Source organism: Nycticebus coucang, chromosome 24, assembly GCF_027406575.1.
Source record: "Nycticebus coucang isolate mNycCou1 chromosome 24, mNycCou1.pri, whole genome shotgun sequence".
NCBI classification, from domain to species: domain Eukaryota; kingdom Metazoa; phylum Chordata; class Mammalia; order Primates; family Lorisidae; genus Nycticebus; species Nycticebus coucang.
The window spans coordinates 30487786-30695912 of NC_069803.1; the positions used below are offsets into that span (position 1 = coordinate 30487786).

The window sequence follows — 208127 nt, forward strand, 5'->3', positions numbered from 1 at the left end:
GTTAGGGCCACAAAACAGAACACTGAAGAGTGTTAAGGGGGTAAACTTTATGTCATGTGAATGTCGCTGTAGTAAAATTATTATATATATGTTACACATTTTTCAAAAATTTTCCAGACACCTGTGCTGGCGTTTCTCCCTGTGGGAGCCGATGGTGGAGCAGCCCGGCCGGGACAAAGCCCAGGATTCCTAATCTTTATTGTACGCTGCCTTCTCACATCACGTGATTAAGCTCTTTTTCTTCTGCTTCCAGAATTTCGGGGACGCTGTAAAGAGATGATGAGTAAAATGGAGAGAGCGCTCCTGTGCCTGCTGTTGCTGTGCAGAGTGGCCTGCACTCTGGCCAGCCAGGTGGGTGTCTGGTGTGTCTCTGTGAGCCCGGCCCCTCGAGCCTTCCAGGAGGGTCCGCTATAGCCAGGAGTCCACATCCATCCAAGCCCCAGGGGTGGGAGTGGTGTCACCGAGTGGAGGGCACAGAGCACACCTCCCAGCACAGAATCCTGGGCACTTGTTCTGACCTCGGTAAACGGTTCTTAGTTCCATGCAACTGCCTGAGACTGCCTTCTTTAGAGCTGTTTTTAAAGAATGTGTTGGAATTAAATCCTAAAGTGCAGTTGTCGCATATTATCTGTGGGGAATTTATTCCAGGAGCTCCTCAGATATCAAAATGCAAGGATCGCCAGGCACAAAGGCTCCCAACTGTAATCCCGGCACTCTGGGAGGTCAAAGTGGGAAGATCCCTTGAGGCCAGACGTTTGAGACCAGCCTGGGCAACATAGCAAAACTCTGTCTCTACAAAATAGTTAAAGAAAAATTAACCAAGTGCAGTGGCATCTGTAGTCCCAGCTACTTGGGGGGCTGCGGCAGGAGGATCATTTGAGCTCAGGAGTTCAAGGCTGCAGTGAACCATGATCATACCACCACACTTCAGCCTGGGTACCAGAGTGAGACCCTGTCACTTGAAAAAAAAAAAAAAAAAAACCATCCACAGATGCTCAAGTCCCTGATATAAAAGGTCATGTCTGGTTATAACTCTCACACATCCTCCCATACACTTCAAATCATCTCTAGGTAGCTTAGAAGACCTAATACAACACCAATGCTATATGAATAGTTGTTGTAATGTATTTTAAAATTTGTATTTTTATTATTATATTGCTATTTTTTATTGTTTTTTTCCCTGACATTTTTAATCCATGATTGGCTGAATCCATGGCTGTGGAACCCACATATACTGAGGGCCGAGGATGTTTATAAAAGACAGTGCCGGTGCTGTGAGCCGCAGGGGCTGGCAAGCTGCCCTCATGCTACTTGTTACAGATAAGTTAGAACTCAGGTGGACACCTATATACACTCTCTGAAAGTGCCATGGCACGATCTCAGCTCACTGTAGTCTTGAACTTCTGGCCTCAAGTGATCCTCCTGCCTTAGCCTCCTGAGTAGCAGGACTACAGGTACATGCCACCACGCCCAGCTAATTTTTTAATTATTTTGTAGAGACGGGGTCTTGCTGTGTTGTCCAGGCTGGTCTTAATAAAGGCCATCCTCTAAGCCTAAACCAGCCATACCTCTGCAGCAGGACTTCAGAGAAGGGAGAGCTCAGATGGCTGCCCCGCACGGTAGCCACTATCCACATATAGCATTCAAATCTCAAATTAACTAAAATAAAATAAAATGTAAATTTCTGTTTCCCAGTCATACTGGCCGCATTCCAAGGCTCAGTAGCCACATGTGGTCTGTGCCGGTTTGGACAGCACAAATAGAAAACATTTCCGTCACGCAGTCAGTTCTTCTGGACAGCACCAGTTTAGAAGGAAAGGAAGAATCAGACCACGAGGCAGGAGATGGTCTCCTCAGGGCCTGTTCCTGAGGGGGCGTCTCTGGCAGGCGGCATCTGACCTGCGGGTTCGTAGGGTTGGGGCACTTCTGGTTTGGCTGCCCTCACTTGTAGAACGCCCAGCACGTGCTGACCTCCCTCCATACCTGGCTTATTTGCAGGACATCCACCCCCGATTCAGAAGAGGAGCCAGATCTTCCCAAGGTGAGAAGGAGATGAGGATGTGGAGGGGGGCTCAGGGTGCAGGTGCTGAAGGGTCTGAGGGTGCTTATCTTCTGTCCGTGTCCTGCTCCCTCCGTGAAGGGCGAAACCTTTCAGGGTGACTCTGCAAAGACATCCACATGTTCACCACTCACCCAGGCAGCCGACACTCAGAGGGGAGTAGGGACACATGTCCTCCCAAGGGGATGGGGATCACAGAACAGGGGGAGCCTTCCAGCTCAGTACTCGAAGTTTGGTCATACAGAGACAACGGAGCCCAGGGCAGCCCCAGCCACGGCTACCTGGTCCTCTGGGGTCTTTCCCTGAGCTGTGATTCCACCACAGCTGAGCCGACACATCTGCTAACTAATACCTCTGTGTGCGTTTCCCTCTGTTGGTCACCTGGGGATAGCTAGCAGGGCGACCTCAGACGCAGTAGGGTCTACACGTCCACATCTAGACGTTGACTCTAGAGAGCTGAGGGCCATTCCTGTCAGGATTCCAAGAAGACAGAAAATGCTTATAGCCAGCTGTTTTCACTTGGATTTGAACGCCTCTAGGCCCAGCTTCAGACTCCAAACCACCTGCCTGGGGCCTTCATCTTTCCTGCCTCATGACATAGTTCCTTCGGGTCTAGAAGACTTTCCAACACCCTTTTTAAAGTGGAAATTTCACCAGAGTGAGTCACATCTTGACTCTTGATGCCTTGTTTTTTGGAGGGCACGGTGTTTCCTACAAGGGTATCCGGTCCTCAGCAGACCTTCAAAAGTAGCAAAAATAGTATTTACAGTGAGCACATGGTTACTTCATTAAGTAATTAAGGGTAATAAATTTTTTTTTTATTAAGTTGGCATTCTGGTTGGAAAACAGAGAAAAATGGGAAGAGAATTTTTTTTTTTTTTGAGACAGAGTCTCACTTGGTCACCCTTGGTAGAGTGCTGTGGCATCTTAGCTCACAGCAACCTCAAATTCTTGGGTTCAAGTGATCCTCTTGCCTCAACCTCTCAAGTAGCTGGGACTACAGGCACGTGTCACAATACCCGACTATTTTTTAAAGATGGAGTCTTGCTCTGGCTCAGGCTGGTCTTGAACCTGTGAACTCAGGCAATCCACCCACCTTGGCCTCCCAAGTGCTGGGATTACAGGTGCGAGCCACCACGCCTGGCCCTGGGAATGGAATATTAAGAGAAGAACTTGAGCTACCAGAGCTACCATGATACCAGAAACAATGAAAGTGGCACATTTTCTGCAAAGACTAAAATGTCCATCTTCTTTATTTGGGGCCCCAAATGCATCATTTCTGAGTGGCAGTACTCAGAATGAATCAAATGAATCAAAATCCCTGGTAGGCTGTTACACGCATATGGAGATTTTTGATGAATTACAATGAAAAATTAAAGGACCACTTAATAAATATATTTGGGCAGATAAATGCTTTTCAAAACAAGGGCCCATCAAAGGAAAAACCATCAAAGGGATCTTTGGCAACAGAAATATTCAGTATTTGTTGTCTTCTACTTTTATAATTTCGAGAGAGGAATACACAATGGATCGTATTGAAAGCGAGTGGGGGTTCAGGGTGACGAATCGGGGGTATTTTTCGAGTTGTGTCTGAAGAGGCGGGCCTATGTTCCGTTTCAGAGACCTGCAGGGACGAGAAGACGCAAATGGTTTACCAGCAGTACGAGTCCTGGCTGCGGCCCATGCTCAGAGGCAGGCGGGTGGAGTACTGCTGGTGTGACGGCAGCAGAGCCCGGTGCCACTCAGTGCCCGTCAAGAGTACGTAAGGGCGCTACGCGGGGGATTCGAGGTCAGGAGGGCTCACAGGCCCAAACTGTCTTGCACAGTCCCAGCAGGTTCCAGTCTTCAAAGGAAGACTCCAGGCACATCCTGCCCCAGGCCAAGGCGAAGGTACAGAGAAAAAAAGGAGACTAAGTTACTTAAGCAAATACTTAGGCAAATGCTCATCCATAAAATGGGGAGACTAGCACAACATACTTCACGGTCTGCTGCAAGGATTCAATGAGTAACTGTGCCTGGCAGTTGGAGAACACTCTTAAATATCTAAGCCATGGCTGAGCACAATGGTTCACACCTGTAATCCCAGCACTCTGGGAGGCCAAGGCAGGAGGATCACTTGAGGCCAGGAGGTCAAGACCAGCTTGAGATCCCATCTCTACTGAAACTAGAAAAACTAGCTGGGTGTTGTGGTGCACACCTGTAGTGCCAGCTCCTTGGGAGGCTGAGGCAGGAGGATCACGGAGCCCAGGAGTTTGAGGTTGCTGTGAGGTATGACAATGCCACTGTACTCTAGTCAGGGCAGCAGGATGAGACTAGAGTTTCTATTTTAAAATTCATATTTTAGAGCTGCTTTGAAAGCCCAGTTGAACCTTGAACAACATGCATGCGAACTGTGCAGATCAAGTGGCTTTTTTAAGGCAAAGCTGGATGGAGAATACAGTATTTGTGGGATGGGAAACATGTACCCTTGGGTCCCACAGGGCCAGCTTCAAGCCTTGTGGAATTTGGTCTGCAGGGGTCCTGGAGCCAATCTCCTGCACATACCAAGGGACAAATATAACGAGAGGTTTCTCTGTCTATATGTGACAGGTTGCAGCGAACCGAGGTGCTTCAATGGGGGGACGTGCTGGCAGGCTTTGTACTTCTCCCACTTTGTGTGCCAGTGCCCCGAAGGATTCACTGGGAAACACTGTGAAATAGGTGAGTGGGTGTGAGAGGGGGACACTGCAATCCTGCCCAGAGAGGACAGGAGATGTGAGGGAGGCCAGGGTGGGGTGGGGACAGGGCAGCACCAGGCTCCGGGCAGGTTGGGAGGATGGCCAGGAGTCATGGGAGCCTCTTGAAAGGCTGAACCAAAGAGGATTCCTGTCTAAGCCATCTGTGTCCTGCTCCCCTCAGATGCCAGGGCCATGTGCTATGAGGACCAGGGTGTCACCTACAGGGGCACGTGGAGCACAACAGAGAGTGGAGCTGACTGTGTCAACTGGAACAGCAGCGCACTGGCCTGGAAGCCTTACAGTGGGCGGAGGCCAGATGCTGTCAGGCTGGGCCTCGGGAACCACAACTACTGCAGGTGAGGGGCTGGCTGCCCGGCCGGGCTTGAGGCTGCTGAGGGGGGACACGGAGCAGGCCCGCCGGGGCTCTCCTGAGAACCAGCACCAGTGCAATATACACAGCTGCAGATAGAAACATAAAGAAGTTTATCTTAAGGAACTGGCTCCTGTGATTGTGAGGCTGGCGAGTCTGTTGTCAGTGGGCAGCCAGCAGCTGGACGCCTAGACAGGAGCTGACATGCATTCTTGAGGCAAACTTTCTTTCTAGTTTTTGGTTCCAAGGCCTTCAGCTGACACAGGCTGGGATAATGTCCTTTACTTAAAGTCAACACTGATTGTATGTCAACCACACCTACAAAACACCTTCACAACAACACTCAGATGATGTTTGGTTACATGATCAGGCACTACAGCTGAGTTGCCAGTGAGACTGTCACACTTGTCAAGTTGGCATCTGTGCACATCTCCTTAAACCACACTTAATCTCCAAGCACAGTCACTAAGTCACACTTCTGCCTACTAGGATGAAACTACCCAGTGTAGAACCCCAAACGCACTTGCCCTTTCCCTGGAAGAGTATGCCCAGTCCCTGGGCCTGCAAGGGGAGGCTTCATTTCTGACCTCCCCGGGCTTGCCTGGCTGCTTTCTCAGAAACCCAGACCAAGACTCGAAGCCCTGGTGCTATGTCTTCAAGGCGGGGAAGTACACCTCGGAGTTCTGCAGCACACCTGTCTGCTCCAAGGGTAAGTGACAGCCACACACCTTCCCCTGCAGTGTCCCTGGAGAAGGGCCTGCGAGGACAAGGCTGCCTGTCCCTCTGCGCCCAAGGGGAGAGAGGGGCAGGTGGTGGTTAGTCATTACGGTAACAGAGAGAAGAAAGTCAGGAGACTCAGGTACGCATCCCCGCTTCACCTCTCTGACCCTCAATCTTCTCCTCCGACAGAGGAGAGGAGGAGGCTGAACAAGTGGCATCCAGCCCTTTTGAGAATGAATGGAGACTCTCCCCTTTGGTGAATGGGCCTTTCTCTCTCTCTCTCTCTCTCTCTCTCTCTCTCTCTCTCTCTCTCAAGCCTTTTAATGTGAAAAGTCTTCCCCGACTGAAAAAAATACTAAGTTACAAAAAGGTACTATGAATTCAATGGTGATTATACAAATAACTACACTATTTATCACACAGTGGTATGACATATATATGTATATAGATATTTTTTTTTTTTGTACAGACAGAGTCTCCTTTTATTGCCCTCGCCGTGGCATCACACAGCTCACAGCAACCTCCAACTCCTGGGCTTAGGCGATTCTCTTGCCTCAGCCTCCCGAATAGCTGGGACTACAGGCGCCCGCCACAATGCCCGGCTATATGAGAGATATTTTTTAAAGTTCTAAATATATGTGCACAAAAGCCGCGTGCATGCAGTCCGCAGGTCTCCCAGTAACCCTGGCGTACCTATGGATCCCAAGACTCCTTGCCCAACTTCCAACACATCCTTCCCACCCCCCAGGAGCTGGTCTAAGTTATGACACCTAGATACAGATTATCTTCATGATCCCTTCCAATTACGGTATTTATATAGAGCTCAGAAAACAAATAGGGCAAATAAATGACAATAGGCATTTCATTTATTTCTAAGGCTCATGCTTTCTCTGCCTTCCCAAGCCCAACAGATCCTTCAAGGCACTGGCACATGAAATCTGAGAAATTAGGGCCTGCTGCGCCCACCTCCATTGAAGCCCCTGCAGGTTGGATGTGACCTGTTCAGTCTACACAAGGAGATTCCTTTTTTCGTTTTTTTTGTAGAGACAGAGTCTCACTGTACCACCCTCTGGTAGAGTGCCGTGGCGTCACACGGCTCACAGCAACCTCTAACTCTTGGGCTTACGCGATTCTCTTGCCTAAGCCTCCCGAGCAGCTGGGACTACAGGCGCCCGCCACAACGCCCGGCTATTTTTTTTGTTGTTGTTGCTGTTGCAGTTTGGCCAGGGCTGGGTTTGAACCCTCCACCCTCGGCATATGGGGCCGGCGCCCTACTCACTGAGCTACAGGTGCCGCTTACACAAGGAGATTCCTAATAGCTTTCAAAGCAGCTGCAGAAGCACTCACAGCACACATGCCCCTTCTTGCAAACCTGAGTGTCCTCTGAGACGCTCGGCACAGCCAGTTGGCAGAAGTTGGTACCAGAGATGAAATTGTGTGTTAGCTCCATGTCACAGAGCTCGAAGAAGGAGTGAAAGGGGACGTGGGAGGTGTCACACTCTTCTCACTGCCAGGCTGGCCACCCCCAGCTTCCTGGGCCAGCACCTGCACTTCAAGCCCTAACCTGACTTGCGTGCTTTGGCATTTAATTCCATTCGTTTCAGCTTGAGATTTCTTTTCTTCCAGGACAAAATGGGGACTGCTACTTTGACAAAGGGTCAGCATACCGCGGCAGGCACAGCCTCACCACGTCTGGGGCCTCCTGCCTTCCATGGAATTCTGTGATCCTGAAAGGCAAAATTTACACAGCACGGAAGAGCAATGCCGCGGCTCTGGGCCTGGGCAGACACAACTACTGCCGGTGTGTAGCGCAGGGCCCGAAGTGCTCAGCCTTGGCAGAGGGCAGAACTGGGCTATCGGGTGGGAGAAGAGTTAATGCCTGAAGGTCTGTGACAGACCCAGCAGGAAGGAAGAGTCAGGTGCACCAGGGTTCCACCCCAAATCCCAAGTTGGGGCTGCTGTCCCCTCTCCACACTGTCGTCATCTGTTATGTTTTCACAGCACACCTTTACCCCAATGAATTTCTAAGAGTTCCTTCACAGAACAGCCCCCAATATCCCTGTGAGATTAGACCACTATGTCACTGAAAGAAAACAAAGTGCTCTGAGGAAGCCAAGGCGGGTGGATCACCTGAGCTCAGGAGTTAGAGACCAGCCTGAGCAAAAGCGAGACCCAGTCTCTACTAAAAATAATAAAAAAAAAAGGAATTGAAGAACTAGCCAGGCATAGTGGCCCACACCTGTAGTCCCAGCTACTTGGGAGGCTAAGGCAAGGGGCTTCCTTGAGCCCAGGAGTTTGAGGTTGCTGTGAGCTATGCTGCCACTGCACTCTACCCAGGGCAACAGAGGGAGACTCTGTCTCAAAAAAGAAAGAAAGAAAAACAAAAGAGAAAGGGGGGGTGGTGGTCTGCCACAGAGTCTAGTTGAACTTGGAGCCTCCCTCCCACTCATCTGCAGCCTGTGATCTAGTTGAATCACATGTGATGGAAATGTGATTGAAAACTACAAACTCCTTTGTCTTCTAGGAACCCAGACAGCGACACCAAGCCCTGGTGCCATGTGGTGAAGGACCGCAAGTTGACCTGGGAATACTGCGACGTGCCCCAGTGCTGTAAGGGCTGCTCTGGCTTCTTGGTCACTTTCTGCATTTTCAGGGATGTCTGTTCAGATGGTGGAACTGCCAGACTCCCAGCCCTGTGACGGCAGGTGGGGAGGGTGTCCGTGACTAAAGCAATCGTGGGCAGCGTCTGCTTCCCTGCATCGGTGGTGGGAAGGTCAAAAGAAAGAAAGGAATACACCCACTTCTCTTGGAATTCAGTAGGCTCTATCAGGGGTGTCCAGCCTTTGTTTTTTTTTTTTCCCCTGCCATAGATTGGAAAAAGAAGAGATGTCGTGGGCCACACATTAAATACACAAATGCTACAAAGCTGATGAGCAAAAAAGCTCTGTGCATAATTTTCGTGATGTCTGACACCACAGATAAACAAAACAGGCCTCAAATAATTCGAGTGCCACCTGCAGGCCTCAGGTTGGACTCCCTGCTCCTTTCTCTCTAGAAAGGTCTGTTCATGGTGGTGGTGGTGGTGGTGGTGGTGGTGAGCGGGAGGAGACCTCACACTTGTGACTCCTCGGATAACAAAGCACTTTCACCCCCTGCTGCCTAATAACGTGGCTTGAGGGCTGGTCTCACTGTCTCCAGTTTACAAATTGGAAAGCAATCTCTCAGCTGTCACCTGGTCGGCCCACGTCACCAGGCTCCAAGTGGCAAAGCCAGGGCCAGCTCCCCTGTCCTCTGACTCCCAGCCTTATTCTTCTCCTGTGAACTCTTCCACGTGCCCCCGTGCACCCACATAACACGAGGATCTGGGTTAATGACAGCTGAGGAGAGACAGGGAGAAAATTCATATTGGCACACACGTTAAAAATAGAAGTTTTAGTTTGAAAGTTGTCTGAGAATTACTCAGTTCCTGTGAAAATACAGATCAGCCAGCATGTTCTCCAAGGAGCACAGAGTCTTACTAGGAAAGGAAAGACAAAAACTACCTGTTAGGTCACAAGCAAAGTCACTTCCAGTGAGTCGAATTGGGAAACTTGCCCAGAAAAGTAGGTGGGAGTGTTGAGCAAAGCTTCATGAGGAGACTGGATTTCCAGGGACAGGTAAGCTTGAGGAGCCTGGGACTGAGGGTCTTACCGGCTTCTTCTGTCCTCTCTTCACCCAGCCACCTGCGGCCTGAGACAGTACAAGCAGCCTCAGTTCCTCATTAAAGGAGGATTCTTAACAGACATCACCTCCCATCCGTGGCAGGCTGCCATCTTTGCCAAGAACAGACGGTCCCCAGGAGAGAGGTTTCTGTGCGGGGGAATACTGATCGAGTCCTGCTGGGTCCTGTCTGCTGCCCACTGCTTCCAGGAGAGGTAAGGCCTGGAAAGTCCAGTAGGTTTTCTCTTCTCTGAGGTTTCGACCCAGCCTGGGGAGGAGATCTCGTAGCAAAATGCTGTTTCTCCATCAGGTTACCTCCCCATCATCTGAAGGTGATCTTGGGCAGAACCTACCGGTTGATCTCTGGAAAGGAGGAACAGGAATTCGAAGTAGAAAAATACATCGTCCACAAGGAATTTGATGATGACACGTACGACAATGACATCGGTAAGGGGTCGTCCTTCTGCAGTCCAGTTCACACTCCAAACCCGTGACACGCAGGCATGAGCACTCACACGGTGTGGTCATGCCCACGGGACGGACCCTCCTGGCCTCACACACTAGAAGCCTCTTCACACTAGCCCATCCTCTGCCTTCCTCCTTCCCAGCTCTGCTGCAGCTGAAGTCAGACTCACTGTCACACTGCGCCCAGGAGAGTGTCGCTGTCCGCACCGTGTGTCTCCCGGCGCCCAGCCTGACGCTGCCTGACTGGACGGAGTGCGAACTGTCTGGCTACGGCAAGCATGAGGAGTGTGAGTGTGCGGGAAGCTGGAGGGGTGTGAGTGTGCGGGAGCCCCAGCCCTGGCCTGTCTGTTTGCAGGATAGCAGGTCGGCCAGACAGAGGAAATGGAGGTCACGAGAGCTGGGTTCTAGAACCAGTCCAGGCACTAAAGCGAGCCCCCTGACCTTGCACTTGGACTTGTACTGAGCAGTCCAAGTGCTTCAAAGAGCTTAAGGACTCAAGAAGGTTCAGTGTAAGAAGTGGAGTGCAGAGGCTGAGGGGGTGGGTTCTGGGGCCTGGAGTGGTGTAGACCAGACTTCAGAGCCCACTGCTGAGCTGTGTGGCCCTGAGGTGGGTTTTTACTTAGAGCTGCTCCAAACCTTGGGGTCCTCCTTGGTAGAGACAGAACCTAATTAGATCACAAGGATTACATGAGATGATATTAGATTGAACTAACGGTTGTAAACTGGGGTGCTCTCCTCTCCCTGGGAAACATTTGGCAATGTCTAGAGATATTTTGGTTGTTATAATTCAGAGTGGAGGTTGAATTCTAAATATTGATGCTAAATGCCCACAGTCTCCCACAGTAAAGACCTGTCTGTTCCCAAATACCAATAGTGCCACCACTGAGAAACCCTGGGTCAGATCCCATAGAACGGCTGGTTTTATAGGTTAATTATAAGGTATTGGCAACGTCAAAGGATTCAACCTAATGATATGTGTAAGATCTTGATAAATGTCAGTATTATTGGAAAAAGATTTACAAGCAGCTTCCCCTCTCTCTCTTAGCTTCTCCTTTCTACTCGGAGCAGCTCAAAGAGGCTCATGTCAGGCTGTACCCAGCCAGCCGCTGCACGTCACAGCATTTGTTTAACAGAACTGTCACCAGTAACATGCTGTGTGCTGGAGACACCAGGACCGGAGGGAACCAACCCAACCTGCACGATGCCTGCCAGGTAAACACGATCAGCTCTGGGCACATCCCGGGATAAGAATGCCCCTTGGCCAACAGGTTCTTAACCAATGATAGCAAATGTTACAGCCAAGACAGAGTGAATTCATCTCAGCAAGGCCCTGGGGATTCCAGATGAGGGCCTCAGAGAGCTGGAGAAAGATCAAAGTTACCTAAACTGCAGGAAATTTCCCCAGTGTCTGCACAGGAAACCCCACCTGGTGCAGGATTTCCCTTAGTGGCTATTGAAGTGACGGATAAAGCAACACGATTCAGAAATTTTCAGCTTTCGTGGGTGCTAGAGAAGTGGAGTCTGCTGTGTAGAAGGGAGGAGGGGCCACAGGGGCTGTAGGGAAGCAGGACGTGGATGGTTTGTGAAAAATGAGTGTCAGAAACGACCCTAATTCCTAGGAAGTGATCTATTTTTGGTTCTCCGAGTTGGCATTCTTATCAGAGTCCGTACATACTTCGTGATTAGCAAGATAACGGGCCTGGGGACAGAACAACCTGCTGGCCTTGACGCCTCCGTGTCACCAAGGGGCATTCCTGCTCCTGACTTAGCGCCAGCCTCTCCCTTAGGGATGAGAGCTGCAGGGTCCCAGGATCTGCTGCAGCCTCTTGCAATGAAGCCTGTATGGGTTTGGTTTTCACAAAGTCATCCCATCAGCAACTTTCCCCTTTTGGTTCCTTGACTGAATTTGGTTTCTTTTCAGAAACCTCAACTCTACCACCTAGCTAACAGTCAAAACAAGGTTGTATCATCTTCTGGGAGGCTGAGGTGGGAGGATCGCTTGAGCTCAGGAGTGCAAGACTAGCCTGAGCAAGAGCGAGACCCCCATCTCTACTAAAAAATAGAAAAACTATTTTTCTATTTCTAATGCCACCAGCCATTGTGGTGGGCACCTGTAGTCCCAGCTACTTAGGAGGCTGAGGCAGGAGGATCTCTTAAGCCCAGGAGTTTGAGGCTGCTGTGAGCTGTGACCCCATGGTACTCTACCCAGGGTGAGGGACTGGGACTGTCTTAAACAAACAAAAACCAAAAAAGGTCGTTATCAAAGTGCAATGGAATCTCTCTACATGCTTAGGATTAAAAACAAAAACAAAAAATCATTCTGATTCGACATGACACCACCTAATGATCACCACGTGTCACCAGATGTCACCTGTTGTTTTTGGCAGGTTTCATGCCCTCTTCATGCCCAGGAGGGAGGCAGATGGCATCATGTCTACAGATAAGGGAAGGGAAGCGTAGTTAGCCGGTGGCCACCCGGTTAGAAGGCAGAGTCAGAGGGGGGTTGTCTGAAATGCCCTGGCAATGATCTCAACTCTACTTTACTAGAGTAGAAACAGCCTAATCCTCTAGAGGATCAAGATAATTGAGATAAAATTTTCACTTTCTGAACTAAAAACAGTAAGTCTGCACTGAACATTGTATCTGGGAAAAAGAAGTTCTTGGAAACTACAATTGTAAGAAAAACGAATGTAAGGACACCAGCTAGAGTGGCTGACGTAGAGTCAAATTCCCATAGGGTGCTTCTGGTCACAAAAACATCACTGAACTTCTAAAGATTCCCCAAACTTTTTTTTTTTTTTTTTTTTTTTAAATTTGGCCGGGGCTGGGTTTGAACCCGCCACCTCCAGCATATGGGACCGGAGCCCTACCCGCTGAGCCACAGGCGCCGCCCAAGATTCCCCAAACTTAATAATAAACATTAAAATAAAACCTATCCATACATTTAAGAAAGGTTAATAAAAACAAGTAAGATACACAGTTACCTACTTATTCCAGTTCTGGGTCTCAGGTGGCTGGGGCCTGTCCTAGCAGCTCAGGGCAGTGGTGGGCCCCAGGCTGGACAGGCCACCGTCCACTGGCAGAGGCTAACACACCTCCAGGTGCACACAGGCTGACGACAGAGATATGTCAGTAACACGTGCAGCTTTGCGATGGGGGAGGAGACTCATGCAGACATGGAGAGGACAGTAAACAGCAGAGAGTGGCCCCTGCAGGGATCAATTTTTTTTCTCATCAAAACTAGCAGAATGACATTAAATGAAATATTTATCAAGGACCTGCTATACTTTGAAGAATACAATGTTCACCCTACAAATACGAACCCTAACATCCCCCCCAACCCCACCCAAAAGTCTGCCTTTTTTGTGTGTGTGTGTTTTTTTTTCTTTTGGCCGGGGCCGGGCTTGAACCCACCACCTCTGGTATATGGGGCAGGCACCCTACTCCTTGAGCCATAGGCGCCGCCCCAGTCTGCCTTTCATGCAAACAACTAAGCTGTCCATCCTTTGCAGGGTGACTCAGGAGGCCCCTTGGTGTGTCTGAAGGACAACCGCATGACCTTGATGGGCATTATCAGCTGGGGCCTCGGCTGTGGGCAGAAGGACGTCCCGGGGATATACACCAAGGTCACCAACTACCTAGACTGGATTCGAGACAATATGCGACCATGACCAAGAGCCCCTGGAAGCACGTGAGACCCGCCTTCTCCCCCTTCAGAAGGCCCACGCAGGAGGGGCACTGCTTCACACGGACCCCTCCACAGACAGGAGGAGAACCCACAGGCAGAGAAAAGAGTGTGTGTGTCCACAGACACTTCCCGTTTTGGAAGTTCTCAGGGGTTAAGGTCTGATTTCAGAATATATTCTGTCAGATGGGAAGACAGATAAAAGCATGCCAAGCCCTCCAGGAAGACCCCCAAACTAGAGCAGACGACGAAGGAGCCACCCTATTCTCAGCCCAAAGCCAATCTCCTTCTCTGTCACCGTGAGCTGCTTTGGAAATGGGCCCCCCCCAAAGAAAAGCATGTTTCCATAGTTAAAACAAAACAAAACAAAAAACAGGACCCTAGATTCTTCGGGAAAGACATGTGTTGAAATGGGATGTACATCTAAGTTTACAGGAGCTTATGGGGCTGCAGAGGGGCTGGGCTGCCCAGCAGGTCCTGTTGCTCAGGGCACCCCTCAAACCCGGGCTTCTTCCTTGCCCCCTCTCCATCTACGGCTCCTGGAAGCTATTCCTTTTGTATACAGTGTAAATCTTCTTCTTTATGAATTTTATAATAAAATAACTATAACTAGGCTTCAGCATATTTATATCAATCTGTTTTGGTTTTTACTTTCTGTTGCTATAACCCTGTATTATACTGTACTTAAATAATAAATTCAGATATATTTTTCACGAAATCAGAGTGGAATGGTTTTGTTACATATGCAGCGTCCCACTGTTTATGTTCACTTTTTAAAATTATCTGAAGTATTTCATTCACTCAAGGTACGTGTAATAATTCATACACAGCATGGGCAGCAAAAAGGTGGAGCAGGGAGGAAGGCTTGGTTTGGCAGGAAGATAAATAACAAGGTGGGATGGAGGCGGCCACCCTGTGGCAGAGATTCTCAGCGGAAGTCGGGGGCCAGGAGGGTGGGGATCTTGAGGAAAACATTGGATAAGGGAGGGCTTTCACAAAGGGGCTGCGATTTGGACCATGGACAGGTGCAGGGAAGGCAAGGCGATCCTGAGACGAAGAGCTACGTCCCTGCACACCGGTACTCAGAGACCAAGAGACAGTGAGCAGAGTGACCTGGCGGGACGCAGGCCCCTGGGCTTTGACAGCCACGCTGAGTTTGGATGGGGTTCTGCAGGTAACGGGAGCCCCTCCGATTCTTGCTCAGGACAATTACCTGAGCGGGGCTGGAAGGGAGAAGATAGGTGGGGAGATTCCCTAGACAGAAACCACAGTAGTAAGGGGTAAGGAAGAACCAGCAGGACCTTGCTGACAGCCACGTCCCAAACTTCGGCTCTCACTAAAAGCTGGTACTGAGTACTGGGCCACGTGTCTCCTGTCCTGTCTCACTTTGCTGCTTGTCCGATTAAGCCCCAGACCGGTCGGCACCAGTGTATTACCTAATGTTGCTTTCTGCTTCTCTTAGCTCCTTTCTTTCTACTTGTGAGATGCGACCCCTATTCCTGCATGCTGCCTGCCAGCTTTTATCACCACCGATGCCCTAGTCCCAAGAATAACCTGAGGACGCGATGTCACCGCGGGCTGTGTGCTGACACTTTGCAGGGAGAAGGTGGTCAAGGGTTGTCAGAACTCCTTGATTTAGAGCTTCTTGGGAGAAAAGTAGTTTAAACTCACCCCATAGATACTCTAAAGCCCAAGAGCTTGACCTGGGGAGAGGGAGACTTCCCTAAAATGCTCACGTCCCTAAGTCAATGAAATAAATACAAGTCACAGAGATTTAAACCACAGATTTCTTGACTTCAGGCTGTTTGCTTATGAGTTCTAAGATCTTATCGTGGACAGCTGTGTCTCTCAGCCATTTCAGGAAAATGTCATTGACCAGTGATAACCACGGAGCCCAGGCTCCCACCCCAGGCAGAAGGCAGGCTAGCGAAGTGTCCTCCAGTGGAGGACCATTCCTTGGCGGAGTCCTGGAAACTGTGGCTCTCAGAAGAGGCCACCAAAGGAGAGGGCAGAGTTTGCTGGATTTATCCTGAAATGCAGCTGAGGGGCAGCAGGTCCCTCCCCAGGACGGCAGGATGGGTCAGGAAATCCAGGCTAACACACCTGGAGCTTGTGGGGGTAAAGGAGGAATGAAATGTGATTTCCTCATCGTCCTCAACTGCTTAATAAAACAAATAGATGCTAATAGCCCTGCAGAACAGGAGAGATTCCCAAGTAACTTTGCAGGTCATCTTAATGGGTGAGGACCCTGAGCTCAGGGTGGGGCTGCTTCTTCCTGGAATTTATTAATTCCACTTTTCATTCTACCTTTAACGTCAAAAGGCAAAGACCCACACACACTCCCCAGTACTTAGGAGCTGTAAGTTTAAAAGTCTAACAGTTAAAAACAGAAAAATTAGTAGGGTGTGTTGGTGGCACCTGTAGTCCCAACTAACTCAGGAGTCTGAGGCAGGAGGATCTCCTGAATCCAGGAGTTTGAGGTTGTCATGAGCTATGACGTTACAGCACTCTACACAGGGTGACAGTGAGGTTCCGTCTCAAAAAAAAAGAAACTGCTAAATGGCACAGGGTCGCCACCTACTGGCCACAGAGGAAAGAACAGGTACACAGCAAGGGCCGCGGCGGGGCAGTGCGGGGCCGCGGCAGGGCAGCCCGCACACCGGGGCCGCGGCGGGGCACGCTGGCTGAGAGGCAGGATGAAGGAAATGCAGTTGGCAAACAGAAGCCTTCGTGAGCACCTACTGCAGACACTGGAATGCTGGTGTCTCCCTGGCCAGACTCCCAATGCCTTGTTTTCCAAGAAACCTCTACTACAGTAAAGATGTCTAGTACCTTAAAAGCCCCATTTCATCCCTAAGTTACTCGACCCGAGAAACAGGTCAAGACAATAGGGAAAGTACTAGAACAGACACCTGCAGCTTTAATGGTTTTGTATTTTACACCCCAGGGAAAAGTAATTTGATTCATCTGGACCTTAGTTCTTACAACCTTAAAAATGACGTTCATAGCAACACCCCTCTTCCCGAGTGACTCTTCGCTGGCTGAAGGGGATCAAGGCAGTAAGACCCTTCCCAGTAGATCAGCTCCTCCCCAATCTCCTGTGAGGCATGCATGGCCCTGTATTACGTCAGCCCTAGAAACAACACTCAGGACACGGAGGGCCGGTAAAACTCAATTTTATTACAGTGTAGACAGAGAAGCCACTTCTGCACGTGTTAAATACACACGGAACTGAGCAGCCTGACGGCCCCCACCCTGCTGAGGCTGACCCACCTGCTGCGGGGTGGCGGCACCAAGGTCTGCCGTACATGCCATGTGACGGGTAGGCTCCTTGTAACACTTAGATCTGCAGGTCCCGACTCTATGAACATCTTAATTCTTCTCAGCTACTTCCCTTGAAACAGGATGAGCTTCTCCAGAGGAAATAAAACAACTATACTTATAAACTCCAAAATATTCAGAAATCAAGATCAGTTGTTCCCTGTGACCTGGGAAACTTTAAAATCCTCCATAACCCACAGGAGAAGTGATTCCAAGTGCACAGGAATGCACAGCAGAGATGCTTCCTGGCCACAGCAGGTGCCCAGGGGCCACGGCAGCCCAGGACCAGTTCTGGGTGAGGGGGTGGGAAGCACATCTGGGTGTACACAGCAGTCTGTCCCACAGGGAAATCACAAAGCAACGTCACTCTGCAACAAAGACTAGTCCACAAAGTAGGCAGAGAAAAGGAGCAAAACATTCACACAAATTTTTTGTAAACGGGACTTTAGAGAAAACTTGTAAGGTCTGGATAGTCTAGGTCTTCCTTTGTCTCCATGCACGAAGCAGAACACAGTATCATTCCCTAAGCTACAATTAAAAAACTCTTTTATATAATATTTAAATAGTAACAACACACTGAACTAGAATAAAAGTTGCCCCCGGGAAAGCCTGAGGTATCCCTTCAGTTGCTGTTTCTTAAATTGGCTTATTTACACCCATGACAAACATAGCCCACCTTCCTACATTAATTTTATTCAAAGATGCAAGGGTTTTCTTTTGTCTTAAAAAGGGACTGGTAGATATCTACTGTTAATAAACACACAGGGCCAGGCATCATACTTATAGTCCTTGCACTTTGAGAGGCCAAGGCAGGAGGATTGCTTGAGGCCAGGAGTTGGAGACCATCCTGGGCAACATCCAGAGACCCCGTCTCTACCCAAAATAGAAAAATCAGCCAGCCGTGGTGGTGCATGGCTATAGTCCCAGCTACTTAGGAGCTGAGGCAAAAGGATTGGTTGAGCCCAAGACTCTGAGGTTGCTGTGAGCTATGATGATGCCATTGCACTCTAGCCCAGGTGACAGAGCAAGACTCTGTCTCAAAAAACAAATAAATACATGATAGAGTATGGGAATTAACATTACCAAGCAGCTCCAAGCACCAACCACACCCTCAAAGGTAAGCATTCTTTTCACTTAGGGCTACTGATGAAAGAGTTTCCATCAGGCTGGTTGAGGACCCAGCACTATCCAGCACTGAGAGCTGCGACCCACCTTCGCAGGAAACAAGCGAGCCACCTCTGCTCTACAACTATGACACACAAAATCTGGCTGCACTGGGAGTTATGAGATTGGCTTTTCTGAAACTCTCCTACTTTTCAGAAAATTCTATGGAAGGGTCAGGTAATAGGAAAAAGGCTTGTGAATTCACTAAAGTGAGTAGAACTGTTTTTGGGGGTGAGGCAAAGAGGCATTTTAGGCACCACCCCGGGAAGAAGGCAGGTCACCTTTCACTGAAGACGAGAGACCCAGCGCTAAGGGCAGCAACAGTCAGTATCTGGAAACTGGTCAGATGCCGTCGCAGTCTTCGAGGGAAAACCTGACTCTGCTGCAGTTTCCACGTCAATAGTGGACGTGAATTTAAGTCTCCGACTCATTTCTACAAGTATAAATGTTTTTTACATAAGAGCAGAGGGATCTGAAAGAAACCAACTCAATGCATTTTTCCAACCCTCCCTGGTGTAGCGTTCGATCGCTTTTCTCGCTGGTCTCCGGTTAGTGTCTCCTCCCAGCTCCTCTCCATTTCCTCCTTATCCCTCGCAGATCAGATCTTCAACCTGTCTTTTTCTAACATTCATTTTTTTCTCCTTATCTATCTTCCTTTTAATCTTTCTACCTTAGGAAAAAATAAAATCAACAAGTAAGTCTTTTAGTGGCTTTAGATAATGAAAGCCAACAAGCAACAAATCTAGAGTTTTTCTATGGTAACTGTTAAAAATAGTTAAATCTGGTGCCCAGCTGCCGCCCTCCACCCACGCTCTTCCTTGAGAACTGAGCTGTGCTGACTGGGTTTTGGTTCCGTCCGGTTCTCACTGGTGACCCCTTCCTCCCCTGATCAGTTCCATGGCACCAAAGGCTAAGGAAAAACGGGAGAGGGCAGATCCAGGAAAGGACTGACCTAGGGGACAGGCTGATTATTTTTTACTCTTAATCAAGTAAGAAAGTGTTCATGACTGTCCTTCTGAAGAACTCTCCCTTCAGGTTCGCACTTGGAATCTCCCAGCTTTGGTCATGTATTTTATGCCCTTAAAGGGTTTGTACTTTTCTCCATACATATCCAGACGATTCACTTTGAGGCCTGGAGGGGAGGGAAGAAAAATGAGATGCATTATTTAAAAGAAGCAGGCAGCGTAACTGTTCCCATTCATTCCAAACACAGAGATCGTGGTGACAAGGGAGCATTTATTCAGAGCTGGTAGATTCTCCATTCTCAGGACAAACACAGCAAAAAATGGCTCCAACCAGAAAGCTTTCCTATGAGAAGACTCGCCCCTGAAGTGGACGTGCAGAAAGTGACGTGCAGACTTAAAACAAAGATAAGGAGAAACGGGACCACTGTGTGGTGTTCTCAAGTTATTGGGCTGAATTAGTGAATTAGTAACAAAATATACAAATTAATAATAAATTCTAGATAAATGAAAAGTAATGAATTAACAAATGAATGTTCTTAAGTTTTCTCACTGAATTAAGCAGAAGTTTTTTATATTGCATAGAGCTTTGTAGTTTATTTTTTTATTTTTTAATTAAATCATAGCTGTGTACATTAACGCAATCATGGGGCACCATACACTGGTTTTATAGACCATTTAACATATTTTCATCACACTGGTTAACATAGCCTTCCTGGCATTTTCTTAGTTATTGTGTTAAGACATTTGTATTCTACATTTACTAATTTTACATGTACCCTTGTAAGATGCACCGTAGGTGTAATCCCACCAATCCCCCTCCCTCTGCCCATCCTCATACCTCTCTCCCCTCTCTTTCCCCCTTCCCCTTATTCTTAGGTTATAACTGGGTTACATATTTCATGTGAAAGCCATAAATTAGTATCATAGTAGGACTGAGTACATTGAATACTTTTTCTTCCATTCTTGAGATACTTTGCTAAGAAGAATATGTTTTAGCTCCATCCATGCAAACATGAAAGAGGTAAAGTCTCCATCTTTCTTTAAGGCTGCATAATATTCCATGGTGTACATATACCACAATTTATTAATCCATTCGTGGATCGATGGGCACTTGGGCTTTTTCCATGACTTAGCAATTATGAATTGGGCTGCAATAAACATTCTGGTACAAATATCTTTGTTATGATGTGATTTTTGGTCTTCTGGATATATACCTAGTAGAGGAATTATAGGATTGAATGGCAGATCTATTTTTAGACCTCTAAGTGTTCTCCAAATACCTTTCCAAAAGGAATGTATTAATTTGCATTCCCACCAGCAGTGTAGAAGTGTTCCCTTTTCTCCACATCCACACCAACATCTCTGGTCTTGGGATTTTGTGATATGGGCTAATCTTACTGGAGTTAGATGATATCTCAAAGTAGTTTTGATTTGCATTTCTCTGATGATTAAAGATGATGAACATTTTTTCATATGTCTGTAGGCCGTGTGCCTGTCTTCTTCAGAGAAGTTTCTCTTCAAGTCCCTTGCCCAGCCTGCGATGGGATCACTTGTTCTTTTCTTGCTTATAGGTTTGATTTCTCTGTGGATTCCGATTATTAAACCTTTGTCGGAGACATACCTACAAATATCTTCTCCTATTCTGAGGGCTGTTTGCTTGCTTTACTTACTGTGTTCTTGGCTGTGCAGAAGTTTTTTAGTTTGATAAGGTCCCAGTAATGTATTTTTGAAGCTGCTTCAATTGCCCGGGGGGTCCTCCTCATAAAATACTCGCCAGACCGATTTCTTCAAGAGTTTTCCCTGCACTCTCTTCTAGTATTTTTATAGTTTCATGTCTTAAGTTTAAATCTTTAATCCAGTGAGAGTCTATCTTAGTTAATGGTGAAAGGTGTGGGTCCACTTTTAATCTTCTACAGGTTACCAACCAGTTCACCCAGCACCATTTGTTAAATAGGGAATCTTTTCCCCACTGAATGTTTTTAATTGGCTTGTCAAAGATCAAATAACGGTAAGTAGCTGGATTCATCTCTTGGTTCTCTATTCTGTTCCAGACATCTACTTCTCTGTTTTTGTGCCAGTACCATGCTGTTTTGATCACTATCAATTTATAGTATAGTATGAGGTCCAGTAGCGTGATTCCTCCTGCTTTGTTTTTATTTCTGAGTAATGTCTTGGCTATTTCAGGTTTTTTCTGATTCCATATACAATGAAGTATTATTTTTTTCAAGATCTTTAAAGTGGAGCTTTACTAGGGATTGCATTAAAATTGTATATTGCTTTGGGTAGTATGGACATTTTAACAATGTTGATTCTTCCCAGCCATGAGCATGGTATGTTTTTCCATTTGTTAACATTTTCAGCTATTTCTTTTCTTAGAGTTTCATACTTCTCTTTATAGAGATCTTTCATGTCCTTTGTTAAATAAACTCCCAAATATTTCATCTTCTTTGGCACTACTGTGAATGGAATAGAGTCCTTAACTGTTTTTTCAGCTTGACTATTGTTGGTATATATAAAGGCTACCGATTTATGAATGTTGATTTTGTAACATGAGATGCTGCTGTATTCCTTGATCAATTCTAAGAGTTTTGTAGTAGAATCCCTGGTGTTTTCGAGATATACAATTATATCATCTGCGAAGAGCGAAAGTTTGATCTCTTCTGACCCTATATGGATACCCTTGATTGCCTTTTCTTCCCTAATTGCGGTGGCTAAAACTTCCATTACAATGTTAAAAAGCAATGGGCAGCCTTGTCTGGTTCCTTTTTTTTTTGGCTGGGGCTGGGTTTGACCCCACCACCTCCGGCATATGGGACCAGCGCCCTACTCCTTGAGCCACAGGCGCCGCCCCTTGTCTGGTTCCTGATCTGAGTGGAAATGATTCCAATTTAACTCCATTCAATATGATATTGGCTGTGGGTTTGCTGTAGATGGCCTCTATCAGTTTAAGAAATGTCCCTTTTATACCAATTTTCTTAAGTGTTCTGATCATGAAGGGATGCTGGATATTATCAAAAGCTTTTTCTGCGTCAATTGAGAGAAACATATGATCTTTGTTTTTTAATTTGTTTATGTGCTGAATTATACTTATAGATTTACGTATATTGAACCATCCCTTGAGACCCTGGGATAAAACCGACTTGGTCATGATGTATAATTTATTTGATGTGTTGCTGGATTCTATTTGTTAGGATCTTGTTGAATATTTTTGCATCTATATTCGTTAGTGAGATTGGTCTATAATTTTCTTCTCTTGTTGGGTCTTTTCCTGGTTTGGGGATCAGGGTGATGTTTGCTTCATAGAATGAATTGGGTAGTCTTCCCTCTTTTTCTACATTTTGGAACAGGTTGAGTAATATAGGTACTAGTTCCTCTTTAAAGGTTTAGTGAAGCCATCTGGTCCCAGGCTTTTCTTTTTAGGGAGTTTTTGTATGGTTGATGCTATTTCAGAACTTGATTCTGGCTAAGTCTTGGAAGGTGACATGCTTCCAAGTATTGGTCAATTTCCTTCAGATTTTCATATTTCTGAGAATAAAATTTCTTGTAATATTCATTAAGGAGTTTTTGAATTTCTGAGGAGTCTGTTGTTATTTCGTCTTTGTCGTTTGATTGATGAGATTAGAGATTTTACTCTTTTTTTCCTGGTTAGATTAGCCAAAGGTTTATCTATTTTATTAACCTTTTCAAAAAACCAACTTTTTGATTTATTGATCTGTTGTATAATTCTTTTGTTTTCAATTTCATTTAATTGTGCTCTAATTTTGGTTATTTCTTTTCTTCTACTGGGTTTGGGGTTGGAATGTTCTTCCTTTTCCAGTTGCTTGAGATGTCCCATTAAGTTGTTAACTTCCTCTCTTACCGTTCTCTTGAGGAAGGCTTGCAGTGCTATAAATTTTCCTCTTAGGACTGCCTTTGTGGTATCTCAGAGGTTCTGATAATTCGTGTCTTCATTGTCGTTTTGTTCCAAAAATTTGGCAATTTCCTTCTTAATCTCATCTCTGACCCAGCTATAATTCAGCATAAGGTTATTTAATTTCCATGTTTTTGTATGAGTATGCAGATTCCTGTTGTTACTGAGCTCAACTTTTATTCCATGGTGGTCCGAAAAGATGCAAGGAATAATTTCTATTCCTTTAAATTTACTGAGGTTAGACTTGTGACCTAAGATGTGATTGATTTTGGAGTATGTTCTGTGGGCTGTTAAGAAGTATGTGTATTCAGTTTTATTGGTATGAAATGTTCTGTAGATGTCTGCTAAATCCAAATGTTTGATGGTTAGGTTTAAATCTAAAATTTCTTTGCTCAGCTTCTTATTGGAGGATCAATCCAACACTGCCAAAGGAGTGTTGAAATCTCCAACTATTATGGAGCTGGAGGAAATCAAGTTGCTCATGTCTGTTAGAATTTCTCTTATAAATTGAGGTGCATTCTGGTTGGGTGCATAGATATTAATAATTGAAATCTCATCATATTGAGTATTACCCTTAACAAATATGAAGTGACCATTCTTATCCTTCCTTACTTTTGCTGGTTTAAAGCCTTCTGTATCTGCAAATAAAACTTCAACACCTGCTTTTTCCTGATTACCATTTGCCTGAAATATGGATGACCATCCTTTCACCCTGAGTCTATATTTGTCTTTTAAGGTAAGATGTGACTCTTGTATGCAGCAAATATCTGGTCTGAGTTTTTGTATCCAGTCAGCTAACCTGTGCCTCTTTAGAGGACAATTTAAGCCATTCACAGTAATGGAGAATATTGATAAGTCTGGTAAAATTTTGGGTATCAAGTTTTTTGAAAGTCCAGTGGACATTTTTAATCCTTTCGCCACTGTGGAAGTTGGAGTTTGATCAAAAGTTTCTGAGTGAGTTTACTTTTGTGGTAGAGGATTGGGCTGGTCATTATGGAGGATAGGTCTGAGAATGTCCTGAAGAGCTGGTTTGGTTACGGCAAATTTCTTCAACGTATGAATGTCATTAAAGTATTTAATTTCTCCATCATAAATGAAACTCAGTTTAGCTGGATACAGGATCCGAGGTTGAAAGTTATTTTGCTTTAGGAGATTAAAAGTCGATGACCAGCCTCTTCTGGCTTGAAAAGTTTCAGCAGAGAGATCTGCAGTCATTCTAATATTCTTCCCTTTGTAGGTAATGGCTTTCTTACATCTGGCTGCTTTGAGAATTTTCTCCTTCATATTAACTTTAATGAAGTTAATTATGATATCCTGGAGGATGATATCATTGGGATTGAGTTGTGCTGGGGTTCTGAAACTGTCTGGTATCTGAATTTCAGAATCTCTTGGCATGTCTGGAAAATTCTCTTTCATAATTTCATGGAGAAGGGCCTCTGTGCCTACCAAGGCCACTTCATCACTTTCAGGGATTCCAATGAGGTGGATATTAGCCTTCTTCGAATTATCCCCGAGCTCTCTGAGAGAATGATCCATTTTTGCTCTCCATTTCTCTTCCTCTTTGAGAATTTGGGAGCGTTCAAAGGCTTTGTCTTCAATGTCAGAAATCCTTTCTTCTGCTTACTCCACTCTGTTAACTGAGGGATTCTACTGTACTTTTTGGATCTTTGAGGGCTGCAAATTCTTGCTTCAGTGCATCAAAATCTTTGGTGGTTTTGTCTTTAAATTCGTTAAATTCTTGAGACAACTTTTGAATTTCTCCTCGAATTTCTAATTCCAACTTTTGAATTGCTGCTCGAATTTGTAATTCCAAATTTTCCTCTAATTTATTAATCTTGTTTCCAATCCAAATTCTGAATTCGATTTCTGACATCTCGGCCAGCCGTTTATGAATGGGATCTTCAGTTACATCTGCCATATCTTTCCTTGGGGGGGGTTGATCTATTCTGGTTATTCATGCTACCAGAGTTTCTCCACTGATTCCGCCCCATGATTGTTTTACACGGTTTGATTTTCCCCCTGGAGCTTTGTCGAGGATTCATACAGTGCTATGGCCTGAGAAACTGGGGACCTGCTTGGTGTGGTGGGGCTAAGTGGTTCTGTCTTGTTTTCAGCTGGTCTCTGTTCAACCCTCTAGTGAAACAGTTACTCTGGGTTGAAGTCTCAGCTGTGGAGAAATACCGGCAATTAAGTCGTCCCGCCCCCCCACAGGCAAAAATTGGAAAAGGAAAATCAAACCTTCCTACAACCACACACCCAGGGCACCACCTGAATAGTCCTCAGGCGATTGGCTGAGTTCAAAAGGTCCAAATCAATTGTCTCAGTCAGCACCTGTCTCAGGTGGGAAGAGTTTAAAAGGTCTCTGGGAACTGGATCGCAGGGGTCTGGTGACTGCTCTGATATGGCTTGTTCCAGTGCTCTGTGGAGTCAGGAGGACCCACCCAGCAAACAGATCAGTCTGAGAAGCTTGATGCCTCCTTCCCCACCTTGCACCTCTGTCACACCCAGTCACTGATAGTCCCACAGGGCTTTGACCCAGTTGCCTCTACTGAACAGATACTCCAGGGGTTTGCACGTGCCTGAATCACAAGGAAATCTATTTCTGCTGAGCCAGGCCGCTGTGCTCTGCCTCTATCTTGCGGGGGAGGTGAGGTCTGACAACCTCGGGTGTTTGATGGAGGCTGGGGGGTGTTCACTCAGTTCCAGCCCCACCCCTGATTGATATCACTGACAGAACAGGACAGAACAGAACAACTTTGCGGGAATTTGTTTCTGTCCCTGCTAAATTCCCCTGCAGAAGAGAAGCTGTTTTGAGTTCCCAGAGTCTGCGCCTCAGGCCCTGTTTTTGCTCCTGCAGGTTTGTATTCGGTTACCTATCAGTTCTAGCCTCCTGTCTTCTTTTGTCTATAGGCTGACGATCCCCTGAGGGCCAGGTGCATCTTAGGCTCAGTGAAGTGGTCCTCTGGGTCAGCCCTGCCCTGGGAACTTCCTGGCTCTGCGCATGCATTTCTAGTCCCCGCACTCCACCCAGGCCAGTACCGCCTCAAGCAAACCCTTTACTCACAGGGCCTGCGTTTCTGTCCCAGATCTGTTCCGTGGTGGTTGCCATCTGAGTAGATGCCCGGCCTCCTCTGGTTGCCCAGGGAGAAAGGGGGTGTGGCTTCAGAATATCCGGGAGTGAGCCCTATTGTTGCTAAAAGACGGCTGCTGCTCTGTGCCTCAGGGCACCGCTGCTCCAGTGTGGTTCCCTCTCAGCCGACCGTCCTCTCCTCACTCCCGTGCCCCAGAGTTAGTACTGACCACCTGCAGTTTAGGCCCTGTCCACACCCCTCGAGAAATCACCCAAGAATCTGGACTCCTGGGGTACAGGCCTCCAGACCTCAGAGTGAGAGTGGAGGGGAGTTCTGGGAGCTCAGAGTTGCAGGTAGAGAATATATACAGTTTTATGCCTGGCAGGAGAATGCTGTGGCACCCTAGTAGGGGAGGTAGGTCCAGTTTTTAGCGGGTCTCTCCCATGGAGTGTAGTGGGAGGACCTTTGAACTCTGCTTGTTTGTTTGTGGGGCACTCCGAGCTGTTCTCACAGGGGAGGGGACTCCCGTCTGCTTGGTGATGGATTTTGTACCTTTTGTTTGTATCCTTGGGGTCGCAGCTCACCTCAGCGGGGTTGATGTGCGTTCTTCAACCTTCTGTCTTGGTGCAGCTCAAATCCACCAGGTTACTTGTTAAATTTCTGTCCTTTAACTCTCCTTCTGGACGGGAGCCTGGCTTCAGTCAGCCATCTTGTGAAGAATGATTTGTGAGTGGAACCTGGGCTGAGGATTTCTCTATTCAGAATCATCTTCAGGCTAACTTAAAAAGCAAAACCCAGCTATGTCCATATCCATAAAAGATATACCCAGGAAGGCAAATGGAAAGTACACAGGAAGGAAGATGAACTGCAGCAAAGCCTTTGTCATACGATAGTGACCTCGCGGGCTCGTCGGGTGTGAGGGAGTGTATGTGGCTCGCCCTCAGTGGCCAGTCAGGGTTTCTCTATCGGAAAGTGGAGAGGAGCTCGTGGAGCAGCTCTGCCTCCGCTTCACTGTACACTGCTCCACATACAGTACATGGAACCCCGAGAGACTGAAAAACCAGCTTTGTAGTTTATTTAGTGGTTAAGACAAAGAGCTTACAAATGGAATGAATTATAATCACTTAAATTGGATAAGTAAAGAAAAATGGGAACTTCATATAAAGCTAAAGCCATCTTTCTACCTAATAGGGCTGTTCTAAGGATCAAATAAGAAAACACATGAAAAGGGCTCGACATGGTGCCTGGCCCAGAAGTGCCTGCTCCGCGGTAGCATCCTGCCACCGTCCTGTCACTGTGCAGATGACAGGGAGCAGAGCTGGACAGGCCCTGTGGTTCCAAAATGACAATAAAGGCACACACAGAAGTCTTCTGACATTGAGAGAAAGGCGTAGAAACTATTCTTTTGGGTTACACCTGGGAATGTGCATTCTCGCACAGAAAACCTTGGGAGCCCCAACTGAACCATCCCGAGACCCCACCACGGGCTGTGCACACTTTTTTTCTACTGATATGGTTTCCTTCTCATTTTTGTCTTGACACTTTTGGTCACTTGCACCAATTTCAAAGTAGGGACTATAAACTCTCCCCGGAAATGTGTGGAAAAGATTTTACAGAAGATTACAATCAGGCAGTGAAACCACACCTTGTGAATAGGAAGCCTTTCTGACTTCTGTTCCTTATAGGGAAAAGCCATTTCTATTCCCTTCAAAGCCATTTGAGCCCTGATCACTCACCAGAAATGGCCAGCTGCTGGATCTTAAACTGCAGATTAATTGTGGGGTTTTCATCTGGTTTGGAAGCTCCAGCCTGAAGACTCATGGTCCCCTTCAAACTTGGTAGCTTTTGAGGATTTATTTTTCCTACATCCCAAGACAGCATCTTCAAAAAAGATAAGATGAAGAAGTGGTCATTCGAATAAAAAATTCATTACAGTGAATTTTTATTCATTTCAAGTGGTTGAGCTCTAACCTCGGGCATCTGTTCACAATATTATAAGCTGCCACCCTATAATGAGTGATTTTCAGTAGAGAAGCCAACTTGTCACCCTAAGTTACCTCAAAGGAGAAAACTAAGTCCCTTTGGTCAGCCTCCCACGTGGAGTGCCCTGCAGAGTTGCTTCCGGGTAACACCAGAGACTCACTGGCAACTCACGAGGTCCTGCTCGTCCCTCACCTTCGTGACTGGGTCAAACGTGTGTGTCCCCTGAGACGGGGTGAGGCTCATGTTCAGGACGCCTCTGGGCATCTGGCTGGCGACCGTCACGCCCTCAATGGCCTTCCCCATGGTCTGCTTGGGGCCCACTGTAATCTCAAAGCGTCCCAGGGAACTGCTGTCCCGGAAACTGATGCTGTGTTTGACGTACACGGGAATTGCAACCAGACTAGAAAAGAGAGACAAAAAGCCCATTCCATCAACACACAGGGAAAATGGCCACGCCTCTTCCTTTCATGTCGTGCTTTTCTGCCCTGTCGGCAGCTTCTTCTGCCTTACCTTTGTCCTTACCCTTCACCTTAAACAATGAGAGCAGACAAAAACCCCTCAGTAATCTAATTTTTCCTCAGTGAAAAGCCAAGATACTGTCTGTTACATACATTGATCTTCTACTGACTTTCTGAGTGACATAAACAAAATCAAAGAACACACAAAGCTCACTCTGAGAAAGGGGCAGAAATAAAGAGCCACCACATCTCTATGTTTTAACATGTGACAAGTCACCGTTTGTACCTCAGGGGCCTTTCGTGATTTCCTGGGCCTGCTTTCCTCTGACCTCATCTGGTCCTCACAAAAACCCTCTGAGGTGGGGGAGGAAGCCATGATGTGACAGGAGAGGAAAACGACTCCCAGAAGTCACAGAGGAACCCCGGAGCAGCGACTGTCCCCTCCATCTACGGAGGACACCAGGCCGATCGCCTTCTACTGGTTTAACCCTTGTCTCATTCAACCCACGTAGAAGGAAGCAGCACGGCAGCAGATGCTACTTCAGAAGTGTGACGTGGATACTGATCTTATGGAGACAGATGTCTTTCTACTTGATAAGGATAAGTCAGGGAAGTCCAGGAAGTTGGATTCCAGATGCTTTAACCGCAGATTATTTTGACTCAGACATTTTCCTAAATGATTTATCCCAAATCACACAGGAGGCTTCTGGTGACTCTGAGGTCTCCTGGCTCCCCCCAATCTACACAGCTCTGCCACACAATACTGTTTCTAAAGCCTTTACCCCCAAATTAACGAGAATGTTCAAGACCCAAAAATCATTGCGTTTTATGCTTTTTCAAAGTATAATTTAATGCTTCTTTTGGGTTAGGGTATTAATACAGGTATGCTCAGATTTGAATCTGAGAAATGTTCTTGTTTAGGCATAGCACCTATAACAAAAACGACAGCAAATTAATGAGCACTTATTTATGTTAAGCACTAGATTCTCTCATGCAACCCTTGTAACAAGGTACTTTTAAGATTTTCAACTCACAGATGGAAAAACAGCAATAGCCACTGAGCCAAAGTTGCCCAGTTAGTAACTATAGAAGCTGGAATTTGAACCCAGGTAACTCTAGAGCCTGAGTTCCTAATCACTACAGAGCCCATCTCCACACAGACACGGATTCTGCCCTGTGCCGGGTGCCGCTTACTTCTGCGCGCTGACGTGGTAGGACAGCAGGCGGAAGTTGCCGTCCGGGGGGATAAAGGACAGGATGCGCTCAGACTCCCAGCGCTTGAAACGGACACACGGGTGGAAGCTGACGTCATCCAGCAGCCTGGGGTTCTGCAGTGACCGGCACGGAAGAGCAAGAAGCAGGGGTTAAACATCCGCATTCTGTCATGAATGTGATTTAGATGCTGTTTTTACTAAAATACACACAGAGAGAAATTCTATAGCTGCTTGTAAGAAATTTAAGCCTGATGTAAGTTTCATAGCCATCCCCGTTGTTGTTCTTGTTCTGTTCCACTCTCACCACCGTCTCATCCCCAGAACTCAATCTCCGGTCCAGGATTTACCATGAAGGAAAGTGTGAGGTCTGGCATCCCGGTCAGCTTGACGCAGGCATCGATCACACCCTGGATCTCAGCAGTGACGGTGGAGCCTGAGGCAGGACAAGAGGCGAGGGGACAGCAGAGGTCACCAACTGTCCCTGTGGACCTCCCTTCCTTCCTTCTGTGTAGCTATCCAATTTGTTTATACACCCATGTCCCCATCCTTCCAGACACTTATCAACTGCATATCAAGTAGGAAAGACTAGGAGGAGGCCATGGGGATAAAAGATGAATGATCAGTTATTAGCCTAAAGCAGTTTTCAGTCTACTATCAGAATTAAACAGGGCATCATCATCTTAACTGATGTTCAGAAAATTTCCTATCAGCAACTGTTCTCCCTAAGGGCACCCACGAGCTCTGCTGCTAATCAAACAGACACTCCTGGTCTCTGTCCAGCACGACCCCTCTGCAGTATATTTTCCTTGTCACATCTCTTCCCATCTCCTACTTCCCAGCTCTTCCTCCTCAGTGCCTTCTGCGGTTTCTCCTTCTCTGCACCTCCCCTAGAAGCTTTCTCACAGTCCTGAACATCTCTCTCTCTCTGCACGTGCCCCCGGGTCATGTCACCTACTCGCCAGGCTGAATGTCTCTCTCTGCACGTGCCCCCGGGTCATGTCACCTACTCCCCAGGCTGAATGTCTCTCTCTCTCTCTGCACGTGCCCCCTGGGTCATGTCACCTACTCCCCAGGCTAAATGTCTCTCTCTCTCTCTGCACGTGCCCCCGGGTCATGTCACCTACTCGCCAGGCTGAATGTCTCTCTCTGCACGTGCCCCCGGGTCATGTCACCTACTCCCCAGGCTGAATGTCTCTCTCTCTCTCTGCACGTGCCCCCTGGGTCATGTCACCTACTCCCCAGGCTAAATGTCTCTCTCTCTCTCTGCACGTGCCCCCTGGGTCATGTCACCTACTCCCCAGGCTGAATGTCTCTCTCTCTCTCTGCACGTGCCCCTGGGTCATGTCACCTACTCCCCAGGCTAAATGTCTCTCTCTCTCTCTGCACGTGCCCCTGGGTCATGTCACCTACTCGTCAGGCTGAATGTCTCTCTCTGCACGTGCCCCCGGGTCATGTCACCTACTCTCCAGGCTGAATGTCTCTCTCTCTTTCTGCACGTGCCCCCTGGGTCATGTCACCTACTCGCCAGGCTGAATGTCTCTCTCTCTCTCTGCACATGCCCCCTGGGTCATGTCACCTACTCCGCAGGCTCTGGTGTTGGATGGCAGATTATTTCCTGCTCCCTTGTCATGTTCGGCCTTGCTCCTGCCTGAGAGACTCTCCCCTGGGATAGTCTCTCACTGCCCGAGCTCCGCCTCCTGTCAGAACAGCAGCGACATTAGATTCTCACAGGAGCACAAACACTGCTGCAAACTGCATGCGCGAGGTCTAGGCTGTTCCCCTATGGGAATCTAACCCTGGTGACCCGAGGTGCAGAGAGGCTCAAATACAGATAATCATGAGCAGAGAGGTTTGCCTGCACAGAGACCAGGATAAAGGCGTTGCTTGCAGACTCATATCAAAACCCTATCAGTGAGGAAGTGACAAGTAAGCTGCATGCATATTATGTGAGTTTTATAACTATTTCATTATATATTACAGTGTAATAATAATAGAAAAAAGTGCACAGTAAAGTAAATGTAACATGTTTGAATCATCCTGAACCTATCTCTGCCCCACTCTGTGGAAAAACTGTCTCCCATGAAACCCGTCCCTGGTGCCAAAAAGGATGGGCAGTGCCACCCCCGACTATAGACTTAATCAGTTACTCCCCAACTTAAAACGCTTCCGTCACTCCCGATTGCCCCCTTAAAATGATACGCAAGACCCTTCACAATCTTTCTATTTTCTTTCTTTCCAACTTTTCCACTGAGGTTAAACAGTCAAATGCAAAAACTCTCAACTGCACAGCATGGTGAATTGTTAAACCTGCACAGGTCTATGCAAGCACCAGCCGCTGCACACGTGGGGCCTTGGCAGTACCCCAGTTCGCTCCCTCTTGCCCATCTCAACTCATCTGCATCCCCCAAATTCTGGACTTCAACCTTTTCCTTGGATTAAACTGCACCTGTTTTCAACCTTCATGTGAACATAATGTTGTATATAATCTTAGGGATCTGACTTCATGGCTCAGTGTTGCAAGATTCCTTCACCTTGCTGGGGGTCCCCGTAGTCCACCTGCTCCTGACTGTAGAAGATCCTGCTATTCAACCACATCAAAATTCATTTAGCCTTCCTACTGCTGTGGACACTTGGACCCTTGGGTTATTTCTAGTCTGGGGTGACGTGAAAAGCTCCTATGCCTGCTTCGTTTTAAAGCCTCACCACTTACTTTTCTCTTTTATGCCTCTCAATCCCGTCACTCTTACCTACTTTATTTCTTGACAATTATTTCACTCATTTTAGAGTGTTTGCCCACATTTTGCTCCCAAAGCCATGCAAGTCACATTTCTATCCGCCCTAGTGATGAAGCAGACACACTCTCCCCTCCGTACTCTCTGCTTAGGACAGGCAGCGGGGAGGTAACTCCCAGCACTCCACCTCTGGACCTTTCCCCTTCTCTCACTAGACCTTCAGCTTTCTGGGGCTCAGACTGTATCTCATTCATCATCAGATGCCCATTATCCAGCACTGTGCTTCAACGTGAGTTCTCAATAAACATTTGTTGAATGAGTAAGTCCATATTAGAGATGGGATCTTGCGATGTGCCCAGGCTGGGGTGCAGTGGCTATTCACAGGTACAATAATACCTCACTGCAGCCTTCAACTTTGGGCTCCAGTGATCCTCCTGCCTCAGCCTTCTGAGCAGCTGGGACTATAGGAGTGTGCTGCCCCGTGCTGGGCTTGTACAATTTCCCAAGTTCTAGGACTTCTAGTCATGTTTACCTAATTCAGGATAGAAAAAAAAGGCTCTCTGAAATTTAGTGATTACAACTTTAGTTCTGTCATCAGAATTGGGAGTCAAACACTCTAGAAAGGCTGGGCGTGGTGGCTCACACCTGTAATCCTAGCACTATGGGAGGCCGAGACTGGTGGATTGTTTGAGCTTATGAGTTTGAGACCAGCCTGAGTGAAAGTCCGTCTTCAAAAAAAAAAAAAAAAAAATCAGGTGTTGTGGCGGGCACCTGTAGTCCCAGCTACTTAGAAGACTGAGGCAATAGGATCTCTTGAGCCCAAGAGTTTGAGGTTGAGTTATGACACCACGACACTCTACCCAGGATGACAAAGGTGAGACTCTTGTCTCAAAAAAAGGAAATCCAATCAATGAGATTAGTTTGTTACTTCTTTCTTTCTTTTTTGCAGTTTTTGGCCTGGGCTGGGTTTGAACCCAGCACCTCTGGTATATGGGGCCGGTGCCCTACTCCTTTGAGCCACAGGCACCGCCCTGTTACTTCTCTTTTTTATTCAAGAGGGTGATGTCTAAAAAACAATTAAGACTGTGAGGCAGACACTGGTCTACATCACAACATTGAACCCCCTCCCCAGTACTCGCTGACGCTCCTGACACTAATGGGCACTAATGTGAAGGCTCTGGAACGGAGGATAATTCGGATACCAGCAAGCATTACATAAAGGGGCCTTTATTTTTCATAATTTTGAGAACAAATTAAACGCACCTACCTGACTTATCAATAATGGCATCGATCTCTTCAATCACATCAAAATAGGCCTCATTGTTGGTATATTTCACCCCGGTCCGTCGCCAAGGCACCACCGACAGCTGTCCAGTGGGAAGCTGGTCACCCACATTGGTGCTTCCTGAGACAATGTTATGGTTAATAATAATTTTAGTATAATAACCGGAGAACATTTCTCTATAAGTTTCTATGTTCCCACTATTCATGCACTCAACTGAAGAGTTTTTCAAACAGAAGATGAGTTTCCCCAACCTCCATACATGGAGTAACCTAGTCTGTTATAAAGACCCCTTGTCGCCATCTGGTCTGCCTCCTCAGGCAGAATAAAGGCTTTAAAAAGTCGCCTGAGAAACAGAGATCATGCTTTGGTTTTTAAAGTAACCTGAACTTAGTATCTCAAATTCCACAATAGCTTGCAACTTAAATAATGTATTGGCTTTCAGTGGGGTTGGTAATCTACATATTGATATAAATTTTTCATGGGATAAAGACAGTATTCTGGTTGGAGGTCTGTTCTTAAGTACCTTTACAATAGGTATTAAAACGTTATGTATCAATACGGTCTGTCTGATACCAATTCTGAAATTTAGGAAAAGAATACAAAGTTGATCTCTCCTGTCCATAAGAGTTGTAGATCAGTTTCTTTTCTTTGTTATTTCCTTCCATGGGCATCCAAAAAATATTTTTAATTCAAAGGTTTTACACTGCTGTTAAGGCTTAAAATGAGCAAAGAATATTGAAAAACCCACCAAATTTCTTTTCTTCACAAGAGGTTCTATGTACTAAAAAATATCATCAAAGTAGAATAATTAAAGCAGTATTATGTTAAGGCAGTAAAGTCTAAAAACAGACCAAGAACCCATAATAACAGACACGACATCACAAGATGAACTGTCATTTTTTTCCTGGCTTGGTTGAGAAAAAACTATCCCTTTAAAATAGGAACAAAGAATAAATTATTCAATAAATGGTGCTAAGAATATTGACAACTCTGGGGAAATAAACATAGAGCTTTACCCCAAACAATTTTCAAAGGACTAAAATATAAAATCCAAAAATAAAAACATAAAAGAACTAAAAGAAAATACACTTTTGAAAAAAGATCATGTTCCCTTTTCCAAGATCAAAATCTTCCTATGTTTCCTTTTAATAATTATAAAGTTTGTGTTTAACTCCTTAATCTAGATAGAACTCATTTTATGTGCTTTATAAAGTGGGGGAACTTAATTTTCTTCCCACAGCAAGGCTAACTATCCAATACATTATATTTAACAACGGGCTCTAGGTCCACTGATTTGACAGATGACCACATCTATTCAGGCCAAGTGCCTATAAAGCAAGACTCTGTTTCTGGACTTTCTATTTTTTTTTTCCAATGATCTATTTTTCCATCACTGGACTAATATCATGTATATATGTGTGTGTGTGTTTTGTTTTTGTTTTTTGAGACAGAGTCTCACTTTTCATCCCCAGTAGAGGGCCATGGCGTCACAGATCACAGCAACCTCAAACTCTTGGGCTCAAAGTGATTCTCTTGCCTCAGCTTCCTGAGTAGCTAGGACTACAGGTACCTGACAAAATGCCTGCTATTTTTTAGAGACAGGGTCTCCCTCTAGCTCAGGCCAGTCTCGAAGTCCTGAGCTCAGGTGATCCGCTTACCTTGGCCTCCCAGTGCTGGGATTCCAGGCGTGAGTCACTGTGCTCAGCCCTCCAATATCACATTTTTTAAATTATTAAAACTTCATACAGGTTGAATACCCCTTGGCTGAAGTTCTTGGGAACCAGAAAGAAGTGTTTCAAACTGAGGATTTTTTTCAGATTTTGGAATATTTCCATTATACTGGTTGAACATTCCCAATCCGAAACTCTGAAATCTGTGTCAGTGCTGAAGGGTTTGGGATTTCGATGCTCAACCTGTAACCCACGTCTTGCATCTGGTAGGTGCATCTTTGCTCTTCCTGTGTCCACTCGATGAATTTTTATCTCGTGTACTATATAAGCTTAACATGGCTTGGTACCTGACAGGGTAAATCCTTCCAACCTTTTTATGATTTTTTTTTCAAAATTGTCTTGGCTTTTCTTATTTACACTGTTTTAAATGTATTTTTCAACAGGTTTGTACAAGTCCATGAGACACATGTTTATGCATTAAACAAGGCACAAAAAGTAGAGCCTTAATGAAGCAGAATATTAATTTGACTAAATGAAAACATTAAAAATGTGGCCAAAAAACAGCATGAACAACATTAAATGACAAGTGAGAAAAACAACTGTGAGAAAGTATCTGCAAATAGCCGGGCGTTGTGGTGGGCGCCTGTAGTCCCAGCTACTCGGGAGGCTGAGGCAAGAGAATCGCTTAAGCCCAGGAGTTGGAGGTTGCTGTGAGCCGTGTGACGCCACGGCACTCTACCCAGGGCCATAAAGTGAGACTCTGTCTCTACAAAAAAAGAAAAAAAAAAAAAAAAGAGAAAGTATCTGCAACACAGTATTCAGAACACACGAAGACCTCCACCAACTGTCACGCTTAGTCCAACGCACCATGAGTCAACCTCCAACTGTCACGCTTAGTCCAACGCACTGTGAGTCAACCTCCACCAACTGTCACGCTTACGTCCAACGCACCGTGAGCCAACTTCCACCAACTGTCACGCTTAGTCCAACGCACTGTGAGTCAACCTCCACCAACTGTCACGCTTACGTCCAACGCACCGTGAGCCAACTTCCACCAACTGTCACGCTTAGTCCAACGCACCATGAGTCAACCTCCACCAACTGTCACGCTTAGTCCAACGCACTGTGAGTCAACCTCCACCAACTGTCACGCTTACGTCCAACGCACCGTGAGCCAACTTCCACCAACTGTCACGCTTAGTCCAACGCACCGTGAGTCAACCTCCACCAACTGTCACGCTTACATCCAACGCACCGTGAGTCAACCTCCACCAACTGTCACGCTTAGTCCAACGCACCGTGAGTCAACCTCCACCAACTGTCACGCTTAGTGCAATGCACCGTGAGTCAACCTCTACCAACTGTCACGCTTAGTCCAATGCACAGTGAGTCAACCTCCACCAACTGTCATGCTTAATCCAACGCACCGTGAGTCAACCTCCACCAACTGTCACGCTTAGTCCAACGCACCGTGAGTCAACCTCCACCAACTGTCACGCTTAGTCCAATGCACAGTGAGTCAACCTCCACCAACTGTCACGCTTACGTCCAACGCACCGTGAGTCAACCTCCACCAACTGTCACGCTTACGTCCAATGCACCGTGAGTCAACCTCCACCAACTGTCACGCTTAGTCCAACGCACCGTGAGTCAACCTCCACCAACTGTCACGCTTAGTGCAACGCACCGTGAGTCAACCTCTACCAACTGTCACGCTTAGTCCAATGCACAGTGAGTCAACCTCCACCAACTGTCATGCTTAATCCAACGCACCGTGAGTCAACCTCCACCAACTGTCACGCTTAGTCCAACGCACCGTGAGTCAACCTCCACCAACTGTCACGCTTACGTCCAACGCACCGTGAGTCAACCTCCACCAACTGTCACGCTTACGTCCAATGCACCGTGAGTCAACCTCCACCAACTGTCACACTTAGTCCAACGCACCGTGAATCAACCTCCACCAACTGTCACACTTAGTCCAACACACGGTGAGTCAACCTCCACCAACTGTCACGCTTACGTCCAACGCACCGTGAATCAGGGATTTTCAACCAGTGTGCCATGACAATTGTGAAAAGTTATAAAGATCATTAATTAAATTATTTTCAAAAGAAGTTCAAAGCTAAATATATTCTTTTCTCTCTCTCTCTCTCTTTTTTTTTTTTGGATCAACATAATGTAAGTGTGCTATGGAAGTTTAACTGTAGGTTCAAGTGGGCCATGAGATAAAAAAGGCTGAAAAACGCTGACTTAAATGAAAGAAATTCCTTTAAATCAATGAGAAAAAAGAAAAACATTTCAACTTAAAAATGATGAAAAACACAGACAGGGAGAGGTAAACCACAATAGAGAAAGAAACCCGAGACAGGTGTTAGTGTCCTTAATCATAAAAAATGGGGGTGTCGATAACAAAGTTTCAACAAACCATCAAATCGCTGAAGTTTCTAGAAAATTAATAATAATAATAATAATAATAATAATAATAAGAGTTGGTGCCAGTGGATAGAAGTTGCTACTGAAAGGATCAATTGGTATAACTCTTTCTGAAGAGAAATCTGGTACAGTGCATAAAATGCAGACCCCTTGACACAGCACTTGCATTTCTAGTTCTGAAAAAAAGGCATCCAAGATGTCAATCCCTTATTTTTTTATTCTATTCTATTCCTATTCTATTTTTTGAGACAGAGTCTCACTATGTCACCCTCGGTAGAGTACCGTGGCGTCATAGCTCACAGCAGCCTCAAACTCTTGGGCTTAAGCAATTCTCTTCCCTCAGCCCCCCAAGTAGCTGGGTCTACCAAGCCTGCCACGATGCCCGGCTATTTTTTGGTTGTAGTTGTCATTGTTTTTAGCAGGGCCCGGCCGGGTTCAAACCCGCTAGCCCAGGTGTAAGTGGCCGGCACCCTAACCACTGAGCTACGGGCGCCAAGCCAATCCCTTGCTATTTAAAAGGACAAAAAAATCAGAAACATCATAAACAAAGATTGAGTAAATATCTTACGGTCCATTCCGCATGGAAGAAAATCATAAAGTCATTAATAATGATTAAGAATAATATAATAGGGCGGCACCTGTGGCTCAAGGAGTAGGGCGCCGGTCCCATATGCCAGAGGTGGCAGGTTCAAACCCAGCCCCGGCCAAAAAAAAAAAACCACACACACACACACAAAAAAGAATAATATAATAGGATAATGCTCATAAAACACTGATCAAAGTCTAAAGAAATAGAAGCATAGTTCTAAAAAAATTCTATCCATCTATTCATTCTTCATTCATTCCACTAGGAAAGATGGGACATACATAAAACAGCGTGTTAACAGTGTGGTAGGATGAAACGTGCTGCTCACTTTCTTCATCGTGCTTTGCTGTATTTCCAAAGCTTCTACAAATAGTCACACTCCTTCCGTAATGAGAAAGAAATATTTTTAAAGGGGAACACTTTGGGTGGCACCTGTGGCTCAGTGGGGAGGGTGCTGGCCCCACATACCGAGGGTGGCAGGTTCTAACCCGGTCCCAGCCAAACTCCAACAAAAAAATAGCCGGCGTTGTGGCAGGTGCCTGTAGTCCCAGCTGCTGGGGAGGCTGAGGCAAGAGAATCGCCTAAGCCCAGGAGTTGTAGGTTGCTGTGAGCTGTGACGCCATGGCACTCTACCAAGGGCGACAAAGTAAGACTGTGTCTCTAAAAATAATAATAATAATAAATAAATAAAGGAGAACACTTCATTTTGTCATTAAAGTCAGCCTATTTTCTATGTAACAAAAATATGATTGTACTCAGAGATTAAGGCACCTGGACACTGAGGCCCCCAAAGACAAACACTCAACACTGTGCACAGCAGCAGACGCAGCCCCCCTCACCCTCCGGCCCCAGGAGGGCAGCAGCTCCCTGTGGGGGTCTCCCCCACCTTGCCATACCTGTGATGGTGTTGACAACCGTGCGGAGGATGGTGGGCGGCTTTATCAGCTCTTTCAGGATGTTCGACTCAGTAGCCAACGGAAACCCATTGTCAAGCATCTCTTCCAATACCTCATAAACCACAACCACGTTGTCTTTGATCACTGGCTCTGAACACACTCCAAAATAATCCTGATGATGGTACAACAGACACCTTTATCACTCAAGACTGTAACACAAATGCTCCTGGTCTGTCCAGCCGTGCGCAGGGTTCCGGAGTCCTCCTCCGTAAGGAGGGCTGTGCACGCTCACAGTCCTCCCGGGCAGCCAGCCTATGGAACTAATGCCTTCACTAGCTGCTTCTATAAACTAGAGGAAGTCCGTTAACTTCTCTGGGTAAACCTCCTGACTATGATATAATATACAGAATACAAACTCGAATCTGTATGATACATATATTTTGCAAAGTAACACTTGATATGACACAGAGCTGTACTTGAAAATCTTAACCATACCGTACTCCTTCCCTCCCACCTCGCCTTCTTTTGGTAGAGACGAGGTCTCTACATTGCCCAGGCTGGACTCATACATCTATGCTCAAGGGATCCTCCCCCCTCGACCTCCCTAAGTGCCGGGACTGCAGCCACAAGTCACTGTGACTGGCATACTGTGCTATTTCTTAGCACTGAGTAAGAGCTGAGGGGGCGGGAAATGAAATGAGGGGGATGAAGAGGCACATCCCCAAATCTCTTCTGATCATCCCTAAAATGCTAGGATCCTAAGAACTCTTAGTCTTTTTATTAAAAAGGCTAAATTCAGACACTAAATTATCTGGGTTGTAGAAAAAGTACCCGATTTCAAACTAGAAGTCCTGGATTATAGTCTTACTTGTCACTTGCCAGGGTAAGTGATGTTAACTAACTTGGGTCTTGGTTTCTGTAATGGTATCAAGATGCCACCACCAGAGGTGCAGGGATGTGAGAACTACGCATGGTGAGGTGTGTGAAAGGACCTTGCAAACTACAAAGCCCTGTGTAAAATGGAATCCGCGATAATGATTCAGAAAGAAATGTCTGTGGTCATCCACTGCACCCCTCTAGCAATGCCAGTTGTGTCTTTTATAAGACCTCTGAAAACTTATCCAATGAAGGGAAATTTACCCCTTTGGAGAAAGCCCATTTTATTCATGAACAGGTCTGATTATTACAAAGTTCTTTCTTTTGCTAAACTGAAATTTGCCTCTTAGCTCTGCCTTACAAAACAGTTCGAATAACAGCCATGCCATTATTTGAAGACAACTACAAGCTCCCACTTCAATTTTTATTCTTCTCAGGGCCAAACCCCCAATATCCTGCCACTGTTCATGGTATGGTGTGGTTTCTAGATCATCGGACCATCTTTCTATTTCACTGACATCCAAAATTGAATGGACTCTAATAGATGTGGTCTACATTACATCAAAGTCCATTATCAGAGAGATTCCAATACCCATCACTGAGGAGTAGGTAACGTAGTCCTAAAATATCCTAAAAAATGAGGATTGTTTTTTTAAAGGGAAAAAAATGGGCAGGGCACAGTAGCTCATGCCTGTAATCCTAGCACTCTGGGAGGCCAAGGCAGGTGGATTGCCTGAGCTCAGGAGCAAGAGCCAGATCCCGTCTCTAAAAAATGGACAGGCACTGTGGCAGGAGGCTGTAGTCACAGCTACCAGAGAGGCTGAAGCAAGAGAATCGCTTTGAGTCCAAGAGTTTAAGGTTGCTGTGAGCTTTGAGTGAGACTGTACCTCCAAGAAAAAAAGGTGGGGGAGGGAGGGAACGTCACACATTTCCTTCCCAACAAAGATCTTATTTAAAAAAACAAAACACTCCTTTAGGATTTATAAACCAGGCATAAAGCGAAACTGAGCAGCTGGAAAGGAGACTAGCGATATGACAAAGAGGTCCTGTGCAAGTGTCTGCAGTTCTATAGCTGAACTCATCTGTCATAATCTAGTCCTGGGGGGAGGACATGCCGCCAGAGAGTGTGCATGTAAAATTAGACATTAAGATCAGGTATGTCCTTCACTTTTAACAAGCGCTTCAAAACGGCAAGCTCTGAAGTCCCACACTGTGTTCTGCTTTCCCGGACTCCTCCGTGGTTCCAACCAGATCAAACAGCACTGTGGACCAGCTGCGGACTTTCACCAGGGGGATTGTTACTTAGGTGAAGTACCACATTTGAACTACTAACAAGATGGGGTTAAGGTGGTCAGATGATCGTAACCGCTGGTGCCCACTGGGACTTGTAGCCCTTGACTTCACTGTGCAAAGGAGCTAGTTTACCCTCATGAGAACTATGATCAGAGAGTGCTTGTAGGGAAAAACTTATAAAACGTATTTTAATCCTCTTGGGAATGAGAGCTGCTCTAAACATGTGATGCGGTCATGAGTGCAAATGACTCTAACTTGCTTCTCAATTTTTATCACAATGTTTGGGTCCCCATTCTCTGCTCCAATTCTACAATCCCTGTATTCATGCAACGAATTCCAGACGTCACATGACATAGAAGCTAAAGCAAAGGACCCTTACTTCTCATTTATCATTTCAGTCATGCAAACAAACACAAGAGTTAGCAGTTGAGTGATTCTGTTAGGAAGAAGATATCCTTGCCTAAATCCAGTCTAAAATCCTGTGTTAACAATGATGTTATAACTCACATCTCCCATACCCCATCTATTCAGATCTATTAAAAAAAAACCAAACAAAAAACCTCAAAATGAAAACTGTACGTTGTAAAATGTGTCATTTAAATTCTCATGGGGATATATGAGATTTCTCAATCTTATGTTTGCAATGAAAAGCTCATCACTAGTCCTCATCCGCTATGGATAACCACCCCGAACACAAGATGAAGTATGGCTTCACAAACTGGGCCTATCAGGGACAGGTAAAATAAGTATACTTAGCTTTTCCTACTTCTTTGATAAAATTTTACACACATCACTTTTTGACACAACTCAAAGCAATTTAGCAAACAACAGTTAGCATCCAGTCCACTTTACAGAAACAATCTAAACCCCTCTAATTTGTAAGCAAAAAGTAGGACCAGATCTATTAGAATAAAAAGATGGTTTTCACACTCGACAGGGCCAAAAGTATTTACTATGTCATTTTGGATGCAGCCAATGGGAATCTTATCAAATGGGAGAAGTAGTGAGCAATATTGCAATTGTGATTTTTTTAAAAAGTTTCTCAATGAGGCTGAATACAATAGTAACAGGACTAAAAAAACACCTTACAGTTTATATACATGAACCTTCCCACATTCACGAACCTGAAATGTGTCGACCACTCGGTGAAGAAACTCAATGACAAACAGAGGTGGAACCTCTGTCTGGATCACAGCCACAAAAAAGATCTTGTGGCGGTAAACGCTTAAGAGGTAATGGTGAGGGGTAGGGATGACGGGAGGCACATTTTCTGCCTCCGTCGCTCTCTCTTGTGCCTCAAAAAAGTAATCACAGACAGAACGGCTGACCACACTTTTCCAGTGTTTCTCCAGGAAAATATCACCAGAGGAGTTGATCAAGAAAAGACTGTGAATCATGATCAGACTGTCGGGTAGGAAGCAAAGCCTTCTTCACTCTGAACGCCTCCAGACTCTGCAAGCTGCTGACCCTAAAAACCAAAGAAGATTTACTCAGTTCTTTCCACTCAACCAAAACACCCTCCCCATCTTTTGCCAGCAGCCCAAGACTTACCCATTTTTCAAGACCAGTGCTCAAGTCTTCTCTACTGCAGAAGGCTGAAGTATCCCTCCCTTGAATTCCTAAGGGTAATTATCAGCCATCTCACTTGGCAGTCAATCTTATCTTCCCAGTTATCTTGACTACAGCCAGAATGATATCCGCTTAAAATACTACTTAACATCCAGATCTCTATTTTCTCGACTGAACTGTAATCTCCTTGAAGAAAAGGGCTGTGCCTCGTCTTTTTTGTTGCTTTGCTACACCGTATCTCCTCACAAAGACTACTGAATTTATGTCATGTTTTGGCCAAGGCTCACACATCCACAAAAAACGTGTGGCTTAACGCAGTACTCCCCAGACAAATGGCACCAGCCACCACTTAAAAGGTGGCTGGCGAAACTGAGATACGCTGTAAGTGTAAAATACATGACAGATTCGGAAGGCTGTGTATGAAACAAAGATAATTTCAAATATCTTTACCAATAACTTAATATTGATTATATGTTGTAATAATATTTTGGCTATATGAGGTTATAACAGGTTAAATCCAATACATTAAAATGAATTTAACCTGTTTTATTATTTTAATGAGGTGATTAGAAAACATTCACTTAAGTATGTGGTTTGCTTTTCTGTTCTGTTGGGCAGAGCTGGTCCATGGAATGGTCTTTATCCATCCACTGAGGCCCCAGTCTCTGAACACTTGTTATGCACAAGGCCCTTCTGGGGTGCCTTTAAAACCAAACCCCCACCCCCACCCCGTACACTCCAAAGCCCTCAGGCAGCAAAGTCTCTACAGGAACTAGGTGAGCAGAGGCCTGTTCCAAGCGCTCCAGGGTGAGCTTAATCCCCGCGCAGGTGGAGTGGGTGCAGGAGGAAGGAGAGCCGGAGGGAGCAGGGACAACGGACGCCCAGCAGATCACTCTGCGCTTGTGCAAGCCTGACCGCCCCGCATGAAGGAGACCGACCGCGCGCGGGTGTGCAGCGTGCACGTCGGGGGCATTGGGGGGAGGTCAGGGGGTGAAAAGCGCAGAGACCCCTGGGCCCGGAAGGTCCGTGCACATGCATTGCCATGGCAGCACTGTCCTCGCCTCCCTCCACAGACCGCCTCTTCGACCCCCGTGCCGTGTCCCCCACCTCTCCCCGCCGAACCCCGCAGTTCCAAGGGCCTGTCGCACCCTCGCCCCAAATGCTCACGCCCCCGCCCCCGTGCGCCCCCGCCTCCACCCCTCCCCCGGCCCGGGGCGCCAAACAGCCTCACCCGGCCTCGTTCTGCGCAGCGCCTGCCTGCCGCTCAGTCGCGCGACAGGCCCCGCCCACCACCACCCCGCGCGCGCTCCGATAGCCGCGCGCTCGCTGATTGGCCGGTCCTGGGGCCTCGCAGCCGTAACTCAGATCTGAAAGCCGCTGATTGGTCGCCGAGGAGCCGCTCCTCCCTTCTGATTGAGCGCTGTTTTCGGGCTTGAGCCCCCAGTTGGCCCTGTTGAGGCTACGGTAATCACTGGTTGGTCCAGCCCTGCGGGCCCCGAGCCCTGATTGGAGGCCGAGGACGGTCTGCGGCCCCTCTGACCCCAGCGGTCCAGTCACAAAGGGCTGGGGCGGTCGTTTTGCCACTTGCATAATTTCGCCTGGTGTTGGGACGGCGGGTAATGATTTCCAGGGAGCTGGAAATGTCTCTAACTGCACATCATGGGCAGTAAATCCTGAGAGTAATAACTACCCCGCTTTAGAGCCACTAAGAGCGTTTGGAAGAGGAACCGCCTGCCTGTTCGTGTGTACAGAGAGCTTTGGGTAACGCGAACGGAACCAGCCTGCAGCTTCTCATCCAGAGCCCCCTCCGGCCCCAGCTGGGCCACCGCCTGCTTGGCCATGGACAAGGCGCTAACGCTTTCAGGATCTCAGCTCCCAGATCTGAAAATGAAGGGGCTGGGCAGGTCTCCCTCTACACGTGACTTTGGTACTATTTTTAGTTAGTGTGGTTGGAGGCATTGTGATACAGAAAAGGTGAGTAGAAGTCAGTTGGCAAGGTAGAGTTTACGTAACACTAGCAAACAATGCAAAAATCTCTTCCCTGGTGGAGCTTATATTCTAGTGGGGGAAGACAGATAATAACCAATACACATAAGCAAATACAGAGGGTACCAAAGAATGTATATGTGTTTTAAGGAAGGAAAAAACTGTTAAAATTGGAATACTCAAGTCACATTTGATTTCTGCAATTACAAGAGGTGCTCACCGTGACTTATATTCATCAATTGTTATTTGTATATACTGAGCACTGTAATTTTATGTATTTTTTTTTTTTTTTGCAGTTTTTGGCCGGGGCCGGGTTTGAACCCGCCACCTCTGCTATATGGGGCTGGCACCCTACTCCTTTGAGCCACAGGTGCTGCCCTGCAGATTTTTTTCCTTTCTCAAAATATGTATGCGTTTTTTTCTGCACCCTCTATGTAATATGTTAGAAGGTGGTAAGTGCAACAATAATAACAGAAGGAAGATTGGGAGAGCCATGGAATTGGAGAGCAAACCTCATGGAGAAGAGATAAAAGAGGAAAGACCTGAAGAAAGTGAAGAAGTTAGCTATAACTCCTGATGTTATAGCTAATGCATTCTTCACTTCTAGTAAAGGGAACAGGTGTCACAAAGCTTTAAGGCCAGAGCATGCTTGGTAAGTCCCAATGCAGGAAGGATGACAGTGTGACTGGAACAGAATGAGCAAAAGATACAGCAGGAGATGAGGTTATCCCACAGAGCCCTGATTACACAGACTCATGAAAGAGATTTTAAAGATTTTTGGTGGGGCGGTGCCTATGGCTCAAAGGAGTAGGGCACCGGCCCCATATACGGAGGTGGTGGGTTCAAACCCAGCCCCGGCCAAAAACTGCAAAAAAAAAAAAAATAAAAATAAAAATAAATAAAGATTTTGGCTTGTAGTGCTTGTGAAAGGTTTGGAGTGAAGGAGTGATAGGATGTGATTTGTCCGTCTACTGGATTGAGAAGAGATGGTGGGGTAGATGGAGACCATTTAGGAGGGTGCTGAAGTAACCCAGGTGAAAGATGACCTTGGACCAGGTTGTGAACATGAAGGAGGTGAGGAAGGGTCACATCGTGCAAGGAGGAGGGAGAGGAACTTGCAGGGGAGTGAGAACAAGAGAGAAGTAGAGGATGAATCTGAGCATCTAGGCTGGTTCCATCATCTGGAACTAGAAAGACTATGATGAGTTGAAGAGGTTTGAGGGAAGAACATCAGGAGCTCAGTTTGGGACATGTTAAAGTTCAATGTGTGTGTCAGCTCTGGTAGCTGTCCCAGTGGAGATGTTGAGAAGGCAGCTAGATGGAGGAGTCTGGGGTTCCGGAGAGGTTTGAGCTAGAGATGTGAATTTGGGTGTTTTCCATTTATGGTTAGCTATTTATCTATTTATTTTTTGAGATAGAGTCTCACTCTGTTGCCCAGACTGGAGTGTCATGGCTTCAGCCCAGCTCACAGCAAACTCAAACTCTTGGACTCAAGCAACCATCTTTCTTCACCCTCCTGAGTACCTGGGATTACATGCTCCTGCCACAACACTGGCCTAATTTTTCTATTTTTAGTGGAGTCCGGGTCTTGCTCTTGGTCAAGCTGGTCTCAAACTCCTAAGCTCAAGGGATTTTCCTGCCGCAGCCTTCCAGAGTGCTGGGATTACAGGTGTGAGCCATTACTCCTAGCCCTATTTATAGTTATTTAAAGCATGGAGATGGCTGAGGGAATGAACATGGAGAAGACTGGAGTCCAGGCACATTCCAAATTTAAGAGTCCGTAGACAGACAAGAAGGAGGGCGATATAGAATCGTTTGATCCTCCCAACCACTCTAAGGTGAATTGCTATTATGAGCCCCTTTTTATAGATGAGAAAACTGCAAGGACTGCTAAAGTGACGTGCCCAAGGTCAAACAGCAGAGCTGTGATTCAAGGACACAGGAGGGTCTAAGCAGTCTGGCTCAGACTCCTACCTCTCTTGTAAGCCCTGGAACCCATTGAAGAAATGAGAACAAGACAGTGACATGCTTTCAGATTTCCATTTCAGAAGGACCATGGGTGGATCAGAGCAGGCCGAGCTTGGCTGAGAGGTCATTCAGACTATTCAACAACCCACAGGAGAGATGCCAGCACGAATCAGGAGATGCAGACAGATGCGGGAGATGTTATACTGGCAGTACAATGATAAGGATGGGGATTAATTGAATGTGAGTGGCAGTGAGGCAGGAGGAATCAGGACTATTCATACATTTCTGATTCGGGTATTGGATGGAAGCGTCGTCTGTCAAGATGGGAATCCCTGAAAGAGAGGCACCTGTAAAGTGCAAATAAATCTAGTTACAGCAATGCTCAGGGCCATGTACAAAGTTGACACTCAACTACTTGCTGAATTGGATCAAATGACATAGAATTTGGGAGCTTGTACAGTCCCATGATTTTAAGAACGGCCACAGGAAAATGCTGTCTATTTTATGCATAAAAATCTCTAGGGAAAGATCCTCTAAAGCTGCCACTGGCAAACCACTCTAGTGTTTAACAGCTCTCACTGCCGAGAAATTCCTCTACTATAAAAAGGCAATCCTGGGCGGCGCCTGTGGCTCAGTGAGTAGGGTGCCGGCCCCATATGCCGAGGGTGGCGGGTTCAAACCCAGCCCCGGCAAACTGCAACCAAAAAATAGCCGGGTGTTGTGGCGGGCGCCTGTAGTCCCAGCTGCTTGGGAGGCTGAGGCAAGAGAATCGCCTAAGCCCAAGAGTTAGAGGTTGCTGTGAGCCGTGTGACGCCACAGCACTCTACCGGAGGGCGGTACAGTGAGACTGTCTCTACAAAAAAAAAAAAAAAACAAAAAAACACAATTCCAGCTATCAGCGTTCACTGGGAATGATATATATTTTGTTTGTTTGTATTTTTTAATTTTTGCACTGAGATAAGGGAGACCTTACCCACTGAGAAAACCGTGGGACTCTGCAGTGGGGCTCTGCACCCTCAGTGGCCTTCACTCCTCCTCTGTAGGTATGAAATCCTTGCCACTAGCCTCACTGAAGAGACGGAATGCCTCTGTTTTCAGTGACCCCCCCTACCTGGCACTTACTCATCCTACTGGTGGAAATTCTCTCCAGCCTGCGAGGCCCAGCCACACGTTTTCTCCTCCACGAAGTCTATTCCAAAGCTCGATGCCCTCACGTTGCAAGTAATGCCTCCCTCCTCTGTGATAAAGTAGCATCTCGCAGCTCTTTCATGTAAGCCTGCCATGCTTTTGTGGGTACATCTGATCATCGTATCTGAATTGTAAACTTTTTGAGGAACCAGAGAGTATCTTGCCATCAGTCATCTTTTACCAGGGGTCCTCAAACTGCAGCCCACAGGCCACATGTGGTGGTGTGATTGTATTTGTTCCCATTTTGTTTTTTTACTTCAAAATAAGATATGTGCAGTGTGCATAGGAATTTGTTCATAGTATTTTTTTTAAACTATAGTCCGGTCCTCCAATGGTCTGAAGGACAGTGAACTGGCCCCCTGTTTAAAAAGTTTGAGGACCCCAATATACTAACATTGAGTGAGTGCCAACTCTCTGCTGGCCATTGCAGGTACAGAGACAAAGACTTGTAGGTTACTTTGAGGAATGTACAAAATCAAATGGGGGTGTGTGTGAAAAGACAAGCTTCCTGTAAAAAATCAAAACCAGCTCCTTGAGTGGTGCCTGTGGCTCAGTGGGTAGGGCACCAGCCCCAAATACCGAGAGTGGCAGGTTCAAACCCAGCCCTGGCCAAAGTGCAACAAAAAAATAGCCGGGTGTTATTGGCGCCTGTAGTCCCAGCTACTCGGGAGGCTGAGGCAAGAGAATCGCCTAAGCCCAAGAGTTGGAGGTTGCTGTGAGCTGTGACACCATAGTACCCTACTGAGGGCGATAAAGTGAGACTCTGTCTCAAAAACAAACAAACAAACAAAAAAACCCAACTCCTTTAAGCCTGGCCCTGGAGGGAGCCTGCCCACATGGAGAGGAGACACTGAACTTGAGGCCCCTGCTCTCAAAAAAGAGCCCCACCTTCCCCTGGAGACTTCTGTCCCACCATGCTGGGTTCCAGAGCCTCAGCATCCCTTTAACTCTTCTGTGACAGTCTAGATGCTTTTTTGTTTAATTTCCCATAGCAAAGACTAGAATGGACACTTACACAGAACTTGCCTAACAACTTAGAGATGACAAAAGGGAAATGGACATAAAGTTACACACAATAACGAAGCTCTGGCTCATGCCTGGAATCCCAGCACTTTGGGAGGCTGAGGTGGGAGGACTACTTGAGGCTAGGAGTTCCAGACCAACCTGGGCAACATAGCAAGACCCCATGTTTATAAATAAATAAGTAAATAAATTAGCTGGGCATGGTGGCACCTGTAGTGCCAGCTACCCAGGAGGCTGAGGCAGGAGTATTGCTTGAGCTCAGGAGTTCAGGGCTGTGATTGTGCACTTCAGCCTGAGACCCCCATCTTGTAGAAAAGAAAAGAAAATGATGTAATCAAGGCATGTTGGTCTCTGTGGGCTGCACATCTGCTTCCACATGGCAGAGGTTCTCTATAACCCTGGAGACCCAGCCAGCCTTGCGAGTCCCTGAAATCCAAACCCTGTCTGACAAGGCAGCAGCAGCATCCGGTCACCGGCAGCCTCAGGCTGGTCTCCTGATGCCAGTCTCCCAAGGGAGGAGTCGTTCACCCAGTGGCCCCTTCCCTGCAACTGTGAGGTCTCACCACACCCCAGGGGCCCGGCGTGTTTCCAAGGCTTGTTGCTAGATACATGTCCTTCCTTTCCCCACACTGTCTTGGCATGCTCTCTCCCACGCAGCCTCCTCACAGATATCCACCTATCTCATCACTCATTTGATGTCTCCACTTGGGTTCCTCACAGACGTCCTAACAGGTCCAAAAGGAGCTCGCATTTCCTTCCCCTCTGTCCCTTCCTCCAGCCTCACCTCACCTCCAGTTTCCCCCATCTTAGTGAACAATGCCTCCACCCATCCAGCTCAAACCTGTGAAATCATCCTCAGGCCCCATCACCTCATCCCTGGTCTGATGTGGAAGCAGACACACTGACTCTATCTGTAGCGTGTCAGGCACCCAGCCTCTCTCCAGCGCCACTGCTGCCACCCTGGCCTCCTGTCTGAAGGATGATAAGCACCTTGACTCACCCCTCCAATTCATTTTCTGTACAGCAGCAAAGATGAGCTTTTAAATCTGTAAATGGGTTGGGCACGGTCACTCACACCTCTAATGCTAGCACTCTGGGAAGCCAAGGCGGGTGGATTGCTTGAGCTCAGGAGTTCGAGACCAGTCTGAGCAAAAGCGAGACCCCCGTCTCTACTAAAAGTAGAAAAACTGAGGCAAGAGGATTGCTTGAGCCCGAGTTGGAGGTTGCTGTGAGTTGTAACGCCACGGCACTCTATCCAGGGTGACAGCTTGAGACTCTATTGCTAAATAAATAAATCTATAAATGGTTATCTGAAGCTTGGAACCCTTCCATGCATTCCCAAGGCATGAATCTAGTCACACCTTTACCACCACCTTTATTTTTCCTCTTCATGTCTCTAGCTGAATCTTTTGCCACTCCCCTCCACACCCTCACCCCCACCTGAGCTTCTGGGCCTGGAATATTCTATTTCTTCTGCTTGGAAAGCTCCTGTTCTTCTTAGGTCTTCCTTACATTACCTCTTCAGGGAGTCCTCCACCTTGTCTATCTCCCCCGTCGTCTTCTTCCTCTGTTATTCTCTGTCTGCTCTTTACAACTTCAGTCCCCAACCCCAGGCCATGGACTGGTGCTCAGGAACCAGCTCCAAAGCAGGCAGAGAACGGCAAGGAAGCAAAGCTTGGTCTCTCTTGACAGCCACTCCCCATCACTCACATCACCAGCTGAGCTCTGCCTCCTGTCAGATCCTCTCCCCCATCCCTCCAACCACGGAAAAATTATCTCCCATGAAACTTGGTCCCTGGTGCCAAAAGGTTCGGGACCACTGCTTTTCATCACCCATCACAGCTTGTAGCACAATGTCCGCTTCTCTGTGGGCCTCTCCTCACTAGGGTGTGTGCCCCTAGAGCTCAGGCCCTGCGTCTGTCCTTCCACCTTCGTACCCGTGCCCAGCACCCAAGGGGCCTCCATAATGTTTGCTGAGTACACGGTCTGTGCTCATCACCTCCCATTCACCTATTGATGAAAAGTATGAGCATGTGACACCTGGCAGTGGACAGATGAAATCCACGGCAGTTTAGTAGGGACACAGACCCACAGTCCAGAGGAGGACTCTGAGTGTCATGCCAGGGCTCATAGGGCCTGCATTCTGGGGTAGAGCAAACCATCAGACGCTGTGGGAGGCAGGCTTGGTAGTGATGAGAGAGTGGAATGACCCTTGGTTCTCGCTGGACCACATGATGGGCTTTTTCAGGTAATTTCACAGCAGACAGGAAGGTGAACCTTTACGTTGAGAGCTGCCTAGTCAAGCTGACAGTGCACATTCTTGTTGGGTGGGTATCTGGTCAGAGGAGGGGATCTGCAAGTTAGGCCTTTGGGCCCTGTGATGTTCGAAGATGTCAAGGCAGCATGTGAAAGCTCAGGTCTTGCACCTGCACAAGAAAGTACACAGCCAGGGCAACAGAGTTGGGGGAAGAGATTGTTTCTTTACATCACCGAGTGAGTTATTATTGTGCTATAAGGCCTGTGATGTTGTATGTAGAGGCTACCGTATGAGTAGCTGGTGTTCAAAAAAACATCATTCAGTAAAACTGAATTCCTAACCTACTTTGTTCTCATCCTAAACGCAAGCTAGAGGAGACTGTGTTCACCTGCATATAACAGAAAAGCAAAATAACACAGTCACAAGACAGGGGGTTATTTTTCTCTCAGCACAAGAAGTGAAGAGGCCAGAAACTCAGGGCTTTTAGCAGTTTCCATCAAGGACTCAGGCTTCTTTTGGCTGGCCATTCCACCCTTTGTGTGGTAGAACTTTTACACTCAGGCTCACAACATTGTTGCTGTGGCTCCAGTTATCAAGCTATATTCCAGGCAGACAAAAAGACAAAGTAAACTGGTACGAACTGACCGAGTCAGTTCCCTTTAACAAGCTTTTCCTGAAGTCCTACTGGTATTCTACTGTTCAGAATTGAGCTAAAAGAGGTTCCTTGGATTGTTTTTAGCTGGGCACATTCCTACTCCATCCTCACCCCCAAAATGGGACTCTATGAATCAGGAAGATAGGAGACTGGATATTGGATGGGCAACTGACAGGCTGTCTACATCCGGTGGGAGTGAACAGTGTAACTACCTCAGTGAATAGATTGAATATTTTAAATAAGGCCCGGAATTGAAGGGCTTAGACAAAGCAGACAGGAAAAGCTCCACGAGGTAGATTTTATTTAATCTTGTTAGAAGAAAGACAAAATCATGTCCATAGTACAAGGAAGGTAAGTGGGGATGGCAAGCAGTGACAGGCTCATGGGCACAAACTGACGGCCTGATCTCAGGCAGGTTATCAGAGAAACGTCTTGGGTCTCAATGGCCTCATCTCTAAATGACAGGATTGGACTAAATTATCTCCAAGATCCCTTTCAACTCTAATTTTATATCTTTTTGTTTCTTTTTTTTTTTTTTTGCAGTTTTTGGCCGGGGCTGGGTTTGGGGCCAGCATATGGGGCCGGCGTCCCACCCCTTTGAGCCACAGGCGATGCCCTAATTTTTTATCTTTTTAACTAAGTGAAATCTTTTAGACAAATCTTGTGTAGAAAACAGATGAAGCAGAGATGCTCTGGGTGACATGAATCAGAATCCTGGATCTCCGCCTCCTTAACCTTGAACTTAACCCTGAGCTCCTTGGAGCACACTTCTCCCTGGTTCTATGTGTAACCTTGATAAAATAAAATGATGCATTTATTGGTAAAAATCAGACTACAGACTTAAACATGTGTACTACTGTCAAAAATGGCATATTGCTTTTACTTGGCAATTAACGATGTTAAGCACTTTCAAAAAGTTATAAAATAACTAGAGTTTGCAATTATGACTCCCATTTGAAATGATTGGACAGTTAATCATCAAATCTCAGAGAAGGACAGAATGTTCTCCAAAAATGTATTGGGGGAGGAAAAGAACTTGGACAGTAAAGACACATATTCAGAATAAGACTTATTTTCTAGATGGTTAGTTAGATAAAAATTGTTGGAGGGAGTGTAACCCCCTTTGCTTTGCAAACACTTCCTATGTGCCAGACTAAGCTGCTTCCTGTTTATCAAATGTGATTGTAATTGGAAGCAAAGTCCAGAAAAACTTACCTCTCATCAGTCACCTACTGTACTAGCTTTTCTTAACAGACTTTTTAGCATTTCACAAGTTTTTTACATGTCCTTTTTATTACGTGATCATTTTTAAACTTTATTTTAAAAATTGACCATAGATTCAATTAGACCTCAACCAATTTTTTTCAAATTTCTTCTCTAGTGTCTACCCTTTTGAGTATTTTCAACATTTGATGTCGAACATTTGATGACTACTCTGATTATTTTTCCCAGCCGCTCAGCGTATAAAGTACGTCTTTATTTACTGTCTCCCTAGCTTCTCGTTTTCTCTTCTCTGTACACCACTATATACAGGCTCCAGCCTTCTCTCTCCATAGCGTGCCTCCTCCTCCCCCTCCTCGCTTCTGCTTTTTCTCTCAGCACTGTGACCTATTTTATTTCTAGACAGGTCTCGAACAAAAAAAACTTCTGTTTCAATTTGCGGATCCCTGGGGCAGGGTCTCTATTCTTTGAACCCCAAGTCCCAGACACGTGGCAACCAAAGTTGCTTTTTCTAACATGTAAAATTCCGTATTTTAAAAGTTCCTCCATATACAAAATAAAGTCGAGTCCTATTTAGGTATTCACGAAAGATAATCCAAAACTTTTAGCGATACGTTTACAATGAGAACCGTCCGGGAAACAGCTCCCGGTGCTGCACGTTTGCTGTAATGACCGCGGGGTCGTCTGTTCAGCCAGAAACCGGCTGCGCGCGGAGCGCCCCGAGACCGCCAGCCCGGGTGGGGGGGACAGAAGCGGTCCCGGCGCTCGGGGACACGCCCGACGCGGAGCTGCGCGCTGAGAGCGTCTGCGCGACGCGGGGACAGCGCGACAGGCAGCGCCGCGCCGCGGACGGGGGTGATGCTGCTCGCGCCGCCGCGCTCAGAGTTGGGGAGAAACCCGCGATTTCTCCAAAGTGAGTTCCCGAGTGTGGACGCTCCTCTCGAGAGTGAGACTGGAGGCGACTCGAAGGGGCAGCGCGAGCCGAGAGCGAGCGGGCACCGAGGCGACGGCGGCGAGCTCGGGGCCGCGCGCCCGCGACGGAGGCACCTCCTGGGGACCGGGCCGCAGGAGAACCAAATGGCTTTCATCCCTGGAGACAAAGAGGTGCCTTCTCTTGACAACAGCTGCCGGTGCCACACACACCATACGGCGAGGCGGCGGGGGAGGGGCGCCCAGCCCCGGCGGCGGGGACCGCGCTGGCCCCGACGCGCCTTAATGGGTGGTTGCCGGGGCGACGCGCACACATCTCGGCCTGGCTGAAAGGACCCATTGTTCCGGGCGCGGGCTGCCCGGGTTGTGCCTGCTTCCAAGAGACACCTTTAAACGCCTCCTCCCTGCGATCGGGGCAGAGCCGCGGCGCGCGGCTGGGAGCGTCTACTCCTGAGTGTCGCACCCGACGCAGGAACCGCAGATGGCAGCGCCACCGCGGCCCCTCGGGCCCTGGGAGGGGACAACCCGACCCGGCGGGACACGCGCGCCCGGCGGCGGGAGCGCCCCGGGCGCGTTCCAGGGCCAGGGCCGGAGGGGGACCCGGGCCCCGATCCGGGCTGGGGGAGGCCTGGGGCGGGGGGACTCGGGGGAGCCCCGCGGAGTCGCTCTAGAGTCGTGCGGGAAGAAAAAGCAGGACAGAATCACAGCGTAAAGAGGATTAAAAGTAAAAGGACAGCGTCGCAACTTAGCTTGGAAGAAAGCAGTTGGTAACAACCTGAAGTCCGTCCCTGGGGGCTGGTTAAATCATGTGGGGCACGTCCCTCTGCTGGAATACTGAGCTGTCCTTAAGGGATACAGGGCAGCTCTACGTGTTGAGATAACGTTTTCCGGGTACACTGGAAGCAATAAAGCAAGCTGCAGAGAGTGCGTGTGTGGTTGCATCTCTGGAAGTGGCTGCTGCTCAGAGCACCTGTGGGACTAGGGTATGGTGTAAACTTCCCTTTCACTGCACCTTTTTCAGTTTCGCTGTATATACTACATATTACCTGTAAATAAAGAACTTGAAACAGAACTTTAAAATTGCATTTGCTTGAACAATAATGGGATGTGGAGCTCGCCGTAAGGTATCTGAACTCTTTTTTTTAGTGCTCTAATAAATACTAATTTGCACAAGCAAATACCATTAACCCACAGGTACGTACAGGTAGTCACAGCGTAAGTCAAAGAAGGAAATACACAGCTCCCTGCCTGTCTTCTTGTGGTGCAGAGATGGAAGGAACCAACTAGCCTGTACAACTCATCTACTATATCAAATTAATCACAGCGCCCCCAAATTAAACAAATAAGCATTCTATTAGGACAATTTTCCTAGTTACAAAATGGTATATAATTAGTGACCTGGACTTTTCAGCCACAATGTCATAGATGATCTTTTTACTCAGATAAAAATAAAAATCAGACTGGTAGTCAGCAACGACTTAACTGAATAATGATAATGAGTTCATATCGTAATTGTGTTAAGAGTTTGACATACATTATTTCTTTTAATCTTCAAAGCAAGTTGTTTCTCTATTTTACAAATGAAGAAACATGTAGACCTACTATTGTATAGCTAAGAAAGTTGCAGCGTGGATTTGATTCACGTCTGACTCACTCTAAAACCTGTGAGTTTAACCTCTACATAATACTGGTTCAATTATGGTGAAAACATAGGCTCAATTTAACTTTCCCTAATCCTGTGGTTTCACAAATTGAATAAAAGGTATCTAGAAACTGAGAACTAGATTATGTTTGTGGAAACAGTTGCAAAGAGTATAGTGGAGTCCTGAAATTTTTAACTTATGTTACGGCTTGGTTGTGTGGAGTAAATATGAGGGCTTTGTTCTGTGTACAGCTAGCTAATGTAGTCTTTATTCCAGTGTCCATAAATAAAGTTTTATTGGAATACAGCCAAGCTCATTTGTTTATGTATTGTCAAGGTCTGCCTTTGCACTGTTCTAGTAGTGTATTTAAAACATAGACTGTATGGCCTGAAATATTTACTGACCGGAACTTTGCAGAAGTGTTTTCTGAACTTTGACGATGGTCCTATACTCAGAAAAGCAAGAGAGAGGACTTTTATAATTTAAAAATACCAATCCTATTCTAAAAGTATTATTCTCATATTCGCCTGTGAATATTGTATATTTAGTGCTGTCCCAGAGGGCTCTAGTATTGAGAAAATGACATGGGTTTTTACAGGATGCGTCTGGTACAGATCTTGCCAGAGGTTTCATTCAGCCACGTGCTCTTTGCCCTTTGCTTTCTTTCTGTGAGAAGAAGCGGCTCACTGACAAGCACACTCCTTTTCTCTGGAGGTGGTTCTTAACCAAGACTCCAGGAGAAGGAAAGAAAAACACCAAGAATAGAGGAAGCTTTGCCAAAAGGAAGCAATTTATGAGCTGAAATATATAATTTGTGGCTCGGTGCACATACACGGAGGCTGAAGGATTCGAACCCAGCCTGGGCCAGCTAGACGACAATGACAACTGCAACAGAAAATAGCCAGGCATTGTGGCAGGTGCCTGTAATCCCACTACTCAGGAGGCTGAAGCAAGAGAATCCCTTAAGCCCAAGAGTTTGAGGTTGCTGTGAGCTGTGACACCACAGTACTCTACGGAAGGCAACATAGTGAGCCTCTGTCTCAAAAAAAAAAAAAGAAAAAGAAAATATACATAATTTGTGATATCACAAATGGTGCTTGGAACCAGCTTAGAAGGATGATTGCCACTGTTTCCCTTCAATTTCAAGGAATTGCGTTCCCCTTTTAAAAGCTTTAATGGCGGGCAGTGCCTGTGGCTCAGGGAGTAGGGTGCCGGCCCCATATGCTGAGGGTGGCGGGTTCAAACCCAGCCCCGGCCAAACTGCAACAACAACAACAACAAATAGCCGGGTGTTGTGACGGGCGCCTGTAGTCCCAGCTGCTTGGGAGGCTGAGGCAAGAGAATCGTGTAAGCCCAAGAGTTAGAGGTTGCTGTGAGCCATGTGAAGTCACGGCACTCTACCCGAGGATGGTACAGTGAGACTCTGTCTCTACAAGAAAAATAATAATAATAAAAAATAAAAGCTGTAATGGCTCTGGAAACATAGATGGTTGTATGAATTTGCAGAAGGGACGGTAATGAGCTATTCATGGGACAGAGGCTGCTAATCATAGGGTGGCACTTTTGGGAAAGTCGATGTTGAGGAGCTATGAATCCCAGCCATCCCATCCTCTTCAGTAAAGTCTCTGTTTCTCTCTTGTTGCACAACCAGAAAGTCCTGGGTTACACCTGTGGACATCAGCGGCTTCTAAGAGCCAAAAACTGTAGGTGTCATTAGGCAGATAGCCAGATAACTCTGACATTTTGTCTCTTCAAGCTGGGAAGAACTCTCCAGAAGTTCCTCCACCCAGCTAGCAGCTGACCTGTGTTGGCTTGTCTGAAGCACTCATGAAATTGGCTACAGTACAGAATTCCTATGAAGCCCGGGACTTACCAGTAGAAACAGAATACTTCCATGTTATTATGGTAGAGCTATCCCTCAACATCACTCATAGGTTTAGGCAAAGGCTAATAAAAATTAAATTCTGATTAAGGAATCTAGATGTTGGATATGTAGGTATTTCTGTTTTGTTCAACTATTCTGTATGTTTGAAGTTTTTTCTCATCAAATGTTGGGAAAATAATAGATTCAGATCTGAAAGCTCTATCTTCTCCCATTTTCTGAGGAACAACACAAGACTGATATTTGAGAAAACATTAGAACTTCTCATTTAAAAACACCTCAAATTAGATCGTAAGCATACTATGAATAATAAAAATGGGGGATGGGATTCAGAAGCTCTAATAGTTTCAATGATCTTTTCCTAAGGCTCGAAAACACTTTGGGAAAAATACTTGGACATTTTCTCATAAAATAGTTGCTAGGATTATTTTTTAATTATCAGAGAACGGTAGTTCACAGTTGTCCGTGTGATTGGCATGTTTCCTCCCCCCTTCAAATTTAAATTGCCTTTACTTGTTTCTAGCTCTCAAATTTCCCCCTTGGAACACTTTCCATCTAGCAGAAGTTCTCAGAGAGCCTCAACCCAATGCAGTTGTCAGGGTCACCTCTGTCATTTTCCCTCCTCTCCTCCAAAAGCAGCCATTACCATCTCTTCCCACACCTGCCAAAGTTCTCTCCAGATTCTCAGTCCAATCTCTTAGCCCTTTCAGCACACAAATAAACAGAAAAGAACATAAAGTGACAGTGTGCATTTAGCTTATTAGACAATGAACTTTTTTACCTTGCTATTTTTCATGTTAATATACTGATACAGCACCCTGGCCCCAGTTCCCCACACCACACTCACTTGATTAGGTCCATAAGGAGCCAAGTATTCATCTTACTAAAATAGAAAAAAAGAAAGAAATTGAAGAGAAAATGAAAGTACTAAGAAATGAAACTGAAAACTAAGGAAAAAAGGAAGTAAAAATAGAAGAGATAAGTAAGATAGAATCATGAATATAAAAGAGATAAAAAATTAAAAGTTTTCTTCATGGAATTATGGGGCAGCAGACTTGAAGACCTAGATAACATGGGTGAGTTCCAGTTTGAATGTGAATTATAAAAAGGAGCCCAAGAAAAATTGAATAGCTCATTATCATAGAAGAAATTGGAAAGGTAATTAGACATCTTCCCTTATAGAACAGGAAAATTAAAGCTTTTTTTTTTTTTGAGACGGAGTCTTACTTTGCCCCCCTCAGTAGAGTTTGGTGGTGTCACAGCTCACAGCAACCTCAAACTCTTGGGCTCAAGTGATTCTCTTTTAGAGACAGGGTCTTGCTCTTTTTCAGTCTGATCTCCAACTCCTGAGCTCAGGCAATCCACTCTCCTCAGCCTCCCAGAGTGTTAGGGTTACAGGTCTAAGCGTGAGCCACTACACCCATCCTAGAAACTATTACTGATAACTTTAGAGAGATCTCCATGCAATGAGCACAGGATAATAAGATGGAGAAGCAGCAAAGAACAGAGAATAAGAAATAAGAAAAAGAAATCTTAGAAATTTAAAATGTCTATCTGGGCTTGGCACTTGTAGCTCAGTGAGTAGGGTTCCGGGCCACATAAACCGAAGCCAGCAGGTTTGAGCCAGGCTTAGGCCTGCTAAACAACAATGACAACTGCAACCAAAAAAAAGCCAGGCGTTGTGGTGGGTGCCTGTGTTCCCAGCTGCTTGGGAGGCTGAGGCAAGAGAATTGCTTAAGCCCAAGAGTTTGAGGTTGCTGTGAGCTGTGACACCATGGCACTCTACCCAGGGCAACATAGTGAGACTCTGTCGAGGGATCAATGGATGAACACAGTGTGGTACACACACAATGAGATGGTAGTAAGCCTTAGAAAGGAAGGAACACCATTATGACAAATGCTATAAAATAGATAAACTTTGAGGTCATTATGCTAAGGAAAGAAAAAAAGGTCTACCTGCATAAAAATATTCAATAAAACATTTGGAAGTGTAAGTCTAGGAAATCTCACAGAAAGGATAGAAATAAAGACAAAAATATGGGAAACATACGAAGCTATAGGAGACACAAAACACTACTCCAGGGAGTCTGGTATTTTAGTAACAGGAACGCCGTTGGGAATAGGGAAGATGGAGAAAAGGAAATTACATTTTTTAATCTAGTAAATTTCCTGGTATTGAAGGGAAAGAAATCACTGAGTGCTCAGGGCAAAGAATGAAACAAACACACAGTAAAGAAGAAGAAGAAGAAACATCTGGAATTTACATAGATTCAAAAAAAATTTTTTTTTTCAGGGGAGAAAAGAAAAGAGGAGGAGGAAGAACGGAAAGGGGACCGGTGCCTTTGAGGAGACAGGAAGTAATGGGGGAAGAATGATTTGGGTGCATAGAAACCCAAGCAAACAACATATAAAAAGTAATTATTAACTTCAGGAACGGGAAAAACAGAAAGTAGTGTAAGAAAGAAAATGTCATCCTGGTATATTCCTTGACTCACCCCTGAACATGCCTTGATGAATTGTTATACATTCCATTAAGACTCTCTTTTGATTATTAATAATCTCCAGCAGTTAAAATAGTGCCTGGCATAGTGTATGCTCTAAACAAATAGGTGATGAATTGGTAAATGAAGACTGAATAACAATTTAACATTAATTGTTGTGTAACTAGCAGGGTAGTTCTTAGAAAATTTGAAAAGGGAATTACTATATAATCCAGCAATTCTACTTCCGTGTATGTACCCCCAAAGAACTGAAAGCAGGGACTTGAAGAGATAATCTGTTCATAGCAGCACTATTCACGCCATGAGGTAGTATTAAGCCTTAGAAAGGAAGGAACACCGTTCTGACAAATGCTATAAAATGGATGAACTTTGAGGTCATTATGCAAAGTGAACAAATACTGTATGATTCCACTTCTGTGAGAAATAGAGAGCAGCCAAATTCATGAAGACAGGAAGTAGAATGAAGACAGTAACTTGCTGGGAGGATGGGAAAATGGGGAGTTATTTAACAACTATAAAATTTCAGTTTTGCACAAGATTGGTTGTACAACGTTGTGAATATACTTAACACTGCTGAACTGAACACCTAAAAATCATTAAGATGTCAAATTTTATGTTAATTTGTATTTTTCCATAATTAAAAAATTTAAAAATTAACACAATAGATCAAGGATCTTAATGTAAAAGCTAGCACTATAAACCTCTCAGAAGGAAACACAGTATAAATCTGTGTGACTTTGGATTAGGCAGTAATTTCTTAGGTATGACACCAAAAGCACAAATAACAAAGAAAAAATAGATAAGTTGAACGTCATTAAAAAAGAATAAACACTGGCTGGGTGTTGACTCACACCTATAATCCTAGGACTGTGGGAGGCCAAGGCTGGAGGATTGCTTGAGTTCAGGAGTTCAAGACAAGCCTGAGCTAGAGTGACATCCTGTCTCTACTAAAAATAGAAAAATCATCAAGACTCCAGGGCTAGGCACCCGTAGTCCCAGCTACTCAGGGGGCTGAGGCAAGAGGATTGCTTGAAACTAGGGGTTTGAGGTTGCTGTGACCTATGATGAGGCCACTACATTGTAGTCAGGGAAATGAAGCAAGACCCTTTCTCAAAAACAGACAAACTAACAAACAAACAAACCCACTATCAAGACAGCAAAAAGAGAGCCCCCAAAATGGGAGATAATATTTACAAATCATGTATCAGAGACTAGTGTTTAGAATATATAAAGAGCATTTGCAATTCAACAAGATAAAAACCCAATTTAAAAATGTGCAAAGGATTTGTATAGACATTTCTTCAAGGAAACTATGCAGGTGGCCAACAAGCAAATGAAAAGTTGCCTCAAATTCTTGGTCAATGGCTAAATGGCAGTCAAAACCATAGTGAGATACCATTTTACAAGCACTTGGAAGGTTATCATCATCAGAAGAAAAAGAAGAAGAAGAAAAGAAAAAAAGCAAAAAAGTTGGTGAGAATATGGAGAAATTGGAACCTTCATACAAGATCAATTAAGTTTGCCAACTCATTCTAGAAAAAATGCTACATACCTCCTTGCTGAATATCACTATAGTCACTAGATAGCTGAGGGGAGGACTTCAAAAGTGACCACAGTGATATTCAGGAAGGAAGTATGTAGCACTTTTTCTAGGATTAGTTTGCAAACTTAACTGTCCAACTGCGTATACTGCTGATGGGAATTAAAAATGGTGCAGCTGCTGTGGAAAACAGCTTGACAGGTCTTCAATAAGTTAAACACAGAATTACCATATGACTCAGCAATGCCACCCCTAGGTCTGTGCCCAAGAGAACTGAAAACATTATGTCCCCACACACCTGTTCATAAATATTCATAGCCACATTGCTCAAAGTAGCTAAAAAAAATCAAAGCAATCATTAACAAATGAATAAATAAAATGTTCCATATCCAGCGGACTATTATTCAGGCATAAAAAGGAATAAAGTATAGATACAGGCTACGACATGATGAACCTTGAAAGCATTATGCTAAGTGAAAGGAGTCAGTCACATAAGACCACATAGTGTGTGCCCACGTGATGTTACACACAGCAGGTGCCCACGTGACGTTACGCACAGCAGGTGCCCACGTAATGTTGCCCACGGTATATGCCCACACAGTGTCTGACCACATTCTGTGTGCCCCCATAGGGTATGCCCACATCATGTATTACTACATCATGTGAAATGCCCAGAAGTGGTTAGATTCTCAACATAATTAAAGGCAGAACGAACAGGATTTGTGACACCTTGGTTTAGAGGTTAAGAGAAAGAAGAGTCAAGGACTTTGAAGTTATTGGCTTTAACATGGAAAGAATATCCTTGCTAGTCTTTACTAAGAAGTTGAAGAGACTCAATGAATCCCCAACAATAAAAAAAAAAAAAAGAAGTAGAAGAGGACCAGAAGGGCAGGTTTGGAGGAGCTATCAGGTCAGTTTAGGACAAGTTAAATTTCAGCTTCCTCCAAGTGGGGGTGTTGGATTGTGTAAGACATTGAAGAACATATCTAGGCCAGGAGTGACGCCTCATGCCTGCAATCCCAGCACTTTGGAAGTTTGGGGTGGGAGGATCGTTGGAGACCAGGAGTTTGAGACCAGCCTGAGCAACTTAATGAGGGCCTATCTCTACAAAAAAATTAAGAAATATGCCAGGTGTAGTGGTACACACCTGTAATGTGTGTACCACATTAGGAGGCTGAGGGTAGAGGATCACTTAGGAGGCTGAGGGTAGAGGATCACTTGATTAGAGGGTTGGAACTTTAGGCCAGCCTCCTCTTGGTAGAGGGCAGAGTGGTTGGAGATTGAGTTCAAACATGTGTCCTGATGACCAAAAACCAATAAAAACTCTGGACACCAATGTTTAAAGGAGCTTCCTGGATGGCAAACACATCTGTGTGCCAGGACAGGGCATGGAAGCTCTGGACTCCCTCCAAGGCCTCACCTCCATGTGCACCCTTTGTAATAAAATTGTAACAGGGTAAGCACAGCACCTTCAGTGAGCTCTGTCCGTCATTTTAGCAAATTATTGAACCTGAGGGGATCACAGGAATCCACAAGTTTATAGCTAGCAGGTAAGAACTGTGGGTGTCTGGGGAACCCCCCTTGCAGCTGGTGGCTGAAGTTGGGGACGATTTCCTTTAGGTCATGGAGTCTGATGCTAACGCTGGTGGTTAGCTTCGGGAACGGATTGTGTTGCAGTACACCCAGTGCTGTAGGACCCGTGGGGGTGGGAATGAAGTAGGTGGGGCGTTTGGCCTTTAACTCAGGGGGTCCAGAGAAATAAGGCTGAAGCCACTGTGATCTATGGGGATGTAGATAGCGTTAAAGGCCGGGATAGGCTGAAGTCATCTAAGGAGTGAACACAGAAAAGGGAAGGTATCCAAGGCCATGTCAACATTTAGAAGTGAGAAAGGTGAAGAGGAAGCTGCAAAGGAGATGGAGGGAAGAATGGCCAGAGGAAAACCAGATGTAGTGTTTGAGGAAGGTACACTGGGTCTGACCTGGCTAATAGGTCAGGTAAGACGGGAGCTGAGGATCTGTCATTTTATTTAACGACGTGGAGGTTATAGGAGACCAAGGTCAGAGATGTTTCAATGGAGTGATGAATTTCAAGAAAAAATGGGAGGAGAAATTAGAGCAACTCATACGACTGTTTTGCTGTAAAGAAAGGAAGAGAAATGAGGCACTGGCTGGGGAGGCTTTGGTCGTTCTCTAAGTGGGAAAACCAGCAGCAGGTCACATGCTGATGAGACCGTTCAGTAGAAAGGGAGATACTTACCCAGAAGAGGGGTCTGGGTCAGGGAAAGCTGGGTGAGTGACAAGTGAGCTGGGACAGGACCCAGTGCACAAGGGGAGAGGCCAGCCCAGAGAGATGAAGACATAGTTCATCCACAGTAGCAGAAAACAAGGCTCCATGTAAGGGCCAGGTGGGAGTGGCGTGGTGCTTACAGAAACTCTTCTCTAATTACTGTTGTCACAGATTGGATTGTGCAGAGGCAGACAAAGGTGTTTGTTAGTGATCAACACCTATGAACAGAAGGTGGGGGAAGAAGGATCAGGCAGAGGAAGAGGGTGAATTGGAGCAGGGTCCAGCACAACCCTGGCCAACCTAGCAGGATGCTCACCAGAATCGGCCTGCAAGAGGCCGTCCTCTGAACACCAACTTCCCCTAAAAGAAATTGCCAGGGCCCAGGTGGGCTCCCTAAAGGTACACACTGCAGAGCTCACTGCCAGACACACAAAGGAAAAAGAACTTTGCCTAGAATAAAGAGAATTCCCAGCAGCTTCCAAAAGCCGACGCATGGAGAATAATTCTGGAATTGTCTGGTGGTTTGAACATAGAATTGAGAATCACTCACTGTTCATCATATTCATTTAGGAAAAAACTGAGGTTCTCTGTGTCCATGTCAAGCCACTTAATGTCAGGTATATGTGTCATAAAGTACTTTCCATGAATTAAAACTATTTGTGGTCACTTGACCCCATAATTTGTGAAGCTAATTGCATGAATTAGCTGATTTCATGAAAGGTTGCATAGATTAAGGTGCTACTTAAGTGCTGAAATAAATGCCCTTGGGAGGAAGTTCAGGGTCTTCAACAGGGACTTTCAGGTGGTGCCCAACGAGGATGTAGGCAAACTATGGAAGTGGCAGTTTGCCACCCGGGCCATGAAGTGGCAAAATGCATCCACGGTCAGGAGATGGGTTTTCTCTGGCTGAGAAGGAACCACACCACTTTGAACCTTGTTGCACAGGTTGAGTTGCTGTTGTGGAGTCCACTGAAGCTTGCGGTGGTTTACTCAGACGTAGCCTATGCTGTGCTGACAGAGCGTTTGGCCTTGCACATGCCTACAGAGCCACCCATCTTCCTGCCATGTATCAGTTGCTAAAGAACATAACTGGAGACATATCTGAAGGAATTCATCCTTCACGAGGGCTATTAGTTGGCCAAGGAATCCTAAATTTCATGAGATCTCCAACCACTACATTGGAAACCCCCAAAAGCAATATGGGGACATAATTAGGACAGGAAGACCATTTGGCAGGTTCTTCTGTGACTTTTTGACCTTGCTCACAAATAGGAGAAGTCTGTAGATCAAAGTGGCATCTGGTGCAAATGATGGAATCCAGAGCCTAGTCGGTGACAATCAAGTGTATCCATTCCCCAGAAAGCAGCGGGGGAGCAGGGGCGGAGCCCCAGAGAATGTTCTGAAGGAGTCGTTGCTGACTGTTCCCTGGGCACCTCCCGCGTATCTTGTGACTCAGGCAGGTACCTAACTCCTAAAAATTTTTTGTATTTGTCCTTCTCCATTCCTGCCACGAAAGCTTCTTCTGCTCAGTTGCAAACATCACTTTAACAGACGTCTCTGCCTTCATTTTTACTTCAGCTGAATTAATCCTTCATGCTTCTGTCAGCATTGATCAATTCACTCTGCTACCAGAAATCCTTCAATTAAAACCCCCTTGGGAAGGCTGGGTGCAGTAGCTCACACCTGTAATCCTAGCCCTCTGGGAGGTCCAGGTGGATGGATTGCTTGAACTCACAGATTCTAGACCAGCCTGAGCAAGAGCGAAACCCCATCTCTAAAAATAGCCAGGCCTTGTGGTGGGCACCTGTCGTCCCAGCTACTTGGGACTCTCAAGAGAATCACTTCAGCCCAAGAGTCTGAGGTTGCTGTGAGCTGTGATGCCACAGCCCTGTACCAAGGGCGACAAAGTGAGACTGTGTCTCAAAAAAAAATAAATAAATAAAATAAAACCCCGTTGGGTATCTACAGCACAATAAAATTCAAACTTCTGTTTTTCACTGAAAAGAATTTTTGTATCAAGAATTTTTTTTCTGATTATATGCTTATAAAAATTGGGCAATGTAGATAAGCACAAAGAAAAGCTGCAATTCGCCCATGATTATAGCATCCACCGGTATGAACTACAAGCATCATGTACTCTAGTCGGAACATGCTCGGGAGCAATGCGCTTCACTCTAACACGGCACCTTGCAGACGTCACTCCCAGCTGTAGAGTGTCAGTCTCCATCCCTCCCTCAAAGGCTCCCTCAGTCATTTCTGGGAAGCCAGGAAGTGTCACGTGTGCTCAGGACCTTGTGCTCGTGGCCTTCCACGTTAGTCTCCTCCTGGCAATTCTGCTTCACTCCAGCCCTTAGGGAACGGCCCCCAGCTATAGGTGTCCACCATCAGAACCTTGTTTGCTATTCCTGTCCCCAGACACAGCTGGTCCCACCATCTGTGTGCTGACACAGCGTAGAGAGAACCTTCCCCTGTCCTCTGGGATGCTTTGGTCACTAGGCCTTAAAGAGGAATTGCTTGTATTCGAAGTCTGGCAAGGTGGGACAGACATACCATTCTCCCACTTTTATCATTTTTCTACTCCCAGGCACTCAAGTCCAGAACTCACGAGAGGAAAATAAAATCACTATATGCCACACCTGTAATCCCAGCGCTTGGGGAGGCTGAGGTTGGGAGGATGGCTTGAAGCCAGGAATTCAAAACCAGTCAGGAGAGAGAAGGAAAGAAAGAAAGAAGGAAGGAAGGAAAGAAAGACAGAAATTAGCCAGGTGTAGGTGGCACATGTCTTTAGTCCCAGTTGCTCGGAAAGCTGAGGCAGGAGGATCACTTGAGCCTAGGAGGTAGAGGCTACAGTGAGCTATGATGATGCCTCTGCACCCTCGCCTGGGTGACAGAGTGAGATCGTGCCCCTAAAAACAAAACAAAACAAAAAAAAAGCAAAAAGCCCACTCTAATAACAAAAACACCTTCCTTCCTCTGGAAAAGGCCACCAAATCTCCCTAGGACATAGCAGCAGTAACGGCAAACTTGTGCATGGTGCTCTCCATCTGCTGGGCATTATTCTAAGCACTTCCCATCTGATAGTTTATTTAATCTACAACAATCCTACAAAGTTTGTATTGTTGTACAATACAGCTTCGTTTTACAGATGAGAAAACTGAGGCACAAGAGAAGTTAAGTGACTTTCCCAAAGGCACACAGCTAGTAATTCTCAGAGCTGGGACTTGAACCCAGGGAGGAAGGCTTGAGTGTCCAGGGGTCACGCCCACCAGTTCTGACAACAGCAATTCAGTTCAACCCTCACTTGGTTCCATGTTGTAGGTGTATCCTAGTTTTTTCTCGATGCACATATATGACACATGCCCATAAACCCAGACTTCTCAACATCGCACCCCAGGCTGAGATGCTGACTCCCTGCGGCCAATGGACTCTGGCTTATTGGGCCTATCTCTGTCTTGGTCCAGGGCTTTGTGCTCTCAGGCCTTTCCTGATTTCTCCAGGGAGGCAGAAGGTTCTTCCTCCCAGTCGGCATGCCCACCAACCTCTGTGGGAGGACCTGCCCCCGGGATTCAAGTTCTTTGTGTGAATGTCCGACTTCCCGCAGAGCTGTGAGTTCTTCAAGGGCAGGGGTTCTGTTTTGTTTACTGTGTCCCTGGTGCCTCCCATCGCATTAAGTGATTCGTTTTAAGAAACTCACTTTTATAAATGAACATTTATTGCATTTTTCAATAGTTTCTAGGAAAAGGGATTTTGTTGCTTTTCTGTTATTAATTACAGTCTCTAACACCACCCCGGCTTTCTTCTTAGTTAAATCTGTATGTTCTCTTTTCTCCCCAACAATGGTTAGCACAACCTTAAATTCCTCACTGTGTGCAGAATTTTTGCAAAGTGGAGTATACAGACCCAAAACAACAGGACATCACAAAATCTCTGAATACCTGGGTCTGAGACACATTGATGGAGAAGTTGTGCCCAACTCCACTCCACCCTTCTGCAAGGAAGACCAAGTTCTGCCTTTGATGATGAACAGCAAAAGGAATTCTGAGTCTTTATTGACTTGAAGGTGGAGTCTTTGCACCTGCAATATCTTCTAGGCCCGGCTGCACGGATGACATCGTGGAAACACTTCCCGCTAGAGTCACAGAAGAAATATTCCAAAATCTTGAATCACTGAGATTTTTAGCAAGATGTAAGCAATCATTCTCTTTATAGCATTTTTTTTTTTGTATGCTTAATCATTTGGGTGGGAGAGAGATTATTGCCTTAAATCTTTTCATCCTTAAACAATTTCAGTGCCTTCAGCCCTTTTGGACCCATATGCATTTTTCTCACCATGTGTTATCTCCCCTGAGTCTGAATCCGGCTCGAAATGTGCGAGTGTCCGCCCATAGAGAGCTGTCTGCCAGGACCTTCCCGACTGTGAGTCCTGGGGAACTGCTCCTAGGGAGCTTACACACATGTACAGGACTTTTATTCTTGTGAGCAATAGCTCCTCGCTCTTAAATACGCCTCATCAAGCATCCACAAAAAGCAGTGTTCATTTGTAGGATCCAGGGCAGCCGGAGGCCTCCTGCTTTGGACCCGGTACAATCTAATGAGTAACTCCTGAAAGTTGGAGCCAGACACAGGACAGTTTAGTAGGGTATCAAGCACCAAGGCAACAATCTGCGTTGCAGAATGATGACCAAAGCTCAGCCTGGTTTAGCTTTGTATTGACACTCTGTGCGGCCGGGCACAGACACGCGTGCCCTCACTTCTCAGAGGCCTGCTCATACGTCCTGCTGCCGCCCACGCTGGGGTTTCACTCCTACCCTTTCTGCCTCTGGAATGTCTTCCTTCTCCGGGCATACCCTATTTATAAGTGATTTGTCATCTGAATTAATTGATATTTTCTGCTTTGGTGTTTTTTCTGTCCATTGTTTTTTTCTTCCTCATTCAACTAAAATAAAATCCTACCCAGGCCAGGCAGGGTGGCTCATGCTCATAATCCTAGCACTTTGGGAGGGTTGCTTGAAGCTGGAGTTTGAGACCAGCCTGAGCAAGAGTGAGACCCCCGTCTCTACAAAAAGTAGAAAAATCAGTGGGGTGTGGTGGTTCCCACCTGTGGTTCCAGCTGCTCAGGAGATATGATGCGATATGGCAAGGCCACTGTAGTCTAGCCTAGGCCACAAGAGCGACACTCTTGTCTCAAAAGAAAAAAAAAAGAAAGAAAAATTGGAAAACCCATCCAACTTAAACCACACACAGAGGAGCTAAGAACTGTTATCTGCTGAGTGTTTATTTTATTCCCACACCAAGGGGATCTACACACTCTAATTAAATAACACAAGCCTTAAAAAGCTAAAGCATATTTATTTTATATTTGAGGAAACTGAGGCTCAGAGAGATCACATGATTTCCCACAGTTAAAAAATTAGCCAATGTAGAACTAAAATTGGATTCCTGACTCAAATCCTATACTTACTTTTCTGTCATGTTTTTCTATACAGTAAAGTGTGCTAATGTCTATAATTTTTGAATATAGAAGTACAGTGTTTATTGGCACGCGAGATTTGTCTTTGTGACTTGTGAACAGTAAAGACGCTCTTTGAGGAAAAGGTGCCCAAGTTACCGAGCTGTAACTAGACCTGAGGTTTCTGCTCTGTGGACACATCACTTGTCTGACATGGAATCAGAAGGGTTCCCTGGTGTCAGGTGAGGCTGCCTAGACCTTCTCAGTGGATAGAGCTGAGGAATGTGCATGAACACATGTACTCTTGCATCAACATCTATGTTTATTTTATTGTCTGTCTACATATATTGAAATCCACAAGTTCACACCAATATCTCTCATTCATTCTAATTCTCTGCCTTTTTATTTCGTAGCTCCCTTTTCTGATCCATAGAAAGTTGGCTCCTGTTTTCCCCAGTAGGCATATTTCTTCTCTGAATCAACTTGCACCCCAACATGTATTCACTCTCCTGTGACTAACACCCCTGGTCCTGCCAGAGCTTCAGTACCAACACCCCCCCACACACACTCTTTGGGGAAGCTAGGAAGTGTCAGTGCTGGGACTTAGACCCAGGCAGAAGGGCTTGAGCGTCTGTGGCTTGGTTTGGGGAGCCAATTATTCAGCAGAGAAGAAAAGAAAAAAGGCAACTATGTCTCTACTTACTTTTTGAACATATGGAATACAGTTATAATATCTGTTTCAATGTCCTTGTCTGCTAATTCTGGCTTCTGTGTCAGTTTTGATTGATTTATTTATCTCCTTATTATGGGTCTTATTTTCCTTCTTTGCACGACTGGTAATTTTTCACTGGATGTCAGAGACTGAATTTCACTCCATTGGATGCTAGATATTTTTGTTTTCCAGAAAATATTCTTGAGGTTTGCTCTGAGATGTGGTTAAGTTTGTTTGAAATGGTTTGGTCCTTTGGGGTCCTGCTTTCATGATTTGTGGGAGGGTCTGTGCTCAGCCTAAGGCTGATGACTCCTCGCTGCTGAGGCCCGACCCCTCTGGGTCCTCTGCCCAGTGTCTGGACTCAACATGTTTCTACTCTGGCTGGTGGGAGCAGGCCCCAGGCCTGTGCTGGGTGGGCGCCGTGCACTCTTTCCTTTAGCTCAGTATTTGGCTAGCTGCTCTGTGGGTCTCTGGAGCTTGCTCCCCTTCTCTTGGTACAGTTCTGTCTTGTTTGGGCCTTTGTAATGAGGACTCCAGTCACCTGGCCTCTCTCAGCTCCAGCTCCAGCTCTGCGACCCAGGGCATCTCCTGGGCTCCAGCTTAGCCTCTCCTGCCTATGTCTGGGAACTCTCACACTCACTTCCCTTCCCTCCTCTCTCTTAGGAATCACTGTCCTCGTTGCCTGATGGCCAGTGTCTTGAAAACCAATATTTCATATATTTTGCTTTTGTTGTTATGGTTGTTTCAGACAGAAGGGCAAATCGGGTCCCTGTTACTCCAGGGGGAGTGGAAATGGAGTAAAGAAAATGTTTTAATTCTTACACTCTTAACTCTCCATATATTTCTCAGTTCAGATTTTGTGCCAGCAGCCAGCATGTTAAAGGGGCTGTTTTCATGTTATGAGACCATAAAGGGGTCCTAAGAGATGTGATGTGGCCTCTCCAATCCTGGGCGAAGAGTGGTGGTTTGGAGCATGTCTGACTATTTTTGATGGTTAGTTAGACTAACTTTCAAAGAATGTTTAAGAACTCGTCTCTGTTCTTAAACTGAATATCCAAGCATGCCTGTAGCTATGCTCAGGCATCTGGGAGTACACAGTCCCCCCACCCCACAAAGGACTGACAGCTTCTCAGTGAGACAAGACATTTAAACACATAAAATGAAATAGTGAGGTGGTATTGCTAATGTTCGATGACTGGGGAAGACAGTGAGTATAAAATACTATGTGCCAGAATCCGTCTTCCCCCTGATAGTGGGCACTGGCAGGGTGCTCAGCCCCCACCTCTCTTTTCAAAGCACTTCCACTCAGTAGGTTAATATTCCCTCCTTGTCTGCTTCATTTGACAAGAACAAAAAGTTTACATGTTATAGCAAAAACGGTAGATCGGTTCTCTCAATACTTATTTCATCTTCTTTTGAAAGTACCTTCTTGCACTGCAAAAAAAAAAAAAGAAAGAAAAAAAGACCCAGGGAAGCTAAAAATGATTTTTCCCAGATGCCCTTGTATCTGGATATGATTTGGGTTCCCCAGTCACACGCCTCCACTCCAAGAAGTGAATGTGAAACTGAGTCCAGTGGGAAGAGAACACAAGGCCTGGGCTTCACTGGGACAGACTGTGGATGCCGCAGGCTCCAGAGCTGCCCCTTGCAGTGGTGCTGCCCAGCTGCCGCACAAGCCAGAGCACCGTGCTCTGAAGATTTCTTAGCGGTGTGGAAGTTCTGTGGCACCAGCTTCCTGGTCTTCTGACCGGCTGAGATTATGATATTCTACAGTTGTGGTTTCCCAGCAGAGGCTACTTAGATTTCAAGAGGACATTTAGCCACGTCTGGAGATATTTCCTAGTGTCACAACTGAGGATGTGCCACCAGCATTAACGGGATGCGGTTAGACAGCATACAACAATCCCACCACAAAGAACTATCCTGTTCAAAATGTCAACTGGGTCTGTCCTAGAGCCTGTATTTTGGATGGCGGTGTCCTGCCCAGTAATGACAAAGCGGCCATATCCTCTGAGAGTCATTTTTCTTTTTTTTTGAGACAAAGTCTCACTCCGTCATTCCATGTATAATCAAGAGTTCAAAGGTGCCATCATAGTGCCCTGCAACCTCAAACGCCTGGGTTCGAGAGATCCGCTTCCCTTAGCCTCCCGAGTAGCAGAGACTATAGGCCCTGCCACCACACTCAGCTACTTTTTCTATTTTTAGTAGAGATGGGGATCTTACTTTGCTCAGGCTGGTCTTGGACTCCTGAGCTTAAGGGATCCTCCCACCTTGGCCTCCCAAAGTGTTAGGATTACAGGTGTGAGCCACCACACCCAGCCTTTTGCTTTTACATTTCTATGAATTTATTTTATACTGGATTTATCCCTAAACCAGAATCCTTTCAGGGTATATTTTTCTTTGGCAACCTCCTCTTCCTGTTTAGGAACAGTATGTTCTTTTTATTAAGGATCAACTCAGAGAGTTTGGGAGCACATGTGTGGGTTAATCTGACTGTGAGCTCTCCGTGCAATGTGCGCACCAACTAGAGACCCTGCAGCTAAACTCGTAAGCTCAGCATTACTCTCGGCATTTTTAAACATGTGCAGCAAAAATTCAGCCATCAACCCAGTGTCAGCCCCAGTTTGGCCTGGGCGCACCTGCCAACTCCACCCTGTAGAAGGCACACATTGCTTCTACAAGGTGACATCTTTCAGATAAAGTGGCTTTTCTTACAAGCACAGCCTCGATGGTCTGGGCAGTCTCACAGGTGTTCTGGAAGTGGACGTGAAGATTTGAACCTGTTCATTGGCATAATTTTGTGGCGTTTTCTGGGTCAAGTGAATAGTAAACCATTGTCAGAGATCACCTCAGGCTACTCAGGGTCACTTCTGCACTGTCATTCTCACACTTGTTCCTGAAGGCCCAGCTGAAAGCGTGCTTCTCCAGCCCCTGAACATTTTTGTAAGTGCCTAATTCCTTGGATTAAATTTCTTTTCTGTTTAAGATAACCATGGCAGTTTTCTGTCTGCTCTGGGATCTGCACATGCCATTGCCCAAACTGATCCTATGTGATCCCGCCATAAAAATGCAGAAAACGTGATTTTTGTGGTAACAAGCCATGAAAAGTGTTCAGCGTTTGTATACTTTTTTCCCCCCACAGAGACATCTGTCAATCTGTGCATAGAATCATATGTAACATGTTTGCTGCAAGGATTTCAAGATATAAAAGGTAAGCTAAAGATTGGCTGGGCCTGGCGGCTCACACCTATAATTCCAGCATTTTGGGAGGCCAAGAGGTGGGGGAGGATCACTTGAGGTCAGGAGTTCAAGACCAGCCCAAGCAACATAGTGAGATCTCATCTCTACTTTAAAAAAGAAGAAGAAAAGAAAGTAAGAAGAGGATGAAAGGGACTTTTGTGACAGGCCATTCTTAAAAATAAACAGACAAGAATCCACTGTGGCCTGCAGCGGGCATGAAGTCTGGAACAAAGACTCTGATCAAGAGCAGCTATTTGGGTTCAAACACTGGCTCTCTGCCCTAACTTCACTTAAGAGGTGGCCATCAGCAACCATATTTAAGTCTCAGACACGTCCTGCAGAGTGAAGTAATCCACAGTGCTGCTGCGGAGTCGAGCTAGTGAAACGCCCGTGAAATAAAATGAAACTGGAAGTAGGACTTCAGCCGGGTGGGCTGAGCGCTACCAAAGGAGCCAACAGATTGCCGAGGCAGGTGAAAGAGTAGCAAGGCGGAGGGCAGGAAGGAAACGGGCTTGACCTCTGCACCTCTGGCAGTGAGTGACAGGGACAGGGACAGCAGGAGGCGGCACAGCAAGGCAAGGGCAAGGGTGGGCGGTCTTGCCAGCTCCCCGGGTAGGGTGGGCTTTAACTCAAGACAACTGAGGCATCCCCAGAGGGAGCGTTGTGCCGGTGAGGGACACAGAGGCAGCAGTGTTTTAGAAGGCGCACACAGGGCGATTTGGGGGTTGTAATCCTTACACCCTTGTGCCAGCCTGACGCACCCACCAGCCACTTGCCAGCTGGCACAGATATCTGTGGCAGCCGTGTGGCCTTTCCACAGTCTGAAAGTTCTGTCCTACGTGACGCAGCTTCCATGGGCCCTGCAGCTGGGGGAGGAAAGTTTGGGGTTTAGTTAGATTTAATGAATGGCAGACTTAAAAATACCATAGTTATTCTACAAAATTCTATTTCAGTTAAAAATCATTGGTGTCCTTTAGTTGATTCCGTTCTTACTCCCTTTTAATGTTTGAACTGAATGTTGACAGGTCCCAACTGCTCCCTGGCTCTCAGACACTGTCTCCCGTGGTCACCCATCTGATGTCATTCCCATAACCGGTCACCCAAAATGATGGAAAAGCATGAATGGTTGTTCGTTTGTTTCTTTCTTTTTTATGGGACGACCAAAAAAGCTCCTGTAGGTGGCTTAATCAAAAATAGAATAATTTTAAATTTCTTTTAGTTATCTGAACTCAGCCCATGGATTTGGGAATGAAGATGCTAAAAATATCTAGAAAGTGAATTGTTATGTTCTGGAGGATGGGCTGGGTTAGAAGAGCAGGAAAAGTCAAGGATAACTCCTGGATTTGGCATTGGTGAATGGATTGCAGGTGTCATTGACTGAGAGAGGAGGGGTAGTGTCCACTTACATTATGTATATGTCCAATAAAAATAAAAATACAGGCCAGGCACAGTGGCTCACACCTGTAATCCCAGTACTTTGGGAGGCTGTGGTGGGAAGATTACTTGGAGCCAGGAGTTCATGGCAAGACCCTGTCTTTACAAAAGCAAAAATGAAAATCTTTGCTGGGCATGGTGGCACATGCCTGTAGTCTCAGCCACTCAGGAGGCTAAGGTGGAAGGATGGCATGAGCCCAGGAGTTAGAGGCTACAGTGAGCTATGATGACACCTCAGCACTCTATTCCTGGTGACAGAGCAAGACTCTGTCTCTAAAATAAAGAAATAAAAATGCCCAACCCCTTGTTGAAAATGTAGAAAAAACTCCTTTTTCTTTCTCCCTGCTCTCTCCCAACTTGTCATGGGAGTTTTTACTTTCTGTTTGAGGTCACACTCTTTTGAGCATAGAGCTGTTGTAGGGTGAACGCAGACCCGCACAGGCCCTGGGCCCCTGCCTCATGGCTGGGCACAGAGATTCAGTCTCCCAGCTTCTGTCAATGAGGGACTGGAACTTTTGTACATTAAGGGAGATGTAGCCCCTTCTCAAGGGCCCACGGTCCCGACATACAGCAAACAGTGACCCCCAAGAATCTTGTTACTTCTGGGCCAGGACCATGCTGGGAACCTGGATGGGTATGGACAAAATCCTTGCCCCTGCTGAGCTGCCCCAAAATGTGTATCCTTGCCAGCCACTGCTGTGCCCTGCCCTGTGGTGCCACAGTAGGGGGAAGCCCAGCCCATGGCTCAGACCTCACCTGTGGGGACAGAGGTGGCAGTGGTCACAGGGGATAGGGAGATTAGACGGTGGTGCCAGGGGTGGGAGCAGTAGGCTGAATGCCTGTCCCCAGGTGCAGCAAGACCATGAAAGGCAAGTTGGGATATGAACCAGTGCTCCAGGCATCCCACACACACTTCATGGTCCCATGGGACATCGCGGATGAAGAGCACGAAATGAGGAGGCAGCTGTCTGCAGGCCAGGAAGGAGCCCTCCCCAAGACCCTCAGACTTCCAACCTTCAGAACTGGGAGAAAATAAAATTCTGTTGTTTAAGCCTCCCAGTCTGGGGCATGTTGTTACAGCATAGATGTGGTGAGTTAAGGGATCTAAGTGGTATTCAACTGGTGATTCCTCCTGTGTGGACTTACAGATCAGCAGCCAAGAGAGGAGCTGGAAAAACCAGTTTGGGAGTCTTCATATATAAATGGTAATTAGACCCATGGGAGTGGATGAGATCACCCCTGTACAGGTACAGCATTTAAGGCCAGAAGAGAGAGCAGTTAGAGACCTGGTGGGGGTCGGGGGCTGCAACGTTCACGTGGTGGCCAGAGGTGGAGAAGTCAGACAATGAGAAGGAAAGATCAAAAGGAAGGGAGAAAAGGCAAGAGTGGAGTCTGGTGCTTGGGAAACCCAAGAAAGTTAGAGATTAGTCAGCTCGTGAAGTGCTGCCAAGAAACCAAGCAAGATAAAGATTATACAACTTTATCTAGGCATGAAGAGGTCTCTGGGAGCAATCTCATTTGAGGGGTGAGACTGGAAGCCAGGCGGAATGAGCTGAGGAAAGTGAGGGTAAGATACAGCGTGCGGGGCAGTGCCTGGGGCTCAGTGAGCAGGGCGTCGGCCCCATATACCGAGGGTGGCGGGTTCAAACCCAGCCCTGGCCGAACTGCAGCAAAAAAATAGCCGGGCATTGTGGCGGGTGCCTGTAGTCCCAGCTACTCGGGAGGCTGAGGCAAGAGAATTGCCTAAGCCCAGGAGTTGGAGGTTGCTGTGATGCCATGGCACTCTACCGAGGGCAATAGAGTGAAACTGTCTCTACAAAAAAAAAAAAAAAAGACACAGCGTAGGATGCCCCATGCCCCCCTGGCCAGCGCAGATTCACCCGGGAGTCTCAGCATACAGATTCCTGGGCCTTCCATCAAGAGATCAGGATTTGGTAGTCTGGAGTGGGACCTAAGAATCTGTATTTTTTTAAGGTATCTAGAGGATTCTGATGCCTTGGCAGTTTGGGGAATTACCGACAGAATGCAAATAACATGAATTACGTTGAGAGAGACCTAGGTTCCAATCCCAATTCTGTCACATTTTAACTGTTTGAACCATAATAAGATGCTTACATTTCTTTGAGCCTCATTCTAAACAAACAAACAAAAAATGATAGTGATAGTTCTAGTTTGTGTTACTGATTTGAAGATTAGAGGCTACTATGAGCTATGATAGTGCCTCTGTGCTCTGCCCTGACCATGAGAAATGAGAAAGCTAGATGAAAAAAGACAGATAGAAAGATTGACAAGAAGAGCCACGGTCTCAGGTTAGATTGGAGATCACTGATTTCCTCTTTGTCTCTATGATATATGTGGGTTTTGTTAGCCTCTATGTTTATCTGAAAATAATAGACGACCAACATTCACTGAATAGTTCATCTGTGCCAGGCATTGTACTAAGCATTTTTCACTTATTATCTAATTTAATCCTTAAAACAATCCTATCATGTAGGCTATCATCAATTTCCCCCATTTTACAGATGATAAACTGACGCTTAGACAAGTGAACTGATCTGCCCAAGAGTACACAGCTCATTAACGGCAGTAACTCAGCCTCAGATCTATCTTGATTCCAGGGTTTCTACCCTTAACTGTGACACATCACACATTAATGGATTAGACTGTGTCTTGTGTGAATCACACAAGATAAGGTTTATGCGTTTTCATGCAATGGAAGCTCAGAGGCAGGCAGCTCAGAACTGATGTGGCAGCTCCACAACCATCAGGTACCTAGGCCATCATCTTTAACCTATCACACTTTCCTTCCCAAAATTGCTTCCTGGAGCAGAATGGCTCCTGGAGTTCCAGCCCTCACATCTGCATTCCAGAAGGCAAGAAAGTCCAAGAAGCAAAAGGAAGTATGTCAGGGTCTTTCCTCTTCTTGAAGAACTTTTTGCCTGTGTGTCCTACCCAATTACTTCCTTATTTTTTATCTTTTGCAGTTTTTGGCCAGGGCTATGTTTGGACCCGCCACCTTCAGCATATGGGGCAGATGCCCTACTCCTTTGAGCTACAGGCGCTGCCCACTTCCACTTTTATCTCATTGGTGTAACAGCTTCTCCTTAGATTCAAGAGAAACTAGAGTGTGCCATCTTAAGGGCACACTTTGCTGTCCACAAGAGAACTGAGTTCTGCTGGTGAGGATGAAGGAGAAAGCAGATAGTGGGTAGTAACTGACAGCGTTTGACGTCTACTGATTTCCACATATACTTGAAAATACGAAGGAAGAGGTGAATATTCTCATTCATTACTATGCGAGCCACATAGTTGGTGCTAAACTTTCCAAGCTCAGTAGGAAATGAGCACTTGAGGAGTCTAAGTTGTCTAGAATCTAATGCCTGATCATCCGAGATGCAGCAAAGGTGGCCATGCTGGTGCTGGGACCATCAAGTTGCAGGAAGACAAGCTCAGGGCTCCCAGTGAGTCTGCATTAGGGTGAGTCGTATAGTTATTTCATTATATATTGCAATGTAAGGATAATAGAAATAAAGTGCACAACAAATATGATGCACTTAAAGAATCCCAAAACAACCCTCCTCCCGACCCCTCCCCCAGTCAGGGGAAAAATTGTCCTCCATGGAACGAGTCCCTGGTGCCGAAAAGGTTGGGGACCACTGGTCTATAGTATTTCCCCCCCCCCAAAATACATCAGAAGACATTTTTGTATTCTTGATTAATGGTTGAAAATGTTATTTATTCTTATAGGTAGGACTATCTTAGAAATGGTAAATATAAAATTTATCTAGTAAAAATGATAAAATTGGCAGAAATAGAATAAGGGAGTAAATTCATAATTTTACTTTTGTATTTGGCAAGAGTTTCGTTTCTCCCTTGTACAGGGAGGGATATTGATATTTGCCTAAGAAAATTTTATAAGGATGTGGTTGACTCTTACTCTGACTTCACAGAACATTTTTGAGTTCACATTTTACTGAATTTTATGAAATAATGTGAGGATGGAAAGACCTATACCTAGAACCTCAGAGTAGTAAAAGTTGCTGGATTTCTATAACTTCTGGTTTCCATTAGGAAGGAGCTTCAGCGAGAGTAGAAATCCTTCCTCCACCCTGATCGCTCTCTCTTCTCTGTGGGGCTGAGACTGACTCATCTGTCTGGTAAGCTGGAGAGAAGGAACTGGGCAGATACATCCAGTGTGAATACTCTGAACTACTCTGTTTTAGTCTATGTACGTTTATTATTACTCATATATTTGGATTTATTTCTTTATCTGCAAAAAATAGAATTAATTGAATTTTTTAAAATAAAAGATTTCTATGTGTACCCCTTACTGGTTTTAAAGATGTGCATTGTCAATTTTTTCACATAGTACTTACTCTAGGAATTTTAACCATCTACCTTAACAAAATCTAAAGATAATTTATATATTTGGCTTTATCCCAAATAATCCTGTGCCTCCAATAACCCCCTTCTAGGTTTACATTACTATTGTGATCCAACCAGTTTTTTGTCTTTTGCTTTTTTTTAATTTTAAAGACTTTTTTTTTTTTTAAAGAGCAGTATTAGGTTCACAGTGAAATTATGAAAAAGGTGCAAAAAATGTCTCTATGTACCCCTTGGCCTACGCATTCATAGTTTTCCCCCACCAGAGTGGTACCTTTGTTACAACTGATGAACCTACACTGATTGTCATTATTACCCAAGGCCCATAGTCGACACGAAGATTCATTCTTGGCGTTGTACATTCTATGTTTGGATGAATGTACGATGACCTGTGTCCACAATTACAGTTTCACACAGAGTATGTTCATTGCCTTAAAAATCCTGTGCTCTACCTGTTCACTCCTTCCCGCTAACCCCCGATAGCAATTGATCTTTTTACTGTCTTCTTAATGGTGTCGTATTTCTTCCAGGCCTAGGTAGAGGGTACACTCCTCCTCCAGCAGGTTTGGCCTGGGGGGGCGGGGGGGGGGCACTATGCGTCTGGGCCACTTCATTCATCATTCATTTGAGACCCTGGTCTGGAGTGCAGTGCACCAGTATAGCTCACGGCAGCCTCCTGTAGATCTGGTCCTTTTTTTTTTTTTGTGGTTTTTGGCCGGGGCTGGGTTTGAACCCCCTACCTCTGGCATATGGGACCAGCGGCCTACTCCTTGAGCCACAGGCGCCACCCATAGATCTGGTCCATTTTAAACTAAAATTCTTAGCTGATGACTTCTTTTCTGGACCATGAAAGAGTCAACATTTGGGCCAGAAAGCCTCAAAAAAGGCTAGAAACCACAAATGTCGGGGAAGGCTTTTTCTTTCTTTTTTATAAAACATCTGCTCCCAAACAATGTGGAAACAATTTTCATGGCTTGAGGACAGATGAGCTTGGCAAGAATTCTTATCTAACCTTCGCGCGGCTCTTCTAGTTGTGTATTTTTCCAGTTCATTCTTTTCCTCAAAGTCTTACCATGGCTGACCCCCCTGCTTTATTATTGTGAGGAGCGGGAAACTTGGCCTACACAGACTCAGCCTTTCCTGCAGGTCCTCCTGGCTTAACTGTCCTCTGCAGATACTGTGATTTTTATAAACTGAAGGTTAGTGGCGACCCTGCACCATTGTACTAAGGCACCATCATTATGCATTTTCAGAACATTTGGAACAACAGAGGATTCTACCAGCTTCTGGCGGGGGAGGGGACAAGTTAAAAAAAGAAAGGGGTATAATCTGGAATCTGAATGGTTTTGGATTTTCCTTTGGAAATGTTCAAAGCAAAAAGACTACAGAGCATTGCCTTTAAGATTCTGAAATAAAATTCTTTTCTTATAGAATTTTATTTTATACCCTGATCATTTAGCATTTTTGTATATAGATAGATTCAACATATTTTCAGATTTTCACAATTCCCCCACATTTGCCTCCCATGTACTTCCTCAAAAAGCACTCGCATGCCTTCTCTCCCTCTCTCTCTCACACACACACATACACTCAAAAAAAAAAAAAAGACTTAGTCAAGAACCAGGAATAATATGAGTAAAAAGAAGATTCTAGATAGGGGAGGGGCAAAAGAAATACAAAAAAGACCATGAGAGAAGATTCTAGGACCACAAGCTGCACAGCAGGTGTGCAGGGCAACCGATCCATTGTGTTCAAAAGATCAATGTATTGAATGCTGTAATTTCTAAGATCTCTGTTGTCATCGTAACACCCTTTAAGCTTGAGGACAGATGAGCTTGGCAAGGATTCTTATCTAACCTTTGCTAACACATTTCTGCTCTTCTCTGTCTTTCTGCCTGAATCCAGGGAGGAAGATACTGCTTCCTCCCATAGAAGGCTCTGCTTTCATCCATTCCTGAGCAGCAGAGGTGGCTGTAAGCAACTCTTTCTTTCTTAAACAATTCTTCCATGTAGCCAACAGCTGGTCTCATCTGCTCCAGTCCTACCTGAGTCCTCGGCCACGGTGAGCTTCTGAGGCCAGCCTTGCCCATGACCACACCATTGACCCTCACACAACAGTAGCTCCTTTCTTTACACAACAAAGTTTCTACTTGTTACTTGCTTTTTAAAAACAAACAATATTCTGAACTAGGCCTGGCAGCCCCCAAATAAAAATAAACGATAGGTTATTTTGTTCAGGAATACCTACACAGAGGGAAAAATTTGAAGAAAGGCAAAGAAATTATTAACACAGGACTGTGGTTACTTGAAAGTGGGAGAGGGGGGAAAGGAGAGAGGTACAAGTGGGGGGAAAATGTTATAGGTACCAAATATTCTATTACTAACCTCAGAGTGAGAAAAAGAGAGAGAAAGAACGGGAGAGAGGGAGGTGGGGGGAAGGAGATGGCTATGTGCATGCTCACTGTATTGTTATTCTGTAAATTACACATTTTACATATTTGTGTATTATATTTGCACGTCTAAAATATGTTTCATGATAAAAAAATCCTTTTACCAAAGATTAAACAAAATCATTGGCATTTTGCTTAAAAATTCTTTTTCCTTAACCAAAGATTTATAGATACTAGCAGACTAATTTGGAGTGTTTCTTTTTTTTCCTTCAAGGAACTTCATTGATCCTTCTAAAATCCATTTAAAATGCTCAAGTAGTTCTGTGTGGTTAGAGTAAGGGAGAATGTAACAGCGTGTAGGAGATGGGTCTCTGGAGGCAGCCAGTGCCAGGTCGTGAAGGGCTTGTGTGTAAAAACAACCCGTATTGGGGGGAGGTCCCTAACTGGGCCCAGACAGAGACCAGCTCTGTGCAGCCAGTGACCTCTCTCTACCCTCAACTGTCTGGGCCGGATCGGAGCACACTGAGGCCCTGCAGTGACATGTCATATGCCAGTCTTGCAGAAAATGCCCTAGGTTCTTAAAGCAGTTCTTTTTTTTTTTTTTTGAGAAATAGCTCTTGGCTTGGCACCGGGCTTCATGAATACCTAGCTGTTAAGACACCTAGGTACCAGGGAACCTAAGCTGCCTTACATGAATCAGGTGTCAGCTGAGCCAATTAGCCTTCCCACTGCTTCTGCCCTCAGGTATGTCATCATTGAAAGGAACAGCTATATCTGAGAGGGAATGTGCCTGAGCACGTCCTGGAAGACAATGGCTTCGAGAGCAGATGGCTTGTATTTGCAGTGTGTCTACTCATGGTGCACTCTGGCCACTGCTCAGCTGCGAATATTACTGAGTCCTCGTGGGGAATTCCCTAAATCCAGCAGAGTGAAGAATAACTGCAGTAGGACCTCCCTACACTGACCGCCCCCCACACTGACTGCCTCCTTAAGGGGACCTGATTTTTGTAGACCAGATATTCACCACGTATATGTATCAACCCAGTAGGCCTAGTCCCTTATGTTGACCCCTTCTGTATGTTGACTCCCCTTGGTGGTCAACTTACAAGGTTCTACTGTATTTTGAGGTGGGCTCACTAATGCTGTTTGTGGGTTGTAGCCTCCCTCAGAAGTTGTCCCGAAGGACAGTGAAGCAGAAAAATCCCCCCAGCAGGAGGGACATCAAGCAGTGTGTCTCCTTGTGCACAACATCCAGATGAGATGAGCCTGGATTAAGAGCCCCTCCTCACTCCTGGGCAAAGGCCAGTCCCTGGACTGGGCGATCAGTGGTTTGGAACCGCCATGATTGGGAGGGAGATGGCTGACATCGAGCTTTGTGGAAGAGGTTTGAGGACAGACTTTGCAGAATGAGCCAAGAATGTGCAACTCTTTGTGCCCAGATGAGTGTCCACCCACAGTCCTACATGTCACAGGAGGCTCATAACAAGCCGTTGGCAAATACTGGACAGCAGTCCTCTTCTCCCACCACCTCAGGCCTTGCTCAGTGCCTATGAAGAAAATGGGGCGGGGCCAGGCTGCTGTGCAAGACCCTCCCCCCATGGACTGCCCTCTCTGTATCCACCTTAGGGACCTTGCTCTGTGCCATTGCTGAGGGCCCAGCATGTGGCAGCAGTCACCAACCCCGGGTCCCCCATGTGGAATTGCTTCCCAGGGAGGCAGTGGTCATGGGGTAGTAGTTGGTTACATCCTACCAGGCCTCTTCAGTCACGGTGGGCTCCTGAGGACAGACACTTATGCTTCATTTGGACAGTTTCTTTGTCCATTGTTCTTCTTGTAACACAGTGGTTCTCAACCTTCCTAATGCCGCAGCCCTTTAATACAGTTCCTGTGGGTCACAACCCATAGGTTGACAACTGCTGTTAGCACCAGCATCCATAGACCTTTGAAACACTATATTGTGACAGTTCTCCTAAATAATATTATTTCTAACCTAAAAATGCAATATACAATGGATAAAGAAATGTAATGGGCTTCCTCATCTCAGGATTCATCCATCTTACCCACCAGCCTCTGGCTGCCCACAGGGAACAGTGGCCTGTAGTGTAATTGCCAACTGCCCCGGAGAGACAGAACTTTCCCGTCAGAATGGAACTGTGTATGCAAAAGCCTGGGGATACGACAAGACCCTGCCTATCTGAGGGACTGCAGGTGAGTAAGGCGGGCAGGAAATGGGTCAGGCCGACAAGCTTTGCAGGTCTCACTGAGCAGCACTGTAGGTGACAGGGAGCCAGGGCAGCTTGCCGTATGAGAGTGACAGGGACTAGCCCCAATTCCAGTACAATGTACACTTTGGAGGTGTCGACAGAAAAGAAACCACACTCTAAAATAATTTAAAGCGGTTTGTTCTGAGCCAAATTTGAGGACCGCGGCCTGCAGCCATACCCAAGAAGCCTGGAGCAAGTGGACTCACAGTGGTGAGGCGACAGTTTGGTTTTATACATTTCAGGGAGACAGGAATTACAGACAGCTAAAGTCATAAATCAATAAGTGGAAGGCAGACATTGGTTTGGCCCCAAAAGGTGGGACATCTGAAAGTGGGGGGCCCACAAATTATAGGTGGGTTTAAAGGTTCTTCTGTTGACAGTTGGCTGAGTTAGGCTCAGGAGTCGGTGGGAAGGAATGCTGAGTTAAGGTCTGTTAATCAGAGATAAACCACAGGACCTATGCCCAGACCCAAGTGCTGTGTGTGTATGTGGGAGACCTGCAGGTAGTTTCATAGCTCATAGCAACCTCAAGCGATCTTCTTGCCTTAACCTCCTGAGAAGCTGGTACTACAGGAACCTGCCACAACACCTGGCTGTTTTTTAGAGACAGGAGTCTCTCTGTTGCTCAGGCTGGTCTGAGCTACATGAGCTCAGGCAATCCAACAGCCTCAGCCTCCCAGGTGCTGGGATTAGAGGTGTGAGCCACCTCATCTGACCTATATATTTAAATTTGGAGAGAATTTGGTTTTGTTTTGTTTTGCAAGGTGGAGTCTCCCTGTTGCCTCAGGCTAGAGTGCAGTGGCATCAGCCTAATTTACAGCAACCTCAAACTCCTGGGCTCAAGTGATCCAAATTTGAAGAGAATTTTAAGGGAAAATAGTCAAATCCATCACCATAATGGAAGATTTTACAATGTTACTCTTCTTTTCTTTTCTTTTTTTTTTTTTTTGTAGAGACAGAGTCTCACTTTATGGCCCTCGGTAGAGTGCCGTGGCCTCACACAGCTCACAACAACCGCCAACTCCTGGGCTTAAGCGATTCTCCTGCCTCAGCCTCCCGAGTAGCTGGGACTACAGGCGCCCGCCACAACACTCGGCTATTTTTTTGTTGCAGTTCAGCCGGGGCCGGGTTTGAACCCGCCACCCTCGGTATATGGGGCCGGTGCCCTACTGACTGAGCCACAGGCGCTGCCCTACAATGTTACTCTTAATAATAGATGCATCAAGGAAGAGAGAAACATAAGGAAACGAAAGAGTTGACCACAATTAAGAAGCCTGCCGGTAGCCATGTATAGAATATTGCTTCAGAATATCATTTTTCCTTCAAGCACAGAAAACTGTTTCTTTATTAGGTCATAAAGCAATTCTCAACAAAATTTCAAAGTAATTAATTTCCTACAGATTACGTTTTTTAACTAGAGTCCCATTAAATTGGGAATAAATAATAAAAAGGTAACCAGAAAAATCTCTATAGTTTATTATCAACAAATAGAAGTATAAAAGCTCAAAAAAGTTTAGAATCTGAAAATGATAAAAATACCACATATCAAAACTTGAATGAAGTCGGGCGGCGCCTGTGGCTCAGTCCGTAAGGCGCCGGCCCCATATCCGGAGGGTGGCGGGTTCAAACCTGACCCCGGCTGAACTGCAACTAAAAAATAGCCGGGCGTTGTGGCGGGCACCTGTAGTCCCAGCTACTCGAGAGGCTGAGGCAGGAGAATCGCTGAAGCCCAGGAGTTGGAGGTTGCTGTGAGTTGTGTGATGCCATGGCCCTCTACCGAGGGCCATAAAGTGAGACTCTGTCTCTACAAAAAACAAAAAACAAACAAAAAAAAAAAACTTGAATGAAGTGTTAAATTCTACTAGAAAAGGCGACAATAAATGTGCTAAATATCCATTGAAGAACTTAAACACACACACACAAAGTAAAGAACAGGGTGGGGAGGGCGGCTTATGTCTGTCATCCTAGCACTCTGGGAGGCCGAGGCAGGTGGATTGCCTGAGCTCACAAGCTCGAAACCAGCCTGAGCCAGAGTGAGACCTCCTCTCTAAAAAAAAAAAAAAAAAACCCCAGCGTTATAGCGGGCTCCTGTAGTCCCAGCTACTTGGGAGGCCGAGGCAAGAGAATCTCTTAAGCTCAAGAGTTTGAGGATCCTGTGACACTCTATCCGGGGCAACAGAGTAAGACTTTGTCTCAAAAAAACAAAAGTACCTACAGCAAACTCTATCCTTAATTTGAAAGCATTCCTTGTAAGATTAGAAACAAGAAAAGGGTACCATCAACACACAGATGTCAAGATAAAGGATTGATACCTTTTAAGAGCTTCTGTTGAGCAAAAGACACAACTAAAAAGAATTTTAAAAAGAAAGCTTTAGGGAGGCACCTGTGGCTCAAAGGACTGGGGCACTGGCCCCATATGCCAGAGGTGGTGGGTTCAAACCCAGCCCCAGCCGGAAACTGCAAAAAAAAAAAAGAAAGAAAGCTTTAAACTAGAGGAAATAATATGCAACATATATGACTGACACATGTAAACACCTGGAATATGTAAAGAATTAAGAAAATACAAGCAGTTAATAGAAAATAGGCAAAGAACTAGAAAAAGAGTTTCTCAGAAAATTCGAATGGGTAATAAACACTTGAAGGGGAAAAAAAGGGCAACTTTACTAGCAATCAAGAAAATGCAAATTGAGGGGCGGCGCCTGTGGCTCAGTGAGTAGGGCGCTGGCCCCATATACCAAGGGTGGTGGGTTCAAACCCAGCCCCGGCCAAACTGCAACATAAAATAGCCGGGCGTTGTGGTGGGCGCCTGTAGTCCCAGCTACTTGGGAAGCTGAGGCAAGAGAATTGCCTAAGCCCAGAAGCTGGAGGTTGCTGTGAGCTGTGTGACGCCATAGCACTCTATTGAGGGCCATAAAGTGAGACTCTGTCTCTAAATAAAAAAAAATGCAAATTGAAATGCCACAAATACCAACATTAATAAGAATTAATGCGGTGTGCGTACTGTGTAACACAGTTGTGTTTAGTGCTGTCACAATGGTAACTTAAAAAAATTCTCACAACAATCGTATATGGTAGTATGTCAACAAGTCTATATCAGGTAGTATAAATCCTTTCAGTTTGTCCATTTTCAGAGGGACTTTACCTAACAATTGCAATCAGTGTAACCTGGCTTATTGTACCCTCAATGAATCTCCAACAATAAAAAGAAGAGGGCGGTGCCTGTGGCTCAGTGAGCAGGGTGCGGGCCCCATATACCGAGAGTGGTGGGTTCAAACCCAGCCCCAGCCAAACTGCAACAAAAAAATAGCCAGGCGTTGTGGCAGGCGCCTGTAGTCCCAGCTGCTCGGGAGGCTGAGGCAGGAGAATCGCCTAAGTCCAGGAGTTGGAGGTTACTGTGAGCTGTGTGACGCCACGGCACTCTACCAAGGGCGATAAAGTGAAACTCTGTCTCTACAAAAAAAGAAAAAAAAAAAGTTTGTCCATTTTCAAAGTTGTACAACAATTCTGCTTGAATCTGCTTGTTGGTACCTACAAATGAAATCTGATGAGATGATGCTTACAATTGCATCGAATCTATAGATCAATTTGGAAATAATTTTTTTAAATTTTAGAATATTATGGGGGTACACATATTTTGGTTACCTAATTTGCTTTTGTGTATCTTATGCCAGAGTTATAAATGTGCCCTTCACCCAGAAAGTGTGCATTGTACCCATTAGGTAATTTGGGAATAATTGATATCTGAACAACACTGATTTTTCCAACCCCTAAAAAGGTATAGCTTTCTATTTTCTTAGGTTTTATGTAATTTGCCTTGTTAGTATTTTTTAGTGTTTAATGAACAGATCTTGCACATCTTTTGTCAGATTTATCTCTAAATCTAATTGTTGAGCTATTGTAAAAAATAGTGTCTTTGGTGGTTTAATCTCCAACTGTTTATTGTTAGTATACAGAAATACATTTGATTTTTAAAATAATTTTGGTAAAATACACGTAATATAAAATTTACCCTCTTAACCACTTTTACGTACACCGTTTGGTGGGTATTAACATTGATGTTGTGTAATCATCACCACGACCCATCTCCAGAACTCTTTTCATCTTGAAAAGCCAAATATCTATACTCATGAAGTAATAAATCCACCTTTCTCCTCTTCCCCGGGCCCTGACGACCACCATGCTGCTTTCTGTCTCTGTGAATTTGACTACGTATATAAGTGAAATCATACAGTATTTGTCCTTTTGTGACTGGCTTACTTCACTTAGCACAATGTGCTCAAGGTTTATCCACCTTGTAGCGCGTGGCAGAATGTCCTTCCTTTTTAAAGGCTGAATGACTTTCTGTTGTATGTATATACCACATTTTATCCATCCATTTATCTGTTGATGGATGTTTGGAACACTTTGCTATTGTGAAGATTGCTGCTACGTACACAGGCGTACAAATATTCAGGATTCTGTTTTCAATTCTTGTAGATGTACATCCAGAAATAGGATTGCTAGATCATTGTGTATTTCTATTTTTAATTTTGTGAGGAGTCTCCATACTGTTTTCCGCAGTGGCTACATCATTTTACATTCTTACTGACAGGGTTCACTTTCTTCACCTCCTCACCAATGCTCATTGTGATTTTTTATCGCATCTGTCCTGATGGGTATAGGGTAGTGTCTCATTATGGTTTTGATTTGGGACTTACCTAACGATTAGTAATATTGGGCATCTTTTCATGTGTTTATTGGGCATTTGTTTATCTTCTTTGAATCCTTTACCCATTCTTTAATCAGGTCGTTTGTTTTTATACTTGATTCTTGCATATTGATCTTATATCCTGCAAACTTGATAAACTTATTAATTCTAGTAGTTGTTTGTAGGATTTTCTAGATAATCATCTCATCTATGAATAAGGAGAGTTTTTGTTCTTTCCAAGGTGGATCATTTTGTGTTTTCTTGCCTTTGTTATTAGTTTCATGAACATTTAGGACTATTATGGCCATTTGATAAGTTGACTCTCTTGTCTTTCTGAAATATCTATTTATTAAATATCTAGCTAGATATTAAATATCTGACTCCAGCTAGAACCCACAGTACATACCATGTTGGCTAGAAGTGATGACAATGGACATCTTTGCTGGGATCATGTCTTAGAAAGTATTTGTCTTTTATCATTGTCATGTTAATAGTAGGCTTTTCAGAGATGCCCTTCATTAGTCTGAGAAAGTTCCCTTCTATTCCTGATTTGCCGAGAGATGGAATGGATTTTGTCCAATGCTTTTTCTCTATTAATATGATTTTATGATTTTTCTTTTCAGTCTGTTAGTGGGGTGAATTACATTGATTTATTTTCTAATGTTGAAGTAGAATGCATTCCTAGGATAAAACCAGTTGGTTATGTTTGTGAAGAATATTCCTTTTTTTACAGTACCTTTGTCTGGTTTTGGAAGCAGAGTGATGCTAGCTTTATAAAATGAGTTAGGGAATATTCTTTCCTCTTTAAATTTCTGGAAGAATTTGTGTAAAATTTATTTATTAAATGCTTGGTAGAATTTATTATTGAAACCACCTGTGCCTGAAGTTTCTTGTGGAAAGTTTTTAGTTATAAATTTCATCATTTTAATAGATTATCCAAATCTGATATTTCTTCTTGTGTGACCTTTGGTAGATTATGTCTTTCAAGGAATATTTCCATTTAATCTAAGTTGTTAAATGGATTGGTGTAAGGTTCATAATGCTGCCTTTTCTTTTAATGCACGTAGGATCTATAGTTATGTCTCCTTTTTCATTCCTCATATTGTTAATTTATGTCTTTGTTTCCCTGATCAATCTTCTTGGAACTTTTATCAATTTTATTAGTCTATTCAGAGAATAGTCTTTTGTTATCATTAATTTTCTCTGTTGATTTTCTGCTTTCCATTTGATTGATTGAGGATCTTTATTATTTGCTCCCTTTGACTTACTGAGGGATTGTTTTTCTTTTTCTAAATTTTTTTTTTTTGAGACAGAGTCTCACTTTGTCACCCTCCGTAGAGTGCTGTGCTGTCACAGCTCACAGCAACCTCCAGTTCTTGGGCTTCGGCGATTCTCTTGTCTCAGCCTCCCAAGTAGCTGGGAGTATAGGTGCCCACCACAACACTGGCTATTTTTTTGTTGCAGCTTGGCTGGGGCCGGGTTCAAACCCACCACCCTTGGTATATGAGGCCGGTGCCACCCCCATTCTTTAACTTTTAACCTATTTGTATCTCTTTGCCTAATCTGTATTCCAGTAGACAGCACATAATTGGTTCTTTCTATCTCTGATTTTTAATTGGACATTTAGGCCATTTATATTTAATAATTTTCAACGTGGTAGAGTTTAAATGCATCATGCTCTAGTTTTCTATTTGTCTTATCTATTCTTTGCTCCTTTTTTCTTCTTTTCCTGTTTTCTTTTGTGTTCAGAATAAAGCAAGAACTCACTCATTATTTCAAAAGAGGCACGAAGCCATTCATGAGGGATCTGCCCCCATGACCCAGATACCTCCCACCAGGCCCCATCTGGGGGATGAGATTTCAACGTGGCGTTTGAAGAGGCCAAATATCCAAACTATATCCCTCCCGTTATCCATTTTATTTCTACATAAGTTTTAAGCCCCACAAATGCAGTTATTAATTTGCCTTAAACAATGATATACACTAAAAAGAAAAGATTATACTTACCCACACATTTCACATTTACAGCATTTTTACTACCTATTTATAAATCTAAATTCCAATCTAGTATATCCTTTCCCTTTCTTTCTGGGCAGTTCAGGTCTGCCAGAGGTAAATTGCCACAGATTTTTTTGTCTGTGTGTCTAAAAAACTTTGATTTTACCACCATTTTTTGAAAGACATTTTTGCTGAGTAACAAATTCCAAGTTGATTTTTTAAATCTTTCAGAAGACCTTTTATTTTCTTCTTGGATGCGTCGTTCCCAATGAGAAGTTGGATGTAAATCTCACTTTTGCTCTTTTGTGCGTAGTGTATCTTTTTTCCTCTGGCTGATATGAAGGTTTTTCATGGATTTTCAGCATTATTACTATAATGCGCCTTGTATGGGTATCATTTTTTATTCTGCTTGGTATTCATTGAACTGGAATTTGTGGGTTTATAGTTTTTATTAAATTTGGCACTATTTCAGCCATTTCTTCAAAACTCCTCTACTGCTTTAACATAGGATGAATTCGTTTCCAGTCCTGAGACAACGCTGTCCTGAGGACGAAGGCCTGAAGTAGTGAGAGATGTTCTCATTACGGCTGGTTGAGACAGGCACTATTTCCATTCTCACAGGAGCTCCAGGAATTGTCTTGCCTCCCATTTTTTGGTGGTTCTTCCATTCGTTTCTTCTCAAATACATGCAAATTAATATTCATCCAAAGAATCAAGAGCATCCCTCTGTGACTATCTGGAACTCCGTATGTGTAGCTTTCCCCTTTCTGGTTCTCTGTCCTGCAAGTTTTACCAACCTTGGCCTCCCTGAATGCTATTTATCTCCTCAAGTCAGCAATATTTTGGGGTGTTGGGCTCCCCCACTCCCTGTCCTGTGGCCTGAAAACCATCTCAAGGCAGCAGGCTGGGCAAGTTAGATGGCTAGACGTGTTTACTTCTCTCATGGGAGTGATCACTGTCCTATACTGTCTATTGTCCAATGTCTGAAAACCACTGTTTAATATATTTTTTTCTAAAAGGGGAGGATGAATCCAGTTCCCATTACTCAGATGTCCTTACCTAGAGGGCTTTTAAAAATACAGAGTCGAGGGTGGCGCCTGTGGCTCAAGGAGTAGGGCGCCGGTCCCATATGCCGGAGGTGGCGGGTTCAAACCTAGCCCGGGCCAAAAACCAAAAAAAAAAAAAAATACAAGTCAAATTCATTTCACTCTCATTCAGATCAGTAGGTCTGGTGTGGAATCCTAAATTCTTTACTTATTAAAAAGTACTCAGGGGATTCTGATACACAGGCAGTGCTAGAAGCAACATCTTGATACCTCAGGCAAAGACTCATTCAGACATTTTTCTATTTAGAAGGAAGGCCAGATTGCTTGATCTCTTTTTTTAAAAATTCAATTTATTTTTTTGAGATAGTTTCACTCTGTTGCCCTGAGTAGAGTATCATGGAGTCATAGCTCACAGCAACCTCAAACTCTTGAGCTCAAGCAATCCTCTTGCCTCAGCCTCCCAAGCAGCTGGGACTACAGGTGCCTGCCACAATGTCCAGCTATTTTTAGAGACAGGGTCTCCCTCTGGCTCATGCTTGTGTCCAACTCCTGAGCTCAAGCAATCCACCCAACTTGGCCTCCCGGAGTGCTGGGATTATAGGCATGAGCCACTGTGCCTGGCCAGATCACCTGAAAAAAAACTTCCTGCTTTTGAGTATGATGAGGTAGGTACAGCCAACCAATGATCTAACTGAAAACAATTAGGAGAATCAGATAAAATTTAAAACATCTGTTTGATGGCACTAGCAAGCTGCTAAGGCAACGAGACCTCATGAGGACACAATCTCAGAGAAGGGGGAATTGTACACAGAGGTGATCTGACATTCAGAGTACCTTTGCCCTTTGGGAAAATTTTGGGCATAAGGACAGAGTTTGAGTTTTGGTTCTGAGTGCACAAAGAGGCCCAACAAGGCAAAGACACTGCCAGGGGTGATTTTGTCAGGTCAGCAGGGTTGGAGAGACAAAACTTAAAGATAAGAGGGGTCCCAGAGTCCCAGTAAGAAGGGAAAGGTGAATAACTGAGCCCAATATTCTGTCAATTTCCCTCAAATCCTTTGCCAAATTCTGAAGCTGTGTGAGACAGAGGCTAAGAAGCTAAGTAGGAAGCCTCTGAAAAGGACAATTTCCCATAGTCTCACCATCTGAGGAAACAAGAATTAGAGTTCAAGTATCAAGACTCTCAGTTGGACTCCTGGGAGGGCTATGGTTTAGAACCAGCAATGACAAAGTAGTTAACTAAGCCTTGCCAAAATCCAGCCTTGAGTTGTCTCTGTAATAAGGAGTGGAGAACTTGTAGGTATAGGGCCCCACATGGCCTTCTGATCACTGAGTGCAGCCCACCCCCCCCTTGTTTTTGAGACGAAGTGCAATTCCGTCACCTGGGTACAGTGTCCTGGCATCGTAGTTCACAGCAACCTCAAACTCCTGGGTTTGAGCAATCCTCTTGCTTTAGCCTCCTGAGTAGCTGGGACTATAGGTACGTGCTACAACATCCAGCTAGTTTTTCTATTTTTTTGTAGAGACAGGGTCTTGCTGTTTCAGGCTGGTCTTGAACTCCTGAACTCAAGCAATCCACCCACTTCGGCCTCCCAGAGCACCTGGCTGAGTGCAGCCTTTTTACTAAATCCAAACTTTACAGAACAAATCTTTTAATAAAGGGATTTGTTCTATGAAGTTTGGATTTGGTTGAGGGGCTGCACCTTTGAGGCCACAGGCTCCCTACCCTACAGCATGTACAATTTTTTATATTTAATGTGTGGCATTCTTTTTAAAATTATGAGGCTATTCACATGGCTTAAGAGAGAAGGAAAAAAAAAAAAAAGAATTACACCTTACCCAAAAACCACAAAAAATAATGACCCAAACAAACGGAAAGAACATACAGTAGAAATAGACCCACAGAAGATCCAGCTATCGTAAAAATGAGAAATAGCATTAATATAGCTAGGATTGATATGTTCAAGAAACTATAGGCAAAGGTGGAGAAAATAGATTAAAGATGGAGAATTTCTCCTAATGAATTGGAATTTAAAAATCACATAGCAATTATATAATTTATTTATTATTTTTATTTATTTATTTATTTTTTTTGTAGAGACAGAGTCTCACTTTATGGCCCTCGGTAGAGTGCCATGGCATCACACAGCTCACAGCAACCTCCAACTCCTGGGCTCAAGCGATTCTCTTGTCTCAGCCTCCCTAGTAGCTGGGACTACAGGCGCCTGCCAGAACGCCCAGCTATTTTTTGATTGCAGTTCAGCTGGGGCCGGGTTTGAACCCGCCACCCTCGGTATATGGGGCCGGCGCCCTACCGACTGAGCCACAGGCGCCGCCCCAGCAATTACATAATTTAAAAGTACAATGGCCAAAATTAATAACTCATGATTGAGTTTAAAAGGTTGTTCGATAGAAAACATACAGACTTATGCACAAAGAGAGAAAATAATGAGAAAAAGATGATAGGCAATAGAGATGAAGAATAAACAATGAAAATTTCTGACACTGAAAATTAAAATCCTAAAAGGAAAAGAGAGGTGAGAAGAGGTAGTGACCAAAAATTTCCTAAAAGATAACAAGCCACAATTTTGAAGGACGCCATGAGTGGTAGCCATTCCACTCATGAACCCAAGAGGAATGAAAACAAAGAAAAACACATCTGGACACATTATAGAAAAGCGATTGCAAACTAAAGACAAAAACATCTTTAAAAAAGTCAGAAAAAAAAGATGTTGCTTTCATTTTTATTTCTCTTTTAAGACATTACTTTTAAAGTAAAAGGGAGGCAATAGGACCTATAAGGATACAATCCTCATATATATATACACACACAATTATCTATACAGACACACTCTATATACAGTTCTATATATAAATAATTTAAGTCCAAGTAATCTACAGAAACCAAAAGATAATGCAAAAATGTCTTTAAATAGCTGAAAAAACTTGCCATAATAGAATGCTATACCTAGAAAAATTAGGAAAGATAACAAGGATAGTAATGTTAGTATCAGTTTTTAGGCTACTCCCCCCCAAAAGAAAACACCTCAAATAACTTCAGAGAGACTCATTACCAGTAGATCTGCTCTAAAACAGAGAAATTATTTAAATGGAAGGAAACATTTCAGTATAATGGAATGAAAAGCAATATACAGGGTAAGTATGTAGGTAAATGTAAATGAGTATTGATTGTACAGAACAATAATTATAAAATCCATGTGACTTAAAATACATATACAATTAAAATCCATAAAAATAATAAAATGAAAAGGGGGGATAGTGGAGGCATAGTACAGTATCCTAATATCTTAGCATTCCTGGAGAAGTACTAAAAGTATAATATTGAAGGGTAATAATTTCAAGAAGAAATGTTATCATCTCAAAAACTAGCAAGAGACTGTATAATAAGTTAATGGGGATTAATGATATGATTGAAATATTTTAATTAATTCCAAAGAAAAAAGACATAAAATAAGGGAGGCATGAGAAAATAAATAGTAAGATGGTAGGCATAAATAATAATGTACCAGTAATTATATTAAATGTAAATGGAATAAAAAATTTTCTTGTTGAAACTAGAACAGAGTAATCTTCTAATTTTATTTTTTTTGTAGAGACAGAGTCTCACCTTATTGCCCTCAGTAGAGTGCTGTGGTGTCACACAACTCACAGCAACCTCCAAATCCTTGGGCTTAGGCGATTCTCTTGACTCAGCCTCCCAAGTAGCTGGGACTACAGGCGCCTGCCACAACGCCCGGCTATTTTTTCGTTGCAGTTTGGCTGGGGCTGGGTTTGAACCTGCCACCCTCGGCATATGGGGCCAGCGCCCCACCCGCTGAGCCACAGGCGCCTGGACTCTACGTAAAACATAGTTACCAAGTACAATGAAAAGACAGGGATTCCTAGAGGGAAATATGAAAAGAAAGAAGGAACCTGTAGCTGCCAGCACTGCAGGCCTGAATTCTGAGTAAAGACTGAGTTTAGACAAACTGTACTTTCAGAAAACAGATTTTTAACTTGCAAATGATGAGGATTTTAATTTTTGTTGCAAAATTTTTATTTCAAGAAGACCTCCTGAATGTGTCATTTAGTTATGCAAATGTAAAGTGGATACTCTTTATGGAAGCTGTTTGAAATGCTGAACTCTGCTTTGTTGTAAACTGTTTTCAATTCTTGCTACTGTATGCTTTATCCCAAGTTTGGCCTTTCACAGGGATGGCTGTGGCTACAGTATAGTCTCACTGGAAGAATGCATTTTCTTTTTCTTTCCTTTTTTTTTTTTTTTTGGATACAGAGTCTCACTCTGTTTCCCCAGACTAGAGTGTCCTGGAGTCATGGTAGCTCACTGCAACTTCAAAGTCCTGGGTTCTACCTATACTCCTGTCTCAGCCTCCTGAGTAGCTGAGACTGTAGGCACATGGCACAATGCCTGACTAATTTTTCTACCTTCAATAGAGATGGGTTTTGCTCTTGTTGAGGCTGGTCTTCCACTTCTGAGCTCAAGCAGTCCTCCTGCCTCAGCCTCCCAGAGTGCTAGGGTTATAGGTTCATTTTATTAATATGATTTTATCTGTCCTCTTTGGGAAATAAAAACCTTGTCTATTCTTTTAAAAGAGAATTTGCCCCCCCATGTGTTTCATTACAAATAGGGGCCATTTCTAATAGATTATCTTGTATCCCCAAGTTTCTCTACTAATTTGGAGATGGCTCTTGGAAGGAGGTGATGGAGCGTTATTCAATAAACCTCATCACACCACATTTATGATATCAGTATCAGTGACAGGATATTGAGTTCGCTGGAATATCATCTGAAAATAAGTTTTATGTTGTTGATTAGTAGACAATCTATGGGACAGAACGATAAGGGTAAGGATTACAGACGAAATATATACAGGTAGGGAAGGATGGGCAGACGTGTAACACAGGGCTTGAGGTGGCTTAGTCTCTTTCTTAGGGGCTTAACAAAATGTTCACTCACTAGCAACATTTTTTAGAGGCCCTACTACAGTGCCAGCATAATATTACGCTTCCATGGAGATGCAAGGAGTGACCCTAAAGGAGCTTTTATCTGGGAATGTATTTCTAAAATATACAGTATATAAAGATGACACGTTCTATGAAAAAAAAAAAAAGAAAAAATGACACGTTAAGTGCAAAATGAATAGCGCAAATGATCAATATCACGTTAAGTTCAAAAAAGCAAGAAAACAAGAAATAAGGCAGTTAAGTGAAAAGGGTGGTCTTTAAAAGGTAAAGCTGACATAAAACGGGGAGGCGCTGGGAAGGATAGTTTAGGCACAAAGCAGATACCGGACGGCAGGAATACACCTCCATGTAGATCTATTGAACATTTAGTACGTCTTTTCATTGTCATTCACTGTCTTTCCACTACAGGAAAAAAGAAAGTATGACTCAAACTCTGTCCTGAAGAGTTTAAACCAGTTAGATGAAAGACTGGACAAAGACAACCTTACGCATCCATCAGAGGACAGGCGGTGAAAAAGCGCCCGTTCGTGCTTCCGCCCTAAGTGCAGACAAGAGCGATTCTGCACAGGGGACGAGAAGACCGGCTTTGGCGTGAGAGTGACCGAGGCCTCAAACCCAGACGTGCCCCCAGACTGGCTGTGTGACCTCATGCAAGTCACACCCGTGTCTGTGCTCTTTCCTATAAAAACGGCCATCGGGAGGTCTAACAACTCTCTCAGCTGTTTCAATTAAGGAGGAAACGAAGCCACCGCGGGGAAAGGTCCCATTCCGCCCCTTCTCCCTGGCATTGCACCTGCTCTTTTCTCCAGCTGTGGCGAGCCTTCGGGGATGAAGGCGAGAGCAGGAACCAGAGATGAAGGAAACAACTTCCTCGCCGCCCCGACCCCGCCCAGCCTCCCGGACAGTCACGCTGCGAGGAGGGGAGAAGGCAAATTACCGGGGAGCGAGGCTTTACTCGCTGTAAACACAGACGCCACCAGGAGTTCCCATCCTGTCTGGGACCGGATTTCCGTGCCTACTGCGGCCACCCCACCCACGCGGCTGCCCCAGCTGCGTAACGGGGACACGCCGCGTCCTTCTCTCCCTGGCAGCTGTCCGACCTAAAAGCGTGAGAAAGGAGAACAGAAGCCCCTACTCGCCGGCCTCCAGCCCCACCGAGTCCTCCCACTCTGGCTTTGGCTTTTTGTACCGGCCCCACGTGACCCCCGCCGGCTGGCTCTTCCCTCCTGCCCCGCCCCGCCCTCCGGCCTTTCCCGGCTCTCGGCCCAGCTCTTCCCGCTCCTCGGCCGCCCCCCTCCCGCGCTCCCCTTCCTCCTCCTGCCCCCCCCCCCACTCCCGCCCAGGCTGTTCCCGCTCCTCCCCCAGGCAGCCGTTCCCTCGCGACGCTTCCCCTCCCCCCGCGGCTGTTCCGCCGCCTCGCCGCCCCTCCCCCCGACCGGAGCTCACTGTCTCCAAGATGGCGGCCGTGTCAGTTTGGGGCATCTCCGCGGTCCGGCCCGGGGCCCCGGGATCCCGGCTCTCCTTCTTCCCAGTAAGTAGCCGAGAGGCCGCCCCCGACCGCCCCCGGCCGCCCAGCCCGAGGCCGAGCCGCTCCGAGCCCGCTCCGCCGCCTCACGGGGTTGGCGGGCGGCTGCAGGCCCCGCCGCGGCCTGCGCCGCCTCCCGCTGCTCTGCGCCAGGCCTCGGGCTGGGGCGCCGTGGCCGCCCCCTCGCGCCCGGCCGGCGCCCGGCTCCCCCGCCCGCGGCCCGCGCGCCGCCGCCGCGCCCGCGCTGGCGGCCCGGCGCCCCCGCCCCCGGCGGCCGGGCCCGGCTCGGGGGAACCGGCGGTGGGCGGGCGGCCCAGGCCGCGGAGCCTCGGGCTGGGCTGTGCCGGCGAGCCCGCTCTCCCTCGGGGCGCGCCCACCGCCGGCCGCACCTGCGCCGGCCGCTCGCCGTCTCAGCGAGACGGGGCCCGGAGCGCTGGCTCTTCGGCGCCGGCGGCGGGCTCGGGCGCAAGTCGGGGTGACAGGCGGGCGGTGTTTGGGGCGGAGGAGGCAGCACGTGTGGCGGTGTGTCTGTCGGGCTGTCAGCCCGGCGCGGGCGGGAGGCGCGGGCCGCCTGTCAACCCCCGCGGTTTCGGGCGGGAGCGGCCCGACCTGTCAGGCGCCCCGGCCGCCGGCCTGCCCCGCGCGCCCCCGGCCGGCCGGCCCCTGGAGCTCGGGGTTCGCAGCCGCTGGAAGTCGGGGTGCACTGCTCGGAACTCCTTCACGTGATTTCATTGTTAACTTATTCCTCGGGTTCTGTTTCCACCTAATGGAAACCGCGAAGCTACCCGCCTGCAAACTGCAGGGTTGTGCCGATTCAAGTTTTTAAAGTTTCTCGCTCTTTGAAAAGAGAGCGCGAAGATGTGTTTCGGGGTGGGGACCGGGGACGCCGAGGGACTGTCGGAGGCGAGTCGCGCCCCCTCCAGCCGCGGGGGAGTTTGCGAGCTGAGAGTCGAGTCTGCGGGCGCTTTACTTTCTGAAGACCTGGGGATTGGCCGGAAAGAGAAATGAGTAGCTGTCATTCATTCTTTCACCTGCGAGCTTCACCAGTTAGGACGGCCCCAGCTTTTTAGACTCTGGTTGTAGCTCCTCGTTTAGTTTAGCCTTAATGTCTCTATAATGAACTTTCATGTAGAGTAATACTCTGAGTTGTTCTGTCTTCTTGAGTTCCTCACCAAAACGAAGCATAGTTCTCTTCAGGGTGCTTCTTTTTAGTCAGCCAATTTTAAAATAAATCTTTCAAGTAAAATACATGAATGTTTCCTTTAGCTTTTTCTATTGGAGTTGATAGTAATGTTTCTTTGTATCAATTTTTCTTTTGATTTTAATGTCACTACTAAGAATAGTTGCTATGGGAGCCATTGTTTTTAGCATTGCTTATGTTGTAATGTAAATAATTATAAGAGCAGAAGTTCTAAAAACACTTAAACTTATTTTTGGAGGCAAAGGGAATTATCTAGCTTCAGAATTCACTATTTTATTAAGAAAAACTTGTATCGCCAGAATTTTTTGTATGAAAAAATGTTTAGAGAGGAAGTATATTTCTGTTTGTGTTTTATTTATTGTTCCTTTCAGGATAGCAGTCTTGAATTCATATCTTTATTACATCGACTTCTCTTTAGACCTACAAATAGTGAAAACGTTTTTCCCTGTACTGTATGTGTGATACGTGGTGTGTGCATTTGATTCTGATGATTCCGGGCCTTTCTCATTTCTAATTCTCTGTGCATAGTTTGTTTATGCACAGTTTGTGAGTTGTTACCCCCTCAAGTATACGGATATTAATATCTTAGTTTGGGTTAGAAGAAGCTGTCAGCATGTAATTCTTGAAATTCAATTATTTGAAATTTCTTTAAGCACTTGCACGTTAGACTATATTCAATGTTAATTTTATTTCTGTTTTGAAAACGTATGATAATATTGTATTTAAATTATAAACATCTGTATAAATTGTTGTTTCTTTTAGTATGTGAAATAGTTAACATTTGCTCAGTCATTGCCTGAGAAAACTATCTTATTGAATGTTTTTATCCACTCTGAATGTCTGGAATTTTGAAAGATGGAAGATTCACTCTTACTTTCATTGCAGGATTCTTTCTACTAATCCAGATACTTGTCGAAGTGCTGAATAGTTTCTTGGGGAAAGATGTCAAGGAAGAGTTGAAATTCATAGACTGGTGAGCAGAGATTGTGGAGTACAGAATAGCCAGCATCCCTCTCTCTGGTTAGTTATAGTTTAAGGTCATTCATAGACCATTTCATCTTGTTTCTTCATTATATCCTGTTTACTCATCTTTTTTTTTTCCTCTTTTTTATCCTATTGTTTTACGTACATGCTTGTTTTGGAATGTTTATAAAAATGTGTTAAACTCTTATGGATGCCCAAGATACACTTGCTACTTGGTTTCTTTAAAAGATTAGACTGCTTGTTTTCACAAAAGTCTTTGATAAAAAACTAACTTCGTTTTAATTGTTTTTCAGGCATAAGATGCACATTTTTCTGCTCTGAAGCTGGGAATGAGATATTCTTGAGTTTTTACAACTTTATGAAGAGACCCATGTGTGGTGCTACTGAGAAATTTATTGGAAAGTTTGAAGACATTTCAAATAACAGGTTGTTTTGGTTTCCAAAGTAAAAGTGGGGAGGCATTCTGTTTTGTGAAAGGAGGAAGGACTCAGGCCAGAAAACTTGTATGCTATGATTAACTGGTTCCCAGACTCCGAGAATCTTGTTTTCCATGGTGTAAAACTTACTCAGCATCAGGATAAGGGATAACGACTCTATGGATAGACAGAATCCTTCACCATGGTAAAACTCGCTAACCCGCTGTATACTGAGTGGATTTTGGAGGCCATCAAAAAAGTGAAGAAGCAGAAACAGCGTCCTTCAGAAGAGAGGATATGCAATGCAGTGTCTTCATCCCACGGCTTGGATCGTAAAACTGTTTTAGAACAATTGGAGTTGAGTGTTAAAGATGGAACAATTTTAAAAGTTTCAAATAAAGGACTCAATTCCTACAAAGATCCTGATAATCCTGGGCGAATAGCACTTCCTAAACCTCGAAACCATGGAAAATTGGATAATAAACAAAATGTGGATTGGAACAAACTGATCAAGCGGGCAGTTGATGGCTTGGCAGAGTCTGGCGGCTCAACTTTGAAAAGTATTGAACGTTTTTTGAAAGGTCAGAAGGATGTGTCTGCATCATTTGGAGGTAGTGCTGCCTCTGGCTTTCACCAGCAGTTACGATTGGCTATCAAACGTGCCGTTGGCCACGGCAGACTCCTCAAAGATGGACCTCTTTATCGGCTCAACACTAAGGCAACCAATGTGGATGGGAAAGAGAGTTGTGAGTCTCTTTCCTGTTTACCTCCAGTGTCACTTCTTCCACATGAAAAGGATAAGGTAAGAAAGGTGTATGCATCAGTGTTCACAGAGATGATGATATAGGATGCTACAAATTCTCACGTCTGGAAAGTTACATAGAAGTTGCAATCAAGTTTTGTGTTTGGGGACACTTGTGGAGTTTTTTATTGGTGAGTTCTAGCTATGAGAACTTAAGAGATGCTGATTGTTCTGATGCTGTGAAATATTAAAAGTATAGAATGTTAATCTACTTAAAAGAACATGTTAAGATGGGTGGCGCCTGTGGCTCAGTGAGTAGGGCGCTGGCCCCATATACCGAGAGTCGTGTGTTCAAACCCAGCCCCTGCTGAACTGCAAGCAAAAAAGAAAAAATAGCCGGGCGTTGTGGCGGGTGCCTGTAGTCCCAGCTGCTCGGGAGGCTGAGGCAGGAGAATTGCGGAAGCCCAAGAGCTGGAGGTTGCTGTGAGTCCTGTGACATCATGGCACTCTACGGAAGGCGGTAAAGTGAGACTCTGTCTCCACAAAAAAAAAAAAAAAAAAAAAAAAAGAAAAAGTGATATGGAACTTTAAAACTTTTTTTTTTTTTTGTAAAGAGACGGGGTCTTGCTCTGTTGCCCAGGCTGGTGTGCAATAGCACGATCGTAGCTCACTGCAAAACTTCTGGGCTCAGGCAGTCTTCTGCCTCAGCCTCCCTAGTAGCTGGGACTACAGGTGTGTACTACCAAGCCTGGCCAGTCTTTAAATGTTTCTGGAGACATAAAGTCTCCCTATGTTGCCCAAGCTGGTCTCAGACTCCTGGCTTCAAGTAATCCTCCTGCCTCAGCCTTCTGAAGTGCTGGGATTGTAAGTGTGAACCACAGCACCTGGTTTACAGCTTTGAAACTTTTTACCTTAATGCTGGAGACTTGAATTTGAAACAAGCAGATGATTCTAAGAACCTGTCTTTTTTCCCAATTTTGGTGCAGGTTATCATCAGATGGGAATGAGACATTCTTATGACCCATAGTAGTAGCTAAGCAAACTGAGCAGTTCTTGTTTCTGCTGTTTGTGTTACAGCTTTCTATCATGTATTATGCCTTTGCATGTGATGAAGTCCTAGATGTTATTTTTGTGACAGCTGTAGTTACATGGGACAGGAATGCAATATCCTGTATTAGAAAAGTTCTGGTGAGTTGGGCATTTTGATGCACAGGCGATGGTATACTTTACTCTCTTGTGTGTTTGATGCTGTTATTTTATGCAGTTGAACGTGTGTCAGTAAATTTTAGCCCTTAAATAGATATTTGAGGATGAGGAAAATTTCGTTAAGTAGCTGTTTTTACACTGACCTAGTGTCCCAGCTGTAAATTGATTCAAGTACTTTCTTTGAATTGTAGTTCTTTGGAGAGTAGTAGTGCTTTAAGTTGCTTCACACCTTAGTATATAGTGGTTAGTAAAGTAATCTTCATTTTGCTTAAAATCATGGAGGCTACTTCTAGGACAAGAAGATTGTAATGTTAACATTGAATGCATTTAAAACTTTGAGATTTGATCTAAATTTGTTTGTCCGCTGGCTGAATAAACTATCTGTAGATTTTTCTTTAAATAACAATTGAAAACTAACAGTATTTTTCTGTGATGAAATTTTTTGAGAAATGTTTTAGGGTTCAGTTTTCCCTGTGAACTTTAAAATAGAAACATCATCGTGCTGTTATTACCTTTAAAATGATTCCCATAGGGCCATGAATTGAGAATCCTATTCATAAAACGGTTTCATATCATTTGAGAATTTATTGAGTATATATTTAAAAATTAAAGATAAACAAGAACTAAGATGCTTTATATTGTAGTTCAGTGCTTTAAGAACTCTTATCTGTAAGTTGATCGTGTGTCTAAAATTAAAATATGATTGGATTCCTACAACTATTATCAAACGATCTAACAGGAATGATTTAGAGTTAGATCAATTCAGGGCCAGACCTGTGAATTGGGTATTTCGAGTTCTTTTTAGAACACTTGGGTTTTTGCTTTTATAATAATTTGCCTTGCTTGAATTATATGTTTTAATTTTTGAAAGTATTAGCCATACATAAGATGTCAGTTCACATTTTTAAGAGGTATCCAGGCACAGTGCAGGGCAAATCCAAGTTGTGGGGTTTTACTTTTGAAAGAGACTTTGAGAACCGTCTTATCTAACAGTCCTTATTTTGCACCTGAGCTGAGGACCTTTGCTGAGGCAGTTTCATAGCACCTTTGCATTAAGAAAAGTTTGAGATCTGCTGTTTTGCTTTGGTTACATAGTTTTAATATACAGTGGTGTTAATAGAAGTAACTATATTTGTGGGATATGTGTGGGAAAATTGAGATTCTTTGAACAGACTTCTTTCTATGTGTACTGATCCTATACAAAACTAATTTCATGATTAGAGTTAATGAGATCTGTTCCATATTTTTAAATGGAGTTCTTATTTTCAGTAGTGAATTTCCTGAGTGACTTTCCCCAGAGTTAGGAAAAGCTCACATTCAGAATCATAATACAGGGAACTCCAGGGTAAGGAATTATTCCTCCACTTATCAGCTTGTACGTTTGCATCTTTTATTGTATTTTAACTACTTTCCTTCTTCTCTTACAAACTACCCAGTTAGTTCCTCTGCAGAATTAATGGCTTGCTGTTATGAGCCTAGATGTTCTTGAAAAAAAAAAGTTATCCAGAGTTTGACAGTAATGGAGAAAGGAAGGTGTAGGTCAGAAGTAGTCACTTTCAGGCATTAATTAAATGTGCTTATAGTTATTGAGCATCTACTATGAGCCAGGCACTCTGCTTTGAACTGAAATGAAATGGCTTTATCTTCCCTGGAATGCTGATACAGGCCGTCAGCTGTCAGAGGGATGAAATTCAAGGACTATATGAGTGACCTGAGCAAGTGCTCCTTTTTCCTAGATCAATTCTAACTTTATTTATTTTTGCAATATTAAACTGGGGAAGATCTATGGAAATGTGTGTTAAATTTTCAGCAGCTGAGAGGATTTTGTTCTTTTTGGGGGGAGTGTTTCTGTGTAGAAATATTTTTAAGAGGAGTTTTTATGAAGATCCTTGAACTTCAGTGTGTTGTTTTCACATTGACGAGAACTGAGGAGAATCTGTGGGATACTGTAAAGTTTTATCCAAACTTTTGGATAAAAGGGAAATTTCTTGGCTAGTCTTTACATATGGGAGTGTGTGGTGAGTTTATTTATTTAACTTAAACAAGTATTTACCATGTGCCAAGCATTACTTTAATGCTATACATCTATTAACTTATTTAATCCTCATACAACTAATATAATAGTACCAGCAATGAAGTAGGTACAGTTGAAGAAACTGATGTATAAAAGAGATTTAGTTGCTTGCCCAAGTCACACAAATATTAGTGACAGCGCTGGGATTTGAATGTGGGCAGTCTGGCTCCAGAGACGCCCTAACAGCAATACTGACCCCCTCCTGGGAATCGTGATGTATAGTGGCTGTCACTGCACTCAGGCACAAAGTTGTCATTGTCCTTGGTGTTACTTCCCAGCACATCCCCTAATTGTCAAAGGCTGCATTTCCACCACACCCTTTCACTGTTTGTGTCCCTTTTTTTCCTCTTCTACAGAATGAATTTCAAAACTGACTTTGGACCAGTGATAAGAATGTGTTAGGAACTAAACATCTTATGAATAATCTGGTTTTGTATGCCTGAGGTCCATTACAAAAACAAAGTTTTACCTACATGGTATTTTGCTAAATAATTTCTGTGGTTACTAATTTTCATTTCAATTGTCACTGAAGTTTTTCTGATCATTTGCTTAGCTGTTAACAGAGGGCTTTTGGGCCCAAATATTGCTTTCCTTGAATGTGGGATTGTAGGTGAGGAGGATTGTGTAATTGGTCTAAATAGCAACTTTCTCCCTGTAAATTTCTTTCTTTGTGAAATATAGATGTTATCATAAGGTAATTTGTTCATTTACTTCTCTTATTATTTATTCAGCAAACATTTGAATGCCTATCATGAACAAGTGCGTTTAGAATGTAGGTCCTATGCCCCCAGACAGAAGGCAGACAGAATAGAGATACGAAATAAATTTTTATGAAACCTTTTTTTAGTTTATGAAGTACAACTTTTTTTTTTTTTTTTTACATTAAACTTTTTTTTTCCTAACAGGCATCATGACTCTTTGAAAATAATTTTGTTTCTTAGGTGAGGCTTGTTAACTATTTGAGATGGCCCATTTATACACTAGGTCTTGAAAGGGCTCGTGTTCCTTGCTTTCAAACATCTGGGTTCATTTTACACACACACAGAAATTTACTTTTCTTTTTTTTTTTTGAGGCAGAGTTTCATGTCACCCTTGGTAGAGTACCATGGTGTCACAGCTCACAGCAACCCCCAACTCTTGGGCCTAACTGATTCTCTTGCCTCAGTCTCCCAAGTAGCTGGGACTACAGGTGCTCAGCCACAATGCTCCTCTATTTTTTTGTTGCAGTAGTTTAGCTGGCCTGGGCTGGGTTCAAACCCACCACCCTCCCCGCTACCCCACCCTCGGTGTGTGTGGCTGGCGCTGTAACCACTGTGCTATGGGCAAGGAGCTCAGAAATTTACTTTGTATACCTATAGTTGTTTGTGTTGTATATTACTTGTCCAGATATATATGCCCTTTCATAGTAAACAGCCAAACCATTAAAGTTTTGTTCTTCTGTAGAGTAGTATTTTAGAACAGAATTATAAGTTAGTGAAGCATTCAGTTGGAAAAGGAAGGGAAGGTATTGTCATCTAATGTTATTGTGAAAGTTATTACCCAGCTGGGTAACTTGGAGCAAAAAGATCAAGTGATAAATCTCTTGCCTTCTACTATAAATTATCTCTCAATACAGTAAACACTTAGTGGAGTCCCAAATAAAGGGTTTTACTGGAATTGACACTTTAAATCCATAGAATAAGTGGGGCTTTGACAGGAACTTAGTTTTTTATTTTTATTTCTTTTAGACAGAGTCCTGCTCTGTTGCCCAGGCTAGAGCGTGGGAGCATCTTCACAGCTCACAAGCAACCTCACACTCCTGGGCTCAAGCAATCCTATTGCCTCAGCCTCCTGAGTAGCTGAGACTACAGGCATATGCCACCATGCCTGGCTAATTTTTCTGTCTTTAGTAGAAATGGGAGTCTCATTCTTGCTCAGGCTGGTCTCAAACTCCTGAGCTCAAGCAACCCTTCTCTTCTTGGCCTCCCAGAGTGCTAGGGTTACAGGTATAAGCTACTACACCTGGCCTGGATATGGTCCTTATATTAAATTGTTCCACATTTTATATGTGGAACAGTGGCATTTTATAAGTAAATTGTAAATGCGATCTTGATAATTGCAATTTCAGACATCCTATTGCTAGAATACTTTGTTAGAAAGGCAGTGAGTGATAATTGTTCACACAATTAAAAACTGAAACATGTGGCCAGCTTAATAGAATGATTGTTCACTTTGGAAAAAACCAAAAAACCTTTTGAGAGCAAACGGTAAAATGTTTATGATACAGTGACATGATAATGTAGATTTTAAAATATCAAGTGTGAAATTTGATAATATTGTGGTTGATCTCAATATTTTTTGTGCAGTTATTTAATCAGTAGATTGTTTATAATATCATTATTTATGCCATTTTTTTGTAGCTCCATATGTGGTGGGCCATGAGAAGGTGGCTAGAAATAACCGTGTTTTACTGACAAGTCATTGAGATGGATTAATTGTAAATGTGGTTAGGAGTTGACTTTGTTCTAAGCAGACTTATTCATATTTTTTTCAAAATCTGGAAATTTAAAAATAACCCAGCTAGAGATATTTGTAATACAACATTTGTTTAAATACAATTACCTGTACAGATAGTTTTTGGTCTTCTAGTTAGCCTGTGAGTGGTAATTTTGAGCCCAGGACACACTCTGAAAGGGAACTTGAGCTACATAAGCTTGGGTGAGCCATTACTGATCAAAACTTACACAACCCAACCACTTTTTCTTATACTTACACAACTAGACATTTTTGTTACACCTACAGTTTATTCACACTTTATCCTTTCTTGGCCTAACTTCTAATTGATGAAATAATGGGAGGAAATTAATGAAGATACCAGATACCACAAATTGCTTTGGGAGTAGAGATTTAAAAGATCTAACATTTTGACCTCTTTTTTCTTTGCCTTCTATCAATAGGCTAAGGGAATGTAAACAATTGCTTATAGAAACCTATTAATAGCTGACATTTGTTAAAAGCTAATGCCATGTTGGGCACTGTTCCAAGTGCTTTAACGTGTGCTGATTGAGTTCTCAACTCTGTATGGTTAAATTTTATAGGCATAACATTATATTTCTATAATAGATATTTAATAATGTTTTATAACACATTTTTTGATGGCTTCATATTAAAAAAATGGAAAAATGAATGTAAAGAAATGTGAAATACATTAAATTTCTTTTTATACTTGCTGCCTATTTTTTATTTAGTTCTTCCTGGACATATGGGCCAGTGATGGTTTTGCATTGTGCTTACCTTTAATACTATGAAAGCAAATATGTAATAGGAACTGTTTGACAACTCTGGGGAAAAACATTATCCCAGGCCTCTTGAGATTGTAAGAGTCTTCTTGATATTTTTTAGATTTTCTTTTTTCATATAAAATTTGGAGGAAAATATATTTTCTACATTGACTTGGTTCTCAGTTGTGTTTCATAAAATTACAATAATGAATTCTTCTCATGCGCTGATTTAAGCTTTTTAAAAAGAAACAAATACATGTTATTTGTAGGAATCGTGAAGAGCTTCCTTCTTGTAAGGTTGTTTACCAGTTGGCTGTTCAGGGGTGTGGTCATTTCACGAGGGATCTGCGGGATGAATTAGACCAGTAGCAACTTCACTCTTCTGCTTGTCCCAGCTGGAGCAGGATTAGGACTCACTCAACTGCAGCTGGTTCCCAGGAAAATGAACGCTGTTCCTCTGGTTTTTTCCTCTGACAGGAAAGTCATAGTTTCCAACAGATGGCTTTCATCAGCCCTGTACATAACTCTAAATTCAAGACCAAGGAATTACTTTCAACTTCATTAGGAAACAGGTGAAGAAACAGTTTTTTATATGGCACTATTTTGTTAAGGGTTGAAATTAAGCATAGGGATTACGATAGTATACCAAGTATATTTGCAGACTATCATCTGGGTCAAAATAGTTTCTAACTGCCAGCAGTTAAAGACAAAAAAAAAAATCTGGCTGTAGTGTGGATTGATAGATATTTTGTTGTTATTCTGTGCCTACAAAGTATAAATTATTAGAAAAAAATTGAATCTTTTGCATTTTAAGCCAGTAGTAATCTTGGGTCATAGTGATTCTAATCTTATTTCACAAATAGGGAAACTGAAAGCCTAAGAGATTGAAGTGTGTTGTCCAGTGTCACACAAGCTACAACATGTCAGGGGATTGGCCAGGACTTTTCTCTGTTCTGTGCTTTTATTCATTATGCTATAGTTGTGCTTTACAGTATTACAGAGCAGTGGATATAAAACAGTGTAGTTAGAACTCTCCTCCTTAATGGAATCTCTAGAATAAACCCCGATTTACACAATTTTAGTGGTTTTGTAAACCACAATGCATAGACCTACTAATTTCAGTGTTTGAAAATAGGCTGTACACTTGTTAGTTCAAACAAGTTTTTGGGAAAAGACTTTCTTATGGCCCAAATTAAAGGAATTGAGAAAGTTTTCTTAATGTTTTTAGCTAAATATTAGAACAATGCGTTGAGCTACCTTAGTGGTAAGAAAAAAAGTACTACTTGAGTTTGAACAGAATTGTTCACCTCAGAGATAAGTCTGATTTCAGTAGGTCTTCAACACAGGTAACCTTGGAGTGACTTGGATAATTGGTTAGGATTTAAAACTCTTAAGACTGAGGTTTCTGTTAATTAATAAAGTAATATTTGTTAAGGCATTAACTGTGGTGGACTGAGAATGCAGTTTAGCCCTTACTGTTGTATATGCAGTGTCTGGGAGGAGCTTTGAGAGATGTGTGACACTACCAGTAACTAAACTGGATGGGGAAGGCAGCCCACAGTAAATCACTTTTGTCTTTGTTGGTTTTTGTGAGTAACAAACAGTTCATCTCGGCATTACTTCTCCTTTGTCATAAAACTTAGTTAGTATGTTAATCTGGTGGCAAGAACAGGTTAAGATTGGGAAACAATTATTTGTAAAATAATTGGGCAATTTAAAGATTTTTGGCATATATTGGTAGGAAAAAATAACTGAAAAGAAAATTGGGCAGCGGCTTTTCGGCCGGAGCTGCCATCTTCCAGTAATTCACCAAAATGACGAACACAAAGGGAAAGAGGAGAGGCCCCCAATACGTGTTCTCTAGGCCTTTTAGAAAACATGGAGTTGTTCCTTTGGCCACATATATGCGAATCTGCAAGAAAGGTCATATTGTAGACATCAAGGGAACGGGTACTGTTCAAAAAGGCATGCCACACAGATGTCACCACAGCAGAACTGGAAGAGTCTACAGTGTCACCCAGCAGGCATTGTTGTAAACAAACCAGGTAAGGGCAAGATTCTTGCCAAGAGGATTAATATTCGTATTGAGCATATTAAGCACTCTAAGAACCGAGACAGCGTCCTGAAACATGTGAAGGAAAATGATCAGAAAAAGAAGGAAGCCACAGAGAAAGGTACCTGGGTTCAGCTGAAGCGCCAGCCTGCTCCACCCAGAGAAGCCTACTCTGAGGACCAACCCATTTCCTATGAATTCATGGCATAATGGACATATGACTTAGCACACAGGTGCTGGAACTTATTTATTCCCTATGAATTCATGGCATAATAGGTGTACGGCATGGCATAGGATGACCAACAGACCCCATGTAATGGTGATATAAGGTGCTAGGACCTGTTCCCCATGAATTCATGGTATAATAGGTGTACGGCATGGCACAGGATGACCAACAGACCCCATGTAATGGTAATATAAGGTGCTGGGACCTGTTCCCTATGGATTCATAGCACAATAGTCATGCAACGCTTTGTCACATTCAATAGCAAGGCGCCTGCCTCCCTGAGCTACTGGGAGCTTTTCCCTATGAATTCATGGCATAATCGATATTAAAAACAAAAGCCTACTACTACTGTAAAATGTTTCTCATCATTCACTAAAAGTGTGGTATTTTTTTTCCCAAAGAAGTAGTAAAGCAAATAGTGCCCCCCCCCCAAAAAAAAAGAAAATTGGGCAGCTAAATTTTTTTTAATTTTTAAAATATTATTTAAAGGTTTGTATTTTTAAAAAGTGTTTTTAAAGCATTAAAGAAAATAATTGGTTTGTCTGCTGTTTACCTGGTGTGCAGAATGGGCAGTTCTCTGTCTGCAGAGGTGTCATGGGACTTGCAGTCTAGGCTGCTTTTTCCTCCAGAGAATTGTGACCTGTGGTTCACCTAGACCAGCTACTGCTAAGTGTTGGTTTTCAATTCTTTCAGCTTAGTAGAGTCTAGGTTCCTTTTTCTTAGTCACTGGCTATAATAAAGCATTTGTAGTCCTGAGTTTTCTAGAATCTGTAAGGGAACTCTTAGAAACAGTGTTATTTTTAGGTGTTGAGTGTGATGCTGTACTTTAATGGTTTCCAGTTTTTCTATTCAGGGCATCTTGAAATATCTGACTTAGTGTTTAGATCCTCTTTCACCATTTTCCTCCCTTATTTCTTCTCATGTCAGTCAGTTTTTCTTTAATTCTATAACATAAATCCAAGGCTCTGTTCTTTATAAAGCAGTTGTTCTGGATGCTAAATCCACTTTGGAATTACTTGAGAAGACTTAGCAAATAAACACCAAACCAGCTAGCCATGGGCCCGTCTTTCTTCCTCATGTCCTAACTCTTAACATGCAGGAGTCTGTCCCGTCAGAATAAAAACAAACATAAAAACCTCTGCAGATCCTTCTCTCTCTGTGTATTGTCTCCTTCCCTTCATTTTTAATCTTCTTGAAAAAAGGCAGTTCCTTCTCAATCTGCTGCGGTCTGGCTTTGGTAGTAGAGGACTATTTGAAACTGCTCTTGTGGACGCTTGACTGACCTTTTGGAGCACATAGCATTTATTGGGCCTTCTTTTTCCTCCCTTGACCTCTGGGATGATCCTTAGGAGTCTCCGCCTCTCCTTCCATCTTCCTGGTAATCCCTTTTCAGTTTGTTGACATTTTATCTTTTGCCTCTATCTTAGATATCAGTATTCCCTAAGGTTCTGTTTGTCACCTGTTTCTTACTGTTTCAACCTTCCTGACTTATCTTTAGACCTCTGTCGTCTGTACTGATGACTCTTAATTTCAGATCTAATTCCAGAGTTCTCATCTCTGGACTTAGATTATATCCTCGTGCAGTGTTTTATGTCAGAGTTGCTTCAAATTCATGATGACCTAAGGTGGAATATATTACTGTCCCTCAACTTGCTCTTCTGATTTCTTACTATGGTAAGAGGCATTGCTATTGACTCTGTTGCTTAAAACAGAAACTTTGGCATCATCCTCCACACCGCACTTGCACATCTTTTGGCTTCAGTTCAGTCCATCTCCAGTCTTCTCACTCATCCTTTTCGCTCATCTCTTAGTTAACTTCTCTGTTCCAGGAGTTTCTCCCTCAGAGCAGATCCTCATCATTTCTCCACTGATTATCTTAGTAGCTTCCTCATTGGTTTTCCCTTCTCCTCTAGTCCATGTTACTGCTAAGAAAGATGTTGGTAAGAAGTGATTGAGAACCAGCTCAAGGATGAGCGGTCTGGCCTTGCCTCCCAGCTGGCAGTACTAGTTTTATGACCTTGGGTAATTTGCCTAATCATTCTTTGCTACAGTTCCATCTATAAAATGGGGATAATACAGTGCTTATCTCATAATAAAGTTGTGAGAATTTAATGAGTTAATATACATCAGGGCTAATAAAGCTTGTGTAATGGTAGACATGTGTTTCTGTACTGTTCTCTAGTAGTCATAGTCACATGTAGCTATGGAGTTCTTGAAATGTGGCTAGTGACTGAAGAGCTGAATTCTTAATGTTAATTAATTATAATTCAATTAAAATAGCTACCTATGGCGAGTAATTACTATATTAGACAGTACAGACTATGTAAAGTCCTTAGAATAGTGTTTAGAACGTAAGAACTCTATAAATGCTACTAGCTGTTATTATGGTCCTCTTTCTAAAATTAAGCTTATTCTTCTACTTAAAATCCTTCTGAGGTATAGTATATGTGATTAGTAGCTCAGTCCCTTGCTTTGCTCCAAACATGTCTGCTGCTCCTTTTTCATGCGCCCCCTGTGTTCCACTGTACCAGTGGCAGGGGTCTTCAAATTTTGGGCCCAGAACACTAGTAGTGTTCTCTGAAAACCTGTTTGAAATGCGGGGTTGGGGGCCCTGCCACCTGTATGACAGTACATCTTCCAGGAGATTGAGACGTGCTAAAGACTGAGGACCACCGCGGCTCCTCAGATCTGACTTGTTCATTCACTCTTGAGCCTGTTTTTTTCTTCTGTTTGGAATGATCATTCCTTCTCTGTTTATCTGCTTGCTCTTATTTAACCTCGCAAATTTAGTTTAGCTGTATCTTCTTTTTATTTCTTCCCTCTTTATCATCCTGCTCACAGGCTGACTTGGAGAACTCTCTTGACCTCCATCCTGTACATACCTGTATAAACCTCCAGCCTAGCCATTTCACAGTGTTTTGACCTACCTCCTATTAGTGAACTTAGGATTTCATCCTCCTGCCCCCATCTGTTTAGCACAGCGTCTGGTTGCTTTGCGTGTATTTATTGAGCATCTTCTAGGTACCAGACAATGATGAGTCCTAGGTGAAGGTGAAGGAGATACAGTCTCTGTATAGCACAGTGGTAAGTGCTCTGAGGGAGAGAGACAGAGAGCTGTGGAAACACGAAGGGGTGGGGAGAGGAAGGGAGGTCTTTTTAGAGGAAGTCACATGTGTGAGGTTAGAGAAGTGGAGAAGCAAATGGGTGCGGTGGGAAGGAGAGTGGTTCCTGCAGAGGGAACAGCATGTACAAAGGCCTAGAAGCAAAACATTGTAGACACGTAATAAATGTTTTATTGGATATTAATAAAAAATCACATGTCTAGCTTTTAGGTTTTGAAGTACCCACCCTTCCCAGTAGACACTACATTTTATACGTTTATGTCATTTTTAAGCAGCTTTTATGCTTGATATCATGCTTTCTTTGAGCCAATGATAAAGGTTTGATAGGGTAACCTCCAAGCCAGCAGGATACATTGATTTATTTATTGCCTTTTAAAGCAGAAGACAGGATTTGTTTATCTGGAAATTCTACAGTGTGAGGAACACATCAGTGGTGGCAGAGGTAACACATTCCCCTCATTGCATAAAAACAGGCCATGGTTTTAAACAAGCAGCTTTAAACTCAGACCCCCGAGAAGGCTGAGGGCGGCCCGCATGCCAGCCACAGCCGTCTGCTGCTTGTGCAGCCCCACTCTGTCCTGCTGTCTGCCCTTGTTGCCGCCATCCTGCACTTCCTGTTGTTCTCACTAACTTTCCGTTGTAGGAGTAACAGGGCATTGGTTAAAGTGCTATGCAAGGTCCAGCTTTTAGTTTGCTGATGAATACCTGCTTCTGTCTGTTTGGGAATTTATATATGTAATTTTCAGTGAACACTTAACTTATTTTGTAGGCTTTATAAGCAGGTTGGCTTCATAATTTATTAACTTTGAAAGAAGACGGATAAAAGTTTGAAGTTTTTGTTTCTCAACTTTAGCAAAGCAGTGCAAACCTAGAGGAGATGGAAAAAGGGAAACAAAACATTTTTTTCTTAAAACTATACATGGGTGGTAATATCATGTTTGTGAAGTATTTCAAACGTTAAAGAATTTTGCATTTGGGCGGCGCCTGTGGCTCAGTCAGTAAGGTGCTGGCCCCATATACCAAGGGTGGCAGGTTCAAACCCGGCCCCGGCTGAACTGCAACCAAAAAATAGCTGGGCGTGTGGCGGGCGCCTGTAGTCCCAGCTACTCGGGAGGCTGAGGCAAGAGAATCGCTGAAGCCCAGGAGTTGGAGGTTGCTGTGAGCTGTGTGAGGCCACGGCACTCTACCGAGGGCCATAAAGTGAGACTCTGTCTCTACAAAAAAAAAAAAGAATTTTGCATTTATATACATTTTGTTTTGATTAACATTTTGTAGTAAGGTAGACAGTCCAGAAGCTGTGATCAAGTTTCACTTATGCAGAATTATGTGGTTAGTGAAGGGAACAAATGGAAAAAGAACTCAGGTTTCTTCAAGTCTGGCACTCCTTCAGCCATTATCAAGCTGTCTCTTGTGAAATGCTACAGTTCATGAAAATGGAAGCATTAAAAGAAGTTGAGTACTTCTTTAGAATTTATTTCATGCATCTGTCAAACCATTTATCAAATCGTATGTGTTCTTAATCTTTGGATCCAGGATTCCCCCAGTATTTTATAAGATACATGTAAAGTGCTTTTAGAATTGAAATTGTCATGTTTGAACTGTAAGGGGGATGATAGAAATTAGTTTTTTAAAAAATGTATTGTTTAGCTCCCTTGTTGAACTTCGAGGCTGAACGTTTTATCTTCTGAAAATTTATAGCCTCTGTGGATGATTAAAAGGAGATAACAGATTTTCAGATGTGTTCTAGAAATGTTTGATGCCTCAGGTGAAAAGTATCATTTGCTACTTCTTTCAAGGCAATATTTGTTCTTTATTACACAGAAAAGAGTATTAAAGGTCAAAAAATTGTGTTTTCTCAATAGATGATATATTCATCAGTAAATAAAATTCAGAAAGGCTGAGAGGGTGTTCTGTGAAAGTTTGCCTAACTTCTCTTCCCTAGCTACCCGGTTCCCCTGCTGGCAGGTAGCCAGCTCGTTTTGTAAGTTTCTTTTGTACCTTTCAAAGAGATTCATCAGATATACAAGTGGTCATTTTATATATACATCTCCCCCTTTTTCCCCACAGTTGGTAGCATATCTTAATGTTCTGTTCCATACCCTAACTTTTTCCCCTGCTGCTTAACAATATACAGTGTGCACTGAAATATATAACATTTAAGTCAACAGTGTGCCACATACACTACAGTGGTCCCATAGGATTATAATGGAGAGAAGTGAAATTAAGGGGGCTTCAAGATGGCTGACTAGAGGAACCCAGCCCTTATCTCCTCCATAAAGAAGAACCAAAACAGCCAGTAGATAATCACACATTGAATAGTATGTCTGAGTATCTGGAATTCAGCAGGGAAGTGATGGAATAATAGAGAGGGAAGTGAAACAGGTGGCCCAACTGGAATTGGCTTAGAAACTCCTCAGTGTAGAAGGTAAGAGATTCCTTAGTAGTCTATATCCCTACCATGGACTCCTGTAATCCTGGCCTCAGAAGAGCCCCTTGGCCCTTGCAGACCCTGAGGTTAGATTATGAAGTTGTCTGGGGACCATGTGATGACATTATTCCACTGAGGGAATTTGTGCTGAGATTGACATACCTCCAAAACCCAAGCAACTGCAGTATGGAGCCATTTTGAGAGCCCAGCTCCTACCAGACTACATTCTGCCCTGGGGCCTGACAGCCTCTATATCTCCACATCCATGGACCCTTCTGTTACTGCCCCATATTGACCCAGACGGCTGTTGTTTTACAACCCTAGCTGGACTCAGTGGTACAGGTGGGTTCCTAGCACTCTGATCTATGCAGTGCCCTACACCTTACCGTGGGTCATGGGTAGTGCAGCACTCTGGGGCCAAGGGAGATGAAGCATGTGCTACCCTGAGAGTCACCTGTTTGGAGCTACTGCCACTGACAGCAACCCTGACACCACCCCGTCTGCAACAGGACCACCATGCACCTGCAGGTTTCTTTGGGGGGCCTAGAGACTGGTAGGGTTAGGGACAGGTTTACTTCATTAATCTGCTCCATGTTCCACAGCAGGTTCATGTGCATCATTGGGTGGGGGAGGGGCAGGGCCAAGCACAATCCCATCCAGTTGTTCTGCTGCCAGTGCCCACACTTGTTATCTGGGTGCCAGAGGATCAACCCACTGTGCCTACTGCCACTGGTGTCTGCATGCACTCTGTAGGCCTGGGGTCTAGCCTGCCCAATATGTCACCACTACTGCTGACATCTAGTTTTTTTTCTATGCCACCTGGGGCTCCGAGGGCTGCTCATCACTGATGACACTGTCCATGCTGCCCAAGGCCTCAAGGATCTGCTTGTTTGGCCTACCTCTGTTATTGCCAGCACCTGAGCAAGCCACATGGAGACCCAGGGATCAGCCTGCCCAGACCTGCTATCACTGGTGACCACATAGGCTGGGATCTAAGGACCAGCATGCCTGGCCAATTGCTGTCATCACTGTTATCTGAGGACTGGCCTACCTGATGTCCTCATCTACAGCAAAACCTTTCCACAGCCTCTATTAACAACCACAGCCTAAGCCACTGAAAATCTCACAGACATCACTGGTGCTGAGTACAGATGAAGAAATCGTGGGAGAGTATACTACTGTGCCTGCCCAGAATCAAAGTCAAAGCATCCCTTACAATCAACACTATAGGAAAAAGTCTTTTCTTATGAAAGCCAGTTCAAAGAAGTGGAAGAAATGATGTTAAATCAGATGTACAGATACTAGCGTAAGGACACAAGAAACATGCAAAAGTAAGGAACCGTGATAACCCCCCGAAGAAAGAACATAATTCTTTGGAAACAGATTCCTGTGAAAAAGTACAACATGCCTGAAAAATTCAATTCAGAATAATATCGAAGAAGCACAGTGATGTATATACAAGAGAACACAAGTAAACAATGCAAAGAAGTCAGAAAAACAACTCATGATCTGAATGAGAAATGCAGCAAGGAAGTAGATACCATAAGAAAGAACTAAACAGATCCTAGAACTGAGGAATTTCAGTGAATGAAATAAAAACTATAACCGAGAGTTTCAATAATAGACTAGAATTTCTGAATTTGAAGACATCCTTTTGAAATAATTCAGTCAGACAAAAAAAAAAAATAAAGAATAAAAAAGAATGAGGAAAGCCTATGTGACATACGGGATGCAATGAAGGCACCAAATTTTAAATTTTGGGTGTTCCAGAAGAAGAGGTTATTTAATGAAGTAATAATGGAAAATCTCCTAAATTTTGCAAGAGATGTAGATATACAGATATAGAAATCTCAAGATTCCCGAACATATTCACAAAAAGTCTTTTTCAAGGTACATTGCAACCAAACTGTTCAAAGTCAACAGTGGAAACCTTACAGATCAGGAGAGAATGAGACGATACCTCCAAAGTCTGGGAGGGGGTGCGCTCAGCCCCAAATAGTATACCCATCAGAACTTTCCCACATAAGCAGAAACCGAGGGAATTTATCACACGTAGACTGCTTAGGGGAGTCCTACATCTAGAAGCAAAAGGATGGAATCCGCAATCATGAAATTACACAAAAATATAAAACTAACTAGTAAAGCAGATATGCAAATGAGAAAGGCGAATAACTCAAATGTTGTTGTTATAGAAAACCACCAAACTGCAGTGAAAACCAGGAAGAAAGGAAGGGTACATAAAACAAGTAACAAAATGACAGGGAGACGTCCTCATCAATCAGTGTTAACTTTGAATATAAATGGATTAAATTTCCCACTTAAAAGAGAGACTGGCTGAATGGATATAAAAACATGACCCAACTATATGTTATTTACAAGAAACTCATCATACCTGTAAAGATACATAGACTGAAAACGAAGTGTTGGACAAAGACATTCCATGTGATGGACACCAAAAGCAAGCAGGATAAGGTTTGCTTACATCACATAGGACAGGTGTTTGGTAAAAAGCTGTAAAAAGAGACAAGGTTGTTACATAATGATAAAGGGATCAAAACAGCAAGAGGATATAACAATTATAAATATACAGGGTGTCCACAAAGTTTGTGTGCAATTTAAAATAGTTGGCTATTTTATACACTTGGCATAATAGCATCCATATATAGGGAGGGTGCCAAAAATTGTATACATACTTTAAGAAAGGAAAACCTTGCATTAAAATTCTAATACTGAATATTATATAATATACCAATAATGTTTGTTAGCTTGTGTGTTGTATATTGTCTCTTGTAATTGCAGAAGTCAAAGGTGATTTGACTTACATTTTTAATATAGTTTTTTCTTTCTTAATATATATATGCATTTTTGGCACCTTCTGTATAAAGCAAATATTATATCTAAAGGAAGAGATAAAATAATATGATCATAGTTGAGAATTCTAGTACCCTAACTCTCAGAATTGGACAGATATAGACAGAATATCAACAAAGGGAACATTGGATTTAAAGTATACTTCAAACCAAATGGACCTAACTAACGTGTACAGAGCATTCGTTTCATCCAACTGCTACAGAATACAGATTTTTCTCAGTGACATATGTATCATTCTGCCGGATAAACTGAGTGTTAAGCCACAAAGCAAATCTCAACAAACTTTATAAAATCAAAATCATATCAAGTATCTTCTCAGACCACAATGGAATAAAATTAGAAATCAGTAAAGCAAGAAACTTTGGCAACCGTATAAATGCATGGAAATTAAACAACATGCTCCTGAATGATCACTGGGTTAATGAAGAAAATAAGAAGGAAATAAAAAAATTTCTTGAAACAAATGAGGACAAAAACATAGCAAAACTGTTGGGATACAGTAAAAGCAGAGATAAGAGGGAAGTTTATAGCAATAATTCCCACATCAAAAAAGTAGGACAATTTCAAGTAAACAACCTAACTGAGTTTCAGGGGACTAGAAAGGCAAGAACAAATCAACCCCAAAATTAGTAGAAGGAAAGATACAATAAAAGTTGGGTAGAAATAAGCAAAATAGAGAGTAAAATTAAAGAGTATATGAAGTGAAAAAGTGTCTTGTATTTTTTAAAAAATATTTATTTTTGAGACAGTCTTACCTTATCACCCTTGGTAGAGTGCTCTGGCGTCATAGCTCATAGGAACCTCAAACTTTTGGGCTGAAGCAATCCTCTTGCCTCAGCCTCCTCAGTAGCTAGGACTACTGGCATCCAACATGATGTTTGGCTATTTTTAGAGATGGGGTCTCACTTTTGCTCAGGCTGGTCTTAAACTACTAAGCTCAAGCAATCCACCTGCCTTGGCTTCCCAGATTGCTAAGATTGCAGGCATGAGTCACTGTGCCTGATTGAAAAAAGGTTTCTTTTTTGAAAAGATAAACAAAACTGGTAAATGGATAGTTAAACTAGCCAGGAAGAAAAGAGAGAAGACCCAAATAAATAAAATCAGATAAGAAAAAGGTAGCTGGGTATGGTGGCTCATGCCTATTATCTTAAGCATTTTGGGAAACCAAGGAGTATTGCGGGAGGCCAGGAGTTGAAGATGAGAATGGGCAACATAGACTCTGTCTCTACAAACAAAACCCAGAAAAACAAAAAAATTTAAAAAATTAGATCTGGGAGGATCTTTCTTCTTGAACCCAGGAGTTTGAGGGTATAATGAGTTATGATTGTGCTGTGGCATTCCAGCCTCGATGACAGAGCAGACCCTGTCTCTTAAAACAATAACAACAACAACAACAAAAAAAGGAAAAGAAAGACATTACATCTCATACCAGAGAAGTACAGAGGTTCATCAACTGGTAAGAGCAACTATACACTAATAATTTGGAACATTAGTTGAAATGAATAAATCCCTATACACAAAAACCTACCAAGATTGAACCAGGAAGAAATAGGAAACCCAAGCTCCCAAAACTGAATCAATAAAAAGTCTCCCAAAAAAGACAAGCTCATGAATGGGTGGCTTTCCTGCCAGATTCTAACAGACTATAAAGAAGAACACCAGTTCTTCTCAAATTTTTTCATAATACTGAAGATTATTCCTCATTCTGTGAGACCAGCATTATCCTGGTACAAAAACCAAACAAGGACACAGCGCCCCTTTCCATAAAAAGAAAAACTGCAGGCTAGAATCCTGGATAAATGCAAAAATCTTCAACAAAATTTTAGCAAACCAAAATCAGCAACACATCGAAAAGATAATACATCATGATCGTATAAGATTGATCCCAGGGACAAAAGGATGATTCATCATATGCAAATCAATAAATGTGATACATCAACAGAATGAAGGATAGAACCGTATGTGGTCATCTTAATAGATGCAGAAAAAGCATTCGATAAAATTCAACAAATTTTGATGATGAAAACAAATTAGGCATAGAAAGAACATACCTCAACATAGTAAAGGGCATATATGACAATTTTGAGCTAATATCATGCTGAATGAGGAAGAACTAAAGCCTTTCCTCTAAGATAAGATTGTCTACTTTCACCATTGTTTTTCTTTTTTTAATATATATATTATTTATTTTATTAAATCATAGCTGTGTACATTGATATATTCATGGGTCATCATTCACTAGCTTCACAGACTGTTTACCAAGTTTCACATATACCCTCGTAAGATGCACCGCTTGTTTTTCATCATAATACTGGAAGTGTCCTAACCAGAATAATCACAAAAGAGAAAAAAAAAAAGCATCTAGATTGGAAAAGAGAAAGTTACATTGTCCCTCTTTGAAGACAACATGATCTGATGTATGTAGAAATTTGAAGACTCCACCAAAATGTCTTAGAACTGATGCTAATTCCAGTGAAGTTACTGGAATCAGTATAACAAAAGCACATCTTTATGTACCAATAATGAACTGGCAGAAAAATCAAGAAAGTAATCCCATTACAATACCTACCAAACCCCTAAAATAATCTAGGAATAAATTTAACCAAGGAAATGAAAGATCTTTACAAGGAAAACCATGAAACACTAATGAAAAAACCTAACTACACAATTAGAAAGATAACCCCGGCTCATGGATCAGAATTAATATTGTTAAAATGACCATATTACCCAAGTGATCTGTAGATTCAATATAATCCTTATCAAAATACCAGTGACATTCTTTACAGAAATAAAAATAAAAAGTCCTAAAATTTGTTAAGAACCACAAAAGACCCTGAATACTTAGAGCAATATATTTTTTTTTTTTTAGAGTCTCACTATGTCGCCCTCACTAGAGTACTGTAGCGTCACAGCTCACAGCAACCTCAATCTCCTGCGTTTTAGGGATTCTCTTGCCTCAGCCTCCCAAGTAGCTGGGACTACAGGCACAGTTAATGCTTTTTAAAATTACTTGTTTCTCTGCTGCAAGAATATACCAGGAGTTGAAATGTGTCTGCAAAACTGTACAGAGCTGCCCTGCCCTCAATGGCATGTGTCTGTTATCCCAGCTGACTCAGAAAGCTGAAGCGGAGGAGTGAGAGTGATTGACCAGCCTGGGCAATTTCGTGAGACCCCATCTAAAAAAAAATCTGTACAGAAGGCTGTGGGTTGACAGTGAAAGCTTTCTAGATCACTAATTTGTAATCTTTTTGAAGTTGAACGGTTGTATGTCTTTGTTTTTTGGTGGTTTTTGGCTGGGGCTGGGTTTGAACCCGCCACCTCTGGCATATGGGACCAGCATCCTACTCCTTGAGCCACAGGCGCCGCCCCGGTTATATGTCTTTTATGTCATTGTATTACCCATAGGCAAGTATTGTTTTGTGAGTGGTAGTAATTTATGTTCTGAATTCAAGGCAAGGGAGTCTTTGTGTGGGATCTGCTATTAAATATGCTATCATGGTATCTGGAAAGTTGTTTGTATCGTGATCTCCTGATTTATCTGTCCTCCTGGCTTCCCTGCTCTGCTTTTCGGAGCTCATTTATGCTGATGGGATCTGGCTGTAGATTGCAGGTCTGCTTACTCCAGCTCGGGGCTGCCAGCTTGGAAGTCAGGATTTTTTTCAGTACAGAAGGGACGTGAGGCCATGGCCCTCACCTCATTGGGCACCTTACTTGCTTGCTCTGATATTTTTTGTGGATGACATTGGTAGAAGACCTCTGACTTGGATAGTTTAGCCTATGCTATTTTATTGGTCTCTTCTCTGCCTTAACATCTTCATGCACTGGTTATCACCTTTAAGTAGATTTTCTGGAAGCTTAAGGATGAGAAGTTGTTGAAGAATTATGAATAATGATTCCTCAGTTAATCAGAATTGAACCTATAATCTAAGCTGACCTAACGTAATCTTGAATGTTTAACTGCATTTAATAACTGAACATACCAAAGTATTTTATTGGATGTTTCCATCTCCCTTGCACTACGTATGAGGTTGCTTGCTCTAACTGTGTAACATCTCTGAGCTGCTTCTCAGCTGCTGTCCTTTTCTGTTTTCTCACTTTCCTTGCTTCTCTCTTTTGTTCCCCCTACTGCCTGTCCTTATTGCTGGGATTCCTCCTCAGCCCCAATTGATCATGCAATGGATTGAGCATATTTGATGAATTAATTTTGTGTGTGTGTTTGTAAACTTCTAAAAACTGGTGCTGGCTGGGTACGGTGGCTCACACCTGTAATCCTAGCACTTTGGAAGGCCAAGGTGGGAGGATCACTTGTTTCAAAAACAGCCTGAGCAAGAGCAAGACCTCCTCTCTACATACAATAAAGAATTCAGGTGGATGTGGTGGGAGGTGCCTGTAGTCCTAGCTTCTCGAGAGGCTGACGCAGGAGGATTGCTAGAGCCCAGGAGTTTGAAGTTGCAGTGACTATGATGACACTGCCATACTCCTGCTCAGATGACCGAGGGAGACTGTGTCTCAAAAAACAAAAACAAACAACACCCCCCACAAAAAAAATCAAGAAAAACCCCCCCTAGTAGTTTGAGATATTTCTCTGTGTTTATGTGTTTTAAGAAATAGCATAGTACCTTAATCTCAAGCCACAAATGAGGTTCATTGAACTGATGTTTTTTTTTTTTTTTAATAGCGTTTGGCCCTGGGTATATATAATGTTGGTAGAGGTGATTGTGAATGGTCTCTAATACCTGATGACAGAATTATGGTCTGGAAAATGTTTTGATTTGTATTAATGTGACTGTGACCTGCAAAACTTTAAGTAATTAGTGTGTGGCCCTTTATAGAGTGTGTCCAGCCCTGCTCTAGGGTGTACCAGACGCCGTCTACCTTTTACTTCCTCTGCTGCTACTGTAGCTTCTGGACTGAGCCATGGCTCTCGCCTCCCAGTTCGCCTCCTTGCTTTTGTCCTTGTCCTCTTTTACCCACACAGCCAATGGAGTGAGCTTTGAAAAAGGTGAGTGGTAAATTAGTGTTAATAAATAAATAGATACCAAGGAAGTTCTGAGTGAAAGAGAGTCACAAAAGGATTAACAGTCTTGCTTCTGATAGCACCGAGGAGTCACATACCTGGTTTTTAAAACATTTGAATAAAGGAATGAACATTATTTTTCTAAAATTCAAAAATGATAGAGCCAGTTTGTCCTGTGATGCTCTATTTATTTATAAATTTATATTCAGTAATATGTATCTTTTCTGTATATCATTTTATGAGTTTTGATAAATGCATAGGATTGTATAACTGCTACTATCACCACATTCAATATACAGAAAAGTTCTATTATTCATTCCAAAAATCTTCCTTCATGGAACCCTTTTATAGTTTCAGTCTGTCTCTCTCTCTCTCTCTCTCTTTTTCTCCCTCTCTCTCTCTCTCTCATACACACACAAACCCATGGAAACCACTGAGCTGTTACTCTCATTTAGTATTGCATTTTCCAGATTATCATATAAGTGGAGTCATTTAGCCTTTTCAGGCTGGGTTCCTTCATTTAACATAATGAATTTGAGATCCATCTGTGTTGTTGTATGTATCAATAGTTATTTTTTATTGCTGAGTAGTATTCCATTATATGGATGTACCATAGTTATCTACCCTTCTGTTGAGGAACATATGGTTTCAGTTTTTGGCAGTTACGAATAAGATTGCTGTAAATATTTATATATGAGTTTTTGTGTAGCCATAGATGTTTGAGTTTTCCTGTGGCTGCTTAACACATTCTAAACTGGATCGGTATAAAACCTCAGAAATTTATTCTGTCACTGTTGTGGGATCAGAAGTCTGAAATCAGTGTTACTGGGCTGAACTCAAGGTGCTGGCCTGGGTCCTTCCCTCTGTGGGCAGTTTCAGCCTCTGGGGGCGCCTGGCAGGTCTTTGTTCATGGCAGCATCATTCCAGTCTCCGCCTTGGCCTTCACATCATGCCTTTTTTGTGGGTGTCAGCTCTCCCTGTGCTTCTCCAGGGATAATAGGATGACATGTAGGGTCCACCTAGATGACCCAGGAAAGTATCCCAATCACAAAACTCTTAATTTAGCCATATCTGCAAAGACCTTTTCTCAAATACCATTTACAGTTCCGAGAATTAGGACCTGATGTCTGTGGGGGCTGTTATAGTTAGCCTATGACAATAGGTTTGCATTTCACTTGGGTGATACCTAGGAGGGGTATTGCTGGGTTGTACTGAGAATGAGTTTAACTTTTCTTTTTTTTTTTTTTTTTTTTATTGTTGGGGATTCATTGAGGGTACAATAAGCCAGGTTACACTGATTGCAATTGTTAGGTAAAGTCCCTCTTGCAATCGAGTTTAACTTTTCTAAAAAACTGCCGTACTGTTTCCATGAAGGCTGAACTGTTAAGCATTCTTCCCAGCAGTGTATGAGTTTCATTTATTCTGATTCCTTACTGCCATCTGATATTGTCATTTTTAAAAGCCATTTTAATAGGTATGTAGTGGTATTTCATAGTGATTTGGGTTTGTACTTATCTAATGATTAGTCAAGGGAGCATTTTTCATATGCTTATATCTCCTTTGGTGAAGTGTCTGTTCAAATATTTTTCCTATTTTTTTTTTTTTTTTTTTTTTTTTTTTTTTGGGTTTTTGGCCAGGGCTAGGTTTGAACCTGCCACCTCCGGCATATGGGACTGGCGCCCTACTCCTTGAGCCACAGGCGCCGCCCATATTTTTCCTATTTTTTTATTGGGTTATTTTCTCTTTGTTGTTTGTTCACGTTTTTCCACGTTTCTGTTCTCCCCCACAGTTAGTCCCAGGCCCCAGGGAATTAAGAAGGAAGATATTTGTGCTTTTATAATCCTGGATGTATATTTCCTTGCCATGGATTTATTTCCTTTTTTAGTTTCTAAAACCGTAGATATCTTTTCTCAATCCTAATAGATTTACTTAGAAAAGAAAATGGAATTTAAATTAACATGTAGTGAATGGATTACTCAGGTTTGGGGTTGTAAGAGACTAAAACTCTTGAGAAAAGGGGGTGATTGCTGTGTGGATCGTACCAAACTGTGAAGAGTGATAGGAATGGAACTGGCTTTGGGGACAGCTGATCTGGGATTGAGATTATTGCCCAGATTATATCCTCTCATCTCTGCTCTTTGCGTTGATTGCATCGTCTCCTGTTCTAGATGGGTCTCCCTGCAGTGGTTGGGGTCATGGTTGCAGGTGTCTTAGTCATATTGATACTTCTACCTTAGTGAGCCCAAAGGAAAAAAGGGATTTTCTTTGTAAACTAAGCTCAGAAAACTCCCAAGGAAGCACTGTTGTTGGCTTAGGATGGAGACACATGCAGGTCCCTAGAGCAGGCACTCAGACCTACTTGAGCATCTTAATTCAGACTTAGTTTGAACAAAGAGAGCTCTTCATTTCTCTGCCGTTCCCCCCCCCCCCCCCAGTTTTCTCCATCTCTGTAAATTCACTGCTACTGAAGCCAAAAAACGGGGAGGCCTCCCTGGTTTCCTGTAAGGACTAGCTCTTTCTTCCACATCTGTGCTGTGGTTGCTGTTCTGTGACCACACAAGCTCTTTCTCCTCTGGAGACCATTGTGTGCTGTTTCTTCTGTACACGATGTTTGACCTCTCTAGCCTTTGCAAGGCCAGCCTCTTCTCTGTTCCTTCTAAAGCAGGTACTCCTCTGCTCCCTTCTCCTTCTTAGCTCCTTGTTTATTTGCTTCACAGTTCTATTTGTTGCAACCAAGCGTTATTTTATCCATCTCTTTACTATTTTTTTTTTTGGTCTTTTTCCTGTTAGATTATAAACTGCACAGTTTTACGGACATTATCTTGTTTACTGTGTATCTTTGGTTCTAGTACAATATGGGGCATATGGTAGGCGTCCACATGGTTTTGAATGAATGACTCAGGAGGACAATTGACCCACCCTAGTCCCTGTCGTGGGGTTGATAGATGGACAGGAACCCAGTGGCCATCGCCATGGGCTCCAGGTGAACCTGCATCCACATTCTACACCTAATGCTTTTTTAGTTTTCGAAAATAATAGCAATAAATTCTGCCATTAATCACTACGCTTATTAATATTTTTGTCTAAATAGAAATCTCTGAGAGGTATCTATAGACATAGAAATGAATAGTTTCCCAAGGTAACAGCATTAAAACTATTTTAAGATTTTGTTTTTATATACAGTAACAGCAGCGCCTTTACATAATTATGTTTTAATTCAAATCACTTCACGGTTCCCATTTTATTTTATTTAATTAAGACAGATCTATCCCCATTTTATGAACAAGGGAAGAGACCCAATGTACTTAAGTAACTGATTTTCTTAGTTATTTAACTAGTTACTTACATACAGTGCACTCGTATTTTTAGCAACTGATTAAACTAAAACCCGAGAGCATTATATTAAAAAGTGAAGGATAATGTATGATGTGAGGCACTTGGTGTAAAAGCCAGCCTTGCACAGGTCCTTATGTGCAGATCATTTACTGTAGTGTTTACATTAGAAATTGATTTTCAAGGTAAAAATTTGCTATGTTCATCTTTTATAATGCTTTATTCATCAACTTTTAAATTGCAGTTTAAAAATGTCTTGAGTCTATACAAACTTGTTAGAACTTTATCGATATAGTTGCCGTTATCTACACGTAGCTATGTAAACTTTAATTAAAGCTAAAATAAATTAATAGTAACCACTGGCCACATTTCAAGTAACTGCTAGTAGCTCACATATGGCAGTGGTTACCATCTTGGACAGCACTGATACGGAACATCTCATCTTTACAGAAAGTTCTGCCAGATAGCACTGTTCTTAAGAACAGTATTAAAATATTACTTATGCACAGGGTTTCATTTTCATTTACTGAGCTTTAGGATTTTTGGAGTTAAACATGTTAGCTTTAGGTTGTTCTAGTGAGGAGAGCGTTGTGATTTACTGCCTGCAGATCAAACCTGCCATGTTTCACACTCTGCCGAATCTTTTATTCTCTGCCTGGTTCTGTGTATAAATCAACTATATTGGGCAGAGAGGAGTATTTTAGGCTAAGTAGTACAGAATTTTAAAATAACGTGTTTTAATGCTTAATATCTTTTTCCTTGTCATTAGAATAAGGATAAAGAGATACTGAGTACATGAAATTTGAATTAATTTTTGTGGTTACAAAGTTATCAATTAAAATCCTAATGGACTTTCCAGTCCTGGAAGAAGTATTTGCTCTGTCATAAAGTGTCTCAGCTTCAGCTCTCCTTCTCTAGACTCTGTCAAGGGTGTCCAACCTTTTTCTTTTCTGCTGTCCATTGGAAGAGTAAGAGTTGTCTTGGGCCACACAGTAAATACACAAACTCAAACAAAAGCTGATTAGTCAAAAAAAAAAAAAAAGGTCTGTGCATACCTTTCATGATGTCGACACCACAGGTAAGCAGAACAGTCCTCACAGCATCAACATGCCCAGGCCTCTGATGGTCAGCTCTGCATCTGAGCCTACAAAGCTCGGTGTGGAGCCTCCCATAGAAGAACTCAGTCCACACACTAAGGAGCTACTCTGGTCCAGTGACTGGCCTCCACTATCTCCTGATTCGTGTGTGGTTATCTTTTGTGATGACTTTTAACTAGATCATGACCAGTTACATGTTTACAATACTTAACATTTTAGAATTAAGACCTAAAAGAGACATTAGAGACGATCATGTCAAATATTTTCATTTTATAAACGTATAACCCTGACTGACAGGGCGAGTTACTTCCCTGTAGTTGGAGTTGTAGGACTAGCGTTTCATCCGTCAGGCTGCCTCCTTGACTAGCTGAAGACTGGGCTAGGGCTGCTGCCTTGTGTGGATAAACAGTGTCGGTGCAGAGTAAGGGTGTCCAGTGCCCCAGATTCCAGCACACGATATTTCCTCTGCCGTGAATCTCATGACACATTCTTAGGGAAAGAATGGATGATATTTTGGGAGATACTGTATTATCTTGAAAAAGCAATTTTGGTTTTAGATTGGTTTAGAACAGACTGATTGGTTTCTTAGGTTAAATGAATACTCCCAGTTTGTATGTCTCAGCGTATTATATTTGGTATATGAGCATCCCAAATCCGAAAAGTTTCAAAATCTGAAGGTTTTTGAGTGCTGAAATGACACTTAAAGGCAATGTACATTAGAGCATTTTCGATTTCAGATTTTCAGATTTGAGATGTTCAGCCAGTAAGAATAATTAATATATTCCAAAATCTGAAAAAAATTGAAATGCTTCTGATCCTAAGCATTTTGAGTAGGGGATACACAACCTGTAGTGACTTATAATGTATTATGTATAGTGTGTTATGGGGTCAGAGCGTCTGTAGAAACTAATGACTGTTTTCTATGAGCTGTGAGTTCTGATTTCTAATTTTATATTCCAGTTGCAGTTTTGGTTTCAGTATTACTATTGTGTACACACATGTGAACTTGTGCGCGTGCACACACACACCTGCCTCCCAGAAACCCACTCACAGGAGTGGTAAGAACAGGCAACTTTCCTAGGAAAGACAAGATTATAAAATTCTAGGCACCTGAACTGTTGCTTAAATTTATTTTTATTCCCCATAGTTCTTGGCAAAGTGCACATTAGGTGTTTGTAAGGTAATTGTTATTTGACAGGATGCTTTTGCTTTTTGGAAACATTATTTGTTTATTTCTGTGGTAGTGTATGCTTGCAGTTGGCATGGACCAGACCAGGTTGTGTGTTTTGTTTTGTTTCCAGAATACAAGTTATTTCCCCATAGGCTTAGACTCTTCACCCTCTTTCCCCAAGAACTAAAATCAGTTTCAGAAGGGAGTCTTTGCTTCTGTTGAAACAAGATTTTAATTATAGGCTTTTCTTTTTTCGCAAGGTCATTCGTCCTTCTGCAGTTGTTCTTTGGGGTGAGTGTGTGTGTGGTGGTGAGAGGTCTACTGGCAGCATCCGAGTCTGTGCGGCACCTTGGCCTTCTAGACATCCTTTGTGTAATAACAGCATGTGTGGAGGGTCTGGCAGCCTGTAGAACAGTCTTTCTCCTTTCCCCTCCTTTCAACCTCATTCCCTTACTAGGTCTGGTGACATTACATAGATAAATGTGCTGGCGAGGAACACAGCAGAAGGAGTCGAATGTCTGCCAAAAATTTGCAGCATGAAACCGAGCTGGCGGCTTCGTCCTCCTTTGCTGATCTCTCCTTGCGTGTATAGTCTGCACTGGCCAGGGCTTCCTGGCCGAGCATTATCACCAGCACGACGTCTCTGTGTTCTCCACCGTATCACACTGAAAGCTGCTGTCCTCAGGCTTCAGACTTGGTAAACACATAGGCTTTGTTTTCACTGTTATGGAAGTACTGTTTAAGACAAAATATATTTAAATCTGAAGGAGAAATTTTAATTTGGTGTCATATTGACTTTGAAGGTATGTTTTTAATGTGTGTGCAGGCGCACATGTGAGAGTGTGTGTGTGTTTGTGTTTCTGGGCAACATTAGGGTAATGTAGAAAAGATAAATGCTAATAGCTCCCTGAAATTATTAGATTGCTTTTGTTGAAAAAATTGTGTTGTTCTTCAGGAACATACATACCTTCTCAAAGGACTCTGTAGACAACTTTTAAAAGTACTGATTTTTTAAAAAATGCGACTATTTATAGTGGCTTTATGTATAAGAGTCAAACTCTGGAAACAACTTGAATGTTCCTCAACTGGGGAATGGATTAATAGACTGTGACCTGTCCCTATAATGGAATGTTAATAGTAACAAAAAGAATAAACCATGATACGGCCACCAACACGAGTGCATCTCAGATGTGCTGTGCTAAGGAAAGGAGGGTGTTCGCTGTGTGACTCCACTGCTGTGTAGAAGTTCTGGTTTTTTACTGTTGTTATTGTTTGTTTGTTTGTTTTTGAGACAGAACTTCATTATATTGCCCTCGGCAGAGTGCTGTGGTGTCACAGCTCACAGCAACCTCAAACTCTTGGGCTTAAGCGATTCTTTTGCCTCAGCCTCCCTAGTAGCTGGGACTATAGGCACCGCCACAATGCCTGGCTATGTTTTGTTGCAGTTGTCATTGTTGTTTAGCAGGCCCAGGCTGGGTTTGAACCCACCAGCCTTGGTGTATGTGGCTGGCACCGTAACCACTGTGGTACAGATGCCGAGCCCTGATTTTTTACTGTTAATCAACATTGCAAATAGTTAACTTCTAGAATAGGAATGATTTTATTTATTTACTGTCTGTTGAATTACAGAAGATAATGTGGGCTCTTGAAATTTGTGGTTCTTGTTTTCAAGACTGTTTATCAAGTTGAGTATCTAGACTATAAAATGTGTCACTGATTTTAAAGGGAAAAATGAGCCTTTTTATTCTTTTGCAGAGTTTGAGGAGACTGGTTGAACTCCTGTCTAAAGAAGAAGGCTTTGCCTATTAATTAAAACTTTATATAGCCCTTTAAAAATGAGACCTAGTGTTTTTCTGAATCACTTAGGCTTCCACAATTTAGGAAAGCATTATCTTGATTACGTTCGTTTGGGCGCCTTGCACTGTGCTGCTTTCCCCGTGTTTGTTCCTTAGCACATGGTACCTTGTATTGCGGTCTACTTTTAAGTCATATGTCCTGTTTTACAACTAGATTGTTAAGACCAGCAGCAGGAAGTTAGTTTTATTGCATCTTTATTTCTCTAGCACCTATGCTGGTATCCTCATACATAATGAATATTATGGATAATGGCATGTGGAGGTGACACTGAAGATGAGAGTAGTATGAGGTGAAATCATAGCTGACCGTATATGTCTGCTAGGGCTAGCATCATGGGGTACCATAAACTAGGTAGATTAAACAACAGAAATTTGTTTTCTCATAGTTCTGGAAGCTGAAAGTCCAAGCCAAGTGCCAGCAAGGTTGGTGTCTGGTGAGGCCTTTCTCCCTGTCTTTGAGACGGCCGCCTTCTTGCTGTGTCCTCACGTGACCTTTCCTGTGCACGCCTACTCCTAGAGCCTCTTGCTTTCCTTACAAGGATATCAGTCCTATTGGCTTGGGCCCCACCTTTATGACCTTATTTAATCTTAAATACCTTCTTAAAGGCTGTCTCTCTAAATACATTGGAGGTTGGGGCTTCAGTATGAGAATGGGGGGGGGTTTACAATTTTAATCCATAACACTGACATTCTGAAGATAAATGAGAATGCCAAATTATTTAGATATTAAACAGAAACCACATTAGCTATTTAGTAGAGAGAATGCTGTGTAGGGAATTGATGAAGCAGACCCTGGAGCCCTGGAATGCAAAGTGTGGGAACACTGAAGTACAGAGTAGTAACTTCCTGAAGCAGCGACCATCTGGCTGAGGGAACAGAAGAAAGATTGGAAGCTGGGTGGAGGGGCTCTGCAGAGCTGAAATGCAGACCTATTAGGAGGGCCCACTGCCTGGCTGCTTTCAAGGATTTGGGTGACGGGTCCCACAAAGTAGGACCCAAGACCTCAGGAGGGCACATTGCCCTGCTGCTGGCTGTGTTTTTTAGGGAGGGCACATTGCCCTGCTGCTGGTTGTGTTTTTTAGGGAGCCTGGTAAGTCTAGTTTACAGAGAGCTGACAGAAACTGAAGACTGGAAATGACTTATTTCTGCTAGGAAAGGGCCGGTGCTTGGGTGGCAGTGGCAGGAACAGGGGACAGACTGGAAGGATTAAGTCTGTTCTTTTTTTACCTTTACCTTCTGGTCTTCCTGTAGCGCTCCCTGTAGGTGAAGCCTAGCTGGAAGCCAGCCAGCAGAGAAGTGAAGTGTGCAGTGTCTGATCCCAGCATCAGAAAGCAGAGTCTAGAAGAGTGAGCTTGGAATTGAGTGACCACAGCTTAATAGCTGGCACAAATATTGCTGGCGGAAGTATAGCCTCTCTGAATCCACTTGGCAGTATGTATCAAAAATCTTAGAAAGATTCACATCTTTTCACAGAATAATTCTAGTTCAAGAAATATCCTGAGAAAATAATCTAAAAAGTAAAGATGTATTTACAAGGCTGTTTGATTGCGAATATTGCACATAATAAAAAATTAAAAGTAATTTAAATGTTTGTCAATATAAGGTTGGTTAAATTATTTCACGACATACAGTAAAATGTTATATAGCCATTAGAAGGATGATGTTGACTTATATTTGTTGATGCAGAAATAGAAATTCAACAAAAAATGAACATTATACATTCTCGTATGATCTTAATCTATGGGTAGAAAAAGCTGAGAACAATATAGAAAAAAAGAGATGGTAGAAGATGCAGGTTCTGGAGCCGGACTGTCTGGGTTCCTGTCTAGACTCCTCCACTTACCTTTATGACCTTGGGTAATCAGTCTTTCTGTGGATCTTTTCTCATCTGGAAAATGGTGATAGTAGTTGCTATCCCATAGGGTGGTTGTGAGGTCTGAAGGTGTTCATAAGTATTCAATAATTAAGTAGCTATTTAAGAAGAGAAAGAGATTACAAGAGAATTTTACTGTTTTCTCCCTTTATCTAAAATAGAACATCATAATTTTATAATTAGGATCAACAATAAAGCTTTTCTATTAAAACTAAAAAAAAAAAAAAACAACAAACAAGCAGGCTTAAGATATATTAAGTATTCTTCGTTTATTTGCAGATGGCCTAGAACTCCAGAATGCTCTTTGTATGTAAAAAAGCATTTCCTGCTGCAGCCTAGATAAAGCTCACCACTGAGAGAGCTGCTCGTTTGACAAGCCCCTGTTCCCTGTAGGAACGCTTCATTCTTCCACAGTCTGTGCAGATGCTCCGGATTGTGTGATTTTGGTTGCTTCTGGCTGGGTTCCCAGTGCCTTCTTCTTACTTTTTGTCTTAGCTTCATGGGTGAGTCTGTTCTGCCTAGAACCAAACTTAAGCCCTATTCCCGCCTTTTTTTTTTTTTTTTGCTGAAAAATTACTCTCCTGTTTTTTATGTGGACTGCAAGTTTCAAGACTTTTATTGTCGAGGGACTTTACCTAACAATTGCAATCAGTGTAACCTGGCTTATTGTACCCTCAATAAATCTCCAACAATAAAAAAAAAAAAAGATTTTTATTGTCACCTCGTAAAAAATTTAAAATTGAGTCTTATGCAATTCTAAACAGCCCCTTGACTACCTTACCTCTCAGAATTGGTCACTGGCTGCCTCTTTCTCTGTATTTTAAAACGTCTTCTGTTCTTCTTGATCCTTCCAATGTGCTGTCTTGTAGTTTTTGCCTGACTTGTTCACAGAGATGGTACTATGCTAAAATAAAAGGTCTTACTACCCCACTAGTTAACATTTGAAACCTGCTGTAGATGTCCCATTTTTGTGTATGTTTTCTTTTTTTTTTTTTTTTTTGGTAGAGACAGAGTCTCACTGCACTGCCCCTCGGGTAGAGTGCCGTGGCGTCACACGGCTCACAGCAACCTCCAACTCTTGGGCTTACGCGATTCTCCCGCCCCAGCCTCCCGAGCAGCCGGGACTACAGGCGCCCGCCACAACGCCCGGCTATTTTTTTTTTGTTGCAGTTTGGCCGGGGCTGGGCTTGAACCCGCCACCCTCGGCATATGGGGCCGGCGTTTTCTTTCTACTGAATAATTCTCTGCGTGTGGAAAAGGGTGGTAAAAGAAGGATTTTTTTTTTTTTTGCCATAAATAATGCTATTCTTTGAAGAAGGCAGAAGAGCCTCTGGTCAGTTTTAGTTTGAAACATCTAAATATAAATAGTTCCACTCAGTATCGTTTTACATCGTCACTATTTACCAATAATGAAAACCCAACATTTTCCACTTGTAAAGCTTTCTTTCTTTTTCTTTTTGGTCTTGGAAATAATTATTTTACCTATAGGTTGTTTAGTTCAATGACTGAGTCAAAACTGCATAATATATTTATATGAACTTGGGAGTCACAATACCTACCTGAATTTGAATACCACTTTTAATCACTATTATGGTCATGTGTGGCCTTCGACAATAATTTTATCTTTGTTAAAATGAGAGGTGTATAGTGTTCTTTTTTTTTTTTTTTTTTTTTTTTTGTAGAGACAGAGTCTCACTGTATTGCCCTCGGGTAGAGTGCTGTGCCGGCTCACAGCAACCTCTAACTCTTGGGCTTACGCGATTCTCTTGCCTCAGCCTCCCGAGCAGCTGGGACTACAGGCGCCCGCCACAACGCCTGGCGTATAGTGGTTTTTAAAGATCCCTTCCAGTTCCAAACACCACAGTTCCATTTGGTATCCTATCAGATATTTATTGATAGAATTATTCTTCTTAGGTCTTGAAGAAAATGATGCTGCTTGCCAATTTGTTGAAGTGTACGTAAACCTTAGTTAGGTTGGAATAAATGCCTACGATTGCTTTTGTATGCTGTTGCAAGAATGTTGGAGCTTAAATTAGACCAATGAACAAACATTCATAAATTTCTTGTTAAACTTGGCAAAAGTAGAAGTGAAATCAAGGACACGTTAGTCCAAGCTGATGGGGATAATGCCATGAAGAAAACAGCAGTGTACAAGTGGATTAAATGCTCTTCTGAGGGGAGAAAAAGTATCACTGATGAAGAGAGGTCAGGGTAACCAGTAACCAGCAGACCTGAGGAAAACATTACAAAAATTCATTAAATTGTATGTCAGAATTGTGGGCATCAGCAGCATAGCAGACCAAGTAAACATCAGTAGAGAAATGGGAAAATTTTAAAGGAAAATCTTGGCTAACAGCTTGTGGCTCTTGCGTCACGACAATGCACCAGCTCACACAGCACTGTCTGTAAGGGAGTTTTTAGCCAGTAAACAAGTACCTGTATTGGAACACTCTTCTTACCTCTTCTGGCCCCCAGTGACTTTTTTCTTTAACTCAAGATAAAGGAAATATTGAAGACATTTTGATGACATTCAGGACATCAAGGATAATATGACGACAGCTTTGATGGTTGTTCCAGAAAGAGTTCCAAAATTGCTTTGAAGGGTGGACTGGGCACTGGCATTGGTGTGTAGGGAAGTATGATACTCAGCAGTGAGGCAGGTAGCACTTTTTTTAGGATGAGTTTGTGAACTTGATTGTCACACCATATAAATACCGTATGTAGAAAATTTATTAGTCCGTAGGAAATTTTAATCATGCTGACTATTTTAGGAAGTTAAAGTAGAACAAAAAACTTGTCCTGAGTTAAGAAGTGGTAATTAGTTAATAAAAATAAACTTTGAAAAGATTGATAATGGTTTTGTAAAAAGTATATGGGAAATCAGTATTTATTAGGGGTTTCTTATGTTTGAGTTATATTTCTGTAACTTTATTTATTTAATCTTGACTATGATTTGGAAAGTAGGTCTGCTATATCTTTTTACACTAAAGAGGTTAGGTAACTTGCCCAAAGTGATGCGATCGTGGCAGAACCCAGTCTATCTTTGCAGGAACGAGGGACTTTGAGGGACAGGGTCAGATAATCTGGGGGAGGGAGCATGTAGTGTGATCTCTGCAAACAAGCCAGTGGAGTGGGAATGGAAGAGGGTAAGTAAAAGGTAGATGGCCCTGCAGACTGAGGGGCTGGAGCAGTTGAAGGTTGGGATATGTTGTGTAAGTTTTGAGCCAGCCAAGTGACTGGGTGAAACTAGTGTTTTAGGATTAATCTGGTAGCAACGTAGAAAGAGTAGAAGAGGGAGTCAGTCTGTGTGGGAGATTGCATGTGGTGACACAATTCTGAGTTAGAGCAAAGCTATAGGCATATAAAATAAAGTATTTAATAGAAAGAAAAGGACCATAAAGGAAAGAGAACAATAGTAATTGGAAAGTGTCATCCATTATTTGGATGAATGAGGAAAATGGTGTGTCACTGACAAACATAAAGTAGGACTTTCTAATAACTGCTAATCATGAGAAAGGAAGCTAAGGTTTTACAGTTTTATAGCATAGAATTTAAATTCAGCAAATATGCATTGTTATTTTGATGTCACTTCTGATTGGGAAATGGAAATGGAATGATTGGGAACAGATGATTGCCTTCTCATCTAAATTTACAGTAATCTACAGACATAATAAAAGTACAAATTGAAATTGATCGTTACTGATCTCATCATATCATTGGCTTACTTTCTTTTTACCAATAATCTTACTATTGTGCCTAATTGGAGAAGTCATGGAATGAACTCAACATAATACAAATGAATTCAATTTAGTGCCCCATTAGCGCTTTGTAATGGCTAATGGGCTATGTTGGGACTGATTAAAATTATAGGTTCTCTTATTATAGATTGTAAATAATGGAAAATAGACTTTTAGAGGCTATTCATGTTTTTATTGTGTATCTTTTGCAATGCTTTTCGGGAAAAGATTATCCTAAAAATATTTAGTAAGCAGCCGCAGAGTGTTTGAAGGGTGCTGAAGAATTCAGAGCTTAAATCACACTAAGGGAGGATTGTAGGGTCTGGGAGGAAAAGCTTTCAGGAAGTAACTGGTAAACTTATTTGGAGCTAAACATGGTTTTGTTGTACTTTAATTTCAACAAATGCTTATTTAATACATATTGTGTGCATGGCACTTAAGAGGTCTAGAGTGATAATATGCTTACCCGGAACTGTTTTTCTGGGAGAGATGAAGAAGCCTGGAATTCTACTCAGTCAGAAAGGACTTGGGAAGAGCTTGAGCTAATCCAAGGTCATTAGTAGTGAAGGAATGAAGAATTTGGTAAAACCAAGGTGGAGGGCTGACCTAGGCTGGAAGAGAAGCGAAAGTTTGAGAACGTTCAGCTTTCTCAACAAAATCTGGATTTCTCACAGTGAACTCTGTGTGCCCATTTGTTTCCCTTATAATATTGTAAATAAATAATTATGCAAATATTCTCTTGAAAGGTTTTCTTTTGAATATTTTGATGTGTTGGTGGGTAATGTGAATGATACTGAATTGGTTCTTTTGTGTGGGTTTTGGTTTGTATTGACTGACACGTGTAAGTGGTTTGAAAATGTGAGCACTGCCTTTTGTTTGGTCTTCTCAGATTTTTACATTATGTTACATGCTCACTGAACAGTAATAACATCTTATGTGTTGGAGAATATTTTGAAAATCTAGCAATGCTTGCTTTCCTGGTGCTTGGTCACTGAGCATCATTTTGGTTTCCTTCCCTATACCATGGCTGAGGGTAGTCCAGTTTCCCACTGTTTTAAGCCCAACGCACCTGCTAATCCTTTAGGTATTAGGCGTAGTAGAGTGCCTCACCAGCAGATGCTAACTTTCCTGCTGAAAATTACTACATTTCAAGTTGTGTGAAATAAATACCCACTGAACAAAATTTATTTGAAATTAAATTTACCTGATAACAATTGTGGGAGAAGATAGGGACAGGGTAAACTTTAAATATCTCAGAATCACTAGAAGCCTCAAAGAGGTGGTCTGGGCTGTAGCTTTAGGCAGGTAGATTTGTGGTTTACGCACAGAGTAACGTGGCTGGTAAGATAGATGGTGGTCAGAAAGAGTTTATAGTTTGAGATTGAGAAGGATTTGATAGCTTTTAGTTCTTGGACTTACAAGAAAATTGATGAGACATAAAGGTGAGTTGTTTTCTGTAATTGGATTAAAAGTTCTCACAGTGCCTGTGAGAATAAATGGTTAACATTTAAGTTGACTAGCCAACATTTGGTTATTACTAATTAATTTTATTTTCATTTTGGGGGGAAGGTACAACTATATTTTTATGTCTAGTTACTGCACACAAGATTAACACTGAGAAGGTTAGGGCGGCGCCTGTGGCTCAGTCGGTAAGGCGCCGGCCCCATATACCGAGGGTGGTGGGTTCAAACCCGGCCCCGGCCAAACTGCAACCAAAAAATAGCCGGGCATTGTGGCGGGCGCCTGTAGTCCCAGCTGCTCGGGAGGCTGAGGCAAGAGAATCGCTTAAGCCCAGGAGTTGGAGGTTGTTGTGAGCTGTGTGAGGCCACGGCACTCTATAGACCGAGGGCCATAAAGTGAGACTCTGTCTCTACAAAAAAAAAAAAAAAAACACTAAGAAGGTTGCACAGGAACAGTTAAATATATAGACTCCAAGGAGAGGACAAATTGCAGTAGTTGCTTTTCATTTTGACCTGTTTCTTAGGTCATCTGACTTGTGAGAATGTAAAAAATCAGCACCACTTGATTTTGTTCATTTTTTTGGTGATAAAATTTATGTAATATAACACTTGCCATTTTAACCATTTTTTAGTGTATAGTTCAGGGGCATTAGATGTATTCACACTTTTGTAAAACTATCACCACTATCCATTTTCAGAACTTTTAAAAAATCACCTAAAACAGACTCTGTACCCACTAAACAGTAACTTACCATTTTCCCCTTACCCCTGCCTCTGGACACCTCTTTTCTGTTTCCTGTCTCTATGAATCTGTTTGTTTTCATACCTTTTATAAGTGGAATTGTATAAGGTATATCCTTTCATGATGTGCCACTTTTAAAAAAAGAGTTGCAGTAATTATAGTTGAACATAAGTTTTGTATATTCCTGTCTTAGTCCATTTTCTGCTGCTGTAACAAAAATGTCATAGACTGTGATTTAAAAAGAAGAGTTTATCAGCTTGTGGTTCTGGTGGCTGGGAAGTAGATGGAGGGGCTGAGCCTGCTGAGGGCCTTCTACAAGTGGTGGAAGGATGGAAGGTGGAGTGAGTACACGAGAGTGAGAGGAAAGGGGCCTGTCCTCTGGCAGTAACTAACCCTCTTCTGTGACGGCATCAGTAATCTGTTCATGAAGATGGAGCCGACAGGCCCCATCAACTCTGCAAGGACCCACGTCTGAACACTGCTGCAGGGGCAGCCTGAGACATGGAGGGGACCTGGAGACCACGGCAGTGCCTTTTGGATATTTTGGACCTAATTATATGCCTTAGAATATGCTCTAAATTTTCACTATTAATGTCTCAGGTAAGAGGTGTCCAAAGGATTCTATATTCATCAGTATAGCATGTAATTATTTCTAATCCCCATTCTTTTACAATCCAAATTCTTATAATTTATTTTATAAGTATCTATTATTTTTAAAATGCCAAATGCAGAATGTATTTGAATCTTTATATATAAAGGTTACATATATACACACACACAAAATTAAACTATATTCTTTTATGCATTTATTCAATTACTAATTACTGTGTTTTCAGGGCCTTCCCTCTAGATGGCTGACACTCTTAAAACAGACACTTTCTTATCCATCCTTTGAATCAACACAGCACCTAGCAATATGTAAAAAACAAAGAAAAAATATATAACCTAATTTGGGGCTAATTATATGCCTTAGACTATGCCCTAAATATGCTTTAAGTCTGTGGAAGATGGATGTGCCCATGATTTCTTTACTGTGTAGTGCATGTTTGAGTGAGAGTCTTTTATGAATTATCTACTTCTCCTTTACTCTTTTATCATTGGCTGTGCTAATTTGTCTCAGTAATTTCCACTAACTATAAAACTTGAAAAATTTTATAGCTTTTAAGAAATCACATATCTTTATTGCCTGATAGTTTATAAAATGATCTCTGGGAGGTTTTAAAAGCCATAAGTCTAAGTTTCCAAGTGCAGTTTTTTTCCTTGAAAGTTCTGGTGGTAAAATTCTAGAATTTACCAATTCATTCTTGGAGGAACTAGACAGAGATAATTGTATACACATAGAACAAAATGGATTCGCAACTATCCATGTATGTTAGCGTTTAAAATCAGAGACAACGTAAAGGTAGATTCGAGTTCCTCAGTAGAAAATAGAGAAAATTATGAGTTTATAAAGGCCTATAAAAAATTAAAGACAGGTCTTAGGGGGAAGGAAATGGAAATTGGACTTTAAGATGGGATATCTCAGATGATGTATCTGGATAGAATTATCTTTATTTAAGATACCCTCAATGATTATCTAAAACTTCTTTTATGGTATAAGCCTCAAGTAACAATCACCGGGCAAAATTTTTAGTGTTTCTATTTTTAAAAGTTATTTCTGAAAGTTCAAGTCATAATCCGTTACGTGGGTTATCAGAGAATCTACCATGTGCTTGCCTCAATGCTGCCATCTAGTGATTGCTGTGGAGATCTCAGCATGGTGCTTATGGAGACCCACGACCTGAGGTGCGTTCTGAGCGCCCTCTGTAGACACGTTGCTGTGGCAGAAATCTTACTTATATATTGCCAGGAAATCCCTTTGTAAGATTGCTTTTCAACAGCAGATTTATATGTTACTTTGATGATTATTGAGCTCTACGTAGATTTATCAGGCTCATGCCAAAGTTACTGTTCCTTCTATGTAAATTTCCATTTATCTCATTATTTTTAGTTCTACAGGTAATTTAGTAAACTATTCAGCAGTACTTACTGAATGGCTACCACAGGCGTTGCCCTCAGTGCCAGTAGTACAGTTCTAAACACACAATAAAAAACAAATAATCAGAGACGTACACAATTAGTGGAAACAGATAAGGGGGAAAAATAAAGCAGGGAAGGGGGCTATAAATTACTGTGATTGATAGATTGCTTTGACATGTTAGATGGGTGTTAAAAGAAAGCCTGACTGAGAAAAGACTTAAGTAGAAATCTGCAGGGTCTGAGGAAGAGCAGTGGCTAGAAGGAAAGGAAATGCAAAGGCCTGTGCCTGTGGCGTCTGACTTGTTGAAGAAAACATGAGTGGGGATGCGGGAAAGGAAATGCAGGGCAGGGGGCAGCAGCGGGTAGGGTTGCTGACGCCATTGTGTGTGGGAGGCCTTGTGGTTCAGGTGGCATTTCATCTGTGACGGGAGCCACTGGACTGGAGGCTTTTGGGCAGCTGAATGACATCCTTTGATTTACCTTTTAATAGGCTCACCATGGCTGCTGTGTTTAATCGTGTGTAACATCATTTGCTACAGTCCTTTTTCTTGTTTTAGTAGCTGCAGGGATGGGTTTACTTCACAGATCGTGGGAACAATAAGGTGTAAGGACAAAGCTTGGATAGGTCTGGGAGCAGTGATTATATGACATATTGTCTGTCTCTATACAGATTTTTAAAAATTGTATATCAATTTTTATCAGAGATTATCAATTGCTTGAAAAATGTCATGAACCTCTCCTCTCTGTCCTATCACCACCTCCGTACATTTCAGATTCAAATCTTACCATAAACTCAAGGTAGTTTTAGTTCTGTCTCACTATGTACATTAATAGTTTAGGAATGAGAATGACTTGGAGTTTGTAATTTTTTATGCTTTTAACATAAAAATTTATTTGATCAATTGGTCAACAAAGACGACTCATAGACTATTTCTAAACTATAGATGATTGACTTTAAACCATTTCTTCTTATAGTTCATCAGATAAAATCGCTAACACCCAGAGTACTGTTACTCTTTACAAAGTGCAGTTAAAAGGAACAAACGAAGTTATCACTTAAACTGTCACAACATTGGCAGTAATCCTTTTCTCTGTGGATTTGACTTTGTTTTGGTAGCTGGAAGTTGTAATTTTTATGCCTAGTCCTGTGGTGGTAGAGAGAGTACAGCTTCAAGGGGAAGCACGTGGCCTTCAGGAGATGATGGCTGCGCTGCTGTAAGCAGACTGCCATGTTTGAGTAAAACGTTCTAGTACTATACATTTTGAGTCTATTTGGAACTATGCCTTTATTTGACTTAACAAATTTCTTTTCAGCCTTATTTTTACATTGCAAGTATCAATACTTTTTACACTTGTCATTACTGGGACTCATCAGCAAATTGTTTTGTGTGGTGAATGGGTAGGAGGGTCTAAGACTTGGTCGTTTGGTGAGTGCCGGATAATTTAGCCAAACTGTCTGCACAACTCCATGCACGTAGCTAGGCAGCCCGTGTGTCTGCATCACCACATGTCGTCCCTCACGTTTAGGAATAGATTGGAACGGCCTCGGTTAACTAGTAATGTGAAGCAAGACCATATATAAGAGGAATACTAACTGCAGGGATGTTACAGGAGACATAGTGTGCTAGCGGGTTCTTAGCTATGGTTTTAAGTACCATTTTTTGCTATTAGAAACTTACTGTTTGTTCCAGATGATAAAGGTGCATATTTGAAGAAATGGATTGCTATAGTTTTAATTTGTTAGACATTTCCTGTGTTGAAGAACAATAACAGACGTTTCCTTTATCCTTGTGTTTGCGCCCCTAAGTAGGAAAAGGGTCTAATCTGTCTCTCAGAAGCAGTAGCAGACTAACCAAGTACTTTGTTATACTTAAAAACATGTCAAGTTTTTGTTGATCAAATTAGTTTGAGTTGCTATACTGTTTCTGACCAGTAAAATCTTATCCTTTTATCTTCCAATCCTAGTATAGTTTTCTCTAACCCTTCAGTTGGAGTTATTAATACTTAGTCTTCAGTAACTTAGGCTATGCAGGATTCCTTATCTAAACTCGGCTTTGTTGCTTTTTAGCCAGACTGCTGTAGTGACGCCCTGTGCCGTACACAGCGCTGTGACCTGCTTTTCCGGGGTCGTTGCCCTGAACTGCATCCTGCCGCCCAGGAGAGCTACCTTTATCCTCTTACTTTGTTACAAGGAGACACGGGAGAAAGAGTTGACACATTTCTTGAGCTTCATTGCATCCAAGGATGATTGTTGTTCCACATGACACAAATTTTTCTGACTTCTAAAGTTTTTTTCTATCAACTAATACCCTGTCCTCGACTTTTGTGGAGGTGAGGGGTAAGGGGATGTTATTTACCAGTATTCTTTTCCTTGTCTCTTTTCTTCTCTACCTTGAGCACGGTCTTCATTTTCACTGACGTGAGCACATTTATGTGATGCTTTCCCAGCTTCTTGACTTCCTGACTCCATTATGTTCATTTTTACTTTTTTCAGCACTGAACTGAAAGGCGAGCTCCGTGAAAATGGGGGCGTTGTCCACCTCGTTGTGTCTAGAACAGTGCGTACATAACACTAGCGCGTCCATGCACCTGTGCCCTCTGGGGTTCTCCTCCTTCGCTGTACCCTCCCGCTTGAGAGATGATGCGCTCTCATTCATGCCACTAGGTGGGGTCACTCAAGGCCAGGAGTGCGGGGCACTGTAATCGTGTCTCTGAATGGCCACTGCTCTCCAGCCTGGGCAACATAGTGAGACTCCATTTCTTATAAAAAAGAAAAGAGAAAAGAAATTATGGAGTATAAAGTTCTTGTGCTGACCACAATCCTCAATCCTGCTTTTTCAATTCTTTCACCTCCTGTGGAGCCTTTATCAGCTCCATCTGGATTCTTACTGGTGCCTTGGCTTCTCCTGCATCTGCTTCATCAGCCGTCTCCTGCTAGCCGTGCCCAGCCCTGCTCAGGATGCACCGTTTTAGAAGTGTCTGTGTTTGCATTCTAGGGGCCTGGCCCTTTTGACTTTTCCTGTCAGTCTCCAGCTCTCTGTTTTTGTCAATCTGAGGTTTCAGAGGTACTAAAAAGTTTTATAACCATTTTGATTGGATTCAGTACAGATTAATTATTTTGCATCTTAGTTTCATGGTTAGGACTGATTGACATTTTAATTTCCATCACTAGTGATTCCCTAACACCTTCCACACAGAGACTCTAGGAACTTTGGTGCTCTCTGTAAATGCCCAGACCCAGACCCGTCTGCTTGCAGAGGGTGACTCCGTCCTTACTGAGGAGGTCTGTGTACTTGCTGCAGGGGGTTTGTTCTATGTTCTTGGACCCAGCTGGTCTCACCTCTCCCTTTTCTCAGTTAATCAATTTTTCATGTTCTGTCTAATCCCCTGTGCCCCACTTTTAGCAGGTGATTTTATTTCCTATTTTCCAGAAATAATGGAAGCTGTCAGAAACAGGCACCCTAACTTTTCCCCATTCCTACTATCCCACTTACAAATAACATATATCTACTAAAGCCATTCTCTTTTCCCATGCTTTAAAATCCATCCTCTTTTCTAAACCAGTGCTGTCCAACAGAACTTTGTGTAATGATGGAATTACTGTGTGCTGGTGCTGGACAGTACTCTTGGCCACTAGCCACATGTGGCTGTCGAGCACTTGAAATGCAGTGGCTGTGACTGAGGAACCAAATGTACTTTTTTTTTTGTAGAGACAGAGTCTCACTGTACTGCCCTCTGTAGAGTGCTGTGGCCTCACACAGCTCACAGCAACCTCTAACTCTTGGGCTTACGTGATTCTCTTGCCTCAGCCTCCCGAGCAGCTGGGACTACAGGCGCCCGCCACAACGCCCGGCTATTTTTTTGTTGTTGTTGCAGTTTGGCCGGGGCTGGGTTTGAACCCGCCACCCTCCGCATATGGGGCCGGCGCCCTACTCACTGAGCCACAGGTGCCACCCCAAACCAAATGTACTTTAGTTAACTTAAGCAGCCACTTGCTGTTGTAGCACCATATTGACCTTTCTGCATATGTTCCCGTTACTGCTTGCTCTTGAGTCTCTGTGATCACATGTGTCGAGATTCTCTTCCACATTTAAATTAGTTTTGTCTTTCCCGTCTTGAACACCTGGAATATGTTAACACTCTTTGCTTCTACTTCTTAGCTGTCTCTTGTCTGCTCTCTGCCCCGTCATGGTGTTTTGTTGGTTCCTGTGACATCAGTTCCTCCTGTCACTGAAGAGCTCTCTAGAGGGACGTCTCCGAGTCTTCTCTGTGGCAGAGTCCAGTAGATACTTTCATCTTTCTAGAACTGGCTATTCATTGTCCTCTCCTTGAAATGCTATGTTATTCCTTCTTGTGGTTTTTTTCCTCTCAAACTGGTCTCTCTTGGTCTCCTTTTTTCCTCTGGTGCTCCTAAATGGTCGTGTTCTTCTATCTCAGATTTTATCCCATTTCTCTCCTCCTCTTGCCTCCCAACCCTTTTTGGTGCACTCGACCTTCTCACTGGGTGCTGTCAGTTGTCACCTGCATGTTGATGTCTTTTAAATCCATCTCTAGTCTGTGCCTCTTTTCTAAGTTCCAAACTCCAATGTCTGAGTCACTTTTGATATTTCTTATAGAATATACCAAAGGTCGTACCACAGTCCCACTCGATATTAATTCATTAATTTAAATTTAACTCTCATTAAAATATACATACAGAAAAGTACACAGATCGTAAGGGTGCACCTTAATTCCACACAATTAATACCTATGACACTGCCATTCAGGTCATGACAAAGAGCATGGGCAGCACTCAGAATTCCCTTTACAATTCACTGCCTCTTCCTCCCCAGACAGCCACTGTCCTGCTGTGTAACACAGAACGGTATTTGAATATTACTTAAATAAAAACATACAGTGTGTATTCTTCTGCGTCTGTCTTTAAGAATTGTTTGTGGGGCGGCGCCTGTGGCTCAGTGAGTAGGGCGCCAGCCCCATATGCCGAGGGTGGTAGGTTCAAACCCAGCCCCTGCCAAACTGCAACAGAAAAATAGCCGGGCGTTGTGGCGAGCTCCTGTAGTCCCAGCTGCTCGGGAGGCTGAGGCAGGAGAATCACATAAGCCCAAGAGCTGGAGGTTGCTGTGAGCCGTGTGACACCACGGCACTCTACCGGGGGCAGTAAAGTGAGACTCTGTCTCTACAAAAAAAAAAAAAAAAAAAGAATTGTTTGTGATATTCATCCCTGTTGTGGACTGTGATTTATTTTCCCATTTAACATTTTGCTGTGTGGATATACAGTTTATCTGTTCAGCCATCTTAGTGATTTTGAGGGGGTCATTTTTGTTTGGATAAAATTTGTTACTGTGCCTGCTACTGTCTGGACGTTTGTGTGTGTGTTGTGATGTCCACGCGTGTGTGCCCTTCAGCTGAGCCCGTGCTGGTCAGACTGCTCCCCCCTCCTCTCCGGGACGGGTGGGTAGTGCAGTGTGGGGACATACCGTCCAGGCTGACGGCGGCTGCTCACACTCACGGTGGTCCCCAGCAGACTGCTCACCATAACGTAGTTCCGGGCTCAGTACCTGGCCTTTCCTCTTCACCTGCTCCTCCTCCAAACCACAACTGGGATTTAGCTCCACTGCTCCGGAGCGCCTGTGGTCTCTCTGTCGCAGCATCTGGTGTCTTCCGCCTCCCGTCACGTGTCCTCATGCGCATCTTACTGCTCCTCAGGGCTGGCGCTGTGTCTGCTTGCACTTACTCCAGTTGATTTCTCAATCTTAGGTGAAAGATTTGCTTTGTCAAGCTGCACTTTGTCATCTAGTTTTTAAGTGACAAACATGGTGGGGATATGACTGACTTTTTGTAGTCTCCACAAAGGGTCACCACAAGGACCCAGACAAAGCAGACTTGGTAAAAAATTTACCTACTTAGTTGGAATTTAGAAGAATGATACAGTTGTCCTAAAGTTACTCTTTAGGAATTTATTTCATTTTTTATTATTTTGTTTGAGACAGAGTCTCAGTCTGTTGTCCAGGCTACAGTGTCCTGGTGTCAGCCTAGCTTACAGTAACCTCAAACTCCTGCTTCACCCTCCCAAGTAGCTGGGACCAAGGGCACCCACCACAGCATGCAGCTAATTTCTTTTTTATTTTTTATTTTTAGTAGAGATGGTGATCTCACTCTTGCTCAGGCTGGGGTGTCGAACTCCTGAGCTCAAGGAATCCTCTTGCCTCATCCTCCCAGAGTGCTAGGATTACAGGTGTGAGCCACCACGCCTGACTACTTTTTAGGAATTTAAAACTATTTTAGTGTCATTACATTAATACAAAATAAAAACAAAAACCAGTACTGGAATGGATGTACTGAAATGTATTGTGTTTTTCTTTACAGCCGGTTGCTGAACCAATCCCCATCTGTAGTTTCTGTCTTGGTACAAAAGAACAAAACCGAGAAAAGAAGCCAGAGGAACTCATCTCCTGTGCTGACTGTGGTAACAGTGGTATGTGATTTTCCCCCATTTCCCTTCCAAAACATGCTCTCAAGGCAAGAAAAAAGTCTGTTTACCTGAGTTTGTATCCTTGATTCTTAGGGAGTTAGCACAGTCATTCTGAGAAGTATGCCCCTAGAGTGTGCTTACCCAAACCTCCAGGCTGGTCTGCTGCTCACACAGACCTCCCCGCACCATATGATCTGCTGCTCACACAGACCTCCCTGCACTGTACCCTGCACCGTATGATCTGCTGCTCACACAGACCTCCCTGCACTGTACCCTGCACCGTATGATCTGCTGCTCACACAGACCTCCCTGCACAGGCTGGTCTGCTGCTCACACAGACCTCCCTGCACAGGCTGGTCTGCTGCTCACACAGACCTCCCTGCACAGGCTGGTCTGCTGCTCCCGGGCTGAAAACCTGGAGAGCAGGTTACCATGCTGGGTGCTGGAGGCAGTTAGAACACATGATACGGATTAATGCGTTTAATGTTCTATGTTTAATCTAAACATAGAAATGGTACAAAAATGCGGTGTTATAATGGTATGGGACCACTGTTGTCATTTTTAAGCTTTATGTAGGTGTAATTGATATTATATATACTGTATTATATGTATTAATTATTATTATACTGTATAAATTATATATTAAAATATGTATTATATACATTGTATGTATATTTACTGTATACATTCTGAAGCGTATGGACATTCAACCTCTTTATAAGACATTCAGTTGTGGGTGTGGTCCACTGACTAAAATGTTATGTAATGCATGACGTGTTTTAATTTGATTCTAGATTTAGCTAATAGAGATGAACTGCTACACTAGGGAAAGATGATTTGAATATATAGCTGAAATTATAATTCTGTTCATTTAAACCAGGTGTTTTTTTTTTTTTTAATAAAAAAACATTTTTATGGGCTTTTTTTTCCCCTGTTAATCTTTATATTTTACGGTTGAACATCTTCTTAAGTCATGGCAATTGGTTTGGAGTTTGTGCTGGTTTCTTTAATAATCATTACTTACTTTCTTGACTTGTGCCTTAGATTTGATGAATAGAAGCAGGGTGATAACAGATTTGTTTTTCTGATGGAAACTTAAACATGTCACATCACAAAATGGAGTGTTGGCACTATGGTCTAGTAAGCAGTGTGGAATTCTGAACCTAGAGAAAGATTTTGCAGAGTCGTCTTTAATTTGCCAATTCCAAAGATAATTCTTGTTCTACATTTTAAGAACTCACAAAACCTTGTAGTACCCTTAGTAAACCCAAAGCATTATCTTTGGTCATTGGCTTAATTTTTAGTGTTTTATATTGGTATCCGATAGGATTTAGTCCAGAAAGCAGAAACCACACTCACTATGTCAAGAGGAAAGAAATTTAATACTAGAATTAGGTATTTGTGAGCTTGCCGGAAGGGCTGAGTAGGCAAGCTCTAGGCTGGGCTATAAAGGCAGTGTCTCCTGGGATGCTGCAGAACTGAGCCGTCAGGAGCGTCACTGTGTCTGCTTCCATCCAGAAGAGGTGGGACAGGAGGGAGGCTGCTGCAGAACTCTTCAGCCTGTAGCTGAGATGCTGAGTTGGAGGTAACAATAGCCGTGGCTGGTCATGAGGGAGAAGAGGAGACACTGTTGTCTCCATGACTTGCCTTATCTTTTGAAAGCAGTCAGTACTAGAAGGAAGATGATCTTAGCTTCATTTTTGCCTTTCCAATATCCCTGGAACACATTCAGTTGGTAGAAATTAATTCATTTCTAGAGCCTATCTGTAAAGGAGTCTAGAAAGTATAATTGATGCATTTCAGTTTTTACATGTTGACGGCATTAAAAGGTAGGACTAGATCTTGAGTGCCAGGTGCCCATATCCAGCATGAACCAGAAAACCAAGATACATTCTGAGTGGATTTCACAGTTAAACCATAAAAATATAATGGCATGCGATATGATACAGTGATTTCCAAACTAGCTTAGTAGTGGAACCCTTTTTCCAAATAAAATCTTAAGACAACTTAAATATGTAAAACATAAAAATGAATTTGTTTTACATGAGGTGGGAATGAAATGGGGGAGAAGGGTATTGTGTGGTAGCCCCGCGTCTCCCTACGCTAGGGAGGAGCTCAGGCTGAAAACTATTGCTGTAGAAGAACTTCAACTACTATTTCTTTAAATCACTCCAAAACATAATAGCTCAAAGTAATAACAAACTTTGAAAAATGTCATGCTGTTTCTCTGGGCCAGGAATTTGAGAGCGGCTTGCCTCTGTTTCATGCGGCTGAGTCCACTGCAGCCTTCCACGATGGCTCGCTCACTGGCTGGCAAGTTGACAGGAGGCTTCAGTTGTTCGGCTGAGTCCGCTGCGGCCTTCCACGATGGCTCGCTCACTGGCCGGCAAGTTGACAGGAGGCTTCAGTTGTTTGCCATGTGGCCCTCTCCACGTGTCTGCAGCGTGGCAGCTGGCTCCCCCTGACCAGCATCCTGGTATCAGGAGAGACTCTGCAGTGTCTTTTATAACCTACCCCTAGAAGTCACACTGTCGTTTCAGCAATATCCTATCAGTCATATGGTTCAACCGAGTGCAGTGTGGGAAGGAGCTGCACGGGGGTGTGACAACCAGGAAGAATAGTGATCAGAGGGCAGCTCGGAGGCTGGCGGCCATAGTGCCCAAGGTGGGAAGCACAGATGCAGTAGAATGTGAGCACCTTGACACTTTCTAGATGGAAAACTATTACGAGTGTCACATTATTTTTTCTGTAAAAAGATAGAAAACTAATATACCCAAAATTAAAAAAGTGAAAATAATTGGATTAATTACAGCAAAGGGCCAAAGGCCTACAGAGGTATAAAAAACATGTTTATATCTAAGCATAAAGTCTAAAGAGGCTTTATGAACAGGCAGTTTATAGAAAATTAATAGTTGAGCATATTACACGTTTTACCCAGGAAGTAATAGGAATGCACACCAAAGCAGCAGTGAAATGCCATTTTGCAGCTTTTATAATAACCAAAATTAAAAGATATCAGAGGACAAACTTAGAAATTATGGTAAGACATTTGTTCTTTGATAGTAGCACTGGATGTTTGCATTGTAGTTTTAGACAGTGTGTTGGCAGTGTGTGGGTCAACCTGTCAAGCTATAAAAAATGTTTCATTAATTTCCCTTGCCAATCTTACTTTCAGGACTTTATTCTAAAGAATTTAAAAGAAGGAAAACGTCTATAAATGAAATAATTCATTTTAGTGTTCTCTAACTTACGGGTAATAGTATAAATATTTAACAATAAGGAAATGGCCACATAGGTTATTATGTCTTAAATCAGTAGAAATAACCAATTTAAGGAATATAAAATTAGCTTAAATAGTATAATGGATAAAGCAAAGCAAAAACTGTATATATGCTTTAATTATGACAACACAAGGGCTGTCAGCTAGTCTGAGAAGGAAAAGTAGAACACGAAATTGGCTATTATTCTGGGATTGATGGGTTATGGATGAGATTTTCACACCTCTTCCATTTTCCTTCCATGTTAGTGATGTTTTGATTGATAATCTTACAGTCTTATAAAAGAGAAAATTCTTTTGGAACACAAAAGAGAGAAGATGATTTAACCAGTCCCGTTTCTTACCAAAGAAAGATAAACATAACTAACTTTTAGGGTGGCACCTGTGGCTCAAAGTGGTAGGGCGCCGGCCCCATATGCCGGAGGTGGTGGGTTCAAACCCAGCCCTGGCTGAAAACTGCAAAAAAAAAAAAATAATAATAATAATCAACTTTTAGAGAAAAGGCAAATCTTTTCAGAGTTGAGGGCAAATTGGCCACTGTACATTTTTGAGAATCAGACTGATACCTCACTCTTGAAAGAGGAAGCGTTTTTTCTCTTGCTGTTAATTGTAAACACAGTAAAAATATTGCTTGTGGTTTTAGTTTTAGCTTGAATGTCTTAAATCAGGAACAAATAGTTCACTTTGAGTGCTGAGGGTTTTCCTTGTTGGTTGGTTGGTTTTGGAGATAGGGTCTTGCTCACCTGGGCTAGAAAGCGTAGAATGCAGCGTGTGATTGTAGCTCGCTCTGCCCTGCACCCTCCAACTCCTGGGCTCAGCCGCCCGAGTAACTGAGACTACAGCCGTGTGCCACCACACTTGGCTAATTTTTGTATTTTTTAATAGAGATGGGTTCTTGCTCTTGCTCAGGCTGGTCTCAAGCAATCTTGCCACTTCAGCTGCTTAGGATTACAGGGGTGAGCCACCACACCTGGATGAGATTTTTACTCTATACGGTAAATCTCACATGATACCTAACTCTACATATGCAGCACTGTGTTTTTTTCCTGTACCTGTATAACCTGTGATAAAGTTTAATTTATAAATTAGGGCACAGCAAGAGATCAACAACAATAACTGATAACTGATAATAAAATAGAACAGTTGTAACAATATGCCAGCATCACTACTTTGAGGCCACTTTCGTCAAGGCTACTTGGACAGTCCTACCTGACAAGTGAGATGCTGCTAAGTGCCTGGTGGGCAGGTGACACACACAGCGTGGAGGATCCCACGTCCCGGGGGCAGGGGGTATCACAAAGTTTCTTCTTGCTATTCAGAACAGTGCTGTGTAAAACTTAAAAATTATTTATTTCTGGAATTTTCCATTTAATATTCTCAGACTGTAGTCAAGTATAAGTAACTAAAAATGAGAGCACAGAAGGATATAAAGTGAAATGTGAAATCCCTTGCCTTTAAAATGTTTATGGATTCATTTTTTAAAGGATGTTACCAATGTAAACAACTTTTTGTGTGTTCTTGCAGAAGTGGCCTGGGCAGATTATGTATTCATGTACATACCAGCCTATGATACAGGCCTAATAAAAGTTTAGAGTTTGTTAGGTTTTTTAATAATCAAGTAGGAGGTGTTCTAAATTCTATTTAATACTCATAAAATTAAATTGGGATGCCAGAGTACTGATGAGGTATGTGGCAAACTTCCAGGAGGGTCTTGGTTTTTTGATACATATTTTGTATTTAAGATAATTGCCTTTTCCTACATCATTTCTTTAGTACAATAACAAAATGTTTCATGAATTTTTCCCTCTTCCTAGGTCATCCGTCGTGTTTAAAGTTTTCCCCCGAACTGACGGTTAGAGTGAAGGCCTTACGGTGGCAGTGCATCGAGTGTAAGACGTGCAGCTCCTGCCGAGATCAAGGCAAAAACGCAGTGAGTGCCTCTGCCTTCCAGTGGGAGTCTTCCCTGTGGAAGTAGATGACTGGTTATTTTTCAGTCACTTGGTCTACTAGAATTTAGAACAGTAGCTTCTTTAAATTATACGTAATTTAGAATACTTGCCCATTTAGACTTTGATTATCTCCAGTAGTTTGTAAACTACCTTAGTAGTTCACAATATATTTGTAGTAGTTTACAAACGTATTTGCAGAGACTAAGCTATAGTAAGGAAACACTCCCAAACGCCTTCGTATTGATTACAGGTTGTCCTCTGCTTTTTTTTTTAAGGCATGCCAGGGTTAGCTTATTTCTGGTTATTGGATATACTTGAAAGTAAAGAAATTGTAGCTTTTTACCAAAGATTGGATGAAGCACAACTTTTTGCTAAGTTAGACTACCCATTTACTTAGTTAATACAAATTAGGGAAACTTAGATTTATGGTAGCTTATGTCTTTTTAAGATCTTTGAAACTTCTAAGTTTTATAAGGTCATGATACTGACATGTTTATGTTTCATGAGGTAAAAGCAAAATTGTCCTTCCCCTTTTTTTTTTAAAGGATAATATGCTCTTTTGTGATTCGTGTGACCGAGGTTTTCACATGGAATGTTGCGATCCACCACTCACTCGGATGCCAAAAGGTAAGAAATACTTTCTGAAATCAAACTGGGAATATGTAGAAATACGTTAGTGAAAACATGTTTTATGTACTTTGGTAAAATGAAAGGATAATTGGATCTTTCTTTTTGGGGTTGTGTAAGTGGGAAGAGAGCTGTCACCTTAAACGGCAGGTATGGTCTTTCTCTTTAGGCATCCTAACATTCTTAGATGGTAGATTTGTTATTTTCCTCTGCTTTCAATATTTAGGCATCCATAAGGATAAAGTGGTTCATTTATAAATATTTCCTAATCTCTAGGTAGAGGATAAAATGCTTGCCTTAGGTAATATCTGGAAATACCTTTTTTTTTTTTGTTTGTTTGTTTGTTTGTTTTTTTAATTTGGCCGGGGCTGGGTCTGAACCCGCCACCTCCGGCATATGGGACTGGCGCCCTACCCGCTGAGCCACAGACACCACCCGGAAATACCTTTTTTAAAAAAGGAATTTTAGTCACTCCAGTTTTGTCCTATTATAAATTTCATTTCAACTCTGATTTTGTGATTATTCTTAAGTAAAATGCCTGTGTGATATTTGATAATGTCTTTTTTTTTTCTCTTTTTTTTTTTTTTTTTTTTGTGGGTTTTGGCTGGGGCTGGGTTTGAACCTGCCACCTTCAGCATATGGGACCGGTGCCCTACCACTTTGAGCCACAGGCGCCGCCCTTTTAAATTTTTTTTTTTATTTTTGCAGTTTTGGGCCGGGGCCGGGTTTGAACCCGCCACCTCTGGTATATGGGGCCGGCGGCCTACTCCTCTGAGCCACAGGTGCTGCCCTTGATAATGTCTTTTTGGAGAAAGTTTGCCTGTTGATGGAAAAGGATTCAACCATGGGTTGTAGCCAAGTTATCCGCTTTAGGAACTTAACTTGAATTAATTACTCTTAGCCATTTATTCATTATTACTTTTTGAGGAGTCTTAAAAGACTTACATATTAGAAGAATAAAGAGCCATCTTTCCCTACTTTTTCCATTTATTTGAAGTCTGGGCAAGAGGCCTCTGGAGGATCCCTCAGGATACGAAAGTTTTTCTTAGGACTTTTTCCTGAATTCCTCAGCCTTTGTCTTTCCTGACCTAACACTTCTGAAGAGCACTGTTTGGTTACTGTGCAGACGGCCCCTCGCTTTGGCGTTTTTCATGATTAGATTGACTTTGTGATTTTTTTTATTTTTGTTTTTTAATTTAATGAGTTTAGGAATGATATTCTGCCCGTCTGGGGCTATCATAGCAGGGGTGTGACATCGACACACTTTGTATTACCGTCATAGTTAACTAGTGCAGCTAACTCGGATCTTTTGGTGCAGTGGAAAGACTGGACAGACGCCTTAAAGTGACTCTTTCTCCCTTACCCATTAACTTTAGCATCTGTTAGTGATTCTTGCCTGTACCAGTTATTACTGTGGCATTTGCACAGTTTGTATACTTTCATCAGTCTTTGTATTGGAATCCTGCTATAAGGAAGAGCTATTCCTTTTTCCTATTTTTTAATTCAGTTATCTATGTCAGGGTATCCAACCTTTTTTATTCTCTTCGTTGCACATTGGAAGAAGAAGAATTGTCTTGACCACACGTTAAATTTACAAACACTAACAAAAGTTGATTATCCCCTCTAAAAAGGTTCGTGCATACTTTTTGTGATATCTAACACCACAGATAAGCAAAAAAAAAAGTCCTCACAAAATCAGCGTGCATCCCAGAGGCTACAGGTTAGACACCCGGGGTCTGTAGCATGATGAATATTTTATTCTGTAATTTATAATCCATTGCTGTTATTATTTGTTGCCCAAATTATGCTAGAACTGGCTATTGAGAACTCCTTCAAGACCTGTGTCCTTTTGACACGCCTCTAATCATTTTTTGAGCATTACTTTATTTTCTGGCATTGCAAGATACTCCAGGTTCTCCTGTGTCTTCTCTTCCCTGACCTGGGATCAACTGCGGAAACCTGGCTTCTTGTTTTGGAGATGGTAATTAGACGCCAATATCTGGGTGTCAGTTGTAGACCAGGGGTTTCTAACTGCTCACCAGTGGACTTCACCCATGCGTAGGCTTCAGGGTGGATGTGAATCCCTTTCAATTATCTGCAGAATTTTTTTGTATATGTGTTTTATTTATTTTTGGGGTGGCTTTTATCAGGTTTTCAAATGATAGTTCTTTATCTGAAAGAGGTTAAGATCTTGACATAGACTATCTGAAATCTTTCAGTGTATTTATACCTATTATACTTTTATGTGGAATTTTATTTTTTTATAGGCATGTGGATATGTCAAATATGTCGACCTAGGAAAAAAGGGCGAAAACTTCTACAAAAGAAGGCAGCACAGATAAAACGGCGCTATGCCAATCCAATAGGACGTCCGAAAAACAGGTTAAAGAAACAAAACACGGTGTAAGTTGTACTTGCGGCAAGGTGAGGGAGAAGAGAGTAGGGTCTTCTTTATAGTGTAGGATTCATTTGTTTTCTTTATGAAAAGGAAATTTCCATTGTTACAACTGGCACTTTTCTATAATAATAATAGTCAACATTTACTGTGCCCTCAGTAAAGTGCCAGGCACTGTTCTGAGTGCTTTACATGTTTTAAGTTGCCTAATTCTCCCAACAGCCCAATAAAGTGTAGGTACTATTGTTTCTTCTGTTTTTCAAAGGGGGAAACTAAGACATAGATTAACTTACATGAGGGTTACGTTAAATTTTAGACTGGGGTTGAAATCTAGGTAGTCCAGCACCAATGTATGACACTTAACCATTGTATTGGTTCTGTCAAAAAAAAAAATGGGAAAGGAAAGAAAAATTTCTGTTAGTGTCACATTTTACAAGTTACTCTCCTAATCTGTTCTGAGGTATATTAGGTTCTTCCTGTTTAGGTGATGGCTGTGTTCCCTTTTTGTGTTCTCTTGACGTAAAACAATTTGCAGAAATTGGAAATTATAGACTAGGAAACTGTGTTTGCAGGAGGTGGGGCAAGGTTCAGTAGCTAATTCTGTCTTTTTTTGAATATCTTTATAGTAATTCACCTTAATGGTAGGTAAAACATCTTTAGGCCTGTAAACTTCTCTTTATTTTCAAAATGTTACCCTTCTCTTTTATACTTAAGACTGTCTTGTAGGTTATATAAGTGAAATGAACGGACATTAGCAGCCTGAAGTATGCACAATCCGTATCTTTTCAATCCTACATTGAGCTATAATTTTCCTATAAAATGATTTCCTGACTTTCAGAGAATAAACTCATCCTTGTGTTTAGAGATAAATGTGTAATTATGAGTTGGTACAGAGATCTTTATACCTAGAAGGATCTTAGTTGCCCTCTGGTCCAGCTCTCATTTTACAGATAAAGACACTGATGTTTAGAGAAAATGTGATTTGTCCAAGATGTACAGTTAGTGGCAGACTAATGACTTGAATATATCTTCTGACTTCTGGCCTACCGGTCTTTTCACTGTAAATAACTAAGCTTCCCAGAATTAGGTATCTCTAATAACAGTATTACTTCTCACTGATATAGTAGTATTTATAGTTTACAGAGCATTCTTAATAATGTACGTTTTTTTTATGAATCTGTAGGCTATTTACTAATTAGATGTTACATATTAAATAGAAACATTATGAAAATTACTTTTTAATAGTTACCCTTTTCCCCTGTTCAATTCTTTAGATCAAAAAGTCCCTTCAGCAAAGTTCGAACTGGCCCTGGCAGGGGTCGGAAGCGTAAAATCACTCTCTCCAGCCAATCAGCATCATCATCATCAGAAGAAGGATATTTAGAACGAATAGATGGCTTGGACTTCTGCAGTGATAGCAGCGTCCCCTTGAAGTTCAACAAGAAAACCAAAGGGCTCATTGATGGCCTTACCAAATTCTTCACCCCTTCCCCTGATGGGCGGAAAGCGCGAGGGGAAGTGGTAGACTATTCTGAGCAATACAGAATCAGGAAAAAGGGCAACAGAAAATCAAGCACTTCAGACTGGCCCACAGGTAACAGTTTGAAACAAACTTGGAAACAAAAAGTATTCCCTAAGTATACTATTTGGAATAACACTAATTATCTAGAGTATATTTATATTTGATTCTAAAATTTGGTCCTGAAATACAAGAACATATTGAAAATACATATTTAGATGATACCAAGGCAGGAATTGAAAGGCTAGAGATGTGTTGCAGAGTGGACCACTAGGAGCTCTTGGACAAAAGGAAGCTGCGTGGTAGAAGCACAACTAATCTGCCTACAGAAATTTGGGGTGTAGCCTTGAATCAAGGATAATTTTACATTTTATAAATTTCTAAATAAATTGTGCGATAAGCATTGTGATCCTTGCTTTATTCCAGAAGGAAATTGTTGAAAAGAGTAGAGGTGAGTAAAATGCTGTTGATCTGAACATAAAGACCAAAATATACACCACTGTGATAAAGTCATTGATTTTTCTGCTTCAAATCTTGGCAAATACAGTTGTAAGGTTTCATAGATTACATAAAAACCAAAAACTGATGAGACAGAGAACCCCAACTCCAGACTGTCTGCTAATGTATCACCCTAACTCCCTGGTTTTCAAAGTAGAAAACATCTGTGGAGAGGATTTAATAGCACAGCAGATAGTTCCAGTCAGAAGAGAAGAATTTGATTAGCTCCAGATAATTAAAGCTTAAAATAGTCTCACTGCTGAGCCTCGAGTTTAGAAAACCCCGTGAAGGAAGTAGAAAGGACTCAGGAAAATGAGCTCTTTCGGTTCACAGGCGTCAAAGTTAAAGTGTTTCATCTACTAGGAGAGAATTTCTAACTTTGATTTCCTCCCCTGAGTGTGCCACCGGTGAGTGAACGTGTGCACCATGTTACTGCTCACACAAGTGGTGGAACTGTCCATTACAGGAGGGAAAGTCCTCGTCTTGTTGTCAGATTCCCCTGTTCCTCTGTTGGTGGCTTCTCAGTAGGGTGGCATTCAGCTGATTGTTCTTTAAGCATTTAAGATTTGCCATGTCTTTATCAGCCATGTAGACTGTATATCTAGCTCCAGTTGGAGAATGTTTATCTAAGAAAATATACAATCCATTTAGATTGGACTCGGAAAGAATCTCAAAGCAAATCTACCTAGAAAGTTTTAGTGAGACTCTTTTTCAAAAAAGCAAGAAATAGAACTTGTTAGAGCAACTGTATAAAGGGTATGGAGAGGAGAGCCAATATTGAGCTTTAGGTTTTCTTTTTTAAGTGGTAAAGTCTAAGGAACAGGTGTGCATCCGCTGGGACAGTGCTGTCATGAGTTGTAGGGGATCTGTGCTGTGCACTAGGGCCATCAGAGTTACTTACTCTCTTCAGATTGTACTGTGTTTGCAATTTGGGAATGTTGTTAACAGTCCTTGTCTTTTTTCTTATATTAAATGAATAACAGCCTGTATGTGCAGCTGATTTAAAAAGAACTGTCACTGATTGGTCCTTTTATCTAAACTCAAGCAAAGAGGGAAGGAGCCATCAGCACTGTCATCCTCAAACGCAAAGATAACGACCTACTTAATTTTCAAACACTCTCTTCACTAGTTTTTTTTTTTGCCTGTTTAAGCGGGTAATTATCATTAATTTCTTGTACTTAACCAGAGGATTAACATCTGTGATCCTCAGGTTTGTGGAGTTGTGCTTTAAAAAGGCACCCAGGTCATTGCAGTGGCTCATCTCTATAAACCCAGCACTTTGGGAGGCTCGAGCTCGGGAGTTTGAGACCAGCCTGGGTAAGATAGTGAGACTCCCATCACTACAAAAATGAAACAATTTGCTGGGTGTAGTGGCACACATTTGTAGTCCTAGCTGCTTGAGAGGCTGAGGCAGGAGGATCACCTGAGTCCAGAAGTTTGAGGGTGCAGTGAGCTATGATCATACCACTTCAGTCCAGCATAGACAGCAGAAGGAGACCTTGTCTCAAGAAAATGAAAATAAGTAAATAAAAGGGCACCCGAGGGATGTGGTGGGAGTTAGTACTTCCTGACATCAGTTAGGGTAGCTGCTTCAAAGATTTATCTTTTTGAACCTGGATCTATTATTTAAACTCTAGTGTAAGTGTCATATTCATACTATTTCAAAATAAATTTATACCCCGAGACCCCTTTTCTGTTCTGCCTTTGTGTGTGTTTAAATATAATTTCTTTTAATGAAGTTTGTGTTAAGTTATGTGGTATTTTCTTTTTCTTTCTTTCTTTTTTTTTTTTTTTTTTTTTGCAGTTCTTGGCCAGGGCTGGGTTTGAACCTGCCACCTCCGGCATATGGGGCCGGTGCCCTACTGCTTTGAGCCACAGGCGCCTCCCCTAGTTATGTGGTATTTTTAGGAAGCTTTGAGACAGTTCAGGATTTTCACTGTAAGGCAGATACATTATGTAAATATTTTTTATTGAGCAGGATCTTTCTAGGAGTCAGTTTAATGATGTCCTGTCCTCTGTTTATAAATAATATTAAGGTCTTCATTTAGAAGTAAAGACTTCTGAAATTAAACTAAAAATGATACAGATAACATGTGAGTGATGCCTTTTCTTTATATGCAGACAATCAGGATGGCTGGGATGGCAAACAAGAAAGTGAGGAGCGGCTATTTGGGGGCCAGGAGATCATGACTGAGAAAGATATGGAATTATTTCGTGATATCCAAGAACAAGCACTGCAGGTAAAGTTGTATATTTGGGTTAGGCAATAGAGCAGCTTGTTTCTGGGTAAGAAACAGGATTAATTATATTGCAGGTACAGCAATAATAGCAATTTGTCTATGTAATCTCAGAATAATTGTGGTTTGTGTACATAATATGGGTCTGCTGGTTATAATATTCTTTTAAACCCATGATAACTTTTAATTCTGCAGATAAACACATTGCTTTGATTACCAGTATTAAAAGAGTTTGGCTTATTTTCTGTCTTATTTTAGGAAGTATTTGGAATTTGACCAAAATACAAGTAAAAACCAACTTTCTCATGAGTATAAAAAGCATCCATATCATTAATTGAAGAAATACTTTTTGAACACGTCTGCCTTAATCCTTTGTGACATGTGGCAAGACGTAAATGATGTAGACGAAGAATCTGCTATGTGCCATATGCCAGGGATGCCAACAAGAATGACAGAGCTCCTTTCATCAATCGTAGTGCAGGACACTTGTAAATAAATAATTGTATTAATGAGAAAGTTCAATTATAGAATACATTGTGTGTTGGAAGACTAGGGAAGTAAGCATCTACCTCTGCCTGGGGACGTCCCAGGAGGATTCATTGAGGGGCAGTAAAGGACGTGTTTATTAGGCGGATGGGATGGGTTCCCATATCATCAAAAGGAGCAGAAGTGAAGACGGAACAGGCTTGAACATGGGGGAAGTGTGCCTAATCATGGGAGTTAAGATGGCGCAGGGCAACGAACACAGGGCGTAGAGAACGGCAGGAGATGAGGTTACAAAACTCTGACTAGATCTTAGAGGCACTTTGCAGCCCACCAGTGTGCTGTAAGCTACATTGAGTTGTCCGTCTCTTGAAACTAAGAGCTTACTTAAAAGACCAGTCCTGGGGATTCTAGTTATGTAGGTAAAACTCTTCGAATTAAGAGACTCATTGATGAATAGACTGTTTATGTCTATTCTTACATAAGTATTTTTGAAAAAGGAAAAAAGCAGTATAAATACTTAGCAGGCCTTTACTCAGCCCTTTACCGTATTATGATTTAACAAAGCATTGGCTTTGAGTCCGATGGACTTGGGTGCAAGTCTTGGTGTGTCATTTGCTAACTTCTACTTTGTGCAAGTTGCTTGATCTCTTTAAGGCCTGTTTTCTTTTCCTACTAAAGTATTACAGATACTGTAGTAGAAATCTACATGGAGTTCATTGGGAACTCAACGCGGGGAATAGTTAACATTCCTCCTGACTGAAGGAACTGTTTTCTTTTGTTTCTAAGTACTTTGTAGAAGTAATGCTAATCTCCCTTTACTCCTAATTATTTGTATGTATTTTCTAAAAACAAGGATGTTCTCATGCATGACCATGGTTCAGTCAGCAGATCAGGAATTTGACAGAAAAAGTACTATTTTCTAATTTAGTTGTCGTGTCTCCTTGGTCTCCTCCTGACCTGGAGCAGCTCCTCAGGCTTGGGTGCAGTAGCTCACACATACAACCCCAGCACTTTGGGAGGCTGAGTGGGGAGGATCACGTAAGGCCAGGAGTTTGAGACCAGCCTGAGCAAGAATGAGACACTGCCTCATCTACGGCCATACCACCCTGAACGCGCCCGATCTTGTCTGGTATCGGAAGCTAAGCAGGGTCGGGCCTGGTTAGTACTTGGATGGGAGACACTGTCACTACCGAACAATTTTTTTACATTAGCTGGGTGTGGTGGCATGCACCTATAGTCCCACCTGCTTGGGAGGTCGAAGCAGGAGGGTCACTTGAACTTGAGTCCAGGAGTTGGAAGTGGTAGTGAGCTGTGATCCCACCGCTGCACTCTAGCCTGGGCAGTAGAGTGAGACCTGTCCTTAAAAAAAAAAAAAGAAAAAGAGAGCAGTTCCTTAGTCTTTATCTCTCGTGACCGTTACAGTTTTGAAGTGTATATGTCATTTGTTCCGCAGAATGTTCATTTTGAGCTTGTTTCATCATGATTAGAAAAAATCACAGAGGTGACGTGTCCTCCCCAGGGCGTCATAGCAGGAGGCAGGTGGTATCTACTCATCACATTACAGGGGGTGCTGACTTCGATCATTTAGTTAAGGTGATGTGCAGATGTGTTTTTTCTCTATAAAATTATTTTCTGCCTTTAATTATCTTGTGAAGGCATACTTTGAGATAATATGCAAATACCCTGTTTCTCATCAAACTTTTTTTTTTATTGTTTTAGGTTAATTGAATGTACAAAGAATTAGGTAAAGTCCCTTTTATAATTGTGTCCTGCCCCAAAGAGGTGCACCGTATACCCTAACATTGTGCCCATTAAGTGGGAGCACACCCATCCCCGCGTCCCCCTCTCCCTGCTTCCTTGTTCCCCATCGCCCACCTTGAGTTCGTTTGAGTTTTTCTCTTGTGTGGGCATGTATTATATTGTTTGCTGGCTTCATGTTAGAATTGAGTACCCTGGATTCTTCTCCATTCTTGTGACACCTCATTAAACTTCCATCTATTAGATTTAGCATCCAGAGATGATTCTTGCCTGAAATGTGAACTGTTTTGGTGGCAAACATGATTTTCTAACTCTACCTTTTCTTTTATATTTATTAATTGATATTCTGCTCTAAGAAAGAACTTTTTCTTCCCATTTATTTTTTCATTTTTTAGACTAATAGATTCCTGTCATATGGGTTACAATCCATTGCTGTTGATGTTTATTTTGATGCTTAAATTGTTCCAAAGTCAGGCACAGGAGCTTCTTCCAGTTGGTCTTGTGTCTGTTCAGCATGTCTCCAGCATTTTTATTTACTTCTGGCTACAGCCACATGTTCAAGGTTCTTATCATGTTCTCGCCATAGATTCCTTGCTCCTTTTAATGGAGAATGGGAGTAAATGGTAGTTCTCCCCTGTGCTTGCTCAGGCCCACAGAGGAGGAGACTGGATGATCTCTGTGTGTGTCGTGTTTCATGGTCCGTCTGTCATGGAACCTAACAGTTGCCTGCAGAATGTGTCTAGTTCTTAGCTCCAAGCTGCTTCAGGACAGTCTGCCGACACTCTCTTGCTTCTACTTTGCCCCTGACCCCAATCTCTAGTCTATATTCTCTACCCAGGGGCCAGAGTCATTATCTTCAAACTTAAGATACCATTCCTTTGCACAGAAAATTTCTGCTTTCAACCTTGCCTAGAATTAAAAAAAATCAAAAGCTCTTCCCTCCTCTCCAGGGTCTGTGTGCCGCCTGTGTCTGGGGGGTTCCCCTCCTCTCCTGGGGTCTGTGTGCCGCCTGTGTCTGGGGGGGGGCTCTCCTCCTCTCCAGGGGTCTGTGTGCTGCCTGTGTCTGGAGGGGGGCTCTCCTCCTCTCCAGGGTCTGTGTGCCGCCTGTGTCTGGGGGCTCTCCTCCTGTCCTGGGGTCTGTGTGCCGCCTGTGTCGGGGGGGGGGCTCTCCTCCTCTCCTGGGGTCTGTGTGCTGCCTGCCTCTTGGGGAGCTCTCCTCCTCTCCAGGGGTCTGTGTGCCGCCTCTGTCTGGGGGGGCTCTCCTCCACTCCAGGGTCTGAGTGCCGCCTGTGTCTCGGGGGCTCTCCTCCTCTCTGGGGGTCTGTGTGCCGCCTGCGTCTGGGGCGGGGGCTCTCCTCTCCAGGGCTCTGTGCCGCCTGTGTTTGAGGGGGCTCTCCTCCTCTCCAGGGGTCTGTGTGCCGCCTGTGTCTGGGGGGCCTCTCCTCTCCAAGGTCTGTGTGCTGTCTCTGTCTGTGGGGGGGGCTCTCCTCCTCTCTGGGGGTCTGTGTGCCGCTTGTGTCTGGGGGGGCTCTCCTCCTCTCCAGGGGTCTGTGTGCCACCTGTGTCTTGGGGGGGCTCTCCTCTCCTGGGTCTGTGTGCCGCCTGTGTCTGGGGGTGGGACTCTCCGCTCTAGGGCTCTGTGTGCCGCCTGTGTCTGGGGGGTGGGGCTCTCCTCCTCTCCAGGGGTCTGTGCCATCTGTGTCTCGGGGGCTCTCCTCTCCGGGGGTCTGTGTGCCGCCTGTGTCTGGGGGGGGGGGCTCTCCTCCTCTCCAGGGGTCTGTGTGCCGCCTGTGTCTGGGGGGTCTCTCCTCCTCTCCAGGGGTCTGTGTGCCGCCTGTGTCTGGGGGGCTCTTCTCTCCAGGGGTCTGTGTGCCGCCTGTGTCTGGGGGGCCTCTCCTCCTCTCCAGGGGTCTGTGTGCCGCCTGTGTCTGGGGGTGGGGCTCTCCGCTCTAGGGCTCTGTGTGCCACCTGTGTCTGGGGGGCTCTCCTCCTCTCCGGAGGTCTGTGTGCCACCTGTGTCTGGGGGGGGGGCTCTCCTCCTCTCCAGGGGTCTGTGTGCCGCCTGTGTCTGGGGGGGGGGCTCTCCTCCTCTCTAGGGGTCTGTGCCATCTGTGTCTCAGGGGCTCTCCTCTCCGGGGGTCTGTGTGCCGCCTGTGTCTGTCGGGGGGGCTCTCCTCCTCTCCAGGGGTCTGTGTGCCGCCTGTGTCTGGGGGGCTCTCCTCCTCTCCAGGGGTCTGTGTGCCACCTGTGTCTGGGGAGCTCTCCTCTCCAGGGGTCTGTGTGCCACCTGTGTCTGGGGGGCCTCTCCTCCTCTCCAGGGGTCTGTGTGCCGCCTGTGTCTGGCGGGGCTCTCCTCCTCTCCAGGGGTCTGTGCCGCCTGTGTCTGGGGGGGCTCTCCTCCTCTCCAGGGGTCTGTGTGCTGCCTGTGTCTGGCGGGGCTCTCCTCCTCTCCAGGGGTCTGTGCCGCCTGTGTCTGGGGGGGCTCTCCTCTTCAGGGGTCTGTGCTGCCTGTGTCTGGGGGGGGCCTCTCCTCCTCTCCAGGGGTCTGTGTGCCGCCTGTGTCTGCGGGGGCTCTCCTCTTCAGGGGTCTGTGCCGCCTGTGTCTGTGGGGGGCTCTCCTCCTCTCCAGGGGTCTGTGTGCCGCCTGTGTCTGGCGGGGCTCTCCTCTTCTCCAGGGGTCTGTGCCACCTGTGTCTGGGGGGGGCTCTCCTCCTCTCCAGGGGTCTGTGTGCCGCCTGTGTCTGGGGGAGCTCTCCTCCTCTCCAGGGGTCTGTGTGCCGCCTGTGTCTGGGGGGGCTCTCCTCCTCTCCAGGGGTCTGTGCCGCCTGTGTGTTGGGGGCTCTCCTCCTCTCCAGGGGTCTGTGTGCCGCCTGTGTCTGGGGGGGCTCTCCTCCTCTCCAGGGGTCTGTGCCGCCTGTGTCTGGAGGGGCTCTCCTCCTCTCCAGGGGTCTGTGCCACCTGTGTCTGGCGGGCTCTCCTCCTCTCCAGGGGTCTGTGTGCCGCCTGTGTCTGTGGGGGCTCTCCTCCTCTTGGTTTTACTTCTCTGCTCCAGCTGCTGGTAGGCCTGGAGCCTGCACTTGCCGCGCCTCCGGGTTTCCCTGCCTCCAGCATCGGCAGTGCTCCTGGTCCTGTCAGAGTGACTTCCCTGACTCCTGGCCTGCTTGCTTTCTCTACATGGTTAAGTGCTTCTTGAATTTAAATATTTGTTTCTAGAATGTCTTGGAAACTGGGACTTTCTTTTTGGTCACTGATGTATACTGAGTACTTGGGCTATAGTCAAAGCTACAAAAATATTTGTTTTGTTTTTTGTTTTGCAGTTTTTAGCCAGGGCTGGGTTTGAACCCGCCACCTCCAGCATATGGGGCTGGCGCTGTACTCCTTGAACCACAGGTGCCGCCCACTACAAAAATATTTGTTTAATGAATAGATAACTTGAATGCAATTTGCTACTGGGAGGAAAAGGGTAAGAGTTGAAATGATACAGATATGGAGAGAAAGATGACCTAAGAGGTAAAAGAGGGGTTCTGAGCTCTACTGAGGCTCAGCGGAGACAGTGTAAATTCATATTAACAATAATCTGGCTGATTATATATTTCTTTCAGTATTTTATTAAACTTGTAATTGTCATGTATGTATCTGGCACCAAGGAAATAAAGAGCTAGATATTAGAAGTCTAATAATGGTTATTTTCATTGGCAACACACAGAAATTCTGCTGGTGGTAATCTTCCTCCATGGGCTGATTCCTGTATTCACGTGCCTGGCTTGGTGTGAGATATACAGGGTAAACAAGAGACATAGTCTCTGCCTTCATGAGGATTTCGTAAGTGAGACAGACGATAAAGGGTCACAGCAATAATTAGGAGACTAACAGGCAGTAGGAAGAAGGGAGAATGCCGTGAGAGACCACACGGGCCTCCTGCGGCGCTCCGTGTGCTGACATTGAAGGGTGTGTGAGAAGGGGAGACTTCTGTGAAGAAGTAAGGATTTAGGCCAGTCACAGGGTCTGACACCAGTAATCCCAGCACTCTGGGGGGCCCAGGTGGATGGATCACTTAAGCTCAGGAGTTTGTAACCAACCGGACCAAGAGCGAGAACCCCATCTCTACTGAAAATAGAAAAACTAGCCGGGCATTGTGGCAGATGCTTGGGAGGCTGAGGAAGAGGATCTCTCTTTTTTTTTAGAGACAGAGTCTCACTTTATGGCCCTCGGTAGAGCGCCGTGGCATCACACAGCTCACAGCAACCTCCAACTCCTGGGCTTAAGCAATTCTCCTGCCTCAGCCTCTGGAGTAGCTGGGACTACAGGCGCCTGCCACAATGCCCGGCTATTTTTGTTGTTGTTGTTGCAGTTCAGCTGGGGCTGGGTTTGAACTCGCCACCCTTGGTATATGGGGCCGGCGCCTTACCGACTGAGCCACAGGCGCCGCCCAGAAGAGGATCTCTTAAGCCCAAGAGTTTGAAGTTGCTGTGAGGTAGGATTCCAAGGCATTCTACCCAGGATGACAGAGTGAGTGAGACTCTGTCTTAAAAAAAAAAAAAGTAACAATTCATACAGAGTTCTAAAAGAGGAGCCAAAAGTGAGTATGGCAAAGAGCTAGGGAGAAGAATTCAAAACATAAGGAGACTGCCTATATAAACATCTTGAGGCATGAAAGAACTTGATAAATTTGAAGAACTTCTGTGTTCAGTGTAACTAGAATATAATGATTGTAAAAGTCACACAAGATGTGAGGCTGAGAAGATAGACTGGAGTGGGACGTGGGGCGTGGGGTTCTATCATAATTGTAATGGGAGCCGTTGGATGGTGAATGGTTTTTAGCAGGAAATAGCAAGATCCGGGTTTTATTAAATACTGTTTTTTTCTTGGGCATTGCGTGAAGAATGAATTGGAATTGAGCAGGAGTAGAATTAGGGGAACCACTTTGTCGGCTTCAGTGATCGGGTGAAACAAGACAGCAGAGTGGAAATGAGAAAGAAGGAGTGGGAGTTGGAATATATTTAGGAGATGGAATCAACAGACCTTGATGATAGATTTGATGTGAAGTTTGAGGGAGCAAGATTATCAAAGATGATGTCCACGCTCTCTAATGTAACAAACTGAAGTCAGTTGAGAAAGTTAATGTTGATTAGATAAGAGGATGTTTGGAACGACAAAAGGATTCGTGAAGATAATGCAGGAACTCATTTTTGATAGTAATTAAGTCTTAGTAGAAGCACTTGAACCTGGGTTTCAAAAATTTTTCAGGAAGATTTTATTATAGTATCTTGGATAGTCTTACAGCCAGCACCAGCAGAAGACAGATGACAGAGGAGTTAGTATCGAAAGCCACCCGACAAGCAGCACACGGTGCCTGCTGTGTGTTAGACCCTCGCCAGGTGCGGGGCTGTCAGCAAGATGTGGTTTCTGTTGTCTTAGAAGTTACAGACTAGAGGAGACTTGTTCATAAAAGCAAGTCCAATATTTGCTCATAGTGATTATCTTGAATAATTAAACTTTGTGTGAAGTATTAATTCAATTATTGAAATGTTTAGTAGGATTTTTTTATAAAGGTCAACCATTAATTGGGTTTAATTTCTTTAAATTATCTCAGGCAGTAGGTGAAGTAGGACACAGTTTGCCTAGTACTGTGTTCTGTCATCAGCTGTACAACATGCACTTCCAGAAAGAAGAGCCACCTCTGAAAGTAGAAGCATAAAAAAATGAGTAGTGTAGGTTTTTGTTGTAGAATTTTATGTCAAATAGGATTGTATGAGCTTAAAGGAAATGACTTTTCTCAGGATCCGTCAGCAGAAAGAAGCGTCTACATTCAGCTCATTCCACTGCAGTGTGAACAGCCTTAAAATATATAGGATGATTTTTACATGAAATACCACCAAAAAGAACACAATATATATATATTTTTCATTTGAGATTAATATGAGGGAACAGTCCATTAGGTTACATAATTTACACATGACAAGGAGAATTCAGAGTTGCAGTTGTGTCCTCCGCCTAGGACAGTGCCCTGTATACCCACGCCGCTGTGCGGGGAGCTCCTGAGCCCCTCTCCTCCTGATTGTTAATCTCCTCATTTTTAATTGGTATAAGTACCTGGGATGTTTGTTTTTTCAGTCTTGCGAGATTTAGGAGAGTGTTCTCCCAAACCATCCAGGTTGTTCCAAAGGATGAAAAACGGCCACCTTTTCTTAGGGATAAATAGTGGAGAGAGCATCATATTTTTATGCCCATTTTAATGCTTTCTGATTTTGAAGGATTCTGTTGGTTTTGTGTGGTTCTTAAAAGTTACAGAGCATTTTTGAAATCTGTGTGGGCTATTGAAGTTATTTTCTGCCTTGTATGAAGAGTTAAATAGTGGCTGGACACAGTGGCTCACACCTGTGGTCCCAGCACTCTGGGAGGCTGTATTGGGTGGATTGCTTGAGCTCACAAGTTCAAGAGCAGCCTGAGCAAGAGTGAGACCTCTCTACTAAAAATGAAGAGCTAAAAAAAAAAAAAAAAAGCTGAGGCAAGAGGATGGCTTGAGCCCAGGAGTTTGAGGTTGCTGTGAGCTGTGACAGCACAGCACTACCGAGGGCACGGAGTAAGACTCTGTCTCAAAAAAAAAAAAGTTACGTAGTTACTAAAATAAGCCAGGTTCAACAAAACCTTATTAACCCTGTGAGACAGAGATGATTATCCCCATTTTACATTATGAGGAAGCTGATCTTTTAGTTGAGTACCTCCCTATAAGTTACATAACTGATAATAGTAGAACTGGAATTAAAACTTAGGCCTATGTGATTTCAAATTCTATGCCATTAATCACAGCAATATCAGGCATTATGCTGTAAAAATGATGGTATGAGGGTAGAAAAATCATTAGGCGTGTAAGTGCAGATAGGTAGAGGTGCACAGGAAGGTAAACAGTAAGCAGCGGCAGAGCGCGCCCGGCAGGCTTGACACGGTCTCCTCCCACGTGTTCAGAGCACACCGTGGCCAGAGTGTGTGTGATCCAAAATCATCACAAGGGCAGCAGGGCTAGAGGAAGATGAGATGTAGGTTAATTGAGAGGATTGGGGCTTACCAGGTAGTGTAAACACATTATCTGCAGATTTAAGGAAGAAATGTCTGCTTTACTATTTTACTCTTATCTGCTGGAGATACATTCTAAGACACACACACACACACACACACACACACACACACACACACACACACCCCCCATGAAATCATGGGTAGTACTGAGTTCTACTTGTGTATATACTGTACTGTGTGTTTTCCTATACATACATACCCATGATAAAGTTTAATTTATAAATTAGGCACAGGAGACTAACAATAATAACTAATAAAATAGAATGATTATAATAATATGCTGTAATAATAAAAGTTATGTGAATGTGGTCTCTCTCAAGATATTTTATTGTATCATATATACCCCTCTTCTTGTCATGATATGAAAGGGTAAAATTTGCCCTGAGGCTGACCACGGGCAACTGAAACCCTGGAAAGCAAAACCTCAAATAAGTGGGCACTACTGTGGTATCTCCAGCTGGAGGGCAGAGACACGTTTCCTGTTTACCTACGTATTGCTAGACCCTGCCACTAAGATAGCAAGTAGAAGTTCACGTTTGTTTAGTGCTTACTGCATGGATGGCTTAGTGCTTTAAGGGTTTTGCAAATGTCAACTCATTTAATCTTTATTTCTTAACCATTGCCCAACAATCTACCTTATTTTTTCTCAAATTAAACTACAGGCAGCCACAATGTGCATGGTTAACTGAAACCCGTGCGTATCAGCATTAAGATCAAGTCTGTTGCTTCAGGAGTGAGGACACATTCTGATGTGCACACCTTTCCATTAACATGGTGCCGTGTGAAGCAGGAACTGCCGTGTTATAACCCTTTGTGGGCAAGCACTTTGTTTTCTGTATCATTTCCAATCGTGCCTCACACGTAGCAGGTCCTCTGATAATTGCTGATCTGATGGGCCAGTGATGTCACTGCCTCTGGTATTGAGAGTCGTCCTCTGATCTGAGGTTTCACTTTCTGTGGCTTCGTTTACTCAGGGTCAGCCAGGATCTGAATCGTGTCATTTCACATCATCAGCAAAGCAAGGTGAGTACAGGGCAGTAGGATGTTTTGAGAGAGAGAGAGAGAGAGAGACCTTCACATAATTTTTATTATAGCATATTATTACAATTATTCTATTTTATTATTAGTTATTAATCTCTTAGTATGCCTAATTTATAAGTTAAACTTTATCATAAGTGTGTATATATATATATATATGAAAAACAGGTTGAGTACAGCTTATCTGGAATGCTTGAGACCAAGAAGTGTTTTGGTCTTTCTTTGGATCTTGGAGTATTTGATTATGTACTTACTGGTCGAACATCCCAAATCGGAAATCAGTGAGTGTCATGTTGGTGCTCAGAACGTTTGAGATTTTGGATTTGCAGATTGGGCACACTCAACTTATATAATAATTGACATTATCTGTAGTTTCAGGCATTCCCTGGGGGTTTGGGAACTTATGTCCTGTGATGAAGGGAGATTTCTGTATAAACAAATAATTAAAGTCATGTGGTTAATAATAGGTACCTTTTTACAATGTGCCAGGTACTATATTTGGCATTATATATCAATTACATTTAATTCGACCTTGTTTTTAATTATTTGCCACCATTTTACAGATAAAGACATTGAAACTTTATAAGGGTTATTTTACCTAAAGTTATACAGTCGTTAAATATCAGAGTCAGCATTCGAACCCAGGTAATCTGACTCCAAAGTCTTAACTCTTAACTCCTAGTTTATGATATAATGTTACATAAAAGTGAGCAGAATTACTCTGTGAGAATGAACAGGCAGGCGTTTTACTAGGGTTGGTGGGGAAGTCTTCAAGGGGGGGGTGACTTGTGAGCAGGATGTTGAAAGAAGGAGTGAGTGTGAGCGTTTACTACTGGGTAAGACACAGCAGCAGGTCGGTGTGAGCAGGTTGGAGCTGCATGTAGTTTGTTTGGCTGGAGTTCAAGTGAGAGATGAGGGGAAGACAGGTCCTAGTTCATGACGGTCCTGTGTTTCATGTCACGGAGTTTATACTTTGTCTTGTAGGTAAAGTAGCTCTTTAAAGTAGTTAAATAGCTCTTAAGGAATGTAAAATATTTTAAAAATTGGGTGACGTTTATTTGCATTTTAGAAATTCAACTCTGGTGATATTGTGAGCCATGGACTGAAGAAAACCTGAACAAGAAAAGTGACTAGGGCCTGAAAGAAGGCAGAGGAGACAGGTGGTGGGCAGAGACAGATGGTCTCAGAGATGGGGTTTTTGAGAAAGATTTAAGATAGAACGAAAGAGATCCAGGGTTGAGTTGGGACTGAGGGAGACAGTGAACCACGTAGGTTGTCTGGAGTTCTTTTTGAGTAGGTGGTGGTAGTAAATGTAGGAATGTAAGAAGAGGAGCTTATTTAGGTTGGGGAGAGACCACCCCTACGTAAGCTGTGGGATAGTGTGGAATGTAAATTGGAAAGCTTTGGCAGACTGTTGTGTACACGGACACACAGGAAGGCTTTGGGTGGGAGATGTGCTGGAGTATGTGGCAGCACACAGGTGGCTGAGACCTCCTAAGTAGTAACTGCAGCTACTGTCATAGATAACATTCCTTGAGTAATAAGTATTATTGAGTTCTGGTCACCATGTTCTAAGCACCTGAGATAGAGCAGTGAAAAAAGAGATTCGTTGAAGAGTCCTTATTCTTGGGAGCTTACAGTTGAGCTTAGGTTGGAAAGGGGTGAAGTGGGTTGTGTTCCAGGCGGTGTGTCATGGAGAAACACGGGTGGGAGAGGATGAATGTGTGCACTGTTGAGTTGGTGGCGAGGGCTTAGAGACCTGAAGGAGGTGCGGAGACGAGCCATGTAGGAATCAGGGAGTAGCATTCTAGGCAGAGAAACAGGAAATGCAGAGGCCCTGGATCGGGATTTGTGTTTGGTGTGATCGAGGAAGCACAGGCGGCCAGTGTGTTAGAGCTGAGCGAGGAAGGGGAAGGGTAGTAGATAACAAGGACACAGAGGTGAAGGGGAGCCAGATTCTGGAAGGTCTTGGCCATTGTCAGGACTAGCTTTTATTCTGAATGATACAGCAACCCCTGGAGGGTTTTGAACCAAAGAATGGCAGGATCAACTTAGGTTTTAACAGGATTTCGTTGGCTGCTGTTCAGATGGAGGGAGGCAGTACAGAAGCAAGAAAAAATTAAGGACACTATTAGAATTATCCAAGTAAGAGAAATGGATCGTAGTGGTGAAATTGGAATTCTGCTCATTAAGGATATGTGATGGATTGGATGGTTGTGAAAACAAGGGTTCAAAGGGGGGCTCAGAACACTGCGGGGTGGGGGACACAGCTGCCATCCGCTAAGGTGACAGAGTGTACAGGAGGAGGTGTTGAGGGGGATGTTTGAGTTCACTGGCAGTAAGTAGAGTCACATTGTCGTTCGACCATCACCACTACCAATCTCCAGCACCTTTCATCTTGCAAAACTGAGACTGTGCCCATTCAGTAGTCACTGCCCATCCTCCCAGCCCTTGGCAACCGCCATTCTGTTTTCTGTCTTTTTTGATTTGACTGGTCGTGGGATCTCATGTAAGTGGATCTTGTATTTGTTCTTTTGTGTCTGGCTTATTTCGCTTACATAGAGTGCCACCGAGGTTCATCCATCTGTCAGAATAGCCTTTTTAAGGCTGAAAAATACATGTTACATTTCGTTTGGCCATTCAGCCATCAAGGGACACTTGGATTTTCCCACCTTTTGGCTGTTGTGAATAGTGCTGCCATCAGCTTCAGTTCTTTGGGGTTTAGACCTAGAAGCGGATTGCTACATCATGTGCTAGTTCTGCTTATTTTTTTGAGAACCACTATACTGTTTTCCACAGCACTGTACTATTTTACATTCCCACTAGTTGTGGGAAAGAGTGACAGTTTCTCTACATCCTCACCAGTGCTTGTTATTTTTTGGTGTTGTGTTTTATTTTGTTTTTAAAATAACAGCCATGCCCGTGGGTATGAAGCAGCACCTACTTGTGGTATGATTTTGCTCTGTAGGGATTAATGACATGCAACATCTTTTCCTTTTTTTTGAGACAAAGTCTCACTATGTCACTCAGTAGAGTGCTGTGGTGACACAGCTCACAGCAACTTCAAAGTCTTGGGCTTAAGTGATTCTCTTGCCTCAGCCTCCTGAGTAGCTGGGACTACAGGTGCCCGCCACAACGCCCGGCTATTTTTTTGTTACTGTTCTCATTGCTGCTTAGCTGGCCCTGGCCGGGTGCGAACCCACCAGCTCCGTGTATGTGGCTGCTGCTGTAACCACTGGGCTGTGGGCCCGAGCCTGGCTGGTGCTGTAACCACCGTGCTGTGGCCGGAGCCTGCAGCATCTTTTCATGTGCTTATTGGACACCTGCATTTTCTTTGGAGAAAGAAAAAAGAAATTTCTACATGAAGTGATAAATTACTTACATACACCTGATTATCTTTCTTCTGCATAATCTTCTTACTTATGTAATTTTGGCATTTGTACCAGATCCAGAGTTGAGGATGGAGTGGCTTTTTTTTTTTTATAGCAGAAAGTGTAATTAGGTAATTCTAATGTAAGCTGAGAGTTTTGTTTCTCCTAAGCATATTTAAGGTTTTCTTTTGGTTTAGCCTAATTACTAGTGCTTTTTTAGTGCTCCCTCTTAGTGATCTGAGATTAAAAGACCAATTGTGGCCTGGCTTATAGGTCATCTTTTAAAGAATTTGGTATATTCAAATGAGAATGGGGACATGAGGTGGCAAAATGAGTTAAATTTTTAAAATACTTGTTTTTATGCCCTTGATTATATTTGATACCTGCTGCTTTGAAAAGTCGCATGTTTAATGAAAAAGAATTTGGGCAAAAAATTGAAAAGGAATGAGTGACCTTGTGAGGTGACCTTGTAACTGAGATGTGACAATCTGGTTTTGGCAAGGACTGGTGCAGCTGCAGCCCTTGCTGCCTCTGTGTGGGGAGCTGGGTAACTCCCACCCCACGTGGGCGGCTGCTCCAGGGAGCTGGGGGTGTTGGCAGCACCCGGTGCGCATGTGCAGGGGTGTTGCTGTGTGCAGAGAGGAGCCCTTTGCAGTCCGGTTCTGGACAGACTCTTGCTCGCAGTGATGTGCAAACAGCTGTACTGGAACTGGATCTCCACTTTCACATCCGGCATCCGCCTGGAGGAGCGGTGGGCCGTGGACGGGAAGCCCCTGAGGCAGCAGGTGGCGTTGCAGCAGGTCGTCCTCAGCTTTGGGGCTCCCTGTGGGGTTCTTGCCTCAGGAAGTTAGATTAGATTTATGGTATTTGGTTGTTCTGAAAATTTTTTATACTGTTCTTATTTTGAGCTATGACAATAAAAGATAAGCTTTGTGAGCTGTAGTACTTGGTTCTGGCATGTATATAATAATTTAAAGAATAACTTCAAAAATCTTTTTTACAAAGCTCTATTTTGGTTTTGAGAAATGAAAAAAAAATCTTATTTTAACCCTGCTTTGTGTATTTCTTCATTATTTTTGTATTTGGAGGAGCCTCAGTACTTGGTGTTACAACACAGTTCATCTGAGAAATAGATGCTTGTCTTTTGTTCTGAGGTGTCTGAGGAAGAGCTGAGGTTTGTCTTGGCTGTGTCCCAGTACGAAACCTGAGATAAATCCCCTGGCCTTTTATAAAAGAGAATAATAAGAAGATCAGGGAGAGCTTTAAAATGAGTTGTAATGAAGAGGCTTCTTTCTTAAAACTGAATTTACGTAAAGTCAGTGGATAAAAACTCTGATCATTTTAGTTTTGTTATAAGGGGTGTGTGTGTCTCTAGGTTCCAACGGAAGAATCTTTTAGTGGTCTCCACAGCATAAATTGAAGGATGTTTTTGGTTCTTTTGATGAGGAATTATTCATACTTGTATTCGATTAGGCTAAATTCTGGTTTTCTCAGTTAATATTCACGGAGCATTGGTGTTAAACACATACACACGTATATATGAGTCTGTTGCTAAATTGGGTTCAGAGCAGAGCAAATTACCTTTGAATTTAAGGTTTTAAAACCTAGTCTTTGTTGTTCTTAGCAATGGCTGTGTTTGAATTCGTCAAGCAAATCATAAAAGCTTTAAAAGTTAATCTTTTAAGGGGTGAGTAGTTGTTCAGTTATTGCAGGGATAAAGGGCAAAGAGCTTGTTTTTATTTTGAACAGAAGGTAGAGAAAAGATTTAGCCCCTACATAACAAAGTATTTTTCCCTTTGGTCAAACTACTAATGAAGGGGATTTCAGGTGTACTGTGAAATTAAAGCTCTTTACGTTGTCCTTGAAGATGTACTGTCCTGAACCATCAAACTGTCCTTCTCTGTGTGTTTTTGCACGGTCAGCAGGCATTCCCTTTGTTGTCAGCTGAGGTGGCTGTGTGTGATTTCAGTAGGGTTTCATACACACACACTTAGAAAAATTACATCACCAAGTGCCACGTGTTTCTACTAAATAACTAAGTCATTCAGTGAATGAGTTTAGTTGAGGAAAATGTTCTCAGGGTTATTAAATATAGAAAATGCAGTCATACCAGCTGTGTTTGGTTCTAAGAAATTTATTAGTATTTTCATTCTTCATCTGGGTGCTCGATTTAAAGAATAATACAACTTACTTATTTCAGATAAACTTGTTTCTGGCTTGTTTATTATTGTTGTTCTCCTATGGAACCCTGACAACCTTAGATTCAGATCTCTTTGTTATCTCAGTGTATCTAATGGAGCTGACTTTTTAACCTTGACTGCACAGAAAGTTGGAGTGACTGGTCCCCCTGATCCACAAGTCCGCTGTCCCTCCATCATTGAGTTCGGGAAGTATGAAATTCACACCTGGTACTCCTCCCCGTATCCTCAAGAATACTCACGGTATGTTTTGAGAGACACTTTACCTTCTTCTGTTGTTAGATCCTGAGAACCTTTGATTGAGAAGGACGTTGACGATACTGACTTTGCTCCTCTCTTCACATTTACACTGGAGGAAACCGGGTGCTTTCACATATTCCTAGTGGCAGCTCACTTTGGCAGCCACTCGGTCCCCATTGGCTTTAGGTTTTCTCTTCTGTAACCTGAAACGTGGTTGGAATAAAAGGGGAATGTCTTCACTAACCATTTTTTTTAAAAAACAAAGAAATATATATATATATATATATATATATATATAAATTAATACATTTTACTTGAGTAATGTTTGATCGAGATGTTTATGATTTAAGAAACTTAGTGAATGGTTTGTTTTCCCGGGAATGATTGGAAAAATTGTCTGAAACTGTAATTAAATAGCTTGGGTTTCCAGACAGGAAAATCAGTCACTCACCAGCTTTTTGGGATAAGGCAATGTGTTAGGTGGAGCTGATTTGGTTTCATGACTTAACTCTGAAATTTATAAACCTTGTCACATTAGAAGTTACCTAACTACTCTGGGCCTCAGTTTCCTCATCTGTAAAATGGGGAGACTAATTGTACTTACTTCACAGGGTTGTTATGAACATTAAATGAGTTAAAACATGTAAATCACTTAGAAAATGGTAAGTGCTCAATAATGTCAGTTTTATTTTTTTCTTTAGTGTTGAAATTCAAAGAGATGAAATAAGATCTGATCAAAAATTAAACACTGGTTTATTTTTTGAAGTCCAGCAGCCACGTTAATGCTCTCTAATCTATAGACGACTTACCCCTCAGTTTTCCATTTAGCAGGAGGGAGGGTGTTGGGAGGAATGATAAGTTATGGTGCTCTGGGGGTTGAGTACACAGTCAGAGGATTCTTAATCATGTGACTTCTTACCTAATAACATGGTCTGTCTGAAACGTTGACAAAATTGATTGTAGTAACACTTATTAAGATCTTTAAGTAGAGAGCTTTACCATGGGTTATTTCCAAGAAGATGGCAATAGGTTAGCATAGTTGTTAAAAGGGTCATCCAGTAAAACTCAGTATCTTTTTTATTTTTTAGTTCCATACAAGGTAATAGCTGCTTCCCTGGTTTCCAGGTCTATAGCAGAAGTAGAAAAATATGAGTAAGAATACCATTATAAACACTGACCTCCACGAAGTAGCAGCTAACGAAAAAAGAGGAAAAATCAAAACTCTAAGAAATTAACACACAAGCTCGTGAATCACAGCAGTTGAGAGCCATTTACCATAGAGTGGGTTAGCTCTGAACTGTGTCTTCAAGGCAGCTCTCTGTGTCAGGGAGGGACAACAATTCATTGGACTTTAAGAGAAGCTTAAATTATATTTCTATGTTACTAGATATTTACATAATGTTTATATAGATGTTAAAAGATGGCAGGAAATTTCTCAACTACCTCCAGAACTTAGATGTTCAAAGGGACTCATTTCTTGGGAGTTCTGGATAGGCAAGATCGTATATGATCAAGAAGAAATGTGCTAAGGAATTGATTTTCTTCATCAGGTTTAAAGTAACATTATTAGTGAGCTCTTTGCAAGCTCCAAATCACAAGAATGCTCCACTTTTTTCTGTCAGCTGGTGCAGGGATTGTGGTACAGAGAGACTGAAACCACAGGCCCCTGTCTCTTCTACTCCAGACAGGAGAGAACATTAATAGATTCCAGAATGGAAATAGATCTGGGAGGCCAAGGCAGGTGGATTGCTTGAGCTCAGGAGTTTGAGATGAGCCTGAGCAAGAGCAAGACCCCGTCTCTAAAAATAGCCAGGTGTTGTAGCAGGCACCTGTTGTCCCAGCTACTTGGAAGGCTGAGACAAGAGAATCACTTAGGCCTAAGAGTCTGGGTTGCTATGAGCTGTGACGCCACAACACTCTAGCAGTGGTGACGAAGTGAGATTATCTCAAAAAAAAAAAAAGAATGGAAATAGAGAGCTAGCCTCAGCTCTTTCCAGAGAATGATGAGAATGGAATCTTGAACTGTAGTCTCTTAAGATGCTGAAAGGATTCATTGAAAATGTGGTAGGGGCCCCTCAGTTGGGAGGGCACCAGCCACGTACACCGGGGCTGGTGGGTTTGAACCCGGCCTGGGCCAGCTGAACAACAATGACAACTGCAACAAAAAAATAGCTGGGAGTTGTGGCAGGTGCCTGTAATCCCAGCTACTTGGGAAGCTGAGGCAAGAGTTAAGCCCAAGAGTTGAGGTTGCTGGGAGCTGTGACGCCAGCTACCAGGGTGACATAGTGAGACTCTGTCTCCAAAAAAAGAAAGAAAAGAAAAAGAAAATGTGGCTTTTGTTTTGATGAGATTGTCACTTGAACTGGGTATGAGGGATACTGGTTATCAGCGAAGGAATGAACAGTGCCAGCAGAAAAGAAGTTACTATAAAGTGTAACAGGAATCACAGGGTAAGAACTGTGAGTTCAGCAACTCCCTTACGCAGAGTTTTGCATATTTTCTATCCATTACCTTATCCATTGTGGAGGGTTCTTTAGGTTTTTTAACAGAAAATATTCTGTAATTTAGTAGATTGTTTAGTAATTATGACTTTTCTTCTGTCTTTATATTCAAAGTTCTCTAAGTTACTTTTATTTATTTATATTTTGAGATAGAATCTCACTTTGTCACCCTCGGTAGATTGCCGTGGTGTCACAGCTCACAGCAACCTCAAACCCTTGGGCTTAAGCAATTCTCTTGCCTTAGCCTCCCAAGTAGCTGGGGCTACAGGCGCCCGCCACAATGCCCGGCTATTTTTTTTTGTTGTTGTTTGTTTGTTTGTTTAGCAGTCTGGGACCTACCAGCCCTGGTGGATGTGGCTGGCAGCCTAACTGCTGAGTTACAGGCTCTAAGCCTCTAAGTTACTTTACAAAAAAACTACATATATTTAAATGAGTTTAAGCTGTTTTACTTCTGAGTTCTTTTAAACTTTAGTTAACTAAAAATGTTAATTGTGTATTTTCCAAATAATAAACCTCTATCTTCTAATGCCTTTTTATACTAAATTATTTTTACATTATTAAGTTTTTAAAACTTAAAAAAAAATTCCAAATCCTAGAGCATGCAAAAACAGAGCAGTTAGACCAAGAAAAAAAAGAAAACATCACAGGAGGAAAATTCTTTTGGGAAGTGAGATTATGCTTTAGGACAGCAGTTCTCAACTCGGGGGTCTTGACCCCTTTTTAACAATGATAATACATTGCGGCATCAGGAAGGTTGAGAACCACTGCTTCAGGAAGTGTCCCATAATATCTGGATATTTGTGTGTGTTGTGTATTAAGTAATCTTGCATCCCTGACTTTAAAAAGCAAAACAGAAACAGTAATACTGCTATGTTTGGAGCAGACTGAGTCTCCGACATTGAAGAATGTAAAATGGAGTTAAACTGTAAATTCCTTCAACGAGCCCTGTGGTGCCCACACAGGGGAGAGGCAGAGGACCCTGCTCCTGCCATAATAACATGACTGGTTCTTTGTACCCTCATTGATTCCCCAACTTTTAAAAAAAACAAACAAACAAACAAAAAACATGACTTAGGTGGGCTGAGGGCAAAGGAAATTGTGATCGTGGGACACAGCTTTGCCGCTGAGCGGCTCGGAGTGTAGCTTCACGGTGCCCTCTCTGCGACCCTTGGGAGACCTGGACGAGGCAGATTCCCATGTGACAGAGGCACTGAGAAAGCTCCCTCTGCCTTTCATGCACAGATTATGAGATTGTCACTAGAACCAGGTTTGATGATTCCCATAATCCCAGTGAAGATGAAACCAAACAGAATCCTTAATGCTTTCAGCTGTTAAATGATGAATAAGTGAAATGGATATGAGAAGAACAAAAACAACAGTAATCAGAAATAATAGCAGCTGTAATCACTGTTCATTGAGCTTGGTACTGGCCTAAGCATCTCTGGAATAATTCTGTGAGGTGGATATTACTGTCATCATTTTACAGACCAGGGCCTAGCAAATAATGTTGGGACGCACAGCTTGTAAGTGGCAGACCAGACTGTGCTCCCGCCTCTCTTACCGTGTAGCCATAACTGTGTGTTCCTCCATGTAGCATGGGTAGTCAGATTGATCTCACCTGGCTTATACCATAAATCTTTAAGTAAAATTTAATATAATTTTTATTGTCATATTAAAAGTTCACTACAAGTTGATCTATTATAAAGTCCACATAAACTGCTGCTATCTTGATCAGTGTTCAAAAGCTAGGAGGTACTATAGGAATTCCTGAGAACATTTGCATCATCCTACAAGTAAGGGCAGCACATCTGGCTGCAGCCCAGCCCTGTTCCCAGGCGGGGATCAGCATGGTGGCAGGCTCTCCAGTGAACTTCAGGTGCGGAGGCAACACCCCTTGATGTAGTTGACCAGAGCTTTTTGATGGTCAAGACAGAGGTGCTGTTAGGAAGGAGGTCACCAAAAGCAGCCCCTCCAGGGCTGCCCTGGGCAGTATTCTCCAGGGCTAGGAGTATTCACAATCTCCATTAACTACATTTCATTTTGTGTAGTTCTTGCTATAGGATATATTTTTTCAGTGAGAAAACTACAGCTATTCATGCTGCTACTAAAAGAAATGTTTTGTTTTACCAAGAGCTTTTTCAAACGATTCCCTTTGGGTATTTTTAATGATATAACCCAGTGGGCTTGGTTCTAACACATTTACTTAGAACTCATTCTTTTGCCTTCTTTTAAGAAGAAATTATTCAAAGTCCGGATATCTGGGAAGGCAGTTGTGAGGCACCTATAAGACTGAGTTCAGGCCAGGCTCACACCTGTAGCTGAGCACTTTGGCAGGCCATGGTGGGAGGATTGGTTGAGGTCAGGAGTTCGAGACCAGCCCGAGCAAGAGTGAGACCCCATCTCTACATAAAATAGAAAAATTAGTAGTCCCACCTACTTAGGAGGATATTATGAGGAAGAAGTCCTATTAAACTACCGCTAAAATAGTGAGACTATTGAATAAATATAAATTAACAACTGAGAACATGTGAAAGAATAATTTCAGTCATTAATTTCACTTGTTGACTTAACAGGTTTTCATATGTTGATACTTACCCAGGGTAGAGCCAGAATTTTAGGGGTGGAAGGAATAAGGTAGTGTAGTGTGCCCTGACTTGACAGAACATACTAAGTGTTAGAATTTCCTGCTTACAGACACACCCAGAGTCTGTCTTCGCAGGGTACACTCTGCGTTCATTTTACTGAGCACTGTGCCCAGCACAAGGGCTGATGTACAGTAAGTAATTAACAAATACTGATTTTCTAAAATTAATGAATGAAAAAATAAAAAAAAAAGAAGTAAACAAGTGAAGAATATATAGTTTGAACATACCTTTTTCACCCTCTAGTGTGTTCTGAAGGTAGACTGTTGTCTGTTCGTTGGAGATTCTCGAGAAGGAGGGAACGTGAGGTTTTGTGTCTGTCCGTTGGGAATTACTCGTCTGATAGGGAGCCCTGAGCTGGGTGCTGGGTCTCCCCCCATCACCCTCTTCCTGATGACTGATTGGATGCTGTGATATAAATTAGTGTATTTTTAAGTTTTGAGGGTCTTTTCCTTTCTTTTACTGACTGATGGAGATAATGATACATTCTCTACCCTTTTGCCTGGATGTTAATGAGGTAACAGTTGTAAAAATTTGAAATCCCATAAAATATAAAGCTGTCTTTTTTTTCATTTAATTATTGTTTACAGGCTGCCCAAATTATATCTTTGTGAATTCTGTCTAAAATATATGAAAAGTAGAACTATTCTACAGCAGCACATGAAGAAATGTGGTTGGTTCCATCCTCCTGCCAATGAGATTTACCGAAAGAATAATATTTCTGTCTTTGAGGTAAGGTCGATGTCTAGTAATTGCTGTCCTGTCCATTTCCATTTCAGAAACAAGACCGCCTGTACCGCAGCTACTGTGCAGTTGGTTGGGGTGGGAGGTGCACTCAGTATTGAGTCAGATAATGAGCTTCGTGAGAAGCAGAATTAGGCACAAGCTTGACCTCAAAATAAATTATTCTGTATTTCATTGAATCAAAAACATCAATATACCTTACTATTTTATGTGCCACTAAAAAAGAAAAAGTATTGCTAATTTATAATTTTTTAAACTCCATTTGATTATATAATGCCAGTCAATTTTGCATATGTTAAGATGTGATAAAAGTACATCTTAGAATCTATATGAAATATGGCATTTAAGTGAAAGAAATTCTATTATTTATTTAAAAGAAATGTCTCGTAGGTATGTGTTAAATGGCATTAGTAAATCTTATTATGCAGATAGGACTTATGCTATGTCTGTGATTCTGTGCTATTAGTAGTAGTCTTTAATTTCTTGATCCTGAGTTCTGTGGTTTGAGTACCAGCTGTGAACTAGTACAGTGGTAGAATTTCAGATGGTCAGGTCCATCCAATCCCTCACTATTCCTAGTCTTCCCCAAGACTTTAAGAGATCAGTGGAGGGCTCTTTACTTAGGGAAAAGAGGGGTGGCTTCTCTATTTAAGCGTATATTAGTGGGTATTTTAATTACTTAGGTTGTTGAGGAATCTTGAGCACTAATATGGACATCCATTGGCATCTTTCATAAAACGGCAAACGCTAGCAGCTCTAAGAACACAGACAGGACTGTCAGGAGTGGGAGCACAGTGCTGTCTTGAGTTCCACTTGCCAGGTGGTTACAGAGGGACCACACTGGGTGCTTCTGCTTGGCAGGGGCTGGTATTTGGAGGTGATCCCTATCATGGTAGTCAGACTGCACTGCTTCAGGCTGCTGTAGGGAGAAGATTACAGTTATCTCTTGTTTTACCTAACAGTTGTATTTTAGAAGGATTGCATTTAGATCTTTTGTTGAATTAAAAACTTTTGAAAATGAAGCTTGTCATCCCAATGATTTCTACAATTAATCTTTTTATAAAAGCAGAAAATGTATTTTAAAGCAGAGTATCACCTCCATATGTAGCTATTCCTGCTTAGTTGAAGTATAGTATTTTATATATTTTGTTGTCTTACAACAGCAGGTATCGTAATACTCCCATTTCACAGGAAGACCTGTAGGTTCCAGTGCCTTCTGGTCGCCGGCAGCTTCTCCTCTGCAGGGCTGGATGCCGAGAGATGCTGGAAACTGCTGTGTGTTGCTCTACAAGAGAAGAGACTCTGCTGACCATTCTGTTGTTTTTTCCCTCTAGGTTGATGGGAACGTGAGTACCATTTATTGTCAAAACCTGTGTCTCTTGGCAAAGTTGTTTCTTGACCACAAAACCCTCTATTATGATGTGGAGCCGTTTCTTTTTTATGTTCTAACACAGAACGACGCCAAGGGCTGCCACCTTGTTGGCTACTTTTCTAAAGTAAGTATGTCGGCTTAAATTTCGTTTGAATTCCTAAGGAGCTCTCACACAGTCTTTGCTGTTCTCACTAGAAGGCACTGCAGGGTGCAGCACCTTTAGGTGTCATCTGGCTATTTGTAAAAGAAAATAGAACATTCAGAAACTCAGCCACGTGCTGGCAGGTGCCTAGTAACATTCAACAGACTGTGTTCCCCCTGGAGCATGGACTGTTGGCAGGACTCAAGAGGAAAAGCTTTTAAATGACTTCTATTCCCATGGTGATAATAGATAGAGCTTGTGAAGTAAACAGGCATTACCTCTGAGCTCTTTCTCAGCTTCAATCTTCTCTTCCTAATTTGAATTTAAGGCAAAGAAATAAGAGTAAGACATTTTTTATTAAAGGATATTTTATCCTTCCTTAATCTTCCATTCCCTTGGTGGGGGGAGATTCTTTTCTAGTCCAACAGCATACAAATTGTACATCTACTTAAACAAGGCCACAGTGAAATCTAAGTCTAGAAAATAGTTAAATGGAAAGTACTTTCTTAGAGTTCTTTAAGTAGGCTTTACTTCATAGCTAAATACAATTTAAAATATATTGGCAGTGTATTTGTACCCAACATTCAAGACTTCTGTGTAAAGTCAGGTGCAGCTGATAGGAAGTGGGGCTACCCTGTGTAGCACCAGAGCAGGGGATAAAACTTTAAAATAACTGACAGACCGTCTTGCTCCTGGGGCCCGTCGTGCTCCGTCACGTGCAGCCTGGCAGCTTGTTCGTGTCTGAGATGCCTGTGCGGGTCTCAGGCGTTGGTGACTGAGTTGCAGCTAGTGTTGGACGGCATCGTTTTCATTTTACATTTTTATTTCCTGGGACGGTTGCTTTCTAGGTGATGGCAGTGACTTAACTTTGTCCTATTTTCTCCCAGTAGGGTATTTTTCTCTTGAGGTCCATTGCTGTTCCCAGAGGCCAGGGCTGTGGTTGTGGCTGTTGGTCTTTGTTTCTCAGTAATTAGCATCACTATTCAGCTTTACCAGCCTGTAATCTTAAAACTTGGCTTCTGTCTTCCCAGGAAAAGCACTGCCAGCAGAAGTACAACGTCTCCTGTATAATGATCCTCCCCCAGCACCAGCGTAAGGGCTACGGCAGGTTTCTCATCGATTTCAGTAAGAATTATATTAATTTCTCATTATCTCTTCCTGTAGGCTTTCTCTCTGTACAATTTTTAAAGATTTATAGATGACTATTGGCGGTGGGCATCTTTTGTCATATTGGTATATGGATCTTAAAAACCTAAAGGCACAAGTTCTTTTCTTTTGTGTGGACATAGCTTATTTTGAATACAATTTTGTGTGATCTGTAACAAGCATGTTTAATTTGCAACTGTCCATTTACGATGGAACTTAATTTTATGTAGTAGCACTAACAACAATACTTTTGTTGTATGACTAAATTAGTATTAATAAAGAAATATAATTCCTGCCCTCTTTTTGTTTATCTGAAAAAAAGGTGTGTATGTTTTTTGTTATGCTCTAATAGGAAATAATTTAATCTGAGTTTTAAAGTTCAAGGTAATAGTTCTAAAGAGATCATCGTGGAACTTGCTTTTTTTTTTACACATTGATAATCATGCTTAGAAAGTTAAATGTATGTAATAAATGTTACAGTGATTATAAAATAGTAATTTGAGGAAATATTTTCCATATATAATGCTATGAAATAATACTTAAAGGAGTATATGCAGAAATAATAGTTCAAACTAAGGATTTTGATTCAGCATTGAGAAGTTAATTCTTTGTGGATCAATTAAGCTTATTCTCCTTGGCCTTAAACTATACCATTTATCATATTTTATTGAAAAAATACATGCTACTATTTTGTACATTTTCTGCTTTTTTTGGAGTAGGAGTAGGAGTGTAACGCAGATTATTTCCTCTAATACATTGTTTTGAAATAGGACTCAGGATTGGACATGTTATATATTTCATTAAATAGCAAAGTTAAGGAAAACATTTTATTTGTGGTGATTAGTATTTGTCGAAGTATATAAATAAATTGATTACAGTATTTGTTTTTATTTACTTTTCCTAATGTAATTATATTTTTCCAGATTATCATTCTTAGACGGCTTTTAATTTTTCTCTAGTGACCAGAAAACACATTTTCCTGCCACCCTGGTTTTTGATTCTTTGCCCTTGGAATGTATGCCTTTCTTCTCCAGTTCTTGAGAGTTACATCCTGGACAAGAGACAGAGTGACACCACCATGCACTCACTGTGACCCCCGAACTCATGTTAGCAGTGTCATTTGCCGAGAATTGTGATAGGTGATTGTGAGGAGAGCTTTGGTTACAGTGAGAAGTGTCCTCTGATCTGCTCACAAAAGAACCAGAGTCTTAGTGGGATGACGTGAAAGTTAGGCCTTCTTCTGAGTGTCCCAGTTCACGAGCAGCAGTTGCCATCTAGTGGCCCAGACGGAGCACGCAAGGGGGGCTTGTCTCCTGTGCTCCCGTGCTGCCCTGGTCTCAGGAGCACACCCCGTTAAGAGGATTCCTGTTGTTTTAACAGTTTGAATATTTTAACAAGGTAATTTATGTTAACAATAGATAAAATAATGCTTCCCTAATCTTCCGTAAATACAAATTATGTAATCTTTCACCAAATTTGTTTTAAAGTAGTTTTGCCATTTTATTGTCTTTTTTTTTTTTTTTTTTTTTTTTTGAAGGAATTCACCTTTACAATTATACTTGGATTGGTGGTGGAAGAGGGGATTGCTATTTTGGTGAATCAGACATTTTTAGGGTCTCTGATGTTTTGTGATTTGGGGGTTTCTTTAGGTTATTTGTTATCAAAGCGTGAAGGCCAAGCAGGGTCTCCAGAGAAACCACTGTCCGATCTAGGTCGTCTTTCCTACATGGCTTATTGGAAAAGTGTAATATTGGAGTGCCTTTATCACCAAAATGACAAGCAAATCAGCATTAAGAAGTTGAGCAAGCTGACCGGGATCTGCCCTCAGGACATCACGTCCACATTGCGCCACCTGCGCATGCTGGACTTCCGCAGTGACCAGTGAGTCCCCCCTTACACTTTTGAAAGAAAACCAAGTAGACGGTTCTGTCAGGCACAGATGACCGGCACAGGGCGCTAACTGCTGTGCGCCGTGTCACTTGGGGATGAGACATCATTTTCCTTTCAGTGATACTTGATTTGATTCATTGTGTGTATTTTTTTCACTGTTTTTTTGCTCTTTCTCCCAGCCTTTGGACCTAAGCTCCTGAATCATTCATCTTCTAGTATTGGGGGGCTCTTTCATAATGCTACCTATAAGAAGTAACAACTTTGAAAAACAATGTCATTAAGTAAAATATGGCCATGGTTAATTTCCTATAAATGGCACAAAGTGAAAAGCAGTTTGAAAGGAAGAACAGTTCACCCTTGTGTAAAGTGGTCAGAAAAAGCTCACAAAGAAAGGGGTCATTGAGCTAAGCAGAGAGTAGGACGAGAGTGCAGTAGCACTTCAGCGGGGAAGGACCGAGACAGCAGTGTTGAGAGAGCCCGTGGCTGTGGTGGAGGGCAGTGTTCAGCCAGCTGGTTTCGTTGCTGGCTCACGGGGCAGCATGTGTCCCTGTGCCCTCTTCCCACGCAGCTGTCTTTGAAGCACTCATCGGCACCGCCAGGCTTTTCCAGGGTTACGCTTCCACAGTCATTCATGTACATACTGTGCGGTGTTGGTTGCTATAAACTTTTCTCTGGTTCTAGATTTGTGATTATCCGCCGGGAAAAACTTATCCAGGATCACATGGCAAAGCTTCAGCTGAACTTGCGACCTGTGGATGTCGACCCAGAGTGTTTGCGCTGGACTCCTGTCATTGTATCCAACTCTGTGGTCTCAGAGGAGGAGGAGGAAGAGGCTGAGGAAGGAGAAAATGAAGAGCCACAGTGCCGGGAGAGAGTGCTAGAGACCAGTGTAAGGGTTTGAATCATCTCTAGTTTTGATGTCAGAAGATAGATTTTTAGTTTTCATGAGTATTCATGAGATGTATTATGTATTATATGTATTATGATATCTTACCAACAAAGTAAATTCACATTAGAATCTCAGTTTTATTTCAGTGGTAGAAATTTCAGGAAGACAGAGTCTGGTTTGCTTGTGTATTTTTTTAAGCCTTGGAGGATTAGGAAACCATGGAATTTCTTACAATGGTCTACTTATGACTAAATGTTTCTTACAAGAATGCCAGTAAGCAGCTCAATTTTAAACTGTATAATAACTGAGAAATCTGAATTGAATCTAAATATGACAGTTGTTTAAAAATGAAGATACATTATCCTTAAAATAGATTATTAGGGAATTAAACACTTAGGTTTTTTAATAGCACTAAAAAGTTCCATGGACACTCTTTAGCCATTAAAGAGTTGATGACAGATGTGCCACATTGCATAGTTTTTAATATTTTTCTTCATGTGATACCTTTTTTTTTTTTTGGTAAGCAGTGCTTTATCCTTTAAACATCCATGTTCTTCTTTGATACACATAAAAAAACTCATTGTCTTGAGCGGCATCTGTGGCTCAAGGAGTAGGGCGCCGGCCCCATATACCAGGGGTAGTGGTTCAAGCCCAGCCTCGGCCAAACCTGCAAAACAAACAAACAAAAAAAACCCTCATTGTCTTTAGTGCAATTTAATTTTCAAAATGAAATTAAATATTCAGAATAAAAATAAGTCAATATAAATTACATGAATTTTCTTTCATGTTTCTCAAATGCCTTCTTCCTCTTGCTCATGCCCCAAGATCTGTCTTCTCTGTTTATGAGTTTTTATTTCTGAGAAATTTCATAAACAATTTCATTCAACATTCAAAAGAGGATTAATGTCACTTATTGAAGATAGTCTTGCATCGTGGTTAAGAGCTTAAGCTCTGGAGCCAGTCACCGTCCCAGCTGCTTCCTCTGCCCTTGTGCAGCCTGGTGCAGGTTCCTGTGTGTGTCTCAGGCGCCTCATCTGCGAAACAAGGGACCTAGTGATGATGCTTCACATGACAGTTGGGGTGTTAAATGGATACAGGGATAAAGCCCTCATCACAGCGCCTAGACACAGGAAGTGTTCGTGTTGGCTATTAAATAATAGTTCATTTTCTTTGTAAAGCTCGGGTTTTTTTCTTATTTTGGTATTTAAAAGGTAAAAAAATCGGTAGATACAACCAAACGACAGTGAAAAATTAACAGCATTGTTTTATTTTCTCACTTCAGGTAGGGAAGTCTGTGTCTCTGGAGGACAAAGAACAAGATTCTTACTCTTCAGTAGAAAGTGAAAAGAAACCAGAAGTTACGGTTCCAGTCAGTTCTACACGTTTGAACAAACAAATGCTCCCCCGTGATAGTCTTCCCACAAACAGTCAGCAGTCTCGGAGGGGTCGCTGGGGGAGGAAGAACAGAAAAACCCAGGAACATTTTGGTGATAAAGATTGTAAACTGCTCTTGGAAGAGACATCATCGACTCCTCAGGAACACTACAGAGAATGTGAGGAAAAGTCGGAAACCTCCCAGGAACAGGGTGCTGAAAGTGAAGAGCAGTCAGGAGCCTCTCAGGAGCAGCCCAGCCAGGACGGGCAGCCGGACCTTCCGAAAAGGAGACTGAGTGAGGGTGGTGAGCCCTGGCACGGGCAGCTCCGGAGGGGCCCCGACACTCTGAAGTGCAGGCTGCCGGAAGGAAGTGAAAGGCTGCCTCGGCGCTACAGTGATGGCGACAGGGCTCTCCTGAGGGGCTTCAGTGAGAGCAGCGAGGACGAGGAGGAGCCAGAAAGCCCTCGGTCGAGTTCCCCGCCAGTCCTCACAAAACCCACCCTGAAGCGAAAGGTAACATGCGTGTGCACGTGTGTGTGTGTGTCTTCTCCCTGGGGTGCTGCTGCCTGTGCACATTTTCACCTGCAGTTCTGAAAGGGTCCACTTAGAAATGCCTACTGAGTCGTTTGGTGGACTTGAGCCTCAGCGCCTGGTAGCTTCTGATCTTGCCAGTGAACGTCTGAAATGATGGAAGTGAGCTTAGAAATCATAAGGGCTGACAGACTTTTTCAGCTTGATGTTCAAATCATGACTTTTAGGGACTTTAAAAACATGTTAAAAGTATATACAAATTGGGAGTGTTTCTATCAGAGAAAAAGATGACGAAGTGTCGTGTGCGTGGCTGGATGGAAAGCGGGCCCCGCGGTGCCTCCTGTTCTGGGCGCTCACAGTGCGGTCACTCATCCCGTCTGCCCGGTGCTGCTCCCCCACTCTCTCCCCTTCTCCATTTCCTTCCAGTGGTTTGACTTGGCCTTACTGCATAAATATTTTCTAGACTGTGTTTCATCATCTTGCAGTGTTTGAATGATAGCCAGTTAATTAACAAATGATGTAGATTATGATAATGAATTCTGTTAAATTATGTACAGGCTGGGAGTGTACTTTGAGCACTACCAAAGGCAGCCAGACTCAGCTTCCCAGATGAACCCCACCTGTGGCAGCAGGTGACAACTTTTATCCAAAGCAACAAAGTCATTCTTTGCTTTAGCAGGGCTTTAAAAAACAAGGCAAAACTATTTTTGTTTGAAAGAAGCCTTTTGGAAGAGTTTATAGAATTGTTGCAAAGGAAGTAGAGTTCCCGTGTACCCCACATCCCTCTTACTAACCCCTGGCATTGGGGAGGCACGTGTGGGCAATTAGTGAGCTGGCATGGACCTGTAGTGACTGGACTGCACGCTTGATTCAGGTCCCCACAGTGTCCCATGACGTCCTCCTCCTGTCCCCTGATTCTATCCAGCACACCTCCCCACCTTGGGTAGTCGTGTGTCTTCAGGCTCTTCGTGGTTATGACAGCCGCTCAGACTGTCCTTTTTGATGACGGCCTTCACAGTTTTGAGAATGGTCAGGTGTTGTGTGACATATCCCTCATGATGCTGGAATGAGGTTGTGTGTTTTTGAGAGAAGGCCATAGCGGCAGAGTGTCATTCTCAGCACATCAGGTCAAGGGTGTCTGCCCGTGTATCTCTGTGTGTCGATAATGTGTCAAATGCAAGGTATTTTCTGACTTTTCCCTGTCGAAGGTCACCTTGAGCACCTGGTTGGGTCGTGTTTGTCGGGTTTCTCCACGGTCAAGTTACTCCCTTTTTGCCTTTTCCATACTGTGCTGGAAGGGAGCCACTCTGCACACCCCACAGATGTGGAGAGTTGGCACTCTCCCTGCCAAGAGCAAAGTGTCTTGGGCACATTATTTGGAATTCTGCTTGGGTGGTTTCTCCACACACTTTCTCCCTGTCTATTTATTTATCCAAGCATTTCTTGTGTCAGTATGGACCCAGGTATTTACTTAATACTTCAAGGTATAATCTAATACTACTTTTAAAAATGTGTTCTTAGGGTGGATGTGGTAGCTCACTCCTATAGTCCTTAGCACTTTGGGAGGCCAAGGCAGGAGGATCACTTGAGGTGAGAGGTTCAAGATCCTATCTCAAAAAATATATATAGAAAAATTAGCTGGAAATGGTGGTGCACACCTGTAGTCCCAGCTACTTGGGGAGCTAAGGCAGGAGGATTAGTTGAATCCAGGAGTTCGAGGTTGCTGTGAGTTATGATGATGCCGTAGCACTCTAGCCCAGGCGACAGAGGGAGATTGAATGTTTAAGCTTCGGCCATTAGGAGCTTTTTCCATTTTGCTCCTGTGTCCCTCTAACAGAGACAGTGTCGCCGTTGTGGGGCACTTGTTTGTTGTGGGCAGCCCTACCAGCTGCTCCAGGTTTATCTTGGTATTTCACCCCCAGTCCTAGAATCAACTGTTTCTCCAAGACTGTTTTTAATATAATTTGAGAGTGTATTCTCCATTGGACTAGTAAGCTAGAAGCGGAGAAAATTTTAACTGTTCATTCCGTGATCATGGAAAATAAATGTAAATAAATATGAAAATAAATATAAAACCCATCCTCAGGTTTATAGTGCCTATTTATAAAGTAAAGAAAAATATTCTATTTTCTCGTGTGAAATAAAGAACACTATAACAGGCAATGAGATTATGTGCAAAGTACTTTCAGAGTTTTTTTTTTTTTTTTAATTTTTTTTTTTTTTGTAGAGACAGAGTCTCACTTTACTGCCTTCAGTAGCGTGCCATGATGTCACAGGACTCACAGCAACCTCTAGCTCTTGGGCTTCCGCGATTCTCCTGCCTCGGCCTCCCAAGCAGCTGGGACTACAGGCGCCTGCCACAACACCTGGCTATTTTTTGGTTACAGTTCAGCTGGGGCTGGGTTTGAACCCGCCACCCTCGGTATATGGGGCCGGCATCCTACTCACTGAGCCACAGGCACCGCCCACTTTCAGAGTTTTTTAAGAAATTCACTTCACGAGGAACCGGGACTGTATGTTGCAGCCATTTCTACAAGTGGACACGTGACCTCGATGAAGTCTTATAGCCTTTCTGGCCCTGCAGGATGAGGGGGTTGGATCGGTCATCTCTAGGGTGTTGTCTTTCTTATTTTATGGTATCGGTTGTATAATTTAAGATGTTTGTCAGCCCAGTGCAAAATTGTGCCAGATATGCCAAATCCCAGTAACAGATTTATTTGACGTGTGAAATGCTTCACTAGCACCAAGTAAATACATTTCAGCTCCATCTCTTTTCGTTCCCCTATAACTCTGTGGGGACGGCTCGTGAAAACGGCACGTAGCTTCACTGGGAGCTCTGCTAACCTGTGCAGTGGTGTCGTGCCGCGAGGTAGACGATGTGTTCTTACTCGTTTTTTACTCTTAGCCCCTGGCTCATTTCAGTATTGAAATGAGCAGCTCCCTTAAATTTGAACTATTAATAAGAGAATTATAACATCTGCTATTTGGACATGCCTGCCTATTTTTTTTTTTAATAAAGTTAGATGTAATTATCTAACATCTTTCTATCTATAATACTTTATGCATAATATCTTACTGTAGTATTTAGAAGTAATGTTCCAAATGTCTTTTGGCAAACAACATCCTCACTTTACATGTGCTAATTCTATTAGGTTTTAAAATTGTGTTCATGTTATTAATAGAAAAGATAATGTTCATTTCTGTAAATAAATCGCTTGCTTTCTCTATTAAATAGAAACCAATCCTTCACCGAAGAAGGCGAGTCCGGAAGCGCAAACACCACAACAGCAGTGTAGTCACAGAGACGATCTCTGAGACCACAGAGGTGTTAGATGAGCCTTTCGAAGACTCTGACTCTGAGAGGCCAATGCCAAGATTAGAACCCACATTTGAGATAGATGAAGAGGAGGAGGAGGAGGAGGAGGATGACAGCGAACTCTTCCCTAGAGGATACTTCCATCGTCTGTCCTCACAGGATGTTCTCAGGTGTCACTCCTCTTCTAAGAGGAAGTCTAAGGAGGAAGACGATGATGAAGACTCAGATGACGCTGATGGTACGTTGTCCAGACCCTCACTGTGGGTTTATGGTCTGTGAGAATGTAGAAGTAATAGTGATACACTCTTTAGCAGAAAGGCTAAAAAAAGAATACAACTCAGTAAGTAAGAAAAGGAAGGCTTGGCAATCTCTAAAAAGTTGTATGAAGTATATCCATTCTCATTTCTTTGTGTTTCCTCTTCAACTCAGAGGAAAATAGCCTTTGCAGAAAATATCTGTTTTATTTGACTCTGCAGAACATATGTGTCTGTTAGGAAACTGTTCTTTTTTGCCTAAGTTTTCCCAGCATTTGTCCGAATCTTTGGTTCACGGCCACCTTGGACCTGGCGTCAGGAAGCTGTCACAGCCCTGCACTGGGTGTGCGCTGCTGGCCCAGGCTGGGTGCTCTTCGCGGTGTGCAGTGTGAGCGTAGGCACTCGGTGAGCACTGCTCACATGTCAAAGGCAGTTCTTCAGCAAGAGCAGGTTCCTATAAATTGTAACCTGCTTCATGTCAGGTGAAGAACTCCTCCAGAATCAGATCTGATATGTCTCACTCAGCTAGTAGTAGATTTTTAATAAATAGTAACAATAGCTTTGTTGTCATTTCCTCTTAGATTTAGGGCTCATATAGATGAGCCAAGTGAAAAACTTGTCTTTCAGTCCAGCCTGAAGTTCTTGCAGGTCTCCCACTGCCTGTGCTTTGAGTGTGCTTGTCTTCCGTGGGCTCAGAGTGCACTTTTATACTTTGCTATGTAAATTTGAAGAAGTCTGGTTGTCCACCCTCAGTACATAAACCTTTAGCCTTTGTGATTAACTAGTTGAGCTTTTTATTGTACTGTTTACAGTAAATTCACTTGATTTCAAGTCTAGTAGATAATTTGCATTTTCTCCATTCTCATAAACTTGTACAGAATAAATACTTTCAGTACAGTGGGAAGATGACTTAGTTCTTTGTTGTGGTCTAATTCTCCAAAGTTGTACTCATATTTTGAGGTATATAACTATGAAACAAAAATTTTATTTTGTGACTTTGGCACCTCACATCCCATCTTAGATCATTGCACTCTAAAGTCGTGTCCCCTTGCTGGGCCCCTGCTGACTTGGACACAGCCGTCTCCCTTGCTGACTGTCAAGTTACTCCTCACTACCTTTTTAGCTCTCCCTTGGTGTTCATATCCCTTAAATATTAAGAGGGGTTGTAAGTGTACTTAATGCCACTGACCTGTACACTTAAAAATGGTTAAAATTGTTAAGTTTTATTTTGTGTATATTTTACCACAATTAAAAAATAATGGGGACAAAATAATTCTAATATCAGATTTATAATAAACATCATTGGTGCTTTAACTTCCTCTTGTTTGTCTAGGACTAAATGCCTTGCAGTTGTCCCCATACAGATGCAACCTTGGTGGACAGTTGTCACATAGGATGGCTTCTTCATGGCCTGGAGCAGCAGGCTTGTGACACTACCCGAAATCATGATCTTGAGGAAACTAAGAAAATCAGGGAGAGGGCATACATCAGCAACAGGGGGCAAGTCACAAGTAAAAGTTTGTGACTTTCAGTAGAGCAACTTGATAAAAGCACTACTTACTACTTACTGTTTTATTATCGTTATAAAGCTTATCTTCATTTTATAGATGATGAAACAAACTTAGGATGGTTTCAGAGCTATGCAGCTGGTGGTGATAAACTAAATTTGTTTAGCTAGAGCAGCGGTTCTCAACCTGTGGGTCGCGACCCCTTTGTTCCATTTGTAACAACGCGGCAATTAGGAAGGTTGAGAACCACTGAGCTAGAGCCTGGTAACATAATGTTCACCAAGAAGCTTTCATTTTTTTTCTGCCAATTCACTGTGTGACTTTAGAAGATGTTATTAAATTTGTCCTTTAGGTTCTTAACTTTATAGTGAAGATAACTAGGAGTTAATAAAAGTGATGATTAATAAAACCATTTCTGTTGCACATGCTGTCTCAGAAAAGGGTACTAGAAAACATAAGATCTTATAACTTATTTTTATTATTTTTATCCTTCCTATACAGACACTCCTATCCTAAAGCCAGTATCTCTCTTGAGAAAATGTGATGTGAAGAATTCTCCACTTGAGCCAGATACATCCACACCTATGAAAAAGAAAAAGGGGTGGCCCAAAGGCAAGAGCCGGAAACCAATCCACTGGAAGAAGAGACCTGGCCGAAAACCAGGGTTTAAGTTGAGCCGGAAAATCATGTCCATTTCCACTCAAGAATGCATCATTGAGCCCCTCATCTCCATTCCTAAATCTGGACGTAAACTCAAGATTCAAGAGAGCGAAGAAGCTGCTGGATCAAAAGAAGACTTGCCCTTATCCGAAGAAAGGAAGGAAGAGGAGACACCCATGGGAGCAGAGGAGGTTGAAGAGGGAGAGGAAGAGGATACAGCCGGCAGTGAAGTCAGAGCGGCCTCTCCAGTGGACAGCAGCAACAGTCCTGAGACGGAAATGAAAGAGCCCGAGGTGGAGGAGGAGGAAGGGAAACCCCGCCTTGCAGGAGAGCAGAGACAGACAGAGGAAGACCATCGAGAACTGGGGGAACAGGAGCAGGAGGAGGAAGGGGAAGGCACTGCAGAGACAACCCAGAACGACGACCAGGACGCAGACGATGAGGATGACGGCCACCCGGGGTCAGCAGAGACACAGGAGCTGGGGGGGCCGCCCGTCAGGGAAGAGGTCAAGGAAGAGCCCGGGGGCCAGGAGCCTTTTTTAGATACTAGTGCGCAGAACAGCAGGGAGAACGTAAAGGACAAAGACGAGACAGAACCAGATTCTGAAGAGGAGCAGCCTTCACATGAGACATCTGTGGTTTCAGAGCATATGCCAGGGTCTGAGGATGATCATGAGGAAGATCCTCACACTAAAGAAGACTTAATTGAGTTGAAAGAGGAAGAAGAGATTCCTCATAGCGAACTGGATCTGGAAACCGTACAAGCAGTGCAGTCCTTGACTCAAGAAGAAAGCAGCGAGCACGAGGGCGCCTACCAGGACTGTGAGGAAACTCTGGCTGCGTGTCAGACCCTGCAGAGCTACACCCAGGCTGATGAAGACCCTCAGATGTCCATGGTGGAAGACTGTCATGCTTCAGAACATAACAGCCCCATCTCCTCTGTTCAGTCTCATCCCAGCCAGTCGGTCCGCTCTGTCAGCAGTCCCAACGTGCCTGCCCTTGAGAGTGGCTACACACAGATCAGCCCAGAGCAAGGGTCCCTATCCGCACCCTCTATGCAGAACTTGGAGACCAGCCCCATGATGGATGTGCCTTCCGTATCCGACCACTCGCAGCAGGTGGTAGACAGTGGCTTCAGTGACCTGGGCAGCATCGAGAGCACCACGGAGAACTATGAGAACCCTAGCAGCTACGACTCCACCATGGGCGGCAGCATCTGTGGGAACAACTCTTCCCAGAGCAGCTGCTCCTATGGCGGGCTGTCGTCCTCTAGCAGCCTCACTCAGAGCAGCTGTGTGGTTACCCAGCAGATGGCAAATGTGGGCAGCAGCTGCAGCGTGATGCAGCAGAACAGTGTCCAGCCCGCAGCCAACTGCAGCATCAAGTCACCTCAGAGCTGTGTGGTGGAGAGGCCTCCCAGTAACCAGCAGCAGCCACCGCCTCCGCAGCCCCAGCAGCAGCAGCAGCAGCAGCAGCAGCAGCCGCCACCACCAGCGCCACAGCCTCCGCCACCCCAACAGCAGCCCCAACCCCCACAACCCCAGCCCCCGCAGCCCCAGCCTCCACCCCCTCCCCAGCAGCAGCCACCCCTGTCACAGTGCAGTATGAATAACGGCTTCACTCCGGCTCCCATGATCATGGAGATCCCAGAATCTGGAAGCACTGGGAACATAAGTATCTATGAGAGGATTCCAGGGGACTTTGGGGCCGGCAGCTACTCTCAGCCGTCAGCCACCTTCAGTCTAGCCAAGCTGCAGCAGCTGACGAACACCATCATGGACCCTCATGCCATGCCTTATAGCCATTCTCCTGCTGTGACTTCCTATGCAACCAGTGTCTCTCTGTCCAATACAGGACTGGCTCAGCTAGCTCCGTCTCATCCATTAGCTGGGACTCCTCAAGCACAAGCCACCATGACACCGCCCCCAAACTTGGCATCTACCACCATGAACCTCACATCTCCTCTCCTCCAGTGCAACATGTCTGCCACCAACATTGGCATTCCTCACACTCAGAGGTTGCAAGGGCAGATGCCAGTGAAGGGGCACATTTCCATCCGCTCCAAGTCAGCACCACTGCCCTCTGCGGCTGCCCACCAGCAACAGCTGTATGGCCGCAGCCCATCGGCGGTGGCCATGCAGGCTGGCCCTCGGGCATTGGCTGTTCAGCGTGGCATGAACATGGGGGTTAACTTAATGCCAACCCCTGCCTATAATGTCAATTCCATGAATATGAACACCTTGAATGCCATGAACAGCTATCGAATGACACAGCCCATGATGAACAGCAGTTACCATAGTAACCCTGCCTACATGAACCAGACAGCACAGTATCCTATGCAGATGCAGATGGGCATGATGGGGAGCCAGGCCTATACCCAGCAGCCGATGCAGCCAAACCCCCACGGGAACGTCATGTACACGGGCCCCGCCCACCATAGCTACATGAACGCTGCTGGCGTGCCCAAGCAGCCGCTCAACGGCCCTTACATGCGGAGATGAGCAAGATGACTCGCAGCAGAGACTTAAATAGATATAAAGAAAGGAACCTTTTATACTGACAAACCAGAGAAAAATGGACCTTTTTTCCAGTTAAAATATTGCTGTAGATTTAGAGGAATTTTTCTTTGGTTTATTTTATTTTTTAGAAAACCTGATCTTCTCGTTTTTTGGGTTCATTTTGTTCTGGGTTTTGGTTTTCTTCACAATCTTGAACATTTTACAGTAGAACTCATCTACAAAAGGATTTGGGGATGGGGAAACATGCACAAAATCTTTTCATAATTAAAAAGAGCCTTACTTTCTTTACACACCACATGGACAGAATTTGTGTAAAAGTGAATTACTTTATTTTAAAGTGTATGTTTCCCCCCACTGTTCGCAGCTCCCAATGTTGTCATTTCTAAACGTTATATATACATCTCAAGGGTGACCGGACCCTTTCCTCCAAACCCAACCTTTCATTCCCTACTTCATTCCAGCAGGAGGCACTTAGGGGAGACTCGGATGGGGACATGGAGAACAACCCAAGCTCCTTAAACTTATTATTATTGTTAATATTATTATTATTATTAATAAAGTGAGGCAGGAAAATGCTTCTCCTTTTAAAATCCCCTCCACTCCCTATCCACACACACACACCTCTTGAAACCTTTCCCCAAGAATGTTTCTTTATAAATGGACTTATTTGAAATCTTTGTTTTTCTTGAATCAAGTGTAATATAATTTGTTCTTTTTTAATATTCCCACTTAGCACTCAGAGACACAAAAAATACTGTAAGTCTCAATTAACAGCAGAATCTCAAAGGAAATCTCTTTGCAATCCTAATCCAGCCTTTGGAGGAAGAGAGATGGTCTGTTAACAATCAAGAAGGGGAAAATCAACCTCTTGGGTTTTTACCACCGGGTGAACCAGCCATAACGCACATGTGCCACCCAGCCTCTGTTTTTAGCATGTACTTTGAAATGCTGCCTAAGGGTCTCGATTCCTGAGCCTTTGACTCTTACACAACTCAAGTAGCAGTCCCCAGTGATTGGCCTCATGTGTTCCCTCGTGAAGTGTGGGTGGATGACTGTACATTTCAGTGATTTGAAAAATACCCGACAAACCTTTGACACTGTTAATGTTGGAAGAGATGGCGCAGAATCTGTGTTAGAAGGGAGGTGACGGTGTGAATTTTATAGCTACTTAATGATACATACCTCTAGTTCTCGTTTGTCTGTCGAGATAGTGAGTTCATCCCCTGTGAGTCAGAGCGCACAAGCCCCTCTCTGTGAGTGGCCAGTGAGAAGAGGGGCAGACTGACCACCAGCGCAGTGGGGCAAATCTGGACAGTGGGGATGTAGCAGGTTGTGTGTTGTCCCCAACCGCGTCCTCTTTCTCTTGTGCAGCCAGGTCGCCCGTTCCCTTCCTACTACTTAGTCCAGGGACAGGTAGAAATATATATTATATTTATACTCCATCACTAGACGATGGAGACTATTATACCACTTGGTATGTGCAGTCAAATATCCAAAAGGGGGAAGTAACTGCTTAAAGAAATACCTGTAAGCATTAAATTCTCTCCTTCATTTGTACATTTTATATAAATTTTTAAAGTACCAATTAGGCATTTTAAATTTTTTCAAATGCACAGGTTTGTTGGTTTTTTTATACACTTTAATTGACTTTCTCAGTTGAGTGTGTTAGATAGAAAAAGGCAGATTCCACGTCTTACCGCTGTGCACTCTGAGCATGTGCGGGCTGTGTAGGGCCCAGTCGCTCGCTCTGTGTCGACTCCTGCAGCTCCTGCCATCTGCTGCCCTCCCTACGCCCCCGCAGGCTGCAGCTGTGACTTTGCTTCCTGGTTGGGTGGGGATGGGGGGCGGGAGGGAGGTGTGTCAAGGCCAAAGGAGAAGCTGTTGGAATGAGGGCCGTGAATTCAGTTTCTGTTGGTTTGCGGTTGTTGTGTTTGGTTTTATTTGTTTCTTTAAAAAAAAAAAAAAAAAATTCAATCGGGCAGCTCCCTTTTCCACAAACCTCTTTGTGACTGTAGAACTATTGTAGAAAAAAATGTTCTTTTCTATATTATAAAAGAAATTATCCAACACAATAATATTGGTACCTGTCATTTTTTCACTTCTGTTTAAAAAAAAATGTATTTTTAGCAAGATAACTTGGGTAATCTTCTAAAAAAGAAATTTAAAACCTCACTGTTAGTGACTTTGATGCCTTTTAAAATAAGAGCTTTTTCATTTCATTCCATCTTTAAAATTTTTTATCTTTGTTGTAGAATATTAAAAACTATTTTAAGAAAGATAAAAATTCTCTTTAAAGAGATCTCTAGAGTGTGTGACTAGAGCTCCAGATGCCTCTAAAAGCCGCATGTACAAATGAAGCTAAGTCTATCCCTGTCTGTCTATATTTGCTTTTCCTGTTTTGTAACCTTTGTACTTTGTTCCTGGTGACTTGTAAGCTAAGGGGAAGGGGCGCCTCGATGCCTTTGTACTTCTCCACATCATGTGCTCCTGGGCCGGTGGGCCGCCCTTCCTCTACTTGTATGTAATATCTTTTTTTCCCCCCTTTCTAGCAAGTACTTTCAAAAGAACTCTGTACATTTTAACATAAAAAAAAATAAATTATGTTGAGCCATTTTGGATGTCTGTCTTGCATGTGGAATTTTTCTCCCAAATATTTCAAATTCTTCAGTTCTTCCTCAGGCCTTTTCATGTTCCTCTTTTTAATTATTATTTTATTATTATTATCTTTTTTGCAGTTTTTTGGCCGGGACTGGATTTGAACCCACCACCTCCAGCATATGGGACTAGCACCCTACTCCTTTGAGCCACAGGTGCCGCCCCTCCTCTTTATTATTATGGCAGATACAAGTTCATGGCCTTTCCCACGAGAGGAGAACACAAGTTCACAAGGAGTAGGGGGGCTCGGGGGCTCCCACGTGACGGGCACAATCTAGGGGTGCATGGCACACCTCCTGAGTGAAGAACTCAACCACAGCTCAGACTTTACCTAACAGACGCAAACAGTGTAGCCTCATACTAATCCTAAAAAAAAGTGTATTGCAAGTAAGATCACGGGAACTTGCAAATAATTTTTGTTTGATTTAAAATAAAGTGAATAAATAAAAGCATATGAAAATGAAAACTCTGGCAGACATCATAGAGCAGATAATTTTTCTGATTAATCTATAAACACCAAAGCTATTAATTTGTTAAATACATCATTTGTTATACTCACGAAAAAAGTACCTGGCCTTTGCTTTGAAGTTTCAGTTTTCGTTCGTGTGCATGTTTAAATGCCAACAATAGAGTTGGCTTTTCCTTTTCCAAAGAGGTGTGATAACTTCATGTATACTTTCTAGGGAAGTCCATATGAAATGTAGTTTAATTCACCCACCAAAGAGAAGAAATGAGTTGAATAAGTTCTAGACTTTTAACGAAGGAGTAATGTTTTATCATTTTATAACAATGGTTCTAAGGGAAAGCATTTTTTTCCCTGAAATTTTTACCTGACTCTGTAACCTAGAAAGATTTGTCATCCTTCTTTTGCCAGAATTTATAAGATACTGAACATGGATGACACATTTTGGTGCTGTCTCTGAGTTGTGCTTGCCTCTCATCGTTTAGAATTTGGGATAGAAGGCAGATTCCAGATTACTGGATTGAGCATTAGGAAATTAAACTTGATTTCTGCAGTAGGAGTGAGGCGAGCACAAATGTTAACCTCCACACTTTACCTGGCCTTTCACACTGAGTTTAGGAATTTAGGACGTTAGCGATAATAGATACTCGTTCTAATAGGCAGATAGTCTTGTCTCCAAAAGGAAAGTGTGAGCCCCTTGATTTGTTCATTTGCTCAAGTGATCGTGATGTGGACGCAGGCTCTGTTGCTGAACTGTGTGTGCAGTTATTAGTGAACTGCTTGTGCCACCGCCAAGTACCTGCCTTAAGTGAATTCTGGTTTTCCTATAAAAGAGATAATATATGAGCAAAGACTTTTTTAAGTGTCAACACCCCACTATGTTACATTAAGTATAATTTGAATTAATTGTAAACCCCATGCATAGCAACTCAAGAACGAGCTCCTCTGAGGAGGGACAGTGCTCCCACTTCTTAGACTGTCCACTCTCTGGTCCGCACTGCATCAGGGGAGTAGATGTGAGTGGGGAGTGTCCCACTCAAGAATGTGTACATTGCTGAGAAGCCTGGCCTGTCCGTGTCAGTGTCTGTTGTCAGACGTGAGTAACTAGAGCACAGGAATCACATTCTTTAGAGCAGTGGTTCTCAACCTTCCTAATGCCGCGGACCTTTAATACAGTCCAAAGGGTCGCGACCCACAGGTTGAGAACCACTGCTTTACTGAAGCACGTATCAGGCTGATAATTTTTATTCACTGAACACCTTATCAGGCTGATAATTCTTATTCACTGGACACCTTATCAGGCTGATAATTCTAGCTGTTTACGTGAAAGTTATTTCAGATTCTCCAAATTACAGCTTGGGCAGTGTGAGGCGACTTCTACCATATTTCTTCCTGCAGTCTTTTCATAATGTACAAGATACAAGTCAGTGGTGATGCTAATTGAAAGGAATCATGAAAGGAGAAACAAAAAATAATGACCCTTGTTGGCAAAACTCACACAAGGCTCATGCTGACAGGTGGGGGGTTGGGTGGGCGGGGGAAGAGCTTTGCTGCTTATACTTGACGTGACCTTCAAAAAGTCCAAAATCAAGTGAACATTTCTGTAAACAAAAGATCATTTAGAGGCTCGGCACTTGTGGCTCAAGCGGCTAAGGCGCCAGCCATATGCACCAGAACTGGTAGGTTCGAATCCAGCCCTGGCCTGCCAAACAACAATGACAACTACAACCAAAAAATAGCTGGGTGTTGTGGTGGGCACCTGGGTCCCAGCTACTTGGGAGATTGAGGCAGGAGAATCGCTTAAGCCCAGGAGTTTGAGGTTGCTGTGAGCTATGATGCTACGGCACTCTACCCAGGGGGACAGCTTGAGGCCCTGTCTCAAAAAAAAAAAAAAAGATCATTTAGAGTAACACTTTTAATGCTAGTAAATGTCTGGATTTTTTGAACATGGTCATTTAATTAAAAGACTCCAATCCCCAGAACCAAAACAACTCATTTTTAATAAATGTTAAGGGAAAGGATGGTTTGTTATGTAAGTTGGTATGGTTATGTAATGTAACCCAGGCCTTTGGGTTTTCTTTCCAGAGTGACAGCTACAAATTGGGCTTAATGGAGATTCCTTGCTGCACTGACAGAGAGCTTAAGCGCTGTTACCCAGGTTCAATAAAGCTTCAAAGAGGAGGCAGCTGTAATCTCTGCCTGAAATAAGGAAAACCCAGGGTTATGACGGATGTTAGGTTTTGAGATCTCTTAAAACACTAGACAGAGACACTCATAGGGAATTGTTTTCTTACATTCTCTTCAAGGACAAAAAGGTTCTAACATTTAACTCGGCTAAATAGACATTTCTGAAAGCCATATTCAAAAAAGAAGTATTAAATATTTTCTGGAATGATGAGTCCGTTTTTTTGTTGTTTTATTTTTGAGATAGAGTCTCACTACGTCACCCTTTGGTAGAGTGCTGTGGCATCACAGCTCACAGCAACCTCAAACTCTTGGGTTTAAGTGATTCTCTTGCTTCAGCCACACAGTAGCTGGGACTACAGATGTCCACCACTGCTGTCATTGGTTGTTTAGCAGGCCCAGGATGGGTTCGAACCCACCAGCCTGGGTGCATGTGGCTGGCGCCCTAACCACTGAGCTACAGGTGCCGAACTGATGTGTTCATTTTATTTTATACATGTACAAAGACAAGCAAATGGTGAGACGCCGGAGGAGCTGAGGGAAGCCTGTCACCTGTGAGTAGAGTAAGCACTCTGCAGGGGCTGGCCAGCTAACTGGAGTTTCTATCAATAGGCCTTGAAAAACTGGCATCTGCTTCATGTTGGAACAATTGAGCCACTCAGGTCACCTCTCACGTTACTTATATTGAGAGTTTTTTGAGCCCCAGAATCTTATATTTTAAAAAATTTCCTACAAAGCCTTTTCATTGATATCCTAACTTGAAAGTCTAAGAGCAGTGCCTGTGGCTCAGTGAGTAGGGTGCCGGCCCCATACAACGAGGGTGGTGGGATCGAACCCAGCCCTGGCCAAACTGCAACAACAACAACAACAAAATAAAGTCTATTGCAAACAAAGTAAAGAGAAACATTCATAATTTCTTTGCTAGGACTGAGGCCTGCCTCATGTACAACAAGTATAATTGATCTAGTATTTTTAATAAAAATTAATTTAATTAAAAAAACAGCTAATCAAGCAGTTTTAGTCAATAATGGTCAAAATGATTGAATCTGATCGGTTTTCCAGAGAAAATGAAAATATATATTGACAAGGAGGCAGAGATATATATTGAAAATGAAAATATATAGACAAGATGACAGTGATGAAAGTTTTAAGGTAATTACATGATTTCAAAGAGGATTGAGCACCTCTTTAAAGAAAATAATAAGAATTGACTAGGACTTCTCACTTGACAGGCTCAAAGCGTTCTTGATGGAAAGCTTTGAATCTGAATAACACAGACTATTGCAAAAACAATTTTAAATGCCCAAGAAAGTGACTTTACGATATTAAAGGAACAAAGGAAAACAAACCAGCCATGGCCATGGAGCTGAGCCCCTCCCTGGGGTGGGTGGCAGTGGGCTCCCGGCAGGCACAACCCCTCTCTGTGGGGGCAGCTCAGTCTTCAGTGCTCCAGGCTCAGCCGCCTTCCTCTGCAGCTTCAGCCATCACAGGAAACCATGAGAATGGCCAGAGAGTAAAAGGGACCTGGTTCCCCTACGGCTTTCTTTAAGCTGAAAAGAAAGCATATACAGAAGAGTCCATAAAACATGTATAGGCTGCATGAATTTGTATAAAGTGGATGCCTCTGCAAGAATAAATCAGGCCCCCAAATGGAACAGCAGCTCAACAGTAGCTGTCCACCCCGGCTTGGAGTACCCCATCCCTCCCAATCAAAGATAATCTCCATCCAGACTTACGAGTTAAAGATTTTGTTTTTCTTACATTTTATTACTAGGTGTGCATTTTTGTTTGTTTTGAGACAGACTGTCCCTCTGTCACCCAGGCTGGAGTGCAGGGACATCATTGCAGCTCACTGCAGCCTCCAGCTCCCAGGCTCAAGGGATCCTCTTGGCTCAGCCTCCAAGCACCTGGACTACAAACACTGCACCACCAAGCCTGGCTAAGTTTTCTAATTTTTGTAGAGATGGAGGTCTCACTATGTTGCCCAGGCTGGTCTTGAACCCCTGGCCTGAAGCTATCCTTCTGCCTCAGCCTCTCAAAGTGATGGGATTACAGGCATGAGCCAACATGCCCAGCTCCTACGTGGGCATTCTTAAACATCCTTGCTCCATTTTGTCTGGCTTTGAACTTCATTGAAATGGAATCATGGGGTGGCACCTGTGGCTCAAAGGAGTAGGGCACTGGCCCCATATACTGGAGGTGGCAGGTTCAAACCTGGCCCCGGCCAAAAACTACAAAAAAAAGAAAAAATGGGATCACGTACTTGGAATCTTTGCATCTGGCTTCCCACAACATGTTTGTGAGATTCATTTATGTCGGTTGATGATGTAGTTCGTTTATTTTCACTGTTATTAAATGACTACAAAAGTGTGTTTATACATTCTAAAGGTGACAGATACTTAGGTTCCAGTTTGTGTTATTACAAATGGTGTTCAGCCGCACGGAGCTTCTGGAGCACAATCGAAGATCTTTCTCCTAGGTATGTCCCTGAAAGGTGAGCTGTGGGTGACGGGGCAGGTGCTGCCCTGGATAACGCCAGTTTGCCAAAGTAGCCGTTCCTGTCAGCCATGTACGGGGGTGCCTGGTCCTCTGCATTCTCTTCAATAATCGATTTTCTCCAGTATTTTAATCTCTGCCAACCTAGTGCGTGGAGAACAGAATCTCCCTGATTTTCTTCTGCGTTTTCCTGATTACTACCGAGGGTGAGTGCCTTTTCACATGCTCCCTGGCTATTTGAAGTTCCTCTTCCCTGAACCGTTTGTCCAGGTCTTCGTCTTTTTCTTATTGATTTGTGGCAGTACCCTATATATTTCCAATAAGAAGCTCTTGCCAGTTACATGTATCACACGTGGCTTCTACTCTGAAACCTCCCCTTCAATAGACTCTCCCGAGGAACATGAGTCCTCAATATGTTGAAGCCCCATAGTGTTTTCCTTTATGGGTAATGCTTTCTCTGCCCAGATTGAGAAATCTTTCCCCCACTCTGAGATTATAGTCATACTTTTTTTTGTAGAGACAGAGTCTCACTTTATGGCCCTCGGTAGAGTGCCGTGGCCACACACAGCTCACAGCAACCTCCAACTCCTGGGCTTAAGCGATTCTCCTGCCTCAGCCTCCCGAGTAGCTGGGACTACAGGCGCCCACCACAACGCCCGGCTATTTTTTGGTTGCAGTTTGGCCGGGGCCGGGTCCGAACCCACCACCCTCGGTATATGGGGCCGGCACCCTACCGACTGAGCCACAGGCGCCGCCCCTAGTCATACTTTTTGTAGAGTAGTTTTGTTGTCTTGCTTACAGAGTTAAGCATTGGTGTGGATTCTGCACAAAGAACAAAGGGCCGGTGTGGTGGCTCACGCCTATAACCCCGGCACTCTGGGAGGCCCAGGTGGGCGGATCGCCTCATGGGTTCGAGACCAGCCTGAGCCAGAGAGAAACCCCATCTCTGAAAACTAGCCAGGTGTTGTGCCAGGTGCCTGTAGTCCCAGCTACTCGGGAGACTGAGGCAGGAGGATCACTTGAGCCCAGGAGTTTGAGGTTGCTGTGAGCTATGACACTATGGCACTCTACCCAGGGCAACAAAGGGAGACTCTGTCTCAAAAAAGAAACCCTCCAAAACAAAGAGCAGCCGAGTTGCCCCATGTGTGCCACTCATGGCAGAAGCTCTTTTTACATAGTTAAGTCTATAACACACTGAGAGTTGAGTTGACTTTTGTTCATGGTATGAGACAGGTGGCCAGTTTCATTCTCCCCCAGATGAGTACACAGTTCTAACAAACTGATTCCTTCTCCCCTGCTCTGGAGCAAGAGTCCATCAGTCTATTTCTGGACTGTTCAGTTTCATTATATGTCTATCCCTTCTTAATAACTTTAGCTTTAAAATAAATCTTCATATTAAGTAAAGCAAATCCTCCCAAGTTGTTTTTCATGTTCAGAAGTGATTGACCCCTCTAAGATTTTTGCACGTCAATGTATCTTTAAAATTAACTTATTAGATTTTTAAACAATTCTATTGGCATTTTATTGTAGTTGAATTTATCCTAAAAATCAATTTGGTGAAAACTGACATCATTAGCTGGGCATTGTGGTGGGTGCCTGTAGACTCAACTACTCGGGAGGCTGAGGCAAGAGAATCACCTAAGCCCAGGAGTTGGAGGTTGCTGTGAGCTGTGACGCCACGGCACTCTACCCAGAGTGATAAAGTGAGGCTCTGTCTCTACAAAAAAAAAACTGACATCGTAACAATGTTGATTCTTCCATTCATTGGACATGGTGTATCTCTGCATTTAGCACTTCTTAATTTCTATCAATAATTTTTATTGAGTTCTGCATAGAGTTTCTGCACTTTGTTACCTTTATTCTCGGGTATTTGATAGTTTTGAAATTATTTAAAAATGTTAACTTACAAAAAACAATTTTTGCTTTTTTTTTGACAATAACGAAATGCAAGTGATTTTTGTGTTTTGACTTTGTACCCAGTAATCTTGTTAAACTCACTTAGTAATTCATTTACTTACAAATTCTTTTGGGTGTCTGCCTATATAATTATATCACCTGTAAAATTTATCTTCCCAATCTATATGTGCTTTTTTATTTTTCTGGTCTCACAGCAGACTCATGTTCAGACTTCAGAACATGTGGAGAAGAAGTTATAAGAGCAGGCACACCCTTAATCCAATGGAGGAAGGTCCAGCCAATATCCAGTTTTTACCAGGAAAGGATATTGAATTTAATCAACTGCTTTTTCTGCATCTGTTGAGAAGACATGATTTTTTTTCTCCTATGATCTATCCATTGGGCCAAAACATTGATTACTTTTCTAATGCGAAAAAATATATGGATAAATGTAAATAACTGTATCTACAGGCACATGCAGACATACGATGAACTATAAGACGGCAATTCATATAAGAGGAGATAAATGGAGTTCAAGTGCTTTAATATCCTTATAATGTCCTGGTGAATATTATCAA

General features: G+C 43.2%; 3 protein-coding genes across 7 annotated transcripts in view; 2 read left to right on the forward strand and 1 right to left on the reverse strand.

Annotated features, from left to right (window-relative positions):
* PLAT (plasminogen activator, tissue type) overlaps positions 1–14427 on the forward strand; it is a 24996-nt gene extending 10569 nt beyond the window's left edge. The window contains exons 2-14 of the mRNA XM_053578702.1: positions 254–351; positions 1999–2041; positions 3680–3817; positions 4649–4759; positions 4958–5132; positions 5764–5855; positions 7493–7667; positions 8391–8476; positions 9585–9780; positions 9876–10012; positions 10174–10317; positions 11076–11242; positions 13543–14427. Of these exons, the coding sequence (XP_053434677.1) occupies positions 277–351; positions 1999–2041; positions 3680–3817; positions 4649–4759; positions 4958–5132; positions 5764–5855; positions 7493–7667; positions 8391–8476; positions 9585–9780; positions 9876–10012; positions 10174–10317; positions 11076–11242; positions 13543–13701 (1698 nt within the window). The 5' untranslated portion in view covers positions 254–276 and the 3' untranslated portion in view covers positions 13702–14427. The remainder of the gene's footprint in view (positions 1–253; positions 352–1998; positions 2042–3679; positions 3818–4648; positions 4760–4957; positions 5133–5763; positions 5856–7492; positions 7668–8390; positions 8477–9584; positions 9781–9875; positions 10013–10173; positions 10318–11075; positions 11243–13542) is intronic.
* A 2448-nt stretch (positions 14428–16875) lies between these two features.
* AP3M2 (adaptor related protein complex 3 subunit mu 2) lies at positions 16876–98279 on the reverse strand. 3 transcript variants are annotated; one of them, XM_053578305.1, is made up of 10 exons: positions 98258–98279; positions 43127–43194; positions 42700–43043; positions 39407–39578; positions 33801–33938; positions 30149–30234; positions 29782–29915; positions 28322–28529; positions 27883–28027; positions 16876–19332 (listed from the first exon to the last, which is right to left on the reverse strand). In XM_053578305.1, exons 3-10 carry the CDS (start codon positions 42970–42972, stop codon positions 19232–19234), a joined length of 1257 nt encoding a protein of 418 aa, XP_053434280.1. In that variant the 5' UTR covers positions 42973–43043; positions 43127–43194; positions 98258–98279; the 3' UTR covers positions 16876–19231. The 3 variants fall into 3 exon arrangements, with proteins under 3 accessions (XP_053434280.1, XP_053434279.1, XP_053434281.1); XM_053578304.1 differs by lacking the exon at positions 98258–98279 and adding an exon at positions 44376–44417; XM_053578306.1 differs by lacking the exons at positions 43127–43194; positions 98258–98279 and adding an exon at positions 44376–44422.
* On the forward strand, positions 98247–200473 carry KAT6A (lysine acetyltransferase 6A). 3 transcript variants are annotated; one of them, XM_053578300.1, is made up of 18 exons: positions 98247–98342; positions 100423–100557; positions 100815–101739; positions 147591–147699; positions 152788–152903; positions 153468–153549; positions 155817–155952; positions 157219–157538; positions 160083–160201; positions 176254–176369; positions 182100–182241; positions 183588–183749; positions 184799–184892; positions 186563–186794; positions 187485–187692; positions 188975–189580; positions 192834–193152; positions 195178–200473. In XM_053578300.1, exons 3-18 carry the CDS (start codon positions 101140–101142, stop codon positions 197835–197837), a joined length of 6021 nt encoding a protein of 2006 aa, XP_053434275.1. In that variant the 5' UTR covers positions 98247–98342; positions 100423–100557; positions 100815–101139; the 3' UTR covers positions 197838–200473. The 3 variants fall into 3 exon arrangements, with proteins under 3 accessions (XP_053434275.1, XP_053434278.1, XP_053434277.1); XM_053578303.1 differs by having other exon boundaries at positions 100423–100510; XM_053578302.1 differs by lacking the exon at positions 100423–100557 and having other exon boundaries at positions 98249–98342.
* The last annotated feature ends 7654 nt before the right edge of the window (positions 200474–208127 follow it).

Coding starts and splice junctions, on each gene's coding strand:
- AP3M2 (XM_053578305.1), bottom strand. CDS start 42,972: ATGATTCACAGTCTTTTCTTGATCAACTCCTCTGGTGATATTTTCCTG. Junction 33,939..39,406: donor GGTTGTCAACACCATCACAG/GTATGGCAAGGT, acceptor ACATTGTCTCAG/GAAGCACCAATGTGGGTGAC. Junction 29,916..30,148: donor ACCTCACACTTTCCTTCATG/GTAAATCCTGGA, acceptor CGGTCACTGCAG/AACCCCAGGCTGCTGGATGA.
- KAT6A (XM_053578300.1), top strand. CDS start 101,140: ATGGTAAAACTCGCTAACCCGCTGTATACTGAGTGGATTTTGGAGGCC. Junction 152,904..153,467: donor GAGATCAAGGCAAAAACGCA/GTGAGTGCCTCT, acceptor TTTTTTTTAAAG/GATAATATGCTCTTTTGTGA. Junction 182,242..183,587: donor ATAATATTTCTGTCTTTGAG/GTAAGGTCGATG, acceptor TTTTCCCTCTAG/GTTGATGGGAACGTGAGTAC.